The 288,358-nt window shown below is 41.8% G+C and overlaps 4 protein-coding genes, 1 long non-coding RNA gene, 1 other non-coding gene and 3 pseudogenes across 11 annotated transcripts; 5 read left to right on the top strand and 4 right to left on the bottom strand.

Moving 5' to 3' along the window:
• The first annotated feature begins 16,667 nt into the window (after positions 1-16,667).
• On the top strand, positions 16,668-80,240 carry RREB1 (ras responsive element binding protein 1). Of its 2 annotated transcripts, XM_090269848.1 has the most exons (11): positions 16,668-16,785; positions 17,402-17,613; positions 23,332-23,421; positions 24,425-24,588; positions 45,535-45,679; positions 46,228-46,364; positions 61,653-61,842; positions 63,017-65,933; positions 72,548-72,712; positions 77,436-78,260; positions 79,625-80,240. In XM_090269848.1, the coding sequence occupies exons 2-11, from the start codon at positions 17,443-17,445 to the stop codon at positions 80,131-80,133; spliced, it is 5,313 nt and encodes a 1,770-aa protein (XP_090125974.1). In that variant the 5' UTR covers positions 16,668-16,785; positions 17,402-17,442; the 3' UTR covers positions 80,134-80,240. The 2 variants fall into 2 exon arrangements, with proteins under 2 accessions (XP_090125974.1, XP_090125975.1); XM_090269849.1 differs by lacking the exon at positions 72,548-72,712.
• A 7,829-nt stretch (positions 80,241-88,069) lies between these two features.
• LOC150015479 (uncharacterized) lies at positions 88,070-97,354 on the top strand. Of its 4 annotated transcripts, none has more exons than XR_016510005.1 (3): positions 88,070-88,166; positions 95,511-95,580; positions 96,280-97,354. It is a non-coding gene; the product is annotated as an uncharacterized LOC150015479 (long non-coding RNA). The 4 variants fall into 4 exon arrangements; XR_016510007.1 differs by lacking the exon at positions 88,070-88,166 and adding an exon at positions 90,923-90,983; XR_016510006.1 differs by lacking the exon at positions 88,070-88,166 and adding an exon at positions 92,548-92,838.
• Positions 97,355-100,382: 3,028 nt separating this feature from the next.
• On the bottom strand, positions 100,383-133,616 carry SSR1 (signal sequence receptor subunit 1). 2 transcript variants are annotated; one of them, XM_090269850.1, is made up of 9 exons: positions 133,431-133,616; positions 130,969-131,081; positions 126,392-126,479; positions 122,682-122,944; positions 121,011-121,087; positions 120,329-120,407; positions 118,755-118,848; positions 113,167-113,230; positions 100,383-100,861 (listed from the first exon to the last, which is right to left on the bottom strand). In XM_090269850.1, exons 1-9 carry the CDS (start codon positions 133,507-133,509, stop codon positions 100,837-100,839), a joined length of 882 nt encoding a protein of 293 aa, XP_090125976.1. In that variant the 5' UTR covers positions 133,510-133,616; the 3' UTR covers positions 100,383-100,836. The 2 variants fall into 2 exon arrangements, with proteins under 2 accessions (XP_090125976.1, XP_090125977.1); XM_090269851.1 differs by lacking the exon at positions 100,383-100,861 and having other exon boundaries at positions 111,969-113,230.
• On the top strand, positions 105,876-106,056 carry LOC150015481 (U2 spliceosomal RNA; annotated as a pseudogene).
• Positions 133,617-159,824: 26,208 nt separating the features above from the next.
• On the bottom strand, positions 159,825-199,729 carry CAGE1 (cancer antigen 1). Its single transcript, XM_090268297.1, has 12 exons — positions 199,717-199,729; positions 197,591-197,787; positions 196,118-196,196; positions 193,781-193,789; positions 192,051-192,556; positions 187,104-188,162; positions 185,034-185,183; positions 181,073-181,183; positions 178,121-178,201; positions 175,790-175,912; positions 161,648-161,752; positions 159,825-159,899 (listed from the first exon to the last, which is right to left on the bottom strand). The coding sequence occupies exons 1-12, from the start codon at positions 199,727-199,729 to the stop codon at positions 159,825-159,827; spliced, it is 2,508 nt and encodes an 835-aa protein (XP_090124423.1).
• A 501-nt stretch (positions 199,730-200,230) lies between these two features.
• RIOK1 (RIO kinase 1) lies at positions 200,231-244,141 on the top strand. Its single transcript, XM_090269852.1, has 17 exons — positions 200,231-200,516; positions 203,334-203,526; positions 212,897-212,987; positions 213,870-213,939; positions 217,259-217,301; positions 219,383-219,475; positions 220,226-220,338; positions 220,440-220,520; positions 221,481-221,567; positions 224,148-224,285; positions 224,534-224,637; positions 226,678-226,784; positions 229,849-229,914; positions 230,992-231,111; positions 231,922-231,975; positions 242,386-242,538; positions 243,797-244,141. The coding sequence occupies exons 1-17, from the start codon at positions 200,446-200,448 to the stop codon at positions 243,905-243,907; spliced, it is 1,695 nt and encodes a 564-aa protein (XP_090125978.1). The 5' UTR covers positions 200,231-200,445; the 3' UTR covers positions 243,908-244,141.
• A 5,718-nt stretch (positions 244,142-249,859) lies between these two features.
• Positions 249,860-260,089, top strand: LOC150015484 (cAMP-dependent protein kinase type I-alpha regulatory subunit-like; annotated as a pseudogene).
• A 1,567-nt stretch (positions 260,090-261,656) lies between these two features.
• On the bottom strand, positions 261,657-262,337 carry LOC150015485 (peptidyl-prolyl cis-trans isomerase A pseudogene; annotated as a pseudogene).
• Positions 262,338-283,654: 21,317 nt separating this feature from the next.
• LOC150015486 (U1 spliceosomal RNA) lies at positions 283,655-283,817 on the bottom strand. Its single transcript, XR_016510235.1, has one exon. It is a non-coding gene; the product is annotated as a U1 spliceosomal RNA (small nuclear RNA).
• Between the last annotated feature and the right edge of the window lie 4,541 nt (positions 283,818-288,358).

Here is a 288,358-nt window from a genome sequence, read left to right on the forward strand (position 1 = left end):
GATTTTCAAACGGTGTACCGGAAGAATTTTTAAAACATACGATACCTGAATTTAGTCAGGGACACTAACCTCTTTTCCCTTAGATTGCCAAATGAAAAGAAATAACAACAGTCAACACAACAATATCTGTCTGGAGTGAATGAATCAGAATGATACCTATGTTTTTGGTCAGATAGGCAAAAAATATATTTTTTGATGTGCCTCAGAATTTTAGTAATTAGATTCTGTGTTCCATGAGATGAAAAAGTTTAAAAATCACTGCCCTCTGCCCTCTGCCCTCATGCTTGGTGACTTACCTCTAGGGAGCCTTGCAGCCTTTTAGAGTGTTTGACTCGTAACCCATTTTCCCTTGGATTGGAATTGATCCCTTTATGTCATGTCTCCTCTGTCTCCCCAGCATGGGTATCAGCCTTGGAGGCTCGGGCTCTGTCATTCTGCTCTTGGTGGCTCTAGCATCTGAAATAACAGAAGACTAATGTCCAAGAAAGATTGTCATCCTATTTCAGGTCCTCACATTGATACCAAATCTTGCTCTGTGTCTAGTGTTCAAAAATAGTATGAAACATCTTAAGCAACTACTCTTAACCCTTGCAGAGAATGCACCTTGTTCTGCACACTCTAGGAGAGTTCCTAGGCCTTGGTTCAAGCACACTGAAAGCAGCGGGGATGGTCCTGGACCTAAAATGCAGGAAATTAAAGAGATCTATTTCTGAAATGAAACCTGTTTGGTGGCTGAAGCCATAGAAACAGTAAGTGTGAAGAAGCTGTGAAAGTTTTAAGGCCTGACAACTTTGATGGATTAATGTGTCCATTTGTTTTCTCTCTCTACAAGCTAAAAATAAAGTTAAAGGAGCACTTGCCTCATGTTGTGAATGAGAATAATGATATTTGACTATAAATTTGGGTTGTACAGAATATATTAGTAGCATGGTTCTTTCGAAATCTTTAGGCAAAACCAGAATTACTTTCTATATCTATCTTCCAAACTCTCATCCCATTAAATGAATCTTGGCTAGTAGGGTACACAAAAAAAAGCCATCACCCACAATTAGTAATTTCTTGCGGATGAAGCCTTGAAAGGATTCTTGCCTGGCCAGAGCACAGCATTAGGAGTTAACTACAAGAAATAAAGAGAAACTACAGTTATTTTTCCCCTTACATCCTTCCTGTAAACATCATTTTCACCATGGCCAGGTAGCAAATTGTTGTATAATCCTTTAGACCTCCCTCCCACCCCCACCTCAGGAAAATTCTGTTTCCAGATTGGGAACATTCCAGGATGTCACTGGCCTTCAGCAGAGTTACGGAAAAGTGTCAGTTCCAATTCTCAAATTTTAAGTAACCAGGGCCACTCTCTTGAGTTGTATTTTGAATTCTGTGTTTTGCTTGTGGGGCCGGCAGAGCATGAAGTTAGGTTTGTGTGAACATGTACGTGCCTGGGTGTAGTGGACTGCTTTTTCTTTTCGGAATTGTAATGAAGCACCTTAAAGGGCTTTGAAAAAGTTTCCTCGGGCATATTTAGTGAGCACGGTAGATGCCGTTGTTTCGCAAGTTTTCTGCTTTCTTTGTCTGTACAGGTTGTTCCTGACTTCATGGCTGGGAGGAAATTGAGGATGTTGAAGAGTGCGTGCCGTTTGGCTGGTGGGGCCAGAGCGGTTAGCTGGCTCCTGTTCTCAGATGTACCAGTGACAGAGCCAAGTCCTGTGGCTGTAGGAGAGGGACCGCTGCTCTGGACTCTGAGCATCCTGTGTTACTCCATTATCTAGCCTCATTAAAAAAGGTCCTCAGAACATTGGTTTCATTTTGAAGTGTTGGCATAGAGGATGATATGGATTTAATCTGTTACCTGGCTTCTGTCACTTATTTGCCACCATTTTCTCCATGGCCTTGCCTCTGCTGTGATCGCGTCATCGTGTCTCTCCTGCCCAGCCCTCTCACCTCTGAGACTGTGAGGGGTGAGGCGGTATTTAGGCAAGGACGCTTTTATTTTCTTTAATTGGCTTAGGAAAAAGATTCCTTATAGTCCTGAAAAAGGAACACATTGGGGGGCAGCGGGTGGGAACTGTTTTAAACATCTGATCTTATCATCTTCTGAACTTGTTAACCTCACAGATGTTGGTGTGGTGCCAGGAAAATGGAACTCCTGGCCTTGAATGGCAGGGAGTCAGGGTCCTCTGCTCTGATGTGTGCGCTCTTTCTTGCTGGCCCATCCCGTAAGTGGCACACAGCCCCATAACTGCCTTGAATAAGAAGTGGAGTTTGCTGCCATTTCCGGTCCTGGATATTCACAGGAATGCTCCTAGCGTTAGGCAGGTAGAAAAGCTTTTGACACCAGACCTAAAGACATGCCGGCATTCCAGCGGAGTTGAATCTCGTATGCAGACTCAGGCCTGGGAGGGACGTCAGAGATCACATCGTCATTACTCTGCAGATGAGGGGATGAGTATATTCTAGGCCATTTGCTTATGCAAGGAAGCACATGGTGTACTGTGTGTACTGTCCTGTGTTCCAGTGGTTAAAGGGTGTTATTAAATGCTACTGAATCATTTTAATACTAGTAGTTTAAACTCAAGAGTTTTACTTGAGCTACTGTAACTAACTTCTGGGCTATGTGAGCTTTGAAGATAGCTCTTACGTTTGCTGCAGACAGAAAGTAAATACAAACGTGAGCCCAGAAAGTGAGTTCTCTTCCTTGGAAGTGGCCAAGCCTCTCCCACACTGAGGGACAGGGCGTGCTGGTACATTGGACTTGGAGACTTTCAAAGTTGGAGCTGAAGTGGATGCTGGGTAGGTGTTGCTCGGGCACTGTGCCAAGGTTCTAGAGGCCAGTAATATTTTAAACAAGTCAAACAGCCCCTCGAGGCGAGCTGCAGGAAGTCCAGCCCTTGGCTTCGCATTGCTGTGTGGTCAGCGGGAGATAAAAGTGTGGACTGTTGGAGGCAAGGCCCCTCCTATCAGTGGATGGCAAACTGTTAAGGAAAGATAAAAGGAAAAAGCAGGGATGTTCTTTTTGAACAACAGGAGGGTGCCTTTATCACAGACATTCAAGTAAAATGAAGGTGGGGAGCAAGAGATCCTCCACTTTATGATTGCAAGTGCACTAAAGCAATTTCTGTTGTGGAAATATTGGTAGAGGCCAGTCTTTTTTCAACCAAAATAGTCCATTCCACAGGGAGTTGTTTGCATTGCATACTGCTGAAGTAAATGGGCACGAACTTGGGTTTTCAAATCTTTGTGCTCCAGAGATTTTCCCTGTGGAATGTTTGACCCATGGGAACCTGGTGGAAGTGTCAGGCTGTCCGTGGGCTGAGCAGATGAACAGAGCAGACCCGCGCGGCAGCAGTGACCCGGTTTGCCAGTGGGAACACCAGCCAGCCCTGTGTTACCTGGCTCAGGTTAAGGGGAAGGGACCTGCCCAACTAGTGTTGATCTCCCCTTTTAGAGTTTCCTAACTGTTCTTTGTAGCTTGGGGTGGGGGTGGGGGGTTGGGAGTGGCATTTAGGAGCTTGCAAACAGGTATCTGTTTCTCAGGGTGGAGTTTGTAGAATGTGAACCCACATGGAAGAGCCTGGTCATGGTTGGCTCCCTGCATGAGCTTAGTCAACACACAAAGGGACCAATGTGCTTTGGGTACATCATGCTTCTTCCAGAGGCCCCTGGGCTGGGGGGCTCAGCCCATGTGCGGGCAGCAGCAGTGCATTTAGATACCCCAGGGGAGCAGTTGTCCTGAACTAACCACCCTCCCCTCAGCAGGTTGGGGCAGAACGCCACCAGGGCCTGAGTGCCTCAGACTTCCTCTGGGACCCTGCCAGTCCACCCCCCTGCCTTCTTTTCGAGGGGCCTCTGCTGGTCAGCTCAGTGCTGTGGGTGGGGTCAGAAACCTGCCCCGGCGCCACCTTCCCTCCCAATGCCCCATCCTGCCCTGCAGTAGCTTTGGGGTTTTGCTCAGTTTGCCTGAAGAAAAATCCATTGGCTTGCTAGTGTTTTGGGTCGGTTAGCTTGTGATAGCCACTTACGAAACACGTATGTCTTGGTGTATTTGTTTTTCTTCATAGATATAGTGGTGAATAATTTTCTTGGAGGCAAAATACAGGGGGGAAAGGTCATCCGTTAGGAGGTATAGAGGGCAGGCCATTGAGCTCTGGTGAATTCGCCGAGCACAGTCATCTTCAGCTGACAGTTTGTATGTAATGTCTGGTCACCCACTGTGAAACGTTGACCACAGTTGACTGCCTTTCCAGTGGGCGAGGAAAGATGTGATCTCCTCCTTCCACTGCCTCCTCTGAGCTCGGAGGGCAGAAGCATTTCAAGCAACACTGTCTTTCACGAGGTAACTGATTTTGTGAAGCCTGCCGTGCTGCACCGCCCTGAATCCTGGGGACTCAAAGCCCAGATCCCAGGGATCCCAGGTTAGCTGCCTGCCCTGGGGGTACTTGGCTTGCACCCAGCTCCTCCTTAGGAGAAAAGGCGAGAATCCTGTTTCTGCAGCAGCTGACCCTTTACCAGAGCCTGTCAGAAAAGCCAGCCCCACTCAGGGCCTGTGAAAGAGTTGCAGGATATTGCCTAAAACTCTCAGCAAACTGCTACTGAACTTTACCCCACCTCCCCTGCTAGGCTGTAAATGTGACTGAAGGCACTGACATCCGCTTCGGAGGAGTGTCCCAGAGAGCCCCCTCACTACAGTCCAGTTGCCTGCGAGTCAGTGCGCTGTGTCGGGGTCTGTGGCTGGGAGGGAAGAGGTGTGGGGAACACAGATGAGTGGGTCTCTCCTGTGGGAGGCAGCAGTGGACTTCCCTTGATTAAGCAAATATGAAGCTGACCGGGATTTGTGTCAGCGGCAAACCGAAGCCGGAGGGGTTTTATTCCCTGCTCATCATACAGCATGTTCTACTACTCCTTATTATCAGTGGCATTTCATTCGTGATAAGCTAAATTATGTTTATATTTCACTGTGACACTTAGGGGCTGGAGCTGAAATATTTTTAAGATCATCAAACTGGCCCCTGCCCTCAAAGCACTGGTGATCCGAGCATGGGGGTCTGCAGGTAGGCCCATGGGTGAATTAAAGCGGTAGAGACAGCTGGCCCAGCGGCTAAATAAACTGAATGTTGGGAGGTAAAGAGCATGACATCAGGGACTCGTCCTGGAGGGTGCTATACCATTTGTAAAGTGTTTTAATAAGTATTCCTTTGATTGGTTTCTGTACTGTAGGGTATGACAGGCAGGTATTACTAGCTTCATTTTCTGGATGAGAGAATGAGGTCCAGAGACTTCAAGTTGCTCCTTGGTGGCCAGCAGAGTTTCCAGTCCAAGATTTAGAGTCCACATCATGTACTCTTTAAGTTATACTGCTACGGTTCATTCTCCTGGTACATGCTTTGCAGTCATACAGTGTTATGAGAAAGGGACTGTCCTTTTAGAAGCCCAGAACTGGATGTTAGAAGAAGGCCTGATTTGGTCTCCCACCCACTGCAGAATCCCCTGCTTGAATATTCCCAGGGACGGCAAGCTCCTTCTCTCATGGAGCCTCATTCCATGTGGGCAGCATTGGTTGTTCAAAGCCTGGTGTAAAGAACGATGGAGTCCCAGATCTGTTTCTTGTGCCTCCCACCCAAAGCTTGTTCCTGCCCTGCTGGGCATGTGGGAAGAATAGATCCCTCTTCTACACACCAGGCCTTCAGGTGTTTGCAGTCAGCCTTGCATGTCTCTAGTTCTTTCTCTTCTGCGGGCTTCCCCCTGACTTGGTTCCCAATTCTGGACGGTTTTTTATGGTCCTCTTTGTGATGCAGCAGAAAGTACAAGAATTTTAGCCCTGCCCCTTGAGAGCTGTGTGGCTGTGTTTCCCGGGGGTGGCAAACACACAACACGGTGTATAGATGATGTGGGACTGTGCACCTGAACCCTGTGTAATCTTGTTAACCAGCATCACCCCAATAAATTCAATAAAAAGGAAAAAAATAAAATAAACACTTTAAAATAGATTTACAATATCAAATATTGGTGAGGATATAGAGCAACTGAAACTCTCATGTGGCTGGTGGGAGTGTAAATTGGTAAAAGCTTTCTGGAAACCTGTTTGGCGGTATCTCCCAGCAATTCTACTCCTAAATAAATGTCTTATCTATATGCGCGCGCGTGCACGCGTGCGCGCACACTCACACACAGCCATGTAATAAGCAGCAAATAATCTAATCGTTACCTTCTAAGATTTGAGGAAGAATTCGGGGGTATATGAGAAGTGCCTAACAAAGTTCCTGGCTCAGAGTTTATGTCACAGTCAGTGCCCCGCAGTTATTGGGAAGGGGACATGTAATTGAATATACACTAGACTTCTGACATACTCTGACTTAAATTCCGTTTTCTGTTACAGCAGTACCCTCCTTTTCTGTTTTTAAGCTCTTTGGCCGAGGAGTGATATGGAAGAAGGCTCTCCCAACCCATTTCTGATAAGCCAGCAGAGTAGGTCTTAGAAGAGGGTTGGCTATGGATCCTAAACTTAATCCCCTGCAGGACACTCCTCCTGAAATAACTTCTGCCAGAGCCTGGAAGACCCTTCCCTGCCCTGGGGGCCCAGTGAAGGTGCTCATAGGCCCCCTGCCCAGCATGAGTGCTTCCTTTTTCAGGCTCGGGGGCTGCCCACCCCTTTCTCACCGGTTTCCTCAGGCAGAATGGAGAACCATACAGGTTTCTGCTAAGTTGGGCAAGAAGATGATGAAATACCAGATCCTGGAGGCCTGGCAGAGAAGCAGGGTTTAGGAAGTGACTGGCTCACCTGGGGAAAGGGACAGGGCCCTCCCAGAAGAACAGGGCCCTGAGAGGCAAACGGCTGCCACGCAGCAGCTGCATCTTGGCTTCGTGGGTCTGGCAGCAGTTAGATCCTGCCTGTAAGACCTGCTCCCAGGAGAGCTGCAAGGAGTGGATCTGCTTCTTCATAGTCTTATTTACTGACAGCAAAGCTTATAATCAGGACTTTGCCCCATTTCCTCCCTCTAAAGAAGCCGAGAGCCCTGTGGAGAGATGCAGAAAGAGAAATGGGGTATCATAGGATGGTTTTATCTAGCACATACCAGAAAAATCTCTCCACCTCTCCAGCAGTTTATATTTTAAATAGTCAGTGGAATCTGACTTCACATAGAGAAATCTGGTAAGAAAAACCCTGTCTTTTGAATCAACACTGTCCTGTCTGCCGAAATTGTATGTAATGTGACAACTAAAATGTCCAAATTATTTTTAAGAGGGAAACTCCTTTTAGTATGGAACCTGTCACTCTCCCATAAGCCACTTTTTCCTCCTCACTTTACTGAATCTTAGTGTTCCTTTACCCAAGGACATGAGAAGGAGCATCAGCAGCTCCTGTTAGACCTGGTGCCCACTGGAGCAGCTGAAACCCGATCAGTAGGGGACACGCTGTAGGCATGAACTCCATTTGATTTCCTCCTCCAGCTATGAGTCCCATTGAGGCACAAACCGGGTAGGTGGTGAAGTAGCTCTGAGGCCAGAGGGGAACCATGAGTGGGCTTGCTTTCCCTCCTGGTTATCCTCCCAGACAACCCCTTCTCGCCTGCCTCCGTGGCACACTAACATCCCAGGAGTATCAGAGATCTGTGGGGACGCTGTGAGGGTATCCAGGGCCACTGGAAATTCTGGCAAAAGGGCTCAACATCACCGTCCAAGGAGCTTTTCCTTAAGTGACACGATCTTGGCAGGTGCCCCCTGCTGGGGAGAGATGGCGTTGAGGGTCCGTAGCCGTAGGAGGCCGGGCTGAGTGACTTTGTTTCCTGAGAACTGCTGGCTGGCCCTGCCCTGTCTGAAGCTCACACCCCACATATCCCATTTCTGAGGAAGCTAAAGTAGGCCGTGCGCACATGAATCCCCCCCTTATTTATTTATTATTATTTTATTGTGGTAAATAAAGCTTACGTTAGAACCAGTGCCTGGATTTGGGCTCTGAGGGTGGCTCCTTTCAAATCCTCATGGCAGAAAGGCTTTCCAGGGAGATCCTTGGTTTGGTGTTGCCCTTCTTCCAGAATTCTGCAAAAAGACAAGTGCTGGTTCCCAGGGCAGGGTCACAGTCCGTCCGCTGGGAGCTGACACACAGACCACAGGGCCCAGCCCCAGATGAGTTTCCGAGGCAGCATTCTGGGAATCTGCATTTTTCATCCCTGTGAAAGTTCAAGGTGTAGTACCACATACTCACCGCCCTATGTTGAGAATCTGCATTTTTACCAAAGGTCCATGACCTTGCTGGACAGGGACTACTCTTTGGGATGGCTCTGTGGGAGGTTCAGTGGCAGCTAACTTCTCACTGGCTCCATGCGACTCTTCAGATCTTCTTCTCTTGGTGTTTGCTTAATTTTTGATCTGTGCACTTAATGCCTGCCCACTCCCCACGATCTGTTCTCCCCACCTCCTGCCTCCCCCCTACTTCCTACACACATGTTGTTGGAACCCCAGCTCCTGAAAGTATGGACACCCCCATCAGAGCTTCCTTTTCCTCCAGGTCTGCATTCCATTTTCACGGAAGCACAAGTGAGCAGAGCACACAGGTCACCTCTCAGCTCGAGCTCACATTGGTGGGTCAGTTAGCTCCAGCCACTCAGACGGGCCTGGGCTGTATGGGATCTCAGGCGGAGCCTGGTGGCTTCCTTCCGGTATCCTGGCCTGAGTGCTTCCAGAACACGGCGGTATTGGATGTAGAGTTCCCCATCCCTTTGTGCAGTGAGGGCAGTGAGTGGTTGCAGACTCTTGCCCTGTGCCATGAACTTTTTACTTTGAGTTGGAAGTCTAGTGCTGCCTCTTGCACAGAGTAAGGCAAAGGTGAAGGTGGGAGGAGAGAGCTCCTTTTTCCTGCCTAGAAATAGAAGGAAATGGGAGGCCAGGCACTGAACAGTCTGGAAGGGCAGAAGTGACTCAGAATATGATTGTTAGAAGTCAGAGAATGTGGCTGAGGGGGGCGCATCTATTCTCTCAAGGCCTGTGCTAGGAGTCTCAAATTTTGTCCAAGGGAAACTTAACAGAGATAGAAACTGGATTCACATTGCCCTACCACCATGATGTTGGGGGCAAGTTACTTAACCCTGTACATCCACATTTTAGTTTTCTATACACCTCATAGGGTGTTTGTTATGAAGATTAAAGCATGTGATACATGGTATTCAAAAAGGGTTAGCTGTGCTACTATATCAGAGTTCAAGTTTACAACTAAGAGCCTGGGGTCAGTGGGGATGGGGAAGCTACACATGCAAAGAGGCCCATGAGGGAGGAGGCGAGGAGAGTCATGTTCTGAGGGAAGGAACTGAATAGAGATAACCATGGAGACTGGTGAGCAAGAAGTACAGAAGGTAAACGGAGGCCAGAGCATGGAGGCCTTTGAGTGGCAGGTTGAAAAGTCTGACTACAGTAGTCCCTCTCTATATCGTAGTTCACTTGTCGCGGCCTCACTGTATCGCTGGATTTTTTAAAATATTATATTTATTTATCGCGGATTTTTCACTGTGTCACGGGATTTTGCGGTACTGTATATGTATGTTGTTAAAGTTACGCAGGTTTAAGGGTGTAGAATATGTTTAAGAACATAAGTAGTGTTTATAAAAGTGTGGAACAGGTTAATAAGGGACTGGGAACGGTTTATAAGTGTGGGAAGGGTTTATAAAGCCTTAAAATATATATAAATACTAAAATAAATGTAAGGTTCCTACTTCGCGGATTTTCACCTATCGCGGGGGACGGGGGGCGTGCATCTAGAATGTAATACCCGTGATAAGTGAGGGAATACTCTATTCCCTGCAGTCTTGAGGCAGAGATCAGAAGACAACCGAAGGGAGGCCTACACATCTGGCCTGGGGTCCCACGGTTGCAGTCCCCCTATCCCTTCGTACTTTGCTCTCTTGAACGTGGGCCAAGAGGTGCATCCACCCTCCTCTTAGTGGTCCCCAGAACGGGCTGGAACAGCTCACGGTACCTGATTGTGCAGGACCTGCTCAGTGTAACTCTCCAAAGCCCCGTTGGACCAAAGCTCAAGTCAGCAGCGGGGAGGCTGATTTGCATGGGTGCCGCCCTATCCAAGGCAAAGACTGCACCCTTAGCCAAGAAACACATCAACTTCCTGGAACTCAGAGCTGTCATCGCAGCTGTCCTAGAGGCCTCAGAGCACGCGGAAGGCTGTCCTGGTTAGAGGAGACGGTTGTGCCCTGAGCTTGGCAGGCAGGGGAGAACAGGCAGTGCCATGCTGCAACATCTAGTCTGGTTTGGTTCTGACCCCAGCTAGCCAAGCCTGGGGAAGAATATTTCCTTTCTGCCTCAACCCATCCTTCCAGAGAGGTCCTTGCTGCCTGTTAAGCTCCGCCGTTGCTTACAGCAGTTTAGTATCTGAACTCCTCTTAAACTCTTTCAGCCTGTCCTGGGTCGGGTGGAACTTGCCAGCTAGTTAAAGGCTGTTCCAATCAGTGGATCAGCCATCCCAAGGATTTGAGGATTTCAGTGCAGGCTCAGCACAGCCTCTCCTGGTGTGGTGTTGTAAAGTTCACTATTATGGCCTGGGGGTGGGGGGCTCTTCTGTCATCCCAGGCATCTAAACTCAGCCCATCTTTCCTGGAGGCCTTAGGGCAGATTTTAGATTTTACCTTAAGAATCTGCTGGGTTTTCAGAAGCTGGATAGCTTTGTTTCTAGAGTATCTTCTCTTTTATCTTTCATCTCTTTTTTGCTATCTTGGACCTTGGGACAGGCTTCTTAATCTTTGTGGCTTTACATAGCATTGTCCCTTATCTCCTGTGGTGGGTGGGGGGAACTGGCCTTCCCCTCCCCCTCATCCTCACAGAGGAACCTCTGCCCTCTCCAAGTCATCCCACTTCCACAGGACCCAGGCAGAGCCTGTGTGGGAATGCAAATCCAGAAATTCGGCTTCTCCCTCAGGAGTCAGAGCCTCGCCCCTCCCAGCAAGTGCGGTCACATTTCCCCAACAAGAGTCATCTTCTAGGCTTCCTCGCTGGGCTTTTTTTTTCTTCTTTTTCCTTTTCTTTCTTTCCTCCTGTGTTAGTGTTGATAGAAGAAGTAAGGGGTATCTTGGGTCTTCTTCCAAGAACTGCCCTGTACTTTTCCACTCTTGAGTTCTGTGAATCCCTCCGGCCTGGTGGAACCCAGAATAAACAGGGTAGCGACTCTTGTTACTGAGCCTACTTGCAAGACATTCTCAATATTCAAATCATTTACATCCAAGATCAGAGGCTGGAAGTTTCAAGGTCAAGTCTGTCAAGTTGGCCCTTTCCTCTTCTTCTTTCCCGTGTGTACTGAGAGGTCACTTGGACTTTTTCAAGTATCTTTTTTGAATGAGGGGAGACAATGTGTCCAGATTTTGAGACTAAGCTGTATTCTGAGGAAATTTCAGAGACTTATCTCTGATGTGTTTTTATTACTTAAGTATAGAACTATATATAGTTCACTTATTCTGAGATCTTGGTGGTTTCTAGAAAAAAGCAGAGCTATTCCTCTCTAGGTTTTCTTCCTAATAAAATGTACCATTAATGTAAAAACAAATAATAAGGGAAAACCTTGTTTGTTTGTTTTACAGTGTTTTCCTTAGGCATCTTTAAGTTTAGATGGCTGGGGGTGATCTGAAAAGATGTTTTGTTGCTGTATTTTTGAAACCTCAGGAATTTTAATAAAATTGGCTTGATTCATAGTTTAAAGGAATGTGGGTAAAACCAGGATTCTTCTACTTATCCCAGATGGGTTTCAGGGGTCCCTGGTTCACCTGACAGAGAATATGTTAGATGAAGACTGTGCATGCTTCTGTTGGGAGGGTCCATAATTTTCATCAGATCCTCAAGGAGGGTTTTGCCTGCAAAAACGCTTGAGAATTATAGGGGTAGTAGTAAGGGTTCCTTTCCTCTGGCTTAAAGGATCTCTGCCCCATTCAGGGGCTGTCCCTATGAGTTACTCCTTGTTTTGTGATACTTTGTTGAAAATCCAGAGACCTTTCCAAAAGTGAAAGGCCCCAAAAGAAAAGACAACAAATTAAAGCAGTGAGGTGTAAGGCGAGAGAAGCTGCTCACAGTGTCAGAAACCATGAGCTGCTCCTAACAGAAATGGCTGGGGAGGCTTCCTCTCTTCCCCCCGACCACCCCCTCCCCCCACCCCCGACCCTGCAACAGGCGGGCCTGGCAGAGGTTTGCTGCCGTAGGTGCTCAGTAACTCCATGCAGACAGAGGCATGCCACCGGGCATGTCACATGACTGAGCAGCTTCTCTCGACTCTCCAAAAGGGAGTAAACATGAGAAAACATACCAAGCAAGTATTTCTCAAAAGGTTTTGTCTGTGTGGCAGTCCATTTTACGTCTTTAGTTTTTACTTCCTAGTTCTTCACTCTTCAGTTTGGCTATGGATGTTATTCCCAGAGACCTAGAGTGTGGCCAAACACTGTAGCTCTGGGAAATGCTGCGTCCCAGTTTTCTCTCACATTGTGGAGGGCCAGACATGGCTTTCTCCCCAGCCAGGCATTTGAGGCCCTTGGCACCCAGAATAGAAATTCTCAAGCTCTTGAAGGGTGCATGTAATTTGAGTAGTTTTCTGCATCTTCTCTACAGAAAAGAAAAAATAATCTATTTGATCTTATTTGCAGTGTTATGGACAGTTCTCCCATCATTCAAGGAAAGATGTAATAATTCTCCTTTACATTGAAGGGCTGTTTAGTCCCATATTTTTTATTCTCTTCGGCTCTTTTTTTCCTCTCTCTTTCTGATAGTACTTCATGATGTCTTGCCTTTCATCCATCAGCATTAACATGCCATTAAGATGCTCGAGGCTCCACCTGGAGCCAGTGGTCCAAGCCATTCTGAGGCAATACTGCCCTTGGCCTTGCTGGAGCATGCTTTAGGAGTTCCTCTCTGTCTGAGGTACACTTGACTTGCGTTGCTCTTGCTCAGATGCTAAGGGACGACTGGGTGAAATCAACTCAGGAGCTGGGAGCTTGTTTTTAAAGTGCAGGCCGGGGGTGGGAAATGTTTTGTTCTTAATTTGTGGTTCTTGGTGGTATTGAGTGGAGAAATATAGAGATGGGATCATTTTTGGTTCTGGCTCCCTCATAATGTCACCTTTTCTCATTTTTGTAGGTTGCTCCCGTTCTGCTCCAGAGGTGGTGGCTCTGAGGTGTGACCCTGCCCACATTTGGGCCCAGCCAGCACCAGCTCCTCAGTAAGGAGGGCCAGTGTGATAAGACCAACAAAACAAAACAAAAACAAAAACAACAACAACAAAAAAGGTCGGTTAAACTTTATTGGCTTTCCTTGAGTCACAATAACTTGAAAGTTGAGTCTTCCTGTCTCCCTCTCCCTCCCCGTGTTCCCTTTGAGTTGCCCTCCCTCTTCTCCAGGTACTCCAGGGGCTTTGGTGCAAAACCTCAGGGAAGTTGTAACAGAATCACTAGTTCTTCTTGACCTATTGGACCTGAGGTGCGGGATGAGAAATCTCCGAAAAGGTGCCTAGTGTTTTGTGTCAAAAGAAAAGCAACACTTCAGGCAACCCCATTTCCTGCTTCTCCCTCCCTAGCCCCAAATCTAGGCTGCTTGTGTTAAAAACTGGAATACCAGGCCAGTCCACTTGGCCATGTCGATGAAAATGATGATTTCTTTTCATATCTGTGATTTAGGAATTTCATCTGGGTTCCCAATCCTTTCTGATCCAGTTGGAGGAGATTGTATTAGAATGGGGCCAGAGACTTTTAATTTTTTATTTTTATTATTTTTTTAAAAGATTTTATTTATTTACTTTTAGAGAGAGAGGGAGAGAAACATAATTGTGTGGTTGCCTCTCACATGCCACCAACTGGGGACCTGGCCTGCAACCCTGGAGTGTGCCCTGACTAGGAATCGAACTGGCAACCTTTTGGTTCACGGGCCAGCACTCAATCCACTGAGCCACACCAGCCAGGGCTATGATTTTTATTTTTATTTTATTTATTATTATTATTATTATTTGCAATGGTGGGGCTGATGTGCAGGATGCTGTCAGGGAGAAGAAATGGGGCAAAGGCAAGAATAAAAATATTAAGACTATATAAATATCCATAAAGAAAAATGTGCTTTGTAAATGGACGTTAAACTTGTGAACTTATCTTCTCTTCCCTGTGATTATCAGTAAGTTTAGGTTAGTTAATCTGGGTTATTACTCCAATATAGTCAAGAGTCGGGTGTCAGGAAGGTAGAATTGACTAATACTGGTCAACTGGCCTCTGGTTAAATTAGCGCACAGATGAGCTCAGTGGTAAGGTAGTTTTTTTCCCAACATGGAACAATGCAGTACATTGTGTTTCCTACCAGATTCTTTCCCTTCTTCCCTGCACCAGCACCCCAATGTAGAATTCAAGTATAAGAGTGACCTGGAGTAAAATCCTGCAATAGCTCAGAGGGGCTGGTTTGGGCTGCTTCTGAAACAGCTCTTCAGGGATGAGTACAATGACCCTTCCTTTCCAACAGTGTAGCTGTGAGTTTTGTTTTGTTGATTGCACTTTCAGAACAGAGATGAGAAGAGTCTCTGCTTTTTAAAATTCAAACCAGGAAAAGAAAGTAAATGTAGGTGATCTTGGTGTCATCAATGGGTAATGTCACGCTTTATCCCAAACAAGGAAATAAACTTAGCAAGTGTCTTCTTGTCTGGACAAAATGGGAAACAACAAGTTTATGTGACTCTCTTCCTTTTCCAGTTGGGATAAGCCCTTGCAACTTGCAGCCCTTATACAGATTAGCTGTTGTGACTATTGCTAAGTATTCTGTATTTAAGGCACTTAGGAAGTTTGTAAGAATGTTTCTTTGATCTTATAGTGACTGTGACAAAAATTCTTCCCAGCAATTTGGCTCTGCTTACTAATATATTCTTGTTAATTTCATATTGGCTGTTTACCTCCTCTTCACTTTCTTTCCCTGTGTAATGATAGAATTAAAGTATTTTTTTTTATTTTAACTTAAAATTTTATATTTAGTTTTAAAGGTGTTTACTCTAACCTATTTTCAGATTGAGTGAACTCTACCACATTTTTCTTTTCTAAGTATAGTCATAGGACAAAAGCAAGATCATCTTCTAAATTCCTACTATAAATTCCTACTATAAATTGGTAGAAGGATTAATTTTCTCCTTACTGATATAATTATAGTAAAGAAGATTTCTAGTCAGTTATTTTATAATTTGATGTACATTAAAACTATGAGGGACATATATTTAAAGAATAAAGATGATTTGGGGATCGAAGTTGTCCACTTATTTGAATCAAACAAATAATTCCATGCTGATTGATCACAATAATTCTAGGGGACTGAAGATACTTTTGTTAGAACTCCATTAATAAAGAAATGAAATGTATGTGTGTCCTTACGTGTGCACTTGCGTCACATGATCTTTTTTAAAGAGAAATCTCCCAAATAAAGTTTCAAAGACAGTAAAATGGGAAGTTTGAAGCACCATCTTTAATAAGTTTAAATGGTCTTCTAGCATGGGGAAACTATGGAAAGACAGCAATTTGGATTTTTTTTTGTTTAATTTTGATCCTAACTTTCCTTCCTTTGTGAGGAAATATGTGAGAGGTGAGGCTAAATCAGTTGTCTTAAAAGGAGTATGTTTTTGCAGTCAGTCCTTTCACCTACTATTTAGAAAACCATTAGATTCATACCTGCAAAATGTCTATTAATAAGAAAGTATGTTTTGTCTCTTGACAGTAAAAGTACTCTTCCTGGTAGGATTTTAGCTTGGGACTTCTGAGCAAATGGCAACATCACTTAATGAAGTTATGTTCCCAGGCCCTTCCTGCTCTGGTGCTACACACACACACTTGTGGATGCTCTGGGTGTTACCACTTGCCCTATCCTAGGTCTCATTGCCTAAAGTTGGAGGAGGAAACCACTAGAAATCATGTTCTTTCTGGTGTTCTTCCTAAGCATTCACTTTACTGCTGAGCTAATGAGCTTGATCTTTGACTGCAGTTGTGGGCTTATCAAATTTACTGATGTCCACTGTGGGGTAACAGGGTATGTGGCTTACTGGCTGGGCTTCAGCTATAAAATATCTTCCCCGATAAAAAGAAGGAAATCCTTGACCTGTACTTGTATCTGGTCGTGTTATAGCCAGCATACTTCTGGCAAGGAATATAACTGGAGAAGGGCTGAAGAGGTAGGTTTTGATGTGGCCATGGACCACAGTGTTCCCTTTGATCATTCTTTTCACGTTGCCTGGTTTCCTTCTAGACTGTGAGTCTTCAGTGAATTCCTGAACTGCCTTGTCTTTGGTCAGGTTTAGGTAGAGGTGGAAGGTGGGTCAAGTCAGAGTCTGAGAGTCCTTATAGGGGATGGGGTGGAGTATGAAAGGAAATTTGTTTTATTTATATATAAATACACACACACACACACACACACACACGCTTCAGAAGGTAAAATACCACAAAATCATTTTGGCTGTTGGGAATGAGGGTGATAGTACTATGGAGAACATCAATGAAGGCTGAAAAACAACCATAAAATATGGTTTTAGAAGAAAAAGAAGACTTAAAAATCACCTCTCATTTGTGCTCCCTGTGTTCTCATCAATATTGTGGTCTGAGATTATAGCAAATACATGATTTCAATTTTTTCTTCACTAAGTGAGGATATGCACTGAATTCTTTTGCGTTTGCTTCCCTTCCAGTGTCAACGAGCGATATCAAGACAAGAAAAGAAGCGAAACACCGACTCATTTCCTACTCCTCGTGGATGATAGCTATAGCAAGGGAAAATCTCATAGTGTATCAGTTGGGGCAGAAAATGGAGGTAATTGGCAGCGGGGGCTGGGTTTTCTTATGTCCGTTTTCTGGGGTATAGGTATATGACCTATTTGTATTTTTGAAGAAGCAGTTTTTTTTACATTGATTTGAAATTTGGTTATAATCTTGATAGGGTTGGCATCTCAGTTGTCTTATACAATTTGGACCCTCTGTTGAAATCACTGGATTGCAACAGTGGAGTTAAGTGAAACCTGATGACTCTCAGTTGTCAGGTCAACAACATTCCTGTAGTAGTCAATGAGTTAGGTTATTGGGAGTGTGCTGGCCAAATGGCAGCACCCTGGGCTTTCTAATTGTTGGCTCAGCCTTTGCCATTCTGCCTAATGAAAGATTAGGAGAGGCAAAGAGACCTGCCTCAGGTGGCTTTGGGAGTTGTATCGGTGGCATATACTTAGAAAGGAAGCTAGGTTATCCTTGGTATAACAACACTTACTTTAGATGAGAGCTCACTTAAGTCATTATGGGTGTGTGTCGGCTTGAACTGAAGACAAGGGTTGAGGCGTTCTCGCTGACTTACAGTATGGTAACCTTGGCCAGTGCCCCCTGGCTCTGACAAGAGCCTAATCTTTCCAGTGATCACATCAGCAATTTCCGATTTTCAGTTCTATGGCAGAGGCTTCTTAGACGCTTAACCCTTGTCCCAATGACGTCAAGTTCGCCCATTGGCTTGGAAGGTTCAGACTTGTCTTCCATCAACACCATGATGTCAGCAGTAATGAGTGTAGGGAAGGTTGCTGACAATGACGGGAGCCCCCAGAGCATCAAGTCCCCCACGAAGCCTCCAGGACCAAATCGGATTGGCAGAAGGAACCAGGTAAGCTTCATGTGCTAGGTGGTGATAGCTGGTGGCTTCAGGCTCTGAAAATGTTGGAAGAAGGATGTTTCCTTCATCCTCAGCTTCGTAAGACAAAATCTTGGATGTATAAGGGGGACCCCTCCCCCCCCAAAAATTCTGGAATTTATTTATAAAAATTTGTATACTTATTCTTACATGTTTAAACTTCAGTCACCTTGAAAGTACTCTCCATTTGATGCAATACACCTATCAAGGTGTTTTTTTCCACTGCTTAAAACAGTTTTTTAGTTTGTCTATTTTGATGCCTTTTAGTGCTTCTGCCATTTTTTTGTTTAACCTCTTCCACATCAGCAAAACATTTCCTTTTGAGGACTTTTTTCATCCAGGGAAACAAAGTCGCTCGGGGTGAGATCGGGTTAATAGGGAGGGTGGGGCACGGGGATCATGCCATTTTTGGTCAAAAACTGCTGAACACTCGGCGCAGTGTGGGCAGGTGCACTTGTAAATCTCTCATCATGAAATGGGCAAACGCGTTGAAAGAATCTTTAAAAATAAAAAATTCACTGAAGCCAAACGTAGCCTCTCGTAACAACGCCAGCTGGTACACTGATACAGATGGGCTCCTAGAACACTCACCTCGCGGGGGAAGCCTGTACTACAAGAGGCCTGCCCTCCAGAAGATAATTCCGGGTTTTTTTGAAGGGGTCCCTCCTCGTATTGAGATGTAAACAGACGTACCCAGAGGTTGTAATCATTTTTCAAGTGCTAAGTTTTCATAGCTATTTCAGTTTCCTTGATTCATGAAGAAAATTTTCTGTGCTGTGGTGTCAGTATTGGTGAAGGCGTCCTGATTCTCTGCCCTGTAATTTGATTTGAATGTCAGCTCTCTTCATTTGATGGCCAAGGCATAAAACTTAGTCCTTTATTGTGATGGGGTTCGTTTCCTTACTTACAAAGCTGGTTAATTTGGTTTTCAAAGCCAAATTATTTTTTTTCTTCAATTATTTTTTTTAAGTGTCTTCAGATTACGGAGCAAATAAGTACTGGATGTGCTGGGGCTGCTCTCCAGCTTTCCGCCCTTGACAAAGCACAGAATTTGGCTCCAGAGACTTCCACTTAAGAGGCAATTTAGTCCTTTTGAACCTTTAGTGGGCATCAGATGAGGAGAAGAGGGAAAGAGTAAATGAGTGGGCAGGAATTGGGAGGATTAATCATGTAGTAAAAGTCCACATCTCTTCCATGGGAAATGAGATGAATCTTTTAATTGACGTACAAAGGGGTCACTGGCAAAGTGGTTGCTATTCTGTTAGCAACATGTTCAACAAAACTCAAGGAATGAGGTAGGGAGTAAATAGTTCTCATTTCTTCTCTGAATCCATATCATATGAACTGACTCCTCCACTTTTGGTTTTTGGCTTAAATGATTTAATGGGATTATACCAAACCCTCAGGGAGCAGGCAGTCTTAAGAGTTTTGTCTAGAAACCAGGGATGGAGACTAAAGTAACTCTGTTGGGCTTTTGGGAATTAATTTCTTTTTATTAACAATCCTACAATGACTGCCTTTATACAGAATCGTCTGAGCACATCTATGATGGTTTCTATAAATTCTTAGAAGTGGAACATTAATTAAGGCTTTTGATATAACTTGCCCTCCAGGAAAAGCTTGGACCAGCCTAAAATCCCTCCAGCAACGTGGGAGTGTTCGTTTTCTTCACTCCTTTCTCAAGGTTAAAGACTTCGCAGAGTTAAACACGTTTTAGGGTTGGAGCATTGATACCTTTTTCTCTCTTTTTTCCCTTGCGTCCGTGTGCTTCCCTTCCTGTGGGTCCCTGAGAAAACACTCAGCCTGTATGACTGTGGCCTGAGTCAAGATGGAGCGCTAGCTCTGGGAAGAAAAGGTTTACTTCCACTCTCACATGACTGTCTATCCATCCATCTATCTGTTCATCTCTCCACCCATTCACTCAATTCACAGTACATACATGCCAACTCCTGCTTCCAGCCAGGTACTGCACCAGAGTGTCAGGCATTTCGGGATGAATGAGGTAGATAAGGTCATTGTCTCCTCTTCCTTCTCTGTTCTACCAAGAGAAAGGGGATAGGTAGGGATCACCTCCTCTTTAAACAGCCCAGCTCAAGCAGAGTGGCGTGAGCCCAGACTCCGGGCCTCTTTCCCAGTGGTTCAGAGGTAGCAGGTAGAGCCCTTCTGTCCCTGCATGTTGGTTGGGGAAGACTGTGCAAGTGTGGTGAAGCAGATGGTACATGTGGGTCCCTACGCTATTTTTCATCTATTTCCTGTGGCTCCAGGATTCCTCAGGGCACAGGCTTTGTTTTTGAAAGGGAGGTCTGGGCCAGAGGTAGCATAGGTGAGACTATGCATTGGAAGAACTAACAAAAAGAGAATGCAGTCGGAGGGGAGAGAGTGCCTCATCCTCACCCGAGAGTGGATGTTGGGGACAGAGAGAGGGAGCCCCGGGGAGGAGTCCCGTTAGGGCTAGCACCGAGTTCCAGGACAGATTAGCCACGCTGACATGGGATTGTTTCATTATGGAATGGTTCGTTATCACCTTAGCTGCCAGTTTTATCTGTCAGCTCCAGAAGTGTGCTCTTTCTGTTAGCATGGCCCCGATAAGTGGATTCAGAATTCTCCAGTAGGGCTTCTCCCAGCATCACGGTGCTGCCTTTTCTGTTTGGTTTGCTTATAAAAATTAAATCTGAGTTCCCAGACATCCTTCTCGAAGGCCACCATGGGTTTTGTGGGCCTGTATCATGGTCTGCAGCGTGCCACTGCCCACCTCAGGGAAAGTTGAGATTCCAGTTCATGATAAACCCCAGAAGCAATGCCATTTAGTCCACGAGCTGCTCAGTGTGTCTGCCATCTACTTCAAGGTCAATGAAAGATGATTTTTTTAAACAAATTTCAGCCTTCTCAAGAAGCTGATCACTTGGAGACCTGGCTTTTAAACATTTATTTATATCCTGCTGATGAATCTTCCTCTAAAAAAGTTTAATATATATTATTGCTAATCTAATAATTCAGCAAAAACACCAACGACTGAGTTTTGGCTGGCTGTGAAACATTTCTTAGTATTACAGTGAGTGCCCTTATTTTGTCTCTGCTACTTTTGTTTTTGGTTTTTCCCTTTGGTGGTTCTTAGCTAGCTCCATTCTGACTGTAGTAGAACTGGGCTGAGCAGGCATGACACCCCAGACACACACGCACACACACACACACGTTATACCTCTGTGAGGAGTGGAAATCTGTGGATGACTCTGTGACACTGGCAGGTTTTTTTACTCTTTCTGGGTTAATCAACTCCCTTAGAATTTGTATCTGTAATTTTTTTTAATCTGAGAGTCAAAAATGTAAGGCATCCCTAGTTCTCAGACCCGGTGCCACAGACCAAAAAAGGTTTGTCCAGCAGCCCTCCCCTTATCCACAGAGGACACTTCCCAGTGCCCCCGGTGGGTGCTTGACCCTGGCTAGTGCTGAACCCTTCGTATACAACACTGTGTTTTTTCCTGTACATATAAATCTTTTCACTTAAAGGAAGCACTTTACGGCTTCACTTTGGCACATGGGAATTGCCAGATCACCACTCGTACGCTTCGGGGCCATTACAGAGTAAAGTAAGGGTTACTTGAACACGAGCACTGTGACACCTCAGCAGTCTATCTGAAAACCAAGATAGCTACTAAGTGACAAATATGTGCACTCTATGGAGAAATTGGACAAAGGGACGATTCGCTTCTCAGGTGAATAGCAAGATGGCGTGAGATTTCATCACGCTACTCATAATGGCGTGCAATTTAAAACATATGAATTGCTTATTTCTGGAATTTCCCATTTAATAATTTTGAATCACGGTTGGCCATGGGTAACTGAAACCATGGAAAGTGAAGGGGGCACTACTGTATTGCTTAAAATGAGGTTTTTAGTCTTTGAACAGTGAGAGGGATCCCCTATAGGCAGCTATGTACTAGACATCATCATTCACTCCACCCCATCTGGTTTATGGGGCCATTTTTCTTTATAGTCTTCAGGTGACTTTTATTTTCATCATCTCTCATAGTCAACCACATGGGTGTTTCCTTTCTGTGCCTTGGGGTTCGTGTTTTTTTTTTGTTGTTGTTGTTGTTTTTGGTCAGACTTACATAGCATAGTGGTTTAGCACAGGCTACTGTGCAGCTGGCCTGAGTTTTAATCCTGGGTCTATGTACCAGTTCTTTGGTTTGGAGCAGGTTTCTTGCCTCTCTGTACCCGTTTCCTCATCCAGAAAATGGGATCTATAATACTGGCTGTCCCTTAGTGGTTGTCAAAAAACTGACATTTTTTTATGTACAGAGTTCAGCACATAGTAAGTATTCAATAATTAGTATTATTAACAAGGAACAAGCTCATTCAAATGAGTACAAGGAAAAAAAGGGCTATTGAAAGGTGCCCAAAGGTCCAGCCCTCCCCTCTGTCTCGGGCTACCTCGTCTCCCACTTCTGTTAGCACAGATAGCTTCCCCAGCTACAGGTGTGGCTTGGGCTCACCACACTTCTGGGTCTGGCCCCAACTCTATGTGAACTTTGAATTCAAGTGCTGGTGATCACCTAACTTAGTATCTGAGTCATCCCCAAACCTTGGCACATACCAACATCTCCTGGGGGCTTATTAAACAAATTCCTGGGGTTCCGCTCCCCTCACCCCGGTGATTCTGATTCAGCTGGTTGTGCATCTGATTCAGAAATTTGTTGTTCAGAAGGCTCCCCCGTTGATTGTACTGATATTTGGGAACCCACGAATCTTAGTCGCTAAGCATCTCAGTTCCACATTCCTGAGGAGAGGTGTCTAGGCCTTGGTCCCATTAGTTTGTGGGGTGAGGACACAGACCTGTGGTGCTTAGGGATTGAGTATATGAAGAGGCTATGGCAGGCATGTCCATGGCAACTCTCCATGAATGATTTGAAAGAGAAGTTGTATAGGTAGTGAAGGAGCCTGTCATTTTCTTTAAAAAGGTAACATACATTTCTTGAAGGAAGCCTGACCTATGTGTTTTGAGGGAACATAAAATGAGCCACTTTTCTAAGTAGTGAGCTGGTTCTTTTGTCACCTGTGTGGAAGTCTTCAGCTTGGATTGTCATTTTCTATCAGTTTCCACAGGTCAGCATTCTGATTCTTATTTACTAAAATATTTGTGAGCAATGTCAAGCAGGTGCTGGCAGGGAGCGAAAGGGCAGTATTGATGACTGTCGGGCACACAGCTGGGCCCTGAGGCCTCCCACCATTGGAAGGGCAGGTTTTTATCCTGAGAACTTCATTACCTCTCATGTGTGGAAAAGAGTGGCTGGAGCCTGGGTTAGACTTGGGGAGAAATAGATTTCTTTTCTAGCTCTGCCATGACTTAATGCTTCATTTTTCACTATCACTGATGAATTAAATGGTATCTGTCTAATAAGAACATTTATATTTATGATATATTTATTGAGCACTTTACCTGTGCCTGAATTAACCCACATCACAGTGTGACGTGGTCAATGCTATTATTCTTCCCATTTTACAAATGAGGAAACTGAGGGCCAGTAGGACAGTGACTTGCCCAAACTCAGACCAGACAGGCTCCAGAGCCCGTCTTCTAAGCTGTTTCTTTGCTATAGCTCTTGAGACACACGTGCTCATAACAGAAACAAAGAGGCCCTAGTTTACTGTGAGGTGAAATTGATTCTCCCTTTTATTATATCTTTTCAGGAAACGAAAGAGGAGAAGTCTTCCTATAACTGTCCCCTGTGTGAAAAGATTTGCACTACACAGCATCAGTTAACTATGCACATTCGTCAGGTTTGCTGCTGTTTTTATGTTTTTGTTTTAACCATTCTTTATTAAGAGAGAGCAAGGTGATTTGATCTCAGTGTCTGAATTGTGGCTGTGTTTAATTTAGATTTAATATTTTAATTATTTTGAGAGGTGGTTATGAAATAATTTTTGTGTCCATGTTACTGTGACAAAGTCCCACGTCAATACAGAATACCTTTTCAGAATTTAACAAATAGGGCATTAACTGACCACATATAACCGAAGACTTTGCATAATACATGACTTGTCAGAATGAACCAAATCCCCATACAGTACAGTGAGATTGTAAGTGTGGACCCCTACTCTTTATAGTGTAATAACTTTATGTCATACAGCAGGGAATTGACTTGATTTGGGACCGTTGGCTTTTTTCCTTTGTTATGAGATTTTTCCTTCTCCCTCATCTGCTCTGACTGATTCATGACAAAGTGTTGATAAATCTAGAGCAATGATGGAGTGACATTATTAAAGTTATAATACGGTACTGAATAATAACATCATTTAATAACTTGGGTTTGGAGTAAAAGGTTCCTTATTAACATGTTTCAGCTGTCAGGACTCTCTGAACTGCATATTTCAGTTCCCTTTCCCAGACAGCAAGCCTGAGTCATCAAACTTGAGAAATGGATACTGACTTCATGTGAGGACCATATTTCACGTGCTTGCTTCATAGTTGACAGTCTTCCTGTTCACATGGATATATGTGGTCAGTTAACCTATATGTGTCTCCAAGAAAGCCCTTCAAAGATTCCAGCTCTCCCTGAGCCTCGCAGAAGTACTTTTCAAAACTGAAACATGGAAATAGAAGAAAAAAGTACCGAATATATGTTTGCTTGTGTTCCTGATAGATTTTGACATTGGGAAGATATTTAAAATGAAACAGAAAAAATAGCTGAGAAGTTTTACTGGTTTTATTTTAAAGCTCTAAATTTGTATTACCAAGTTTTGACCCATCTTAAGTGACCCCTGTGGTGATTGCTTTTTGCAGCACAACACGGACACTGGAGGGGCAGACCATTCATGCAGCATCTGCGGGAAGTCACTGAGTTCAGCCAGCTCCCTGGACCGCCACATGCTGGTGCACTCTGGCGAGAGGCCTTATAAGTGCACTGTTTGTGGCCAGTCATTTACCACCAATGGGAACATGCACAGGTGGGTGAGGGCCATCTTGGCCTGGTGATTGGCATCTGGAGGTTTGCAAAAAGTTAAGTGGCCTCTGAGCGGTCATCAGAGAGAGGACTTGCCTAAAAACATTAAGAGTTCTGAATCCTGTTCACTATATGGAAAAGCCAGAGGTGGTTTTTCTCCAGAGTATTAGAGGAGTCTCATCATGGAAAACAGAAGTACCTGGGCTAGGTCTTTGGCCCTTTGGGGACCAGGATGAAACAGTCTTTCCCCCTTTGCCAGTTACAGTTTCTTTATTTGGGTGCCAGAGGTAGGCAGCTTATCAGATGCAGAGGAACCGTAAAGTAACCTTTGCCTTTTAAAAACTAGTTACATATGCCTACTAGGTTCCCTGCAGGTCTTTCTTTGTCTTATGAAAAATTTCTGGGACCTTTGAATAAGTAGTTAAGTTGCACGGCCCTGGAGCTTCTGGGTAAGATAGGATAAAATGAAGAAATTTAAAAATTTGATAAATGTCACGAATTTACTTTCTTGAGGGAGAAAAAGGCTCACTCAGAAGTGGGAGGGACCTCGGTGGTGGGCATATTTAAATTTTGTGGGATGAACCAATGGAAAATACACTTTATAGAATGATTACATATGTTTTGAGGGGTTAAAGCGGGCCTTTTAAATGCTCTTTTGTTATACACAAACATTTTAGGAACATTAGAACTCTAGGAAGATTTTTTAAAGGGTCTCAAAATTTCACCTCAGAAAATCAGGCTATTTTTATTTTTACATGTTCCCTTCTAGATGTTATGCTACTTGCTTTTTGAAAGTTGGCTAACATCTTTTATTTATTTCAAAAGAAAGCTTTATATAATAATTGTGAAATTGATGTTTCATTATAGACAAATACTAACATGAAAGGTCCTATTTATTCCACCTAAAATCATTTCGTGAGCCACTGATGGTGTACTTGGGACACAAAAGTATGTGTAATGGTAAATTTCTAGACTTTGAAATTAGGCGCCTGGTTTCAATTTTCAGCTCTGCCACTTACAGATTTTCCATCCTTGAGCAAGTTTCTTAACCTTTGTACCTCAGTTAGCTCTTCTTTAACATAAGATTTTTAACATTATCCATGTCATTGAACCAGGAGGAGGATTAGAAAATAGCTTAGCACACAGTGCTGACACATGGTAAGCACTCAATAAATGTGGTCTATTATTTGTGTTTCTAAGTAGTGCTGCAACAATTTAAAGCCTATGAATTTCAAAGTCAGAACTCCTAGAAGTTATAGTCTAGTATGACTTTCTGAAAGATATCATATTTACTTTTTTTTCCCATATAAAAAGTTCACATCTCTCTGTTTGCCCCTCATTTCCTCCTAGGAGTGTTTTGGGTACAAAGAAGGAAGTGAATAGTGTTGCCATTTTTAAATATATTTTACGTTTTAGATTTTTGCTTCTGTACCACCATAGTATCCCATTAGAGCAGCGGTTCTCAACCTGTGGGTCGCGACCCCTTTGGGGGTCGAACAGCCCTTTCACAGGGTTGCCTAAGACCATCGGAAAACACATAATTACATACTGTTTTTGTGATTAATCACTGTGCTTTAATTATGTTCAATTTGTAACAATGAAAATACATCCTGCATATCAGATATTTACATTACAATTCATAACAGTAGCAAAATTACAGTTATGAAGTAGCAACAAAAATAATTTTATGATTGGGGGTCACCACAACATGAGGGACTGTATTAAAGGGTCGCGGCATTAGGAAGGTTGAGAATCACTGCGTTAAAGTAATCTTGCCTTGTCTTTGCCATTTTGTTTTGTTTTGCCTGCGCCTGTCTCCCCCATCCACACCCCCCAAAAATGTCCTCCCTTACCCATTCACCCTCCTAAAATCTGGTCCTAAAGGTGTTTCTGCCTGTCGCTTCTGGGGCAGTTCCCCCGCCTTTTCCTACTCAGCTTGCTCAGTGAGTGGACTCGCCTGGGGCCAGCTGCACATTGGCAGGGGCAATGGGCACATCAGCGAGAGGTTCCGTCCTCTTGGCTGCTTTAGCCCTTACTGCTTACTGCTCATGATCCTCCAAGAGCTGTCTCTGGCCTTGGGCCCAGTCACTCCAGATTTGCAAATTTCCATTTTGAGACAATATCTGGGATTGAATATGACACCTGTTAATTATGCCTATAAAAAGCATAGTTACTGCCTTCTACAGGATATCTCTGACAATGCAGTTTATAAATCATCATTACTGAAGCTCCGGGTGCACTGTGCAACTGTGCGTCTGGCACTGGGCTAAGCAATTTCTATTTTATTTGTTTACATCTTTATGAGATACAATCTGTATACCGTATGTTACATTTCATTCATTTAAAGTATGCAGTTTGGTGTGTTTAGCATATTTACAGAATTATGAAACCATCACAATTTTATGATATTTCCATCATCCCCAAAAGAAAACCATACCCATAAGCGGTCACTTCCCATTACTTCCCACCCTCCAGCCCTAGGAAAACACTAATCTGCTTTCTGTCTCTCAACTTTCATATTCTGGACATTTCATATAAATGGGATTATATGTGGTCTTTTGTGACTGGTTTCTTCCACTTAGCATAATGTTTTCAAGATTCATCTGTGTTGTACCATGTATCAGTACCTCATTCTTTTCTATTGTCAAATAATGGCCCATTATCTAGATACCGCATTTTACTTGTCTTTTCAATTGATGGGCATTTGAGTAATTTCCACTGCTGTGAACATCATTGAACAGTTTTTTGTGGGACTGCATGTGTTTATTTATTCTGGGTAGATGCTTAGGAGTGGAATTACTGAACCATGTGTAACTCCATGCGTAACATTTTGAGAAACTGCCCCACTATTTCCAAAGCCAGCTGCACCATCACTTTATACTCCCTCCAGCAATGTATGAGGGTTCCATGGTTTCCACACCCCTGTTAACACTTGTTACTATCTGTCTCTGTCGTTTTCATTACAGCCATCCTAATAGGTGTGAAGTGGAATCTCAAGAGTTTCATCATTTTAATTCTTATATTTAGGTCTGTGATCTATTTTCGGCTAATATTTGCGTATAGTGTAAGGAAGGGGTCTAAGTTCCGTCTTTTGTACTATTTGTTGGAAAGACTTTTCTTGCCCCATTGAATTGTCTTATTACCCTTGTCAAAACTCAGTTGACCATAAATGTAAGAATTTATTTCTGTACTCTTGAGTTCTGTTCCATTGATCTATTATGTCTTTCCTGAGGCTATACTATATTGATTACCGTAGCTTTTTGGGAAGTTATGAAGTCAAGAGGTATGACTCTTCTAACTTAGACCTTTTTCGAGATTGTTTTGGCTATTCTAAGTTGCTTATATTTCCATATGAATTTTAGGATTAGCTTATAAGTATTTTCAAAAAAGGCAGCTGGAATAATTGTAGGGATTGCAAAACATATAGATCAGTTTAGGGGGCATTGCCATTGTAATATTACATTTTTGATCATAGGTTTTTTTCCATTTATGTAGATCTTAATGGATTACTTTCAACTATGTTCTATAGTTTTCAGAGTGCAGGTTTTATATTTTGTTAAATTTATCCCTAAGTGTTTTATTCTTTCTGGTGGTATTGTAAGTGGAATTGTTTTCCAATTTAATTTTTGATTGTGCATTCCTAGTGTATAAAAATACAATTCAAGCTCTGTATTGATCTCGCTTCCTGCAACCTTGCTGGCCTTGTTTATTCCTTCTGATGGTTGTTTAGTGAATTTCTTAGGCTTTTCTGTATATAAGATCGTATCATCTGCAAGTAGAGATAGTTTTATTTCTTTCTATGAAACTGGATGCTTTTTATTTATTTTTCTTGCCTGCTAGCCCTCACTAGGTCCTCCAGTACAGTGTTAAACCCGAAGTGAAGAGAATGGACATCTTTATCTTATTTCTGATCTTAAAGAGAAAGCATTCAGCCTTTCCCCATTAAATATGGTGGTAGTTGTGGGTTTTTCATAAATGCCCTTTATCAGTTTGAGGTTCCTTTCTATTCCTGGTTGGCTGAGTTTTTTAAATCATGCAGGGGTGTTGGATTTTGTCAAATGCCTTTTCTGTATCTACTGAGATGATCAAGTTGATTTTTGTCCTTTAAAGATTCTATTCTGTTTTGAGTGTTTAACTTTATTCCTGGGATAAATCCCACTTGGTCACAATGTGTAATCATTTTCAAGTATTGATGGATTTGATTTGCAAGTATTTTGGTTAAGACTTTTTGCCTGTATTCATGAGAGATATTGGTCTGTAGTGTTCTTTTCTTATGATTGTCTTTATCTGGTTTTTTTATCAGGGTAATTCAAGCCTCATAGAGTGAGTTGGGAAGTATTTCCTCCTCCTTTGGTTTTTGAAAGACTTTGTGAAGAGTTGGTATTAATTTTTCTTTAAATATTTGGTGGGCTCTTCTTTCTGAGAAGTTTTTAAATTACTAATTCAATCTCTTACTTGTGATAGGTCTATTCACGTTTTCTATTTCTTCTTGAGTCAGTTTCAGTAGTTTATATCTTTTCTAGGGATTTGGCCATTTATACAAGTTATCTAATTGGTTGGCATACATTTGTTCTTAGTATCTGTAAAGTCAGTGGTATTGTACATTCTTTAATTAATGATTTTAATTATTTGACTCTTCTTTTTTTTCCTTAGTAAGTCTAGCTAAACACTTGTCAACTTTATTGGGCTTTTCAAAGAAACAACTATTTGTTTCATTGATTTTTCTCTATTGCTTTTCTCTCCTCTATTTTATTAATTCCCTCTCTACACATTATTTTCTCTCTCTGCTTGTTTTAGGGTTGGTTCTTTTCCCAGTGTTTTAAGGTAGGGAAGATGAGGGTATTGGTATGAGAACTTCTTTTAACATAGACATTTACAGCTATAAATTTCCCTTTAAACATTGCTTTAGTTGCATCCCATAAGTTTTTGTATGTTGTGCTTTATTTTACATTTCTCTCAAAGTATGTTCTAATTTTCCTTGTGCTTCTTTGACCCATTGGTTATTTAGGAATGTGTTGTTCAATTTGTACATATATTTGTAACTTCAAATTTTTTTCTCTTATTAATCTCCAATTTCATTCTGTTGCAGCTGGTGAATGTACTTTGTATGATTTCAGTTCTTTTAGATTGCTTTTGCTCATTCTATGGCCTAGTATGGTTTGTCCTGGAGAATATCCCACATCTCTTGGAGAAGAATGTGCGTTCTGCTGAGGCTGGGTGGAGTGTTCTCTAAATGTGCTGCTGTTAGTTCCAGCTGGTGTAGACATTGTCCAAGTTTCCTCCATCCTTGTCAATCCCATTGATTTTTGTGCTCCACCTGTAAGGTCTGCAGAATTATCTCATTTTGCAGATGAGGAAACTTGCTTAGAATCAAAGTAACAGGCAGTGCTGAGATTTAAACATAGGCTGTTGGGCTTAGAGAAATAATTGATGTAGTTTCGTGTCACTTTGCGTATTAGAAAAAAGTCCTCTTCCCCACCTCAAAATAATACCATGTTGTCACAGAGTGTTATTTTTGATGTGAAACTATTTCAGCCATACTACTAGCGTGGTACACTGTATTTGGTGACCACAGGTAGCTTTTTATTGAGTATTATTATGGTGTGTTGTTTGGGTATACATGAATAGATTTAGAATGATATTGAATTTTTTATAGCACAGCCCTTGATATCATCCTAAGATACATTTCTCGTTTATGAACAGTGTGTATTGGAGTTGTTGGTAAATTACTGTTTTTAAATATTTTTTTAAAGCAGTCCTTACTGATGTTTGTTTGTGTAATTTTGGTTTTTGTTCTGACTTTATTTATGATGAGTCATCTTGATTTGGAAGAGAGGACTAATTGTTGGGGACCAAGTTCTAGTTGTAATTCTGCAGAACTCTGCAGAAATCTCTTAATATTTCTATACTTTCACAGAGTGGCATAGTAAAATCTAATTTAGAACTTGTGCTCAAGAATGCAGTAATGTTTGTGAAAGCTTTCTGAAGGCTTACAGAGTACTGTGAAAATGTGTAAGGTGGAGGGTACTTCTGAGTCTGTGTTGTTGAAGCTGAAAGCACCCTTGTGACCATCTGTGAGAAGTGTGCCAGTCCCAGCTTTGTGACCCTGGACAAGTTATTTGACCTCTCTGTGTCTCAGTTACTTCACTTGTAGAAGGCAGTGATACCTGTACTAACGTGGGAACATTGTGGCGATTCATGAATTAATAGATGCAGAGCATTTAGTATGATGTTTGCTAAGTAGTACTTATAAATAAATGGTCACTAATATTATTATTATTATGTGCCACTGAGGAAAAATATACCAAGTAAACATTCATAGAATTCCGGAGAATAAATTAAGAAGTTGTTTTTGTTTTGCTTTTTGCTATTCAAAATCTGTAATAACAAAAACTTATTTATAATATTTGAGTTTATCACACTACATTTATTTTTTTTTTTTAACACTACATTTATTTTATGTTCTCTGCAGAAAATTGCAAATAATGGGTTAAAAGAAAATTTGGCTTTTGGTACTCAGTCACAGTGATTACCATCTTCATTTGTTGGTGAAACTGTACTTTTGTAAAAAAAATTATGGAAATGTGAAAACAGTTATGAAAATGTGCCAGAGACAGTGGAGTTAGATTTATTTGTCCCAGTGGATCAGTACCAGAATCCAAAACTCACAGCTCAGGTGATCTCTCCTGAGCGCATACCTGTGTTACATTAATCAGGGGCCAGAGCTGCCCTGGGACGTGTGCAGGAACAAAACAATATCGAATCATGAAAACCCAAACTCATGAGCTGCATCCTCGCTTGATTTTGAAAGCATGGAAGGAAGTCAGTCGACAGTGAGTTTTGTGCTGAAAACTGAAGTTCTTTTTCTCATTTTCCTTCTGTTGTTTCTGCTGCCCGAGGTCTGCAAACCAGCTAGGATTGAGGAGAGCCAGGGCTGACTGGGGCCGGGAGCCCGTGCTGAGCTGCGTGGTTAGAGACCCTCCAGCCTGCATTGCCCCATGTGCCCTGAGCACACCGCCCCCTGCCAGTGTCCCCATTACTCTTGTTTATAACCTGCTCTGTCCCCTGCCTTTCTGTCAGCTCCGGGTCCTGTGCGCTTTGATTCTCAGTCTCTCCCCTGAGCGCCACAGATTGAGCAGGGCCCCTGCTGGGACAGTGTTCCCTGTGTGTGGATTTCAAGATGCGTTTCTCCAAGGCTCAATTCCACAAGGCTGCTCTGGAACACAGCACGTTTTGGAGCACATAGTGCACCTGCCCCGGCCTCCTGCTCCTCCTTCCCCCATTCTGAAGGTCACCTGCACATGCACACGTGACACATATCTCCGTGTGTGCACATTCCTCCAGGTGAGCTGTGCCTGCCAGTGTTGACTGTGAGCAGCTGCTCTGGGAGACACGTCTGGGCTCCACCCCAGATCTGTGTTCCTGCAACACTCAGAGGGCTCATTATACCTCTTACAACATGTATAATGAGGACCCCAAGAACTCCATTCTTTATAGAGTTTCAGGTTATTCTTATCTGATATTGAGGTACTCTTTGTAGTCACCCATTTTATAGAACAACTCATTTTATTTCCTTTGACCACTAGTCTTTTTATGAGGATATGTTAGTTATCTTTGTTTATAAGGTGAGTCAACCTTTTCTTAGAGTTTCCTTTATCTTAGTTTTATGAGAAGACCATCAGCACATAACTCAGCTGAATTGTTAGTGAAGAAAATAAACTTCACAGAATCAGGTAGCATAATAAATTATGTGTAATCATGTTGATAGTTGCACTACAGCTCTAATAGAGTCCATGACTTCTTATAATTTAATTATAGTAAATAAATTTAAAGGTAATATTAAAAGTAATTGTATATTTGGTAACTAGGGAGACAAGAGTGATGCAAATTCCAGCTCATTTTGAAAAAGGATGAGGAAGAGACCATCTCAGTTTATTACTATATCTGGTATAGTATTTCAAGTTGCCACTTCCCTGTCTGCGGATTTTTGTGTTTTTGAGGTTTGAAAATCCTTTATCCTAAATGTTTCTAACCACAGCTTAGTTCCCAAGCCGAATAATAGGTTGCCAGCAAGTACAAAATATGTATCATGGAAACATTACCGTAGTTCCAGCTTTTAACTTCCCAGAACTCTTTATCAGTTGCTCCCACGTTGAAAATTTGGATGGAGTGGTGCTTGTCTTCCAAAACAAACTTGGGAAACTGAGCCAGAGCCCGCCCTCGGGAGAGCTGGATGTAGGAAAAAGGGCACTGAGCTTGGCAATTTGCAAAACTTTCCAGAAAGTGCTGGGCTGCAGAGCTGTGAAGAAGTGATGGTACTTGACAGAGAGGCTTGAAACAGACCTCATTTGGAAAATATCCTGTCTCTGAAATGGGTGTTTTTTGTTTGTTTGTTTTTACAAACTGTAATTGCCTTGTGAAAACAGGAAATTAGCTCCCACTTTGTTCCTCCTTTTACAAACTATAGACTTTTAAGCTGTAAAGACAGTTATGGAATATGTGTTATGGTGAGAACGCTCTTGAAGACTGGTAGGAGCAAACTTTTCTAACTAACTTCCCCATTTTTTCTTCAGAGAGCAGGGGCAGGCGCTCATTTCTGCTGTGATGTGAGGAGGGCGAAGATGAGGGAGGGAAACCCCGGGAACATCCTCTGATTGTTTGCAGCAAGCTTGACTAAGTACAAGAACGTAGACCCAGAGGATGCCGTTGGATAATAGACAGCCTTCAGGAACACAGGCTTATGTGTTCCTATTATGCTGGAAGAAAACATTCACTGCACAGAAATGTGACCTACTCATGACAAATGAGACCACAGGCTCTCTGAATTTAGCGCGCTGCTCTCTGATGCTTAGGTGGAGCCTGCCCCCAGCATGCACAACTGAACTTGGGAATTTAAAGGACAAAAGGAGCGGAGGTAGGACAGTGTCTCAGAAGGGGATAGTCACTTCTTTACCCTCAGAACCCCCAGCAGGAAGAAGGACCCCAGGAACTTCTGTTGTGGGAATAATCAAATTAATAAAGATACACTCTAACTAGCACTGGTACTTGCTACTTTTCAGGAGTGGAGGTGACCACTCAGAGGCCTAGCGAGTTCCACCTTGAAATGAGTCTTATCACCAGGTGCCTGCTCCCCTGACAGAACAGAGGTGTGCTAACCCACATGGGAAGAAATGGTTTTTAGGATAAAAATCTGTGGGTTACCCTACCTAGGGCAATATGAACATCTGCTTCCTTTGAAAAATTTGTTTTAAAAAGGAGGAAAAATTATTATATAATGACATTTCCATTATCTACACCTAAGTATCTTTCCCTTAGGAGAAAGACAAACCAGAAGAATTTGGAGGATGCTCAGAGGTCTTGGCACATTCATTCCACTGATGATGATAAATGCTCTATGACCATGCATGCAGCTCTCTACAAAGGTGGCTGAGGGGTTTGTGTACATGAGACTTGAATGGTATAGACACAGGGTAACCATGTGAACTGGCCTGGACATGCGACCCTTACATGTGGTGGGTGTTCAGTGAATATTTGGTGGTTTCCTGGGTATCCAGGCAGTTTCTGTGCTTTTTAGTACTCTGTGTACTAAAATAGATATACTTCAGGTGTAGTTTTAAAAATATTTCTTTAATAAGCGTTGGAGCTTTTCTCTTTTTAACCAGAAAAAAATTCTAAGCTGTTGTTTGATTATAACTAAATCTTTTTAGCCTTCTTCTACATCTCATTGTCTGGAATTGAACCTGTTTGTTTATATTTTAACTTTAATAGTGGTTTATATAAAGGCAGCCTGCCTGTCTGTATCCTCTCTGGTAGAGCTGATAAAGATGCTCCATGGAATGGCGAAGGGACTCTTCTTTTCTTCTTCTTTAACAGTGTGACATTTTGCTCACAGATTTTGTTATTGTCAGAATTCGTCGTCGTCGTCGGCAGCCGTCCGTCTCGAGAGACGATGGTGTAGCTTCTTAAGAGTCTATCTGCACCGCTGAGAATGGCTGTGCAGTCCGACTCGGGAGTGACACGGTATCGGTCTCCTCCCGTGTTGAATCGACATCTTGCGATGTCGCTGGAGTGTCCTCTCCAGTGAAGCTGAAGCTACAGAGCCTGGGCAGGGTGATATGGAGGGTCTGCTGTTGCCCATGCAGCAGACCCCCCCTCTCTTCGCAGCTGAAGGATCCAAGGGAAAGACGGAGTCAATACAGCTTGGCTTCAGGTGCGCCGCAGGAGTTGCCGGTGTTGACTACAACGTCAAACCGCCTTAGGGACTCCGGCTCCGGATTTTCTGTCGGGGTTTACTCCCTTAGCCTTTCCCCTGAAGAGGTATGCTGCAAGGCAGCGGAGGATTTTTGGAGTCAGAGTTTTCCTTCTCTGATGTGCCCTGACTGGAAGATCGAACCAGCGACACTTAGCTCGCAGGCCGACGCTCAATCCACTGAGCCAAACCAGCCAGGGTTATTGTCAGAATTAAATATGATAATATACACCCAAGCCTCTGATTCCCGTAAGATGTTTAATTGTAGTTCCCTTCTTTTCTCATTTCCTTTAGGAAAACTTAATGCATCGGTACCTCTGCATACTGGTAAACAAGTATATTTACAAAGCCAAGAAAATAGACTCCGTGTGCCCTTCAACCATGAGGGTACCCAGCAGTCTGAGAACAGTGTTTCGTAGCTGTGTGCCTTATGCCTAGGTTTCCTTTACCAAATTATGCAGATCTTTATTATTTGAACACCTTTTTTGGGGATTCCTTCTTTTGTGGTGTTTTTCATTTTTTATGTGGATTAGCATTTATACTATTAGATGAGCATCTGAGGTCCCATTCAGAATTCTTCACATTTCAGAAACTGCACAAAGTAGGAAGCTACCATTATTCCCTAAGAAAAAGGACAGATCAGTGGGAATAGCGCATCATGACATTGTACACTTGAAACTAATACAATGCTACGTCAATTATACCTCAACTTAAAAATAAGACTGGGTCAGAGTGATTTGCCACAGGATTTTATTATTCAAATAAGATAAAAAGCCTAAGGAAATTTCAAAGCTGGAAGTTGACCCATTTCAGTTGATGGTCCTGTGGTACAGCCTCTTTTTGTGCTTCCTGGCATTCTAAAACATTTTCCCTTCCACTTTGTTTTTTTCTTTTCTAGTGTCAGAATAGTTTACTTATTTTTCTTTGAAAGGATATTTTGAAAATGCTCACTTTCGAGTCTGCATCTTCTCTGAGGGACAGTTATGCCAAAGAGCTCACTCATAAGACTACCCAAGGTCGGCACACCAGGAAACTTTTTTCATCCTAAAACTGATTCTCAAGTTTACAGTCTGCTTCATAGTTAAATAGTTTATTATCATTTGACTGATGGGATGCTGATGTTTATAACTCAGGTTTTCTTCTGTTTTGGCAGAGGTGGTGTTTGTGTATTTGTTTGTTTTTGGAGATTAAGCAGATGCAGAAAAAAGAAAAAAAAAGTTCTTGCATCCAGGCAGTATGGTCATTTTGACATATCTTGTTGAAATATTTCAAAAGCTTGGCTGCACCAGGTAAGACTGATGAATGGTCTGGAGCAGCTCAGCTTGCCCACACTTGAACAGCCTGGCATTTGTGAGGGCTAGAAATTAGGTCACAGGAAGGAAGGTATGTGTTTGCTGGGGGTAGGAGGAGGAGTGGAGAGCTGGCCACTGCTCCAGGGTGCCCGTTCTCCTCTCCCACCATGCCACTTTCTGCTGTCCTAAGCGCTTTGATTAGATCCAGTGTAGTGTTAAAATACGAAAGTATTGAAGTACAGAAGAGGAGAGCAAACCTGGTCCCCAGCGTCAGATCACAGACATAAAACTGCAGGTGCTGGCCACAGTCCCACCACAGCACATCTTGCTTTATGGCTTGCATTTTTCCACCTTTGTTTAAATATTCAACCTGTCCAACCTGTTTGGGCTGAGCAAGCTGGTGCTAGCAAACATCTAAACATGCCCACTCACTGTCAACGTTTTTGATTTGTTAAGGAAAGTGATTAGCAACAAAATCTGCACACACACCCCCCAAGTAAAAATTGAACCAACTGCACAGAAATCTCAGTATACATAGGTAGCACATTGGGTTTCGCTCATTTGCCCTTGGGCATGTGTTGTGCCCGTGGTCCTTTGTCCTCTGTGTCCTCCCAGACTCTGGGTTGATAGAGAGCTTACTGGCCTTCAGTGGGGAGAGATTTTGTATTTCCTTAAATCAGAGATTCAGTTGCATAATGGGTTCATTGGTATATAGTGTCAGCACTTAATTCTTCACACTTATACAGCCCAGCTCACCCAAAAGGATTGTTTTAGTGTTAGGAGAACTGAGGTCTGCGATGTTGTGGGGGTGAGATCCGAAGGAATCTTGGCAGCTCTCCCTGTGGCACATCACTTGGGCCAGCAGAGGCCGGTGTGGACCACCTTAATCCCATGTTTGATAAAAGGTGGCTGCACTGCTGCAGTCAAGCAGGAGCGCTTGTTTTCACAGTTGATGTTTCTCTTTGGACTCATTTTCATTATTTCTCTCTCAGTTGAGCTGAGTTTGGTACCCCATTCCTTCTCAGCTCTTTCTCACGGCCCCTAAAGAATATGCTATGTATGCCCATAGTGGCGCTGACTTTCCTTTATTCTGCGCTCCTTCCCTGGTCTCGCAGCCCACACCTCCCAGTTCCCTCTGTGGCGGCAGGCCCTCTCGGAAGGACCCAGCCTAAGCATTCCTCCTTCCTCTTTTGGAAGCAGCTGAGGAGCAGCAAACAGTGACTTAGCACCACCTTATTGTGGTGATAATCATCTCTTCCTCCTCTGCAAGAAGAAAGAGGATGTGAATGACTAGCTTCTGCCATCTTAAGAAAGCTAAGGCTGATTCCCTCGCGGATCCCCTCAGGGATGAAGTGAGAAGGGGTCTCAGTGACCAGTGACTTGAGCATTTCCATTCTACCCTGAAGCTTAGGCTTAAGGGTTGGCTTAACTGTAGTTTCTTAGCTGTTTGCCACAGAAGGGCTTTCTCCAGCCATGGGGGTAATGGCCCGGAGAATGTCACCTTCAGATGGGCTTTATCACCTGGCCTGGGAGCCTTGCTACAGGGCCAGCTCTGAGAATGGGGTTGGGATCCCAGGCTGTGTGAGAAGATTGAAGAAAAGGGAGGGAGGATAGCCTGGGGAAGCAGGGCCCACTCCTGTGTAGCAGCTGCCCAGAAAACATCTAAGGGAAGGTGGTCACTTCCTTCTTATTTCTCTGGATTAACACAGGGAAGGTCCGGGCAAGCCAATTTCAGCTCTGCATGAGTGAGGGAGTTCTGTTTGGGTGAAATCAAGGTTTACTCATTCTACCTCTGAGGTCTTTTGTTTGCTTTTTAGGAATCTGCGATTTTACGTGGAAATATGGACTATGTATTTTTTTATTACAAACAGGTATCCAGGAAGCCAAATAGTATATGAAGCATGTTGTAACAAATGAAAATTTGTTTTACAAAACAAAAGAAGGCAAAAGAAAAACAGTACAAGCGGGTTTAGGTTTTACTGATTCAAAGGCATGGTAGTTAAGGACAAGGTCTAGAACTGAGATTTTTTAAAGGTTGTTATTTATTGACATGGGCCACCTGCCAGACTCTCCTGCACTGTATTTGAAAGTCAGGAGACAAGTCAGAAGGAGCAGTGAAGGGCCCTTTGCTTTCCAAGTAGACAGTCAGGAACTGGAAAACGTGCCTCAATTCTGTTCTGAGATCAGCAGCTTCCAGTGTCAGCATGGAGGTGAGGGAAAGGGATGCAACAGCCAAAACGTTGCCTTTCTCCTACCTGAAGGATGGCCTGGAGATTGAGGACTCTGGGGGGAAACGTTCTCCAGGCATCATCCTGCCAGCTCTGTCCATCAGCAAGGAAGTGTTTGTACCAAGGTCTTACACGAGACCAAGACAAAGAAGGAATGGCCCTCTCCGTCATGACAGAGGAGGCGGCGCTGAGGGGCAAGTGGGAGTCCGGCTGAAACTGCACCCCTGAGTTGGGGTTGGTGGGCAGCTCTGGGCTGAGGAGCAGCAGAGATTATGCAAACACAATTGTGAAACTGAGCCCCTGGCACACTCCTACTTTGAATTAAGATTCCTTAACTTTTTATAGTTTTCGATTGATGGCACCACCGGAGTGTCAGGCTGCATTCACCAAGGCGACATGTGGGGCATGGTCTTTTAGACACCTTCCTCATCCCTCACCCCTGAGTAGAGGCAAAAGCAGCAGGAGTAAGCTGGAATATTAGGGTAAGATCCACCCCTTCCCTTTCTCCCAGCCGGTGCCAGCCACACTGCCTCTGTCAGAGGACGTGGACACCCACTGGCTCATGCTGGGGTGAGCGCAGCATCCTGAGAGCCTTGGGAGCAACTTGGTGGGGCTACCCCACAGCCAGCCTGCAGACAGCAGAAAAGCCTCCCCAAGGTTGGCACTTCACTCTCGCTGACTTCTAGATCTTTCTCAGAGTGCTGTCTCCTTGGTCAGCAAGGCTGCTTACACCATTATCCAACCTTCCTCTGCACCCAGGCAGAGCTGGGGTGACCTGCCTTCTGGACAAGCATGACCACACCTTAACAACACCTGTATTACTAGAAGGTGCCTTTGAGCTCATAGATGAGGCCACACTGGCTTGGTCGATGCTTTGCCATCCTGTCCCCAGTCCCCTGTGTACACCTCTTGTTTTCATTCCGCACCCCCTCGTTTGGGGGCACAGGGTTCCATTGACATTACAGGTACCACAGTTCCCTACCCTTAACCCCCGCTCCCCCAAACATCTGTTACAGAAACATACACAAATCTTTCTGGAGGCTTTCTTTTCTTTGTTCTAAAACATAGGTTGCAGAGCTGTGATGCTTCTAAATCTCATTCATTCTCTCTTTGGTTGTCACATGGCTTTGTTGGAAAAGCAAAGGTAGCCCCAGGTACAGGTAGGAGTGGAGATAGGCCCATAATAAGGCTGTATAAACCTGTTTTGAACCTGTTGACTTAAGTTTGTCAGCCCTGAGCGGTGCTGAATACTATTTGTGTACGGTTTGTGTCCCGTGTCCTGAAAGAGTGATCTTTTTTATAATGCCATTCACTCAGAGGATCAAATAATTCAGCTTCTAGATCAATAAAACCCATGAGAAAATTTAAGACTGAAAAGTTAGCAAATACTGGGAGTATGTAGATCTCTCCTGAGTTTTGACCTTCTCATGTAAGTTAGATATGGGAACGCTTAAAGAATGTTTGAGACTTGCCTTGAGGACACCTTCTACTACTTGTTGAGAGTTTTCCAAAGGATTTTACCCAAAAAATAATCTTATGAATGAATGTTAAACTTCCCAGCTTTTTTTTGTTATGTATTTATACCTGGCAAACATGTTCAGGGACTGCTGGTGACCCTGGGAGATGTTTAATGCTGATATCCGGAAAATGTCAGTATCTTAGTCAGAAAGTTAACCAGATCCACGAACAGTGTGAAGGGTTAGGATTTCCGTCACAGTGACCTTCACACTTGAGTATCACCTGGAGGGCTTGTGGAAACCCAGGATGCTGGGGCCCAGCCTGAGGACTTGCACTGGTAACAGGCGCCTGGGCGATGCTGCTGCTGCTGGTCAGAGGACCACAGTTTGAAAACCAGTGCTCTGAGAGGCTGGTAGCATCCTCCTGAGACGTTTTACAGATGTGAAAACTGAAGCTGAGGTCGCCAAAGTAACTGGAGGCGTCTCCGTGGTTACTAGACTGTAGAACTGGGATGTGGCTCTGACATGCCTGGCAGCTCCCAGGCTGCCCCAAGACTTCACTGCCATCACGTGGTCTCTCTCTCTCCTACACCGTCTGCCTGCCCAGGTTTGCTTTTTTTCATACACCCCAACTCCTGCTTGCTTCCCGGAGCAAACCAGTGCTTCAATGGTCAGGAGTTTACTTCTGTTTCCAAATCTACAGATTTACATACCTAGGAAAGGTCAGCAGACAGTTCCTGGATTTGGAACTGAAGTGAGGAAGTTAATGGAGGGAGGGAGGGATTGCTTTAGAAATGGGCCTGTCTCCTTTGAATTCCTCTTGTACAAGGCATATTTGGTTTAGCTCTGATATATTCCTTATTTGAACAGACAGTCCACCCTAACTACAATGGATCTTTTCACATTTTAGAAAATAAATTATTATATTCACAGGAGAAAAACTCTTCAGTTGAAAATCAGCATCCATTCCAAAATTCAAAGTAGGCTCCTATCAGTCCTTGAAAATACTCAGTCTTAGACTTTTTCCTAGTTTAAGAAACATCTGCAATATTACTTTTGCTTCATTACTATAAAAGCCCCTCGGGGTGTTATGAATTGGAGAAAACTTCACTTGACTCCTGAAAAAGTTCTAATAAAATTCCTTCCTTAGACCACAGTGTGGCAGGATTTCTGCTATTGAAGGGGCATGCCTCTGAGAGAAAATTCTAGAATTTTATGCAAAAAGCAGATGCTTCCTTTGCGTTTACATTGACTTCTGTCTACTATGAATGTAGGTATAGTTTTGAGTGCCTAAACACGGATTAATCCCAATAGAGAAAACATCAACCTGTGTCCTCAGTGTTACATTTGAGGTGTTTTTCATTCAAGTCTCTTCAGCATAGCACTGTTTACAGTTTCATATCAAGTGTGCTAACAGTACATCCTAGTAAAGCAAATTATAAGCTGTCTTGGAAACTGAGGACATATGTTGTAGTAATACTTAGCAAGTGTAACAGATTTTCTGCATTTACTCCATCCCTCTCTCCATTAAGTGATTCAACAAATACTTACTCATTCGTTTATTCATCCATTCAGCCATTTTGGCAGATATTTATTGACCACCTACTCTGTGCCACCAGGGGCTATTGCAGTGAATGAGAAGCATACTTCACCACACTGACATTGCATATTTCTCAGCCTTGCCAATCTGGAAAGTGTGAAAAGATGGTAACCGTTAGGTGCAGAATGGAGGAGACGTGGCTTCATAGCAGTTTGAATGGAGAAAAGACGGGGCTGTTAGGAACTGAGGGCGTAATGCTGCTGTGAAACATGCACAAGGAAACCTCAGCCCTGTTTCCGTAACTACTGGAGGTTAGGTCCTAGCCCTGTGGCTTTCACTCTCAGACCGTATCAAATTGCTACTCACGTCTGGTCCAACATTTTGTGAAGGACAGTCAGAAACTGGACAGTATTCCAAGGTTGACAGTGATTGGTATCATTAACAGACGAGAGCAGAGCTTGGGGGAGCTGGCTGAAGGAACTGGAGTTGTTCAATTTTAAGGGAGTTTTAGAGAAAGGCAGTTGTCATCCTGAACTATTAGAAGAGCTGCCATGGATAAGAGAATGTAGACTGATTCTGTGTTACCCCTGAGGCCAAACAGACATTTAACGGAAGGGTGGAATTTTTGACTCAACATGGGGAAGATGACTTTAACAAAGAACACTGTTGAAAATGGAGAAGTCATTGTGTCTGGAAGTATTCAGTCAGAACTAAGTGTGTGCTTATAGCCAAAAAATGGGGGAGAGGACTTTCTCTGCTGAGTGGGGCGTTGGGTTTCATCTCAGCTCCCTTCCAGTTCGGAGGCTCATTGTAATTTATTGATTCTTAGGGCACATGGAAATTGGATGGATTAGCCCTTGAAATAAAACCTGAGAGAAAAACAGACCTGAGCCTTGCTTTCTGTTTTAGCCATGTTCTGTGGGAAAGAGGCCATGAGCGGCTCATCATGGTGTCTCACCCCACTTCCTGTGAGGGTATGGGAAGAAGTGGACAAGCTATAGGCCAAGGAGGAAGAGTAGGGGTAGGGTAGGGAGTATCATTAACCACAGATCACAATCAACTCCAGAAATAATTGGAGCTTCCAACCCTGGCAGCTCCACTGTTGACTGAAGCCTGCAGCAGTTGGTCACCAGGTAGCTGAAAGGACACGTTGGGAACACCCTGTGTCTTGGCCAGCAACTGGAGATTTAACCCTAGAATGGGGTACTGCTTGAGCTTCGAATCTGGGGCTCCAATTGGGCTCAGTCTGAAAACTGGAGTGGGCTAATGTTTTCGGCAGCCTTGTACTTGCCGCCAACCCCTCCAGACTGCTTTAATCTGGCCTCTTCTCCCCACCCTTGACAGTGGTGCAGTTCAAGGGCAGTCCCAGTTTGTGTGTGTGTGTGTGTGTGTGTGTGTGTGTGTGTGTGGTTTGTTGTTGTTTTTTTTCCCCAGAATAAGACAGAGGCAGGATTGGAGGTGGGGAATGTTCTTGCCTGACCTTGGACCCTTCACGCCCTGTTGAAATTTTGTTAGTGTTTGCTATCAACTGCTAGGCCTTGGGCCAACAGTCACTCAGAAAGGAAATGTCTTGGTTTAGGTTTGAGCCCTAAGATTGTAGCCCGTGATCCAGAGCACAGATCCAAAGTCTTAGCCTTTGGAGGCAATTTGGAGGGAAGGCATGGACGCGAACCGGCACACCACGGTCTGTCCTGGCCCGGCCCAGCCCAGCTGTGAGACCCTGGGTGTGTCAGTCTCTCCACACCTCCACAGCCTCATCCGCAGAACAGAAATAATAACCTGTGTCAAGTGCTCACCAGATATGAGTGCTAGCTCTAGTCCCTCTTTTTCCTCTCTTTGTGAAAACAACTTGTCATAAATCCTAAGAACTAGATAATAAAGTATCATTTTGTGAATAGCAGTATCATACGATAGAAAAGGTGCGACTTGACATGAGCTAGTGAACAACTTGACAACCTCTGATGTGCAGTATTCTCACAGCTTATTGTAGCCTCATGTTCATCTGCACAAGTAACCTATCGACTGTTGAAAAGGGTATTCATTTTTAAGATTAATTTTGAGTTAGGTATTAAAAGGGTAGGTTTGGTACTAATTTGCATCCCTTAGTAGTATTATACTTCCTCAATTCTTAGATGCTATGAAAAATTTTGTTTACGTTTCTAAGTTGGAATGTGCCCTACATTAAATGTTAAAAGAAGCTTGCCAGACTTTCTTTTTCCCTTCCAAGCACTGATAGTCTCCTTAAATGACCTTGGAATACAGCAGGTGCTTAGAATAAGGCTGTGTTCATTAACTTCCCCAAAGCTTTAGGTGACCTAGAGCTAATAATAAAGCATCCTTTCCTAATAATCTAAGTAAGAATTATGTGGACGTGGGCATTATGGTTGGGATTCTCTTCCATTCTGCTCTGCCACACCAACTCCCCCTGAGAGGACAGGGGTTTGGGCTGAGCCTCCCTCCTGGAGGCCCATTTCCTTGAGGGTTAGGCCACATCTAATGTGCCGATGGAAGGTTGGGCTGATGCTCTTCGGTCGGGCTAATCTTCTGGAGCATGTCTGTATGACCAGAACAAGTGAAGTCAGCATCTCAACCTCCCCATGCTCAGAAATGAGGACCCACAGCTACTGCAGGGCAGGGTTATGTGAGGGAAAGGCACTAGCTTAGCTGTCGTAGAGCCTGTGTTGCTGCTGGTCCTGGTTCACGAGCTTCTTTGCCTTTTCATCCTCAGCCTGTCTCCTCTGAGGAAGGTGCAGCAAAAAATGAGCTGAACTTCTCTTTATAAATGTGACAGGATAGATTATGAAAACTTAGCTGTTTTTCCCATTCCTAAGGACTTCTCCAGTACGATCATTGTAATGTCATTCTTTCTCCTAGGATGTGTGTTTTAGAACTTGTCAAGTTAGGTCACTTTAAATCAGGTATCCATAAAACCCTTTTTTTGGAACCCATAAAACTCTTTATTATAATATGTATATAGATAAACATATAGAGTGAATATGTAATACTTTCTTATATGTATATTCCTAGTCTCATAGATGTCAGGGTTGCAACATGTAACCTACTCATTTTATTGTCCCAGCTCTTCCCATGAGCTATCAATCCATGCAATACTATGAACAACATCGAAAAGTTCTTGGGTCTCAATAAGCACCCCAGATACTTTTTCAGTCAGCAATTCTCAAATTTGACCCCCAGCATTTTTCAGAAGGCAGAAGAAAGAGAACACATAGTACTGGTAGAGGTGGGATGGGTTCTGGGGGCAAATACAGAGAGATTACTTGCTCTGTGAACTAGTGGTATCTGGGGATTCTTTATTCTATAGAATTATGTGTCCTAAAATAGTATTGGGGTGGCCAAAAAGTCTATATGATGTTTTCTGTAAAATGAAAGATACATTTTTTAAATTTTCACCAGTAACTTTATTGATTTGGATATTTTGAGTATGTGAGCTATTTCCTGCATGGATAACATTGATTGTTCTCAATGTCTCAGTTTGATCGCTATCAACTTCAACTTGTCTGCCTGACCGTGGAGCATTGTCTAGCAAGAATCTCCAGCATAAAACTTCACAAACCACTTTCCACATGTTCAATAAGTCATAGCACCTTCTCCATACACTGCACAAATCTTTTTCTGTATTTTTGCTTTTCTTGAAATAATAAAGCATAACATGCTGAAAATGTTGCTTTTCTTCCATCTTCAGTATTAAAATGGCTACACAAAAATTCATCAATTTTGCTAAGTATTTTTTAAATGCACACTGACAAAACTGTTTCAAATGAAGTTAAAGATAACTAAGTGCTACTAGAGCCATCGTACGAAAAAAAAAAAAAATGAACTTTTTGGCCAACCCAATACATTTTGCCTGAGTAAGAAGAATGGGTCATCAGATAGTTTCTTTTTGTCTCATTAGTGCTGGTAAAGTTCATGAATGTCTCCCAACAGACAGCAAGGTATTACGTGACATTTTTTTGAATAGCACTTGCAAGAGATTTAAGAGAGTAAAAGGAAGTTATAGGTTTTTAAAAGAGAGAAGTCAGTGTATAAATTATACTTCATATCTCTTTAAGAAAATTTACCAACACCTAAATATAAAATATAAATATTTAAAAGAAACAGACTAAAACTTTGTTTTGCTAAATCATATTGTGTGTGTGTGTGTGTGTATATGTGTGTTTTTCCAGACATATGAAGATTCATGAGAAGGACCCTAGCAGTGCTACAGCTGTAGCCCCTCCATCCCCACTGAAGCGCAGGCGGCTGTCCTCCAAAAGGAAACTGAGTCATGATGCTGAGTCGGAGAAAGAAGACCCAGCCCCTGCTAAAAAGGTCCTCCCTGCTCCCAGCCCAGATGTGCCTAGCCACGGGACTCTTGGTAGAAATACTCCTAGTCTTTACTTTCACAGTATGGGGACTTGGCAGACATCCCTCCTAAGCTTCTGGCCTGTGTTTTCAGCCACTGTTTTGAAAGGTGTCCGCAGGAGAGAGTACCTGTGCGCTTTTCTCTGTGGAGCCTCTCGCTGAGCCCACTGGTGAAATGAGCTCATTCCTGTGCTCCTCTACTTCTTTATTTTCCTAGCTAGAATGGGAGCTTCATAGCGTTACTCTTTTGTCCTCACTCTTTTATTCCCAGTGTCTGTCAGATGCTAGGTGCTCTGTAAATATTTGTTGAATGGATGAGGCTGGGTGGGTGGGTGGATGGATATTTAGTGAGTGTTCATTGCATGAATGAAGGACTGGTCAATAGTATCCTAAATACCTAGGGGGTGGTATCCTTTTCCTTTTAGATAGCCTCTGAATTGAGTGTGGGCTTCTCTTTGGAAGCAGACCCATGTGGGAAGCTTCCTTCGTGACTTCACGTTTTCCTTTCCCCTAAGATGGTAGAAGATGGGCAGTCAGGTGACTTGGAGAAGACAGCTGATGAAGTGTTTCACTGCCCAGTATGTTTCAAGGAGTTTGTTTGCAAGTATGGACTGGAGACCCACATGGAGACCCACTCAGATAACCCACTAAGGTAAGAGAAAGGGTGGGATATACCTGCACTCTGGAAAACTTTCCATTCCTGTTTTTTCTGGCAGAAGACATACCCTATTTTGTCATTACTACATACTGAGCTGAAATTATTTAACTTGGGTATGAGGACATTAGTAAGGCCATTAAGAATGGTGTATGAAGTTGGGTTGAAAGGTATGCACAGAAGGTGGCTATAGCCACAGAATGTGTTCGCTGAGCTTCACTCTGCTTCCTTCACTCCTGCGAGGCCCTTGGAGCCATCGCCATGAGCCCCCGTGCATGGGGAGTGTCCTCTCATGGGGCTTTTGGGCAGCAGACACATTGTCTTCACAAAAGGTGTTGTAACCCAATGATCTTAGCTGTGCAAGAGTCTGTGGTAAGGACAGGAGGGCCTGTCAGGTGCCCATAGGTGTTGGCACTGGACTGCACTGGTGGCATGGAACACTGAGGGTGCCTCTTGGGGAGGGACCAAGTTCTACTTCGGGCAAGACATTTGACCTAAAGGGAAGTGATTGTTCTGCTGGCCCAGACTCAATTTTAGGTCTTCGCTGGCTCTGGTTTTCCTGATCCTCAGCCTTTCCATGCAGAAAACGTGGATGGTAATAATGACTTTCCAGCAGCACTTGGGGCTTTGCGGGACGGGAAACTCAGCTTTTTCCCCCTGCCTTCTATGAGAACTTGTTCATCAGGCAGAAAGTCCTGTGTTCTTAGTGAGCAGATAGTCTTGGAACCTTTTCCTACAGAACTGCAAGTTTTAAAGCCATCCCACAGTTTCTGAGCCTTGGAGAGAACGAGGCATCATAGGGGGCCCCCAGTGCAGTGTGAGGCTGCAAAGCTGCACATCTGCCAGGGTCACCCAGGACAGAGGCAAGCGCATACGTGGCTGCAGCGCTGGGACGCAGAAGGCAATTTGGGACTGTAAAACTCTGGACATCTGGCGTGTGACTCACCAATATGTGGACCAGATTTCCTTCCTGATGGCACATGCTTGGTTGTGACTCAGGAATGAAAGAGTCTGAGGAAGCTGAAGACTTCTGTGTTCAGAGAAAAGCCTAATTAATTGTATGGCAACTTAAAGCTGTGTCAAATATTATTATCCTTAGTCACATTGGCTTGACATTTTTCCATTAGGTGGAAAAAGGATTTATGAAGAGTTTAAACTGCTGAGCAATTGAAGTGCTATAAAATGTCTTTACATAACTCCCCCATCTTGGGAAATTGCATAATGTGTAGGAGTGGGCATGGGGCAGCTGTGAGGACCCCTGGATCTCAGTCGTGTCTCTGCTGTCATGGGACCTTGACCAGCTTACTTCTGAACCTTGAAGGAGAGCTGGACCAGACAATCCCTGCATTCCCTTTCAGGTCTTAAATTCTGTGATTCTGAAACCTGTCTCTTAACAGTCCTTTGTCTAACAAGAGAAAGCATCTGGCTCTTTTACAGTTCTGAGAGATTCAGGAACTTGACTTCGTGATTTCATTAACATCCACAGCATCACTGTATGTGGGCTTGTGGTGGGTGATGAATATTGAGATAGTTGGCTCAGCTGAGGACCTGAGCAAACAGGGATGAACTTAACAGATGAGCCTCATATAGCAAGTCGTGGGCAGAGGCAGGAATAGCCCATGGGACCCCCAACTCCCTCACTGCAAGATAAACACACTGCTAGTCTCCAAGTTCCTTCATATATTTTATTTCACTTTCTGCTTTAATCTGTGCTCACATATCATTAGGAACCACGCACTTGCCCTCTTCTAGATAATTCGGCCTCACAGGGAAAATAATTGGACTCTGTAGAGATTTCTGGGTGGCTGGAGGCTACACAGCACAGTGTATAACATTGATAGACAAAGATCAGGTGTCCCTTCTTAAATGCGGCCTGCGTGAGGGTGTGGGTTCTCCTGGAATGGAGCCTTCTACACGGACAGCTTCTCCAGGGACAGGCTGGTCTTGCCACTCAGAGAGGATGGAGGTTGGCATTGCACTGGACACTGGTTGTTCCATGATTTGGTAGGTAATTCACTCACCATGTCTCCAAAGCCTCCAGCACCACCGGTGGGCTATGATGGTGGAACTCAAGTTCTGCCTGTTTTCCTTGCCTACTCAGTAGTAATACCCTTTGTTTGGTGAGGAATTGACTAAAGAAGTTTTGTAGCCTGGCAGGGACTCCGGCCCTCCCGGCAGTCCTCCCTCCCGTGGAACTCCTGGGTGCTGCACCTGGCAGTGGCCACAAGAAGGGCTGCCTAGCTTCCACTGTGGAGGACAACCAGGCTGTCCCCAGTCTAGTGGCTGTTGCTAGGTGGGGTGGGGCTTGTGTCTGGAAACCAAAAGGAACTGATTACAGAACATAGTTAATTTCCCTTTTCTCCTGACTGCTCTGCCTTTCCACATAATAGCCTGCTATCAGAGGAGGCCATGGAGCAGGCAGGAGCCAGGCAGTGAACTGTGACAGTCGCTGGTGGGAGAAACTGCTTGTTAACCCAGAGCTAAAATAGGCACCAACTCCATTTGCAAACCCCAAAGGCAAGCAGAACCACAATGGGTTAGATGCTACCAGTTTAAGCAGAAAGTTTATAACTCAAAACAGCTGTTGGCTTCTCTTCCCTCCTGCCCTTAGCCCCCACTCCAGAAACTGGCAAGATGCCCATTGTCCCTTAATAAAAAGTGTTGGAAATCTAAACATGTGTAAACGCTGAAGCTGTTATCTTCCATACCCCTGTGTTTCAAATTAGTGAAGTGTCAGCGTAGAGCAACAGGAAGACCTGAAGCCACTTGTAGCAATTCTAGCTCTTGTCAGTTATTGCCTGGCCCTGGTGTGACCAGCAGTAAGTTTGCCCCTCTGTGCAGCTCCCCAGGCAAGAAGCACAGGGCTTATTGAGACCTGGCATGTGGAATCGGAGGTGATGGACAAGAGTGTTCAGCGAGCAGGTGGGTGCATAAAGGACCTCCCTGTGTGAGGATGTTTCAGGGTGTTGAATGTCTTGCTTGGTTATAAGAATAAAACAGTTAACAGGTTGTACACTGCCATGAATAAAGCTAGCTGGGAGGGAAGTGCAGGTCAGTGTGACCAACACAGGATGAGAGCCATGCATGTCATTTTAAATTTTCAAATAGTCACATTAAAAAATATATATATTGATTTTAGAGGGAGAGAGGGAAGAACAATGATTTGTTGGTCCACTTATTTATGCATGCATCGGTTGATGCTTGTATGTGCCCTGACTGAGGATCAAACCTGCAATCTTGGCATATCAGAATGTTACTCTTACCAACCGAGCTACCCGGGCCAGGGCTAATCTGGTAGACCCATTTTTAAAAATCAAAAACAGGTGAAATTGATCATGTTTTGTTGATTACACCAGTATGTCCAAATTATAATGTCGGCATAGGTTCAATATAAAAAATGCCTGATAGGTTTTACATTCTTATTTATGTACTAAGTACAGGGCATATGGTGTGATCACAGCCCATCTCAGTCTGAACAAGCATGTTGCAAGCGCTCAGCAGGTCACCTTGCAGGTGCAGGTCTAGGACAAGCTCAGCTATGGCGGGGAAGGTGCCTAGGCAGTGGCTTTGCTTTGGAAACCCCGGGTCTTGTGTCTGAGTGACATGACATATCTCAGGCTGACCAAGACTTGGCCTGGACGGGTGACTGCTGGGTGGTCACCATGGTGATGTGACTGCAGATGGGGGCAAAATTGGGCAGTAGTTATTGTTTAATCTTACATGGCTTCTTGATTGAAAGAGATCAGGCAATAAATAATTTTTAAATCATTCCAGCAAATGACGTAGTGTTTATCATGTGTCAGGCCATTGACGAGACTTGAGAAAATAATAGACGTGTTGGAGACAGGGTCCCCTAAGGGCCAGTCAGAAAACAAGTAAACAGGCAGCACAACAAAGTGAGGGGCGTGGATTCAGGGCCCAGGGGCCACGGTGCCCATTGTTCAAGCAGAGGGAGCCAATCCCACTGCTGTAAAGCTTCCCTCGGTGTTTTATGATGGATGCATTTCTGCCAGTGGAAGCCTTCTTCTATCTGATTGAATTATGGGTCTTGGTTGTCTGTGGGTGATTTCATATTTGAAGGCAATGCCCATAAATCTGTGTCAGGAATTAATACATGGTGAACCCAGGTGGGCTCTGACAGTGGGGATTCTCAAGTGTTCCAAAGAGTGTTCAGTTCCCTTTACTGCAACACACACCCACACACACCCACACACCAGGAAAACCCTCGGATTAATTCACAGGGCATTGGTCCCACACCTGTTAAATGTGTTAAATGCCATTCTAAAAATAGGGAAAGGGGATCACAAAATACTTGTCAGCATCTTGTATCTGAATCTCAGGGGTCCAAGGCTCGGCCAGGTGGGAGCATATTTAAAATGATGCTGGAGGCTGAGGGTGGAGAAGAGGACACTTCCCTTCTTCCCCCTCCTTCCCAGCGGACCGAGTAGCGGGACACACCTTTGTCAGGACTCTCCTCTCTTCACCCTGCCCAAGGATCCTCTCTGTGACCCAGGCTGTGCCAGGCAGGGACAGCTACCAGCTTCTGTGCTCACCCCAGCCCTAGACCTGCCTGGGCGTCATGCCACACTGGTTTGGTTGAACAGTTGTACGCAGGGTGTTGGGACGCAGTGTGCAGCCTGGCGGATTCCTGGGTGTGGGGACGGCAGGCTGCCGCCCACTGCTGGCCAGCGCCCTGTCACAGGGCCCGCACTGTTGCTCTCAGCAACTGAGAGAGATTAGTGCAGCTGTTGGATGTCAGTTCTCAGCTGGGACAGGGCTGGAGGGGAGGGTGGCCTCGAGGACAGAGGAATGTCTGAGCCAGGCAGCGCTCAGAGGAGAGGTTGTTTGCACTTAGCCCTTCTGCCTCCAGAGACAGCACAGAAAAAATGAAGCATAAAATCCCTTTAAAAAGGAATGTCAGTCTCTCCATTAAAACACTGTAATAAGCAAGAAATCCAGTATCTCAGGGAATTGGCCAGGGTGAGCAGCAGCTTTTTTAACAAGGTATTTTACAGGTTCTAATAACAAGGGCTGGGCCTGCTGGCTGCTGGGGAGTGTTAGTGCTAAGAAAGGCTCCCAGCAGAGCCACTTCCAGTGTCCAGGCATCAAGAATGTGGCATGGGTTGTAGAAGAGGCTGGGCATCTGCACATAACTGTCCTCGGAAGAGACAACAGCAGTGTAACAGGGAAGAATTAAGCCCTTGGCTCCATCTTAGCTGCCTGGCAGCTCTATAGCCTCGGGTGAATTGAGACTCAGTTTCACCATCTGCAAAATGGATTTCAGGACTGTTGTGAGGGAGAAAGGGACAATCCACGGGCCTCAGACTAACAGATGCCGAGCGAACATTTACCGCTGATACTATTAGTCAGAATGTGTCCTTTTTAATATTTTAAACCTTTCAACATTTACATTTAGGGTTTTGTGCCACTCTTAGGGTACCCCATTCCAGTGAAATTGAGGAGTCAAATCACAGAACTTCTCCCAGGTACTATTTACTTCACAGAGAACATGAAAGCATGTTGTCCTTTAAGACTTTATCACTATAAAGACCAGCTTTTATCTAGTTTTGCAAAGACTGGGAAAATTGAGTGGCTATTTCATTTGGTTTGAGTCTTACCTACCAAATTTTGTAATCCATCCGTGTTGAAAGCCAGATATTTAAAAGCTTGAAGGGACTTGATACCTTTAAATAACAGAACGGCACATCATTTTCCTTAGATTGTTGGAGAAACCTGAGATTCTAAAGAAAAGTGTTTCCTGATGTTTGAAATTTGCCAAATCATTCTTTTGAAAATATGTATAGCATAGGGGAGAAAACTTTTTTTTTTACCCTTTCTGGATGATGGGGTCATCTGTCCCTAACCTGCCACAGTGGTGGACTTGATGAAATGATATGAAAGTCAAGCACCTGTGGTTTATTGCTTTGGGCTGCTCTGAAGCTTTTTTGTTGACTTTGGTATTTTCATCTTGTTCTGGAGAGTTAAGGTCACTAGATGAATAAAATATTGTAGCAAGCACTGGGAGGAGCTAATCCCAAAATTGTTTAGTCACAAGGTTCATTTAAAAAAACAACACTTTTTGGTGGCCTTATTTTTCATTTCTGTAAATCCCATTGCTGATAGATTTGCCTTCAGGCCTGTGTCTTGATTTTTGATGAGTATACATGTGCCCCCCCCCCATTTCACATGTTTGAGCATGTTGTTTAGAAGCTTGTGAGTGGTTATCAGGGCTGATAGCTTTACTGGTGACAGGTGTTCCTATTAGCCCTGCTGTGAGCCATCAAAACTGCTGGCTCTACTTAGGGTTTCTTGCATGGTTACTCCTCACGCAGAAATTCCGTAATAACACACCTGTCACATTGCATTTCTTCCCCAGCTCAGAATTATGCAGTTTTCTTAGAAAGAAAGAAAAGGAAAAGAACAGGTATCAGGGCACCTCATTAGGTGAGCTGTGGCACGTGTCAGTTCTCATCTCAGTGAGTTTAAAATGTTAACGTCTTTAATTTTTAAGACTAGTCGTGGATCTGGCTACAAACAACAGCATCATTTATTTGCAATAAAGTCCCCTCAGAATTGAAAGGACAAACCCTCAGCTGACAAAGAAGAGTATTTTTTTTGGCCTACCGGCTCTAGCTTGTTCCAGACTTCACCTCATGGTCCCACTGGCTGGCGGATTAGGTCCCTCTGTGGCTTCAGGACCAGGCCAGTTCACCCTTCTTGTGGGAGTCAGACTTCTTTACCATGGTAACAGTGTGCTTTCTAGCCCAGCTAATGTCAAGGTCAGAGCCCGTCTGCTGTGGGATTTTGTTTGTTTTGTTTGATTTCCAAAAGAGAAGGGAAAAGAAGGGCTAAAATATATGTTGAAGGCTCTCTGTGGTCATGGCGCCTCCCTCCAGCCCCCAGTGTTGGCAGCCCCCAATCCTGCCCTACCCAGGGCCACAGTGAAAACTGGGCTACCCATACCGTGCTTCCCTGGGAGCACTTCCTTGCCCTGGGACCCCCACCTCACCTTCTGTGTGTGTTTCACACCTGTCCATGCCCCATCAGTGATAGTACAAGTGGTACTAAGGGAGAGACAAGACAGTTGCAGGCAGCTAGCTGCTTTTCCCTCTGCTGCTCAAGAGAGCTCAAGTCTACATGCCTCCGGAACTCTAGTTCCTCCTTTCCACCCACCCCTGACAGAGCTGCTAGATCCCTTGAGCCAGTCGCAGGAACCATCTCAAGCGGGCAGTCCTGCGAGAGGCGGGACCAGGGCTGGGATGTCACATTTAGGGGAGTGGGGTACTAAAATCTAGTCCAGTATTCTAAATTAAGTTTTCATACTCTCTTGTAGAAGCATTTGCCAATAGGTGCTGGCATTCGGGAGTTTTCTGGGTGAAATAGGCTCTGGTGAACTCTTTGGGGTGCTGAAACACTGTGTGAGCAGAATGATCTGGTGTTTGCATCCAGGTGCTCGTCCTTTCATAGGCTGCGGATGGGCTGAACACCCACGTTAGCTTTCATCCTATGGTTCATATAGAATCTCACCTTTACTCAAACTGTCCTGTGCGGGTTTTCCACTGATGAATTTTTGCTTTCCTTAGAGTAACCTATTTCCGTGTGTGATTTAAAAAGAAAGGAAGCAAGTTTTGTTTTTAGAGTCGATAGAGTTTTATTAGTTTGTTTAAATCCTACAACTAGATATACTTTCTCCCAAATGCATTTGTCCTACTGAGAGCAAAGTCAGCTTCCCTTTTGGAAAAGTTACCCTCCGTTTCCTACGTAGGGCCATCTCTGTTGCCAAAAAATCAGAACACAGTCTCTTGGATTTTGTAAAATTTCCCTCTGGCACATGATCAAAATCACTTGCAAAATGAAGTCGTCCTGCAGGGCTCCCCTTTCTGACTCTTAAGTACAGTTCTCCTCTATCAACATAGTGTCCAATCATTCAGTTTGCAAGTTCTGGCAGAGCTGAGAGCTCCCCCAAAACTAGGGGTTAGGGGAGAGTGGTGAGGATCACCTGACCAACAGCCCTGGCCTTAATGAAGACGGACAGGCCCAAGTGAGGTTAGCAAATACAGCAGGAACGGCGCCTGCAGGGCTCTGCATTCAGCAGCATTGTGTACAGATTTACAGTGACCTTCATTGTCCTGAAGAGCCGCTTAGAAACAAAGTTGCAGAGCATTCTTCCTGAGGCCTTGAGAGGGGGCTGGTTGCACCAGGGTGTCTCTGGCTGATAAAGGCCTACCCAAATGTTCCTAGTTGGTGGGTTTCCACACTGGTTTTATTTAAGGTCTGTCAACAGGTCCTTGCCGAGTGTGAGAAGGCAGGCGGTGTTTTTCTGTGGGTGCTCTTTTCTTCTTTTAACTAGCCTGGTGTGGTGCTTCTGGTTTCAAAGCAGATTTTTTTCTTTTTTCTTGCCACTTTCAAGCAACTTGTTTGTGAGATGACATTCTGTTATCTTTTCAAAAGTGAAACGGGAGCCCCTTGGTTGAAATCCCATGAAAACAGAGGTTTGAAGTTGTAGATCTAGGGCCTTATTTAGGCATGGTTAGAAGGCTGAGTGTGCGTGTGGCTTCTCTTTGTGAGCTGTGGCCCCAGGTGGGGTGGCGGGGGGTGGAAAGGAAGCAGGTACTATAGGCAGGAGAGAGACCTGGCCAGGAAGAACACGTTTATCCCCAGGAATCTCAAGATTAAACAGAAGTAGTATAAATGATTATGAAGTTCTTGAGAATGAAAAGAGAGAACACATCCTTTTGAAATTAAAACTCCATTTTTCCTGCATTTTCATTTTGCTCTGATTGCCAGGAAGTGAGTTGTTCCTGATTTTTTTGTTGATGCTCTTCCTAGCAATATAAAATAATGGTTAAATTTGTAACAGCACTGTGCAGTTTTCCAAGCATTTTGTTATCTGGTATTCACAGTGGCTCTAAAGATCTCCATATTACAGATGAGAAAGAAAACAGGCTTAGAGAAGGAAGGGGAAAGAGCTTTCATGGACTTGTAGCTTTAAGGTGTTTATAGATTCAAGATCCTTTCACTTAATTCTCACTATAATTTTTCAAACTTGTCTAACTATGAGTCACCTGCTGTGCTTGTTCACATCCAGATTCCTAGGCCTGTCTTCTCCTTACTTGGATTCTGATTTCTTTACGAGGTCATGAGGGGATTCTTATTTCAGGCGTGTTTGGAAAATTTTACATAGCAGGCAGTTTAAATGCAGATGAAATAAATCCTGCAAGGTCACACAATCTGAACCACCCCCACCCCACCCCACCCCCTGCGCCTGGTGCCTCAGGTCCCTGGGCCCGTCCCCCACCAGGCCACAGCTGCCTGTCACAGAGGACACAGCACTGTGGTCGGCACTGGTTTATTCTGTTATGTGTTTATTGAGCACCTACCATGTGTGAGCCTCTCCTAAAAGCCAGAAATAGGAGAGATTATACATTGAATTAGAGAATGGAGGAAGAGATACTAACGTGATGAGAACTCAATCTTATTAAAAATTCATTGCCACAGTAGAAGTGCAGCCATTCTGATGCCCCCTTAAGAGAGACTCTCCATTGTTTTTATTTAATAAAACCTACTTTTGTTGCCTTTCACACTAAATATTCATGGCCAGTAGGCTGTGCACTAGTGCGGTAGTCTCAGAGGTGGAGGGTGTTCAGAAAGATCTCTAAGATACAAGAAAAAAATAGTGGAACTTTCTTATCTCACCCTTTAAATTTTTCTGTTTTTGTATTTTATGCATGTATGTAAATACATATCATCCATAATACACACATTTCTCAGTCAAACAACAAACAGATATGAGATGCATGCTCAAAAATGTTTTAATTATAAGGTGTTGTATGGTCCAGAGTTTGCAGCCTACTTCTCAAGCACACAAGCTCCCCTTTTGAAGTTGACTTACATGCTGCCAAGAGTCAGTATTTTTTCTTCCCAACCTGTACATTTCAGTAATACTTGGAATTATTTGCTATAATTTTATTGGATTTTATATAAATCAGTGAAATGCTGTTTTTAAGAATAGTCTAAGTTGGGCAAACCTGATTATTGTCCAAATTGGACTGTTTTTTTTTTTTTAAATTGCTGTCATTTTAGGGTGGGCAAGACACTTTTAAACTGTTAAGAGAAATAATCATAAAAATATAGGATTCCAGTTTAGTTTGGTTTGCAAAAATGTAGATTCTTGCTCTCCCTTAAGGAATCTAAACTGGAAATCAAGGGTGTTATAAGTACGATTCATGCAGAGACAGCAACATGGAACTTCATTCAGTGGAACTAGACTCACATGTACGATGGATGAATGAGTGTACAATCACTTCTTGTTATTTATTCACTGTAATTATTCTAAAGGAAACAGGGTCACAGCACTTATTTTATGTGTGTTTCTGTTTAAAGACGCCTTACTTAATCGGTCAGTCAGCAGCCGTCCGTCTCGAGAGACGATGGTGTAGCTCCTTAAGAGTCTATCTGCACCGCCGAGAATGGTTGTGCAGTCCGACTCGGGAGTGACACGGTATCTGTCTCCTCCCGTGTTGAATCGACATCTTGCGATGACGCTGGAGTGTCCTCTCCAGTGAAACTGAAGCTACAGAGCCTGGGCAGGGTGATATGGAGGGTCTGCTGTTGCCCATGCAGCAGACCCCCCCTCTCTTCGCAGCTGAAGGGTCCAAGGGAAAGACAGAGTCAATACAGCTTGGCTTCAGGTGCGCCGCAGGAGTTGCCGGTGTTGACTACAACGTCAAACCGCCTTAGGGACTCCGGCTCCGGATTTTCTGTCGGGGTTTACTCCCTTAGCCTTTCCCCTGAAGAGGTATGCCGCAAGGCAGCGGAGGTTTTTTGGAGTCAGAGTTTTCCTTCTCTGATAACTTCGCCTTACTTAATAAATATTATTGATTCATTAACGTTGAACTCACGGCCAGCGGCACTGCAACTCATGCCTGAGTGCAGCTTATCTAAAGCAGGTACCTTCTCCATAAGGCACATCACAGCCTTCTTGCACTTAGGAACACTACACAACGCTTCAGCACTGTGCTTGGAGGCCATTTTAAACAACAGAATCACCAACAAAAAGCACTATAAATAGACTGCAAAAAAGACACTTGTTTACAGTATGAGAGCTGAAACAAGAAGGCAGAGTGTCTGTCTCCTCTTTTGCCCTCAGCTGGGAATGTGTGCCTAGCACAACTCAAATTTTTCACAGCACTGTGCACATCCATGAATGACCGAGAAGGTGCTGTAAGCACTAATTTTGGGGTTTACAAGTAAATTTTAATGAACAGGCAAATTCACAAATACAGAATCCACAAATAATGAGGATCCAACTGAATGTGTTTTGTCATCTGATGGTCATTGGCACCAATTCAGGAGTCTCCAATTTTGGGTGCAGTGAAGAAGGAAACTATTTAGTGCAAGCAGCTCAACGGTAATACAGCATAGCTGTGAAAACAGCTCTTCTATGGAACAGCCTGCTGTGAGGCTGCCTGGGAGCCAGGCAGCCCTGAGGCCTGGACCCTCTTTAGCCATGATGGTTGTCTCTTCTCTGCCCTGTTTCACTCTACTCGGTGCAGGTCTGTTTTGCTCCAGCGAGAAATCTTCTGTTTCAGCTCCAGCCAGGGAAAGGTAGTCTTTGTGGAAGGTGTGCTCCCAGAGCCAGGTGGGAGCTGGCTCATATAGACAAAAGTCCACACCACTGGTCCCTGGTGGTCAGAATGCAGCCATTCTGATTGGTCAAAACTATACAGCTCTGATTGGCTGGGGAAAGCTTCAGTCCTATTGGTTGAAAGAAACCCTCATAAGGGCTGGCTCAGACTGCAGAAACACAGTGTGGGCAGGCACTTCTGTGCAGAGACAGGCTGCTTAGTGAGGAGGCTTCTCTTTGATGTGCAGTTTGTGTGAGAGGCCCCAGTGCAGAAATGGCTGCTAGGCTCGGCTTTCTCCCTGACCCCCCCACCCCCCAGTTAGCTACCAGGAATCTTTCTTAGTCCTCAGTGTTCACAGTTTATTTAACTGTGTAGGTTAAATAAAGTATTTATGGTGTGCATGAATTATTTTCTATGAACACATCCAACCCCTTTATCTGACTTTGGTTAATGAGCCCCTTGCTGCAAGGCAAAGTAAGCCCTGCAGTTTTCACAGGGGAAAGATGGGCTTAGGAACAGGCCTTGACTTTCAGGTGTGATTGAAGGATCACTTAATCATTGAGTCTGCTAACGCTGTTTGTCTCACTGGTTGTTAGGATGAAATGAGTTTAGGTATTTGTTGCAGTGTCCTAGCATCCAGGACAGTACCTGGCACTGATAAAAATTAATTTAAAACACTGCAGATGTTCTACACAAAATATATGTAGGCAGTGCTGATTATGAATTCAGGACCTGTGAGTCAGTGTAGAGTTCAAGTGGAAGATGCCTAATCATTCTTACCTTCTTCTCTTAGTCTCACGTTCCAGGGAAGGCACAGACCGGCGTGCATCTCCCACAGGTCCCCAAACCTCACCTGCTTATGCCCCAAAGAGGACAGAGGGAAAGGGGAAAGGGGAGGGGGAGAGCGAAAATGTGAACTATCTCTAGTTCATAAAAGTGCCAAACCAGATTGGCCATAGGCTTTACCGTCCAGCCTGTCCTGGGTGGCTCACTCTGCCAGCCTATAAATCCCACGCTGTGGGGCCTACCTGAGCCCTGGGCTGGGTACCTCCCTCCATTCCACTGGCCCCTCTGATTGTCCAGTGTGTTTGCTGAAGAAATGGGCTCCTTCACATTGCCCACAATGGGACTCACAATGAGACTCAGCGTAGGGGCTTCTCTTGTAGAGTTTTTATAGACTGAGCCCCAACACGCACACCTGCTGCAGATAGTGGTTTGGACATTGTTGAAACTTGGAAAAAGAGTCAAAAACTCAGCCCACTCTCATTAACCACTCGTAATGAGACTTTTTTGATTCACTCACAGCAGGCAGCTATTGTGTTGTCTGTTGTCATTTTTTTTAATTTGACAATCTTAAGGGAAAAGAGGTCAGTGCCCCTGACTAAATAGTCATGTTTTAAATATTCTTGTGGCACACCGGTTGAAAATTGCCATTCTAAAAAATTAACAGTAATATCCTAATATCATCTAGCATCTGGTTAGTGTTGAACTTCAGATATTTTTCTCATCCTTTCAACCTGATAGAGCTTTCAGCAGACTGGTGACGTGGTGACTGATGACAACATAGAGCATACAACTGAACTTGAGCCTGGGAGAACTAAGTCAGGGCAATAGAAAAGGAGGTGCCTTTCCAGGGGGGCCATAGAACAGGACAGAGTGGCCGTGGGGCTCCGAGGGTGGCAGCTCCCTAGAGTATGCAGTGTGGACCTTGACCATGTTCCAGCCAGAAAGAGCCTTGCCCAGAGTGGCTGCAACCATTCTGCTTCCCTACATAACTGTCTCCCAGTCTGTGAGTTAGCCCTCCGGTACTTTGGCAGGGGAGGATGGGTCCTGTGGTTTGAGGTTTGTCTGGGCCCCTGCTGTGAGAACTTTCAGTGCCTAAAGGTATTTGGGGCTCTATGAAGCCAGCTCTTCGCTAGAGCCTTTATCACAATGGTGAACTTAAGCAGAATTCCCTCAAAAGGCGTTCTGCATTTTGAGTCGCTTGGAGGATCCCAGTATTCTAAATTCAGTTGAATGATGACAGGAATCTTGATGGCAAGATGCAGCCAAGTTAGCAGCGGAGATAGGAGAGGCAGATACACCGCAGGACCGCGTTGGCCGTGTCCTGCCAGTGCGTGATGAAGGAAGCAGAGTTGCACACACTAGGCACATCTTTCTTTCATCACCAGATGAAAATGAGCTTAGCTGCTTCATGGGTGATTTTGTTATCTCTTTGTTTCCAAAGAAGAATTTCAAAGCGAAAAAAGTTGCCACTAAGGTGTATGCAGTGTTGCTTTATTCCTCTGTGCCCCCACATTCTTTCTCCGTAAAACAATGATAGGGCCTGCCTTGGAGGTTTTGTGAGGGGCAGATGCCTTTATACATGTAAGTACTGGAATGATGCTTGTTAATTTAAATTCAGATAGCCACATGCAACTCTAGTGACAGTCTAGATTTTCCACCAGTGTGTCACAAGAATTTTTTAAAAATGCAACACCTGATTATTTAGTCAGGGACACTGACTTCTTTCCTCTTAGTTCAAATTAAAAAATGACAATAGCCAACACATATTGTATGACTGAATCAAAATTATACCTTTTTTTTTTGTCAGACTGGCAAAAAAAAAAATTATTTTTGGTGCCCTGCGTAATTTTAGTGATTAGTTTATGTGTGCCATGAGATGAAAAGGGTTGAAAATCACTGGTATGGAGGATATTGATAATATCCTAATGATTGTATAGTTTTTAAGATGGTGGTTCTCAGTGAAGACCTAGAAGAAAGACAACACAGGTGTGAAAAGTGGAGAAAGTATTTAAAAATAGCATTTCTGACACATGTGTCACACAGGACACACAAGGCGGAGAAGGCCAACTCTAAAGTGAAGCATGATGATTTGTAGAGGGACTGCATTTGGGGGGTGGTTTTTTAGGAAAGGGAGACAGCCTCACAGTAGGTGATGGTGGGAGTGTGAACAAGCCTCACGTTTTGTCTTTGCTTCTTACAAGCTATGTGACCTCAGCCCGAGTGTTTTCACCTAAAAGATGCAGGTCAGGATGCCCATCCGTCGCCTGCCAGGATCGTGCACACAGCCCCGTAGTGTGTCCTGCACTTAGTGTGGGCTTACGTGGTGGGAGCTGTGGCTGTTTGTCAGGTAATAGTGGTAATAGTATCAGAGTTGAATACATAATTACCATCACGTGTTTCTACAGCTGAGGAATTTATCATTTTATTCTGATCAGCCACCAGGGATGTTGATGTGATTGATCAAGATGTGTAATTCTGTGCTTTTTGGTTTTCAAACCTCTTTTATGATTAGAAGCCACTGAGCAGAGAAAGGGACAAAACCTTTGAAATGATCCCTCTATTGGACATAATTTGGGTAAGAATGCGTAGGCTTGCAACAGTCGTGCACACCTGTGCTGTCTGCAAAGATTAGATATCCAGAAGTTGTTAGGATATAAGTTTTTTTTTAAAGGAAGAGTGTTTCATTGCTAACTGTAAGCAGACTGGCTTCTTAATGTATCATTTCTAATATTTTAATATATTATAATGATTTGTATCGTTTAGTTTTTACTTAAAAATGAAGCAGCAACAACAACAAAAAAACAGTAGGACTAATGGACAGGTGGAGATTCTGACTTGGCTGCCTCCTTATATCCTGCCCTTCTCTCTCCAGATGTGACATTTGCTGCGTCACCTTTCGAACACATCGCGGATTGCTGCGCCACAATGCACTTGTTCACAAACAGCTTCCCAGAGATGCGATGGGAAGGCCTTTCATCCAGAACAATCCTTCCATTCCTGCTGGCTTCCACGACTTGGGATTCACTGACTTCTCCTGCAGGAAGTTTCCTCGAATTTCTCAGGTATGCTCATCAGCTGACAGAACCAGCAGCCTCCTCCTCCGTGGTCTGCATGGTTGGACTTCACTTCCTCACCCTGAGGTTTTCTTCCTTAAAATGAGGTCCCCTGGGTTTTGTTTTTCTAACACCACCTTTTCTCTTAAAATTCAATTTGGCCCTTTTAGTCTTCTTTGGGTTGCTGGGTTGAAAAGTATAGGTAGCCTTTCATTTTGTTTTGCATTTCATATACACTAGCATCCGAGTCTAGCTCATCAGTGCTTTTGTCTGTTCTTCAGGCATTTGGATTTAAAGTTGTGAACTGTTCACCACCCCCACACCAGCCCTAACGGAATTGGATTTATATATTTTTAATGTTTTTTTAATTACATTACAGATAAATATTTTCAGCATTGTAGTTTTTATATAAAATGTTTTGGGTCATTATTAACCTTAGCTGTATTTATTCTTTATTTATAAAACACTTACTAAAACTACTTTGAAACTACCTTTTTCTGATTTTTAAAAATTGAGCCTTGGCTGGTATGCCTCAGTAGATTGAGCACAGGCCTGCAAACCAAAAGGTCACAGGTTCAATTTCCCATCAGGGCACATGCCTGGGTTGCAAGCCAGGTACCCAGTTGGGGGTGTGTGAGAGGCAACTGATCACATTGATGTTTCTCTCCCTCTCTTTCTTTCTCCATTCCCCTCTCTCTAAAAATAAATAAAATATTTTTTAAAAATTGAGATAGAGGGTAACAGTGAAATTTTTCCAGTGCATAAGCCTCAAGCACAATTTCCTGTGTAGGCACCCGCATGTTTGCACTCACATAACTCAGTCTGGCACTCGCTCTCTCCTGACAGCACGGAGGCAGCCGGCTCTCCACTGACAGTAGGCAGTCGCCACCAGTTAGTTTTGCAAGGCACCCGTTTAAAAAAAAAATCCTACTGTCATGGCATTATTACTTTACTATACTTCATTGCTTCTCTGCTGAGATACCCTGGTGGTTGATGTTATTCAAGAAAACATGATTCTTAAGATGCTTGTGGTTTTCCTCATTCATTCTGGGAGTTAGTGATCAGGGAAAGGTCAGCTCTATGTACATTATGGAGCGAGCTGGATACTGGGGCAGCTGTAAAACAAGACACTTTCTGCATCTTAGTAAAGATTTTTAAGTCCTCTGTTTTCTTGCTTCTGCAGGCCTGGTGTGAGACAAACCTGCGGAGGTGCATCAGCGATCAGCACCGTTTCGTCTGTGACATCTGCGACAAGGCATTCCCCATGCTCTCCTCGCTCGCCCTGCACAAGCAGGCCCACATCACTGGGGACCAGGGACGGGAGAGGCTGCAAGCCAAGACCCTGTCTGGTGACACCCTGGACCAGAAGTTTTTCCTGGCCTTGCTGGGCCTGCAGCACACCAAAGATGTCAGGCCTGTCCCGGCCGAGGAGCCCCTGCCAGATGACAACCAAGCGATACAGCTCCAGACCCTCAAGTGTCAGCTACCTCAGGACCCCGGCTGCACCAACATGCTGAGGCTATCTCCTTTCGAAGCTTCTTCTCTGAGCGGTTCTCTCACGGTCCTCCCAGCTACCAAGGAGAGCATGAAGCACCTGTCTCTGCAGCCCTTCCAAAAGGGCTTCATTATCCAGCCTGACAGTAGTATTGTGGTCAAGCCCATCTCCGGGGAGTCGGCCATTGAGCTGGCTGACATCCAGCAGATCCTGAAGATGGCAGCCTCAGCGCCCCCTCAGATCAGTCTTCCACCTCTCTCCAAGGCCCCTGTCACCCCTCTGCAGGCGATTTTCAAACACATGCCCCCTCTGAAGCCAAAGCCCCTGGTCGCACCACGGACGGTGGTGGCCACCTCAACACCACCCCCTCTCATCAACGCCCAGCAGGCCTCCCCCGGCTGCATCAGCCCCAGCCTGCCCCCACCACCCCTGAAGCTCCTCAAAGGCTCAGTGGAAGTGGCCGCCAGCGCCCACCTGCTGCAGCCCAGGTCCGGGGCTCAGCCGCACACGGCCATGCAGCTCTTCCTGCAGCAGCCAGGGATGGAGCTGCCTGGCCAGGCAGAAATGAAGACACAGCTAGAGCAGGACAGCATCATCGAGGCCCTGCTCCCACTGAGCATGGACGCCAAGATCAAGCAGGAGATAACGGAGGGAGACCTCAAGGCCATCATGACAGGTCCCGGCAGCAAGAAATCTCCAGCCATGCGCAAGGTGCTCTACCCCTGCCGCTTCTGCAACCAGGTGTTTGCCTTCTCAGGGGTGTTACGCGCGCACGTGCGCTCCCACCTGGGTATCTCTCCCTACCAGTGCAACATCTGCGACTACATCGCCGCCGACAAGGCTGCGCTCATCCGCCACCTACGCACACACAGCGGCGAGCGACCTTATATCTGCAAGATCTGCCACTACCCCTTCACCGTCAAGGCCAACTGTGAGCGGCACCTGCGTAAGAAGCACCTCAAGGCCACCCGCAAGGACATCGAGAAGAACATCGAGTACGTGACCAGCAGCGCGGCAGAGATGGTGGATGCCTTCTGTTCCCCCGACACGGTGTGCCGGCTGTGCGGAGAGGATCTGAAGCACTACCGCGCCCTGCGCATCCACATGCGCACGCACTGCGGCCCTGGCCTGGGCGGCTGCCCCAAAGGCCACAAGCCCTTTGAATGCAAGGAGTGCAGTGCCGCCTTCTCGGCCAAGCGCAACTGCATCCACCACATCCTTAAGCAGCACCTGCACGTGCCAGAGCATGACATCGAGAGCTATGTCCTGGCCGCGGATGGCCTGAGCCCCAAGGAGGCCCCTGCCACAGAGGCCTCGGGGAGGCTGGAGGAGGGCAGCGGGGCCTTTGGCGAGCGCAAACCTCTGGCCACCTTCCTGGAGTCCCAGAATGGCTACCTTCATGGGGGCCCCACCCAGCCTCTGCCTCCCCACGTCACTGTCAAGTTGGAGCCCGCCAGCAACTTCTCGGTGGACTTCAATGAGCCCCTGGATTTCTCCCAGAAGGGCCTGGCCCTGGTGCAAGTGAAGCAGGAAAACATAGCCTCGTTCCTGGGCCCCTCTTCCTCGGCCACCTATGACTGCTCCCTGGAGCCCATTGACCTGTCCATCCCCAAGAACTTCAGGAGAGGAGACAAGGATTCTGCTGCTCCCAGTGAAGCCAAGAAGCCTGAGCAGGAACCAGGGGGTAGGGAGCAGTCCTCTCCCTGTCCACCCCTGTGCCCTACTCTGTCAGTGACCTTGGGGCCCACTGGGATCTTGGAAAACCCCTTGGCCCTTTCAGCAGCAGCCTCGGCAGCCACTGTTCCGGAAGCCCCCACCCAGCCCCTGCAGGGCTCCGTTCAGGTCGCCGTCCCCATTTACTCGTCCGCCCTCATCAACAGCTCCCCTCTCTTGGGCAACTCCACCCTCATAAGCAGCCCAGCCTTGTTGCGGCCATTACGTCCCAAGCCCCCCCTGCTCTTGCCAAAGCCCCCAGTGACAGAAGAGCTGCCCCCACTGGCCTCCATCGCCCAGATCATCTCATCCGTATCCTCAGCCCCCACCTTGCTGAAAACCAAGGGGGCTGACCCAGGGCCCGCAAGCACTGGCAGTCACGCCACAGCTTCCGACAGCTTAGGAGGCACCATCCCCAAAGCGATCAGTGCCCCCACCGACGCCACCAGCCCAAAAGAACCCAGCGACCCACCCCCTGCTGCCAACAGTCCAGAGGCAGCTTCGCCCACCGAGCAGGGGCCAGTCAGTTTGTCAAAGAAGAGGGGCCGGAAAAGGGGGCTGAGGAGTCGACCCCGCACCAGCAGTGGCGGGGTGGACCTGGACTCCAGCGGGGAATTCGCCAGCATCGAGAAGATGCTGGCCACCACAGACACCAACAAGTTCAGTCCATTTCTGCAGACAGCAGAGGATGACGCTCAGGACGAGGTGGCCAGCAACCCCACTGACCACAACGGGCCCAGTGATGAAGAGCAGGGCAGCCCCGCGGAAGACAAGCTGCTGAGGGCAAAGCGGAACTCTTATGCCAACTGCCTGCAGAAGATCAACTGTCCCCACTGCCCCCGTGTCTTCCCCTGGGCAAGCTCCCTCCAGAGGCACATGCTCACACACACTGGTAAGAGGGCCCGCCAGGCCATGGATGCTGCTTCCTCACAGGGAGACTGGCCACTGGCCAGGGGCAGAGGGGGAGTTAGGGGTGGGCTGAAATCTTGGGACCCTTTTCTCGTGGCCCCATTCCTAGCTTCCCTTTCTCCTCAGCCTCAGAAGCAGGGCTTGGCTTGGGGAGACAGTGTGCCCAGGTAGCCAGATGACCGGTTCCTATTGTGGGAGCCCTCTGAGGGCTGTTGGTGAAGGGAGGTGTTAAAGGAAGGCTTTTAGGTGAAAAATGGTCCTAGACCCATCAATCACTCACTGCCCTCCATCCCATTCCTTCTGGAGAAGGGAGCAAGATCATCCACATGGTTACCCGCTGGAGGCAGCTCGAGAGAAATGGAACTTTGTGTTAAGACCATGCAACTCTCGTCTTACTTATGATTTACTACATATTCATACAGGGTTTATGTCATTGAACTAAGGATAAATTAGATGAGATCCTCAACCTTTAGAAAATATTTGGATAACCCAAATATGAATACGTAGTACCTAAAATCTAATAAAGAGTTATATGGTATAGGATTGCCAGATAAAATACAAGATGCCAATTAAATTTGAATTTCTTATAAGTAAATCATTTTAGTATATCTTTTCATGCAATATTTAGGGTATACTAAAAACTTATATGGTGTTTATCTGAAATCCAGATGTAACTGGGTGACTTGTATTTTTAGTTGCTAATAAGTCTTGACAACCGTGGGCAGTTAGGAGGCTTACGACACTGTGGTGAGGGCCGGTGGTGGCAGCTGGGTGGGAGCCGTGCTCTATGCCCAGGTGGAAATGCTCCTCGGGATTGATCGTCACTGGAAGCTCTGGAGAAGCCTGCAGAGGAAGGCTGTTTCTATGAGTGGGAGATGGGAGAGAGTGTGCAGAGAGGGGGTGCAAAGGGAGCACAAGCTCTGGGTCTCTCTGAGGCTGGTGGCCACATAGGTGTGACATTACTCTCTGGTGTGGAGGTATCCAGTGACGGCACGTCAGTCCTGCCTGTCCTCGAAAGACCCATTTAACAGGAATCAGAATTTCTAGACTTGTAAAGTATATGCTGCATTTTCAGGCTGTCGTTTTCTTTCTATTGGAAATCATTTAAGCCTGACAAAGAAACGTGATAGCTCTAATGGAGGGAGCAGTTCAGAAAAGGAGAAGCAGTCTCTCTTGCTGCCCTTTTTGGATGACACTTTTTAGTCACTTGCAGTCTGGAGAAGGGAGTATTTCTGTCCCCACTTTTTAGAAAGCAAGTGGTCTGGACCTGATTATAAGCGTGTCTCTTGCTCTGCCTCCCTCTTCCCCTCGCCCTTGGCCTCCCCACCACCTTCCTCCAGCAAGGTGTACACTGCTTAGCAGACGGGGCCTGCGCACGGCATCCTCAGAGGATGCCCTTTATTCCTGGACGTTCTCTTCCTAGCGAACGTCAGCCTGCCCAGGAGGACTGCCGTGGCCGGGAACTCCTTTCCAGAGTTGTGCTCATGTCTGTTTCGTGCCCACCCCTGACCCCCGATCACACTGTGTTCTTGTGGGGCTGTAGGCCTTGACCCCTAAGAGCAGCATGCAAGGTTGGTAGAGAAACCTTTCAGAGCCAGTCTTCTTCACTGTCTCATGGGGCGATGTGGTCCACATTTTGCCATGATTAAGTGGAGGTTTAGAATGGCTAACTTCTTATGGTCCTGTGAGTAATGAACAGTGAGCGGGAGAGCTAGAGTTCAAAGCCAGGGTCAAGGTGCCTGCAGGTGCCCCATCATCAGGGTGGTGTGCCTGCTGGTCCTCTGTCTGAACATGTATAGGTCATGCCTTTGCCTTCCCCATGTCTTCACATGTTCCAATGCAGAGCTCTGAGAAGAGGTTTCAGAAAAGTTTAGAAGATGGATGTGGACCAGAATACTGTTATCAGAGACTAAAGACCACGCAAGGTTGTTAGTCATGCATAGACACACATGAAGGTTGGCGCCCATTGGGCTAGTAACTTCCTTCACTGTTTCCCTGCTTCAGCTCTCAGTCACGGTCTCCACATTACCCCTTTAAGTCGTTTTATAGAGCACTTGGCTGTGCCTGGTGCTGTGTTAGAACATTGCCCATTAATCAAGTGCTGAAGCTGGACAGAGCCTGGGAAATCATCTGATCCACCCCCTCATCCACAGACCGCTGTCTTTCTGGTAGGCGACTCTGCTCTTGAAGAATCTCTGAGCTGCCTGTCTCCCGACTCCCCAGCTTTCTGTGACGTGCTCCCTCCAGAAACTTTGAAATAAGACTAAGGCTCACACAAAAGAGAAGTTAAACGTGGACTCTGAAATGATCCTGTGAACAAGTGTTAGGGAAGAAGAGTTGGGGTTTTTTTCATTGTAGCATTAAAATCTAGCTGCATTGCAGCCGGAAGCTTCGGGCAGTGTCCAGTTTTAGGTTGCAACTGTGTCTGTATCTTGCGAGTCAGTTTCCTCCTGACCACTCGGCAAATGCATGGAATTATCGTGTCTGTATGTTATCTCATAGGTATGTTCCCAGCCCACCCACTCCCCAGACAGGCAGCATTGAGTAAACCAGGTGCTCAGGGTTCAGCTAGGGGTCTAATGTTGCTCTGGGCAGGGGGCACCTGGTTTCAGCCCTTTCTCTCTGCGTGGTTCAGGTTCTAGGAATTGTGTGTAGGAGGAAGCTGGCATCAGCTGTCAGATTTCATATCCCCTGGTGTGTTCTCCACTCACAGCTGAATTTCCTCCCTCCTCTCCTCTCTTAGCCCACAGTGTCCTGTTGGTCAGGGACATTTCCTGGTTTCTTACCTTTCTCTGCCTGAATGGTGTTGCGTCTTAGGGGAGGGCAGGTCACTGTTCCTTCCTTTTCTCCCTTGTGAGCATTTTGTGTGTTTTTAGGCCACAGGTGGAGGACTGAGTGCCAGAAACACAGCCAGTCCATCTCCGCCCTGTCCTCACCTTGTTTCTCCTCTGCTGCCTTTCCTCCTCACAACCTGCAGGCACCAGTACCCTGTGATGTCTGAGATGCCCCCCCCCCCCCCCAGCTCCAATGTTCTGCAATCCTTGGCTCACTCACTTTCTCACACTTGGCTTTAACCCCTTTTCTTTACCAGCCTGGGGCCCTCCCCACATACCTCTCCTACCCGCTGCTCATGGGCCACAGATATCACAGTTGAAATCAGTAAGGTGTGCAAACTTCAGTGTGTAAATCACTTCTGACACCAGGTGTGTTTGGCTGCTTGTAACCCTGCTAAGTGGCAGCTTTGGCCTTTTAACAGGACCAGCCCTATGTGCACCTCTGCCAAACACAGAAAGAAAGAAACCTTCGCCGCAAGGGCGGAGGGATGGTGGAGAGATGTGAGAGTTGTGAAGCCACGTCATGAGCCTTATTCTCAGTGTTCATTCTTCTGCTCTCTATTGCCCCGGGGCCTGCCAGATAGTATCATTTGGTATAAAATTTCTCTCTTCCTTTTTTTACTGTCCTGTGAGAGTGAAAACTGGCTGGCGATGGCTTGTACCAGTTTGGGGTTGAGGGCTGTCTTAGGTCCTTGGCACAAAAGTAACTCCTTGTGGTTACAGGTACATTTTAAAACACCCCTGCTAAAAGCATTACTGTGTGGCAGTTGCCAAGTAAATAAAGTCATTCAATACCTTCCATATAGATTACCAGCCAACAAGTTTGAAATCTGTGCAATTATAAAATACTGAAAGGGCTCATGTTTTCCTCTGTCCGTGCAATCAGAAAGCACACTGCTATTTAAAATGTAAGATTTATGCAGCGAAATGTGAATTTTTCAAGACTCCTGTTAGTGTCCCTTTGGGAATCTTCATAATTTGATACAGTACTTTGGCATCATTGAATTCTTTTCTGAATTTAGCATTAACATGAATCTTCATCATGGGACATCAGCCTGGCTGTCCAAACCAGTTATAAAAGTGAAACATTTAGCAACTTAAAAATTACAGAGTAAATTGTGTAATAGGGAAAAACAAGAAACCAGTTGTTTTATTTGAAATCAAGAATCATGTCATAGTTCATAGTCACAGCTTAGGACTTGTTTTTCGCTCGGCCTAGTTCTCTCCGTCATCTGGCCTCACTCAGAGAAGCCATTATGTTGCCTTTTGACAATGAAATGTTAAAGGCAAATTTTTTTTTCTTCTTAAAACAGAGTCCAAATAATTAAATATTATTTTCAATTTTAAAGTGCTTTTAAAACTAATCTCCATGCAAAAGTGTGACTTTTTTTAACATTTTTATAATTTTAGCAAAAACTACCTACTGAGCTCTGCAGAGATAAAGTGATTCCACCCCTGCCACCAGGTTTCTGACTCTCTGGCTTCTGTACTCTTTTTTTCCCATTTATTTATTTATTTACTCTTTTATTGAATTTATCATGATGACATTAGTTAATATAATTACATAGGTTTCAGGGGTACAGTTCTATAATACATCATCTGTACAGGCATCTGTGTTTTCGAAAAGCTCCACACGTAATTTGGAGCCATTGCCTGAAAGGGCCTTTCAGCTCAGGAGGGAATGAACGTCCCCTTTCTTTGATTAGCGCTGATGCTTGAACTTGGGGGCCAGTGATCCCTTGGTGCTGGTTGCACACCAGCTTGCTCTGCGTGACTGCGCTCTGTCCCCCTGCTCCCAGGAATTGTGCAACAGGGAGATGATTATGCTCATCCCTCCTTCCCCCGTGCGAAGCCCAGGATCCGGCTGTGCTGTGTGCATTGCAGCGAGTGCTGGGCTTGTGCGCCTGGGCTAGTTCAGGCCTCATTCATGGTTTTCTAAATGGTGCAGATTGACTTTCCTGCCAGTTTTTTTTTTCTTTTCCCTAATCCACAGTCATAATCAAATTTTATCAGCTAACCCAAAAATGTCCTTTTGAGCTACTTTTTCCCAGTCTATAATCCAGTCTGGATTCATGCATTGCATTTAGTGTCATGCCTTTTTTTTTTTAATTATTTTATTTTATGGTTATTATTTTTTATTCCCAACCCTCCTTCCCTTTGGCAACCATCAGCTTGTTCTCCGTATCTGTGGGTCTGTTTCTGTTTTGTATCTTCATTTGTTTTGTTTAGATTTCACATATAAGTGACGTATACAGTATTTGTCTTTCTCTATCTTACTTATTTAATTAGCAAATACCCTCTAGGTCCGTCTGTGGAGTCACAAACAGCAAGGTCTCATTCTTGTTTATTGATGAATAATATTCTATTGTGTGTGTGAACATAAGGGTGCATATATCTTCTCCAATTATTGTTTTTGTTATCTCTGGATAAATACCTGGAAGTGGAATTGCTAGAGCATATGGAAGCTCTATTTTTTATTTTTTCTGTCATCTCTTAACATGCGTGTCTGATTGTGCATTCCCCCGGTTACAAGACAGACATACTGGGCTGCAGCTCTGAACTTGTGTTTGTTAGTACACAAATCTTTTACCTTGTAAAATCAAAAACTGGCACCGCAGAAGCTGGAGGTTGGGGGAACACAGAAGAACCTAATGATACAGTACATGATTTATCCCCTCCCCACCCCTTCCCTCTCCTGAGGCCCACCTAGTCACTTCCCTTCTCCCTCCGCCTCCTTTCCGCTCTGCCCACGCTTTCTACTCTGGTCCTTGCTTTTCCCTCTCACCCATCCTTGCAAACGAGGGACAAGGTGCAGAGCCTGGCTTGCATTTTGAAACATCATGTTTACAGCGCAAAAGGAGTCCAAATGAAAGGTGAGGATAGGCAACCAAAGCAGGTCATTTCTGGGGAGGAGGAAGGGCGTGCTCCTCTCTCAGCCACTGGTGGAGTTGGGTGGGGTATGGGGGCTGCTCGGTGACTTCTCTTAAAAGACAGGTCTGTTGAGTGGAGCATATCATATCCTAATGCAGACTCAGGATTTGTTGGTCACTTATTTACTACTAGCAAGAACTCAGAGCAGCGAAACAAAGAACCTTTCATGCAGTGAGCAGACCTCCTCTGACTTGCTGACTAAGGGACACAGTGACCTTGGGCAGAGGTCACTGCAGGACAGCTCCTCAAGCCAGATAGAAGGAGTCTGGGAAGTCAGTGCTTAACCATCTCCCGCCTCTGTGAGTGGCCAGGCCCACCTAAGTCAGGAAGGGAGACTCACCTTAAAGATATCTAGGGGTTCCAGTTTCCTCCAGGAGGGCCTGGGTGTCCCCTATGATTTTTCTAGCCTGCAAAGTAGTACTTACGATGCTAGAGATTATTAAAAGCTGTCTTCACCTTGGAACAAACTATAGGTGTTTCCTTGTTGTGCTCTAAAATCCCTTCACTCTTTGCTGTTGTAATTATTTAATACTTTTTATTGTAATACTGTTGTTTTACTTTAAACGTTTGTATCTTGGTTTCATTGTTAATTTTTAGTATTTCGAAGTCAAAACATTCTTCCATCCCACCCAGGCTAAGGGAAGACGATGATTTGACTTGTTTGTGTTCAGTTTGTTTTTTTTTTCCATGTGTTTTGTTTATTTTCTTAAAAGAATGGGGTGGAGGAGGGAGAAGCAAATGCCAATGATCCCAGGAAAATGAATCAAAAGCGACTTTTCTTTTTTATTGCAGTAGAAAGCCAGATAAATATCTATTTTTTTTCCTGCTTCAGGTCAGAAACCCTTCCCTTGTCAAAAATGCGATGCCTTCTTTTCTACCAAATCTAACTGTGAACGCCACCAGTTGCGCAAACATGGAGTTACCAACTGTTCCCTGAGAAGAAACGGGCTTATTCCCCAGTCAAAAGAGAGTGATGTTGGACCCCATGATAGCACAGGTAGTGCTTCCAGGTGATGGAGAGGAGGAGAGGGACAGAGGAGAACCGATCCCTTAGCCAGGTTAACTCGGTTAGCTTCCCAGCAGACTCCGGCCGCCTCTTCCACGTCCGCGCAGAAAGGAGGGCCCTGCCGAGGGCCGGGCGTGTGCGGCGGGCGGTGTGGGCAGCAGCGGCAGCGCCCCGGACTGCGTTTCATAACCACAAGGGGCGGTCTCTCGCCCTCCCAGCAGACGTCCGTGCGCAGGCTGTGGGCCCGCCGGGTGGGTGCGAGGGAGGGCGTGCAGCTAGTGCTCCAGCCCAGCCCGGGCCGAATCCCACTGAGCAGGGATGGGCTCACAGATGTCAGGGTATCGCAGGAACTAGGGATTCCCGGCCCGTGCCTGGGAGGGCGGGGTGGAGTGTTTTCCTTTTCAATAACTCTCTTCCCAGTAAAACAAAACTTTGTCTTGTTTGAAAAGCACTCTGCATGTCCTTTCCTTAATCACATCTCTGCTTGACCTGAATCCGGGTATTATTCTCCCGTGCTGACATGCGCTTCCTTCCCCCAGCCCCCTACAGAGCAATTAACAGCTGCCCAGTTCGTCTCCTGCCACCTTTTCCCCCTTACAGCTCTGTATTTACTTGTGTTCTCTGTTCAGGACATTGGTTATCTCCAGCTGCTGGGGTTCAGTGCTCTCGCTCCCTAAAACAATACACAAACGGGTTCCTTCAGGTCACTTAGGCATACAGCTTCCTGGTCATTGGCTAGTAACAGTCCTACGGGTATGCAAATCTTTAAAGTGTGACATTCCTCCATTGCTTGAAGCAGATGAGATTCCCCCAAATGTCCTTTTTCAGGGTTGTAATTGTGTCCTGTGCTTTTCTCCCTCAGAATTGGGTGGAGATTGGGGTGCTCTGTTATCTGGGAGTCCTCCCTTAAGTCAGCGTGGACTTAAGTTTCAGACCCCTTTATCCTTACCTTGGTTATTTGCCCAGGGAGCAGGGCATATCTGGATGGATAGCATGTCCAGGAAGAGGGTGTGATCTGGAAGCCCCTGCCTTTTCCCCATACCTCCCACAGAGCCCTGGTGAAACTAGCCCTCGAACTGCCAGCCCTTTAGTTAAAATCAAATCCTGTAAGGGTATAATAATGTAGGCCAGTTTGCTGGCTCCACCCCTGGCTTGCATTCCCACATAATTTGCCAGGATCTTTGAGGAAAGAAAGACATGGACGCCCACGGAATCTTGCCATGACTTGGGCCCCCTTGAGCTAGAGTTGGTGGATGATCTGCTGTTTAGCCCCAGCAAACCCACAGCGATGTTGGCAGAACCACGGTTCATACTGTTCAACCTTGGGTGCGGCCTAACCTGGTGGCAGCCTGGATTAGAGAGCGGCTATGTGGTTCTACCTACCATGGTGCCACGGGAGGGCGAGCAGTGGATAACCGAGGTGGTCAGGGGGCGCCCTTGGTTTCCAGAGTTTGTAGACAGGTCCTGAACTATAAGAACCGTGTGCTGGATGCACACCTTGAGTTCATCTTCTTGATCACAGGGAGGGACACTAAGCCTGGGACTCCCACTGATGTCTCACGGGGAGGCTGCAGGAGAAGCCAGCAAGACTACCAAGCGAATCAGAATTTGTATCTGAGCTTTGGTTCAGCACCGTTTTACAGTGTGGGTGTGTTTAGTTTTTAAATTTGCAGTTAAGAGTTTTGTTTTTCCAAGTCCTGTCAGAGTCCTTCCTCACCTCTGCCCTGCAGGTCTTCTTTAAAGGAAAAAGCCTCTGAAAAAAGAATTCACTGGCAGTTGTAATTTGAGACCAGCAAAGAGAAGATGTGTTTGGTTTAATCGTGGGCACAGTCCACGCTAAGAGAGAGGGCTGAAATTGAAGCAGAGGAGGAAGGGGTGAGGGAGGTGGGGTTCAGTGACTTCGAGGGTAATTTTCAAACCAGGTGAGCACGATGGGGAGGGGGCGATACTTACCTTCAGGCGCCCCCTCCCATGAAGTTAAAGTGGGGCCTTAGAGGAAGACCGTAAAAAACAAAGGCAGGAAATGACTGAGGAAGTTCTTGAGGGGTTTTCTAGGTTTTTATGCCTGGGTTGCATTTTCTTAAAAATCCCTAAACGTGTTTTATAACATAGGTCTGACATTTTCCATCACGTAAGGTCTTTCATGAAAATATAATCTAGATTTTCCCCAAAGGGATGTTGAGCATGCCGTGATGGGAGCAGTTCTTTTTAAAGGAGCATATTGCTCATTCAGAGTTAAACCGAAACTCTTCATCCATTTCTTACGGGCAGAGGGACCAGGCTCACTTAGCCCTTGGGGAATTCTTGGGTGTTTTTTCCTCAGGAGCCTTTTGACTTTGACTTTTAAATTAGAATCAACATGAAAGTTTTTAAACTGTCCCTTCATGGTGACCCCCTTGCCAGTCCAGAAGCCCCAAGTGCTTCTTGGTAGGTGAGGTGCAAACAAAGCATCCTGAACAGCCTTGCCCTGCCCTGCCCAATCAGGTTAGGTATTTAGGTTGGTAGTTTTTCACATGGGCTGAGTAACTTAGAACTTCTAGATAACAGTAGATATTTCATTGTTGAGCTGACATGAAAGTCTCCACTTTCCTGTAGGAGGTAGTGCCACCAGCATTCTCTCTGCTTCCTCTAGCAATTTTCTTAGCTTTAGCACCACAAATGAGGGACTGTTGGGGACAGAGAATTAAGACGTCAAGGGTAGGTAGCGTTGCTTATAAAAGTCATTGGCTACCTGTACTGGGAAATGTGGTGGTTGAGGAGGGCAGGGATCAAAATAGTACCTGGAATTATAAGCTGGATAGTCATGAGATGATGAGAAGAAGTTAAGCCTATTGTTCCTGAGAATCACTAATAGAAATGAAAGGTCTTGGCACTTGAAGGGCCTGGGCTGCCCTGCTAGAACATGCCCCCTAGTGGAAGTTTGGTAGAGCACAGCCAAGCCCCTTTGTTTGCCAGAGGAAGTGAGTAGGCCTTTTTCATTGAATTCAGGGTGAGCACTCCATTACCTACTCCAAGGAAAGGCCCAAGAGTTAGAATGATCTGATCTTAGTATATTTACTCGGGTTTAGTTTCAGAATTCATTATGATTTTTTCCCCCATAATCATCTTAACATATTCTATAATTGAAATTTAAAATAATCCATGTTCTTTGGTGAAAAAAAAATTCATAATTAGGAGAAACAACCTAGAATGTACTGGAGCAAATAGGAAGTAACCAGAGATTAATCCTCTTTTAGTAACTACTATAGAGCCAACAAATAAGAAACTGTTTTATATTTTTTTTATTGTTGAGTTTATACCAAAACCCATTTACTAGGTACTCCCTATTGGAATGAATCAAAAAAATGAGCATCTGGTTTATCCTTAGAATATCGCCTAGACATTTGGTGTGTATAGCTCAGGATTCATCTTCTTTAAATTTGTGGATAATTTTTTTAAATCCTTATCAGAAATTTCACAGTCACACCATAATTATTTGTTTCCTCCTGAAACCTCTTGAGATACTCAAACAGTGGCTCCCAAGTGGTACAGGCAGAATAAGACCAATGAAATGATGTCACTGGAGGTGCCGGGCAGACAGTGGTAGGTAAACCAAAAGCCCGAGGCAGGCATTGCCCAGGAGAAACAGTGCCAGCTCCTCTGCCCAAGCCCAGGACCACCGTGCTGGCAGGTGACCAGGTGCAAGAGTCAGAGGGATGGACGTGGGTGCACGTTGCTGTGCATGTGGTCACATCAAGTGAGGGTCCCAGTGAACACATGAGTGTGCTGGCTCACATGCTGAGTAATCAGGGCTCTCCTGTGACAGGGCACATCTCACATGCTTGTGCTGTGATAGTAAGTTTCATCAGCCTCATAAATTGGCCATTGGATCTGTAGTTAAATAGTAGGTCTCAGCAGACAGCTCCGCTGTCATAGCACATAATTAAAAGCTCATTGAGCCATGTTCAGCCCAAAGGAAAAGAGTGCTTCTGGTAAATGCTGCCATCTGTTTGGTGTCATTAGTTTTGCCACAGTACCATCCCTTAAGGTCTTACAAACTGATCGACTGCCTACATCTGGTTTTTCTGTAGAGATTGGACAGGTGGGAACAAATCGAGAGACAGGAAGAGCTTCCCCTCCCTCCGTGGGCCCTGACAGGAGCCAGGGAGGCCGCCTGGTGTGCCTGTGTCTCCTTTGGCCTTGGCTCTCCACCTGGAAATCAGGTGTCTGGTGAGAGCTGTGTGCCACAGCACATCGTATGTGCTTGGGCCATTTCATCATCAGACACATGTTTGGGGGTGGTCCCGTGTATGCTGCATGTTTGTATAATCTCTGCACTCAAAAATAACTGACAGCTCAGCTTCCTCAACCTCCCTAGCGCTGCGAAACTCTGGAACGCACCAACTGTCCTCTCGCCATTCCTTCTGTCTGTGCTGCCCTCCCTGGGGCCTGAGCATCCCGGCGTGTGGCAGGGGAGGGCGCCCGGCACCGCCAGTGGACAGGAGGGGGAGCCCAGGGGTTCCGAGGCACAGGCAGCCCTGTGGCCCCAGCCCGTCTGCAGGTGGAAGCTCTTTCTGCTTTATGTAAATTAACCCCACATCCATTCGGGCCCTCGGGGATGATACAAGGGGGGACGATTTGGGACAGGTTCAGCTGAGAGTCGGAACGGAGCCCTCGGAAGGGGCCTGTGTGGTGGCGTCTGGTCTCAGCCCGTGCCCTGTGCTTGCTCCCACAGACAGCCAGTCGGACGTGGAGCCGTCAGCCACGGGCGGCGAAGTGCTGGACCTCACCTCTCGGGAGAGAGAGCAGCCGTGGTCAGAGGGCGCCCCTGAGCCCGGCCAGGCCACCGAAGAGCTCCCTGCAGAGGAGCTGACTCAGGGAGCAGCTGAACCCGTGGACGGGGAGGAGCGGGGAGCCGAGGAGAGCCCGGAGCCCGAGGAAAAGCGCGGTGCGGAGGAGAGGGATGAGGACGCAGACGGCCCGGAGGACGACGCGGTCAGCAACAAGAGCCTGGACCTCAATCTCGCCAGCAAACTGATGGGCTTCAAGCTGGCCGAGGGCGGCTCTGGCGCCGTGGGCGGCGCGGGCCCGGCCCCGCAGGACCAGAAGCACGCCTGCCGCGTCTGCGGCAAGAGCTTCAAGTTCCTTGGGACCCTGAGCCGCCACAGGAAGGCGCACGGCCGCGAGGCGCCCAGGGAGGAGAGTGCGCCCCCTCAGGAGGGCCCGGGCAAGAGTGGGGTGGTCGAGGGGTCGGTGCCTGTCCCTGCTGCCGTTGCCCCTGCCCTAGAGCTGGAGGAGAATCCGGAGCCCCCGGCCGAGGGGGAGGCCCTGTCAGAAGGCTCATCAGAGAAGCGGAGCGAGGAGGCCGAGGGCACCTCTGACGGGGAGGGCACAGCTGAGAAGAAGTCCTCAGAGAAGAGTGACGACGACAGGAAGCCAAAGACGGACGCCTCCAAAAGTGTGTCCAGCAAGGCGGACAAGAGGAAGAAGGTCTGCACTGTGTGCAACAAGAGGTTCTGGTCTCTGCAGGACCTGACCCGGCACATGCGGTCCCACACGGGTAAGGGCGGGCCTGGCCTCAGCGGGGCCTGGGGTTCTTTCAGGGAGGACCCATTCCCCAGCCTGCTAAGCGGGGGCGAGTTTGGTTCCATCTCCTCCCTCTGGCCCATCTGTGTGGAGGAGGCAGGCGCTGCCCCCGAAGCAGTGACAAAGCCCATGCCAGAGGCAGGGAGAATTGGCTGAGCTGGCACTTGAGCCCCTTCAGCTCTGTCACTGGGAGTCTAACAAGCTGTTCTCTGAGCACCTGAAACGTCCAGGCGCCTTGCAGGGAGGCAGTGGGGTGGTCCCTGAGCAGCGCTGTTCTTGCGAACACCTTCATCAGCCCCTCTGAGCCTCAGTCTCCCTGTGTCTGGGATGGGGACGGTGGCTGCCCTCTCTCCTAGAAGCATTAGGAGGATGGCCTTGTCTAGTCCTGAGCCTGGAAGGACTGCGTGGTGTGGCCTGGGGGCCAGGCATTAGGGACAGGTGTTCTGTGGGGCTCTGTTTGGAGGCACCCGGGTTCATCATATGATTAGCCTTCAGGTGAGAAGTTTGCCCATGAGGGGTTTTTCCTGTCTTGGCTGTAGGCCCCTTGTGGGGGTTGGGGGTGGTCTGTTCTCTGCACGCATTCTTACTCCTCCTAAAACTCACTGGCTGCGAGGTTGAGGCTACAAACCTAACAGCAGGGGCTCTAGTCGTGGTAGGAAAGAGAGACTTGGATATACTCATGAAGCAAAAAGATGCAAGCATATTGCCCCCCTGTTTCCAGGGGTGGGGGAACAGACCCTGGTCTCGGATCAGCTTTCCTCCTGCCTCCTGGCCAGCAGGGTGCACACATGTGCTCTCCACACACTGCCCCGCCTCCTACAGTCAGTTCTGCCTTGGGCTGGGAGATTTGGAGGGCTCCGGGGCTGGCCATCCAACAAGGAGGTATTCTTGGGCTCCTGGCAGGTGGTGGTCTCAGCTGCTCACAGCCTGGGGTTTGTGAGCCAGAGGGAAGCCCCAGCTGTTTCATATCAGAACACCCAGTGTCCCTGCCTTTGACTGAGGAGGTGCCACTGTTGGTAGAGCCCTCAGAAATGGTAGCTGTCCCTGTGGCAGGACGCTGCTCTGTCCTTCCGTGACATGCTGGTTCCTGGGTCAGCACGTGAAAGACCTGGGTTGAGAGATGGAAGGAGGGAGGAAATCCTGGCTGGTGCCTGGCATCTCTGCTCCCGCAAGTGGCCCGTTCAGACAAACAGGAGGATTTCCCTGCATAGGACGGAGTCCTGGCCCCGCCAACCACTGCCCTTGCCTTTCTCTCGGGGCCACGTTCGTGCAGAGCCGAGAGGTATTCCTCGTGGCCTTACCATTAACAGACCCCCTGTATTTCCTTCCTTGCTTCAGGAGAAAGGCCTTACAAATGTCAGACCTGCGAGCGAACCTTCACCTTGAAGCACAGCCTGGTTCGCCATCAGCGGGTCCACCAGAAAGCCAGGCATGCCAGACATCACGGAAAGGACAGCGACAAGGACGACCGGGGTGAGGAGGACAGTGAGAGCGAGTCCACCCACAGCGGCAACAACCCTGTCTCGGAGAGCGAGGCCGACTCGGCTGTACTGGCCAGCAGCCACGTGGCGGTCACCCGGAGCCAGAAGGGCAGCCTGGCCAAGCATGCCAGCCACAGGGAGGACCGGGTTGTGGGGCGGACGGCTGGTGCCGGGCAGGCTGAAGTCAGCAGGGGTGCTCCCAAGGCCATTTCTGCGGGCAGCCCCAAGGAGCAGGCCCCTCAGGGTGACCCTGACCCCGAGAGCCCAGTGGCCCTCATGCAAGACCTGCTGGAGCTGAACGGCAAGAGGCCTGCCCACCCTCTCCTGGCCACCGACGGTGCCTCGCCACTGCTGGGAATGGAGTGACGGCTCCTGCTGTCCCCCAGCACACAGGCAAGCCAGCAGAGCACAGTGTCCTGGGTCTGTGCTTCATGAGGTTTCCCAGTGCCCTTCAGCTATGGAAGAGCAACAGACAGGAGTGGGCCAGCTTACTCGCTGCCGTGGCCACATCACACGCCCGAGCAGGAGACCAGCATGGACAATTTGCGTGCCTTAACTACTTACCGGTCCTTCAGTGTCGTCCTGGGTGTTGTGTTGTCCCAAAATGGCCTTTTAAAAAACAAAGCAAATATTATAATGAATTATTTGGAGAGGACCTTTCATTTAAGCATTAACATGACCTTCTGTGTTGCTGTGTGAGAGCTTGTTCTTGCGAGTCTGTGATAGTAACGTTTGTTCTATGAGCTGGAAGCAGAAGAAAAAACATGCCCTTGGACACCCATAGCCAATAACTGGAAGAAAATGATGTGAATTTCATGTAAATTAGCAGAGGAAATATGGATAAGATGCTCATTTCTTGAATAGACTTTTTTCTTTTCTTGTTTTTTTTGTTGTTGTTGTTTGTTTTTGTTTTTTTGTCTGCTATATGGTGGTGGAGCTCTAACTTGGTCCTTGGTATTGCAGGATGTGGTTGATGGAGGTTTCCATTTTGGTTCAGGCCAAAACCGGGAGAGAGTCTAGCTTCGACCTCATATGTGTTTCCACTCTGTCAGCATTAGACATGCTGTTTCCTACTCAAGACACTCAAGACATTTGTTCTTAACTTACAAAGAAGAGTTACCCTGGCAACTTAATGTATGGAGAACATACACAGATGTCATGTATCTGATTTCTCCCCTTTCGGTATATATATTATTAATATTATTATTATTATTATTTTTAGTTCATCAGTTTGCTGGTCTCTGCAGTCAGCAGAAACAAATGGGCAATATTTGTCCTGGAGGCCTGGGCGCCTGGGTCCCACATAAGCATCTGCCCGTAGCTTTCCTTGCCACCCTTGGGTGGGAGCTCTTCTACTGTACTTAGAGAAGCCTTTCTTCCGTGACTGCAGACTCCAGCAGGGTTCTCCGCACGTGGCCAAGGAGCAGCTCAGAGAGGGTGCGGGTGTGTGTGCCCAGGCTCCTGAGGAAGCCGGGCAGTGAGGAGACCTGCCACTCACTGGTTTCTGCCAAACCCAGCGTGTGCTACTGTCATTTGCAAAGCGAGGAAATACTACTACTGGTAATAAAACTGCACATGCAAGATTGAAGATGAGAAATAGACTTATATTTACCTTCCTGTGATTTGGGATTGGTGCTTGAAGATAAACGTGTTGTTTCTAGTTTCTGAAATAACGAACCCCTGGGTGCGAAAAGGCAGGAATTTTTTTTTTTTTTTTTTTTTTTTAGCATCCTATGCAGGCAATAGAACTTCCCTTGCTGTCGGTGCCAGCAGTGAAAAGAAATATATCCTACTGTAGCTGAGCTTGTTCAGCATCCTGTCCTTCAGCTGGGACCTCCAGGACGCCCGAGGCTTAGTGTTGCCCGGGCCTCCTGTGCTGCTCCACCCCTCAGACCCTCTTGCCTTGCCTTGCCCTGGGGGAGCCCCCACACCCCTGCCTCCCTCCCCAGGGCCCGAGTGCACCTCCTTCGAGCTCAGGCTCAGCATAAGTGGCTGGTGGCCAAAACCCAACCGCCCAGACTTCAAAGGAAGATACATAGCCTTGAAATAATGAAAAGTGAAATCTTTGCATGTGGAAGGAAAGAAGTTGAGGTATATACAACTTTTAACTGTATTAGGGATGTATGAACCAGTTTCAGAGCAAGATTTTTATTTACTCTAGGTGAATACACATCGGAACCAATGATCCCCGTATCACTTCATACCAAGTGTGGTCTGCTTAGTTAGAACCAGTTCATGCATCCCTTAATTTTTTATGATGATTGTTGTTATTTTTGTTGTTATTATTTGGTGTTTCTAATGTTTTTTTTGTGTGTGTGTTTTTTTTTTTCTTTGCAACTCTCCGCACTAAAACTCTCAACATTGTGGAGAAAAGCCGTGACTTAACTCTACGCTGCAGTGAGATGTAGCAGAAACGGCCCCAGCAGCACAGCGGGGCTGCCGCTCGCAATAATCACTATTGATTTAAAGCTTTACTTAGCCTTCCTCTGTACCCCCTTAGTCAATAAGATCTTGCCACATTTTATTAGTGAGGTTGAGAAATGTATTATTTGTTTGTTGTTCTGCCTCTTCCCCAATATTAAACTGTGAAATTTCTGATTTGTTTAAACTCTGGGTGAATCATAGCTTAGTTGCATGTCCAGCTAATTTGTTTCTATACATTTTGTTTGATTCTCTTTCTCCTCTCAGGGCTTTTACAAAAAAATATATATATATGGATCTTCTGAAAAGTTTTTTGAGGTGCAAGTTTCTCTCTTGTTTTTCTCTTTGATTTGTGGACACAATGCTGAGATTCAATCACTACATGAAACTCCTGGCTGTGGAAACAAAGCAAAAAAACCCCAGGGCTGAATCCGCAAGCGGCCCCGGGGAAGCTACGAGACAGTCGGATGCCAGTTTCAGAAAGATTCAGCGAACCCTCAGCCCTCTGTTCCTCGTTCCTCTCCTCTCTTCTTCAAGAAAGAAGTTGATCCTAGTGATTTCAGCCCATGCATTAAACAGGAAACAATAATAAATGTGTAGAATTCATATTTTTCTAAAGGGAACTTAAAAACTGCTGCTACATGTTATGTACAAAACTGGTGTATGCCACATGAACAGAATCACAAGTTTAGTTTTGGTACTTTTGTTCTTCTTTGTATTCAGTTGTATAGTACTTTCAAATTCAAAATGAGAAGAAAAGCTGTTCTGTAACATACCATCTAAGCAATAAATGTTATATTTTTAAAATGGCAGATTGCTTGTCACACAGTTGTCCTATGATTTGCTGTGATCCTGTCAGTTTGTACTGCTTCCCGTCAGCACAGGCGTCCATGGTTTGCCATGAACGCTCCGTCACCTGGTGGCCCTTCAAGCTCAGCCATAGCTGTTGGGCCACCTGGAGTGAGAGAGTGGAGCGCCAGGAAGAACCCAGCTGTGGTTGCGACTTAATCCCGGGTGCACAGGGTGGTCCTTCTCAGGGGCAGTGGGCAGGCCCGAGTGAGTTAGCAACAGCTACAGCCTGGAATCCTATTTTCTGGGCAGCAGCTCCTGAGAAGTGCACTTTGCCTTTTCCTTCTCTTGCCAGTTACGAGGGATAGAGTTGCCCCTGGGTTGGGGAGACCCTCCCCATCATTTAGGGGAAGGGCTTGGATGGGACGGTGATCCCAGGGCTGGGGACAGAGCAGATCGAAACACGTTTGTGAAGGTCTGTCATTAAAGCAGCAGATGAGCAGAGCCCTGAACAGCCTAAACCAAGCGGGAGTGGCTCTCAAAGCACACCTCTGGAGGAAGCTGGGCTGGGAAGCGCCTTGTAGACGGTGCTTCACTACGTTGACTGTGCTAAGGGTTGGTTCTCAGCTCCAGGTCTTAGCAAGATAAGTGCAGTGCTCTCTGGACCTGAAAGCTTCTGTGGGGGCCCTGCTGCTGCTCCCGGCCCTCACCCCCCACACACTACCCCCAGGAGACTGGCTGTGCTGGGGTGCCAGTGAGGGGTGCCCGCTTGCACTAAGTGAAACAACCAAAGTAAGTCAGGAACAGTTATAAACAAGCAGCTCACAAGAGACATGCCTCCCAACCTCTTCATTCGGGGAAGGGGAAGCTGTGGCCACCAGCGAGCATCATTTCTAGCCCCATGTGGATGAACTTAGTTTTCCTGACGGAGCTTGGACTGTCCCTGGTCCATGTGAGGGCGAAGGGGCAGCGGAGTGTGATATGAAAGACCCAGAACGTGGCGGCGCCACAGCCTGGGGCATGTTGGGAGAAGGCATGTAGGAGGTGAAAGGTGGGATTTGTCACAAGTTCTGTCTGTCAGGAAGAGATCTGATGTGAGCGCATACGGTGCCTCTTCCCTTTCTGGTTGTGAGCCAGCTGGGGCCTCCAGGACGGGGCTGCTCTCCCCTCCAGCCCCAGCCCTCTCCTGCAGCCCCTCACTCAGACGTCCGTCTCTGGGCCCACACTGGCCAACACCCGACAGACGTGGAGACAGCCCAGGTCTCGGGTTGTGTCCAGTTCCCAGGCAGTTGTCCCAAAAGAGGGAGTTAGGCACATGCAGGGTGACATTATTTGCAGAGTTTATTAACTCCAGTCATGATTGAGCATCATCATTAATAATGCATTTCTTAAGTAAAAAAAAAAAAGAAAAGTGGATTTGGATTTTCTCGTCTGCTGTGCCTTCAGAGAGTGCCAGCGAGCCCAGACAATCCTCACAGACAGGCTGTCTCCCTGGAGGCCGCGCTGCTCCTTGCTTGCTCCTTCAGCACTGACGGTGACTTTCCAAGTTGGAAGGGGAAAGTGAAAGAAGCTTACGTTTAAAGATCAGTTTCACCTCTGTGGTTGTCAAACCTCACTAAGGCCTGGGACCTAAACTGAGCTGTGGGGGTGTTCAAGTGTTCTGTTGCAGTCCAAGATCCAAGTAACCTCAATCATGCCTATTCCACAGGGGTTGCCAGGAAGCCGCTGTGTGTCCCAGGCACAGAGAACACAGCAAGGGACAAAACAGATTTCTTTCCTTTGGAAGTTGAGTTTTAACAATGGGAGATAGTACATGGACTAGACAGAGGGAGTGCAAGTCCAAGGCTGTGAAGGGCAGAACCTGGAAGAGAGGTCAAAGGACAACAAGCAGTAAGAGAGTCATCTGCCCTGCCCCGGCTGGTGTGGTGCCGTTGGCTGGTCATCCCATAACCCTAAGATCACTGGATCGATTCCCAGTCAGGGCACGTGCCCAGGTTTCGGGCTTGATTCTCCCATTGGGGTGCATGCAGGAAGCAGCAGATCAGCTGTTTCTCTCTCACATTGATATTTATTTTTCTCCCTCCTTTCCCTCTGTCTTGAATGAAAATAAAACAAACTTTAAAAATAAAAAAGTCACCCACCAGAGAGAAGGCCCTTTGGGCCCTGCATGACTGGAGAGGGGTGAGTAGGGGGTAGGGCGATAATGGATAAGGGTGGGGGAGGGCATGCTGGTTGCATATTGGTGTGGGGTAACAGGGACACAGGCAGATGCAGAGGATCAACCGAGAGGCAGGCAAGAGACGGCAGTGGCATGGAACACAGTGATGGGAGTGAAGATGTTGAGAAGAGGTTGAGTTTAGGCTGTATTTTCAAGGGGAGCCAACAGGAATATATAATAGATCAGAGATAAGAACTACAAGAAGTCAAAGCTTTGAGAGTCCCCAGAAAGGCTCAGAGGTTGGCTTTGACTTATAGGTGTTTGGAATTTTAAAAGAAAGGTCATTCTACCTGAAAAGTAACCTTGGTAGAGGATATGTTGCCAAGGAAAAGGAAAGGGAAGAAATCCTTGCTCCTTTCTGCCCACTCACATAAGCACCGCATTGTGGCTGCTCATGTCCCTGTGACCAGAGGTACACGAGTCTTTCTGCAGCGGGTCCCAAAGAAACAGCAACCTCCTCCCCCATTGTGATTTCTGGGCCTGCCCCCACCAGGCAGAGAATGAGTCCACAATAGCAGACACACGAGCTTATCCGTCGCCGGCTGTGTGGATCACTCTCATGTTTTCTGATTGGCCCTTGCAGGAGGAGTCAAGCCCAATAAATGGTTGGCTCGGCTTGACCTTGACTTGCTTGACTCCAAGGTCAGTGCTCCTGACCCACAAGGTGACCATCAGTCCCTCTGTGCCCTGAGGATTTAGGTTCAAGTAGGTCCTTTTATCATTGTCCCCTCTCCACCCAGAAATAGCATTAAGGAGTAAGTACTTACCTCTTGACACTGATCTCAGGTTAGAACAGCACATGTTACATCTGTGTGTGTGATAAAATACATAACATAAAATGTGCCATCTTAACCTTTTTCAAGTGTACAGTCAGTGGGGTTAAATATATCCACATAACTTTTTCATCTTATATAACTGAAACTCCGTGCCCTTTAAACATGGACTCCAGCTCCCCTCACCCATGACACCTCCACCCCCCGTTCTGCTTTCTGTCTCTATGAATTGACTACTCTAGGGACTTCATGTAAGTGGAAAGGACATCATCACACGATTGAGAAATGTGGGAGCTTGGACAGGGGACACGCCTGAGAGGAATTACCCAGGGCGCAAGTGGAGGGGAGCCAGCCTTGGAAGAAGGGTCTCAAACATCAGGTCATCCTGAAGACACAGCCAGCCATCTGCCGCACATCAGGCAGGGGAGAGAAATGGCCAAGAGCCAGGTCTCAGAGCAAGCTGGCTGGCATGCAAATCCCAGCTCTTCCTCTCATGCCTGATGAATGGCCCAAGTTTCCCTATCTCTGCAAAAGAGGTAACAAGAATACCGGCTTCATAGGATTGTCATGCAGATCAGATGAATTAATATACATAAGGCGCCTGGACAGCACCTGCTACCAAGCAGGCATGACAGGCATGTCAGCATCTCTCATTACTGTGGGTTCTGTAGCCCTGTCTTCATTAGAATGCTTTACTTGTTGCCCAGCGAGGCAAGAGGACGGAACTTCCACTGGACACATTCGTTCTGCAGATGTCGGGGGATGGTCTTGGAGAGGGGGTTGTGGGAGATGACCAAGCTTCAGGCGCTGCCCTCAGGGCCACGTCCTCCACCCTGGCTGACACAGAGCCCCTACTGGCTCCGCGCCTGGGGTGGGGGGATGGGATCCCAGCTCAGCCAGGAATCCCCAGAATGCACAGGTTCCTTCCTACCCTTTGGCCCACCTGGCCTTTGTCAGTCTGATTGATGGAGAAGAATGGGCCCGAGAGAGAGTTCTAGGAACCTCCCACCAGCTCCTGGGCCAACTGTTCAGCTGCCCACCCAGGGCTGGGCAGTGTGGGGTCCCAACCTCACCCAATCCAACAGAATGCTCCCTGCAAAGAAGGGGGGTCCTGGAGAGTGGCCGGTCTCCTTTAGCTTTGTAGTTCAGTCATCTGCCAGCCATCAGCCTCCCGGGTGCCCAAGACTCTGTTTTGGCCTTGGTGCTTGTCACATGTCCCCACCCTGGGATTGTGTGAGGGAGGCCCCTTGAGTTCTTACTCCCCGCTCACACCAGGCAGCATCCCATCTCAGCCCCCACCACAGTGCAGGCCTGGTCTGTGGAATAGGTGCAGCCCCAGTACCAGCCCAGACCTGCCCAGTCCAGGATGCCGGGTAGCAGGACCCCGGGGGATTCGCACACACAGTGGATGCGTGAGAGGCTGGTCTGAAGCCTGACGCTGGGTTCTGAGGAAGATGGCCCTGGCAGCTGCTGCGGAGACAGCTGTAGATTCTCCCTCCAAAAAGAGAATCCAACTCAGGAGGAGGACTGCGAAGCTAGATAGAAGTTGGGAGTGTGCAGGTTCAAGCGCTTCTGGTGGCCACCCCCCCAGCCCCTGCTGCAGCCCCTGGCCAAACACACAAGCCACCCAGAATCTCCCTCACCGATCCTGTGCCTCTGCCCTACGCATTGACTCCAAAGGCTCCTTGAAGGGACAGAGCGGTGAGAAGGACAGCCCAGCTGGCTGCCCCATGTCTGGTGCCAAGTGGCCTGGGCCCCTCCTTTCCCATCCCCAACCCCTCAAGGGGCCAGGAACTGGGCAGGACAGCTGGGTTTATTTTAAACTTAAAATTGAAGGTTGCTCTTTAACAACAACAACACGGTCCCCTCCGATTCTAGACTGCCAAAGTCAGGGTCCCAAATTAGAACCCAGCGGGCACTCCTTTCCCAAGTTACTGTTATGGGAAGGAAGCCACAGCCCAATGTGAACTGATGCACCTGGTGGCCCTGGCTGGTGGCCACCGCAGCCTCACTGCTGTCTGGGCAGGGTCAGTGCAGGCCGGCAGAGGCCAATGCAGGGCACTCTTTTGTCCTTGGACCTGAGACAGCTCTTTAACAGAGCTTTTAAATAAAAGGGATACCTGCTCAGGTTAGAAAATATAGGAGCTTCAGGAAAATATGAAGAAGAAAAAAACTGAAGTCATCATCTTGCTTCTCAGGTACTATTTTTATTCGTTGAATATTACTGTTTTCATTAAGCCCAGCTTTTTTTCCTCACTCTTGGGCATGTTTTCACAGTATCTTGCACACTACAGTGTTTTCCTGTGCCTGATGGTTTTTGTCTTCACCCACGTCCAGTAAGCTGGAGAGGAAAAAGTCCTTATCACCTCAGAGCAGAGATGGGAGTTGAAATGATTTGCCCCAGTCTCCAGCTGATGAGTGCCCTTGTTAGGATGAAATTGCCCACCAGAAAAATTTTAAATCCAGACATGGATGGTATGGGTATCTGTGGTGTGTGTTGTCTACCGAAAAAGCGGTTACAGAAAACTAAGAGCACATGCTGTTGGTTCTTCAGTGACTCCTGTTCACAGAGGTCAAGGGGAGACAGAAGATAGAAGCAGACCCTCCCCTCACCCCAGTCAGTAGGTGGAAGGCTTTGTAAGGGAACTTACATAGGAGGCTTGTCTTGGGCGGACACGAGACGAGATCTCGGCACCCACCTGCCAGAATCTAAAACGTTTATAGAGAGGCCTTAATGGGGTCAGTCATGTGTGCCATCCAGATAGTCTCAACAATACCTCACTCACTCAAGGCTGCACTCTTGAAAATGACTCCCACTGTGTGAGAAGAACACACATTTCAAAGACAGGGGAGGGTGTGAAGAGCCCCTGATTACCCAAGAGTCATCCGGTGCCATGCCCTCTTGGTGACCCCTCCAACACATGCTTCTGCAAAACAGACATGACTTGGGTGCCATCCATACATTCCCTAAGGTCACTCAGCGACTTCCCAACTGTTCCAGCTCTCTTCTGCTGCAGAACAAACACCACCCAAATTTAGGGTCAGGATTGGGCAGTGAGCAGGGCTCTGCAGGAATAGCTCACCCCTGCCCGCCTGCATCTGCTGAGCCAGAACCTTCTGAACAGTTTCTTCTCCCTCCCACGGTGTAGGCAACCCACCCACTAAAAAGAATTCTCTGAATCGCTTATTAAAAATTCAATTCCACACCTACTGATTCAGGATCTCAGGAGGTGGGACCCAGCCATTTGCATTTTTAGGAAATTCAGAAAGTTCTGAAGCCCAGGAACGTTAAAAACTGTCCCAGACTCGTGTCTTCATTTGTACCTTGGCACCATGTCCTACGAGCAAGTGCCACCACCTGACTTGCCTTCCTGGAACTTTGGGCCGCCCTGTCTTGTGACAGCTGCTTGTCTGTTAGCTGCTAGGGCAGGCTGCACACTTCACAAGACCCAGTAAAAGACGAAACTGTGGAGCCCTGACTTAAAAAGCAGGAAAAAACCTTTTCCTTCTCTCTCTATAGGGTTGTTTTTTTGTTTGTTTGGTTTTTTAATTTTTAGAGAGAGGTAAGGGAAGGAAAAAGAGAAGGAGAGAAACATCATGTGTGGTTGCCTCTCAAGCACCCCCAACTGGGAACGTGGCATGTGCCCTGACTGGGAGTCGAACAGGAAATCCTTTGGTTTGCAGGCCGGCACTCACTCCACTGAGCCACACCAGCCAGGGCTTCGTGGTATTTTTTTTTTATTAGCTATTTGAGGTTGCAGCCCCTTGGACATGGGGAGCCTTTGGCTGCCAGTGCCTGGGGACACACTTGCCGACCTTTCCTTCATCCACACCCAGGCCTCCACCAAGGACCGGGGGAGCTGCCATCGCTAGGCCAGGATGGGAAGCAAGTGGCCAAGACCCGTCAGGCGGGAAGTGGAGGGAGGCAGGACCACACATGAGCCAAGGCTCTGAGCACATTCCATTGTGCCACCGGACTTCACCCACAAAATCCAGTTCAAAGATGAACTCACAAAGGATTTCAAGATGGCATCTCAGAGCACTAAACTCCAAGCACCGGCCCTGTGGCCCTGCTCTGTGACTCGGACTAGTCTTCGCTCTACTCTCTCCAGAGCCCAGCAGTGTGTGTTTCCATCAGCCTCACCCCGGTGCCCAGCACCTCCCGCAGTGTCTCAGGCCAGGCTGTTGGTTGCCTGGGCACTGCTGTCACCCAACTGACTCCAAGCGCAGAATTTACTTGTCGTCCCTGGGTCTGCACACAGTGATGTTTGCTGCTTCCCCTGAAAATTCTACCTAGTTTCCTGATCAGCACTAGGGAGGCTCAGTCATGCTGGCAGCAATGTTGGGTTTGCCCGCTTTCCATCTTCACCACACAAGGCCCATGCTGAGCCCCATCCCAAGCTCTTGGTGACAGTGCAGGACTCTGACACATGTGGCATGCGCCCGCTCACCAACGACACCCTTGCTCCAGCTCTGGGACATGCAGCCTCAGCGGGCCATGCCAGCCAGCAGAACAGCCTCACCTCCCCGACGCCATGCCTGCTGCCAGCCCCAGGGAAGCCCCTGTTCTGCAGGGTTTGGTCCTGCAGAGGAGGGTGGGGCTGCAGCGTGAAAGGAAAGGCGATGTGAACTGGGTGAAGGGAGAAGCAGTCAGAGAGGGGCCCCTGCCCTGCAACTAGAGACAGTGAAAGCAAAAGCCAGGGACGATGGGAGCCATGAAAGTGAAAAAAAGAAAACAGTAATTTTTACTGAAACTGAATTTCACCATGCCAGATTTTCCTGTTATGTATTGTCTCTTTTTTATAAGATTCATGTTTAGAACAGTTTTAGGTTCACAGCATAACTGAGAGGAAGATACAGAGACTTCCTGATTGTGCCCTGCCCCCACAAGTGATCAGCCTCCCCATTTACCAGCGCCCCCCACCAGAGTGGGGTATTTGTTCCAGTGATGAAGCTACAGGACACATCGTAGTCACCAGAATCCACAGCTGACAGCAGGGAACACTCTTGATCTTGTACGTTCTGTGGTTTGGACAAAGGTGAAGTGACATCTATCCTTGGTTACAGCATCGTACAGAGTATGAAAAACCCTCTGTGCTCGTCCCAGTCGCCTTCCTTCCTTGTGTTACAGAAACAAGGGAGTCCAAAAATCCCCAGAGCTTGCAGCTGGGGGATGGGGAGAAGGAAGCAGCTTTTGGAATGCCTCCACATGCCTGAGGCTGGTGGCTAGTGTCTTTCTTATGCAAATGGATTTAATGCATCCAAAGCCTCAGGCAGATGGGAGGAGTCTTGAACCAGGGGACAGTATGGAAAGCACACAGAGCCTACGTAAGGGTCTGTGAATGGTCAGAACTGTTTGCAACGCCCACTGCGTCAGAGGACGCAGTCAGGGATATATAAGCAGCTGCAGACATTTTTAGCTGAGACTCTCTCTGGCTCTCGCTCGTGCTCTCTCTCGGAGACTCTCTGTGGCTCTCGCTCGTGCTCTCTCTCTGGGACTCTTGCTCTGGCGCTCAGACTCTCTCAGACTCTCGCTCTCAGACTCTCTCTGGCTCTTGCTCGTGCTCTCTCTCTGAGACACTCTCGCGCTCTGACTCGGGCTCTCACTCGCGCTCTGGCGCTCAGACTCTCTCTGGCTCTCGCTCGTGCTCTCACTCTGGGACTCTCTCAAGCTCTCATTCGGGCTCTGGCTCTCACTGGCGCTCTGGCGCTCTGACTCGGGCTCTCACTCGCGCTCTCGCTCTCGGGCTCTCGCTCTCCCGTGTGCTCCCTCCACGTGGCTTGGTGAAGGGGCCTTCTCCATGTGGCTTGGAGAAGGGGCCTTCTCCATGTGGCTTGGAGAAGGGGCCTTCTCCATGTGGCTTGGAGAAGGGGCCTTCTCCATGTGGCTTGGAGAAGGGGTCTCCAGGCTGCTTTAAGAGGCTCTCGCCATGTGGTTTTGAGGAGGAGAGATCTGTGCGGTTTGCAGGAAGAAGGCAGTTTGCAAGGAGGCTGAGAATCCAGGCGATCCTGCATTGAGAGCTGGAGGGCGCCACAGCACAGAAAGGACCTCCCCAATCAGATTGAATGATTGGCAGCTGCTGGTAAAGCTGAACTGTGTTGGGAAAGTAGGGAAACGGTTTCTCTGACTTCCCTAAAACTAGCCTGGTTTGGAAGTGGGGGAGGCAAGGATATGTGTTTGTGGGTATTTTAAAGAGCATAAGACTTAACAACGGAAATCCGCAAATAACTAAATCTATATAACTGTTAAATAAACAATTCTTTTTCTTTTCACCAAACTCTGGTATTGAGAGTTATAATTTTGGCGGCGGGCAATCGGGCCCCTAACTAAAGAGCCCGTGGGTTTGTTTTCAATTGGAGCAGCCCAGGGGTTCTGTAACACTTGCACAGTGTTGTGTTGGGAGGCCAGGGTCGAGGGGCGCACCCCGGGAGAACACAAGGAGCAAGTTTTATGTTTCATTGGGGAAAAGAAAGAGCGAGAAAAGGGTCTGCAGACCGGCTTCTCTGGAAGCAGGGCTGGGGGAGCCCGGCCAGCAGACGGGAAGCGCGCTCCCCGGCACGTGGCACGTCGGAACCACCGGAGGGAGCCGGGTCAGCGGAGGAGAGGGCCGGGACTCCGCAGGCGGCGTGGAGGCGCGCCCGCGCCCTTGTTGATTCAGCTGACGCCTGTGAGCGCCCCGGGTGTGCGGGCTCTCCCAGGAAACCCACAGATGAAGAGTGACACCGCCTGCTCAGCAGGAGAGCAGGAGGGAAAGGGGTGGGCAAGGGACCCGGCAGCTGGAGGCCACTGCACAGGAGCACGGGGCGCGCGCGCGGGCGCTCAGAGGTCGGAGGATGCTCCCGACTGGGACTCAGAAGCCCTGGAGAGAGGTCCCTGGGAGAGTCCCCACAGGCGGACATGGTGGGACGCCAGGGCCGGGGGAGCCGGGGACAGTGCTGGGGCAGTGGGACGGGCCAGTGGCTGAGGGGTAGGTGAGGACACTGCCTTACCCGCATGGCGGACAGCGAAAAATGCGGGAGCGAGGGAATTAGGGGATTAGGAGAGCTCTGAATGCTGGAGCTGGATTCTGGTGGCGAGTGGGGTCACTGAAAGTCATCGAGTTTGTCAGTTAATAGGTCCAAGCCACACTCTAGAAACACACAAGCAGCAGCGTGTCAGGTGGAGTGGAGACTGGGAGCCCAGTGAAGCGAGTATTAGAATAGTCTAGGCTGCGGAGAACACGGGTTAGAGGGGGAGAGATGAGTGCTCAGAGGTGCCGATGCCTGGGCTGTGAATGAAGCCAGGACACCGGGAGGAGGAGCACAGCTGCTGGCTCTTGGAGAGTGGGGGTTCAGCCTTGCTTGAGGCACCTGTAGGAGGCCTCTGGTAGCAAGTGACAGAGTCCAACCCAGACCAGCTCATGCGCAAATGGGAATGGGTTAGTCCCCATCACTGAAAGTCCGGGAGCAGAGGCTTTAGGCACACAGCCAGATCCAGATATTCATGGATTGTGTTGGAATCACCTTTTCCCTTCTCCCTGTTCTGCTGTTTTTATATTGTTTTCATCCTCGAGGAGGGTTTCCAACAAGGCAGAAAGGGGCCCAGGAGCTCGCCTCACCTTCAGTTGTGTAGCAAGTCCAGGTGCAAGATCTAACTCAGCACTTAGGATTTATTTGTCTGATCAGTCTGAGCCATGTTTCCATCTCTGGGTCACATGCATGCCTTGGAGCAGTGGGTAGTCAGATGTCCCTAAACTGCCTGAATGGGAAGCTCCCCACAGGAGAACATGGGGTGGCCCCAGGAGGAGAGGGAGAGTGCAGGTGGGGGTGTCTGTAGCTCAGGGGACAGGTGAGAGCTAGGACCGATGTGAGTCACGTGGGAGCTGCAGCTCTAGGAATGAATGAGATGATAAATGGGGAAGTGGGGTGAAGGGGGAGCCAGAAAGAGGCACAACACCCTGGGGAAGAGAGAGAAGATGAAAAGTTCCAAGAAGCAGTGAGAATAGTAACAGTACAGCCTGGGGGGGGGGGGGGTGGCAGTAGTGCGGGGTGACCATTCCCATCAGGAGGAGGATGAAGACAGGCCCTTGGGTTTGGTGACTTGGTGCCACCGCCCATGTGGAGGGGGTGGAGGGGGTGGAGGCAGAAGCCAGACGGGAGCAGTTGGGACTGGAATGGAGGTGAAGGTGTGAACATGGAGTTTGGCAGAGACAGGAGGGATTCCAGGTAAGATGGTCACCAGAGGGGATTATAGGGTCCTGGGGAAGCTTTTAAGGATCAAGAGAAAGAGCATGGTTTTCTTTGAGGGGAGGGGTAAGGAAAACTCCCTCTTCCGGTGGGGAGGGAATCACTGATAAGGCAAGATCGTAAGTTGAGCAAGATCCTGGAGGAGGCAGAAAGGAAAGAAGGGATGACCTGGCTCTCAAGATCAGGCATCACGCTGGCTGGTGTGGCTCTTGGTTTATTGGAGCATCATCTGTAGACCCAGAGGGTTGAGGGGATGTGTGTGTGTGTGTGTGTGTCCCTTTCTAAAAGCAGTAAAAAATGTCCTCAAGCAAAGATTAAAACAAAGAAAAAGAAAAGAAAGGGAACAGGCACCAGATTCCTCTAAGATGGGAGCCAAGGAAGAGAGGAATATACAGGCCCCTGACCAGCCTGGAGCTGAGGAGGAGGAATTGAGCAATTCAGGTGAGAAGGCTCCCGTGTTTCAGTGCAGCCTCAGAGCAGCCCCAGTTCACCTGCAGAGAGCAAGGTGGAAGGCAGGACGGTGCGGGACCTGGGGCGGTCCAGGTGCAGAGCAGACCCTGCAGAGACCAAGTGACAGGGACCAGTTAGGGCTGGGTCAGGAGCAGTGCAGGTGAGCACCAAGGACACCTCTCAGCTTGCAACTCAGTTCAAGACAAGCCTCACAGGGTGTCCAGGAACAGGCCCTTCATTCATTCCAGCACTGAGTTCCCCCAGGGCTGGGAGGACAGGGAGAGGCTGGGAAAAAGGAGAAAGAGCTGGCAGAACGGTGAGGTGGAGGGAAGGATGAGTGGAGTTACTTGGGCTCTTGAATGCAAAACAACAGAAATAGACTCAAGTCTGTGGGGGTCCAGGTCTTTCTCTCTGTGGGGCACCTCAGGGACTCTGGGTCTCTCCCTGCCACCTCTTGAATTCCTAGGCAAGCGCATCCGATTGGCCTGGCTGGTGTCAGGGGGGACCCTGGATCAATTGGCTGTGGCAGGGTCAGGGACCCATGCCAGGACAGGGTCAACCCCAGGGATTGGGATGTTTCCAGAAAAGGGAGGACCGGGAAGAGAAAGCCAGCTGCCTCCCTGGGAGCAGGACTGGGGAGTAGAAGTCTTTGGGCTGGAGCAGCTAAGTGAAGAAGGTCCAAAGGGTAGATCTTGTTTTCACAAAGACAGGCCTTGCTGAAGGCAGAGGCCAGCCTGCCCCATATCAGGCCAGGGCAGCGGCAGGGGCAGGACAGAGAGCTGACTTGTGTGCTCCAGCCCAGCCCTGCCCTCGGGGAGAAAAGGGGAGCATCTGAAGTAGCCTCACCATTCCTCTCCCGCCTGCAGAGCCACCAGAAGCAGCAGCACATTCTCCTGTCCCTGGACAAAGGTAAACTGACTTCACACTGGAGCCTTGGTGAGTGTGTGTGTGTGGGGGGAGGGGGGGGGGGCGGGGTGTAGATTCAGACAGGGCTTACGTCACCTGACTCTTGACAGCAAACACCTGTCTTTCCCTTCTCAGTGCCCAGAATGTAAGGTGCATACAGAGCTTCAAATAAGAAGAAGCCCCCTAAACTGACAGTCCCCAGGCCTCCTTAGTCCTCGAGCCCTTGACTGAGCTAGGCCCGCAGTCTTCCACATCCAGGGGCATGTGGGAATGACAAGTGCTGTGACTCAGATGAGGGCAACTGAAGTCATTTCACACAGCTGGGAAAAGAGAAGCCTTAATTTCCCTTCTGATTATAGAGAAAAGGATTCATAGTCAACCTAACTTGATCCATTAAATTCTTCTACATGTTAACAAAATTATCATCTATTATCTATTCATTTTAGAATTTTTCATTTTCTAATAAGCCCTGGGAGACCCTGAGTCAGGCCACCTTGCAAAACCAGGTGCTGAGTCCTTTTGTTGACGAGCCTGGCCCTGCTCCCGCCCAGCCCTGAGGAGGGTCCTGGAGTCTGAGGAATATCCATGCCCTCCCCTCTCTCTCCATGAGGGAGTGTTAGCCCTTCTCCGTTGCCTGCACTGTCTGTAGGAGGCAACAAATTCCTGACACCCACTGGGTATGCGAAGAGCATTGGCCAATGACAACCATGGGTCTCTTTTGTGTCCCAGGTCGGTTGGACAAGATACTCTACATTGTATCATGGCTGGGAAATTCTGGGCCCAGAGTTCAATTTTTCATTGATACTAAAGATAAGCTCACCAAGAAGTCGCTTAGAATTCTAAAAACAGGATGGACTTCACATATTTTCAAGCATTTGGAGGCTGCAAATCTTTCACGTTTATCTGAAGACAGACTTCACAGGATCATGCGGCAAGGAAGGAAGGGCAGCTTAAATTTGAGAGATGGTACTTCTTAAATTATTATTCAAAGCCCTTAACCAAGTTTATAGTAAAGGAAATACTGCTCATAATGGGCCAAATTGTATCCCCTCATCCCCAAATTCATATGTTCAATTTGTTAAAATAAAGAACAATCAGAGGCCAGCCTTGAAGATCCCCAAGCAGGCAGAACCAGTTTGGTGGTACAAATAAAGTTGACTTTAGCTTATTCTGCTAGGCTAACTTGACCTGGGTCATTTCTTGCTTATGCTTCTGTAGATCATAGGAAAAACCTGAACTGCTTCTCAAGACTGATAGGAGGTGAGCACTGAAAATTCTAACATTATAACCCATCACTGTGGAGAATAAAGTCACTAGTTCCTCACTATATAAGCTACTTTAGAATAATATATCCTTGAGTCTCCTTCCATGTTTTGGTTCAAGTGCTCTGGTTTACAAACTCTTTTCGGTGTCTGCACAATAAACTCTCACTAATTACTACAATAGTTCGGTGATTCATTGACTGCTTTTACTTCTGCTATTTCTGAACTTTTAAGAAAGTGTATGCCTCCCAAATTCAATACCTACAATATCAAAATGTGACTGTATTTAGAGATAGGGTCTTTAAAGAGGTCATTAGGTTAAAATGAGGCCATTAGGGTGGCCCTAATCCAGTCTGACTGGTGTTCTTAAACGAAGAGGAAATTTGGACAGAGAGATGACGGAGATGTGCTTGCACTGAAGAAAGACCATGTGAGGACACAGGCAAGCCAAGCACGGGGGCCTTGGGAGGAACCACACCTGTCAACGCCTTGATCCAGGACTTCCAGCTCCCAAAACTGTGAGAAATAAATGTCTGTTGTTTAAGCACCCCCGACGGCGGTATTCATTATGGCAGCCTAGCAGACTAAGACACTCCTCTGGTTTGATCTCCTGGGTTTTTTACAGGTTAGAGAAGAAAGAAAATGGATTCTCATGAGCTCCTGCTTGTAAGGCACATAGCAGAGTTAGGCATACAGGAAGCACTCAATAAATGCTGGGGGTCATTACTAGCATTCCTATTAAACGGTTATCTTGATATTCACAAAAGGAGAACACATGGCCCACATTCCAAGGGCTGGGCCTAGTGAGTGTAAATCAAATTAACAAACTTCTGCTGAGTCACCAGGGCCAAGCTCAGTAGGCAGGGTATGTGTCACACTGTCTTTCCCTCACATTTCATTAAAGTATCTTTATAGAATCGGAAAAACAAGAAAGTGAGTATAGTCTTTGTTTTTTGAAAGTCAGGATATTCCACTGGCCTATAACTAGACCACCTGGGACTTGGGTTCTCTTTTGGGAGAGGTGTTTTGACTCTGGAAGCCTCACTGTTAGACAGATGTTAATGGTCTATTTGCTTATTTCAATGGCAAAGCCGTGCAGGCACCCTGGCTGGTGTGGCTCAGTGGATTGAGCGCAAGCCTGTGAACCAAAAGGTTGCCGGTTCATTCACAGTCAGGGCACTTGCCTGGGTTGCAGGCCAGATCCCTGGATGGGGGCGCACAAGAGGCAACCACACATTCATGTTTTTCTCCCTCTCTTTCTCCCTCCCTTCCTCTCTTTCTAAAAACAAATAATGTCCCAAATCTCTAAAAAAAAAAAGAAGAAGAAGAAGAAGAAGAAGAAGAAGAAGAAGAAGAAGAAGGAGAAGAAGAAGCCCTGCAGGAGACAGTAAGGCAGAGAGGCGAACAGGCTGTGTGGCCTCAATGGAGTCATTTGGCATCTATAATGTGAAGGGATTAGACAGAGACTCTCTTAAGGCCCCTTTCATTTCCCCAGTTTGACTCCTCTAATCAAAGAATAGATTTGCCATACTCCTATAACTGGACTTTTCTGTCAAGAACTAAACAATCTTTGGGAATTGTGTCGCTTGTCAATTTTGTGCAGCTCCAAGGTCGCCCTTTGTTGGCTGCTCTGAGAAAGTGGAACCGGGCCCTTTAAATTTTTGTCCTTGGCTGGCAGGCACAATGTTAAGTTCTGTCAGCAGAGGGCAGTGGAGAGACACTGCAAGAGGAGGGCTCCTGGGTGCTCACAAGGCAGGTTCTCCCATGCTGGCTCCTGCAGGGCACCTGGTCAGCAGCATCCAGTTCTTCCTCCAGGAACATACCTCCTGTGGAGAGTTTATCCTGGGAGGCTAGAAGCTGGATTTCCAGCAAGCCCCACCAATGTGGCACCACCAGCGACTTTTAGGACTCTTTTGTTGTTTTTAGAGGGGAAGGGGGGGGGGGAGAGAGAAAGAGAGAGAAGAAACATCGATTGGCTGCCTCCTGTATGAGCCAGGACCTGGACAGAACCCACAGCCTGGGAATGTGCCCTGACCAAGAATCGAACCCACAAACTTTCAGTCTATAGGAATACATTCCAACCAAGCCACACCAGCCAGGGTTCCATGTTCAAATGAATTAGTGGTTTCCTCTCTCCTAATTGGACCTTGACTGATACAGAACTGATACCATGAGCAGTCCCAGGAGACAGACCCCACAAGGCTGGGACTTAGGAATTGGTTTGGTTGTGCCTTTGGGCTGGAGCGCAATGCTGAGCTCTGTGTTGGTGGGAAATGGGATGGTGGCAAGAACAGACCTGTCATTTCAAGTGGAGCCTGATTTCAGTTCTGTAGGCTGCTCATAAATAAATGATCAGGTCCCCAGGGTGATGTCCTTCCAAGGAGCATATGGGAATTTCATCTGTAACCTTGGTGAAATCAAAACCATTTCTGGTCACAGGAATCTGGGCATCGCATGGATCCTTAGGTGGATCTAGGCGGCTCGGAGCAGCAGGCCCCAGTAGGAACCGCTGAGGGGTTGGCCTGGGCACGCCCACCTACAGACCAGTAAGCCCTGGCACCTGTCACTTGCCCCAGTGGCACACTTCTGTCAGAGGGTTTGAAACCTAGAATGGGTATAAAGATAAGAAAGAAGAATCTGGTCAAATCTAAGTGTACCATATACTGTGTGTCGAATTGGGAGAGCCTCAGAAGACTCCTTCCGTCTGGCTGGATTCCTGGAAGTCTCTCAGATCAGTCTCCTTTGAATCAGCATCACCCACCTGGGAACTCACCAGCAAAGCAGATACCCAGGCCCCTCCCCAGGAGTGGGCCCTCCAGGGGATTCTGATGTGCACTGAAGTGTGTCACTCAGTCACTGGACACAGGAACTAACCCTGGTGCTCCCACCTTACAATCATTTAGTGGCTCCCGACTACCCAGCAGAGGCTCACCCACACCCCCAACAGTAAGTCTCCAACTTTAAATTCACTGGCAGAGTCTGTTTTAAAGTGCAGGTTCCTGGGCTAGCACCCTGTGTGCGGTTCACAGGCTACATTTGAGATGTGCGTTCTCCACGGGACTAGGGCTGTGCACACGTCTATCTGTATCATTTGCCAGCTGGGTAGTTACTGGCCACTTCACACCATCTCCCTTCTAGCCCTCAAACACAATGTGCCTGTGCTCCTGATGCTTTCTGGGTTTGTAATGCCCTTCTTGCCTTTACCTCTTCCTCCACAGTATTATAGTTACAAGCCCAGCTGGAGTGAAGACAAGGAATGTCTGTGGTTCCCCGGGGCCAGGCACTCAGCAAGAGGTTCATACTTGTTTGTAGGCCTTTCAATTCCATTTATTTCAGTCCAATTCCATTCAATGCAGTGCAATGCAACTCAATTCATGTCGGAATAAAAGAGCCCTGGGGAGCTCATTATGAGCATCCACTTGTGGAAACCAGGCCTCAGAGAGCGATGGGAGGAGGGCCCCCACTCACTGATAAGGCATGATGACATATTCACACGAGGCATTATTCCTCCCCGTGCCAGGCTCCTCCGGTACCATAGGCCCCCGGATCGCTGCGGTGGCCAACGGCTTTTTGAGGCCCTCCCTCCACAGCTCATCAGGACATTTCCTTAAGATGAAACTGGAAACCGCTAAGATACGTGTTGCAACCATCATGTCACAGGGGCTCATGAGCTCACCTCACGCACAGCTGTGTGTCTCCTGACCTCAGTCACCATCGATGCGATGGGGTAAGAGCAAGGCAAACTGAACGCACCTACAGCTTATCTCCATCCAGAAACAATGAGCAACAGCTGTTGTTCATCAGCCCAAAGCCCTTGTCACACAGCCACTCCCGGCGAAGACGTCTCAGCAGGAGCCAGGTGAGCATATAGGCGAGTGGGCTGCTGTTGTCCTAAGTCTCACAAATAGCAGAACAGTGCGGAAAGGATGGCCAGGCTCCGGGATGTTTCTGTGGCGGCTCCGGCGGAGCGCGCAGCCGGGCGCCTGGGACCGTGTGAGGGCAGCGCTGCAGAGGCCCGATGCCGTCAGTGCGTCTCCCTCCTCCTGCGTCTGAAACGACAAAGGGAGACGGTGACCTCCTGAGAGGCCTCGGGGCAGCCCTGGATCACTCCGCTCCCCTCCCGGGCGTGCACTGTGGGCGTCGCGCGGAAGAGACTTCACTCTGCACTTACAAGCCCAGTTATTTTACACGATTAAAGACCAGAGAATCTCCTCTCACCACCACCCCTACTCCCGCCTTCCTCCCATGAAGAAACAAATGGCAAAAACTCTAGGACTGGGTTTCCAAGTTTCTAAAATTAGTCCATTCTGTGATTCCCAAGAGATAAATACTGCGCTTTTCTATTGGGATCTTCATGCATTAATCGACACTCTGGTATAAAAGGAAATCCAAAAGCCATCTCCATGAATAAAGCAGGAAACACTGCAAAGACTCATGTGCACAGATTTGGAGGATTTTGCTTTGGAACTGAATCAGCTCCTAAATAGTCTCACTCGTTCTTGCATTCACTCAACAAATATTTATTAAGCTGCCATGGTGAGCAAAGTGCGGTCCTTGCTCTCCTGGAACTTGCAGCAGAGTGGGGAGGAAGGGCACATTGCCACCGGGACTCGATGGAGTCATTGTGCACGGATATTAAGCCCATTATGGGAACAGACACCTGACCTCACTGTGGGTGCCTGGGGAGGGGATGGGGGTCCTTAGAAAGCTTCTTTCAAAGAAGTGACAGGAAAAATGAGGCTGAAAAACTCAATAAGACCCCTCCGTTCCCAAGTCCCCAGTGTCAACATCACAGCATCAGGTGCCTCTCAATTTGATGCACTGAGAAGGGTTCAAATCACTTCCATGCTCTTCCTGCTGAAGAAGCATGATTTGAGTCTAATCATGAGGAAACAGCACACAATCTCTAGCTGAGGACACTCAGCAAAGCAAGGAGCCTGTACTCCTTAAAGATGCAGTGTCCCAGAAGACTGGGGAAATGTTTCAGATTAAAGGGGACTATGGAGACATGCCAACTAAATGCAACACATGATCTGGGACTTGCTCCTGAACCAGGAAAAAAAAAAAAAATGCTGTGAGAGGCATGACTGAGACAACTAGTGAAATCTGACCATAGACTGTAGATTAGAAAACATTGCATTAGTGTGAAATTTACTGATTCTGATTACTGTAAATCGGTTGTGTCAGAGACTGTGTTCTTAGATCAACTGTGGTGTATTCAGGAGCAAAGGGACATAATGCCTGCAATTCACTTGCAAACAGGTCAGAAAAAATGTGTATGTACATATCTGACAAAATGTTAACAATGATCTGGGCGAAGGTGGGGGGTATAGGGTATTTCTTTGTACTACTTTGCAACTTTTGAGTAAGTTTAAAATTGTGTCAAAATTAAAGGTGACCCCCCTTTAGGGGGAGGGCAGGCTGTGCAAGGGTGGGAGGTGGCCATGTGGTGCGCGCAGGGCACAAGCAGTTCAGCTGGGACTCAGATTCAAAGCAGGCACTAGTGAGAGATGTGGCTGGAAGGTTTGCAGAGGCGAACGAGAGAGGTTTGCGTCTGTCTGCATCCTGCAGGCTGCGAGGAACTGCAGAAACGTTTTAAGCAGAGGAGCGTCACAGGATCAGAAGGCCATCTTAAGGTGATCATAGTGGTTTTGTCAGGGGTGGGTCTGAAAGGACCAGATGGCACAGGGGACCGGGCCCAAGCTCTCACGGGGCGTGAGGCCACAGCAGCAGCACTGCGTGCTTCCTTAACATGCAGGGTGAGCTTAGGGCTTCTCTTGCGTCCAGGATGAGGGCTGGCAGCAGGGCTGTGCCATGGGGACGGGGGCAGAGGTTGGACGAAGCAGGCTGTTAAGAGGTAGGATGGAGAAGACCCTGTACAAAAAGTATTTTCCTGTGGAAGTGATGGGACCAACTGAGAGAGTGACTCCTGAGAAAGCAGTTTAGGGGGGAAGAGGTCCAGTTCCCACGTCGATTTGAGGGAACTTTGTGACTCCGGGTGTTTGGCTGCCTGAGCTGGAGGCTCCCCAGGGAGGTCCAGGAGCCCTGGCAGAGCAGGTGGGCAGGACCCTTGGAGTCCAACTGACTGTGCCCAAATGTTGGCGGGGGGCGGGGGGTGCTTACTCTTACTAGCTGGGTGAGCCCAGGCACCCAGGCAAGCTGTTTATCGTTTGTGCTTTCAGTTCCTCAGTTCTTAACATGCTGACACCAGAACTTATCTCAGGCAGGGCTGGTTGCCCAGAGTATGAAATGAGTGAGCACAAGAAAAAGGCTTAGAAAAGCCCCCAGACCAGAGGAAGTGCTCAAAGGGGTCAACCGCAGCCACCATCACTTCCAGTTGGCCTCTCAGGCACCCAACAAGAGGGTGGGCAACGACAGGAAGGGGCGAGTGGAGCAGCCCCACTTGTACAAGGAGAAGGTTCATCTGGTGCAGGCTCTCTACCACCAGCTGTGGGGCAGGCGTGTCCTGCCATACGCTATGTTAGGGGTGTCCTGGGGCTGGGCCGAGCAGACCAGCTCACTGTGCTGCAGCCAGGCAGTGCCTTCGGGCTCCTGGGGAATGTTTTACGTACGCTTTTGTGAGAACCAGTGTTCCTTATTAAAATGCAGATTCCCGGGCCCAGCTTAGGGCTAGTCAGATCTGGGGATGGAACCTGGAACTCTGCACATCAAACACACATTCTCCTGCCTCCACCCCTACCCTGCTCTCCCTCATGGGTGACTAAGTTTCTGAATGCTGCCTCAGAGCAAGAAAGTGTTTTTGAAGTAATGTGTGTTGGAGGGAGAGAACTAATGGCAATTATTTTAATACTGTATCTCAATCATTTTGGATCCATTAATTTATATAATTGAATATAGTATGTTCATTTGGGTTCAAAAAAGAACAGTTGAGCTGCCCAGTAACGGGACAGGGGCCCGACAGGGGCCCTACACAGGGAAAAACACCGGACTGATTCTTAATATCCTTTCGAACTCTAATATCATACAGGACTTCATTGAATACAGAAAAAAGGAAAAAAAAAAAAAAAAAAGGACCACACCTTTCAAACAGAATTTCAGTTCTAGGGAAAAAAAAAAAGTTGTTGGTGGTTTTTAGTTGGCTGTCAAATGAATATTTCTTATGCAATGAGGAAAAGAAACATTCCTCAAAGTGCAATTATGTTATTCTGGGATAGGCACTAAGATCAGGGTTTTGTTTGTGTTTTTAAGGTGTAATAGCTTTAAAATTCATCAAAACACTTGACATATAGTGAGGGCTTTATACTCATTGAATATGAGTAACTCTAACTACTATTATCCCCATTTTACAGATGAAGAAAACAGACTGAGACCAATTAGGTAACGTGTCTAAGGTTATCTTGCCAGTAATGGGTGAGTGCTAATTTCAACAGCAATTAACCATCATACTACACTGATGTCCAATGAGTGAGAATACTTAATTAATCCATCCTAAATAAACATATGTTGTATATATATGGATATGATGGAGGGGCAGTTGGCTTTGTCCATCCTCTGAGACCAGGTTTCTCTCTCAGGAGATGAGATCAATCTAAAGAACAGTCTGTGTGTGGTTGGCCAGCTCTAAGGTGACTGCAGGGGCCTCTTACAACATTCATCTTTCTACTGACATGGTCATTCAAATAAAAGCCCAAATCATTTCATTGGTGTCTTAGCAAAAGCAGCCTTTCCCACTCTGATGTTTACTTTTGGGGTGGGTGATGGTGGCGCACAGGCATGCATAGGCTGGTTGGAGTAGGCAGCTTGCTTTAGGGGAGAACAATTTTTAACAGTCTTATCTTCTTCCTGGTCGTTTTGCACTTTACTGGCAATGCCAAGGGGCAGCCCTGGGAATGGGTTCACTGCTATACCATTCATGAGCAGCAGGGGGCAGCAAAACACAAGCATGCTGTTAGGGGAGCCTGGAAATAAGTTATGCTTCTTAAACTTTCATAAAATTTGGAGAATTCTTGCAGAGTAGTAATACTACATATTTAAAATTATGAAAACAAGCTCATTTAGTTGTTTCAAGTTGGTATAATTTGCTAATCTTGCCATTATGCATTTAAAGGAAAAATAAGATTGCAATTCACTCAATTCCGGAACTCTTTTCCTTTTGAAACTGGCTGTGATCTCCCTATTGTTTCCTTTCCTTTCCTAGAACCCACCTACGGGACAGCACACGAACCACACTTACAGCAGTTCCTGAGTACCTGCTATTTTCCTTAGTTTCGTTTGGTAAGAGCTTCCTGATGGAGTTGCAATGTATAACCAAGGTGCTGCCATCTGCATGAGCCTGGGAACTTTGTGCATATGTGCAGAGTTGATTTGAAACATGTGAACCCAGAGTACGACAATTCAATCTACAGAACTTCCATATTATGAGCAGCATCATGTGAAGGCTCTGGACAGATAGGCCTGTGTTCCAATCTCAGAATTGCCACTTAACACAGTGACTTTCAGTTATTAAACTTGGGTATTCAATTTCCTCATCTGCAAACTAAGATTGTGTGTCCACTCCACTATATGGTTGTGATAATTCATATTGATTAAACATCCACCATGTGCCATGTACTGTTTTTAGACTTATTGATCTGGTGACTTAAACAAAATTCTTGCTGTTATGAAGCTTACATTTCAAAAGTGTGCTGGGTAATGGAAGGACAAGGTAATTTCAGACAGTGGTAAGGGGATAAGGACAACAGAGTGGTGTGATGCAGGTGCTTCCCTCCAATGAGGTAAGCAAGTCAGGGAAGGCTAATGAACAAGCAAGGGATGATGTGGGAGCTGAGACCTGGGCAGAGGGACTCACTGCCAAGACCATGGCTGGAGGGAAGCAGAGGAGAGGCTAGAGGCAGGCAAGGGCCAAGATCCTGGAGAGCTTATAGTGGAGACTTCCATGTTCACACAAGTGCAACAGCAGGCCAGAGGAGCGTTTCCAGGAAGGCAGGGGCTGAGGGGACAGGAGGCAAAGGGTGGGACAGGAGCAGCAGCACTTAGCACACTGTCTCACACAAAACCAGCTGTAGTTACAAGTGACTTATTAATTTTTTAAGTAACAGATGGCTCACTTCTCAGCCCTTTGGCTATGATCAAGCATATTATCTGTTCTTATCAATTTAATATGGTATGTCCTCTGAGGACAATGTATTAGATTTTTGGAACTAGGAGATGGAATAGAACATAGCTCCATCCACTTCACACATCGACCTGGTAATGCAGTACTTCCAGGAATGGTGACCAAATAATAATACTAATGACAAAATAAAAAGTAAAAATAACAGATGAGAAGCTTGGGTTCCTTTAAAGAAAAAATAATTTCAAGTATTTTCCAGCAATAATCTACCTTGTTTTTCTTTGAATATATAAAGTGACAAGACACTCAAGTGTTAAATATGGGCTCATTTTCTTTTTGGATTACAGAAAAGCTGCCCAGAAGCTCAGATAAATTTAACATTTACATTTATTTCTTCCATTATAAAACATACGAACATTACAAACATTTTAATTAAGAAAAATAAATCCAGCACCTTACCACAAAAACTGCTTTAGCTTTTTGTGTATTTCTTTTCAGATTTTGGACAAGTCTAAACTTTACTTAACCTTGAGCATTTTAAGCACTGTAGAGGAGATATTTAAATGCTGGTTCTTACCGTCCTAATTAAATATTTTTAGTTCTTCATATTTTCCTTTCAGCAGAAAACTGAGAACATTATATAGTTACAAACACTATATCTCCAGCTTGCACAGAACCTTAATCAAGTTCTTTTTTCTAATTCAGTTCTAAAATCTTGTAAAGAAGAAAAGCCTAGGTACTACTGACTCATTGCCACATAGATAAGGAAGTTAAATCAAAGGCCTATCTGCTCACTTAAAAATGTTTAAATGGTCAGAGTATGCTGACCAATTACTGGGAACCCAAACTCTCAGGTGATGGTCATAAGACACATCACCTGAAAAATCAACTAGCTGAGAGCCAACAGAGCACATGTAAAATCATCTTTATTAATTAACAACTTTGTTATTTAAAATACCTAAAGTTTATATGCAGAAAATGTGTGAAGCTTTTTACAAATTCCAGGAGATAATTAAATAAGTATTTTAGTTTTTCTTTTTTGCTTAGTATTTTAGATTCCCTTTGTGCTTCTCGTATTTAAGATGGGGGGGGGGGGGAGACCAACTGTAATATGCACTGACACTTTAGGAAACATTTTGTGTTGCACAGAAATAATTGAAGATCACCTTTACTTAAGGGATATATATTATAAATAAAAAAGATGCATTTGCCAGGACAGCAGACTAGTTTAAGTGGTAGGTAAGACTGACGGAAGTAACTAAGAAACAGAGGTGCTCTTTGGTTTACCAAACTATGATTTCCAGAAAGTTCCAGAGCAGGGACACTTCTCAAAGCTGCACAAGTTTTATGGATTCACGACCCTCACTTTCACTAGCCAGATAACACTCTTGGTCAACAGATAAAACCTCACACCACAGAAGGAAGTTTTGTCATAAGCAGCCCAATGAAAACACACTGCCAGAAATTATAGTTTAAGTGTGCATTAGAAAAGAGCAAGAGCAAGCCCAAGACCTGCAGATTTTAGGAAAATACATAAAAAGATAAATTTTGAACCCGAGATATATTGCCTATACCAAATGATTTCATTTTTTTAAGTTCTTAAATTGTTAGATTTTGAAATTTAATTCATAGCAGAGCTAAAATCAGTAAGAATTTATTAAATCCTTGAATGTAAGTCACCATAGTTGGGACTCTAATTTTAAAGATTTAATGTTGGATAAATGGGAGAGTCATGTTTAGTGAAGACTGCAAGAAGTTAGATTGGGGAGGTTTATGGTGTGAAATAAACATCTGTGATTTTTGCTGGTTTGGGGTTACAGTCTCCTCGAGGTTGTTTCATCCTGGAGAAGGGGGTTATCTAGGGTAGTTGTGAATTAAATGAAGACGCATGGGGAAAAGCAGAGCTGAGGCAGGATATAGAGCTGCTCAATCCAAACACATTCTTGACTGAAATGATTCCTCACTGCTTTCTAAAATGCCACAATGTGAACAGGATGGGCGACCAGACAAACAGATTTCTCAAAAACAATAAATAAGACTGCTTTTCTTTGGGTGGCTTAGAGTCTGAAGCTGAAATTCTAAGTTCCAAAAATGGAAACACTGGAACACATGTAGTAGCCTCTCTAAGTGTTCTGAGAAAGATAATTTTCAATTGGGTGAGCAGGTTCTAACAAATTTATTACAACAAAAACTCCCTGTGGCAGACCTATTACTCTGGTTATGGTTAACCCATTGAGTGCCACGCATAGTTCGAAATTTGGATCAACATGAGAAAAAAATTATATCAATATATAACCTGAGATACAAAAAAACAAAACATAAAATACAAATTATTCCATTGTTATTTACATTTATAGCCATTGAAAAAAAAAGTTGCTGGTAGCGTCGCTGGCACTCAAAGGGCTAATCATCAAACCCACAGAACTACCCACATTTCATGTCCATCTTAAGACTTACTCTTTAGTTAAAAAATATCATTTAACTTTTCTACTCAATAGAATTTAACTATCACTCCACATCAAAGTCCAAAAAGTACCACATACACTTCTCCCTCATACGTGTCTCGGAATGTTATGGTAACATGGTGTCTTAAGACAGCAACGGCAGCTGCTCACATGGCTTCCTACATACTGAACAATGTTCTAAGCACCAAAAGCGCAGTGAGGTTATTCACCTCCAGCTAAGAGAAGGGAGCTGGGATTTTGAACCCCGGCAGCCTGACATGAGTCCATTCTATACCTTATTTTTTCCTGTTGCTGAGTAAACTACATTTAAGGAAGAAACACTTAACATCGTATTAAGTAAGTATATAGCTAACATAATCAGACAATTTGGAATTGACACTTCAAGTATCTCTTAATTTAAAAAGCACACACCAAAACTCCAAAGATGAGCTGCCTTCTGAAGGTCACCATTGGTTAGAGGCCAGGGCTAACTACATCTTAGTCCCCCAAGCTAAGCATACTGTATCACCTCCTTTTGTGCAACCTCACAGAACTACCAATGAGCTTGGGTTACCACCAGAAATATTTCTGAACACGATGTATGGAATGGCATATGAAAACTGGCCCACATCTTCTTGTTCTTTCTTTGAACACCTAGGATAGGTTTCTACCTGAAAACTGTGAACTAGGAGCTGGGAATAAAAAGCAAACAAGATATAAGCTCACAATTCAGCAGAGGGTGATAAGACATGTCAACAAGATGACTGTCACGGGTACCACAACATAAATCTATGTAAGGAATAGCAGGGGAATAAAAAAAAAAAAAAAGCTGTAGTCAAATCATCTTTGGCTGTGATTTATCAACTTAACCTGTAATCCCAGCTCTATCACCATCTGGTTGTATAACCTGAAGAACAGATATTTCACTTTCATGTCTAACATGAGGACGAATCTTTCAACCCTTTACAACTTGAAAACACAAGCAAACTAGGAAATCCATTTTGAAGAAAATGTTTTAAAAGACTGTAATTTTATTAATCAAGGGGACGACATTTAAAGAGATGTCACTTTTAAGAGATTAACTAGGGTATTGTGGATAATTATCATATAAAAATGCAGTATCAATATCCCAAAAGTCATATATACATACCACAAACATTAACACACAAATCAATTTATAACAAAGGGAAGACCCTCTGGAGTTTAACTGTGCTCTAGAGTGGCATTTATGCACTATTGTACAGTATAGCCAGTGGGGACATAAGAGTGTATTCCATACTGGGATTATCTGAAATTTCTGATTGCTGGATCCTGGAAAACCAAGTATTTGTAAGCTGCCTAAATGCTTGGTTTTATAAAATTTTCATTAAAAAAATGTTTCCATCTTAAACAGTGCAGAGGAAAGACATGTGAGTTTTAGAATAAGACAGCTCTGAACCTTGAACAAGCTACTTAAACTCAAAAGGTTTTTTTTCCATCTACAAAATGAGAATATCACCTTCCTATAGTAAACTGTTGTGGAAATTTATGAGATGAATGAAAAGTCCCAAAAGAAAACAGTGCATGGCTGTTAAATAAATGAGTTCCTTTTCCACTGCCTTAAAAAAAAAAGGCAGCTAATTGGTCAACCCAAACCTTAGTGCCTTATTCTTAAATAATCCCTAAATCCCTAAAATGAAAAGCTCCAGAGCTTTAGGTTACATAATTAGTTACTGTAAAAGTCTAGGTTTTTATATAACTGAAAAAAGGATAAAATCATGCAAATACTAATTAGGAAAGTACTTAAGAATCCTAAAAAGAAACTATTATTTAGATCTTTGCAAGTTAGTTCTTAAGTTTTGTAAGTCCTTCCTCATGTCCTTTAATGATGTTCTTATCAACAGATATGCTTAACAACAAAAACTAACATTCCACTTTTACTAGTGTCAGCTTGCTCTTCACTAAGCTGGAGATATAGTTTTTAACAAGTAGCATATTACTTAATAAAATCAAAACGAATTAATTGTACAGGTATAAATGGTGCTGTCCCAAACTGTGCTAATTTACTTCAAGTGTGTTAGGAAGTGTTTTAAAATTTTAGCTAACATTTAATTTTGAAACTAAAATAAGGACTGAAAAATCTTGGTGAGAGATGATTGCAGAGTTCATGGTTAAAAAAATAAATAAAAAATCACATCATTATTTAAATGCACTAAACAAGTAAATTTTCCTTCATACCAAAGGTATGGATATCACTGAACCACAAAAGAAAAATGCAATATAAGAGCCTTATATATTATTTTACATTTATCTACTACTGTAGCTCCTAAATAACTCAAATTATTAAATAAAAGTTTTGACTTCACATTACCACCATTTACTTCTCCCAAATAGAGCCAAAATATCATTCCAGGCTGATGTGTTACAAATACATGTTTAAGGCAGTGACTTTTTAATATGTATTTAGGAGCTATATTTGCCTTTTTATGTCAATATCACTACTTTCTGAAGCTTATTTAAAATTAAAAACATCACTAACATCAAGTCAAGGCTCCTTCACCCCAGCACCTTAGAGGGCAGAAATAGTTTTAAGTCACCTGCCACTGCGATCCATGAAATGAAGGATGAAACTACACAACCAAAGCAAAATCCACACTTTATAAACACATACTCTCACATGTCTGAATTGATACACAAGGTCTTAGTTCATTTTACAGATTCTGAAACCAAGTTGTTCAAAAGGTTAATTCTGAAACAATGGTTGATGTAATAAATGACTATATCAAAACAAATAAAAACTTCATCCAAATATTTACATTTAAAAATTAGACTATTAAGTGTGCTTGAACAAACCATGTGTGGAATTGAATTCCATTTACTATGGAGTTAGTTTCTGCTAAACACTTACTGACATTAGAGAAGACCCCTGGCATCTGAGTTTTCAACTGTTCCCAATCTATGGTAAAAAAATAAAACATGACAAATAACTCCAGTCACTAATTTGAATCTCAGAAGTGGAAGGGCTAGCACGTAAGGCCAATTACTTAGGAGTCAGAAGCGCTGGCACCTATAACTCAGTGTGGCTTTGCCATTGACTCAGGATTATCAGGTATTTAATAAAATTCTCTAGAGGTCATTTAAAATGTTTAATTAGCCTCATTGCATTATGTTCTAGTAGTTTCACAAACTTGGACTTTCACAAAAATATCTGGGAATATATTCCTTGGAAAGGTGGAGGGGTCTCTTTATTAAACAAAAAAACATGCAGTTTCTTAAGAGCTCATAGAGCTTTTTCAAAATAAACTACTGATTGTGCAGCCCAATTAAAAACTCCAATGCTTTATATTACAGGTATAGGTTTATAGTTCAGCAATGCCAACAGAGACAATTCAACTCCTTCACCTCTACTTGCAATGCAATTAGTAACTATACAGAAACTTTATTTTCACTGACTTTGCCTCAGATGTTTTAATACTTAAACAATTTACAGAGGTTTTTTACTATATGTATTTTGTTGTTTTTGTGTGGCCATGGGTGCAGGTGGGGCTTTTAATAATGAGGAGTAGTCAGTTCATTATAATAGAGACAACCAGGAATTAAAAACAGCTACTAAAATTTTACTTACCAATTTCTTACAAAATATAAGTGGAAGAATATGGCTTAAAGACAGAGGGAAAAAACCTCTTTATTTGCTCATGCTACTGTACTTTACTCTTTATCCAGTCTGACAATAATGCCAAACTTAATTTACTACCTAGGACAAGACTAACACTCTAAGAGGATTTTATGAACTCCCATTTAATTTCAGTCCTTAAATACTGAGTGCTTAAAATTTTGAAATTCTTCAGATTAACTAAAAAAAGGTTGTACCAACAAACAAAATCCCCAAAAGATTAGATTAAAAAAAAGTTGGTTACCCATTTTAAAAATACCCAACTAATGTTTTTTAACAGATTAGAATTAGTTGGAATATATCTCTGCCCTTATAAATTGACCTTTTGCTTACTCTGTAGCCAAGGCAATTTTTCTTGAGCAAATGCTTCTATTAAGGAGAGAGAATATCTCTTAAAAAAAAACAAAAAAACCTAAGTAGGTCTAAAATTGTTCCAAGGCTATTCCTTGGGTAAAAAATAGAACAACAATGGACAAAACAATTCAGTTTCCACAAACATACCATTTTCTTTTTGATAAAAAAGTGTGGTTGATTTGATATGTATCAAAATCAGAATTTTCACGTTTCACCATTTTGTTGCTAGAACTCACTTGGGAAGTGTTCTGAAGGTGCATATTATAGTAAACAGCAGCAAAATACCAAAACAACTCCACTGCTACAAAGCAGCTATTCCTGCTTGTGCCTTTAGAATACTATTTGTAAAACAGCAACAATCTCAATCAAATGCTAATTTGTGCCATCAATTGGGATTCTAAGGAAGAAGCAAATTTTTTCTTTAGAATAGTCCAAAGCAGGATGTATACAATCATATTGGGCAAATATTGACTTTTGGAAGAAAATAACAAAATATACACAAGAAAGAAATAGGAGCATTGTTTTTAGTATTCTAAAGGCATGCTTCAGGTAGTTCAACAATGGTTCTGGTAACACCAACTGCTCACATACATGCGCACGCACACACGTAGATTTTAATGGTTTAAAAAAAAAACAAATTTGTTACTTTAGAAAAATTAATGCAGTGCACTTTCAACAATATTATCGCCACAGACTCTGATTGCTCAGTCCACACATAAGTAGTAGTTGCCTTCTATGGTGATATGGCTTCTCTGCACTAATTCCCATCAGGCCGAAAAACATTAGGGCAGGTTAAGTATAGACTGAATTGTTGCACAAAGGAACATTTACTCATCAGATCCCACTGATCTCTTCTGTGCCCGTTTCCTGGGCAACCTTCTTGGTGAAGCTTTATCTGGAAGAAAAGAGAAAGTTTTAACTTGCCTGACTATTACAAGTACGTTGGATTCAAAAGACATTTTAAGAAGCCATTTCCCTTCAATTATACAATTAAGTTCAAAAAACAATACACATGCAAGAATACACCATCTAATAATAAATGCCTCTTAACTAGTTCTGGTATTTTAATTAGCCTTTAAAATAATTCTTCAAGAAGTAACAATTAAAATGAAACCTTTTGCAATTAGGCTAGGAAAAGAGCTGCTCTTGGCTATTGTAATGATGAAGCTGCCATGCAAAATCTTCTTGAATGCTACAATTGAACATGACTATGTATGTATAAGTAAACACTTTAGAAACGGAGGAAAATGTATGGAACTTGCAGCTCAAAAACTTACACTGGTTACAAAATTAAGACAGAATTACAAATGCAGCCATGCAGTTTGCATAATATTGTCAATTTCATAAATTACCTGGGATAAGCAGGAGGATAAAGGAATTAGGCAGTAAGTTAATAAGAAAACCATCCCACACATATGAACATTTTAACTTTTTTCTCTTTTATATCTTATGTTAGAGTCTTAGTAGAGATCTATCAAACAAAAAATAAGTTGGGGCTGAGTTCCTTCTATTTCCATTCAGTAAGAGGAGTCCTCTTTAAGTTTCTTTTAAAAAAGGAGAATCCTAATATTTGAGAGGGGGGGGAATAGTTAATTTTTACGAACCAGGGGTATGGACTTGGGGGGGATTGCTGGGGGAGGGGGGTGCTGGGTGGAGGGGAACAAGGGGGAGAAAATTGGAACTGTTGTAACAATATAATCAATAAAAAACATTAAAAAAATAAATAAAATAAAATAGCTCTTGTCAAAAAAAAAATAAAAATAAAAATAAAAAAGGAGAATCCTGAAACACCAATTCAAAGAACCTATGCACCCCTATGTTGATAGCAGCGCTATTTATAATAGCCAAGTGCTGGAAACAGCCTAAGAGCCCATCTGTAGATGAGTGGATCAAAAAACTGTGGTACATTTACACAATGGAGTACTATGTAGCAGAAAGAAAGAAGGAACTTCTACCATTTACAACAACATGGATGGAACTAGAGAGAATTATGCTTAGTGAAATAAGCCAGGCAATAAAAGAAAAATACCATATGTTATCACCTGTTACAGGATACTAATGAACACCACAAACGAGCAGAATTGAACCAGAGGGCATAAGCCTATGATCTCATTACCTGAGTGATTGTACGTATAGGCCTCACTTAATCCTGTCTGCATCGCTGCCTCCTGAGACTCAACGGTTTGGCTGAACTAAGTGGCTGGATTGGTGAAGCATGAGGTGGTCTGTGGGCTTCACTTTAAAACTGATTTCTCTTTTCTATCCTAATGGCTTGGACAGAAAGGGCCCAAAGGTCTGAAAGGGGGAAAACCTAACATATTCCCCTCAGCCTAAACTAAGAATAGTGGGCAAAAGGGCTTTGGACAGGTATGACGTGCCTTGTACAACTTCCTCCAAAGCAGCACTCCCACCCCCAATGTGGGACATTGAAAAATTAATCCCTGCCTTTTGTCATCTAGTGGTTATGGATAGAATGATGCCCTTTAACCCTGTTGCCAAATCTGTTGCCCCCAGAATACAACAAGGATGCCAGCCTGTTAAACCAAGCACGCCGTTGCCCGGGGACAGCCAACTGACCTGGAGTCTACACGATCCTTCCCCATGTGGGAAGGCCACCGTCCTCTCCACATCCCCACTCTTATTAGGGATTTCTGGACTCAAGGGTAGGTAGGATGATGACCGTGTCCAGCTTGAGCAACTAGAGGAGCACGAGACCTTTGCCCACTGTCCTTTATAAGATTTTAAAGGGTCTTAAGTCTAAGAGGGGGGAAGTTATTTTTTATTGTTATAAAAAATTAATTAATTTTTTTTTAAAAAGAGAATAATATAGGAAAGGGTGAGGCCAAAGAACTTAAGTGCATGACCCATGGACATGAACTAACAGGGATGGGATTGCTGGAGGGAAGTGGGGTACTGGGCAAAGGGGATCAAAGGGTAAAAGAAATGGGACTACTGTAACAACATAATAAAATATACTAGAAAGAAAAAAGAAAGACTGAAAAACTTAAAATAACAAACATCCCTCAAATAGAGAACAGATTTAATCATGACACATTTATATAAAATACTATCTACTTATTAAAAATAAAGTTACCAAATATTTAACTATCGCAAAAAGATATCCAAAGTGTGGAAACTCAGATTGTACAATAGTGTGTACAATATAATGCCAGTTGTGTAAAATACACAAAAACAATATACAAATAAACTGATATATGTATAGAAAATACTCAGAAAAACCCACAAATGTCAATTACTTATGGAAATGGGATCACTGGATTCAAAAGGTGGTGTTAGTTTTACCCTTCTTGTATTATTTATTTTTATTCTTATTTTTTAAATTATATTTTATTGATTATGCTATTGCAGTTGTCCTGTTTTTCCCCCTTTGTCCACCTCCACCCAGCATCCCCCATTCCCTCAAGCAATCCCCAAACCTTTGTTTGTGTCCACGGGTCATGAGTACAAGTTCTTTGGCTACTCCATTTCCTATACTGTACTGTACATGCCCATGGCTATTCTGTAACTGCCTATTTGTACTCCTTAATCCCCTCACCTCTTCACCCATTCCCCCCTCCCATCTGATAACCATCAAAACACTCTCTCTAGCCATGATTCTGTCTCTGTTCTTATTTGCTTAGTTTGTCTTTTAGATTCAACTGTTGATATGTATTTCGTGATTTTATTGCTCATAGTTTTGATCTTCTTTTTCTTAAATAAGTCCCTTTAACATTTCACCTAATAATGGTTTGGTGATTAACTCCTTTAGTTTTTTCTTGTCTGGGAAGCTCTGTATTTGATTCTTGGATTCTAAATGATAGCTTTGCTGGGTAGAGCAATCTTGGCTGTTAAGTCCCTGCTTTTCATGAGTTTGAATATTTTTTGCCAATCCCTTCTCACCTGCAAAGTTTCTTTTGCTAAATCAGTTTAGTCTTAAGGGAACTCCCCTGTAGGTAGTTAACTGCTTTTCTCCTGCTGCTTTTAAGATTCTCTATCTTTAACCTTTGGTATTTTAATTAGAATGAGTCTTGGAATGGTTCTCTTTGCAACCATCTTGTTTGGGACTCTCTGTGCTTCCTGGACTTGCATGTCCGTTTCCTTCACCAAATCAGGGAAGTTTTCTTTCATTATTTTTTCAAATAGATTTCCAATTTCTTGCTCTTTCTCTTCTCCTTCTGGCACCCCTATGATGTGAATGTTGGACCTCTTAAAGTTGTCCCAGAGGCTGCTTATACTTTCCTCATTTGGGGGGGTGGGGTGGGGGAATTCTTTCTTCTTTCTTTGTTGCTTCCTTATGTTCCAAATCATTGATTTGATTCTCAGCTTCATCCACCCTACTGTTGTTTCCCTGTAAATTGTTCTGTTTCTTAGTTTATCCTTCATTTTTGACTGGATCTTTTTTATGTTATTAAGGTCCTAAGTTCCTTGAGCATCCTTATAACCAGTGTTTTCTTGAACTCTGCACCTGATAGATTGCTTATTTCAACTTCGCTCTTTTTTATCTGTTCTTTCATTTGGACCATGTTTGTCTCCTCATTTTGGCAGCCTCCCTGTGCTTGTTTCTATGTATTAGGTAGAGCTACTCTGACTCCATGTCTTGGTATGTGGCCTAATGTAGTAGATGTCCTATAGGGTCCAGTGGAAGAATCTCTCCTCTTCCATGCGGGCTAAGTACACCCTCCTCTTGTAGCTGTGCCTTGGGTGCTTTTGACAGATCAATGGGAGGGAATTTACCCAGGTCAGTCAGCTGCAAGGATTGACTATAACCACTTATAACCAACCACTAGCCTCCGTGGAGGATCAGCTGTTTAGGGGCAGGGTGGTGGTGCTCTGACATGGACTGTAGCTGACAACTGGGTGCACTAGGCCTAGGGTTTCCTGGGTGGTGCAGGCTAAGGTCAGCCCCCACCTATGTTTTGCTGGGGGCCACCCTGCCTCAGCTATAAAGCAATCTGAGATGGCTGCTACTTGTGCTGGGCTTGGAGAGTCCCAGATGAAGAAGCCAAGCTGTGAATCTAGGCGGGCTGCTGCTAGTGCCAGGCCTGGGGCTCACTGAGGCCAGCTATTGCTTGTTTGATATGATTTAGGAAGTTGTGAAGTATGAGCCAAGGCCAGCAATTCATATGGAAAAGCAGCTTAGGTGGGCCCATAAGTTGGTTTGCACACAGTCTCTGGGGATCTCCAAAGCAGGTCAAACAGTATTAGACAAGGCTGATGGGAGTCTCAGATATGGTACAGTTTGCCGGCTCTGTGAGGGCAGGGTTTAGAAATGGGACAATGGGCTCTGCTCACCTTGATGCCAGGCACTTCAGTTTCTCCCTGCATGCCACTGGTGCCTTTCAAGCCGCTACCCCTGTGCTGGAACTCAGAGGGAGTGAGTCTGAGTGGGTGAGTCTGTGTGGGGTTTTTTTTGTTTTTGTTTTTTTTAAGAGAAACTGCTTGGGGTTCCAGCAGTTTCTGCAACCACCTCAATCCCCAATGGTTTTTGCAGCCAGAAGTTGTGGGGACTTATATTCCTGGCACTGGACCCCTGCGCTGGGGGGGGCCTGGTGTGGGGCTGGGACTCCTCACTCCTGAGATATCCCTCTCAAATTTTTATCCACTATACATGAGTGAGAGACTAGCCTGTTCCATGTCTGCAACCTTCCTACCTCAATGGATGTGGTTTCTTATATCCATAGTTGTCAGACTTCCATTCAACTCAATCTCTAACAGTTCTAGCTGATGGTTGTTTTATATTTTAGTTGTAACTTTGATGTGATTATGCGAAGAGGCAAACCATGTCTGCCTACACTGCCACCTTGACTGAAAGTCCTACACTTCTGTATTATTTATTTTTTACAATGAGGCCTTATTACTTTTACAATACATGTTTCTAAGTAGTTCATTTACAATTAGAGAAAAACTTCCACATTCTTTTATAAAGATTAATATTCTAACTAAGAGCATATGTAATAAAACTGAAATATATCTGTTAGGGAAACTATCATGCAACATTTTAGGTTTATTTTTCCAACTATTCTGGGTAGTTAGTTTCTGCAACAAATACAGTGTTAAAAAACTGTTTCATTCCTCATAAACTTACTGTAAAGTAGGGCACCCAATACATAGCAAACCCCATTAATAAATTAATTGCCTCACCTCTTCTACTTTGCACTGAAGCAACAGGAAAGAAAAGAGATAGGAAAAAGATTAGAAATAGAATTCACTCATTTGTATGTCAACTGTAGATATGGAAGCATTTCTAAATAAAATGTAAAAAATTTAAAGCACTCATTAAACATATTATACTAGATTCTATAAAAGTAATGAAAAAGATGAGTGTTAAATAGCACTGACCAAGCAATTTTGCTAAATCTAAAGTATTTAATTTCCATTTCAGAGAAAAAATTCCCAGCCATGTTAGTAAGAGTACTTACTGATCTGATTCAAAGTTTCCTGAGGAATCCAGCTCATGTCAACATCATTCTGACTTGAGGTACCCATTTCTACTTTCTGTATAGGTCTCTTGCGCTAAGAGAACATAAGAATGGTACTTTAAATGAGTTTCATTATGTTGTTTATAAAGAGATCCATCAAGCTACTTAAGAGACATTTTCCTCTACTATAAAGCTTTATATGTTATCAAGACTTTCTACTTATATAATGATCTTCTTTCCCTTTTAAATGTTAAAGAATACATTTATTTTTACATTCAACAAAATTCAGGACAAATTACTGAAAAGTTGCATGCAGGCAGATTCCTGAATTGTTAATTGAATACACTTAAACAGGTAGCATAGGTAAAATAAAACAAAAACAAAAAATCTCATTGCTTTAAGCTAACAACCTAAAATTTTGTCTGAGTTTCATCAAAATTGCTCAAAAGTAAGAAAATAATTTAATTCTATTATTTAGCCCTGCTCTTAAAAAACAACAAAAACCCTAATTATTGACCTAAGAGAGTATTAAATACAGTCCAAAAATTAAGACTCTTTATATACAGAAAGGTAACCGCAGCTAATTTTTTAAAATGACTTCATTCAAATGGGAAGAAATCAGAGATGCCATTATACCTAATATACAAATTTAGAGCAAAAACACTATTATGAAGATGAGGCAAGGAAAGTTACAGAAATTAACATTTAAACACTAAGTATTTCTCTTTTAAAAGCAAGTGCTTATTAGTAATACTTACTGCTAATTTTAATGCAAGGGCCTAGTGGATATTAATATATTTGACACAAATTAGGTCATACTTTTTCATGGAAGAAATAGTATCAGTGGTTTGGTTTTGTTTTGCAGTGTCAGGGAGTAGAGTGAAATGAGGAGTGGTAAAATTAGCTACCATATCCAGAGAGAGAAACCATGATTATATTATAGCAGGTGCTTCAGTGTTGCTTCTTAACTACCCTAACAAGAAAACAGAAAAATGATAGAACAAATACAGCCAAATTCATTCTTTTTCAAATGAAGAGACTCATTTAATTGCTAATTAGGAATTACCTCTATAGTTAAGAGTACTGAAGCAAATATAAAAGCTTCAGTGCTTACAGATAAAATAACATATCAGTGAAAAAGTATAGTGAACAGAAAAATAAAATACTATGTCAGAGTTTAAGAAATAAGAATTCTAAGAACTTATATGTACAACCCATGGACTGAACTAAATAAAGGGGGTGGGATTACTTGAGGGAAGCAAAGGGGGAAAAAATTGGAACTACTGTAACAACATAATCAATAAAATATACTTTAAAAAAAGAAATAAGAATTCTAGTAAAGCTCACTCTGGAGGGTATAGACTAAGGATATTAATTGCACATGTGTAGAAAAGCCTAAACAAATCCTAGTCACATATCCAAGGTCTCACCTTCAGGTTTTATTTTAAAAGTACAACAAACCTGTAAATATACAAACTCACAGTGAAAGCAAGAAGCCACAAATAGCTGAACTTAATGTAGTACTACAACAACTTTTCAAGAGTTATAAGAGTCCTTCACCTATAATAAATTACCTTTCTAGATTCCAGGAGTTGATGAAGACCAACAACAACCAAGAGCCCAAGACCAGCAAGGAACATATACATAAAGATACTAATATAAAAGAAGAAAACAAAAACTGGCTTAATTCATAGGAAATATCACAGCTAATTAAAACTATAATTCTGTTTTAACTTATAAAAAACACCGTAGCTAATTACATCTATAATGCTAGCACTACATATAAGCTTTCCAAATAACTTATGTGTAAAAGGAATAAAATATTTTAAATTCAATGCAAACCCAGGTAATAAATTTTATAAACTGTTTACTTTAATTCATCACTTACAAAGAACACATTTTTCAAGAAAAATCTTACAATTTACATTTCCAAGGCAATTTTAGAGGCATGCAACTTAGATTAAGCTGGTGATCAGCTTAAGAGCATGGAGTGAAAACGATTCTAGAAGAGGGGAAGGATGGAAAGCCAGATCTATCTTTTTAAAACAAATTTTTGTCAGTTTCAACTACCTTTCCTAACTTGGTATTAATAGCTTGGTAATAATAATCACCTAAAGTATAAATTTACATAGTCAGGATTTCACCAAATCTATAGTCCATTCCATTTTAATCATTTAATAAAAAACGGTTGATGAGAGCAAGCGTTTCAGCCCTACTTAACGAGATCAAGATCTACATATTTCAACTCTCACTTACGTTTCTCCATCTAACCCATCCTCTCTTTCAATAATTGTAACTGTTTGATTGAAGACAGCATCTTGAAATACATTGCCCTGTTAGAAAAAAAAAAATTCCCCAAATCTGAAATACACTGCAACAATGAAAAGTTTACAAGAGTTCTTAAAACCATTATCCTAAAAGATATATGACAGCTTTCTTATCACTTATAGAATATAAGACTCAACCAAGTCATAAGTAATGGCATTAATTCAGTGCCAGGGATTCAACATTACGATGCTTTATTACTTTCTCCTACAAAATAAAAAATGCCTCCAACTTTGCTGAAGTTGTCCCCCATTTTCTTTTGGGGGCAGGGGAAAGTTGAGGAACCAGGCAAGTTAATATGTGTAGAAAGAAACAAAGCCCACAGAACACTCTTACAGCTAGCAGCCCGAGGTCCTGTTGTGGGTAACCCTCCAAAACAAGACAGAAAGAGCACAAAGGTATAGTAGTAGCAGATCATTTTAAGAATTAGACTTGAGTAAGTCAAGTTCATGTCCTAAATTAACAGTGGATTGGAAATCAGTTTCTTTATAATAAATGGGTTACTGATTTTCAGTATCAATATTTTTCTGTTGTGATCTTAAAACAATTTATCAGTTCAACATAATTTCAGTTTTCAAATACATCAGAAACACTGGAACAATACACAGAAAAGTAGTTTTCAGTATTGATGCTTTGCACAAAAGTAGTAAGTACTTAAAAAGTGACACTTATTGCTAAACCATAATTATATAAGTTTTACTTCAAGATCTTGCAGTTTGCATTCCTGTGTTGACAACTGCAAGAATCAGAATACACTCATGAAACTAACATTTAAAATAGAACTGAAACTACACTTATGCCTGTTGGATTAAGTTTTGTTTGAAAATAGGATGAAATATATAATTCTTCAAGTCACTTAACTATAATTTTAAAAAAGCTTAATATGTTACATTGAAGAGAGGAAGGATGAAACCCCTTCTACCCTCTACTAATTTTTTTTTAAAAGGAAAGCTTAACTGCAGCACAAGAAATTTAACTAAAACATAAGGTAAACATGTTGATACTACGATGACTAAAGGTTCAGTGGGCTTCCAAAAGGAATAAAATTTCCTTCTCTGAAAAATTTGAAAAGGGAATGGTTCAGATAGGCTCTTATATGTAGGTGGACATAATAGTTAGCATCTGGAGGTTGACTCCCAGCAGTACAATTGTGGTAGGATTTTCTCATGCATGCACTGAATATATACCATAACATTAAAAATCATGAGGCAACAGAGCTTATATTAGGCTATTTCGTTCTCACAAATCATAAACTTTACTTATAAAACTATATTAAAAATAGTAGACTCCACTGTGTGGTTTACTTTCCTTTTAAAATCCAGCTCAAGTCACTTTCACTTTCATACTTTAGCACCTTACATTTATCTCTAGGATGTATCACTTATTATACAATGATATTGCCTATTTACATCCATCTCCTGCGGTGGATCATAGATTTAAAGACAGAGATGTGCAATTTATCTTTGCCTCCCTGGTACCTGATAGTTTCAAGTACGAAACAAGCACCTGAATGAGTAAACACAAAAATATTCAAATGTCAATTGTCCTCATCCATCTCTAACCTAAAAAAAAAAAAGAAAAAAAAAGTTTATAGGGTCTTACGTTCAAATCTTTGTAGTTCAGATTGATGACTAGACCAAAGGGTCGTCCACCCATGGGCTCTGCAGGAATGAAGGAGTACTCAAAAGTTGCCTGTCTCTGGGGTGGCACTACAGTGTTCAGAGGGAGAGCTGTGAAATTCTGGATATAAAACTGGTAGTCCTGAGGATAACGGAATGAAGCATCTAAGGATTCAACAATAAAATCTTCTGCACCCTTGTTTGTAAAGCCTACCAGGAATTTCACAATGTTATTTGCTGGAAAATCTAAGGAGGAAAAAAAAAAAGAGACAGAAAGATTAAAAAATGTTCAAAGGGTATAAAATAAAAAGGAGACATCACCAATAAATGTTGACACCCTTTCCTGTTTCAGAATCCCTTTCAATAGAGCACTCCAATCCTCCACTAACTAGTAACTTGTGTATAAACTGAAACCCTTGTCCAACTCCAGCATTCCAACTCAGTTCAACTTAAGCATCTCAATTTCAAACCAGATCACATGCAAATTATGTGGTCTAAGAAAGAATCATGTACTTTTAGCAATAAGATTATTTTGCAATGAGGTAATCTGTCTTGATGAAGTCATCTCCCCCCACAACTCAGTATCTATTATTTGTGCAAAGAGTGGAAAGAATGATGAAGATAAACTCTAAGAGGCTCACCAAAATTATATGTTACAACATTAAAACAAAAAACAGGCAATCCCTACCCACTTTAAGCAATTAAGTCAAAATGCAAATTTGAAGGTAAGACCCAAAGAGGGAGCTACAAAAAGAAATGGGGGAGGGGAGAGGAATCTCTTAATCAAATTATATTTTTCATAGGCATAACGTTGTTACATGGGAATAAAACACAAAACTTGAGAAGGCAGAGAAAAAATAACTTCAAAGAATAAGACTTCAATTATACTGTAGTCTACAGAGCTGAGTTTCCCCAGTGCAGCACAGACCTTGGGGTCAGATGGATATGGGTCTGAATCCTGTCTCCACACTCTATTTACTAACTGGATAACCCTGAACAAATTGTTAACTAAACTAAATCTCAATTTAGCAATACAGTAGTCCCTCTCTATATCACGGTTCACTTATTGCGGCCTCACTGTATCGCGGGATTTTTAAAAGTATTACATTTAATTACTTATCACACATTTTTCACTAGATCGCGGGATTTTGCGGTACTATATACATATGTTGTTAAAGTTGCATAGGTTTAAGAGTGCAGAATATGTTTAAGAACATAAGTAGTGTTTATAAGTGTGGAAAAGGTTAATAAGGGAGTGGGAAAGGTTAATAAGGGACTGAGAACGGTTTATAAGTGTGTGGGCAGGGTTTATAAAGCCTTAAAATATATATAAAAACTAAAATAAATGTAAGGTTCCTACTTAGCGGATTCTCACCTATTGCGGGGGCATCTAGAACATAATACTCGCGATAAGTGAGGGAATACTGTAGTAACTAACCTCACAGGATTTCTGTTAAGATTAAATCATACATGCAAAGTAATGAGAATGGTGCCATATAAGCCATTATTTATTTTCTTTTAATAAAATCTAGGCTCCAACCAAGGCCTAATTGTAAATATTTAATATTTTACTATTTCTACTCAAAATATAACTTTATGTGGCAGTTTTAATAAAGCTTAAAAAGTTTCTTTCAAAGAAACACTTAATTTCTAGTCAAAATGGGTAGTATTTCTTTTTCCTCTTAATTTAAATGCCAAGAATACTACCCTACAGACATGAGGATTCATAACATATATAAGGAGGGTTTTTTCAAAATACATGTTAGACTGACACGCTCCATCTCCCTCCACAACTAAGAAGGAATACAACTACCGCAAAACCAGAAATAACTAGAAGTTCCAGAAAATAAAGCTACATGGAAGTCCAATGTATGAAGTTATAAAGAAGTGGTGCTCATCTGGACAGGTAGGAGGGGTGAAGCCGGGGCTGAGAGGTCAAGTTGTGCTGGCGGGGGTGGCAGCGGCGACAGCAGTAGGACAGCGGTAAGCACAGACACACCCGTATTTAAGGGGAGGCGAGAAGCGCCTGGGGAGCATCCCCGGCTGCAGACCAGACCCGTCAGCTTGCGATTCCAATGACAGGGAAGGCAGACCCCCATTGCCTAGGATTGTGAGGGCTGGAGGGCGTGGGGACAGAGGAGGCCACTTCCGGTCTCTCAGTGGAGAGTGAACGGCAGGAATCCATTTTGAACCCCCACCCCCACAGAAAATGCCACGGCTGGTGAGAAGGGTCGCTGGGTAGTGATAAGTGCACTGAGCTCCGCCCCCTATAGTGTAGGAGGTGTGACAGCCCCGCCCAGGAAGCAAAGGTAAACACAAAACTGTCAGGATGGCACAGATCATGATAGAGATCCCAGTGACACAGCTGACCAGACAGCAAATATCTAGTCTAATGAAGCAGCAGATAGGACATCTTTCTGAGGCACAGTTCAGAGCTTTGGTTATAGGAATGCTTACAGACCTAAGAGCAGATCTCAAACAAGACAGGGAAAGAATGAAGGTTAGTCCTGCCAAAATGAACAAAAACACATATGAAACTAGTGGTGAGAGCAAGAAAACCAGGGGTCAAATCAACAAATTGGAACACAGGGAAGGAACAGTCAACCAGTGCAGAAAAAGGAAACAAAAACTGAGGAAAATGAGGAGAGGCTCAGAAATTTATCAGACAGCTATAAGCGGGCCAACATCCGAATCATAGGGCTGCCAGAAGGTGAAGAGGAAGAACTAGAAATTGAAAAATTATGTGAAAAAATAATGAAGCAGAACTTCCCTAACTTGGGGAAGGAAACAGACTTACAGGTCCAGGAAGCACAGAGAGTTCCAAAAGAACTGGACCCAGGGAGAACCACTCCAAAACACATTAGAATCAAAATGTCAAAAATTAAGGATAAAGAGAGAATCTTAAAAGCAGTAAGAGAGAAGAAGAGAATTACATACAAAGGGGTCCTAATAAGACTCTTAGCTGATTTCTCAAAAAAAACTCCACAGGCAAGAAGGGACTGGCAAGAAATATTCAAAGGAAAGAAAAGCAAAAACCTACAACCACGATTACTCTATCCAGCGAAGCTGTCATTCAGAATAGAAGGGCAGAGAAAGTGCTTCCAGGACAAAGTAAAACTGAAGGGGTTTATCAGATCCAAACCACTGTTATATGAAATGTTAAAGGGACTTGTTTAGGAGAAAGAGGATCAAAACTATGAACATTAAAATGAAAACTGTACCACAACAGCCAACAACAGAACCTAGGGAACCAAAACAAAGGCAAACTAAGTAGGCAACGAGAGTGGAAAAAGAATTATAGGTATGGGGAACATACTGGGGGGAGGTCAGCAGAGAGGGGGAAGGGGGAAAGGGAGGGAGATGATGCAGGAATTAAAAAGCACAGTAGGAGGGAGTGGAGGAGACAGGAAGATGTTGAGAAGAACTATATGCATAACCAACGGGCATGGACTAAGGAGGGGGCAACTTGAGGGAGGGGTGTCACTGGGTGGAGGGGAACCAAGGGAAAAGAAATTGGGACAACTGTAACAGCATCATCAATAAAGCATATTAAAGAAAAAAGAAAAGAAATACATGTTTACACTACACTTGTAAGAAAGAAAGATGAATCTTAGGCATTACTACCACTTCCCAAAAAAGTGACCTTGTCATTTTTAAAATTTCTACACCAGAGTTAAAACTAATGTCTATTACCGTCTCCTTTCACAAATAGGATAGTTGTATCTGCACTTGGTGAAGCTTCAGGTTCCCCAGATACATCTTCTTCCTCTTTATCTTCTGCCTAAGAAAAACAACATTAAAAAGGTTGATTTTAACAGGGGGAAGTCACCACCATTTAAAAATGACCTCCCAAGATTTGGGACAAAATATTGCCTCTCCAAGGCTCCGTAGAGATTAGTAGTGGTATGAATTTCATTGCAGCTCATCATTTGAAAGAAAAATTCTTGAGCACTGCATCTCAAACAGTAATGTGCATTCCAATCCCCTGGATTCTGTAGATCTGATTCAGGTCTACAGTGAAGCCTAAAATTCTCTATTTCTAATAAGTACCCTGGAAATGTGGATGTTGCTGGTACTCAAACCACACTTTGAACTGCAAGGTTCTGGAGTGTGGATTAGTAAACCTTTTCTGTAAAGGGTCAGATATGAAATATTTTTGGCTTTGAGAACCACAAGGCCCCTGTTGCAACTATTTAACTCTGGCTGCTTTCTATATGGCTACAGTATGAAAATAGATACACACAGTACATAAACGATGGGCAAAGCTGGATTGGCATGCAGCCAATTTTGCTGACTCTGTTCTAGAACACCTTATCAGCCTACAAAAACTTCCATCCTGATTAAGAGAACAATTTTCCTGTGAGAATCTGTCACACAACTGTAAGAAACTGTTTTTAAAAAGTAACCAGATCATACCAGAATAATAAAGATGTCCTAAAATTTGATTAAAGTTGCACGACTGGGAACATTTATTAAAAATCATTAAATTGTATGCTTAAAACAGGTATTACAAGTAAATTATACCTCAATAATGTTAAAAAATGTAAACAAATTTTAGTTTAAAACTTTACACCTCACTGCAGCATTTCTCCCAGAATCAATAAAGATTAGAAAAAGTCACATATTTGAAGTATCCAGGCCCTTAATAAACCAGGATGCCTAAGGGCATCATTTTTTATTAGCATTTTACTTTTTCATTTATGTAAAATACTTTTTGCAATAGAGACTTCCCAAGGGCAAAGACTGTATTATACTTTAAAAATTCTCCACACCCAGCCCAAATGCTTATGAGAAGACACTCAAACATCCATTTTATGACTGTGCAATTATGTATTTTAAGTCTCCCTAATGATAGCATTCATTTAATAAGAGTTAGTGAATTTTTGCTTCTGGGAAAAAGAGACCCACAAGTAGGAAAGAGACCAAAGACAGGAAGGCAGAAACCACAAACTGTAGTAGTAAAGAGGGAAGGGTATAATTGAGAAATAGTTCAGAGAAACCACCCCTAGGATTTGATTAATGGGTTGCGCAACAAAAAGAAAAGAAAGTAGCAAGGCAAAAGCTTGAATCACTGGAGCCATATCAAAACAAGAAATAGTTTATGGAGGTGGGATGGATGGTATATACTGAATTCCATTTTGGACATATAACATTTGAGTATCCAGATGGTGCTATGCTGTAAAGCGATGCAAATACAAGTATAAAGCTCAGTAACTGTAAAGCAGATGGCCAGAAAAGAGATCTGAAAGTCATCTAATAAGGTGGTGGGGGCTGAAACCACAGGTTTCATCAACATTAAGGGGGTGAGCAGAGGGAGAAGGTAGTAGAGACGAAGTGGCAGCAATTGGGCAGAGAAAACTAAGAGGGCTGCAGCAGAAGCCAACATGAAGTAAAGAAAAGGGAAACCAGAAAATGCTAAAAAGGGTTTGAACAGGATAACAATGGCAAACAGGCCTGGAATTTGGCAATTAGGTCACTGGTGACTTAGCAAGAACATTTCACCAAATATAGGGGACCAAACAACTTAAGAGAACAAATGTGAAATAAGCAGGAGAGAAAAACTGTACAGTTTGCTCTTTCAAAGAAGCATGCTGGAAAAGAAAATGTAGAAATGATGGGTGAATAATATACTTAGAAGTAGAAAGTAGAAAACTTGATGGCCACTGCATGGCCTTCATTTTCTGACACTCAAGGCAATGTTGCTGCTAAGAATGAAGAGGACTGTTTTTGGAACTTGAAAGTGATAAATGTTTGGAATAACAGTTGTGGGAAACTGGAAAGTATATGGAAGTAAAGGTAAAAAACTCACTTATCTTATAGTTAATTAGCATATCATAAGATGTATATTGCTTAGTACCTGCTACCTGGCTATGCTCTAAAATATTTTGGCTACTACAGGCTCACTCCATGAGAATAAAGAAACTGGTAGTACTGTGGAGGACAGGCATGCAAGAGAATCTATTCACTACTTACTTACCGCACCTTTTAAATTCTAATCCACTTGAATATGCTATCTATTTTAAATAATACTAATATTTTTGTTAGCATTACTCCTATAGTGCTGGTTTTAATAATAATCAAAACAAAAATTATTATCACTTTTGTTAAGAAAAATACTTCCAAAAAATGATGACAAGCTATATTGCAACCTACACCTTTAGAGCCTAAAAAGGATAATCACAATGGCAGAAAATCCCAAGATGACTTAAAAGTTTGCACTGAAAACATTTAAACCGATAACTTGCATCTAAACCAGCAGTTGGTATCTCAGATCTTAGGAAAATCTCCCTTCCGTCCCTTGACTCCAGACACAGGCCAATGGCAAAGGAGTCTTCCACACCCTCCAATTCCTTGATGTCTAAGGCAGCTATGTGTAAGCTGATAACATAAATCTTTGGAGCAACTCGGTTCTAGAGCTAACTTTTGTTGCAACTCTTGCCCTAAGGGCCTCTTTTTTAGCCTGCAGGGTTCCACACGAGCCTCCCATTGAAGGTATCAGCTAGTCTAAAGGAGGAAACACGCCCCCCCCCCCCACCTTCCTGCTTCACTCTTCCCTAACCATTTTCTGATTTGAGAAAAGCAACATAGCAAAGGGTACTAACACTTTTGAACTCATTGGCCACAGTAAGGAGTGGACAATTTGAGTTGCTCTTTCAACTCTAACAGTTCTCAAGACAAGGGAGATGATCAAGGCACAGAAAAGTTGCAGCTAAACTAACTATAACAAAGATCTATCGGTTTCCTTCTCTACTCTTTCTTCCACAATACGTTCCAGTGCTAGAGAGCTGAAGTTAATTTCAGAAAAGTGGTTATAACAATATCTATTACTAAATTTCTGTGCGTGCCCAAATTCCAAAACCCTAAATACCATCTCTAATCTTCATTTTCTGGATGGATTCCCTTCTGATGTTCACTCCAATTTATCTTACCACAAGTGGCATTTGTAGAACACTCAATTTTTGTTACCAAAACTGATGGAGGAATGTATTCATCTAGTTAAAGTAGTGCATCTAATGAACTGGGTTGAAGATGCAGAGCTCTAATATAAACCCTAAAAGTATGGGTATACATACATGTGAAAAGCTTGACACACAGTAATCAGTAAAGGTGTCTTAAAGAAGATGGGATGAGAAAAGCACAAAAATTGTTAGGGGTATTCTAGTCAAGTAAAACAGTATGTGGAGATGCATAAAAATGATAATTTAAATATCAACAAAATAGCAAGCAGATTAGCTTAGTTGGAAAGCATACCCTCAAAAAATGGTAAGTCAAAAGAGCAGTATCTATATACAAGGCTAATTATTTTGATGTTGACATAACAGAAGAAATAAGAACATGGCTTAATCTTGAAAAAAATGACAAAACCTAGAATCACAAATATTTCTAGGTTCAAGTGTGGCCTAATGAAAAGAGAAAGAAAAAAATATCTGTGTAGCACAGATTACTATAGCCCCAAGGAGGAAATGAAATTAGCTACAAGCATGCCGCAATAATCCTTATTCTAGCACACTATTCTTTCTTTCAAGATTTAATTAATTATTTTTAGGGGGGGGTAGAAAGAGGAAGAAAAAAAATCAATGTGTAAGATACACCGATCTGTTGCCTCTTGTGCGCCCACAACTGGGAATCTGGCCCACGACCCAGGCATGTGCCCTGGCTGGGAACTGAACCTGGAACCTTTCAGTTCAGAGGCCAGCACTCAATCCACTGAGCCACACCAGCCAGGGCAGGTCTTCTCTAAGCTCTTCACGATTGACAGAACATATTGTATATATTGTTTATTGCCTGCTCGTCACCCCTATCACCAAAACACACAGACACTGCTCCAAGAATATGAACTCCATGACAGCAGAGAAAATACCTGGTTTGTTCACCCCAGCATCCCAAACAGTGCCTGGCACATGGCAGGGCACATAAGTATTTGCTTATTGAGAAAAAGAAAAAAGACAGGAACTCAGACCCGGAGAGACAAGTTACCCCAGGTCAGAAATCTAAATAGTATGTATCCCAAATCTATCAACAAATGGTCCAGAGGTATTCCCACTATACTGTTACCCTCATAAGAGTCATATCCATATAATCTCCCTTCCTGTTCCAGAAAAATGCTAAAGATCCATCCCCAATGACCGGCTTCTATTCTCTCAACTTCAATCCACACTAATCACGGTAACAAGCCTCTAAAATCAAGAATTTTAAAACCAAATTTACCTATAAAAAGGATAAATTCTAGATATATTATATACATGCATTAAATCATACATCACACTAACCAAATCGGTGGGTTCATCTTCTTCCACCTCTGCTTCATCATCTTCATCTTCAATTACTGAATCTTCAACCGTTTCTTCATCTTCCGTAAGGTCTTGAGCTGCTACTACTGAGCCTAACAAAATATAAAGCAGGCAGTGAACTACCCTGGAATACTAATATTTTTCACTTCAAGAATAGTCAACGAAAATTTCCCCTTGGAGCAATTCAATCACACAGTATACTTGCATGACATCAAATTATAATGCATATAAGAATATCCATATGATTTTATCTTAGTAGTCTTAACTGCATGTTAATTTTCATGGAAAATGCAAAATTTCAAATAAAGAACTTCAAGCAATTTTGTTAAGCAAATAAAGGAAAATAACATTTTTAAAGAAATTCCAAAATTTAATCTGTCATTAACCGTACAAAATTAAAAAAAAAACACAAAATGCATGTCTAAAGGAAAAAAGCAATCTCAATATCTAGGCAAGAAACATTGTTATTAGAGTTGACTATAACTCAAACTCATAGAACTTGACAGTATGTAATTACAAGGAACAAATATCTGTGTGGCATACCTGTAAAAACTAGCTCGCAAAAAACACATAATTTAGGGAAAAAAAACCAATACTGTCAACTTCAGGGTTGACAGCAGAGAAAGCATGCATTTATTTTTGCATATGGCTTCAAAAATGATATTTTAAAATCTTCCCTATACTTAATATGAAAATATTAAGTTAAGCATAACTATAATGCCAAGAAATTATAAATTCTAATTTATATACAATGGCATTCTAAATAAGTCACATTAAATCTATTTCAGGCAAGACCCTCAAAAGAAATTTCACAGTTCTAGCGACTCTTCCAACATTTCTCAGGAAGAATGATGATGTGGCAATTCAACAGAGAAAAAAGAAATGTGGGAAAAGGAAGCATGTGCATATGCTGTAACAACCAAGAGAAACAGTATATAGTAAGGACAATGTATGTTCTGTCTTTTCAGTTCTACTTCTTCCTGAACAAGCCATTTTTAAAAACTGGTAAGAAAAAGACCAAAAAAAAAAAACCTAAAGAAATAAAAAGCCTGTAAGAAAAATATCTAGGTATAACATAAAGCTGTACCTAAATTTCAGAACTGAGACACCATGACTTTCACCCTCTGTTTCAGTGGATATTAAACTATTTTAATGGTAATCAATAACAATTTTGTGCCTATAACAATCAAACAATTTTCAACTGGAAAAACTTAAGAAGAAACATCCTTTGAAAGAAAAGACCATTTCTCACAAAAAATAAGTTTCAAGATACCCAGTTCAGTATAGATACTGATGTTTCTTTAAAAAAAAAAAAAGGTTTTAAAATCCGAAAAAAATATAGCCTGGATTCTATACAGAACTGGCAATTTATCTAAAACAAACAAAGCAAATGCGAACAAACCAGCAAGCAACTAATAAAGTAAAAGAATCCTTCAATCTGCAAATGTATTCGTTAACAGTTTTGGTTAATTTTCACTTGGTTTTCTACCCACTAAAGAGAAGCCTGTCACTTCACTTTGCAAAACTTGTGGCTACCTGCCATTATCACTCATTTTGGCCACACAGCTTGCTTCGACTAGGAATTCTAGTGATCATTTAGTCAGACTACATTTTACAGATGAGAAAAATCGAAGTTCAGGATAGAACCAGGGCAAGAAGCCAAGTCTCCACATTTTTAATGTTCCGCTACCTAAATTATTTTCACAGCAGGTTAACTGCTGTAAGGAATAAACCTAAATAATAAACGTAACACTCGAATTAGACTGTATTTTTGCAGGACATGAGTAACTCCAAGAAACAAAGTTACAAAAAAAGGAGAGGAATAAAGGGGCATCAGAAAGACATCCCACAGATTCGTCAGTCCTCCTGGAACTATGAGATGGACAATGCCGGGTGAGAACGGGGACCTTTTCTGAAATCCAAGACTCCAGGCAACACACGGGGCCAGGGGCTTCTAAATGGGAAGTGCTCCCAGAGTTTAGGCGTCTAGAAAACAAAGGTTTCAGCAAATGAATGAAGCCGGACTCCTAGCGTAGAAACGAAAGACACGTCAGCCCAGACCGAGCGGATGGGGGAGGAGCGGCACTGGAGGCGGCCAGAAGAAATAAAACGGGCTTGCGGCATGCTCTGGGCTCAGGCGTGCCCACTGCCTGCTCTCCTCCTCCTCCGGCCGGAGCTGGTCCGGGAGGCAAGCCTCGGGCGCCCACCCAGTAAAGTCGCCGGCACTGCCCCGTGCTCCATGTGGAAGCGGAAGAGTCCCTAATGGAACCTGGTCCCACGCGTCCTGCTGGACCCTACTACGAGCCACGGGTCTAGGTGGAAGAGCACCGGCGAGGTGTACGCTGGACCCAGGAGCCGCCGCCACCTCTAGCATTAAACTTGCCCTCGTCGCTGGCATCTCCTTCCCCGCCGAGCCCCGCCACCCACTCCCGTCGCCTCACCTCCAGGGCCACCGCGGAGCAGGAGGGTGGCAGGGAACACAAGCAAGAGAAGCAGAAGCAGGCGGGGGAGGAGTCTCATGGCGCGGCCGATCCTGTGTCCAGTCGCCTTCCGCGACAGCGCTCAGCGACTCCGGCGATAATGGCGTTACTCTTCATCCGGGCTCCAGGCGAGTGTGGGCGGGGTACGTACCACGCATGTCCTTTCGCCACGCCCCCCCTGTCGCCGAAGAGCACCGCCTACGTGGCTGAGACTCGGCTCCTGCTGGTAGTGTGCGGGAGGCCCGGGGAGTCACGTGGCCCCTTGCTCGGGCCTCTGAGATTCCCGCGAGAGTACGCTTTTCGCCACAGTGCCTCCTGGCGACCTGCGGTTGGTCGCGTACTGTGTCCTGCCCGTCCCACCCAAATTAATTAGCATCGTTAGTGGTTAGTTTATTTGAATGACGTTCCGCCTGGTACCTAGCGCGATAAAGTCTCATTATAATTTTAAATGATAGGAATATAAAGAGCCTGAGCTATCTGCATGCAGTGTTGAAAAGCAAAAATATGTTTTGGGATAATTTTAACCCCCCCCAAAAAGCATAAAAAATATACGGCGGTAAATCTTTTTCCATGTCTGCCCACATCGACACCCATAGTGACAGTTCTTAAATTCTTCGGTGACATTCCACAGTTATAAATCACCTTGAACAGTGCCTGGCATATAGAAAGCTTTTGGCAAATATACAATGGGGGCAGGAAAGGCTGTACGATACTCTTCAGTTTCCTTCTCATCTAGTTTGGACTTCGCTTGGGTTGCTTCCAATAATCTGGTATTTCATGCATTTAAATAATCTGAATACCAGGTAGTGTCGGACTAGACCAATGTGACATGTCATATGGACAATAAAACAAACTAACCCTACTGTGTACTTACTATCGCCAATCACGGCCCCTTAGAACTGTGCTTTCATGTATAATTTAATCTTTAAAAATTCCCATGAGCTGGATATTATTTACTGAGAAGAAAACAGACACAGAAAGACTAGTAATTTACCAAGGCTTAAAGGCTAGTCAATGGCAGATGGCAAGATTTGGACCCACAGTCTGATTCCAGCCTCCATGCCCCGCTGGCCTGGAACATCTGTTTTACTCCTGCACTGGCCCTGCTCAGAGTCTCATGGCCCTGGGGCCCCTGCCAACGGCAGCCACATGCTGCCGAGGCCAGTATTTTTGTTGGCTAAGGTCACCACCTGACAGGGCTGGGCTAAACCAACTCCTCTCCACTCCTCTCTGCCACGCCACCCATGCCGCAGGGGCCGCTGCCACCGCTGCCGCCACCACCACCGCGGATCCCGGCATAAGTGGAGGGGCTCCCTAAGAAGACATCCTCGCACTCCTGTGCGGGCTACCAAAGCTGCCACGATGTGACAAAGTCCTCAGGACTGCTGACCCCGTTTTCCTGGGCCTGGGAATCTTCCTTCCCAATTCTGAGGCACTTTCTGTTTCAGACCTGCTCTGAGGTCCTGAGTCTGACAGGGTTTTTGACAAACACATCCTTCTGTTTAACTTGCTGCTCTCCCCTAGCACCAGAAAGAAGCCAGTGCGGACTGCAAAAACTCAAAACCACTTTCTCTGCCACTGGGCCAAGAGTCTCTCACAGATTTTTCTGCAGAGGATTGATTTCTGGCAAAGAAGAGTCTCATTCTTTATGTTAAAGGGAGTCCCAGTAGTTCTGTCTCTCCCGTTCTTATGACCTGTTCAGACATAGCCTAAACCTGGGAGGATAATCTAGTTTAGGCTTTAACTGGGACTTTCACTCCAATTAAGTTATTAAGTGATTACTAATGGATGTTGGGGACTTGAATTTTAGACAACCAGCTACTAAAGGTACAGGAATGACAAATAAAAGTGTATCTACTTGGATGTGACCGATGTGATGAAACTAGGGGGAAAAAAGTCTCTAAAGACAAATAAATAAAATCTTTAAAAAAAAAAAAAGAATATTAAGAGTATAAAAGGCCCAGTGAAAGCATCTGAAACTGCCACCACCATTCCCCTTCCCAGCCAAGAGTAAATTAAAAACACAACCACATCCCAGGGGAATGGTAGGGATGTGTGCCATTCTCAAGGGGTGTTGGTCTCTGTCAGACTCCAATTTAACTCGCTAGCTGGCCTCTGCGGAAAACGAGATGGATCATGGCAGAAGACAGGGAAATACCAAAGCTTAACCAAGTGGTCACCTCAACACCTCATGCTCAAATGCAGCAGCTGATCATAGTTTGTCCTAATAACCCTTCTCCTGCAGGCTCCCTGGAAGAAGACTGACCAGATTCCTAGAGAAACTGGGGGTGGAAGCAGTGATTGACTGCAAACAGGTTAGAGGAAATTTTGGGGGGTGGAAGTGAAGGAAATAGTCTAGAACTAGATGTGGTGATTATTGTGTGACTAAAAATTTACTATAAATCATTAACTTGTACACTTATAATAAGTGAATTTTATGGTACATAAATCATCCCTCAATAAAGGGACAAGTATATAAAAAGACCTTAATTACAATTCCTCATGTGTTTACCTATGCTTAAGATAATAGAAAATATATATATTGGTCTCTACCCCAATTCCTGGCACAGAGCTCCAGAAACCCTTGTATATTCCTAAGTGATAAGCACTAGGAGCATCTTTTGTTTTAATGAGGTGACTCTGGGTGGACTTCTGAATGGGGGCTGCTCACCAGAAAGACCAAACCATGATGAGAAAAGCTGGAATTTTCAGCCCCATACTCCATTCTCCAGAAAGGGAAGAGGAACTGGAAATGGAGTTAATAATCAATCATGCCTATGTGACAAAGCCTCCATAAAATCTCAGAAACCCGGGATTCAGGGAGCTCCAGGTTGGTGACCAATTCAAGTACTGGGATAGTGATGTACCCCAATCCCACAGGGATAGAAGCTGCCAGACCTAACCTTGTGTATCTCTTCATTTGGTTGTTTCTCTGTTTCCTTTACTGAACTGGTACACATAAGTATTTCCCTGAGTTCTGTGAGCCACTCTAGCAAATTAATCAAACCCGAGGATGGCGTCATTAGGAACCTCAGACTTATAGCCAATCAGTCAGGAGCACAGGTGACAACCTAGACTTGGGACGGGCATTTGAAGTGGGTGAGAGCAGTCTTATGGGACTGAGCCCTTAATCTGTGGGATCTGATGCTTCCTGAAGGTACATAGTGTTAGAATTCAGGTCACTTGTAGGACAGCCAGCTGATGTTGCAGAGGATTGCTTGGTGGGGGAAAACCACCACAAATGTGGTGTCAGAGTGTTGTGAAAGTAGTAGTAAAGGATAGACACAGAAGAGAGAGAACTGAGTCTTTCCTAAACATCATTCTTCCAGTACCAAAGCTTTTCGCTGGGATTGTTCATATTTTTTCATTCAAATGGAAGTGCAGGAATACATCAGTGGAGTCATTACAGTGAAATCTTGAAAATTCTGTTTCTCTAACATCTTTGACCTTAGCCTCGATTCCTATAAGAATCCCAAACTGTATTTTCACCACGCCATGCTAAAATTTAAATAAATAAATAACTAAATAAATAAATTCTAATTGTTATTCACGCAAGCTTGGCCTTGCAAAATACAGAAAGATCATCCAGTTTCACAACTTACCCATGAATGAGGTACAATCATGAATTTATACTAACTCCCAAAGTCTTTTGTATGTTTCAGACTGGATCTGCTAGATTTAAAATATATATGTCATTGCTCATACTGAGTTGTATCTTTATAGGCAGATGTTATAATCTATTAAAGAGAGACATAATGTACAAAATATTTACATTTTCACATTAATAATAACACAGTCCTATAATTGCTCTTAAAATAGTGTGATTATGAACTCAGTTTCTCACAACAGCTAGTATGAAGGATCCAGGTCCTGATGCCATGCTGAGTGCTATTTGCTTGTAGTATACTATCTTCCAAGTGCTATTTAGGGAAAAATGTGGATAAAGTGGAGGGGACAGGTATTACTTTCAGATAAGGAACAAGCTGACATTTAAATTAGGCCTGGAGGATACAAATGTTTTCAATATGAGGAACTGCATGGTGGAGCTGGAGAAGGGAGGGAATTTAGTTTAGTGAGGACAGGGACGGCATTCTCAGAAAAGGAAACACTATGGGCCAAGGCACAGAAGTGGTTTGGGGCCAGAGCATGTAAGGAAAGTAAGAACTTGAAACCTTGTCCATAAACATAATTAAATTATATATATTCTATGAAATATTATACAGCCTTTAAAGCTGAGAGTGGCCTATTGAGACTCCCATTGTGAAAAAAATGTTTATCAGAAACATTATAACTTGAGATAGCCCCTTGATTAAGATAACAGGCAAAGTGCTTTGTAAACTCAAATAACAATCTTTGAGAAGTATAATGGGGAGTGAAAAGAGAGGAATCATGACAGCTTCAGAGGAGAAAAGGATTCAGGATCTATATATTTTTAGGCTAGGGCAAAAAGTCAGTAAAGAGTTATAAAATTAAAGATGGAAGAGAGTAAAAATCATTGATAGAACAAGTCCTCCAGAAGATGCAATGGGTCAGAATCAAGGGAACAAGGGACTAGAGGGAAGGAGGAAAGAAGTGAACAAAAAATATAGAAATCGAGGCAGAGAGAAAATTGTAACTCCTTGTAAATCCTGTTGTGAGAACCAAAGCTTTGCTCTGTGAAGGCAGAAGCTGTGGCTATTTGAAACCTCGCCTCTCCCCTCTGGCCTCATACGAGCTCCCTCAACTTACTACATCACAGCTCATAGTTGCTGAACATGCCTGTCCTGATTTCCTTTCTCCAGTCTCAAAGGAAGAGGTGTCCCTGTTCTATGGAACATATATTTAACTACTTACTAAATATATCCCAGTCCTCACACTCAGCAAATCTTTCTCCACAAACCAGCTGTCCCTCTTGTATTCTCTCCTTCAGCTAAGGACCACCCCCAGCCAGGACCTGGCTAGGCTTTCTAGACTCCTACCTCTTCACTCCTATAGCTAACCAATTCCTGAATAATTTTCAGTTTACCTTTGAAACCACTTTGCACCCATATCTTTCTCTATATTTCCATTGCCACTATTTTAGTTCCTGGACTCAAGTTTTTTCTTGTCTAGAGCACTGTAGCAGTATCCTTTTTTCTTTTTAAGATTTTATTTATTTATAGAGAGAGAGAAAGGGAGAGGGAGGAAGAGAGGGAGAGAAACATCAATGTGTGGTTGCCTCTTGCGTGCTCCTAGCTGGGGACCTGGCCTGTAACCCAGGCACTTATCCTGACTGGGAATTGAACTCATGACCCTTTGGTTCGCAGATTGACCCTTCATCCACTGAGCCACACCAGCCAGGGCCAGTATCTTAACTAGTTCTTCTGTTTCTAGCATCACCCACCATCAACCTACCCTTTATATCATTATTAGGGTGAGCTTTCAGAAATGTATGTCTGATCACATCACTCTTGTACTTATCCTTCAGAGCTTCTCATATGATGAAGACCAAATTTCTTAGCATGGCATTTGACATGATTATCTTCATCTTCTGTCATAGGAAGAGCACGGGTTTTAGACAGTACTTGTGGTTCAAAGAATGCAACAGGGTGTCTCAGGCCTCTGTGCTCTGAGTGTGCTGTTGCTTTCCTCTTCCATCTATGGGACACCCAGTCAGCTTTGATGATCTGGCTCAGATGTCACTGTTTCTGTAAAATCTTCCCTGAGATCTTCTCACACAGTCCAGGGCCGTTCATTTATACTTTTAAAGCACCCTGGGCAGTTACACCTACACCATTCTGGATCAGAGTTTATTTATCTATCTCCCCCAATAGATTATGTAGTGCTTGGTGATTATCTTTGCTTGATTTTTCTTTGTTTCCTTGGCATCTAACACAGAGCCTGTCACATAGTTTATCGACAGTCACTAAATGTTTATTGAGAGAAGGATTGCCTTAGACTCTGCATCCTTGAGCCATGCACCAAAGAAGGCACATTCATTTTGAGACAACTTGTAGATAAAAGATCATAAACACCCAATGATACACATGGCAACTGTAGCACTTAGGCACACAGTCCTGGGTGTATTAACTTGCATTTCCAACTGTTTCACCACATTTGTGTGCAGATTCTGGGTGCCACATTAGCCATCTTTACCTTAATATTTGTCTTTTTCTATAAAATTAATTTTCCCTAGAGGATACCATGAAACTCATGATGATGATGATGATGACGACGACGATGATATCTTTTTAAAACCTGAATCACTTCCAAAGCTTTCAATGCTTCATTTTCTGAAACACTGTTATACCTGTGAACTCTCTGTGCATTTCTGATTGTTTGTCTGAAATTTTATTGCAACTTTTTGAATTTGAGAAATTAAACAGATTTTATGTTTCAAAATTCATGTAAGACCTACCTTAAAGAATTCTCCAACAAGAATAACAACAAAAATAATTACAGCTTTTATTTATTCAGCACCTTCTTCAGTGCCAGATATATATTTTCCTATTGTACTTACCTGACTGATTTAAGTACAAAACCAATTTCAGTGAGATAAAATAATTTCTTCCCTTTTCACGCAAGGCAAATTTTTGATTCAACACTTAACACCTCCATCCTGCTCTGGGATAATTCAAAAGGAAAATAAGTATGTTATGTTCATTTATCTTTATGATATATCTCACAAAATCAACTATGTCTGGTTCCTTCATTTAAATTCGGAACTAATTCCTCAAAACTATGTTAATATGGAAATTATAAAGGTTAGGTCTCAAAAGACCAGTCCTCTCCTTTCATCTGGGATTTAATTCCAAAGGATTTCAAATTAGTGTTCCTTTAAATTTGGTTACCAGTAGGAAGAGCCTACCTGTGTAGAAAGAAAAAGGATGTCATGTGGGGGGGGGAGGGGGGGGGATGAAATGAGATACATGACTATTTTTATGTGTCATTAAAGACCTGATAATATGGGAGTGATATTCTATGAAAATGAAAATAGATATTTGGAAAATAAGCCATTGTATTAATCTAGTTTTATTAAAGTAGAATATGTTTAACTGTTACAGGACAAAATGAGAAAGTAATCACATTTTTTGGAATGTAAAATTTCACCATTTATGCAATTTTAATGTATCATTTGTACAAGTTGTTCTGGGTACTATACTTAGTAGTGACTCTGTTCCTGGAGTGGTTGACAAAAATGGTTAATGTTTAATCTTCAGTTCTGTTTAATCTAAATCATTTCTATTTCCTTCTAAAATATCTGGCATCTAAAAATGAAAGGAAAAAAAGTTAAGTTTTCAGGAGAGACAGACATTCTGTGACAGAAAAGCTGATGGTTGGTTACATCTGGAAAAGTGATACAAGGAAAAACTGTAGATAGATGAATGTAACAGTACCACTATGATATTTTAATCATTATTTTTGTTTGTTTCAAATTTTTCCCATTAAGGAATGGGATAAGGAACAAGGCTGGTTGCATTTCATCTTCCTTGGCTTGGCTGCCAGCTGGCAGAATGATGGAAAAGGAATAGAAGCAAGAATCTAATATTCCATGAAGTTATTCACCAGCACATTATAACTAAGAATCATTAGTATTAAGGTGTCTTAATAACTCAGCTATTCCAACAGCTGGGTCTCCGTGGGGCATAGAGTGAAGACCTTTGATTGTAACCTGTCCTCCACCAGCTATGTCACAAGTAAGCCATGGTATTTTTGAATACATATCCATGGCCTGTGGTGGGTCAGTGGCAGCAGCAGCTATATCTCCTATTAGGAATTATACCAGCGAGTGTAGCTTCGGTCCTGCATCCCAAGTCAGTCTAACATTCACTCCTATTTAGTAGCTATTATGGCATAGGTGCTTGGGGATACCAAAATGAATATGAGATAATTCCTGCACTAAAAAGAGTTTCAGTCAAGTCAAGGGACAGGTAAGCAGAGAACTGTAATGAAATGTTAGAGGTGTTGTTGAATCAGAAGGTACAATGTGGAAACATGGGAGGGAGCAAGTCAGTTCCACCTGGCAGACAGGGCAGGAAAGGCTTCAAAGAGGAGATGGAGCTTGAGCTGGCAGGTACTTGTGAGGTGCGAACTGAAGTAAGGGGGAGGAAAGAGTCGGAAGAGAGCATTCCAGGATGGGGCAATAACAAGAAGGCATAAAAATAACAGCACATTTAGAAAGTTTCAAGTGGTTCGATATAATTGATGTGTATAAAAACAAGGAGGAAGCAGTGAATGAGAAGACTGAACAGGAAGGAAATGGCTAGACCATAGAGGACCTTATGTGCTGGGCTAAGGAGGCTTGATTTGATCCTGAATGCAACTGAGAACCACTGAAGAGTTTATGTAGGGAAAGGGTATAATCATATTTTGCTTCTGAAAGATCAGTCTGTCCACTCTGTGGAAGACAGAAAGAGGAGAGCAAAATGGAGGCAGAAACACCAATTACAAGATGACTGGGGTTGGCCAGAAGAAAAACGAGTAGGGCTTGACCTGAAGCAGTAGCTGTGGGGATGAAGTTAAGGGAAAATCCAGAGGGAGGGGCTTCCGAGTACAGGATGAACTATGATCAAAGGTCAAAGAGGTCTTCATCTGAGGATAGAGGGGAAAGCTAAACTGAGCATTACTGAAATGTAACTTCAGGAATTAATATTCAATCTTGTATTATTGGCAATATAACATTCTTTATAATGATCATCATTATGACCTACCATGAATTTTGGATGATTTTCTAATCTTCTTCGTCTGCAGGAAATAGAAAGAGGAATATATAGAAAAGAGGTGGTCATGGAGTGGAGAACTAAAATATATAGTGAACCAAGCATGCTGTTATTTAATATATTCTTTCCCTCGCTCAAAGAGAAACTGTCATTTGGTATAGAACTATAAGACCCTTAAAGATTAAAATAAAGCTTTTCAGTATATATAAATCATTTTCACTGTAATTAAGTAAATATATTGAGTCACAGTCTCATTACATTTTAACATTCTCATAGATTTACTTAGGATAAAATTCTGGCTATGACTTGAAAACCTAACACACTTCCTTGAAAGTGATTAAGAACTAGAAGCACAGTTCTGGCCAAGATGGAGGCTTAGATTGACACGCTCATCTCCCTCTACGACTAGAAAGGAATACAACTACCTCAAAACAAAAGATAACTAGAAATTCCAGAAAATAAAACTACACAGAAGTCCAACCAGTGGTGCTCGTCGGACGGGTAGGAGGGGCAAAATTGGGTGGTGCTGTTTGGGTAGCAGCAGGGACGTGGCAGGGGGAGTAATCCCAGCTGCAGTCGAGACCAGGCAGCTCGCGACCCCGATGCTGGGAAAGGCAGCCCCCCCCCCCATTGCCTCGGACAGTGAGGATCAGAGGGCGGGAGGACAGATCCCGGTCTCCCAGTGGAGAATAATGGCAGGAATCCATCTTTGACCCCCACCCCCTCTCAAAGCACCACAGCGCAGCGAAAAAAGTTGTGGATTGCCATTGGTCACCAGGTAGTGATGAGTACACAGGGCTCCGCCCCTACCGTCTACCCAGAAAGCAAAGCAAAACACAAATCTGTCAAAATGAGGCAGACAACTAAAGAAATCCCAGTGATGCAGCTCACCAGGCAGCAGATGAAGAATCTGACAGATGAACAAATAAGAAGCCTTTCAGAGGCTCAACTCAGAGCTATAGTTATTAGGTGGCTTACAGAATTAACAAAAGATTTGGAACAAGACCAGGAAGGATTGAAAGCCACTCATACTGAAATGAAAGAAAACACATACGAGACAAGTGGTGAGGAAATAAAATCCAGAGATCAAATCAACAAACCAGAACATAGGAAAGGAACAAACAGTCAACCAGTGCAGAAAGAGGAAACAGAAAGTAAGGAAAATGAGGAGAGGATCAGAAACCTCTGGGACAGCTATAAGAGATCGAACATAGGGATTATAGAATTGCCAGAGGACGAAGAAGAAGAACTAGAAATTGAAAAATTAAGTGAAAATATAATAAAGCAGAACTTCTTGAATTTGGGGAAGGAAATAGACTTACAGGTCCAGGAAGCACAGAGAGTTCCAGAAAAACTGGACCCAGGGAGACCCACTCCAAGACACATTATAATCAAATTGTCAAAAATTAAAGATAAAGAGAGAATCTTAAAAGCAGCAAGAGAGAAGGAAAGAATCATGTACGAAGGGGTCACAATTTGACTATCAGCTGACTTATCAAGGGAGACCCTGCAGGCAAGAAGGGACTGGCAAGAAATATTCAAAGTAATGAAAAGCAAAAACCTATAGGCATGAATACTCTATCCAGCGAAGCTGTCATTCAGAATAGAAGGGCAGAGAAAGTGCTTCCAGGACAAAGTAAAACTGAAGGAGTTCATTAGATCCAAACCACTGTTATATGAGATGTTAAAGGGACTGGTTTAGAAGAAGGAGGATCAAAACTCTGAACATTAAAATGAAAACTGCATCACAAGAACGAACAACAGAAGCTAGGGAATCGAAACAAAGGCAAACTAAATAGGCAGCGAGAGTGGAAAAAGAACTATAGGTATGGGGAACATAGTGGGGGGAGGTCAGCAGAGGGGGAAAGGGGAGAGGGAGGGAGATAGTACAGGAATTAAGAAGCATAGTAGGAGGGAACAGAATAGACAGGAAGAGGTTGAGAAGAACTATATGCACAACCAATGGACATGGACTAAAAGGGGGGGACAACTGGAGAGAGGGGGGCCACCGGGTGGAGGGGAACAGAGGGAAGGGAAATTGGGACAACTGTAACAGTATAATCAATAAAACATATTAAAAATAAAAGAGAACTAGAAGCACAAATAAGACATCTGAGACTATTAAAGTTCCCACTTTTCTCTCCCTATATCCCACTTTTTCTTCTACTGAAGACAATTGGCAAAAGCAGCATCATAATTTTGAGATGATGCAGAGGTAGCCTACAGTGAATCCCCATGCTGAATTCAGTGCAGCCAGTTGGCCAATGAAAGGTTTCGTGGACAGGGGTGGCTGAAGGCTGACGTAAGTCTTAAGTTTTCTAGGAAAGAGCCTTAATTGCTCTTCTGCTCCACCTCACCCCTTTGCTTCAAAGCCAAGCTTAATCTATACAAATGGTCCCCAAATTTGTTGTGAAAATAGGTCACATGTTATTTATACAGTAAACAAATATCTGAACCAGTGAAAAAAAGTGTACATTTATATGCAAATTTTCTTATTTTAAAATAAGTCTAGAAGAAATATTTCACAGATTCTCTTAGCAAGTCCGAAGATTCACAATCAGTTTAAATTATCAATTACTGAGCATCTGTGATATGCCAAGCATCAGTTCTTACTGTTTTGTATTAAGAAAAAAAATTGTAGTTAACCTATCATTTTTCAAATACTAGTATAAATCTGCTAAGGCGTTTGATTTTTAAAACATAGTTGTATTTGCAAATGTTATGCTAAACAAACATGACCCATGATATAATCAAAATGCAAATTTAATGTCTGCCTCCTCCTTCTACTTCAGACTTTTGTCACTCAGAGGGGAAGGTTTTCTTTTGCCATTGGCTGACTACACAGCAGGCCCAGTGATTTTTTTTACTCACTTTAAGGTAACAGTCAGTCCTCACTGGGAGGCATAAGCACAGTCTCAATTCAGTAAGCAGAATGTCTAGTCTTAATATTAATCAATCCTTTAATCTTCATTCAAAAGTAGAACTTCTCCTCCTCCTCTCTCAGCTAAGGCTTTAGTTGGTAGACACCACCTGCCCTTGGAGGTCAGTTTCTGCTCTCTTTGCTCACAGCCTCCTCCATTTACAGCAGGAGAGATACGAAGTAAGCCCGTAGGACATTCTTATGTGGCTGGGTGACTACAGAATCTCTGGGCTTGGCAAATGGCTAAAGCTGATCTGTTTCTCTGGAGCTAAGCCTCTGCCAAGGACCTCTGTCCTACAATTCCCTTGACCCAGACTGATGCATCTCTCCTCCTGTGGTCATTTATATTTCCTCATCAGCCCCAAAGAATGGGTGTTCCCTTTCAGCTAGCTTCTTGCTGCTGGTACCCTTCTAAGCAGCCTAGGACAGAGTCCAAAATAACTCTCATCTGCGTGGTTCTTAAGAAACTATGACATACATCCTTTGTGCTGATTACAATCTCAGAGAGAACAGGCCACCTCAACACAGCCCCACTATCCTTGGGCTGTCACTACTCACTTTTATTTAGTTTTCTCAGGCATGAGTGCATCACTGATTCTGTTCCCCAGCTTTCAGGAAAAGCATTTCAAAGCTCTTTAAGTGATCTCCTGGAAACCCTTTCACAAGCATTTAGGTAGAAGAGGTAGAATTACTTGGTGGTAATGGGAGCTCACAACCTAACAGAGTCAAAAAATCTCTTCTCTCATCTTCCCCACTCTCTGAACTTTTTATATATTGCATCTGGCCAAGGAATATAAGTCATGAAATAAGTTCTTTGAAATTTCCTTCAGGACCTCTGCACATGGGGAAAACTCACTCTCATTTGGGAACTAGCAAATGTTAGCACCTCAGGAATTAGGCCAGGAATAATCTGATATAAAAATCCTATTATGGTCTTGATTCCATTAGTTTGGCAAATATATTTTGTAGCAACAAAGGCTGACAAGAGTTAACATTAGTGTAAGAAAATTTGGTCTGCTATATATTTATAGCAGAATAAGTTGTTTTATTGCAGACCAAATATTAATGCATAACCTTTATAGTGTCTTTCTTAGAAGTGATCAGAAGTTCCATAGGGGTCGGGAACCTGGCTTTCCAATTCAGATCATACAAAAAACACTTATCAAGCAACTAGATTTTGCTAGGCAAAAAACAAATAAACAAAAAACAAGCACATTCATATAATAGCTGTTTTATCTTAAATTGAGATAAGCTTTGAAAAATGTATTACTTATGCCCCGGCTGGGTAGTTCAGTTGGTTAGAGTGTCGTCTCTATATGCCAAGGTTGCGGGTTCGATCTCCGGGTCAGAATCAACCAGAGGTAGACAGACATGCTGCGTCTCCCTCCACAACTAAAAGGAATACAATTGCCTCAAAACTAAAAACAACCAGAAATTCGAGAAAATCAAACTACATGGAAGTCCAGCAAACAAAGATATACAGAAGAAATACTCATCCACACAGGTAGGAGGGGCGGAGCCAGGACAGAGAGGACTCGGTGTGGTGGTAGCAGCAGCGGCAACAGCAGCAGGCCAGCGGAAAGCGCAGTTACACATTTAAAAAAGTCAGGAGGGACACCTGGGGAGCGTTCCCAGCCCCTCACCAGATTGCAAAGCTCACTGTCTCAGCACCGGAGAAAATCAAGCCTCATTGCTTTTGACTGTGCAAACCAGTGGGGGTTGGGGCAGAGGCAGAAACTGCCAGTCTCTCAGCAGAGTCTGCTTGTTTAAAGGGTCCCCATGGACCTAAAACATCCGCAGACCCACCCACTCTGGGAACGACGGCCAGGGCAGCAGCTACAGGGGCGCCAGTCCGGAGTGGAAGTGGGAGAGGTGCCTGGAAAAGGGGTGAGTGCTGGGCAGGCAGCATTGTTCCTTCTCAGACCCCTCCCCCGCATACAGTGTCACAACGTGGTGAAACAGGTCGCCCATTACTGACGAATCCCTTAGGCTCTGCCCCTTATAACGTAGTAGGAGTGACAGCTCTCCCTGGGACACAGAAGCAAACAAAACACAGAAGACTTCCGGCCAAGATGGAGGCCTAGACTGACACGCTCTGTTTCCCTCCACAACTAAGAAGAAATACAACTACCACAAAACAAGAAATAACTAGAAGTTCCAGAAAATAAATGGAAGTCCAACATATGAAGTTACAAAGAAGTGGTGCTTGCCCGGACAGGGAGGAGGGGTGAAGCCAGAGAGAAGAGTTCAAGCTGTGCTGTCCATGGCAGCAGCAGCGACGGGCGGCAGGATGGTGGTAAGCACAGACACCCATATTTAGGGGGAGGCGAGAAGCACCTGGGGAGCATCCCCAGCTACAGACCAGACCCGTCAGCTTGCGATTCTAAAGTCGGGGAAGGCAGACCTCCATTGCCTTGGACTGTGAGGCCCAGAGGGGGTGGGGACAGAGGAGGAGGCTCCCAGTCTCTCAGCACAGAGTGAATGGCAGAAAACCATCTTGGACTCCCACCCCCACAGAAAACGCCACAGCGTTGTGAGATAGGTCAGTCGCCCAGCTGTGATGAGTGCACAGGGCTCTGCCCCCTGTAGCATAGGAGGTGTGAAGGCCCTGCCCAGGAAGCAAAGGTAAACACAAAACTGTCAGGATGGCATAGATCATGATAGATATCCCAGTGACACAGCTAACCAGACAGCAACTATCTAATCTAATGAAGCAGCAGGTAAGAAATCTTTCTGAGGCTCAGTTCAGAGCTTTGCTTATAAAAATGCTTACAGACCTAACAGCAGATCTTAAACAAGATGGGGAAGGAATGAAGGCTAGTCCTGCTGAAATGAACAAAAATGCATATGAAACCAGTGATGAGGACAAGAAAACCGGGGATCAAGTCAACAAATCGGAACACAGGGAAGGAACAAACAGTCAACCGGTGCAGAAAGAGGAAACAAAAAATGAGGAAAATGAGGAGAGGCTCAGAAATTTATCAGACAGCTATAAGCGGGCCAACATCCGAATCATAGGGTTGCCAGAAGGTGAAGAGGAAGAACTAGAAATTGAAAAATTATGTGAAAAAATAATGAAGCAGAACTTCTCTAACTTGGGGAAGGAAACAGACTTACAGGTCCAGGAAGCACAGAGAGTTCCAAAAGAACTGGACCCAGGGAGAACCACTCCAAAACACATTATAATCAAAATGTCAAAAATTAAGGATAAAGAGAGAATCTTAAAAGCAGCAAGAGAGAAGAAGAGCATTATGTACAAAGGGGTCCCAATAAGACTATCAGCTGATTTCTCAAAAGAAACTTTGCAGGCAAGAAGGGATTGGCAAGAAATATTCAAAGGAAAGAAAAGCAAAAACCTACAACCACGATTACTCTATCCAGCAAAGCTGTCATTCAGAATAGAAGGGCAGAGAAAGTGCTTCCAGGACAAAGTAAAACTGAAGGAGTTCATCAGATCCAAACCACTGTTATATGAAATGTTAAAGGGACTTGTTTAGGAGAAAGAGGATCAAAACTCTGAACATTAAAATGAAAACTATCACAACAACCAACAACAGAACCTAGAGAATTGGAACAAAGGCAGACTAAGTAGGCAACGAGAGTGGGAAAAGAATTATAGGTATGGGGAACATACTGGGGTGAGGTCAGTGGGGAGGGGGATGTGGGGAAAGAAAGGGAGATGGTACAGGAATTAAGAAGCATAGTAGGAGGGAGTGGAGTAGATAGGAAGATGTTGAGAAGAACTATATGCACAACCAATGAACATGGACTAAGGGGGGGGAACAACTTGAGAGAGGGGGGTCACTGGGTTGAGTGGAACAAAGGGAAAAGAAATTGGGGCAACTGTAATAGCATAAACAGTAAAACATATTTAAAAAAAAAACAACAAATGCATAAATAAGTAGAACAACAAATCGATGTTTGTCTCTCTCTTTTTCTCTCTCCCTCCCTCTCTCTCTCCCATTTCTCTCTACACTCAATAAATAAAAATTAAAAATTTTTAATGTATTACTTATTATATATATATATATATATATATATATATATATATTCTAAAGTTAGAGACATTATTTATTTAAAAAAAAAAAACTTACCTTGCTTTTCTGGCTCTATCTCTGGGCCTTTTAATTAAATCTTCCAAAAGTTTATTTCTCTCTTCTAAACTGAGAGGAGAAACAATTCAAAGTTATGACTAAAATTGACTTTTCTAAACTAATATTTTATATAGTCATTGGGAGATTTGAGTAGATAAATTTAAATATGAACTAACTTTCTCCACATCATCCATCTATAATTGAATGCAGGTCTGGCTGCCTGCCTCTACAAAAGCCTATACTGGAGAGGCAGGTGGTGGTGTAAAGGACAGTGATTAATTCAGATGCTGGCTATCTGGAAGATGGGGTATTCATGTCTCAAAGCCCATCTCCTCCTCTCAGTGGAGGCAGGGGTTTTTATAAGGAGGGAGAGGGGTTGAAAAGTTCTCCACATGCAGACAAGCACAGTCCATTCTGATAAGACAAGAGATGGTCTGGTGTGCACTATCCCGGTTTAGTCATCCCAGATTCACATTATCCTGGCTTCACGTCATCCTGGCTCCACGGCTGAAAGTCAACAAATCTCCTGCAGCTGGGATGCCCAAAGGTCTGAGTCTGTATCTTTTGAAATTAGTTCCTGGGATTCTTATACAAACATGCTGTTTATCCACAAACTACATATTAGTCAGAATCAGCACTTATAGAAACAATGTCAAGAGAATGGTGGGGTGGGTTACAATTTCCCACTGTTACACAACCATCTCACTGCATGGGTATTTGGGATTCTTTCAAAGCAACTCTAATTATTTAATCAGTTTTTTCCATTACAGGGTTCAGTGGTGATGAAGGAAAGTAGATTGTAATAAACCTATAAAGTGATATTTAGGTGTTCTATTTGTATCCATGGTGGGTAGAGAATTGACTATTCTGTATGAGTAAACCCAACATGATCCTGGGGGTAAACTGTTAAAAGCAAAGCCTGAGCTGTGAACTGCTTTAACATGGGAAATGTGTAAAAGTGTTACAGGAGAGATCACAGCATTCAAGTGGCCTGCTAGAGATTTACTTATGTTCTGTTTAAATGGCTTTTAACAAAAGAGATACTAGTGGGTTCCCTTGTTGCTCATTAGAGGGGAAATTCAGTTAAGATAGTCTTCTCTCAGACTCACATTCCCATCCAGGGAGCGTGTATTAGTTCCCTATGACTGCCTTCACAAATTACCACAAATTTGGTGGCTTCAAACAACACACATTCATTCTCTCCCATTGTTCTGGAAGTCAGAAATTTGAAATCAGTTTCACTGGGCTGAAATCAAGGTGTCTGCAAGGAAATGCTCCCTTCAGAGGCTCTAGAGGTGGATCCTCTACCTGGCTTTTTCCATTTTCTGGTAGCTGTCCTCCTTTCCTGGCACATGGCCCTGCTCATTGCATTGGCTTTTCTCTACCTGCTTCCACAGCCTTTTCATGCCATCAAACTTCTTTCTGCCTGTCTCTTGTAAAGACCATTGTAATTGCATTTAGGACCTGGGTGCAAAATCCAGGATAATCTCTCCATATTAAAATCCATTATTTAATCATATTTGCAAAATCTCTTTTGTCATGTAAGGAAACATTCACAAGGTCCAGATGTTAGGGTTTGGATATTTTCAGGGGGCATTACTCAGCCTGCTAGAGAGGGTAAACAGACTGTGGGTACAGGAGATTCTATTGTAGGGGTTATAACCTCAAATGTTCTGGAGGAGTCAGGCAAGTATGCGAAATGATGGAAGTCAGATAAATGTGGATTTGGACAAACCAGAGATCATATACCTCTATTCCCTGACTGAAGGAAGCAGTTGCCACTCATATCTTGCCAAATGTTGCCATGTGAGAATGTTGCAGCAATGATGTCAGGTCTTACTTTTGAAGAGAGAAAAATCTAAATTTTTACAGCAAATTGTCCTTTGAAAAATTTGGCAATAATTCAAAAATATTTTAGATATAGTATGAACCAAAAAAATACATCTGCCTCAGGCTATAACCTGTATGCTGTTATTTTGAAACCTCTGCCTTATTGTCCAGAGCTATCAGGCTTTTGTTTTAGAGGGTAAAGATGAGAAGTTGTCCAACCCAGGAAGTCATGACAATATTTATTAAATAGGTCAATCCTCTGTATACGAAGCCTGAGAGGATCATGTTTGTTTTTTAAGTATACTTTATTAATTATGTTGTTACCATCATCCCATTTTTTTTCCCTTTGCTCCCCTCTGCCCAGTACCCCTTTCCCTCCAGCAATCCCACCCCCTTTAGTTCATGTCCATGGGTCATGCATGTAAGTTCTTTGGCTTCACTCTTTCCTATATTATTCTTAACTTCCCCCTGTCTATTTTGTTCCTACCAATTATGCTTCTTAATCCCTGTACCATTTCCCCATTTCTCCCCCTTCCCCCTCCCAGCTAATAATCCTCCAAATGATCCCCATACCTATGATTCTGTTCCTATTCTGGTTTGCTTAGTTGGATTTTGTTTTTAGTTTTTAGATTCAGTTGTTGATAGTTGCAAGTTTGTTGTCATTTTAATGTTCATAATTTTGATCTTCTTTTTCTTAAGTAAGTCCCTTTGACGTTTCATATACTAATAGCTTGGTGATGATGAACTCCTTTAGCTTTACCTTGTCTGGGAAATACTTTATCTGCCCTTCCATTCTAAATGATAGCCTTGCTGGATAAAGTAGTCTTGGTTGTAAGTCCTTGCTTTTCATCACTTAGAATACTACTTGCCAGTTTCTTCTTGCCTGCAGAGTTTCTTTTGAGAAATCAGCTGATAGTCTTATAGGCAGCCCTTTGTAGGTAACTCTCTTCTTTTCTCTTGCTGCTTTTAAGATCCTCTCTTTATCTTGAACCCTTGGCATTTTAATTATGATGTGTCTTGGTGTGGTCCTCCTTGGGTCTAGCTTGTTTGGGACTCTCTGTACTCCCTGGACTTCTATGTCTATTTCCTTCGCCAAATTTGGGGAGTTTTCCTTCATTATTTTTTCGCATAAGCTTTCAATTTCGTGCTCTTCCTCTTCTCCTTCTGGCACCCCTATGATTCAGATATTGGTATGTTTAAAGTTGCCCCAGAGGTTCATAAGCCTCTCCTCATTTTTTTCAATTCTTATTTCCTCATTCTGTACTAGTTGACTGTTTTTTTCTTCTTTATGTTCCACATCATTGATTTGAACCCATTTCTTTCCCTTCACCATTGGTTTTGTGTGACTTTTCCTTTGTTTCATTTAGCATATTCTTCACTTTTCCCTTATGCATTTGCCATACTTCAGCATATCTGTCAAGTCTGTAAGCATCTTTATCACCAGTGTTTTGAACTCTTCCTCTGTTAGGTTGGCAATTTCCTCATCTGTTAGATTGGCTATCTCCTTATAGCTTAATTCTCCCACCGGAACCATTATCAGCTCCCTCTTTTGGGCCATACTTCTCTTGTCTCCTCAACTTGACAGGCTCCTGTGTTCTTTTGCCTCTGTGTCTTATGTAGAGCTGTCGTACCTGTTATATTGTAAGGGGTGGAGCCTTAGGTATTTGTCAATACAGGGTGACCCATTTCACCACGTTGTGGCACTGTATGTGGGGGAAGGGTCTGAGAGGGAACAATGCCACTTGCTCAGCACTTGCCCTTTTCCAGGTACTTCTCCCACTTCCTTATGGGACTGGCACCTCTCTAGCTGTTGCCCTGGCCGTCGTTTAACAAACAGACTCTACTGAGAGACTGGCAGTTTCTTCCTCCGCCCCAACCCCACTGGTTTGCACACTCAGAAGCAATTAGGCTTGATTTTCCCCAGCACTGGGACCGTGAGCTGTGCAGTCCAGTCTGTTGCTGAGAGTGCTCCCCAGGTGTACTTCCCTACTTTTTAAAAAGTGTGACTGCACTTTCTGCTGGCCTGCCACTGCCGCCACTGCTGCCTTCACCACACTGCATCCTCTCCTCCCAGGATCCACCCCTCCTACTTGTCTGGATGAGTATTTCTTCTTTATATATTTGTTTGTTGGACTTGCATGCAGCTCTTTTTTTCTGGAACTTCTAGTTGTCTCTAGTGTTGAGGTAGTTGTATTCCTTCTCAGTTGGGGAAAGAAATGCAGCTTGTCTGTCTAGGCCTCCATCTTGGCCGGAAGTCAATCATGTTTCATTATCAGAGAAATGGCATGCACTAAATATTTTGTATTTCTAGAGTTGAAAAAGAAAGGCCCTACTCCTGGGGGAAGAAGATACCCAAAGAGAGAAAGTGAAGAATTTTTCCAGGTATGAACAAAGTACCAGTGAAATATATTTATACACAGTGCTCCTGTGTATAGAGTTGAGGGCAAAAAGCTACACCAGAGCCTAAGTAAATGTAGGTCCTTGGTTTACTGCAGGGGAACTGATGTCCTCCCTTGGAGGGCACCAACAGCCCATACAGACAGCCAGACAAGCAAAGCAGCAGCATCCAGTGAACTGATGGTGCTGCAGCCAGGTGGTATGATCTCCCACTTGGGAGTGGAAATCAGACTTACCCTCCATAGAGTCTGCACATATTTAAAATGTACAATTTTATGTTTTAATATATATGAGGTCTGTCCAAAAGGTCTCCAGCGATGTAGTATGAAAAAGAGATATTTATTGAAGAAGACACAAGATACAAAAAAACATTGTACATAGGACAATGATGCCTCAATCCCCTTCAAAGTAGGCACCTTGGGGCCTCACACAGTTCTCCCAATTGCCATCAGATGTCCCATCATATTTTCCTGAATCTCATCAATAGCCTTAAATATTTTCCCTTTCAAAGGTGATTTTAGTTTTGAGAAAAGCCAGAACTCACAGGGCACCAATTCTGGGCTGTAGTGGGGCTAAGTCACCTGGGTGACTTGATGTTTTACCAAAAAACTTTGCACAAGACGTGATGCATGAGCAGGCACATTGCCTGATTAAGCTGCCAGTCACCAGTTGCCCATAGCTGCAGCTTTCTGAATCATTGAAATAGTTTCTGTAGAGGAATGTTCAAGCTTCATGCAAAATTTGATGCATATTTGTTGCTCTACTCACTCATTTTGAATGTGATGGCCACATAGTACACATCTACCACCCCCCACTGACTACTACAGTGAAGTCATCATTGTTTATGCATGGGCATTCCAGTCCACTCTCCTTGGCTACCAGGTTACATTGATGTCACACAGACTATTCTTGTCGTATTAACAATGGCTGGACTTTTTTTGGACGGACCTTGTCATATATGCAACTGGGAAACAACCATCTCAATCAAGATAGAAACATATACATCACCCTTAAAGTTTTTCTCATATACCTGTTTCTTCTCCCTCCTCCCATCCCTCCTTGCCTCCACATCCCCAGAAAACTACTGATCTGTTCTTTTTTCACTATAAATTAGTTTGTATTACCTAGAATTTTATATAATAGAATATTACACTCAACCTAATTATTTGTCACAGTATGGATGGACCTGGAGAACATTATATTAAGTGAAATATGTCAGTCAGAAAACGACAAATACCATATGATTTCACCCATATGTGGAATCTAATGAACAAACTGAACTTACATGGAAAATAGAGACAGATTCATAGATGGAGAGCAGGATTACAGCTGAGGGGGAGAGGGAGGTGAGGAAGTGGAGGGATTGAGCAAAAAGGAAAAAGGACTCATGGACATGGACAACAGTATGGTGATTGTGAATGGGGGGGAATAAGGGGACTAAATGGTAATGAAAAAATACAATTAAAACTATTAAATTAAAAAAATTAGATGTGTCTCTTGTATGTAGAATGTAGTTTTTCTGAATTCAATCTGACAAGCTTAGTTTTTCAAAAAAGTATTTAATTGAAGTCTATTAATTTAAAGTAGTTTCTGATGTTCAAGTTCAAATCTACATTTTTACAAAGATATATGCACCTCTATGTTCATTGAAGCATCATTTACTGTGGCCAAGACATAGAGACAACCAGAGTGTCCTTCAATAGAGGATTGGATAAAGAAGATATAGTACATGTATATACTATGGAACACTACTCAGCCATAAGAAAAGATGAAATACTGCCATTTGTGACAACATAGATAAGCCTTGAGAGTATTATACTATGCAAAATAAGTGAGAAAAAGCTAAGAATGTATTATTTTACTCATATTTGAAATATAAAACTGAAACTCATAGACACAGGCAACAGTATGGTGGTTACCAGAGGGAAGGTGGTGGGGAATGAAATAAAGGGTAAAGGGGGCCAAATATAAGGTGATAGAAGATGAGTTGACTTTTGGTGGCAGGCACACAATGAAATATACAGATCATGTATCACAGAAATGTATGTTAGTAAGAAAAAATTTTGTAATATCTATCAAAAAATAAAAATAAAACGTCAAAGGTTAAAGATGAAGAGAATCTTAAAGGCAGCAAGAGAAAAGCAGTTAGTTAACTACAAGGGAGCTCCCATAGACTTTCAGTTAATTTCTCAAAGAAACTTTGCAGGCCAGAAGGAATTGGCAAGAAATATTCAAAGTGATGGAAAGCAAGGACCTACAACCAAGATGACTCTATCCAGCAAGGCTACCATTTAGAGTCAAACGACAGATAAACAGCTTTCCAGAGAGGAAAAAAACTGAAGGAGTTCATCACCCAAACCAGGATAATAAGAAATGTTAAAGTGTCTTCCTTAAAAAGAACAAAAAAGATTAAAATATATGACTAATAAAATGGTAACAAATACATACCTATCAATAATTACTTTAAATGTAGATGGATTAAATGCTTTAATCAAAAGACATACAGTGGCTAAATGGATGACAAAACAAGACCCTTACATATGCTGTCTACAAGAGACGGACATCAGATCTGAAGACACACATCGACTTAAAGTATAGGGATGGAAAAAGATAGTTAATAAAAATGAAAATAAAAAATTTAAAAGTTGGAGTAGCAATACTTATACCATACAAAATGAGTATATTTTAAAACAAAGGGTATAACAAAAAAAAAAAAAAAAAAAAGAAGGACCCAGCAATTCCACTTTTGGGTATTTATCTGAAAAAACTCAAAACACTAAATTGAAAAGACAAATACATCTATATGTTCATTGCAGCATTATTTACAATAGCCAATAGCCAAGATATGGAAGTAACCTAAGTGTCCATTAATAGATAGATGGATAAAGAAGAAGTGGTGCATATATACGACAGAATAATACTCAGCCATAAAAAAAAGGACAAACTCTTCAGTGTGCAACAACATGTATGGTTCTAGGTGGTACTGTGCTGAGTGAAATAAATCAAAGACAAATGCCAGATAATTTCACTTTTTTTTTTTTTTTTTTTTTTGGTTTTTCAATTACAGTTGTCCCCTTTTCCCCTAATTTCTCTCCCCCACCCAACCCACCCCCTCTCCCGCAATCATATCCCTCCCCGTTGTCCATGTCCATGAGTCATTTATACGGGTTCTTTGACTAAACTCTTCCCTTACTTATCCCCCTTCTCTCCCTCTCCCCTCCCCCCTATTGACTGCTATTCTGCTCTTTGTTCTATTTAGTTCCTTTGTTTGTGTTGTTCTTTAGTTTCCTGTATTAGGTAATATCATATGGTATTTTTCTTTCTTTGCCTGGCTTATTTCACTAAGCATAATTCTCTCTAGTTCCATCCATGTTGTTGCAAATGGCAGGAGTTCCTTCTTTCTTTCTGCTACATAGTATTCCATTGTGTAAATGTACCACAGCTTTTTGATCCACTCATCTACAGATGGGCATTGAGGTTGTTTCCAGTACTTAGCTATTGTAAACAGTGCTGCAATGAACATACAGATAATTTCACTTTTATGTGAAATCTAAAAAACAAAATAGCCATAGCTGGTGTGGCTCAGTGGATTGAGTGCTGACCTGTGAACTGGAGGGTCACAGGTTCGATTCCCAGTTAGGGCACATGGCTGGGTTGCAGGCTGGGTCCCCAGTTGGGAGTGTGTGAGAGGCAACTGCACATTGGTGTTTCTCTCCCTCTCTTTCTCCCACCTTTCCCGTCTCTCTAAAAATAAACAATTAAAAAATTTTAAAAATAAATAAACAAGCAGAACAGAAAGAGACTCATGGATACAGAGAACATTTTTGACAGTTGCTGGAGGGGAGGGGTGTTGGGGGACTGGGTGAAAAAGGTGAAGTGATTAAGAAGTACAAATTGGTAGTTACAGAATAGTCATGGGGATGTAAAACACAGGATAGGGAATATAGTCAACAGTATTAATAACTCTGTATGGTGTCAGATGAGGGTACTTGATTTATTAGGGTGATTATTTCATAAGTTATATAAATTTCTAATCACTGGGTTGTACACCTGAAACTAATATAATATTGTACATCAACTGTAATTGAAAAACTAAAAATTCAAAGAAATCCAAGGCATGTGAATTCAAAACTTACAGTATAGCCTTTGAATGCATTTGAAGATACCTCAAACACTGCTAAATTTTAACAGAACAGACTAGCACCAATTTAAAGAAACATTGCTCTGATGATGAGTATGTTTGTTAATTTTTGAAGCAACATGTACCTTTTAAGACAGTGGTTCTCAACCTCCTAATGCCTTGACCCTTTAATACAGATCCTCATGTTGTGGTGACCCCCCAACCATAAAATTATTTCCATTGCTATTTCATAACTGTAATTTTGCTACTGTTATGAATCGTAATATAAATATCTGATATGCAGGATATATTTTCATTGTTACAAATTGAACATAATTAAAGCATAGTGATTAATCACAAAAACAATATGTGATTATATATGTGTTTTCCGATGGTCTTAGGTGACCCCTGTGAAAGGGTCATTTGACCCCCAAAGGGGTCACAACCCACAGGTTGAGAACCGCTGTTTTAAGGAGATCAAAACTAATTCACTATAATTAAATCAAAATATTGTTATTTGTGGATATAACAGACTATATTTGATTTTTGAAAACGACAACCCTGATCACTTAAAGTAAATCAACTCAGGTGGTATCTGGCAGTGGTTCATGACCTGTTCAGACATTAAAATCATTTGGATAGCTTCTGAAAACCTATATCCAGTTCCCACCAGGTGTTTTAGCTTATATAACCTAGGAGTCGTCAGCAGCCGTCCGTCTCGAGAGACGATGGTGTAGCTTCTTAAGAGTCTTATCTGCACCGCCGAGAATGGCTGTGCAGTCCGACTCGGGAGTGACACGGTATCTGTCTCCTCCCGTGTTGAATCGACATCTTGCGATGACGCTGGAGTGTCCTCTCCAGTGAAGCTGAAGCTACAGAGCCTGGGCAGGGTGATATGGAGGGTCTGCTGTTGCCCATGCAGCAGACACCCCCTCTCTTCGCAGCTGAAGGGTCCAAGGGAAAGACGGAGTCGATGCAGCTTGGCTTCAGGTGCGCCGCAGGAGTTGCCGGTGTTGACTACAACGTCAAACCGCCTTAGGGACTCCGGCTCCAGATTTTCTGTCGGGGTTTACTCCCTTAGCCTTTCCCCTGAAGAGGTATGCCGCAAGGCAGCGGAGGTTTTTTGGAGTCAGAGTTTTCCTTCTCTGATGTGCCCTGACTGGAAGATCGAACCAGCGACACTTAGCTCGCAGGCCGATGCTCAATCCACTGAGCCAAACCTAGGAGTAGAGCCTGGGCATTGGGTATTTTTAAAGAAGCATTCAAGGCAATTCTAATAAGCAACCGTAGGTGACAACATTTTTAATAATATTTATAGAATTCAGACTTCAAGTTTCTTCTTGAACACAAACCAGATCAACTACTCAACTAAAATATAACTTAAAATTTTTTTGAATTTTAAAAATAACTGGGACAAAGCAATATAGCCAAAGTGATAGCTTGATATTGTTTTTAAAATATTAGGTTATTCTTTATTTTTATATTTCACTAGCCCATAGTGACTGGGCTGTTTTCTTGGTTCTAAACTAAGAAAGAGTCTAATTTTACTTCTCTTGAGTATATAACACATCCTCTTCCCCCACCAAATTTAAAACTTGTCTTCATCAGTCTTAAAAGTGAGAAGATTGTTTTTTATCATTCATTTTGCTTAGAAACAATAGGGAAAAACAAAAGCAAACTCTCCAAATACCTACACCGTCTTTCAATTATGTTGTAATGAGTTAGCCATATAGAAAGTTCAATGGGGTGGGGTGGGGAGGTGCTTAAGCTCTGGAGTTAGCCAGCACAGTGTAAATAAAATTGGAAGAAGAATGAAGGAAAAAGCATATGATAAGTGAAGATAATATATAAGTGGAAAAACTTTGCAAAATTTAAAAACACCAATTTGGGACTGTTTCAAACTAAATCTTATTCTAATGAGAAAGTTTATTTGGTACTAGATATATGTACATATATTTCATTTGGTATACATTCAAAAACTTTTGGTGAATAAATCCTAAGCATTTCAATGCTATTTTACTTGAATACTATAGCAATATCCTCCAAAATTTCTGAATCTTTGTCACTAATTCCTTTACTCCCTGCCCTTCTTCCCCAAAATCAAAGGGAATTCTGAGAAAGGAAGATGAAAATCTGGTGATTCAAGTAGTTCAGATATTCAGCAGACTAACAATATTATTAAAGAATGGTCTTAATTTTTAAAACTTCATATATTTCTTCTTTCTATGAGTCTAAGAAAAAATGAGTTTAGCAACCTAGAGAGCAAAATAAAATATCAGTAAATGTTTACAAAATTAAAAATTAAGATTTTTCAACTTACTGTACTATCTGGGAGTGAGATCTCTTGAGTCGTTGATCAGCACATTCAATAATTTCTTCATATGATGTAACCTTGGAAAAATAAGCTAAACAAATTATTCTTGGGTAAAGTCTACAATTTTTATTTAATTTAATTATTTTTTTGCTTTTTTAAATCTCTACACATTGAAGTTCAATTAAATGACTCCCATCAATGAAAGTTTTACAACAAGCAAAACATCTTCCTTATATTTCAGAAACAGAAATAGAAATGGAATTACAGTATGTCTATTCAACATGTAGAAAGTGTCAAAAAAATGGACAACTGTAGTGAATCAACTATGATCCAGTCATCGTTCAGACAAATGTTGTATATATCAACTAAAAGATATAGTATATTTGGTTAAAGTCTATGCAGTTTAAAAAAATTTTGTTAACAGTTTATTAAGATATAATTCACATAGCATACAGTTGACTCACTTTAAATGTACAATTCAATGGCTTTTCTTGTATTCACAGATATGTGCATTCATCACCACAATCAAGTCTAAAATATTCTCATTACCCCAAAAAGAACCTCATATCTCTTAGCTGTCACTCCCCACTCCCTCCATACTCCCATTCCTGGGCAACCACTAATCTACTTTCTGTCACAGATATGCCCATTCTGGGTTGTTCATATAAACGGAATCATATAATATGTGACTGGCTTCTTTCACGTAGCATGATGTTTTCAAAGATCATCTATGTTGTAGCATATGTCAGCATTTCATTTCCTTTTATTGCCAAATATTATTCCACCAGATGGATATACCACATATTATTTATTCAGTCATCAGTTGATGGATATTTCAATTATTTCCACTTTTTGGCTCTTATGAATAATGCTGCTATAAACATTTGTGTATAGTTTTTCTGTGGGCATACGTTTTCATTTATCTTGTATATATACCTAAGAATAGAGTTGCTGGATCATACTGTAAACTTTTTAAAATATAGAATCATGTAAAGGAAAAGTCACATTTTTTTACACTCAACATAATTTTGTATTAGTTTCGGTTGTATGGCATAGTGGTTAGACAATTATATAGTGTTTACAAAGTGTTACCCCAATATTACCAGTACCAGCCTGGCACCATACATAGTTATTACCATACTATTGACTATATTGCTTACTCTGCACTTTACATCCCCATGACTATTTTGTAACTACCGATCTGTACTGCTCAATCCCTTCACTTTTTTTTCACCCAGTTCCCCAACCTCCTTCCCCTGTCCTTTGTATCTATAAGCCTCTTTCTTGTTTGTTTGTTCATTTATTTTATTCTTTAGATTCCACATATAAGTGAAATCAAATGGTGTTTGTCTTTCTCTCACTGACTTATTTCACTTAGTATAATACCCTTTAGGTCCATCCATGCTGTAAAAGGTAAAATTTCATTCTTTTTTATTGCTGAGTAACATTTCATTGTACATATGTACCACAGCTTTTTTATCCACTCATCTATTGATGGGCACCTGGGTTGCTTCCATATGTTAAGACAGTGTCTGAAAGGCAAACTAGAACACTGAGTTGGCAAAATTTAAAACTATTCTCAAAATGAAGTAGTAATTTAAGACTTGAAGTTGCTGACAGCAGAAGGATAGATACACACAATATTCTTTTGCTAACTTTCAGCCAAAGTGCAAATGGCTTTTTTTAAAATAAAGTCATTATGAAGTGAAAGAAAACCAATATAAATGTGTTGTACCATCCCTCAGATCCTTCTTAGCTCCAAAATTCTATTATTTAATATTTGGCATAGTTTTTAAGAGATGAATTTCAGTAAGAAAATTTGTACCTTTTTTATTAAATTGCCTAAGTGTCTTTGATACTTGTCATTTTCTTCAATGAGTCTGGTGCAATGGTCTTCCTTTGACTCTAGAAGATTTCCCAATTTTGCAATCTATGCAGAAGCATAAGTAAAAAATATTAACCTTGAAACAGCCATGGAAGCATGGATGTTAAGAACAAGTGAGAACTTTGAGCTATACTTTATTCCAATATTATCTCAAACTGAGTTGTACTGTAGGCAAATCAAGAGATGCTATGAACCAACACAGAGAGCAGCATGGTGACCACCAGAGGGAAGGTGGGGTGGTAGGGTGGTAGGAAATGCTAAAGGGAGTCAAATATAGGGTAACAGAAGGAGATTTGACTTTGGCTGGTGAACACACAATGCAACATACAGATGATGTATTATAGAATTGTATGCTTGAAACCTATATAATTTTATTAAACTATATCACTTCAATCAATTCAATAAAAAAAATTTTAAAGATGCTATAAACCAGATCCTTGTTAGATTGCATTTAGAATAGAGGAGCAGAACTTACATTTCAGGCTTCTCTCTAATTTAATACTCTGAAACAGCTTTGCAAATAAATACCTGTTGGTGAATACAAGTATTTATTAGCCCCCAACTCTTCCCTATCTTCTTTCCATATTTAACCAATGTAAAGTGTTACAGTGTTTTATTCAGAAGCAAATAAGTTGTGCTTAACCGTGCATTTTCAGCTGTGTTAAATACTCTCACTTGCATAAATGACTGCCAATTTTAAAAAAGGTTCAGCTCAATGTACATCAGATTCTTATCTATGGTCGAATTTTTATTTGCAGAAAAACCATGAAAATTTAAAAACTGTATTCTAAAAGCGACACCTTGGATTAATTATCAGGTAAGGTTATTCACAAGTTCCCTTAGCAATTACCTTAATTTTCAAAACAATTACAGAAGAAAAACAACAGAAATGTTCCCATTAAATAACAATGTTAAGGATGGCCATCAATCTTCTAATGTTTTAAATATACTTATATGTCTCCAGGAAGTAAAGGCAAACAAATTTGCTACAGAAATAGCAATTAACTTGTTTTTTCTTTCTTATGTAAAGGAATTAATGGGCTGATTTCAAATCAGTGGTCCTACTCAACTGACTGCATACACTATTTAAAGTAGGGAGTACAGATATTATCACTTCAATTTAACAGATGAAACCAAGGTGAAGAGAATTGAAAATATTTTTGAAAGGACACGTCTAGAAGTGGAAAATATTTACCAACCATTAGCATAGAGCTTTTTCTCTCCTGTTCTTTTGCATCTCATCTCCGCACTCCTGGCGGGTACAGTTCCACTCTTAGCCTCACATAACTCTTGATGTTTTACTGAAGCAATATGGAATTCCTCCTCACTTCTCTTCTTTATTATAGATTTCATGGAATATTTTGAATTTTTTAATGGATTTCCAGATCAAAGTAATAACGTTTATAAATCCTAAGATTGAATTCTTTATTTGCTAACTTCAGCTTTAAAGAAGAAGAGCAAAAGATGTCTTAAAGAATATTTATTTTTGAGATAAAGGGATAGCTCTGTAAACCAGTTTTTGGATTATAATGAAAATGAATCTAAAAATGTAAGTTTCTGCTAAAGAGTATTAAGTTTAACAGCTTTGAGAATATAATGGGCAAACAATAAACTGCATATATTTAAAGAATACAACTTGATATGTTTTACGTATGTATACAACTATGAAACCATCACCACAATCAAGACAGTGAACATATCCATCACTGCTCCTCCCACTAAAGTTTCCTCTTGCCTCTTGGCAATCCCTCCCTCCTGCCTGCCTTTCTTCCCTGACTCCCACACTCTATGCTAGCCCAGAAAAATGCTGATCTGCTTTCTGTCACCATTGATTAGTTTGTATTTTCTATAGTTTCATATCATGGAACCAAACAGTATTTACTCTTGTCTGGTTCTTCTCACTCAGCATAATTATTTTGTGATTCATCTAGGTTGCCTGTGTGTAAGAAGTTCATCTCTCTTTTTTTTTAAATTAATGAGTATGCCATTGTATGGTTTATCCATTCATCTATTGTGGACAGTTGAGTTGCTTTCAATTTTTGGTTATTACAAATAATGCTGCTAGGAACCTTCATTTACAAGTCTTTGTATAAACATATGCTTTCATTTCTCTGGGGTAAATAAATACCTAGGAGTAGAATGGTGATAGGTGTATGTTTAACTTTTTAAGAAACTACCAAATGTTTTCCAAAGTGATTGTACCATTTTATATTCCCACCAGCAGTGTATAAGAGTTGCAATTGCTCTACATCCTCACCAAGCCCTGGTATAATCAGTCTTCTTTTTTCCCCTTTCAGATCAGGAGGTGTGTCCATGGCATGAGAATCCATGGCATTGAAGCTAGAGAGGACCTCTCACACCCTCCTCCAGAGTCTGGATTCTATTGGAATATTGAGCTATTCCCCCCACCCCCAATTTCTCCCCAGTCTTCACTCAACTGGAGTACCTGCTTTCTCCCCAACTCCCAAGTTAACATATTCCTCTGTACCCTCATGGGTTCCACTGACTGATCCAACTGTGATATCTTTGCCATCCATTCTCCCAGCTACTTGTTCCTGAACTATGTCCCCTTCATAGTTTTCCCTCCTCCCCAAATCCCAGGAATGTTTGTCCTATCCTTTAAAGAAGATTCTTCTGACCACCTTCATTTATTTCTCCCACTCCCGCCCCCAATCCTTCCCTGCAACCACCAACAACCTGTTCTCTGTATCTGAGCTTGGTTTTGTTGTTGCTATTACTTTGTTTTGTTTTGTTTATTAGATTACACATATAAGACAGATTACATGGCATTTATCTTTATCTAACTCAATTCACTTAGCATAATGATAGTAGTTCTATCCTTGATTTTTGAGGAATCTTCATACTGTTTTCCACAGTGGCTGCACCATTTTACATTCTCACCAACAGTGCACAAGCGTTCCCTTTTCTCCACATACTAGCCAGCACTTGTTATTTCCTGTCTTTTTGATAAGAGCTGTTCTAACAGGTGTGAGGTGATAACTCTTTGTAGTTTTTATTTGCATTTCCCTGATGATTAGTGATGTTGAGCATCTTTTCATGTACCCATTGGCCATCTCTATGTCTTATTTGTAAAAATGTCTATTCAGATCTTCTGCCTATTTTTAATGGAATTTGTTCTTGCTTTGAGTTGTATAAGTTTTTTATATATTTTGGATATATCAGATACAGTGATACCCCGGCTAACGAGTGATCCTGCTAACGAATTTTTCAGCTAATGAATATTTTTTTCACTGTTTTCGGACTCAGCTAATGAATGTTTTAGTGGATGCGCGCGCTAACATAAAGCAGCAAACATGAACGGCTGGGCCATTCCAGGAGCTTGTCTTTTCCGTTTGTATGTGTATGACAAAGAAATGAGCTGACCACATCACATAGAGGAGACTCACCAACTCGACTGGGTTGTTTACATTCGAGACAGTGAGAAATGAGACACCTGATTTACATAAGCTGCTTCAGATTTGATGACAATGTACTGTAATGGTGTAAAGACTGTCGGTTCTTCATTCTAGTTTCCATTCTCCTTCATCATTTGGGTGGCTGTTCATCTCAACCTTTGGCGAGTTTTTGCCCTTTTATAGTGTGCTTTTTACTATTTTATAAAACTTACCTTTAAATAGTGGGCAGTATCCAGACGAATTAAATGATTTTCTATAGAAATCCACGGGGAATCACGTTTCGGCTAATGAAGATTTCGGCTAATGATTATGATTCCGGAATGAATTATCTTCGTTAGCCGAGGTATCACTGTATGACATGGCTTGCAAATATTTTGTCATTCAGTAGGTTGCCTTTTTGTTTTGTTGATTTCCTTTACTGTGCAGAAGTTTTTTATTTTGATGTGATCCCGCTTTTTTTTTCTCTTTCTTTTGTTGCTCTTATTTTGGTGTCAAGATTTTAAAAATTGTCACCAAGACTCACGTCAAGGAACTTACTGCCTATATTTTCTTCTAGAATTTTTAAAAAATATTTTATTGTTTATGCTATTAAGTTGTCCCAATTTTTCCCTTTTGCCCCCCCCCCACCTAGCCCCACCTGTAGAATATTTAGGGTTTCAGGTATTATGTTAAAGACTTTAGTCCATTTTGAGTTGATTTTTGTGATTGGATATGAAAGATAATGGTCCAGTTTTATTCTTTAGCATGTAACTGCCCAATTTTCCCAACACCATTTATTAAAGAGATTGTCCTTTTCCCCTTTGTATATTCTTGGCCCTTTTGTTGTAAACTTATTGACCATATATGTGTGGGTTTATTTCTGGGCTCTCTATTCTATTTCACTGATCTATGTGTTTCTTTTTATACCATTGCCATGCTGTTTTAATTATTATAGCTTCATAATAGAACTTGAAATCAGGGAACATGATGTCTCCAGTTTTGTTCTTCTTTCTCAGATTGCTTTGGCTATTTGGGGTCTTTTGTGTTCCATACAAATTGTAGGATTGTTTGTCCCATTTCTGTGAAAAATGCCATAGGAATTTTCATACACATTGCATTGAATCCATAGACTGCTTTGGGTTGTATGGACATTTTAACAATATTAATCCTTCCAATCTATGAGCATTAAATAGCTTTCCATTTATTTTCATCTGCTTCAGTGTCTTTCCTTAATGTCCTCTGTTCAGTTTTTAAAATATACATTCTAATAGGTGTGTAGTGGTATTTTCTTAATGAAGTCTCTGCTAAAATCTTTTTGCCCACATTTTTTTATTAGTTTCAGGTGTAAAGTATAGTGGTTAGACAATGATATATTTTACAAAATGTTCCCCTAATATTTCCAGTACTCCCATCTAACACTATACATAGTTATTGCAACATTATTGTCTATTACCTGTGCTGTACTTTACATCCTCATGACTATTTTGTGACTACCAATCTGTACTTCTTAATCCCTTCACCCTTTTCACCCAGTCCCCAACCCCTCCTCACCTCTCGCAACCATTAATCTATTCTGTATTTATGATTCTCTTTCTGTTTTGTTCATTTATATTGTTTTTTAAAAAATATATAATTTATTTATTTGTTTGTTGTTTTGTTTATTTATTTACTTTTAGAGAGAGGGGAAAGGAGAAAGAGAGGGAGAGAAATATCACTGTGTGGTTGCCTCTCACTTGCGCCCCCAACTGGGGACGGGACCTGACGTGCAACCGAGTCATGTGCCCTGACTGGGAATTGAACCAGTGACACTTGGCTCACAGACCGCTGCTCAATCCACTGAGCCACAGCAGCCAAGGCTATACTGTTATTTAGATTCCGTGTATAACTGAAATCCTATGGTATTTGTCTTTCTCTGACTTACTTCACTTAGAATAATACCCTTTAGGTCCATCCACGCTGCCAAAAATGGCAAGATTTCTTTCTCGTTATGTTTTGCCCACTTTTTAAATTGGGTTGTTTCTTTTCTTATTATAATAGAGTTTTGAGGGTTCTTTACATATTCTTGATATAAGTCCTTTATGAGATCTCTGACTTGCAAATATTTTCTCCCAGTTTGTGGCTCATCTTTTCATTAAGAGTTCAATATTTTAAAGTTAAAAAAATTTCAAAGTGAAAAGTTTTGGAAGACAGTTTATTAAAGTCAAATCGCTGAAAAATCTAAAATATTTTTATAAAAGCATACAAAAGAGTACTTTTAATCTGTAAAGTAATATTTATGCAATAATTTAAAGGTGGTGACATTTTTCTTTTGTAAGAGTATACTACGAGATAACCCTGAACGTGGATATTTGACTAATATTAATGAAAGCTGTTCTTTAATGTGGTGACTTATCCTTGATGTCTCAGAGACACTGTAAATCTTCAGAGCTGAATGCTAGGAAACCTCAACCCACTCAAAGTCTCCACCAAAGAAAGCATATTTGAATAGAGAAACTAAAAGTTAGTAAAGTGACTTTATATGCTGAAAGACCACTGTGAGTCAAACAGATGATAGTTCAGGTGAGGAGCAGCACTCCAAAGCTTTGTTCTGCCCTAGACCCTCCAATTCACCTGACAGTTCACACAGGCGAGACTTCTCCACTTTGCAATACTCTTACCTGGCCCCAGATTTCTAGATACATAGGTACTGTGCCTGATGATGCCACACCCACACTCCAACCTCCTGTTTGGTCCATTATTCTTGGGGCTTCCTTTCTATGCATGCATGGTTTTTGGCTATGTTTAATCCTTTGATTTGGCATCCTCTTTTGCCTCTAGTGAAGATCTCAGGTCTCACGGAGAAACCCTTCCTCTTCCCCTCCCATCTCCCCAAGTCAGTGACCATACCTAAGTGAAGGTATAAGAAACTAGATTTGAGCACAAAATAAATTTAAGAAAAAGAAGAAAATCTTTACATGGGTACCAGGCCCAGGAATATGTACCCTACAGATTTAAACCACTTTGGCTTGGAAAGCAGTCTGGATTCTGCACATAGTGGATATTATTTATTCCGTCACAATTCTTATTCTTTGAAAATATAGTGCATCTATTAAAATCTGTGTTAAATGAGAATTGTTAAAATCTGCATATGAGACTGTCTCACAGATACAATTAGTAAAAGCAACATATTGAAAAATGTTCCATCTTATTACAAGTATAAATTAAAAGAGCAATTGTTCACAAAAATTTTAAGTGATATTAATGTTGGCAATTTGGGGGAAACAGTAGCATTGACATGCTGATATCTGCAAGGGGAAATTTAATTCTTGGGAATTCACATGCATATTAATAGCTTTAAAAGCCGTAATCTCATTTCTATAATTTATTCTAAGGAAATAACCCACAAAGGAAAAGCCTCTCCAGTTAAATTAAAAGAACCCAAATTTCAAACAAGGGGAATAGCTAAAAAACATTGTATCTCCACTCTAGGAATATTATACATTATTTAGGAATCATATACAATCTATAAGGATAGCATAGTAACATGTAAAATGTGTGATATATTAATTTTTTAATATTTAAGAGTTTATGGACACTAAGACTTCAACTCTGTAAAAGTAAGTGAATAAAGACTGGATGTATCTGAAATGTTCTAGGGTGAGCTATAATGTATTCATATGTTAAAATACTACAGAGGGGTGAAAATGAGTAAATAACAGCTAAACCTACCACAAGACAGAATCTTGCAAATATAAGGTTGAGGGAGTAAAAACTTAGAAAAGGATATGCAAGATACAATTTTAAAAGATATTATGTATTGTTTAAAGATACATATCTATTCAGGAAATAAAAAAATACATGAAAGGTAAATCCCAAATTCAGGATAATGGTTACCACTGGGTGGAGGGGACCCAACAGGCTTGAACTATAATCACGCTTTATTTCTTAACCTGGGTAGCAGGTACATGGATATTTGTTTTATTAGTTTTCATATTGTTTGGTGTGAAATGTTCAGAGTAAATGTTTTCTGAAATAGCATCACAGCTCCTACATACATGGAGATAAAAAATAAGGTGTAACAAGACCTCCCCACCCCTGAGTGTTTGAGGGCTGAGAGCATGTGCAGTATCAAGTTCTCCTACCTCCACAGCTCTGCTTTCCTGTGGGGCCTGCCCATGTGAGCTGGAGCATCGCCACAGATGCAGACTCTAACAAGCGGTGATGGGCCTCGCCAGTTACCTTGAAGAAGCAGGCTCCACAGGCAGGGCTGAGTCAGGTAGGGGAAGAGTACCCATTTCTGGCCTTGTCCGCACAACATACACTTGACCATAGTAGAGGAGGAAGTCCTCTTGGAAAGCTGCTCCTGTTGATGGCAGACACCGAGAAGTATAGAAGCAGAGAAGCTGGCTGTCTGCTGGTGCTGGATGGGACTCATTCAGTTCAGGTGGGACTGCTCAGTTACAAAGTCCTCCAGGGAAATATTTCCTGGGTTATATCCCCTCAATATTCATTCTGTATTCTAGTTTTGTAGACATAGTTCCAAGTCAATATTTTAACTTGCCTGATATATTAGGAGAAACTAAAATCGGAACCACTAAAAAAAAAAAAAAAAAAAAAAAAAAAGAGGTCCATACATCATGTATTAGCTTTTTATTGTTACTGAAACAAATTAACACAAATTTAGTGGTTTAAAACAACACAAATTTATTATCTTACAGTTCTATAGGTTAGAAGTCTGACAAGGGTGTCGTGTCAGCAGGGCTGTGTTCCTTTCTGAAGGCTTTACGGGAGACTGCCCCGCTTCTCAAGGCTGCCCAAATTCCTTGGCCTGTGATCCCCTTGTCCCATCTTTAACACCTGCCGCATTGCATCTCTGACCTTCTTCAGTAGTCACATCTCCCTCCGACATGGCTGGATACAAGTGACTAGGTTGAGCTCTTCCTGGTAATCCAAGGTAATCTATAATCTATTTTTATATCTCAAAATCCTTGATTTAAACACATTTGCAAAGAGCCTTTGCCATAATTGCATGGATTCTTTATCTTAATAAGGGATGCAAAGTCCATTTTCCATGTTCTGGAGCTAGTATGTGGCCATCTCTGGGAGCCACTCTTGAGCCTACGACACACCTCTTAGAGAATCACCAAGGCCTCTATCACCCGATGTGCAAGTGGCTTGGCCACACAGCCAAGATGTTTGGCTCTGTCTTCCAGGATTCCTAAGAAGCATTTGCTTGTAATAACACTTGTTCCTCAGATGGGTTTTTCTTTTTTTTTACAATCCATTAGTTTCAACTTATAGAAGAGTGTCAGAGTTGAAATCATATTCACCATGACAGTAGATAGGTTGGTCATCATTATGGACAGCCTCAAAGATTGAGATAGCTGAAGGCTGGCTGATTGAATGATATCCCAATTCTTTACACTTAAGGTTTTGAGACTGAATACAAATAATAAAATATAAATTAAAAAATAATAATTAAACCAGAACAGGTGAAGAACAACAAGCAGCTATGAAGACAATTAAGCCTACAATGCCATATATTTGGTACTAAACTTCCTGGTAGCTGAAGTAAAACTGAATTGCGGTCAGTTACATGATTTTTCATTATTTGTGCAATGAAAACGCACCTGTTTCTAAAGAAAAGCTTTTCTTAGTAAGCTGGAAGTCTCAAAGGAAGTTCTCATCCATATAGCACTAAGTGAAACAACAATCTCTCTGTAGTAAGTGGAAAAAGGTGTTTCCTAGGATTGTTGAGAACATAACACCAAAACACAATTCAGTAAAAGTGGTCCTGTGATGACCAAGGCAGCATATTACCAGCAGAAGCTTTCTGATAATAAATATGATCCAGGTTGTGACTTTTTATTAAATTGTAAAATGAATTTATGACCAAAACACACACAAAAAGAAACAGAACAGAATAATAAAATCAGTGTTTCTTCTGTGTGGGGGCATATATATATATATTTGGTCAGATGTCAAATGTATTTTTATTGTGGGTTGCTACTAGAGGGATGAAAGGGTCTGCACAGAGAAACTTCAGAGATATAAAAGGCCTTAAACAGTTCTATTCTCTGACAAGGGTCTATAGAGAAAATATTGTGTCTTGCACTGGCCTTATAATAGGATTTAGAGAAATCAAGACAAAGAAGGTGAGGAATAGGGTCAGAGTATCAGAAGAATGCCCAGAATGCTAGAGAGGACAAGAAAACATTGTAAGATTGACATCTTCCTATGGAAGCTTAGGTTCTGCCTGGCTTGACAACCTTCCTACCTGTATGACCTGAGTTCTAGTGAACCCAGACTCTTCCTCAAGAGGTCAGTCAGTGGCAGAGAGGCCCAGAAACTCTAAAGTGTACTCAGGGTAATACTGTGCCCAAATCCAGGAAAGGGTGGCTCTCTTTCATAGTTCAGAGGGAGCATGAGACACTGGGTTGATTGTTTTCTTTTGGCTTGGTTAGAACATTTTTCCTAGAGTAGTAATTTTCTGCTTTGAAAAATATTTGTTTTCTTATTTTTATGACTATAAGGGATAAATATAAAAATAAAAAGAATATGCCACCTTTTGAGTATTTCCTGTACAAGTTAACAAACATAACTTTAGAGGCTACCAAAATAATAAATTAGGTAAATACTTTATGTAATATATAGAGTACTACAGTGAAGTGGTATGTTTTGGATAGTATTTCAGTTTTTAAACTTCAACTATTCTTTAATAATGGCTAAAGGATATCTTTTATAATACTGGTTAAAGACTATTAATTATATTAAAAAGGTTCCTATTTTACTACAGATAGAAACTAGGAGGAAGTTGAGGGATCATTACAATACATAAGGCCAACTTAAACCCTGAACATCAGCACTGTCAATTGGGCTCTTTTTTCCTCTAAACAAATCCCTGACTTTGGTGTACCTTATCAAGGACTTCTAGGACTAGGAGACATTTTGTACTCAACAGTTAAACGCTCAAAATGCGAGAGCCAGCCAGAAGGCAAAGGTAGGTCAAGGACCCTGTCTCAAGAAGTGAGTGAAGCAGACAGCAGAATGAGAATTTTGAAGAACCAAGGGCAAGGGTCAAAAGGACCATGAGAAAGCCATATGACAAAGCATCAGAGGGGATTTGGGCCATCAAATTTAACTCCAGTAGACCATGTCTTGCTGGCCTAGACTTCCTTAGAGAATAAGGAGTGAACCTTCTGGAGCATAATTATGCATCTCAAAAACAAAGAACAAAAAGAAATACCTTAGTGTAGTGAACCTCCCATCACTCCAACAAATATTATTTTTCCACCTGTCTCCAACTGCCTCCCTAAACACAAACATACATACTCATTCTGCCACCCTTTTATTTTCCTGGAGAATTTTAAAACAAACCTAGTCATCACATTAATTCACTCATAAACACTTTTCAGTAACAGATGACAGCTTCTAAAAACACAATGATACCCCTGTGACATCTACTAAAATTAATAATTTCTTAATATTACCTAATACGCGGACTGTGCTTAATTTTCTGCTATTATCTCACAAATACATTTTTATAGTAGGTTTGTTCAAATCAGGATCTACACAGGTTTCACATACTGCATTTGGTTGATTAGTCTCTAACTTATTTTAGTGTAACAGTTATTCTCCCTTCCTTTTCTCATGTCCATTGTTTATTTATTAGAACTTTTCACATTCTGGATCTGTTCTCATGGTGTCATTTAATGTTTCCTTATCCACTGGTAGTTAGCTCTAGCGGCTTCCTCAGATCCAGTTGTTTTTGATGAGACTGCTTCAAAGATGCTGTGTGTGTCCTCCTGCATCACATTGGGGGACACAGGTCTGCTTGTCTGAACTCTAGTGGGGTTGAGATTGATTAGCAGGCTCAGGTGTTTACAAGTCTGACCCATTCATTACTGCTCCCCATCAGTCTTAAACTTAAAGGTTTTACCAGCCATTATAATTGCCTAGCTTCCTTATTTTATTCATAAATGCAAATATAATTTTATAAACATATCTTTTCTTCTGTTTTTAATAGCTTACATTCTTCAGTGAAGAACTTTCCCTCGTCGATTATTTGGTTTCTTTGAGATACAGTGTGTTCAAGAAAGACTGTAGCAACATTTTAAAAGCAACACAGTATGTCTGACATGCTCCCATTTGTGTCCTTTTTCTTACTCCAGCTTCCCAAAGCTTCCACTCTCATCATCTTTTACGTCTTAAGCATAGAACTGCTAATGAATGACAGAGTTTATTGAGCACTCTCCTATTATATATCTATGCTCAAATTTCACTAGTCTTCAAGGCCCAAATCCCATCCCTTTTACAAAGTTTTTCATGATTCTCCCACTTGGATGTCATCTGTTCCTCCTCTGAACTCGTCATTCTACAGATATCTCCTCTTTTAGATGCTAGTCACTGTATCTCTTTTTAAGAAATTTCTCCTTTACTCTTTGTAAATAATTATTTATATATTTTATCTTCTTTTCTGGATTCCTGAGAAGCAGAGGTTATGTTTAATTTAGCTTTCTAGTTCCATAGTCACTAGTGTTTCTTAACCTTTTGTGAGAAGTCAATTACTTTTAATAAAAAAAAATTAATGAATTAGAAGAGAGGAAACATTTAAGCCTTCACAGCAATGGACTTCTTCTTCTCTTAAAGGTGAAGAGGTTCTCTTGGGCCCTCTCTTCCAGGATGATACCCCCCCCAAAAGAGAAGAGACAATAGTTGTGTTAAAAGGCCATGTCCATGTGCAGCCTTTTTGCTGCACCAGCTGTGCCCAATGCATGCCTAAGAAGAAGACCGTTAAGAAGCTTGCCATTTGGACTTCTGGTCAAGATGAAGAAAAACTTCCATAATTTGGTGAAGGAACTAGACATACATTTCCAGGAAGCTCAGAGAGTCCCAACAAGATGGACCCAAAGAGGACCACGCCAAGACACATTTAATTAAAATGCCAAAGGTTAAAGATAAAGAAGAAATCTTAAAAGTAGCGAGAGAAAAGCAGAGAATTAACTACAAATGAGTACCCATAAGACTCAGTTCATTTCTCAGAAGAAACTTTGCAGGCAAGAAAGACTGGCAAGAAATATTCAAAATTATGAAAAGCAAGGACCTACATCCTAGATAACTCTATCCAGCAAAGCTATCATTTAGAATGGAAGGGCAAGTGAAGTACTTCCCAGACAAGGTAAAACTAAAGGAGTTTATCATCACCAACCCATTATTACATGAATATTAAAGGGACTTCGTTAAGAAAAAGAAGATCAACACTGTGAACATTAACATGACAACAAACTCACAACTATCAACAAATGAATCTAAAAAATAATAATAAAAACAAACTAAACAAACAACCAGAATAAGAACAGAATCATAAGTATGGCTACCATATGGAGGGTTATCAGTGGAGAGGGGAAAAGAAGAGAGTGTGGGAAAAGGTACAAGGATTAAGAAGCATAATTGGTAGATACAAAATAGACAAAGGAATATTATGAACAGTATAGGAAATGGAGAAGCCAAAGGACTTATATGCACAAACCATGAACATGAACTAATGTGGGGGGGATTGTTGGAGGGAAGGTGGGGACCCAGTGGGGAGGGGCAAAGGGGGGAAAATTGGGGCAACTGCAATAGCATAATCAAAATATACTTTAAGAAAAAAGGAAGCTTTATCATTCAAAACACAGCAGAGGCAGCAGCTGTTAGGGATGTTACCAAAGTGAGTCTCTTCGATGCCAATGTGCTTCCCAAGCTGAATGTGAAACTACATTACTGTGAGGATGTGCTATTCACAGCAAGGAGATCAGGAATCATTCTTGTGAAGCCCAGAAGGACTAAACAGCCTACCCCAATTTAGAGCTGCCGGCGCTGTCCCACCAGCTCCACCAAAGCCCATATAAGGAGTTAAATCTTAAGGACTAAAGAAATATTCTCTGGGAAAAAATAAAATGGAAATTATACTTTAAAAATATAAATGGGTATGTTATAAATTTAGTATATATGCTTATTTTTAATAATTTAGAAATACGATAGACTTCTTTAATTAACTGCTATTAAAAATTATGTTAATTAACCATCTTTTCATTATAGTGGGATCCAACTGGATTGTAACTCTAAAACCATCTAGCTACCAATATCATATTTTCATTTTCTTCTAACATATTTTTCCTATTTATCTGTCTTTATTTTTCCGGCTTTATTGAGATATAATTTAAGGTATATAATTTATTGATTTGATACACTTATATACTGCAAAACATTTACCACCATTCCATTAGCTAATACCTTCATTAAGTTACATAATTACCATTTCTTTTCTGCAGTAACACCGTTTTTGTTAGATGCCATCTAAAGTAAACTATGAGTGCTGTTTCCCAAAGCACCCCTTAATCATAGTTGTTGTAAACAGCTATCTCTATAAGAATAGTGGTAGCATATGCAACAAAGTAAATATGCTTAATTCACTATGAAAAATTGTACGTCTTTTGATTTCTACATTTTGAAAGAAATTAATCTGATTAGTCTAAAGAGATATCATATGGGACATTATGTAAAATTTCAAAACCTGAAAATGCAATGTTTAGTTCTATACTTTGTGGGTGAATAATATTGCCACAATGCCAGTGTGTGACCATTTTAATGAGAAAATTTCTTAAACTTGTTAATAAATGGTACTATGTATAAAAATGATAGCAAAGCAACAAAAAGTTTTTCTTACCAAGATATTAAGTTCCTCATTTAGACTGTGGTACTTATCCAATTTGACTCCCAATAAGGTAGGTACATCTCTGACTTCATTTGAACTCGCATTCTTGACGTCATTTGAATCAAATTCTGTAACCTGAGATTAAATATATTTGTGCTCACTTCCAATACTTTCACACTACTTTGAACATTTAAAAAATAAATACTTTAGCTAGATAGACATGCTTCACCACCCACCAGCTATAAGAAGAAATACAACTACCTCAAAACTAAAAACAACCAGAACTATGAGAAAATTGAATTGCATGGAAATACAACAAACAAAGATATAAAGAAGCAATACACATCCAAACAGGTAGGAGGGGTGGCGATGGAGCAAAGAGGACATGGTATGGCTGCAGTGGTGGTGGTGGCAGTGGTGGCAGCAACACGGCAATGGCTGTGGCTGAGCAGTGGAAAGAGCAGCCACACATTATAAAAGTCAGGAGGGACACCTGGCGAGCGATCCCAGCCCCAGACCAGACCATGCAGCTCATGGAAAATAAAGCCTCATTGCTTCTGACTGTGAAAACCAGTGGGGGTTGGGGCGGAAGAAGAAACTGCTGGTGTCTCAGAAGAGTCCATTTGTTTAGAGGGCCCCCATGGTTCTAGAACATCTGCAAATCCATCCACTCTGGGAATTACAACCAGGGAAACAGCTAGAAGGGCACCAGTCCTATACAGGAAGCAGAAGTGCCTGGAAAAGGGGTGAGTGCTAAGCAGGCAGCATTGTTCCCTCTCAGACTCCTCCCCCACATACAATGCCACAACATGGTGAAATGGCTCAGCCCGCACTGATGCCTACCTAAGGCTCCGCCCCTTACAATGTAACAGATGCAACAGCCCTACCTAAGACACAGGAAAACACAGAAGGTGGTCAAGTTGAGAAGGCAGAGAAGTATGGCCCAAAAGAGGTAGCAGATCAAGGTTCCAGTGGGAGAACTAAGCAATGAGGAAATAGCCAACCCAACAGATGCAGAGTTCAAAACACTTGTGATAATGATGATTACAGACTTAACAGACAAGGTTAAGTATGACAAAAGCATAAGGGAAGAAGTGAAGTCTAGGCTAAGTGAAACGAAGGGAAATCCACATGAAACCAATGGTGAAGGAAAGGAAGCTGGGGTTTGGATCAATGATTTGGAACAGAAGGAAGAAATAAATAGTCAACCAGTAAAGAATGAAGAAACAAGAATTGAAAAAAATGAGGAGAGGCTTAGGAATCTCTGGGACAACTTTAAATGTGCCAACATCCAAATCATAGGGGTGCCAGAAGAAGAGTAAGAGTAAGAAAGTGTAAACTTATGTGAAAAAATAATGAATAAAATTTTCCCTATTTTGGTGAAGGAAATAGACATACACGTTCAGGAAGCACAGAGAGTCCCAAACAAGCAAGACCCAAAGAGGACCACACCCAGACACATCATACTTAAAATGCCAAAGGTTCAAAATAAAAAGAGAATCTTAAATGCAGCAAGAGAAAAGAAGAGAGTTACCTACAAAGGGGTGTCTATGCGACTATCAGCTGATTTCTCAAAAGAACCTTTGCAGGCAAAAAGGGACTGGCAAGAAAGATTCAATGTGATGAAAAGCAAGGACCTACAACCAAGACTACACTATCCAGCAAAGCTATCATTTAGAATGGAAGGGCAGATAAAGTGCTTCTCAGACAAGGTAAAGCTAAAGAAATTCATCAATACCAACCCATTATTATATGAAATGTTAAAGGGATTTATTTAAGAAAAAGAAGAGCAACATTATGAACATTAAAATGACAACAAACAACTATCAGCAACAGAATCTAAAAAATAAAACAAAATCCAACTAAGCAAACAACCAGAATAGGAACAGAATCATAGGTATGGGGATCATTTGGAGGGTTATCAGCTGGGAGGGGGAAGGGAGAGAAAGGGAGAAATGGTGGAGGGATTAAGAAGCATAATCTGTTGCTACAAAATAGACAGGGGGAAGTTAAGAATAATATAGGAAAGGGTGAAGCCAAAGAACTTATATGCATGACCCATGAACATGAACTAAGGGGGGTGGTACTACTGGAGGGAAGGGGGGTATTGGGTGGAGGGGAGCAAAGGGAAAAATGTGGGACAACTGTAACAGCATAATCGATAAAATATACTTAAAAATAAACACTTTATTAGTGAAATAACCAAAGAGATTTTTAGTGGCTAGAATGATAGAAGTATAGAACTTAGAACTAAAAGGATTTAAACAAGTTTACCAAAAGAATATAAACATCTGAAATTATATTTCTGTATGTTAGACAGTACATAGTAAATGTTAAACTCACATCAATAACCTGATCTTGAAATGCCTTTTCATTAGCAATTAACTCTCTAAAAGCTGCGATTCTGTCTTTATGTTTCTGTAGCTGAGAAAGAAGGCATTTTATATTTCAGAGAAGGAGAGTAAATAAAACTACATCCTATAACATTTATAATAAAATCATCAAACCATGCACAGTCCAATTCATGGTCTCCCAAAAGACACACTGTTTTGACAGGTTTTGCTGTGTGATAAGAGTTCTCTTCACACAAAAGGCCTGAGGCTGCTGTCCTTAGAAAGGCCTGCTAGCCGGGCTACCCTCTAACTGGATCTGGGAGCTTGGGTTGTGGAAGGGTTTCCATCCTCTCCTGATATGAATGGCTCATTGTGCCTAACATATTTGTACAAAGAATATGGTTTATGCTCAACACCTCTTTCCACCTGGAGGGTCTATAATCTTGGTACATGCTAGACAGAAGGGGTCTATGTGGACAGTCTGCAGTAAAAACCCTGGTCCCTGGGTCACAGATGGCCTTCCCTGATGGACATTTCACATGTGTCGTCACGACTCACGGCTGGGGAATGAAGTGCATCCTGTGAGACTCCACTGGGAGGAGATGGAAGCTTGACTCTGGTTTTCTTTGGACTTTGCCCTACATACCTTTTTCCTTTGCTGATTTTGCTCTGTATCCTCTCACTGTGATAATACATCATAGCTATGAGTACACTGTATGTTAAGTCCCTTGGGTCCTAGTGAATCCCTGAACTTGAAGATGGGCTTGGGATCTCCAGGGAGCTTATCCTAATACTCCATTGTTTTTATAGTCAGGCTACTAAAATTCTTCTTTAAAGAAAAAAAAAAAAAAAAAAACTAGTCTACTTTTCTAGATGCAAGTTATAATCATTTCTTATTTATTCATTTATTTGTTCAGTATAACAATAAATCTTAATATTCAAACATTCCCAAATATCAGAGAAGTGTGCTGCACAGAATATTTTTTACTATGAACAATTTCCAGTATTTTTAAAAAATAGAGAAATAAACTTTAATGAACCACCCTGTAACTACTATCCAGCTTCAACTATTAATAACTAATGCCCAATCTTGTATCATAATTTATTCCAACCACTTCCTTCTTTCTCCATGCCCCTTCACCGAATCAGATCACAGACATCATGTAATCTCATCTGCCAATAGTTCAGGAATTACATAGAAATTTACCAAAAGAGCATAAATATCTGAAATTGTATTTTGTACTATCCTGCTTCAACCTTCAACTGGGCTTATTTCTGAAGACTGGTTTAAGAAGCAGAGGCCAGTAATTTCTGTGCATATTTATTTATCTCTTGCTCCTTTTCTCTATAGGTTATCTATAAGACACAGAGTCCCCAGAATACCTGCAACACATTTTCTATCCCTTCAGTTCACAGAAGTAATTTCCAGATAGCACAGCACTAAATTTGTTATAATGATTCAAGATTTCAGATTTAAATATGTTTTTATTCCTTCAGCCAGGTAAATTTGTCACTTTTGTATCCCTTTCAGATTAAAAACTGCACAAGTTAACATTCTGCTATCACCTTCCCCGTCTAATTTACTCTCTTTTTTTAATCCTCACCTGAGGACATGCTTATTGGTTTTATTTCTTTTTTAAAAATTTAACCTTTATTGTATTTTTTCCCATTACTATTTAGTCCCCTTATATCCCCTCCCCCCAGCAATCATGTTTATTTCTTTTAGGGGGGGTGGGGGGACAGAGGGAGAGAGAGGAAGAGAAACACATCAATTGGTTACCTCTCACATGCGCCCCAGCCAGGGACCAAACCCACAACCCAGGCATATGCCCTGACTGGGAATTGAACCAGTGACCCTTAGATTTATGGGATGATGCTCCAAACCAGCTGACCCACAAAGACCAAGGCTTAACCTACTCTCTTTTTTTTATCTTTTAATCTCTACACCAAGAAAAGAATTGTTGAAGAAATTTCAGGAGCCACTTCCTTACACTTGTTCCACATGAGAAATAAAATAATTTGTTTTCAGTTTATCCGTTATTCCAAGTGATAAAGTTTGTAATCACTATAAAAATGTCAAAATACACTATTCTTCAAGAATGAGTAATGCCATGCAAAAGCAAAGAAATAATCATAACAATTTTTGGTAGATGAATGAGACTTTCTAATACACACCTACATTATAAGACAAGCCAAATGTTGCACAATATAGCTCCTTAGTGAGAACCATAATAAAGCTAATCTGGTCCATAAAAATTGTCCTTTTAAATTTTATTCTATATTTTATTTCTTAGAGAGAGGGGAAGGGAGGGAGAAAGAAAGGGAGAGAAACATTGATATGAGAGAGAAATATTGATTGTTGCCTTCCATAAGCACCAGGGAATCAAACTGGCGACTTTCTGGTTTGCAGGATAAAGCCCAACCAACTGAGCCCCACCAGCCAGGGTGCATGAAAACAATTCTTTTTAAAAATTATCCAAGCATCAGCCTGTGAACCAAGTGTTGCTGGTTCAATTTCCAGTCAGGGCACATGACTAGGTTGCACGTCAGGTCCCCAGTTACGGGCACGAGTGAGAGGCAACCACACAGTGATGTTTCTCTCCCTCTCTTTCTCCTTTCCCCTCTCTCTAAAAATAAATAAATAAATAAACAAACAAATAAATAAATAAATTTTAAAAAATTATCCAAATTTTAGGATTCTCTTTGTACATTTGTACTACCTTATACTTTGACTATTTTTTTCACTAAAGATAATACAATTTTTATTATTAATTTTTTTTTAATTTAGAGAGAGAAACATTGGTTTGTTGTTCTGCTTACTTATGCATTCATTGGTTGATTCTTATATGTGCCTTGACTAGGGACCAAACCCACAACTTTGGCGTATAGGGATGACTCTCTAACCAACTAAGCTACCCAGCCAGGGTGATACAATTCTTAGGACAAAAAATACATACAATACCTCTTGATCTAAATTTTCCTTTTTAAGATGGAAGCTCTTCAATTTTTGCAGCATTGTATCACTAACTTTCTCATTCTCTTTGAAATGTTCAGCATCGGGATTGCTGATGTCCTAAAGAAAACAGTTTGAGAAGCTAGATTAAATATTTTGCAGTAAAGGTAAAAGAAAGAAGGAAAGAACACAAATTAAACAAACCTCCCTCCCAAAATAAGTGATCAAACCAAAGGAGATAAAATAATATTGAACTGAATTCTTCAGTTATTCATCACAAGACATCCAATAAAAGGTTAGCGTGGAAAGAATTCATATAGATTTATACTCACATATAAATTGTTATTGGGACAGATTAATATAATCACTAGGAGGTTAGTACTCACTTATAATAACTATACATGCTTATGCATTCATACATACATCCCCTCCTAACCTAGTCAGTTTACAAATCTAAATTCTAGACAAATTATTGTAACTGACACCAAAATAATCAGACATCCTCAATAATACTAAAACTCTAGAATAAAGGTACCTGTACCAAAATAAGTTAAGGCTCAAAAATTCACGCATAGAAATCAGACTGATGAGAGATGCTGCCTGAGCTCTGACACTTTATTATATGTGAGACTTTGAACATGAAACTCAACAATTCTAAGCCTTGGTTTGTGTTTCCCTGTATTTTTTTAAAGCCTGATAATATAAAGAATGGTGTAAAAGCTAACTCATGAAAAGCATGAAGAGTAAACTTAAATGGCTTCAAGGACAGGTTAGGAAATCAGCAAATATTTGTTGAGTAGCTATTAAGAGCCTAACCTATATTAGGTACATAGAACATTCAACCTATCAAGTCTCTAATCTTGAAGGCTTATGTCCTAGTGAGATGGGAGACAGAATAGCAAACATAGCCTTGGTTTGGCGTGGAATGAGATCCACTAAGAAGACCTATACTTCATTATTGTGAGGTCTTGTAGAGAAGAACTAGCCAGCATATAAGACTGAGAAAGAACAGTAGCTGCCCGTGAGATGGCAGAAAACCAAGCAAATATGGTGAGTAAGCAAATGTCTGAAGGGCAAGCTGGGGTAAAAAGGTTTGCAGCCAAGAAGAGTCTGTGCCACAATCAAATTCCAATATTTAAAAACACAACTTTAGGACATCCGGCCAAGATGGAAGGCTGGCTAGACATGCTGCGTCTCCATCCACAATTAAGAAGGAATACCAGTATCTCAAAACTAGAGACAGCCAGAGGTTCCAGGAAACTGAGCTGCATGGAAGTCCAACAAACAAAGATATGAAGAAGAAATACTCACCCAGACAGGTAAGAGGAGTGGAGAGGATGTGGTGTGGCAGCAGCAGCAGGCTGGCAGAAAGCCCAGTCACACATTTTTAAAAAGTAGGAAAGAAGCTAGGGAGTACTCCCAGCACCGGACCAGATGCAGCTCACAGTCCCAGTGCCAGGAAAATAAAGCCTCATTGCTTCTGACTCTGCAAACCAGTGGGGGTTGGAGCAGAGGAAGAAATTAATGGCCTCTCCGCAGAGTTCCCTTGTTTAAAGGGCTCCCATGGTCCTAGAATGTCTGCAGACCCACCCACCCAGGGAATGATGGCCAGGGCAGCAGCTAGAGGGGCGCCAGCTCCATAAAGGAAGCAGGGCAAGTGTCTGGAAAAGGGGCAAGTGCTGAGCAAGTGGCATTGTTTCCTCTCAGACCTCTCCTCCACACATAGCACCACAACGTGGTGAAATGGGTCACCCTGTATCAGTAAATACCTAAGGCTCTGCTCCTTATAGCATAACAGGTATGACAGCTCTACCTAAGACACAGAGGCAAACAAATACAGGAGTCTGTCAAGATGAGGAGACAGAGAAGTGTGGCCCAAAAGGGGAAACAGATCAAGGTTCCAGCGGGAGAACTAAGTGATGAAGAGATAGTCAACCTAACAAACGAGGAGGTAGTCAACCTACCAGATGCACAGTTCAAAACACTGGTGATAAAGATGCTCACAGACTTGACAGATATGCTTAAGTATGGCAAACGCATAAGGGAAGAAGTAAAGGCTATGCTAAATGAAATGAAGGAAAATCCACAAAAAACCAATGGTGAAGGAAAGGGCACTGGGGTTCAAATCAATGATTTGGAACATAAGGAAGAAGAAAACAGTCGACCAGTACAGAATGAGGAAACAAGAATTGGAAAAAATGAAGAGAGGCTTAGGAACCTCTGGGACAACTTTAAGTGTGCAAACATCCAAATCATAGGAGTGACAGGAGGGGAAGAGAAACAGAAAGAAATCGAAAACTTATGTGAAAAAATAATGAAGGAAAACTTCGCAAATTTGGCAAAGGAAATAGACATACAAGTCCAGGAAGCACAGAGATACCAAACAAACTAGACCCAAAAAAGACCACTCCAAGGCACATCACAGTTAAAATGTCAAAGGTGAAAGATAAAGAGAGAATCTTAAAAGCAGCAAGAGAAAAGGGGTGCCTATAAGACTATCAGCTGATTTCTCAAAAGAAACTTTGCAAGCAAGAAGTGACTGGCAAGAAGTAGTCAATGTGATGAAAAGCAAGGCCCTATAACCAAGATTATTCTATCCAGCAAAGCTATTATTTAGAATAGAAAGACAGATAAAGTGCTTCCCAGACAAGGTAAAGCTAAAGGAGTTTATCAGCACCAAGCCATTATTATATGAAATGTTAAAGGAACTCATTTAAGAAAAAGAAGTTCAAAACTATGAACACTAAAATGACAGCAAACTCACAACTATCACAACTGAAGCTAAAAAATAAAACAAAATCCAACTAAGCAAACCAGAATAGGAACAGAATCATAGGTATGGGAATCATTTGGAGGGTTATCAGCTGGGAGGGGGAGAGGGGAGAAATGGGGAAATGGTGCAGGGACTAAAAAGCATAATTGGTTGGTACAAAATAGACAGGGGGAAGTTAAGAATAATATAGGAAAGGGTGGATGACCCATGGACATGGACTAAAGGAGGTGGGATTGCTGGAGGGAAAGGGATACTGGGAAGAGGGAAGCAAAGGGAAAAGAAATTTGGACTACTGTAGCAACATAATAAAATATACTTAAAAATAAAAATAAATAAAAACACGACTTTTGGTAGATACAGTCTGTGGGCCACTACTTTGTGATCTCCACATAAAAGGCTTAGCTCAGTGTCTAGCATTCAATAAATGCTAGTGTTCAACACATTTTAGCCAAAACAAAATAGAAATAAGGTTTGTGTTGGATCAGGAACATCACAAACCTATGCTACCAAACTGGCTCAGATGAATACACTTAAGATCCCAGAAATGTACAATAATAGAAGAAAAGTGGAAGAGAGCTAGCTAATTTGAGAAACCATCAAGTATCATGTTCTTTGATATATTGTCTTTAAACACAGTTTTCCTTAGCTCCCAGGGCAGCAGCAAGTACCATTTCCCTATTTACGATGAGGAAACTAAGGTAAAGTTACTTGGCCCAGTCACAGCCAGGAAGTGGTGAAGTCAGGGTTCTAACTCACCTGACACTAACTTCATTTTTCATTCTACTAATGTACACAGCTCCACACTGCCCTCCCCTTGCTCCAAAGCAATGTTTTTAGATTAGGTAAACAGCTCATTAATTTATGCCTAGGAGCAGACTGACCCAGAGTGTAAGACTACTACTCTGAAAGAGCTCTCCTGAAAGTGGAAGGTACTAAATGAAGAGTTTCACTGGGAGTCTTTATTTTTTATCTTATGTTACTATATTGTAGACCTGTGGGATTTAGGTGTTGAAGAAAGATAAACAGAAAGAAGCAATAGGAGGAAAAAAAGGCTGATTGGTTGATTTAAGGGTCATTATTTTGTCTTCCATTATTTTATTTCATAACTTAATTGTCACCTCACATTGCCTCTTTTGGTTTAAGTCCAACCTTGGTATTTCGCCCCCACTCAATAAAAATATGAACTTTTTAAATTACTTGGCATATGAGAAGTCTTGTCATCAGAGCCAGAAGATTGTGAATTTCGAAGGCGGGCTGGAAGGTCCTTTTCATATCTGGGGGATTCAGGCTCTCTTCTTCACAAGGTGAGTAATTCAGGAATACATCTGAATGTATCATCTTTGCGTCCTTTGTGTACACAATTCAGATTTGTAACAATAAGACAGAGTCTGGATTACTTTTAAAGTAAAATGCTGAATAAAGTACCACTTCTAAAAACTCTAAATTGAGATTCTCAAACTTTTTGATTCTCAGGACTCCTTTATACTCTTAAAAATGATCGAGGACCTCAAAAACGTTTTGTTTCTGTAGGTTATTTCTAATAATTTCTGTATTAGAAATTAGAAGTGAGACCATTTAAAAATATTTGTTTCCTTTTAAATAATAAATCTATTATTATTGTGTCAATATAGTAACAATTTAATTAAGCATTTTCCAAAACAAGAAAAATTAATGAAAAGAGTGGGATTGTTACATTTTTTGCAAATATTTTTAATGCTGGCCTAATGGAAGACAGCTGGACTCTAATATTTGCTTCACAATTACAACATCACATGTCATTAATTTCTGGAAAACTCCACTGTATACTTGTGAAAGAATGAGAGTGAAAAAGGCAATTAATATTTTTGACCACACAGACACTTCTAGACCACACTTTGAAAAATGGACCTAGAATTAATAAAAATCAAAACTAAAAGCAGAGTAAGGATGATTTAGAGATATTAAAGAAATTGATTACTCAAGATAAAAAAAATTACTTTTTTTCAAAAAGAAGGCTCAACTTCTGTACATTTACATTAATTCATCTGAGTTTACCAATTTAAAATTTGTCATGATTTGGTTAGCAGCTAAACTTAAGGTCATCTTGCTTGGGTTATTGGTTCTCAGAGTGTGATCCCTGCGCCAGCAGCATCAATGAGACCTAAGATCTTGTCAGAAATGCACATTCTCAGGCCCCACCACGCACCTACTGAGTAAGAAACTCTGGGGTGGGTCCTGACAATCTGCATTTTCATAGCTGAGGCTAATGAATATAAAGTTTAAGAACCACTGGCTTAGATAATCCTTCCTTCTTTCTGGAGAAAAGATCACAGAGAAGAGTTTTTAAACAGAAAGAGTGTTTTCCTAATAATCATTAAAAATACTAGAATTATTTACTCACCAACAATATGTACGAGTACATGTATTGATTACAGATTTATGAAAGGGTCCACTCAGGACATCTTCAAGGCAACATATCAGCTCAAGTTATTAAAACAAATATAAAATATAAACTTATACATTTCTTTTCTTCAGATTAGCCTTCTTTCTAAATAGTCAGAGTTAATAAGATTGTACTATAAATATTTTAAGGCAGACCTACAAAACTGAAATAGGTGTGCTCTGTCTTGTGAAAATTATCACTGCCAGGACATGTTTCCAGGTTCTTGACTTCCAGAAAAGCCATTTGAACTGTAGAGAATACCAAATTATAGCTCCTCCAAAAATACTGATATGCTCTCATGCTGTTTTTAACCACTGTTAACTAGACTTATTGTGGTGATCATTTTGCAATGTATATAAATATAAAATTATTATGTTATACACCTGAAACTAATATAATGTTATGTATCAATTATATCTCAATTAAAATGTTTATGATTTTACAAAATTAATGTGATATAATACAGGTTTGTTTTACCATGTAAACCAAATATGCAATTATGTTATTTAATTGTTGAATAGGCAGACATGGTATTAAAAGATTAAAATCCCCACTTAGAAAAATCCCTTCTCAAAGGATGCTTCAGAGGACTGGTCAGAGGTACCCACAAAAATTCCCATGTTAATTTTCATCTTTACCAAAATGATCACAAGAGACCAGAAGTGGCTGTTCTTTAATGCGAGTACCCAAGAGCCAAAGAAACCTCCAAATCTGTGGTGGATTTTCCATTCTCTTTTTGCTTAATATTTCTTTCTGCAAAAAATTTGTCATTCCTAAAGATGCATCATCAGGCTATTAAAAACTCCTGAAATTCTGCATTAGAGATTTTGAATCAGTGACAGTACCTTTGTGATATTTGACTTCATTACTTCCTCTAAGTGCTCTTTTAGTTGAGCTATCTCAAATTTAGGGCCATAATTTTGCTCTTCACTCCTTGCAACCTGCTGCTGAAGTTCTGCATTTTCAATTTTTACTTCGTTGAGCTGCTGTTGAAGATTCATATTCTTCACTCTCTCACTTTCAGATACAAATTGCACATTTTTAAACTGAGCTACCAATTTCTCAAGTCTACATTTCAGTTTCTGTCTTTCTTCCAGGTCTTCCTTTTCACGTTTCTGAAATTCTTCCTGTAAAGACAGGAACTCTTGTTCTCGGGTCTCTTTTTCCTTTTTCAATAAGTCCAAAGCAGAAGTGGTGGCATTTTCCAATTTTCCTTTGAGTTGCTGCAGTCTCTCTGCCTCTTCTTCTTTCTTGCTTAAGGCTTTGCCCATCTCAATGTACTGACTAATAATTTGGTTTTTTTGTTGCATTTCAGCTACGTACCTTCCCTGTAGACAAACATAATTTCCCTTGATCCTCTTAAGCTCTACCTCTAAGGTTTCCTTTTCTTTCCTAGATTCCTGAAGATGTTTTTGGGTGTTAGCTAAAATGTCGTGCAAATTCTGCAATGCCTTGTCAGTTTCATTCTTCTCTATCATTACTCTGTATTTGTCTTCAATTAATGCTTCAGCATTCTCCTTCAGCTTATTTATGGTATCAATGAACACCTGCTGCTTGTTTGTCTTCACCAGTAGTTCTTCAACCTTCTTCTCTAAGTACCTCTTATTATGCTGTAGCTTTTGTATCTGAGTTTGCTGCTTTTTGTTAGTATGTTTTAATTTCTGTAAGACTTCATTTAAAGCCATACCCCCTTCCAGAGGTTGTAAGCTTTCCAAGCTTTGCTCTGTATCAGGTGTCTTGCAGTCCTCCCAAGATGCTCCATCACTCCAAGAAATACCTGCAGGAGAACCAGTTGACACAATTCCTAGACTCTCCATGTCCTCCACTGTGACTTCCTTTTGGTGACTGACTGACATTTCAGGAATCTCCCCAGAATTCTGTATCCCTTTTGAAGAAACTGCAACCTGCAAATTATAGTAAATAAGTGTGAAAGAGTAGAAGTGCCTTGAACTTTGAAGTCAGAGCTGGCCTTGAATTGTAAATCCCTAGTTTGGTTTCCTCAACCATAAAATAACTATAATATCTATTTCCAACACCTACTTAATAAAAATACTTAAGTATTAATTGTTAAATGTATGTATAGTACTTAACAGCATAGAAGAGCGCACACAACAGGCATATGATAAAAATATGTATCACACTTACTTTTACAAAAAAAAATTAAACTTTGACACTCTCACAATTTTCTCTGATGTAAGCTTTTATGGACACCTATAACACATGTTCTTTGACTTCACATAAATAAAAACAAACTTATCAATTACCCTACAGTGTCTGAGGCCTTTTTAAAATACTTTTCCATCCCTCATTAAACCACGATCTCATTGTGCTATGACTCTTGTAAACATTATAATGCCAGATGAACATGTCTTGTGATTGATTTCTGCCCATAAAACAGGTATTTTTGGGGGGTGCGTTTAAAAGGACAGTAAATTATAGTAAAACAAAGCTGAAATGAATATGATAAAAAAAAAACAGTAAAAGATATTTTTAGGAGAGAGCTGCATAACTTTCTAGAATTTAGATATTGGATCCTTGTATTTCCTTTTCTCTCCTAATACTCATCCAGGGATATGTTTATTGATGAGAGAGAGAGAAAGAAAGAGAGACAGACAGACAGACAGACATCAATGTGAAAGAGAAACATCAATTGGTTGTACATTCCTCAACTGGGGATCAAAGTTGCAACCTAGTTATGTGCCTGACTGGGAATGGAATTTGGAATCTTTTGGTGCATGAGACAACACTCCAATCAACTGAGCCACATGCCCAGGGCTGAACCCCTGTATTTTAATGTTTCTTCATTGTTTTGGGATAAAGATAACTATCCTTACTGAAGCTTACAAGGTCCTAATATCTGATCTTGATATATGACCCAGGCCACCTCTCCATCCTCATCTACTACATCCTTGTTGCTCCCTCCCACTCACCAACCCTGGGCTTTCTTCAGGACCTAGCAGAGATCATGTTCCCTGCAGCCACAGGTTTTTTGCCCATTACTTCGGCATGGAATGCTCTCCCACCTCTGGTTACCTAATTAACTCCTACTCATCTTACAGAGCTCAGCTCCACTCCCACTACATGAGAGAAGCCTTCTCCAAACTCCCCTGACCAAGGCAGTAAGACACTATCTTATTTTTATTTACAGCACTAATCATTGCTGTAAGTTTATATGTAATTTTACATAACGTTATATACATTTTACATACACTTAAAAAAAAAGATTTTACTTATTTTTTAGAGAGGGGGAAGGAAGGGAGAAAGAGAGGAGGAGAAACATCAATGTGCAAGAGAAACTTCGAGTGATAGACTCTTACACGCCCCCAACTGCAGACCTGGCCTGCAACCCTGGCATGCACCCTAATTGGGAACAGAACCAGTGACCTTGCAGGTCACAGGCCGACGCTCAATCCACTGAGCCACACCAGCCAGAGTTACACACACTTTATATGTAAGTTTTATTCATGACACTTACCATAGCTGAAAATTTACATTTATTTGTGTAATTATTTGACTAATGTCTATCTCTTCTACTAGGATGTTATTTTCATGATGACAAAATCCAGATTTTTTTTTTTTACCACTATAGAACCAACACATAGCACAGGGCCTAGCTCATGTTAGATGCCTGAAGGTATTTATTGACTGAATGAATAAATGACTAAATGCAATGGAAATAGGAATGAACAACCTTTGGAAATCCTTATTAAACAGATTTTTAGAATGTTATTTTCCAGAAACAAACATAGACAAATAAAGTCCTCTTTTAAATGGTGGTTCCAAATAAATAAACAAAAAAATGGTCATACTTGCATATTAAATATAACAATCATATTTTTCTCATCAAACTCACAATAAAAATATATTATTTATGCTATTCTTTGATTATTTCTACTTGCCCACACCAACTCTTAAACATTTTCTTTTTTTATACAGAGCATACAGAATTTATACTGTTAGTATCTTCAGTGCTCTTAGGGTACTACATGCCCAGGATTAATAAACCAAAAGACAAGTTAATGTTTTCACTTTGGTAAAAAATATAATTTTTGCTTGTCAATAGAAATACTGTATGATAGAAAAATATTAAGCATTCCTTGTCAAATAATTTAATACCTCTGTACTGCTTGCTCTTTACACATTTTTCTTAATGTAAATTGAGTTCTAGCCAACTTAATTCACCAAATATAAGAACTTATTATAGTCAAGACACCATGTAGTTGCTTAGGTGCATAAAAGAAGTAGAACAGAGCCCTGATTCTGATTTGATTATCATTTAGTAAAGCAAATCTCTAAGTATGAAATTGATTTTATTAGAAAAATTTATTTTTAAATAGATCAAGATCTAGAAAGGTATTTTCCCCAGAGAAGCATGTCCTTTGTGCTGATTAAATAATTTATCACTACTTGGAAACGTCTCAGATTATATACTTTAAAAAAAAGACCCAAAATATCCAAGCACATACAATGGGCTAAAGATAGTTTATTCAATAAATACTGTTGGGAAAATTGAACAGGTACGTGCCGAAAAATTAAACTAGACCACCTTCTTATGCCACACACAAGAATAAATTCAAAATTAATTAAAGACTTAAACATTAGATCGGAAACCATAAAAATCATATCATAGAAGAATACTTAGGCAGCAAAATCTTGGACACAACTCCTAGTAATATTTTTTCAGATCTACCTTCCTAGACAAGGGAAACAAAATAAAATAAACAAATAGGACTATATCAAACTAAAGTTTTTGCATATCAAAGAAAAACATCACAAAATAAAAACACAATCCACAGAATAGGAGAACATATTTTCAGATACATCTCATAAGTGATTAATATCCAAAATTTATAAAGAACTTACAAAACTTAATACCAAAAAAGCAAACAACCCAATTAAAAAATGGACAAAGGACCTGAAAAGACACTTCTCCAAAGAGGACATACAGATGGCCAGTAGACATACAAAAAGATGCTCACCATCACTAATCATCAGAGACATGCAAATTAAAACCACAATGAGATATCACTTCACACCTGTCAGAATGGCTATCATCAATAAACCAACAAACAAGTGTTGGTGAGGATGTGGAGAAAGGGGAACTCTTTTGAACTGTTGGTGGGATTGCAGATTGGTGCAGCCACTGTGGAAGGCAATATGGAGATACCTCAAAAAATTAAAAATGGATCTGCCTTTGTTCCCAGCTTCTGGGAATATATCTGAAGGAATCCAAAACACTAATTCAAAAGAATATAAGCACCCCTATGTTCATTGCAGTTTATTTATAATCATCATGATATGGAAACAATCCATCAGTAGATGAGTGAATAAAACAACTATGGTACATTTATACAGTGGAATACTACTTGGTTATAAAAAAGAAGAAAATTTTACCCTTTGCAACAGTATGGATGGACCTGGAGAACATAATGCTAAGTGAAATAAGCCAGTCAGAGAAAGACAAATATCATATGATTTCACTCATAAGTGTAATCTAATGAACAAACAGAACTAACAAGCAAAATAGAGATAGACTCATAGATAGAGAGCAGAATGACAGCTAAGGGGTGGAGGAGGTTAGGGGTGTTAGGACTGAGCAAAAAGGAAAAATGACTTATGGATATGGGCAGTAGTGTGGTGATTGTGAGGGGAAGGGAGGAGGGTATAATGGTACTAAATGGTAATGGAAAAAATACAATAACAAATTTAAAAATAAAATTTTGACATTTCGCTCAAAAATAAAAAACATCCTTCAATACTGTACAGGCTATACTGACCATCAAAAATCTTACCTCCTCTGTTTTATAATTAGATCTCAGATCATACTGGTTAAAGCTATTCTCTTTGTAAAATGGGTTTTCAACATCGCTGTGTACACATTCCTTACAGAAGAAGCTTTCAGGTTGACTAGTGTGGAGGGCAATATTTTTAGCCAGTGACATGTCCATGAACTTCACTGCCTCTATACTGCAGTGGATTACAGGTGGGCTTCTAGGTTGCCTGACACATTCACAAATAAGTTGTTCTTCATTTGTGGAAGTGCTAGTTTCCACTGAATTTTCTTCCTTAATTGAATCTTCCTTTATCTCATTGTCTTTTGCATAATTATATACATTAGTTTGCATTTCTGGCTTCTCTTTGTAAGGTATGCTGTCTGTCAGATTTTGAAATGTTATTTCATCATTAAATGCTTTCATCTGATGAAATTTGAAAATGGGTTCACATTGTCTGAAGGAAGAAATGCTGGTGTCAATTGGCTGAGTTAACACATCCGGTGAATAATTTCCATTGTTGACATCTCATTAGAAAGAGAGAAGAAAATAAGAATTAACTGACCATAAATTTATGTATTAACAGTTATATTAACATTTATGAAATAAAGTTTTTGAGCCTTAAGAATCATATATATTTCAACCCTTTGCACGGAGTGGATTTTAGCATGGCTTTGTGCTAGCACACAAAATACCTTTTTTACATGGGAGAAAGAAGTTCTCAAATGACTGCTTCAAAAACTTGTTATATATTATTCTGGTCAAATACAAGTACAACAAAGTCCAAAATATCTTCAAAATTCTTTTGTTGTACTGTAATTTTAAAATGTTTTATTATAAAATGTTTCAAAAGAATACAAAAGCACTGTGAATAGTATATAGCAAACACACATTCACTTCTTTAATCTCACAACAACCCCATCTGTACTGTTATCATCTTTGTTTTACAGATGAGGGAAACACACATAAGAGATGTTAAATCACTTGCCTAACATCACAAAGCTGGTAAGATTCTAGAATACTACTTCTAAATGGTGTACTATATACAGTTCCTCAACATGACAAGCTACTAAGATTTAATACTTTTTTAAAATCAGCAGCAAATAAGGCAAAATAGAAATAGTGTTGCAAAATTAATGAATAATACCTTCCATTTAAATTTCTTCCTTTTCCCCTTTCCAGAGATAACCACTATTACTGAAGCCAGTACGTATTCATTCTTCCCATTCATGTTTTCTTTTACTATTCACTTATGTGCCCTAAATAATATATATCACGTTCCCAAACTTTCTCATTTTGTGACACCTTAATACCAGTAATTTTTTCACAGAAAAAATAGTTCCATTTGTTAAGTAGTTAAGCTCAAATAACTTAAGTATGTGTCCTATCAACTTACTACCTATTTCAAAATACACATTAACTGAAAGAAAAATGTTTTATTTCATCTTAAATAATAAAACTTATTACTTGAATGTATTGTTGGGCACCACACGTCTCAAAGTTTGGAACCAGGTTGGACAAGGCCAACCTTCACTACCTATTCCACTTTGATTTTCATGCAATACTTGCTTCTTATCACAGCAATCTCCAAAACCACAGCTTTGCAAATAAGATGTTATAGAAAGAATTATAGTATGGTTTTACAGTCAAACCTCAGTCCTGAATGTCTCCCCTCTCAAACAATTTTGTTCTCGACCTAATTGTTCATGGGAAAAATGTCCCAGTTGTTGAATAAAACTTTGGTTCTCAACCTGATAACACTTTCATGCTGACACTTCTATGATCAGTCACCCATCTCTCAGGCATAACTCTGTTTTCAAACAAATTGTTTCTTAAATAGCCTTCTGGAATGAATTAAGTTTGAGAACCGAGGTGGCACTGTATACTGAAATAGTGAGCTATCTCGTGCTAGTAATTTGTGGGGCCCAACAGATGTCTAGTACCACTGTTTCCTTCAAATTTCAAAATACCCTGCAGCACCCTGAGAAAACTGTCATTACACAGTATTGTTTTGTTTTAAAATTTTATGTAAATAGCATCATTATACATATATGTATATATACACACGTATAATTTTACCTCCCTATTGTTTAATCTGTATACAGAACATAAACAAAAAATTGGGCTAGACTCAGAGGAAGGCAAAATATCAATAACTTAAGATACATAGAGACACCATCATACTGGCAGAATGTAGCAATGATTTGAAAAGACTTTTGATGAAAGTGAAAGAAGGAAGTGCCAAAGCAGGACTGCATTTAAACATTGAGAAGACAAAAATCATGATTGCGGAATATGCAACTTTAACATAGACAGTGAAGATAACAAAATTGTTAAAGTTTTTTCTTACCAATTCAAATGGAGACTACAGCCAACAATTTTTTTAAAAAAGAAAGAAGAAAGAAAGAAAGAAAGAAAGAAAGAAAGAAAGAAAGAAAGAAAGAAAGAAAGAAAGAGAGAGAGAGAGAGAGAGAGAAAGAGAGAAAGAAAGAAAGAAAGAGAAAAAAGAGAGAGAGAGAAAGAAGCCGAGACCTGAAGGGCAGCAATGGAAGGATTACGAAAGATCACCAGGAGCAAAGATGTGTCATTAGAGACCAAGGCTAAGATTAACCACACCCTCTAATTCCCAGTTACTATGTACAAATGTGCAAGATGGACAGCAAAGAAGACTGAGAGGGGAAAAAAATGCGTGCATTCAATATATGGCATTGAAGAAGAGCTTTATGGATATCCTGGACCACCAGAAAGATGAGCAAGTAGGTCATAGAATACATTAACCCTCAAACAGCACTAGAGGCAAAAATGACAAAACTGAGGCTGTCCCATTTAGGGTACATCTTGAGTAACCAGGGTTCTTTGGAAAAGACAATAATGCTGGGAAAAATAGAAGGCAGCAGGAAAAGAGAAAGACCAAAAATGAGGTGGATTGACTCCACAAAAGAAGCCATAGGTGTGAGTCTACAGGAGCAGGGCAGGGCTGTTGGAGGGCAAGGATGTTGTGGATGTCACTCATTCACAGGGTCACCAGGAGTCAGAGCTGACTCAAAGGTACATAATAACCATATATATCCATGTAAAACAGCCTTTATTTCACTTAAAGTTTTGCCTTTAATACTTGCCCTGTAAATACATGTAGCTCTAGTTCACTGTACAGAAGAATTACATTTTATTTTCTTTTGTTGGGCATATGTTTCTAATTTTGAGTTCATCATCACCAAACCATTATTATATGAAATGTTAAAGGAACTTATTTAAGAAAAAGAAGATCAAAACTATGAACACTAAAATTACAACAAACCCACAACGATCAACAACTAAATCTAAAAAATAAAAACAATTAAGCAAACCAGAACAGGAACAGAATCATAGGTTTGGGGATCATGTGGAGGATTATCAGCTGGGAGGGGGGAGGGGGAGAAATGGGGAAATGGTGCAGGGATTAAGAAGCATAATTGTTTTGTATAAAATAGACAGGAGGACGTTAAGAATAATACAGGAAAGGGCGAAGCCAAATAACTTATATGCACGAGCCATGGACATGAACTAAGCTGGGGGGTGGGGTTGCAGGAGGGAAGGGGGGTACTGGCAGAGAGGAGCAAAGGGGGAAAAATGGGACTACTGTAACAACATAATCAATAAAATATACTTAAAAAATAAATTAGGTCAAAAGTAAAAAAATAAATGTCATTTATTTGGAGATAGGGCCTTTAAGAGGGTAATTAAAGATAGATGAGGTCATAAGGGTAGGGCCCTAATACAAAATGGCTGGTATCCTTATAAGAGGCACTAGCAAGGCACAGATAAAGGCCATGTGAGGACACAAGAAGATGAACATCTGAGATGCCTCAGGAGAAACCAACTCTGTGGACACTTAATCTTGGATTTCCAGATTCTAGAATTGTACGAATATAAATTTGAATTGCTGAAGCCACCCAGCCTGTGATATTTCCTTATGGCAGCTCTAGCAAACTAATATGTTTCCTGTTTTTCTATTGAGTTATGTGCGCCTTTTTCTTATTGCAGTTCTGTATTTTTGGGTACTAATCTTAGTTTCTCTGTATAATGTCAACAAAGAGATACCACCTAACAACCATCTAGTGTGCTATAAATTTCTTCAGAAAGTGTGAGTTTAGAATCATTTTCCCACTTTACATGCTTTATTTCATTCTGTATTAATAATAAAAAGGCATTAATATTAATACTTCAAACATCATAAGTTTCTTCTAAAGGTATATGTACATTGCTATGTAATTTTTATCAGAACTTTTTTCTTGCTCAGGTAGAATGTGCTTTCTAGTATCTTTCCCCACTGAATAGCTGAGCTCCCTTTTAGTAAAATCATGCTAATAAAGTCACAATATTAAATTTGAGAGTTAAAGAAGTATCTTGCTATTTTGATACTTTGGTTTTTTGGTAAGTCAAATCATGTTTCTTTAAACATAGGGCTATATGATAACCTACATATCTCTTACTGGTAATTATTTGATGTTAGTTAAACCTGGTCTATTCAACATTAGGGTAGCAATTATCAAGTTTTTAAACATTGGATATATAAAATAGAAATCTAGTACTGAGATGAAATCTGAATCCAGTTAATAGAAATCTATAAAAATTCATGTAGGGCTCATTCTCAAAGTAACCTTAATGTTATCTAAGATGAAAGGGCTTATTAAGTAAATTAACAGTATAAATAAGATAGTAAGAAAAATATTTTAATTGTTTAAGGAAAACATTGGTTTAATTATGAACAATGTATCAAGTATGTAGACCTAAATGATGCTCTAAAAAAGTTCTCTCTCTTATTATAAAAGTCAGCTGGTTACAAATCTATTCAATATGTTTTTTATAGCATTGTTCTACTTTCTGAATGTATATTTTATAACTATCTGTTTTTGGACCTATTGCTAATTCACACCATTTCTCCTAATTAGGTTTTAAAGTATTAGGAATAATATACTTCAAAAATAAAATAGCACTACTCACATGTATTGATGTTATATTTACACAAACTTCTTGGGACACCATTGCTCACTCAATTTCAGAGATCACTTATAACTCCTGTCTTACATATTACTATTTTTAGCTAAAATAAGTCTGTTGTTCCTTTGGTCTACACACTTTCTATAAAGAATAAAAAGGTCAATGAAATCCAAGAGGGACGACTGCCTTACTTACATAATTTAAGACATTTATTCTTTACAATTCAGTGCATAGTAACTTAGACCCTGATTAACACCATAATATTATGACCAAATATTTTTCAAAATGACAATAGACCAGAGGTCAGGCTCCTGGTGTTCTTGTCTTCACTCTGTGACTGAGGTGTTGTGACCATATCTTCTGGCTATACTCATGGTGCTTCATGAAGAGGCTAGGAAGGATCAGTTTTAACTATTTGTAAAATTCTACCTTTCCTGAAACCCAGATCCACTATTTCTCTCTTCTATGCCTCCACTGGAGATTTCTTCATTATTTCTCATATTTTTGAAGAAATTTTCATATGAAACACAATGTGAATGCTAACTACATTTGTACCTCCCTTATTTATAAGCAGTACATGCCTGAGGCAAGCCTGAAGTAGTACCACTGGTTTCCATACAGAAGGGAGAGTTTGAGTGAGTTAAGTCTTGAGAAAGACTGCTGAAATTCATGGCATCCGTTTCTAACATGCTTTCTAATTTTTCATGAGAAGTATCCACTTCAAAATATAGAGGATCTGAAGGTGATGACCAAACTTTTTGATAGTTCTTGTTTGTAACTGTTGAATGATGGAAGGCTTCTTTAAAAAACATAATTTTAAGGTCTCTTATCACATACAAACAAAAAGCTTCCCCCACCAATCCCTCTGCACATTAAGAAAACAGCAAAGTTCATTGTCCTAAACTTTAAAATGTCATTTGTCAAGTTATTGGAAAAATAAAAAATTTGTCTGAATATATCATAGTAACTTTGTGTTTCTTTTAAAAAAATATTTTATTTATTTATTTTTAGAGAGAGGGGACAGGTGCGAGAGAAACCTCAATGTGCAAGAAAAATGTGACCAGTTGGCTCTCACACACCCCCAACCAGGGGCCTCGCCTGCAACCCAGGCATGTGTCCTGACTGGGAATCAATCTTTTGGTTCACTGGCTGGCGCTCACTCCACTGAGCCACACCAGCTAGGACACCATGGTAACTTTATATGATAGTAAATCCTAATTTGGACAAAACCAAATCAACATGTATAGCTACTATCCAATAATTACCTAAAAGACTTGGGGCCCAGAAGGTGAAGGGATCTCCCTTACTTAATCAAGATATTCACAAAATATTATCAGAGACCTATTAAGTTCCACCAAATACTGTATTTCTATGTGCTTGATAGTTATTTGAATATCTCTTTATCAAGTCAAATGCAACATTGTAAATCAATTTTCTCTCACTTCCATCTGCCACACTTAATTCTCTCAGGCACTCGGTCAAGATAGCATAAAGTGTATAAAACACAGTGGAGTCACTCATGTCAATTGAGATGGCTGCCACTCAACCATGACACTTTGGTTCAAGAGGGAAACTACCTAAGTTACTTTAGACACACCTAGCAAGGAGATACAGCCAAGATATCTATCTGCATGTGTAATCAGAACAGCCACGTCTGCGGAGCTGGACCACCCAGAGATAGGCTCCTGGGGAAATTCCACTCTTGCCAGCAGCGGTGTCAAGCAGAATAGCCATGTACCACCCACAGGTTCCTGGACAAATTCCAAACTTGGTATCAGGGGGTGCCAAGACATTTATGAAAAAGACCTAGAAGGGTACACCACTTTCCAGGTATAACTAAGGCATATTCCAGGCCACTGCTGAAACAGCCGAGCTCCACACCAAAGTGCTGCTCCATGCCACACTGACCTCCCTTGGCATCGGCTGCTGGAAGCTCTGCCCTGCTGGACTGAGGACTTTGTCTGCCCTGCTGCCCACCTGGCTTGCAAGATGCTGACAACTCCCTTGCCCGCCGTGCTGTCTCCTGGACCTGCAGGCTGAGAGTCTGGGACTCGGGTTCGTTATCCCCCACTGATTTCTGTGTGTGATAATTCTCTCAGATTGTTAAGAGTGTGAGTAGGATATTAATACATGTTGATGTTCTACTTTAAGAGAACCTGTACTCAATAAAGGCTGAGAGAATAGCAGTTACTGTGTGTAACTCTTGTCTAGTCCTTGGTGCTGGGCTGCTCAGCAGGCAGGTAGCGGAGCAGTTGCCCACCTTATAGAAAAGACTGTATCATGAACCCACACTGGTGGCATTTATTCAAATGTTTCCATAGATATTCCAGAGACACCCAAAACCTGTTTTAAGGCTGGCATTAAAATAAATGTCACTGGATCTCCCCAGAGGAGACTGAAGGGCCACACCTGTGTATCTGCCTCCTCGATCCCCCACCCCAGCCTCCTCAGCCCTGGCGCCCCGCTCTCTCCCCGCCTGGCCCTGGAGGCCATGTAGCATGGGGCTGGGTGGGGGCTTTGGGGAGTGGGATCCACACGAAATAAATCTAAGTGAGTCACGCAGTAAAGAAGGTGTCACTGGAGTTACAAGTCAAAACTCTTAAGATTTTGTTTTTAAGTTCTGTTCAGCCATATGACAGACTTTATAAAAACAATTTTCACCTCAAAACAATGCACCAAACTGTTTAAATCGCAAATGCGTGCTCACTTCCGGAGTCCATGCCGTTTCTTACATCCACAATAAAGATTTCGTGCCCCCCGCCCCCCGCACTAGGTTTTGCGGGAGGGAGAAAACTTCTCAACCTCAACCACAGACAGCTGTTAAGAAGTCGCAGTTGGGATGCGGGCGAGAAAGAACGTTCCTGTGTGACGTTCTCCCGCCCACCCGCCGGCGCCAGCCAATGTCGGCGGGGAACGGCCCACACCGGGCCTCCGCGCCCGCAGCGGAGGGTTCGAGGCCTGTCACCAGCCTTGTGAAGTACAGTAATGGTGGGTGTGAAATCCCAGGCCGAAGAAACTGTGGGCTGGCGGGCGTGTCCTTCTACGGGAGGGACACACAAAGCAGGGTGCAGAAACTGAAAGCCCTGGGTGACACGGTGGGCACAGGCTCAGAGAAGTTGACCCAAGTTTGCCTTCCACGTCGGTGGGACCCTCTCGCGCACCGTCCGGCGCAAGCTCCAGGCTCTCAGCAAGGCGCCGGACTTCCGGTATCACGAGTTTTCCGGTGGGAGGGGCATCCGGTTGAGTGGGGGCTGTAGTAGCTGGGCTGTTCGTTTTAATGTCTGAAAGCACGTGGCTCGCTTTTGGCAAAGAGACTTAAGAGTGATTTGCGAGGCGGGCGTCCGCGGAGAGGCAGCGACGTAAACCCTCTGTGTGGTTCCTGGCCCCGCTTGGGGTGGGCGGCCTCCGGTGGCGCTGAAGCTCTGCGCGTTCCGTTATGGACTACCGGCGGCTGCTGATGCGTCGGGTAGTCCCGGGCCAGTTTGACGACGCAGACTCCTCCGACAGGTAGAAGGCGATTAAGTACACCGACTCCGTTGGGATTTTGCCCTCCTTGGCGCTTCCTCTCTCTAGGTTAACACTGGTTTAAAGGGAGACTCCTAGTTTACCACTCTGGGACTCGTTTCACAGCTTTTGGCGTCTTCCTCCAGCCCAACCTGACTTTCGTCCCAGTTTAATGGCAGAGTTATTGAAAGCCACTTCCCAAGGGAGTCCAGGCTCTCCAGGTTTGTTAGCATCAGTGAGAGGCCAGGTTGGGATTAGCGATTGGGAAACAGGTTTTTTGTGTCTTAACTACAATCAGCGTTAAAAAGTACGTGAGCACCCAGTAAGTGCCGGGTTCTGTCTTTAGCGCTAGTAATAGTGATGAACAGAACAAATTAAGTCCATCGTTGAATTTTTACCCTCTGCTTAAGAGGGAGGGCAGACAAGTATAGAGAAGTATTGAAATAACAAAACAAAAAAGAACAGATAATGATATATACTGTGCAAATACTTTACGTCAGTTGATAGACTAAGTTACGATTTGGTCAGGGAGGGGTTAAGTCCAGATCTGCACAAGAGTGAGCTGACCTCCGGGAGAAGAGGGAACAGCCGTTCAGGAAGAGAGGGGACAGGTGCAGAGTCCCCACGGTGGATCGTTTCTGGCTGTGAAAGGAAGATCTAGTGGCCATTGTGCCTAGAACAGGGCAGTGGTAGTTGAAAAGAAGGTAGTTAATGATATAGAAGTGAGAAGGGGCCAGCTCATGTGGAGCCTTACAAGTGCTGGTAAGGAATTGAGATAATGTAAGTCTTAGAGAAAGCCACAGGAGGGATTTTAGCAAGGGAATAGCATCATCTGGTTTATGACTTAAAAGAATCACTCTGCTATGGAGAGGATAGTTTTGGAAGGCAGGGTGGAAGCAGTACAAAAATAATAAAGTAATTCAGTCCATAGATGATGTACATTAGAGACGGGATCATAAGGATGTGTTCTGGAGGTAGAAGTGACAATTTGGTGGTTGTGGGATTGGATGTGGGATATGAGGCAAAAGGAATTAAGGATAACTTTTACATAAAAGAAAAAAATTAGAATTACAGGAAAACATCTTTATGTTTACAGTAAGGTTTCATTGCATGTAAACTTTATTAATTTATATATTTTAGTAAATATATGTCGATCGCTTTCCATGTGTCAGATCTAGTGTTGGTAGGGATGCATTGGTAAGCTGCTCTGACAGAGCTTGCAGTCTAGCAGGGAAAACATACTAAATAATTGGACAAATAATTTGTATTAGAATTGGATAAGTAGTACAAAGGAGAAATGAGTGAAGAATAGGGAAGAGTTACCTGAGCAAGTGATACTCAGCTAATACTGGAAGGATAAGTAGGATTTAGCGAGAGAAATGAGGATATTCCAGATTTATATTTACACATGAGCATACAAAAGGCCTTAGGGAAAAAGTTAAGGGGAAAGAAGAAACAACTAGGGTGGCTGTTGAATAGTTAATGATAATGGGAGTGCACTGGTCATCCATCCATCACTGGATATTATAAAGATAAACCAATTGATTTTGCCACTACCCACACCCCCCTCATCTTATGACTTTAGGAAATTTCTGGAGATATTTTTGTTGTCACAACTAGGGATGGTGGTGCACTAGTGGCATCTGGTAGGTAGAGGGCAGAGATACTGCTAAAAATCTTAGGAGGCACAAGACAACCTCCCACAAAAAACAATTGTCCAGCCAAGGTTGAGAAGCCCCAGTACTGTACTATTGAAGGTATAATTTTAACATGCCTCTCTAGGTTCTTAGCAAATGAAGGCTCAATTTATGGGTTATGTTTATGAAGTCCTAGTAAATAAGTTTTTAATCATTATTCCATGGAGATTTGAAGCCCTGTAAACCATAGCTAATTAATAAGTCAAGATTGATAATCTGAATTTACTTAAACTCACATCTTAGTTTTTAAGCTGGTAGTACATATTAGCAATTGTTTTACATGCTTTTTGTCCTTGTTCTCTACATGAGATGTTAAAATTGGTAGTACCTTTGTTGAATCCAACTAACAGAAATGTCTTGTTTGGTAATGCAGTGTTTTGTTAAAACTGAATATGCCAGTTAAATGGGAGATTTTACACAAAAACATCCATATTTCTGGCTTCCCTTGAAAGACTAAGAAGATATGGTAACACCGAGTCTGAATTCTTACATGGCAAAAACACACTTTGTGCTTTCTCTACTTTGGGTCTGTTTGGGTTTGACAATCCCTTCATCTGTTTAATTATAGCCAGCCTACTTTCTCATTCGTGTTGCTTGTAATTATCCTTTCTTCCCTTTGTGAACAAGGCTGATTTGAAGTTCTTTGTGTAACACAAATCTTGAGTACAGCTTCGTTTGTTGCAAAGTGGTATTGAGTTCAAGGTAAAGCTGCTTCAGACTTACTCTCAAGTTTTGTCAGAAAGTTTTATTTTTATTTTATTTATTTTTTACTCTTAAAGCAGTTTTGTACATAGTTTTCCTAGTCAGACCTGGAATACTGATCAGAGCCACTTCATTCAACAGAGAAGATAACTATAAATTCTAACTTACTGCAGAGGTGGGTTTAACACCTGATGTACTTCTTTAGTAGGACCTATAAAATAAGCAAACCACTGGAACAGAACTCTGAATAAACAGAAGAACTTTGTATTAAGATCAACTTTATTGGTAGACATGTTGTAAGAGAACCTTTTAGTTTTAAATTATTATATAGTAAATAAATACAATAAATTGGACTTACATATGTGTTTTTTTCAGTGTAATGCATAGAGTATGTGTGAACATGACTAAACATTTTTTCTAGTGAAAACATTAACTTGAAGATAATGAAAGAAAAAGATGAGTTTCTGTGTGGAGACTTTCAAAATGTGAATGAAAGGATGGATGAAGAAGAGGAAGAGGAAGAGGATTATTATGATGACGATGATTGGGACTGGAATGATGGATTTGGAAAACTCACCAAGGGTTATATCTCAAATGGAGGGAGTAACCCACAGGTAGTATAAATGATTCTATACATCTTTATGTTGTTTGCTTATATCCTCTTTTTTTTTTTTTTTAGGGTTACAGTTATTTTTTTATTGAATTTATTGGGGTGACATTGGTTAATAGTCATATAGATTTTTTTAATTATATTTTATTGATTATGCTATTAGAGTTTTCTCAATTTTTCCCCCTTTGCCCCTTTCCACCTAGCACCCCCAACTCCCTCAGGTAATCCCCACATCATTGTTCATGTCCATGGAAAGTTATATAGGTTTCATCTGTATTTTGTATTATGTGTTCACCATCCAATATCCCATCTCCTTACATCATTATTGATCTTCCCTTTGCCCTCTTCTACCTACCCCACCCTCCTTTTCCTCTGGCAATCACCAAACTGTAGTCTGTGTCTATGACTTTTCTTTACTAATGCCTTCACCTTTTCACCCAGCCCTGTAACCCCACTCTTCTCTAACAGCTGTGAGTCTGTTTCTCTTTTGTTTGTTAGTTTATTTTGTTCATTAGGTTCTACATATGAGTGAAATCATATGATACTTGTCTTTCTCTGACTGGCTTATTTCACTTAGCATGATGCTCTCCAGGTCAATCCACATGGTCACAAAAAGTAAGATTTGCTTCTTTTTTTTACTGCCAAGTAGCATTCCCATATGTAAATGTACCACAGCTTTTTTAACCACTCATCTACTGACGGACACTTGGGTTGCTTCCAGATCTTGGCTATTGTAAATAATACTGCAGTGAGCATAGGTGTGCATATATTCTTTTAAATTATTGTTATAGGTTTCTTTGGATATATTTCTAGAAATGGAATCACCAGGCCATAAGGCAGTTTCAATTTTAATTTTTTTAGGAAACTTCATACTGTTTTCTACAGTGTTTGCACCAATCTGCATTTCCACCAACAGTGCCTGAGAGTTCCCTTTTCTCCACATCCTCACCAGCATTTGTTGTTTGTTGATTTATTGATGATAGCTGTTTTGACAGGTGTGGAGTGATATCATTGTGGTTTTCATTTGCACTTCTCTGATGATTAGTGACACTGAGCATCCTTTTATATGTCTCTTGGCCATCTGTATGTCCTCTTTGGAGAAGTGTCTATTCAGGTCCTTTGCCCACTTTTAACTGGATCGTTTGTTTTTGGGTGTTGAGTTTGATAAGCTTTTTATAAATTTTGGATATTAGCCCCTTATAAATGTATCATTGGTGAATATGCTTTCCCATTCAGTGGGTTGTCTTTTCAATGTGTTGATGATTTTCTTTGCTGTGAAAAAACTTTAGTTTGGTGTATTTCCATTTGTTTATTTTTTCTTTTATTTCCTTTGCCTGAGGAGATATATCAGAAAAAATATTGTTGCTAAGAGAAATGTGAGAGATTTTATTGCCTTTTTTTTTTTTTAAGACTTAAGGTTTCAAATCTTATATTTAAGTCTATCCATTTTTAGTTTATTCTTATATGTGGTGTAAGAAGGTGGTCTAATTTCATTTTTTACATGTATCTGTTCAATTTTTCCAACACCATTTACTACCCCATTGTATGTTCTTGTTCGCTTTGTCAGATATTAATTGACCATAAAGGTGTGGGTTTATTTCTGGGCTCTCTATTCCAGGGGTCCCCAGCCCTGGGGCCATGGACCAGTATCAGTCTGTGGCATATTGGGCAGCAAGAGGTAAGCAGTGGGTGAATGAGTGAAACTTTGCTCACATTACCATCTGAGCTTCACCTCCTGTTCCCCGCCACCACTCGGTTTGTGGAAAGATTAAAAATTGTCTTCCATGAAACCTGTCCCTGGTGCCAAAAAGGTTAGACTGCTGCTATATTCTGTACCATTGATCTATGTCTATTTTTAGGCTAGTACCATGCTGTTTTGATTACTATGGCCTTGTAGTATAGTTTGATAACAGGTAGTGTGATTCCTCCAACCGTGTTCTTCTTTCTCAAGATTGCTATGGCTATTTGGGCTCTTTTGTGGTTCCATATCAATTTTTGGAATATTTGTTCTAGTTCTGTGAAATACGTCATTGGTATCTTCATAGGAATTGGCGTTGAATCTATAGATTGCTTTGGGGGTAGTGTGGACATTTTAATGATGTTAATTATTCCTTTGCATGAACACAGTATATGGTTTTACTTATTTACCTTCTTCAGGTTCTTTCTTCAGTAGCTTATAATTTTCTAAGTACAGGTCTTTTACTTGCTTGGTTAAATTTATTCCAAGGTATTTTATTTTATTTTATTTTTGATGCAATTGTAAATGAGATTGTTTTCTTAGTTTCCCTTTCTGTTAGTTCATTATCGATATATGAAAAATGCAACTAATTTCTGGATATTTATTTTGTATGCTGCTACTTTACTGAATTCATTTGTCAGTTCTAGTAGTTTTTTGATGGACTCTCTAGAGTTCTCTCATACATTTCATATCATCTGCAAATAATGAGTTATACTTATTCCTTTCCAATTTGGGTGCCTTTTATTTCTTTTTCTTGTTTGGTTGCTGTGGCTAGGACTTCTAGTACTATGATGAATAAGAGTGGTGAAAGCAGGCATCCCTGTCTTGTTCTCAGCTGAGCTCCCCAGCCAGGGCTAATTTCAGTCTTATATTTATAAAGACTTATTTTGTGTCCTAACATGGTCTATCCTAGAAAATATTCCATGTGTACTTGAAAAGAATGTGTATTCTGCTGCTCTGTGGTGAAACGCTTTGAATATATCAATCAAATTATCTAATCTTGTGTGTCATTTAAGGCCATGGTTTTCTTGTTGATTTTCTGTCTGGAAGACCTATCCGTTGACGTCAATGGGGTGTTAAAATCCTGTACTATGACTGTATTACTGCTGATATCTTCCTTTATGTCCATCAAAATTTGCTTTATATATTTAGGTACTCCTTTGTTGAGTGCATAAATGTTAACAAAGTTCATATCCTCTTGTTCGATTGTTTCCTTTATCATTATGTAGTGTCCTTCTTTGTCTCTTACTATAGCCTTTAAAGTTTATTTTGTTGTGAATAAACATTGCTACCCCAGCTTATTTTTTTTTTCATTTGCATTTGCGTGATATATGTTTTTTTAAATCTCTTTTCTTTGTGTGTATCTTTCGTACAAAGATTGGTCTCTTGTAGACAGTATATATATGGGTCTTGTTTTCTTATTGATTCAGCAACCCTGTGTCTTTTGATTGGACCATTTAAGCATTTACATTCAAAGTGATTATTGATAGGTACATATTTATTGCCATTTTATTATTTTAACTGTGTTCCTCTGTTTTTTCTTCTTAACCCTGTGGAGGTAATGGTCAAAAAAGTTACAATGTGAGTCATGTGTATTGGAGAGAGAAATTCATTACTAGTATGTGCTGAAATGTGGGGAAAACCCCCTGGCAAATTTGCATTTATTATATTAAATGTCTATATAGTAAAATACATGGCCAAACTAATGGAAGTTGACACAAAATATTGTGTGGCTGTTTTCTAATTTGTCTTCTGTTGGATTTTTCCTCTACTTTGATCCTTTATTCTTTCCAAAAACCATTCTTCATTAATCTCTTAATTCATCTTCACTTTCTTCACTAGAAATATCTTGCTTGGTATCCAGATCTTCTGAATGAACTTCCACATAATATTCATCTTCTAAGTAGCTTTCATTTTCACATTTGACTTGATCATTCTCATCATGAGACTTGAGTAGCATGCACCAAAGTTCTTCTACATCTCTTGGATTATTGAATTGATACTTTTTTCCAGTCACTTGCAATGAAAAATGAGAAAAAAAAACCACAACACTGACTTTGAAGGTTGCAGGATATAAAATACTACATGAACACTGACTTCACAGTTTGTGATATCTCTCAGATACAATTTACTGTCGAGTATCACACACCCTTATGAAACATGTTATAACCACACTGCTGGCTTAAACCTTATGGCTTAACATTAATCATGTACAAACGAGCAGCTAGTCATGACCTTGAACCTATGCATCCAATATATGTAACAGTATTTAAGAAAAGATTAGCTGCAACCTTCCCTGGGTTAAAGAAGACCCTTTAACATTTCTTGTAATACTGGTTTGGTGGTAATGAACTCCTTTAGCCTTTTCTTGGCTTGGAAGCTCTTTTTTTTTTTTCCTTCAATAGTAAATAGCCTTGCTGTGTAAAGTAGTCTTGGTTGTAGGTCCTTGCTTTTCTGTTGAGAAATCAGCTGCTAGTCTTAATAGAAGCTTCCTTGTAGGTAATTAACTGCTCTTCTCTTGCTGCTTTTAAGATTCTCTCTTTGTCTTTAACCTTTTCCATTTAAATTATGATGTGTCTTGGTGCGAGCCTCTTTGGGTTCATTTTGTTTTGACTCTGCGCTTCCTGGACTTGGTGTCTCTTCTTCACCAGATTAGGAAAGTTTTCAGTCATTATTTCTTTAAATAGGTTCTCGATCCCTTTCTCTCTGTCTTCTCCTTCTGGTACCTATATGATGTGGATATTATTACACTTCATGTTGTCCCAAAGGTCACTTAAACTATACTCATTTTAGAGAGGTTTTTTTTTTTTTTTTTCCTTGCTGCTCTGATTGGGTGTTTTCTGCTCCCTTGTCTTCCAAATCACTAATTTAATCTTCTGCTTCATCTAACCTTTTGTTGATTCCTTCTAGTGTGTTCTTCAGTTCAGATATTGTATTCTTCAATTCTGACCGATTGATTCCTTTTTATGGTTTCTATGTCCTTTTTCATAACTTCGTAGTTCTCACTAAGTTCCTTGAGCATCCTTATAACCATACCTTTGAATTCTATATCTGATAAATTGCTTGCCTTCATTTCATTTAGCTCTTTTTCTGAGATTCCTCCTGTTCTTTCATTTGGGGCCTGTTTTGTTTTCTCCCCTTTGGGCTACCTTTTTGTATTTGTTTCTATGTATTAGGTAGATCTGCTATGACTCCCAATCTTGGTAGTGTGGTGTTATATAGTAGGTTTCCTGTGGGACCTGGTGGTACAGTCTCCATGATCACCTGAGCTGTGTGTTCCTAGAATGTCTCTTGTTTGTGTTTTGTGGGTCCTCCTCTTGTAATTGAGTCTTGATTACTATTGGTCCATTTGTGTACGGGGTCAACCCTCAGGCCGACTGTCTGTGAGGATCACCTCCAAACATAGTATATACAAGCTGCTGTGCAGGTGCTGACCACATGAAGCAGAATTTGCCTCAGCAGGGTCTGGTGCCTACTGAGATATCCCTTTGGATTTGCAGCTTGTGAAGCTAATTGGATCCTGCTCTGATGCTGTCTGAAGCTGGCCACTTGGGTGTGTTGCTTCTGAGGCCTCTTGGGAGGGACTCTGGTGCATACCAATATCAAAATGCTGCCTGTGACTGACCCTAGGCAACCTGTTTAGAGCTAGAAAGTGACCCACAGTTTGTGACTTCCTCTGCTGGGCCTGGCTGTGTGTAGGAAGGACCGTGCTGTGGACCAAAGCTGACTTACCAACAGTGGGCGCAGGGGAGGGTCAGTTAAAGTCCCAAGGCACCCTGATATTTATTTCTGCCTGTTTCTGCCTTCCAGCTGCCTGTTAGGCTCAGTCACTGAAAGAGCCTCTGGCATGAGGTAGGTTCTCAGTCATCAGGTAGGGTGAGTAGTGTTTCACCATATTGATTCAAGCTCGAACTCAGTGCCAGTGCTGGGTCTGTTGCCACTCAGGAAATGACCTGGGGTATATCAAGTCAGGCTGCCACTCGCTGGGTGCTCACCACACCCTTGTGTTGAGCTGAATCTTAGGGAGTTATCAAGGTGAGGCCCAAATAGACCAAGATTTGTCCATGTGAAGGGAGGGCTCTGCACTGGTTGGTCACGTGAGGGAAAAATGGCTCTTTTCCTAGAGCCACACAACTCAGTCTGACCAAGATTATTCCAGGAGCCTGATCACAGTAGGGTGGGGCTACTGGGATTCTAGAGAGCATGGCTATTAGATCTTTGGTGAGGGGGAGGTGCCAGGTGGTTCACAGAAAAGTTGGAGAGGAATGGTCTCCATCTCAAAGCCATACAACTCAGTCACTGACATACTCTAAGTTAGCCCAGATCTATACGCCTTGGCCCCAGCAGCTGACTCCTCAGCAGGGTACAACATCTGCAGGGTGGGGCAAGAGAGAATCCAAAGTATGAGGCTCTTGCATTCCCCCAGGCTGATGCCATATGGATGGAAGTGCAAGAAAAATTGGTGTTTGCAGTGTGGGAGAGGGACCGAGCACAGAGATCCTGGCGATTGTGCCTTCAGCTGTTGCCAGAGCCATAAATCTCAGTCTCTCCTCATGCAACTCAAGTCCACTCTGCCCTTCACAGGAGCCCCGGGTGAGTGCTGCAAACAAGATTTTGTGTGTTGGTCCTTTAAGAAACCACCTGTGTCTCTAGCAGAACTTTCCATGGCAGATAGGATCCTTGCTAATTTTCACAGCCACATTGTATGTGGATGCCTCTTTCTGGCTCTGGTGCTCTGGGCTGGGGAACCAGCTTGGGGTTGAGACCCCATGTTTCTCAGGGGGAACCTTTCGCAACTGTGATGTCCTCCAGAATCTTAGCCACTACCTATGGGACCAGAGCCAGCCTTTTTCGTGTTTCTGCCCTTCCTATCAGTGTTGATGTGGCTGCTTCTGTAAATCCTTGGTTATAAGACTGCTCTTCAGCTGGTCTTCAGTTGGTTATTCAGGTTGCTTGCTCTATATTTTAGTTGTAATTCCAGTTTTATCTTGGTAGGAGGTCAGTATAACATCCACTTACTCCCTGTCATCTTGGATATCTCTGTGTCTTCTTTTAAAATATTTTATTTCTTTTTAGAGAGAGGTGAAGGGAAGGAGAGAGAGGGAGAGAAACATTGATGTATGAGAAACATCAATTGGTTGCCTCTTGCATGTGCACCCCGACCGGGGACCAGGCCATACCCCAGGCAGGAATCGAACTGGCGACCTTTCACTTTGCAGGACAATGGTCAACCAACTGAGCCATGTCGATAAGGGCATGTCTTCTTTTTAAAAAGGATTTTTTGTGGTTCTGCAATTGAGTAACTGAAAGATTTTTTCTAGGTTATATTGCTTTGTAGCCCCAGCTTTTATTGATTTTTATTCTTCATCCTTCCCATATTGCTGATAATGTCACAGATAAGGATTCCTTCCATAATCTGTGAGTTTAAAAGAGTTATTTAAATTGTCATAAGATAATGAGCTTAAAATCTACATAGGAAAGGACATGAATAATCACTTTTCTACCAATGGTTAAGTAACATTTAGAAAAGGTTCAATTTCATTATTAATTAAAGAAATGCAGATTAAATATGTAGAGATGCCTTTTTTAATCTCTAAAACTGACAGGGATACAAAATATATAATTGATGGTCTGGTAAATAGGTACAATTATTTGGAGGACAAACTGGTATTGATAGTCGTCGGCAGCCGTCCGTCTCGAGAGACGATGGTGTAGCTTCTTAAGAGTCTTATCTGCACCGCCGAGAATGGCTGTGCAGTCCGACTCGGGAGTGACACGGTATCTGTCTCCTCCCGTGTTGAATCGACATCCTGCGATGACGCTGGAGTGTCCTCTCCAGTGAAGCTGAAGCTACAGAGCCTGGGCAGGGTGATATGGAGGGTCTGCTGTTGCCCATGCAGCAGACCCCCCCTCTCTTCGCAGCTGAAGGGTCCAAGGGAAAGACAGAGTCAATACAGCTTGGCTTCAGGTGCGCCGCAGGAGTTGCCGGTGTTGACTACAACGTCAAACCACCTTAGGGACTCCGGCTCCGGATTTGATAGAAGCTTATAAAATAACCACTAAGCAATTCTTCTACGAGTATACCAAGATTTAATTACAAAATGATCCTCCAGTATTATTTCTAGTACAGGAATTTCAAAAACAACTTTTCCCAGGCTGGGTGGCTCAGTTGGTTTGAGCACTGTCCTATATGCCAAAAAAGGTTGTGGTTTTGAATCCCAGTCAGGGCACGTATGTAAGGGGTTCGATCCCCAGTCAGGGTGTATACAGGAGGTAACCAATTGATGTTTGGCTCTCAACAATGTTCTCTCTCTCTCTCTCTCTCTCTCTCTCTCTCTCTCTCTCTCTCTCTCTCTCTCTCTCTCAAATCAGTTAAAAAACTTACCCTTGGGTGAGGATTAAATAAAAGAAAGAAAAAGCCTTGATTAAATTTGCTATGGGGCTGGTTCACACAATGGAATATTATGTAGCTATAAAATGTTACAATGGAAGACTGTATTAATGACATGGAGATATGTTCATGATCTACCATCTTCTGCCATGTTCAAAACACAGGTTACCAAGCCTTATAGAACCTGCTTCTCAAACTGGAAGTAGCAAGTGTCACAAGTTTGCAGAGCCATGGGATTAACATAGTGTGTCTTACTGGAGCATAAAGGTTCCTGAAAAGATAGGGAGGGGAGAAAATAAAAAATATTTCTTTGAAAATTAAGACAGCTACATTATGGACTAGAATGCATGCATTTTTAAAATAACTGAAGAAATTTCACACTTGTAGTATTGTTTTGGTAACTCCTTCATTGATTCACGGGTGAGATGTTTAACAATTTCAACATTGTTATTTCTTTTAATAAAGCTAGGGAAAAAGTATATGTGCTTATGTGTTAACTATTATCTTTGGCCACTGGGATTATAGGTGATTAAAATTTTACCTCTGTTTTCTACTGTGAACTTTTATCATTTTAATTTAAAATTTATTTTTAAAGTTATATTTAATAGAAAAAATTTGTTTTATGCAAACAAGAAACTCAGCCTCCAAATACCAGGCTTTGATGGCCAGATTGAATCAGTAATTGTTATAGGTCCTTTTTATCTACACTCTCTTTTCTTATTTATGTGTCCTGGATGTCACCTCCTCTCTTTTCTCTTTTTGCCATTATTTAAGTTTGTACATAGCACCAGTCTAAGTGCTAAGTCTCGTTCTTATCTTTTCTTGAGATACTAGGCCCAAAATGAAATTTTTAGAACCAGTTTATTATTGATCCTGGCTCTTTATTATTTATTTCGGGCACAAATGAACATACTCAAGTTTTAGATTTATAAACCAGTAAAATTAGAAAAAAATGCATTGAATTTTAATTTATTTATAATAATGAGGAATACATTGTAAAAAGTTTTTTAAAAACCACCCAGATGATGCAGACTCTTTGTTTTATCCAGTAACTTTCACCTTGTATTTCAAATGCCTTTTTAAAAAATTTTGAGCAAATTTGATCGATTCTTTCCTTTCCTTAGGGTACACCTCTAAGTATTCATGCTTTAATAGTTAATGCACCAGGAAAAAAAGCATGTGATGTTGAACCTTAGGTTTGCATATATAACTTGAGCCTTAAATTCTGGAACTCATTTCTTCTAGGCAAACCGACAGCCTTCCCACTATAATTCAGCCAAAATGTCTACTCCAGCAGACAAGGTCTTACGGAAGTATGAGAATAAAATTAATCTGGGTGAGTTTATAAAATACATTTCCTCATTGGGCCATGAGGAAATTCTTCAAAACACATGAAATATTATAAAATTTCACTGGATCAAGAAATGAGTATATTAAGTGTTATTGGCTGAATAATGCTTAGAGAAAATAAAAGCTTGGTAATTTAAAAACATTGCTTCAAGGGAAAGACTTTAGCTTATGCTTTTTTAGTTCTGTTTTCTTGCCTATTGTACAAAGTAACAGATACCTTCAAGTTATTATATGTTTTGTAATAGGTTTTATAGTTGGATTATCTAATGGTAGGATGTTGAAAATGCTAGAATATTGACTATAATTACATTTTGTTTACCAGAGACATTTTATGTAGGCCTTAATCATTTAGTGAGCTGCTGAATGTTAGGAATCAGGATGTTTTGAGCTACCACCTCTTGAAAAATGCATGGTCATCTTTTTCTTGTAGACATTGACTTGTTATTAACATAGCACAGCATCTCATAACCTGTCTTTGCCTATCATGGACCTATAATTTGAAGTGAAACTGAAGCTTTTAGAATTAAACTTGGAATCCAGGCAGTTACATATCTATATTGTTGTACAAAATATAGTGTCTGAAGTTCAGCAGATGCAGATATAGTATTTTTGAGGGGCTTCTGTGTCTAGCTTTCAATGGCTCACAAATTACAGCTGTAGTGAGGAGAGTGACACTTGTTATTAAGGAAACAACTTAGTGCTTACCTTTAAAAACATTAAAAATATTTTTTATTACTAAAATATGTTCTGTGTATAAAAAAATATTTAGAAAATAGAGAAGAGGGGAGAAGTATCCTATTGAGAAAGACTATTAATGTCTTTCTAGCCTACATGTTGTTTACATTGTGGATTTTTTTTCTGTTTTTAGATAAGCTGAATGTTACTGATTCTGTCATAAATAAAGTAACCGAAAAGTCTAGACAGAAGGAAGCAGATATGTAAGTAATATTTTAACTATAAAACATGGCTGAGAGGGACTAATCCTAGACAAATTAAGTGGTGTATTGGTCATAATTCTTTTGCAAAGGATGGTTTTTTAGGTTTGAGGTTTTTGGGGGGTTTTTTTGGTATATTGAGACCTTTTTCTGTATACTTAAATGAGGGTATCTTCTGCCTTTGTGAGTTGAAAATATTAAACCAATCTTCTTTAGAACTATATGGTAAAATTATAATGTGAAATTTACAAATGCTCTTAGGATAAGTGTTTGTAAATTTCTGTTTAAATGTTAAACTTTTGAAAAGTTAAAATCTTAGCATAAAAATGCTCCCTTTTTAGGATTTATTAAAGGTTGTTCCTTTCCATTATTGTTTTTTTTTAATCAAGAGGAGATTTAAAACTGAACAATGATACAACTGAAAACAGATTGCATTTACACTCCTGTTCTCAAAACCAGTTGTTTGCCCTGGCTGGTGTGGCTCAGTGGATTGAGCGCCAGCCTGTGAACCAAAGAGTCTCCGGTTCAGTTCGTAGTCAGCATATGTTTGGGTTGCGGGCCAGGTCCCCAGTTTGGTGTGCACAAGAGGCAACCACACATTGATGTTTCTCTCCCTCTTTTTCTCCCTTCTCCTCTCTCTAAAAATAAATAAAAAGAATACCTTTAAAAAACCAGTTGTTTAAGACCTGGCTAATTTGTATATGCTGTTAACTTTAAAACATAACAATATAATGTAGAAAGTGACATTAAGATCATACAATTAGACTTCCGGCCAAGATGGAGGCTTAGACGGACACGCTAGGTCTCCCTCTACAACTATACAGGAATACAACTACTTCAAAACAAAGGATAACTAGAAATTCCAGAAAATAAAACTACACGGAAGTCCAACATATGAAGTTATAAACCAACGGTGCCATTTGGGCAGGTAAGAGTTAAAGTGGGCAGTGCTGTTTGCGGTCGCACCCGGAGCGGCGGGCGGCGAGGAGTCCCGTTGGCCAAGCCCCTGGCGGTGCGCGACCCCGGCGAGGAGTCCCGGTGGCCAAGTCCCTGGCGGTGCGCGACCCCGGCGAGGAGTCCCGGTGGCCAAGTCCCTGGCGGTGCGCGACTCCGACTCCGGAGCTAGGGAGAGCGGCTACGCAAGCCCCTGGCGGTGCGCGACCCCGGCGAGGAGTCCTGGTGGCCAAGTCCCTGGCGGTGCGCGACTCCGGAGCTGGGGAGAGCGGCCGCCGCATCGCCTTGAACAGTGAGGCCCAGGGGGGCGGGAGGACGGATCCCGGTCTCCTAGCTGAATAACTGTGTGAATCCACCTTGGACCCCCGCCCCCACAGAAAGCACCACAGGGCTGCGAAATAGGTCGCGGACAAGCAGGCGCAGGTCGCTAATTTGTGACGCGTACGCAGGCACTGCCCCCACAGCCAGCCCAAGAAAACAAAAAGCATCTGTCAAAATGAGGCAGGCAACTTTAGAAATACCGGTAACACAACTCACCAGGCAGCAGATAGAGAACCTGACAGATGAACAGATAAGAAACCTGTCAGAGGCTCAGTTCTGGGCCATTGTTATCAGGTGGCTTACAGAATTCACAAAAGAGCAGGAAAAAGATATGAAAGAAGCGAAAAACTTTCATAACGAAAGGAACAAAACCGCATACGAGATAGAAGGAAAGGAAATAAAATCCAGAGTTCATTTCAACAAACTGGAATTTGGAGAAGGAACAAGCAGTCAACCAATGCAGAGAGAGGAAATGGGAAGCAACAACGAAAGGATCAGAAACCTCTGGGACAGCTATAAAAGGCCCAACATAAGAATCATTGGTTTGCCAGAGAATGAGGAAGATGAACTAGAACTTGAAAAATTGAGTGAAAATATAATAAAGGAGAACTTCCCAGACTTGGGAAAGGGAATAGACCTGCAGGTCCAGGAAGCAAGGAGAGTTCCCAAGAGACTGGACCCAGGGAGAACCACTCCAAGACACATTATAATCAAAATGTCAAAAATTAAAGATAAAGAGAGAATCTTAAAAGCAGCAAGAGAGAAGAAAAGAATTATGTACAAAGGGGTCCCAATTAGACTATCAGCTGACTTCTCAAGGGAAACCCTACAGGCAAGAAGAAACTGGCAAGAAATATTCAAAGTAATGAAAATCCAAAACCTACAACCACGAATACTCTATCCAGCGAAATTGTCATTCAGAATAGAAGGACAGAGAAAGTGTTTCCAGGACAAAATAAAACTGAAAGAGTTCATTAGATCCAAACCACTGTTATATGAGATGTTAAAGGGACTGGTTTAAAAAAAAAAAACAGAAGCTAGGGAGATGAAACAAAGGCAAACTAAATAGGCAACGAGAGGGAAAGAGGAACTGTGGGTACGGGAAGCATATTGGGGGGAGGTCAACAGGGAGGGGGAATGGGGAAAGGGAGGGAGATGATATAGGAATTGGGGATCAAGGTAGGAGGGAATGGAATAGACGGAGAGAGGTTGGGAGGAACTGTATGCACAACTAATGGACATCTAAAAGGGGGGGACAACTGGAGGGAGGGGGGCCACCGGGTGGAGGGGAGCAGAGGGAAGGGAAATTGGCACAAATGTAATAATTTAATCAATAAAACACATTAAATCATTTAAAAAAAAAAAAAGATCATACAATTAGTTGGGTTAAAACTGAACTTAAAAAAACAATTTTCTTCTGACTAAAAACCAGTTATTTTCTGGTTTATTGTTATGCCCAAGAGATAATAACTTTAAGAAACACCATAGTCATTTGTTATTTCATTGAAGTGTGAATCTTTGTGTTTGAATCTTTATTTGTTTAGGTTAGTGTGCTAATTGAGTCATTTAGTGTGTGAGCTGAAGATAATCAGAGTTTGCATTTTAATACAGAATTCAGTAACTGCCTTCAAATGTTGTCTTGACTTACGTCCGAAGAAAAGGACTCTGAAGAGAAAGCCTTATGAATTGACTTTAATTCTATAGTAACAGAATCATTAAAGATTTGAAGAACAGTATAGACTTAATCTTTTTGATAGCATAATTCACTTTACACCACCTGTTCTTTTTATTTAATGCTTCTAAAATATGAATAGAATTTTTTTATTGCAAATATGCTCCTTTTGCCCCGGGAAACTGAATTCTTATTAAGGGAAAATGAAAGAAGCTTTGCTGCGTGATGATGAAACTACAACAAGATCATGCCATCTGTTTTTAAAGAAACTACTTACTAAGGAATTTCATGGAATGACGTACCTATAGAAACTTTTTATTTTGGTTTCTCTGACTGAATTTTGAATGTCACCTATACTTTCTTGTTTTTGATTAGGTATCGCATCAAAGATAAGGCAGACAGAGCAACTGTAGAACAGGTACAATTTACATGTTACAAGTTCTTATTTTAAAGTAGCATTTCTTTTCTCTTTGAATTGTAGTTTGCTTTTATCCTCCTTGCTCAATACTAATGTTACCTAAAATTACTCCTTATGGTTTTGAGTTTAGAGATCTGTATTTTGCTTTATTTATAATAGAACTATTAGTAGACAAATTGTAATCATATCTCACTCTGTGGCCCTGTGAAGCCACCATGCAATGCTTTCATGTTCTCAGGGGAAGCAGGAGTGACCCTAAGACCAGAAATCTTTTATCTTAAACAAGGTCTGCAGGAGTTTTGTGAGCTTTCTCACATGATATAGGTCAGGTATCTTCCACAAAGTAGGTGGGTGGTGGTGTGTGAGAGAGATACAAGTAATGCCTTAAATCTTTCAGTTAGGAATCCCTTACTTGGTTTAGAAATTATGCTTGTTTGGGGGAAAGTTGGCCCCTAGTTTTCCCATATGTTTAGGGTTGAGATTGGATGTTAGCACTGACTCAGATTTTTGATGTGAGCAAAGTGATAAAAAGGGTCAGAACGTTGCTACTGCACCCTGCCACCCACTTTCCACCCATACACATATGCACAAACACATTTTGGAAGAGTGGCTCCTCTGACCTACAAATCCTTGGTTTATTTATGTCAGTCTCCAAAGGGGTTAACACCCAACCTGAGCTCCAGAACCACTTATTTAATTGAAGAATTTCACATTTAGTCAGGCAGGAACAGGTCTGGGATCTCTGTCTTCATTATCCTTTCTAATTTATTTATTTTGCATGTGACTGAAAACAAAGGGTGGTCCAGCTCAGAGAGATGAAGCAGCTTTTAATACTCAAAGACTTTAAAATAACTTGGGCAGAAAACCTTTTTGTTTTCTCTTTGAAATAAATTTTGAATGAGTATGTATTTTGAGTCCTGGTTCAAATAGAGTGATTACTAAGCACTTTAAATGTGGCTGATCTGAATTGAGATGTGCTATAAATGTAAATACACACCATATCTGAAGACAGGGTAAAAAACAGAATTTTAAATCTCTCAGTAATAACTTCTTTTATATTGATTACATGTTGAAATGACAGTGTTTTAGATGTATTGGATTAAATACAATATATTAAAACTGATATTACCTGTTATCTTTTACATCTTTTAATGTGGTGACTAGAAAAGTGTAAAATTCCATATGTAGTTTATATTTCTATTAGTGAATGCTGGTCTAGAGTCAATTACTGCCTCCTTTGGACTTGGTGGCCTTTGATTTCCATGACTGAATGAACCTGTTGGTTTGTTGTCTGGTTCCTTTGGCCTTCACCTTCCATTCTCTTTACTAAAAATTAGAGTGAATAAAAACACCATAATAGCAATCCTCATTTGGCCAACCAGGATTTCATGATACAGTTAAGCTCTTCGGTTTATTGGTTGTCAGATTCTTCAGTGAGAACTATTGGGTACTGTGAGAAATGCTCACAATAAAAACCTGGACCCAGAACTTGAGCAGTAATTGAGGCAGTTGTTCATTCATAGATCTGCAGCTCTGGGGGCAGCCTAAAAGCCAAATCAAGGTACACACAGAAAAGATGGAGCTGGCTGTTTTTATCCCTAACACAAATAAAGCTCCCCCGACCCCCTGCCACTACCTCCCTCCTACTCTTGCTCCTTCCCCTTTTCTCCATGCTGGATACTTTGGAGTTACAGTCTAACGTGATTATCTAAATTAACTGACGATAAAAATTAACTCAGGGTGTCCTGGTTATAGGTCTGTCTCCAGCTCTCCTTTGAAATTTCCCTAACTTGTTTGCTGGGGCTGTCTGGCTACATTTTCCCATTTTCCCTGAGTCTGGTAAAGACTCTCTCCCCCTTTTGATCTCAGGTAGCCTGTTTTTAAAAGTATTTGTGCTGAGCTGCAGGATGCCCATTTTCTGATTTGTAAATATGCTAATAATGTTAACTCTGGCTCAGAGACCCTTTAATTACATTTGCCCTTTGTTGCTAGTGATTTTCTACTGGTTTGGGAGTCACTATTTCCTTGTTTCTTACAGGTACTATCTTTCTGAACTTTCTGTTTTTTGCATTTGTTTTTAGGTGTTGGATCCCAGAACACGAATGATATTATTCAAGATGTTGACTAGAGGAACCATATCAGAGATAAATGGCTGCATTAGCACTGGAAAAGAAGTGAGCTTTTCTTTGGATGCCTGAATATTTTCATGTTAGTTTTCTTATTTCAGATAACAAATGAAGGCCTTTGAAATAACATGTGACTTTAAAAAGAAAAGAAAAAACCTATATACAAGTCAGGATAGTTCAATCAGTGCTTCTAAAAATGACTTTATTATTTATAGCTAGGTAGGAAGTTGCGCACATAATTGTGCCTTTTCACTGCCATTACTTTACCATATTGTCGAGTCCAACTAGTTGTGCTCAGCTGTTAACAGTCAGGTTATTGCAGTCCTGAGGCCTAATCAGATAGTTAATGACAGGGCTGGGGCTTATGGTCTAGTTTCTGTGAGTAAGCTAATGTCTTTCTCATTTCTTTCTTTATTATATGGATACGCAGAAAGACAAACATGGCGTTTTTAAATTAGGAACTCATTCTATGGGAAGCAGTCCTCAGTAAAATTAACTTATGAATCATGAGATGAGAGAATGTCTTTAAATATTTTTACATGCTGAGATGTAAAAATGTTGGAACCACGTCTCACGTGTATTTATGTTGGATTTTACTGCATATGTAATTTGGAGATATATTTACTGTACCTTTTAATTCACATATTCAAAAGATGATGATGTTCCTTATGCATGTTATTTCAGTTCACTTGACTTTTTTTTACTTTTGAGGATAGAATCAAATAGATCAAAAAAGTGAAATATTGTTTGTAGTTATTTAACACAAACTTAATTTTCTTTGGTTTTGACTTAAAATAGGCTAATGTATACCATGCTAGCACAACAAATGGAGAGAGCAGAGCAATTAAAATTTATAAAACTTCTATTTTGGTGTTCAAAGATCGGGATAAGTATGTAAGTGGGGAATTCAGGTGAGTTCAGATTTTTTTTTCCATTTGGTTTAATTTCTGTATCCTAAAAAATAAAAAGTAGAATGGAATGATTCAAATAATAAATATTTCTCTTGTTCAAGGTTTCGTCATGGCTATTGTAAAGGAAATCCCAGAAAAATGGTGAAAACTTGGGCAGAAAAAGAAATGAGGAACTTGATCAGGTGACTGCCTGGGCTGTGTCTGTGTTGTGCCCTGTACATTGGCTTCGGCTCTTTCCTACCAGCAGGCCCCAGGGTGGTTCTGTCCAAAGATAGGCACACAGTGGGGCTGTTCAGTTCTGTTAGATCTGCTGATACAAGCTGAAACACATTTCTGGACAAGGCAGAGGTGCCTTATCTTACCTGTTTTGAGAACCCATGGTTCACATTTATACAGAAGGCTGGATCACTTAAAGAACCTTAGAAGCCATGTAGAAACCTTTAGAATTTATACGGAGGATAATAAAGAGCTATTAAAGGATTTTAAGCGGGGAAGTGGCTTACTCAGGTGGTGAGAATGATGCATTGTTTTTAAATAGGTATTAGAGTTTTAGACAGTTTTGTTAGATTCAGAACTCTTTCGTCTATCAGTTTCTTTTCTCCTTTCAGTCCAATTTTGGGCACATTTCTATATTCTTTGAGCTTACACCTTATATACTGTATGTCGATGGCACACACTGGCTGTTTTAGGATTAAGCAAGCACTAATGCTTGTTTTGAAAGCCCTCTTGAAATATGCATGTGCTTAGTTAACTATTAGGTATGAGTCCAACTAATCATTATTTTTACTAATCGTTGTTTGGGCTGATCAACTCGAAAGATCATTGCAGACATATCTGCTGTATTTTGTTAACTCTTAAGACTCAACATTTTTTCACAGTTCAGCATTGCTGGAATTGGATTCGGTGTTAGAGGTTTTGGGATGTTGTGGTTGGATTTCCAGTGTTTTGTTGTTCTTGATGGTGCATGATGGTGTGACTTAAATCACTAGTGTCTTAATAGTTTTTGAAATACAGTAGTATAATTGAGAGGCCGTGGTGCTATTGTCTTAGAGCAGTATTAATCTTGTGGACTGCAGCTTCTGTAATTTGTTTTAGATACTGTTTCAACTTTTCATTTGTCCTTTTATGTTTTAATATTACAGGCTAAACACAGCAGGGATTCCATGCCCAGAACCTATCCTGCTAAGAAGTCATGTTCTTGTCATGGGTTTCATTGGTAAAGATGACATGTGAGTATGTGGAAGGCCTAATACTTACCTGCTCATAATTTTTAAGTGCTTTGAATTATCCTATATATGAATATTTTCTATTTATTTTAAAATATATTTTATTGATTATGTTGTTACAATAGTCCCAATTTTTTTTTTGCTCCTTGCTCCCCTCCACCCAGTACCCCACTTCCCTCCAGCAATCCCACCCCCCTTAGTTCATGTCCATGGGTTGTACATATAAGTTCTTTGGCTTCACCCTTTCCTATATTATTCTTAACATCCCCTATTTTGTACCAATCGATTATGATTCTTAATCCCTGCACAATATCTCCATTTCTCTTCCACCTCCCTCCCAGCTGATAACCCTCCAAATGATCCCCATACCTGTGTTTCTGTTCCTGTTCTGGTTTGCTTAGTTGGATTTTGTTTTTATTTTTAGATTCAGTTGTTGATAGTTCTGAGTTTGTTATTTTAATGTTCGTATTTTTTATCTTTTTCTTAAATAAGTCCCTTTAACATTTCATATAATAATGGCTTGGTGATAATGAACTCCTTTAACTTTACCTTGATGGGAAGCACTTCATCTGCCCTTTCATTCTAAATGATACTTTGCTGGATAGAGTAATCTTGATCCATGCTTTTCATCACATTGAATACTTCTTGCCAGTCCCTTCTTGCCTGAAAAGTGTCCTCTGAGAAATCAGCTGATAGTCTTATTGGCACCCCTTCGTAGGCTACACTTTGCTTCTCTCTTGCTGCTTTTAAGATTTTCTCTTTATCTTCAACCTTTGGCATTTTAATTATAATGTGTCTTGGTGTGGTCCTCTTTGGGTCTAGCTTGTTTGGGACTCTGTGCTTCCTGGACTTCTATGTCTTTTTCCTCTGTCAAATTTGAGAAGTTTTTTTTTCATTATTTTTTCACATAAGCTTTTGATTTCTTGCTCTTCCTCTTCTTCTGTCTTCCCTATGATTCGAATGTTTGCACATTTAAAGTTGTCCCAGTGGTTCTTAAGCCTCTCCTTGTTTTTTTCAATTCTTGTTTCCTCATTCTGTACTGATTGTTTATTTCTTTCTTATGTTCCAAATTATTGATTTGAACCCTGGTTTTCCCTTCACCATTGGTTTTGTGTGGCTTTTCCTTCATTTCATTTAGCATAGCTTTCACCTCTTCCCTTATGCGTTTGCCATACTTAAGCATGTCTGTTAAGCCTGTGAGCATCTTTATCACCAGTGTTTTGAACTCTGTATCTGTTAGGTTGGATATCTCCTCATTGCTTTGTTCTCCCACTGGAACTTTGATCCGTTCTCCGTTTTGGGCCATACTTCTCTGTCTCCTCATCTTGACAGCCTCCTGTGTTTGTTTGCCTCTGTATCTTAGGTAGAGCTGTTGCACCTGTTATATTGTAAGGGGCAGAGCCTATAGGCGACCAGTTTCACCATGTGGCACTGTCTGTGGGGGGGGGGCGGTTCTGAGAGGGAACAATGCTACTTGCTCAGCACTTGTCCCTTTTCCAGGCCCTTTTCCCACTTCCATATGGAATTGGCACCTCTCTAGCTGTTGCCCTGGCCGTTGTTCCTAGAGTGGGTGGGTCTGAGGACGTTCTAGGACCATGGGGGCCCTTTAAACAAGCGAACTCCACTGAGAGACTGGTAGTTTCTTCCCCCACCCCAGCCCTCACTGGTTTGCACAGTTGGAAGCAATGAGGCTTTATTTTCTCCAGCACTGGAACCATGAGCTGTGCGGTCTGGTCTAGTGCTGGGAGGGCTCCCCAGGTGTCCCTCCCTACTTTTTAAAATGTGTGACTGCACTTTCAGCTGGCTTGCCGCTGCCATTGCCACTGCCATCACACTGTGTCCTCTCCACCCATGCTTCACCCCTCCTACCTGTCTGGATGAGTATTTCTTCGTTATATCTTTGTTGGACTTCTATGCAGCTTGATTCTCTGGAACTTCTGATTGTCTCTAGTTTTAAGGTAGTTGTATTTCTTCTTAGTTGTGGAGGAAGACACAGTGTGTCTGTCTAGGCCTCCATCTTGGCCAGAAGTCTTGAATATTTTCTATTTAAATAGGTTGTTTGATCTTGGAATATTTTATGACTCTTTCCCATTGTATTAATACATATAGTTATTAATTTATTCTACTGCCCTGACAGATGTGGCACTGTATATTAGGCATCGTCCTGCAGAATTAAAGGTCACAAGTTCAATTCCCTATCAGGGTGCATGCCTGGGTTGTAGGCTGGGTTCCTATTGGGGTGAATGCAAGAGGCAACTGATTGATGTTTCTCTCCCTTTCTTTCTCCCTTCCTTCCCCTCTCTCTAAAAATGTATAAATAAAATCTTTAAATAAAATATATTATACCTTTTGAAGTCTCAAAATGCTTCACAGTAACAAAGTTGACTTTTTTGAGGAATATTTTGTACAGTAAGCTGGGAAAGCACCTGTTTGTTGACAGCTTTCTGTAATGGTACATCTGTAGTGCACCAGATTGCTCAGTGAGGAGTTGTAGAAGAGAAGTGCCTATAACAAATGTAGTCTAAAGCAAGAAAACTTGCCACAGTCAGTTTATCTTCATTGTTCATTTTATTCTTACTAAAGGCCAGCACCACTCTTGAAAAATATCCAGTTATCAGAATCCAAGGCTCGGGAGTTGTACCTGCAGGTCATTCAATACATGAGAATAATGTATCAAGATGCTAGACTTGTCCATGCAGATCTCAGTGAATTTAACATGCTGTAAGTATGTTTTGTCCTTTCGGAACCTCCCATAAGTCATTCCATGTCCTTTAAAAAATAAACAAAATCCTAATCCAAGATGTCATACTAAATTCAAAAGTTCTTAAGTTGGTTTCCACATGGTCACAGTATAGTATGTGTTTCCTGCCTTTGGTGACCTTCATCATTGAGTTGAGCCTCCACGTTCCCATAGGAGAAGTGTGCACCTCACTGATGTTTCTCACAGTCCCTGCCTATCTGGCCCACAGGTACAGTGGTGGGGGCGTGTACATCATTGACGTTTCTCAGTCTGTGGAGCATGACCACCCACATGCCTTGGAGTTCTTGAGAAAAGATTGTGCCAACGTCAATGGTAAGTGAAAATAATAATTTTTTACCAACTTGTTTTTGTGTGTTAGTTTTTTTTGTTTTTTTTTAGTGTATTTTATTGATTATGTTGTTACAGTAGTTCCAATTGTTTTCCCTTTTGCTCCCCTCTGCCCAATACCCCACTTCCCTCCAGCAATCCCACTCCCCTTAGTTCATGTCTATGGGTCGTGCATATAAGTTCTTTGGCTTCACCCTTTCCTATATTATTCTTAACTTTCCCCTGTCTATTTTGTACCAGCTGATAATGCTTCTTAGTCCCTGCACCATTTCCCCATTTCTCCCCTTCCCCGCTCCCAGCTGATAACCCTTCAAATGATTCTGGTTTGCTTAGTTGGATTTTGTTTTTATTTTTTAAATTCATTTGTTGATAGTTGCGAGTTTGTTGTCATTTTATTATTCATAGTTTTGATCTTCTTTTTCTTAAGTAAGTCCCTTTGACATTTCATATAATAATGGCTTGGTGATGATGAACTCCTTTAGCTTCACCTTGTCTGGGAAGCACTTCATCGGCCCTTCCATTCCAAATGATAACTTTGCTGGATAGAATAATCTTGGTTGTAGGTTGCTTTTCATCACATTGAATACTTCTTGCCAGTCCCTTCCTGCCTGCAAAGTGTCCTCTGAGAAATCAGCTGATGGTCCTATAAGCACCTCACTGTAGGCAACTCTCCGCCCCTCTCTTGCTGCCCCCAGGACTCTCTCTTTATCTTTCACCTTTGGCATCTCAATCATGATGTGTCTTGGTGTGGTCCCCTCTGGGTCCAGCTTGCACAGGACCCTCCATGCTTCCCAGACCTGTATGTTCATCTCCTTCACAAAATTTGGGAAGTTTTCCTCATTTTTTCAATTCTTGCTTCCTCATTCTGCACTGGTTGACTGTTTTTTTCTTCCTTATGTTCCAAATCATTGATTTGAACCCTGGTTTCCTTCCCTTCACCATTGGCTTTGTGTGGATTTTTCTTCGTTTCACTTAGCATAGCCTTCACCTCTTCTCTTATACGTTTGCCATACTCAAGCATATCTGTCAAGCTGTGAGCACCTTTATCACCAGTGTTTTGAATTCTGCATCTGTTAGGTTGGCTATCTCCTCCTCGCTTAGTTCTCCCCCTGGAACCTTGACCCGTTCCCCTTTTGGGCCATACTTCTGTCTCCTCATTCTGACAGGCTCCTTTGTTTGTTTGCCTCTTCGTCCTGCTCCTGTTACATTGTAAGGGACGGAGCCTTGGGTATTCATCAGTACAGGGTGACCTGTTTCACCACGTTGTGGCACTGTATGTGGGGGAGGGGTCCGAGAGGGAGTGCCCAGCACTCACCCCTTTTCCAAGCACCTCAACCACTTCCCCACCGGACTGGTGCCCCTCTATCTGCTGCCCTCGCCGTCGTTCCCAGAGTGGGTGGGTCTGTGAACGTTCTAGGACCGTGGGGTCCCTTTCAACAATTGGACTCTGCTGCGACCAGCAGTTTCTGCCTCCACCCCAACCCCCACTGGTCTGCACAGTCAGAAGCAATGAGGCTTGATTTTTCCCGGTGCTGGGATTGTGAGCTGCGAGGTCTGGTGAGGACCTGGGAACGCTCCCCAGGTGTCCCTCCTGACTTTTCAAAACATGTGACTGCGCTTTCTGCTGGCCTGCTGCTGCCACAACCACACTGCACCCTCTCCGGCCCCGGATCCGCCCCTCCTACCTGTCTGGATGAGTATTTCTTTATATCTTTGTTTATTGGACTTCCATGCAGTTTGGTTTTCTGGAACTTCTGTTTGTTTCTAGTTTTGAGGTAGTTGTATTCCTTCTTAATTGTGGAGCGAGGCGCCGCGTGTCTGTCTACGCCTCCATCTTGACTGGAAGTCCTCTAGTTTTATACTCTGTTAAGGTGGTGATATAGAATCTTAGTGCCAAATCGTTCGGTACAGTGATACGCCATTAGCTGGCAGATCCTTTGGGTTTTTTTCTTTGTTTCTTTATAAAGTTGTTGGAATAATTACCTTTTCCTTATAAAGCTATCATTAACATTTTCCCTCTGACAGACTTTTTTTTGAAGCACAGTGTTGCTGTGATGACTGTGCGGGAGCTATTTGAATTTGTCACAGACCCATCAGTTACACAGGAGAACATGGATGCTTATCTTTCAAAGGTGAGATGGGACGAGGACGGGAAAAAAAAGCAGAAAATAGCAGTAGTAATTTGCATTTATGTGGCACTTCTGAGGACTCCAGTTGCTTAGCATAATTTTTTGTTTATTTGACAGTTTCCTGAGAGTGTTTCCTTCTGATTTCACAGATGGGGAATCAAAAAGTATAGTAAAAAGACAATGGTATAGCCAGATTTCTTGACTTCAGTCATTAGGCAAGATTACATATACTGTCAAAGTTATAAACATTTAATAAGAAACCTGTTGTTAGCTTTTGGCCATTAATTCCTTCCCCTTGTTTCTCAGAGGCCTTTCTGAATCACAGAATTTTAAAAATTGTGGTAAAATATACAAAGTATAAAATTTACCATTTTAACCATTTTTAAGTGTACAGTTCAGTGACATTAAGTACATTCACATTGTTGTGCAATCATCACCATGATTCGTCCACAGAAGTTCTTTATCTTGTGAAACAAGCTCTGCTCATTAAACACCAACTCCCCATTTCTCCCTCCTCCCAGCCCATTCTGCTTTCTGTGATGTTGACTACTCATATAAGTGGAATCATACACTGTTGGTTTTTTTCAGCTGACTTATTTCACTTGGCATAATATCCTCAAAGTTCATACATGGTGTAGGGTGTGTCACAGTTCCCTTTTTTTGAAGACTGAGTAATAATTTTATTGTTATGTACATTGGAATTATTGGTTCTGACTGGTGTGGCTTGGATGATTGGAGCATCATCCCATGCACCGAAAGGTTGTGGGTTCAATTTCCAGTCATGGCACATGCCTAGGATGCAGGTTCAGTACCTAACCCTGGTTCATACAGGAGGCAGCCAATCAATGTTTCTCTCTCTCCTCTCTCTTCTCTCTTTCTTTCTCTCTCCAAAAAAAAAAAAAAGGTTAATGTATCCTTGGGCGAGGATTAAAAAAATAAAGTGAAATTGCTGGATTGTATGGTAAGTCTACTTTTAATTTTTGAGGAACACACATACTGTTTTCCTTAGAGACTGCACCATTTTACATTTTTATCAACAATGTGCAGGGGTTTCAATTTTGTTTTCTTTTTGTGAGGTTTTGGGTTTTTTTGAGTAGCTGTCCTAATGGGTATGAGGTAGTATCACATAGTTTCAATGTGCCCTTCTCTGTTGATGTTCAACATCTTTTCATGTGCTTATTAGCCACTTGTATATATTTTTTGGAGATATGTCTATTCAAATCTTGTCCATTTTTAATCAGATTTTTAAAATTTTTTTAGTTAAAGGAATTCTTTACATATTCTGAGTATTATTAACACCTTATGACTTAACACATATTTTCCCCCATTCCATGGGCTGCCTTTTTACTCTTGATTTCATCCTTGGATGCACAAGATTTTAATTTTGATGTCCAGTTTTTTTTGTTTTTTCAAGATTTAGTCATTTATTTTCAGATAGAGGGGAAGGAAGAAAGAGAGGGAGAGAGAAACATCAGTGTGTGGTTGCCCCTCATGCGCCCCCAATCAGGGATCTGGCCCGCAACCCAGGCATGTATTCTGCCTGACTGGGAATTGAACTGGCAACCCTTTGGTGCTCATTCCACTAAGCCACACCAGCTGGGGCCAGGTTTTCTATTTTTCTTGTTAACTCTGAATCATAGAATATTGAACATGTGGCATATATGGCCTACACAGGTTTTCAAGTTTTATCACACCTTTTCATATTTTTTCTTTCCTTGGAATGCCTTTCTGTTTATAACTTTGCTCATCTTGCTTTGTCAAATGAACTTTAAAGCTCAATTCAGAAAGCTTCCTTGAGAAATCAAGCAGAAACAGTTATTTCCAAGAGCTACACCATCATCCCTCAGTATCCAAGGGGGATTGGTTCCAGGACCCTCCTAGAGGATACCAAAATCTGAGGATGCTCAAGTCTTCTATATAAAATGGCGCTGTATTTGCATATAACCTACACGTAGCCACCTGTATACTCTAAATCATGTGTAGATTACTTAAAATTCAAAATGTAATGTAAATGTTATGTCAGTAGTTGTTATACTGTATTATTTAGGAAGTAATGACAAGAACAAGTTTGTACATGTTCAGTAGAGATGCAACCATCATAGGCCTAAATACGTGTCCATGTCAGCAACGCTATTAACATTCTTGGATATTTTCAACCCCAAATTGGTTGAATCTGGGGATGCAGAACCCATGGATACAGATACAGAAATATGGAGGGCCAACTGCTGTTTCATATTATGTAATTGTGATAGAAGTAGTCATACTATCACTTCATATATAAGGTTGTTTTTTGGTGGTTTTTTTTGTTTTTTTTGTTTTTTAATTTTGTCCCTCTTTACTAGACTGTTAACTCTTAGACAGGGGTTTTATTCTTGTATTGCCTGTATCTAATCAGTGCCTGGCAATAGTAAGTAACCACATATGTTAGTTGAATGAATAAAAACCACATAATTTTTAATTTCTTAACTCTTTAACACTAATTTTAGTATCTGACTTTAAAAGGCTACTAGTGCCATTATTCTCTTTTTTCTGTATATTCTAAATAGAGAACAAATCTTCAGTTTACAGTTTTATAAGCCAAAAGAATCCTTAGAATCTTTGTCACATTTTTAGTGTCATTGTTCAGATTGCTTTCTTTGGTTTATGCTGCAGCAACATTAGAGCCATATACTCAAATTAGAGGACAGTCCACTTTCTCTGATTCCCTTCATTGACTGCTCAAGAGTTAAGGAATGGTTCTTTCATTGTTTGGGTCTCAGTTTTCCTTTAGTACACATTTTTATTAGTTGTTTAAAAATTAGTAAAAGTAGTATTCTTGTGAGGAAGGAGCTAGGGATTCCCTGAGGCTAGCCAAGTATGACTTACTCTGTTACTTTTGGGTTGAAGGCAATCTTTCTGGTGAGGTCTTAACATGGAGAGTTAAGCTGACCACTAGAGGACACCAAGTCCATTATTTTTTGAAGAAGTGATACCAAGAAAGATTAGAACAGGTTTATACTAAAGTTGAGAAATGGATTTATCTTCTGTAGGTTGAATGTGAAGGAAAGTAATTTTTTTTTTTCCCAAGGCCATGGAAATAGCATCCCAAAGGACCAAGGAAGAAAGGTCCAGCCAAGATCATGTAGATGAAGAGGTAAGAGTTATCAATCTGTTCACAGCTTTAGGAAACACTTGTGCTTTGAGGTCTTTTTTAAAATATTGTTAAGGCGACTTGACTGGTGTGGCTCAGTTGTTTGCACGTCATCCCACAAAGCAAAAGGTCACCGGTTTGCTTCCTGGTCAGGGCAGATACCCAGGTTGTGGGTTCGGTCCCTGGTTGAGGCATGTGTGAGATGCAACCAATGAATGTTTCTCTTTCATATCGATGTTTCCCTCCTCTCTCTCTCTTCCCCTCTCTCTAATAAATAAATGCTTTCAAAAAATATTGTTAAGGCATGAACTTGCTTTTAACAGATAAGCAGTTTTTTAATGATGATATTTCCTTGAGATGTAATATGTTACTTACTTTCCATTACATTATGCTACTCAGTAGCCAATTAGCCCGTTGTCCTAGATGGAAAACATTTCAAAGAACCTACTGGAGTATATGATTCAAGATGGGAAAGCCTATTTCAGTTTTAGAATGTGGATTTTTAAATGATTTAAATGTTGATTTAAGTAACATGTAGATTTTAAATATTTATGTTTGGTAAAAAAAAATTTTTTTTAATTTTGGGAGTCAGTGTCTTTTTTATGACGGTGATCCATAGCAGGCTTTATTTTATTTTTTAAAAATTTCTCACAGCTATTAGTGTGCTGGATAAATATAAGGTACCTTGTATTTACCAGCAGTTCTGAGCCTTTTTTCACTGTAGCAACAGAATGGGTGATGTTTCTGTGTTAGAACATGTTTCTTTGTAAGGCACAGCCAAGCAATTACATTCCTTTCTCTTCCACTCAGAAAAACTTATATGGAATGCAAACAAAAGAGAGAAGTATTATTCTAAGGGTAACCTTAAATCGTAGTTAGTCTTTTATCATTGGTAACAAATTACTTTTGGCACACATCACATGCTGCACCAGCCTGTACAGACAGCCTGGCTGAGAATTAGTGCTGTAGATGATGGTAGATTTTTTTCTTTTTATGACTTGATAGGGGTGAAGATGCTGAGCCAGTGTAAGAAGTGTGTGAATAACGGTTTCAATTTTACTTTTCCTCTGTGTTTATTAGGTGTTTAAGCGAGCATATATACCTAGAACCTTGAATGAAGTAAAAAATTACGAGAGGGATATGGATATAATGATGAAATTGAAGGAAGAGGACATGGCCATGAATGCCCAACAAGACAATGTGAGTAGCTGGGTTTATGTGCAGCAAGCAGGCTTACAAAGGAAGCTGCTGTCCCAGACCTGCAGTCTTGAATGTTGGCTTCTAATCTAGTGAGGTGGCTAATTCCCATTGTATTAACATGTCCTTTGTGCACATTGGATGGAAAGGGAATTCATCGGTATTTAGAAAAGAAAATGACACATTTGAGTAAGTCTAACAGACTATAATTGCAGAAAAGGAAAATTGTATAAAAATCTAGGATATAAATGGGTATTATACTGGATACATTAATATATATATTTCAGGATCTGGAATTTTTTTTCTGTTAAAGGGCCAGATAGTAAATATTTTAGGCTTTGCAGGCCAAGAAGTAAAATCTAGGCTATTATGTAGGTCATTATAAAAAGAGAAAATTTTCCTAAATTTTTATTCATGAAATAAAAAACACTTTGATAATAATTGATTACAGCTTTTCATGATACAGGTCTACTAATGAGAGAAGAATGGAGTTATTTGGGGGAGGAGAATACTTTTCATTGAGATTCAAAGAGTTTTTCAGTTACCAGATTGTTTGCAAATGTTCATCAGTAAAAATAGTCTGTTAGTGGGATTTGGCCTGTGGGCTGGAATTTGCTGATGTCTGTATACTTGGCAGACAGGAGTAACATCCATGATATATACTGCTTTCTTTGTTACTATGAGATAAGTTTTAGGCACCTTTTTATAATCCCACAAAATACCATTTAGCCTGTGGTTTTCTTTCTTAATATTTGACTGTTATTTCATTGTCAAGTTTTATGTTAATTTTTGTTTTTTCTTTGTGGTTACAAGATTCTATACCAAACCGTCACAGGATTGAAGAAAGATTTGTCAGGCGTTCAGAAGGTATAAAGAATATGTGTTGCTACTTATTTATATGTGAGAATTCTTTTTTATTTTTTAAGTATATTTTATTGATTATGTTGTTACAGTAGTTCCAATTTTTTTCCCCTTTGCTCCCCTCTGCCCGGTACCCCCCTTCCCTCTAGCAATCCCACCCTCTTAGTTCACGTCCACGGGTCGTGCATATAAGTTCTTTGGCTTCACCCTTTCCTATATTATTCTTAACTTCCCCCTCTCTATTTTGAACCAATTGATTATGCTTCTTAATCCCTGTACCATATCCCCATTTCTCTCCTCCCTTCTCCCAGCTGATAACCTTCCAAATGATTCCCATACCTATGATTCTGTTCCTATTCTGGTTTACTTATTTGCATTTTGTTTTTGTTTTTTAAATTCAGTTGTTGATAGTTGTGATTTTGTTGTCATTTTAGTGTTCATAGTTTTGATCTTCTTTTTCTTAAGTCCCTTTGACATTTCATATAAAAACGGCTTGGTGATGATGAACTCTTCTAGCTTTACCTTGTCTCGAAAGCTCTTCATCTGTCATTCCATTCCAAATGATAGCCTTGCTGGATAGAAAAGTCCAGGTTTCAGGTTGCCTTTCATCACATTGAATACTGCTTGCCAGTCCCTTCCTTCCTGCAAAGTGTCCTCTGAGAAATCACCTGATAGTCCTATAGGCACCCCCCTGTAGGCAACTCTCCGCCTCTCTCTTGCTGCCCCCAGGACTCTGTCTTTATCTTTCACCTTGGGCATCTCAATCATGATGCGTCTTGGTGTGGTCCCCTCTGGGTCCAGCTCGCCCAGGACCCTCCGTGCTTCCCAGACCCGTATGTCTACCTCCTTCACAAAATTTGGGAAGTTTTCCTCATTTTTTTTAGTTCTTGCTTCCTCATTCTGCACTGGTTGACTGCTTTTTTCTTCCTTATGTTCCAAATCATTGATTTGAACCCTGGTTTCCTTCCTTTCATCATTGGCTTTGTGTGGATTTTCCTTCGTTTCACTTAGCATAGCCTTCATCTCTTCTCTTATACGTTTGACGTACTCAAGCATATCTGTCGAGCCTGTGAGCATCTTTATCACCAGTGTTTTAAATTCTGCATCTGTTAGGTTGTCTGTCACCTCAGCTGTTAGGTTGGCTATCGCCTCGTTGATTAGTTCTCTCCTTGGAACCTTGATCCGTTCCCCCTTTTGGGCCATACTTCTCTGTCTCCTCATTCTGACAGGCTCCCATGTTTATTTGCCTCCATGTCCCAGGTAGAGCTTTCGCTCCTGTTACGTTGTAAGGGGTGGAGCCTTAGGGATTCATCAGTACAGGGTGACCTGTTTCACCACGTTGTGGTGCTGTATGTGGGGGAGGGGTCCGAGAGGGAACAATACCGCCTGCCCAGCACTCACCCCTTTTCCAGGCACCTCTCCCACTTCCCCACTGGACTGGTGCCCCTCTAGCTGCTGCCCGGGCTGTCGTTCCCAGAGTGGGTGGGTCTGTGAATGTTCTAGGACCGTGGAGGCCCTTAAAACAAGTGGACTCTCCTGAGAGACCGGCTGTTTCTGCCTCTGCCCCAACCCCCACTGGTTTACACAGTCAGAAGCAATGAGGCTTGATATTCCCCGGTGCTGGGACCGTGAGCTGTGCGGTCTGGTGAGGAGCTGTGAACACTCCCCAGGTGTCCCTCCTGACTTTTTTAAATGTGTAACTGCGCTTTCCGGCAGCCTGCTGCTGCCACCAGCACACTGAGTCCTCTCTGCCCTGGCTCCGCCACTCCTACCTGTCTGGATAAGTATTTCTTCTTTACGTCTTTGTTTGCGGACTTCCATGCAGCTTGGTTTTCTGGAACTTCTGTTTGTTTCTAGTTTTGAGGTAGTTGTATTCCTTCTTAGTTGTGGAGGGAGACGCAACGTATCTATCTACGCCTCTATCTTGGGTGGAAGTCCTGAAAATTCTTTTAAAGGGTATAAAACTTAATGTAAAGTATTATTAGAATTAAATTAACAGTGATATAGTTTTTAGACTATATACTTTTAAAGTCTGTGACATTTTCAGAAATGCCTTTTTTGTGTTCATTCTTTTTAACCATAAGACTGAAATACAGAAATTTGTGGTTTGTTTTTTATTCTCCCTCTGAACTATTCTGTTGTTACAGCTGAGGCATTGATCCTTTTTATACCCTGGTTTTCATTTGTGAAGTTATTAATGATAACCATGTACTTCTTGATAGTTTTACAACCAGCCTAAAACTGTATGAAGAGCAATCTCAAGAGTTTAACAGTCTTATAGTGTTGGATTACTGTAGTGTTATTTTCTTAAAACAATCTTGTTTTACATTTTAGAATGGCAGGGATTAATTCTAATTTAAGCAATAATAAAAGGAGTTCTTATTTCTTTTGTTTTTTTTTTCCAGCTTTTCTTTATTGATTATATTGTTACAATAGTTCCAATTTTCTCCCCTTTACTCCCCTCCACCCAGCATCTCCCTCCCCCAGCAGTTCCCCCCCCCAAGTCCATACCCATGGTTCGTAAAAAATAACTATCCCTCCCTCTCAGATATTAAGACCCTTTGTAATCTTGTAAAGGACAATGGGCGAAGGTCTCAGGCTCCTCTAGCTGCTTCAAGCTGGACATGGTCGTCGTCCTACCTACCCTTGGGTCCAGAAATCCCTAATAAGAGTGGGGGTGTGGAGGGGAGGGTGGCCCTCCCACATGGGGAAGGATCTTGCAGACTCCAGGTCAGTTGGTGGTCCCCGGACACCGGCGTGCTTGGTTTAACAGGCTGGAATCCTTGTTGTGTTCTGGGGGCAACAGATTTGGCAAAAAGGGTTAAAAGACATCATTCAATCCATAACTACTAGATGACAAAAGGCAGGGATTAATTTTTCAATGTTCCACATTAGGGAAAAAAAAAAGGGGGCCTTCTTTGGAGGAAGGTGTGCTAGGCACATCTCGCCTGTCCAAAACCCTTTTGCCCACCATACTTAATTTGGGCTGAGGGAAATAGTTTATGCTTCCCCCCTTCTCAGACCTCTGGGCCCTTTCTGTCCAAGCCATTAGGATAGAAAAGAGAAACCAGTTTTAAAGTGAAGCCCACAGACCACCCCATTCTTCACCAACCCAGCCATTTAGTTCAGCCAAACCGTTGAGTCTCAGGAGGCAGTGCTGCAGAGAGGATTAAGTGAGGCTTATGCATACAGACAATCACTCAGGTAATGCAGTCATAGGCTTATGCCCTTTGAAAACAGAAAACACATGTTAATTTATGTAACATAACCCACAAACAAGTCTCTAACTCTGTCAGATTGTCTTATTGGGAAGACATCCAGTTGCAAGGCACTTGACATTCTACTTGCCTGCAACTTGAATCTCTTTGGTGATATCACAGACATGGTGTAATTTTCAAGTGAAACCATATTTTAAATGAGAAGAAACTTTTAAGACAGCTGACCTACTTTACAGTCTACTACTGATCATTGTGATTTTCCTTGAATAATGATTTTTCTCCCTAAGATTACCCTCCTTGTCTTTAAAGGGACTACATTAAGTCCATTTGTAATTTATCCTGTTCATTTGCATAAACATAACAAGAGCAGCAAATGATCACTTATGAACTTTAGTTCTGCTTTGCTGGAACTTACCCTAGGAACATTTAGGGTGACCCTCAGTCTGCTCTTCAGGGCACAGAAGCGGGGCCACATACCTGGCATTCATCCTTGCCTGTACACACCTGTCCTTTCCAAGTCTTTCTGGTTTTCCATTGTGCCTTAAGGTCCCTTCTAGCCGTCTTTCAGGAAAACAACCTTCGTTCCTTCCCTGGAGAGATTGCTGTGGGCCTTTTATCTCGTGGGCTTTTATTACCTTTGAAAGTCATTCCCAGTTCCTCAGGGCTTTTTGGTAACAACTTGAGCCCAAGTATGTCTCCTTTAGGCTTGACATTCCAGTCAAAGACTTGGTCAAAAAAAAAGGAACCTCTATTAACAACTGGTCTTATTAGGTCTATGCAAAGAAACTTAAGTCATTACTTACTTGTTTAGAATGCCAAACTCTGGAGAGATCAAATAGGGAGAAAAATATACAACGTGAAGGAAAATCTTTGACCTAATATTCACTGAACTGGCATTTCCATTCTTCATATTTTCATTTTTCCCCCACTAAAAAAATTTTTTTGTTTTTCCATTACAGTTGTCTCACTGTTTTCCCCCTCTTGCTTCCCTGTACCCTGCCCCTCCCTTCCCCCACATTCAGTCCCTACTCAGTTGCCCATGTCCGTGGGTCATTTGTACATGTTCTTTGACTTGACACTTCCCCTTCTTACCCCCTTCTCTCCCTCCCACCTCCCCTCTTGTTACTGTTAGTCTACTTCTTGTTTACATAGTTCTGGTTCAATTTTGCTCATTTGTTTGCGTTGTTCATTAGTTTCCTGTAATAGGTGACAGCATAAGGTATTTTTCTTTCATTGCCTGGCTTATTTCCCTAAGCATTATTCTCTCTAGTTCCATCCATTTGGTTGCAAATGGTAGAAGTTCTTTCTTTCTGCTACATAGAACTCCATTGTGTAAATGTACCAGAGTTTTTTGATCCACTCATCTACAGATGGGCATTTAGGTTGTTTCCAGCACTTGGCTATTGTAAATAGTGCTGCTATGAACATTGGAGTGCAAAGGTTCTTTTGAATTGGTGTTTCAGGATTTTTCGGATATAATCCTAGCAATGGAATTGCTGGTTCAAAAGGCAGTCCCATTTTTAGTTTTTTGAGGAAATTCCAAACTGTTTTCCATAGTGGCTGCACCAGTCTGCATTCCCACCAGCAATGCACCAGGGTTCCTGTTTCTCCACATCCTCTCCAGCACAAGTTGTTTGTTGATTTGTTGATTATGGCCATTCTGACTGGTGTGAGGTGGTATCTCATTGTGGTTTTTATTTGCATCTCTCTGATGGCTAGTGATGTTGAGCATACTTTCATATGTCTATGGGCCCTCTGTATGTCTTCTTTGGAGAAGTGTTTGTTCAGGTCCTTTGCCCATTTTTTAATTGGGTTGTCTGTCTTCTTGGTGTTGAGTCGTATGAGTTCTTTATATATTTTGGAGATCAATCCCTTGTCTGAGATGTCATTGGCGAATGTATTTTCCCATATGGTTGGTTTTCTTTTCATCTTGCTGATGTTTTCTTTAGCTAAGCAGAAACTTTTTAGTTTGATGTAGTCCCATTTGTTTATTCTTTCCTTTATTTCCCTTGCCTTAGGAGAGAGATCAGTGAAAAAGTTGCTATGTGGGATATCTGAAATTTTCCTGCCTATGTTTTCCTCTAGGACTTTTATGGTATCACGGCTTACATTTAAGTCTTTGATCCATTTTGAGTTTATTCTGGTGTATGGTTTAAGTTGGTGGTCTAGTTTCATTTTTTTGCATGTCCCTGTCCAGTTCTCCCAACACCATTTGAAGAGGCTCTTTTCATTCCATTTGATGTTCTTTTCCCCTTTGTCAAATATTAGTTGACCATATGAGCCTGGGTTTATTTCTGGGCTCTGTTCTGTTCCATTGATCTATATGTCTGTTTTTATGCTAGTACCAGACTGTTTTGATTACCGTGGCCTTGTAGTATAGTTTGATATCAGGTATTGTGATTCCTCCTACTGTGTTCTTCCTCAAAATTGCTGTGGCTATTCGGGCTCTTTTTTGATTCCATATCAATTTTTGAAGTATTTGTTCTAGGTCTGTGAAATATGTTGCTGGTATTTTAATAGGGATTGCATTGAATCTATAAATTGCTTTGGGTAGTATGGACATTTTAATGATGTTGATTCTTCCCATCCATGAGCATGGTATATGCTTCCATTTATTTGTATCTTCTTTAATTTCTTTCTTCAGTGTTATGTAGTTTTCTGAGTACAGGTCTTTTACCTCCTTGGTTAGGTTTATTCCTAGGTATTTTATTTTTCTTGTTGCTATGGTAAATTGAATTTTTCTTTCAGTTTCTATCTCTGAGTTTTTATTGTTGGTGTATAAAAATGCCTTTGATTTCTTAATATTGACTTTGTATCCTGCTATTTTGCCGAATTCACTTTTTTTTTTTTCTTTTTTTTTTTTTGCCTCCTCACTTATTAGATTGAGTAGTTTTTTAGTGGAGTCTATATGGTTTTCTATGTACACTATCATGTCATCTGCAAATAATGACAGTTTCACTTCCTCTTTTCCAATTTGGATGCCTTTTATTTCTCTTTCTGTCTGATTGCGGTGGCTAGAACTTCCAAGACTATGTTGAATAGGAGTGGAGAGAGCGGACATCCTTGTCTTGTTCCTGATCTCAGGGGGAATGCCCTCAGTTTTTGCCCATTGAGTATGATGTTGGCTTCAGGTTTCTCATATATGGCCTTTATTATGTTGAGGTATGCTCCCTCTATTCCCATTTTGCTGAGAGTTTTTATCATAAATGGGTGTTGTACTTTATCAAATGCTTTTTCTGCGTCTATTGATATTATGTGGTTTTTGTCTTTCATTTTGTTTATGTGGTGTATTACGTTTATTGATTTGCGAATATTAAACCATCCTTGCATCCCTGGGATGAATCCCAGTTGATCGTGGTGTATGATCTTTCTAATGTGTTGCTGGATCCGGTTTGCCAATGTTTTGTTGAGGATTTTAGCATCTATGTTCATCAGCGATATTGGCCTGTAGTTTTCTTTCTTTGTTGTGTCTTGACCTGGTTTTGGAATTAGGGTTATACTGGCTTCATAGAATAAGTTTGGCAGTCTTCCCTCTTCTTGTATCTTTTGGAATAGTCTGAGGCAAATAGGAGTTAGTTCTTTCCTAAATGTTTTGTAGAATTCACTTGTGAAGCCATCCGGTCCAGGGCTTTTGTGTGCTGGGAGTTTTTTGATTACTGCTTCAATTTCACTAGCTGTTATTGGTCTATTCAGACTTTCTGCTTCTTCTTGATTCAGTTTGGGAAGACTATAGGTTTCCAGGAATTTGTCCATTTCCTCTAGGTTGTCAAATTTCTTGCCATACAGTTGTTCGTAATAATTTCTTATAATCCTTTGTATTTCTGTGGTATCAGTTGTGATTTCTCCTCTTTCATTTCTGATTTTATTTATTTGGGTCCTCTCTCTTTTTTTCTTGATGAGCCTGATTAAAGGCTTGTCAATTTTGTTTATCTTTTCAAAGAACCAGCTCCTACTTTTGTTGATCTTTTGAATTGTTAGTTTAGACTCTATGTCATTTAATTCTGCCCTGATCTTGATGATTTCCTTTCTTCTACTTGATCTGGGCTTTGCTTGTTGTTCTTCCTCTAGTTCTTGTAGCTGTAGGGTTAAATTTTTTATTAGATATTCTTCTAGCTTTTTTAGGTAGGCCTGTATTGCTATGAACTTCCCTCTTAGGACTGCTTTCGCTGTATCCCATAGGTTTTGGGTTGTTGTGTGTTCATTATCATTAGTTTCCAGAAACTTTTTGATTTCTTCCTTGATTTCATTGTTAACCCATTCATTATTTAATAGCATGTTATTCATTCTCCATGAGTTTGAATGTTTTTGAGTTTTTTCCTTGAGGTTGATTTCCAATTTTAAGCCCTTGTGATCTGAGAAGATGCTTGATATAATTTCAATTTTCTTGAATTTTTTAAGGCTTGTTTTGTGTCCTACCATGTGGTCTATCTTTGAAAATGTTTCATGTGCACTTGAGAAGTATGTATATTTTGCTTCTTTGGGATGAAAACTTCTTTATATATCGACTAAGTCCATTTGATCTAGAGTGTTGTTCAGTGCCTCAATATCTTTGGTGTTTCTTTGCTTTGAAGATCTGTCCATTGTTGACAATGGGGTGTTAAAGTCCCCTACTATGAGTGTGTTGCTGTCTATATCTTTCTTGGAGTCTTTCAAAATGTTCCTTATATATTTGGGTGCTCCTAAGTTGGGTGCATATATATTTATAAGGGTTATATCTTCTTGATGGATTTTTCCCTTAAGTATTATGAAATGCCCTTCTTTGTCTCTTTTTATGGACTTTGCTGTGAAATCTGTTTTGTCTGATATAAGTATTGCTACCCCGGCTTTTTTTTCATGTCCATTTGCTTGAAATACTTTTTTCCATCCCTTTACTTTCAGTCCGTGTAGATCTTTTGTTCTAAGGTGGGTCTCTTGTAGACAGCATATATGTGGGTCATTCTTTCTAATCCATTCAGCTACCCTATGTCTTTTAATTGGAGCGTTTAATCCATTTACATTTAAGGTTATTACCGATAAGTACTTATTCATTGTCATTTTTCCCCTTTGTGCTCGTGTTCTTCTCTGTCTCTCTCTGTTTCTTTATCTTCTTAGAGCAGACCCTTTAGCATCTCTTGCATTGCTGGTTTGGTGGATATGTATTCTTTTAGCCTTCTTTTGTCTTGGAAGCTCCTTATTTCACCCTCCATTTTGAATGAGAGCTTTGCTGGGTATAGTATTCTAGGTTGTAGGCCTTTGTTTTTCATTGCTTGGAATATTTTTTGCCATTTCCTTCTGGCTTGTAGTGTTTCTGCTGAGAAATCTGATGACAGTCTTATTGGAGCTCCCTTGTATGTTATTAGTTGTTTCTCTCTTGCTGCTTTTAGGATCCTCTCTTTGTCTTTGAATGTTGCCATTTTAATTATGATGTGTCTTGAGGTGGGCCTGTTGGGGTTCATCTTCATTGGGACCCTCTGTGCTTCCTGGGCTTGCGTGACTCTCTCCTCATGTGAGGGAAGTTTTCTGTCATTAGTTTTTCAAAGAGGTTTTCTATCCCTTGTTCTTCTTCTCCTTCTGGAATTCCTATGATACGGATATTATTACGTTTCATGTTGTCCTGCAGCTGTCTTAGAACCTCTTCAGTCTTGTTCAGTCTTTTTTCATTTTGTTGCATTGTCTGGGAGTTTTTGTGTACGTTGTCCTCCAGCTCGCTGATCCAATCTTCTGCTTCCTCTAGCCTGCTTTTAATTCCTTCTACTGTGTTCTTCAATTCAGAGATCATATTCTTCATTTCCTCCTGGCTCTTATTGATAGCTTCTATGTCCTTTTTCATGCTCGTGTAATTCTCTGTGAGTTCCTTGTAGTTTCCCTGGAGTTCTTTGTAGTTTCCGCTCAGCTCCTTCAGCTTCTCCATAATCCATGTTTTGAATTCCATATCTGATAGTTCACTCCCCTCTATTTCATTTAGCACTCTTTCTGGGGATTCTACCTTTCCTTTTGATGGGAGGTTGTTTCTCTGTCTCCCCATTTTTGTGACTCCTATTGTTTGTTGGTGCTTCTTCGAATGATCTGCACTTCCTGGATCTGCCTCTGGTGGCGTCAGATCATGTACCAGTCTGGCCCTAGGTAGCCTGTTGGAGACTTCCAGGGATCTACTGCTGTTGTCTGTCTTCTTTAATTGTTAATCTATTCAATCTGTGAGTAGCTGTCAGGCTTAAGGACCGTGGGTGTGGAGGCTTAATTCCTGTAGGCAGGGCTTCTGCTTCCCCTCAGGCTGACGCCACTTGGAGGGGAATGGTCTACCTCTTTTGTTTTTAATTAGAGACTTACACGTGAAGGATCTCAGTTTGCTCTTTGAAAATTTACTTTGTCTTTAGGAAGAATTGCCTTTTAAATGTTTAGGTTTTTTCTTATAAAAAAAGAGCCTCTTTTTAAAAGGTGTTTCCTGCTGCTTTAAAAACTGCTAAACCTCAGGGAAAATGAAAATTTATTTTGCTTAAATATCATCTTCCCTCTTGATCAAATTAGCAATAATTGTTGCTTAAAATTTGATTCATAGGAAAATAACTGTAAAGTTATCCAAATAAATATTTTTTACTTCTGTCTGTATTTCACAGTCAAGACCGCATTGCGGTGTTTCTGTCAACAGAAGGCCAGCAGCAGGCCACATACATGATTGGTCCCATAGCATACATATAATGGAGCTGGAAAATCCCTATCACCTAGTAATGTAATAGCATCATACATAGTGCAATACATTACTCACTTGTTTGTGGAGATGTTGGCATAAACAAACCTGAGCTAACAGTCATATGAAACTAGAGAGTGTGCAGTTACAGCAGTAGAATGTACAGTGTTTGTACAATGGCAGAATCACCTAACAATGTATTTCTCAGAACATATTCCATCATTATGCAGCACATGGCTGTACTTCCAAATCCCAACTCAGTCCTTTTTCCTGGAGCAGAACAGTTTTGTTGCCCTGGGTCATCCAGTAAAGCCCCAATTTCTTCATTTGGGTATGTTCTTGAGCCTCACTGGAATGGCTACTTCTAGGCTTCCTCCCTAATGTTGATTCTGTTGTTTTGATGTTTTAGTATAGACTTTTGTTTTTCAAAGTATGTCTAGAAGGCTAAAATCTGAATTTTGGCATTAACACATTTAGTAACAATAGGTAACTGTTGGTTTAGAATACATAACATGGTTCTGTAATATTTTCAAGGTGCCTGCACTCCTAGAAAATCAGGTTAAGGAAAAGAATTGTTCAGATTCAGAAGATGCTGGAAGCTCTGAGTGTTCCGACGCAGCTTCTGAAGATCAGGGAGACCGTGCCTGCTCCAGGAAGCCCACGGCCGACCTTGAAGTTGACAAAAAGGTTAGCCAAAAATGGAAATTCCCTTGTTCCTTAACATGGCAGAGTAGCCACTCTCACTTCTCTTTGTTCCAGTATCTAAATTATGGTGGGTGAAAACATTATTGATCAGTAAATATCTCTAATTGTAGTTTTAGTTCATAAGCATGAACTTTGTTTTCGGTGGTAACATTATCTAGAGATTGGGTTTCTATCGGGAACTCCTTGGGCACTGCCCGGGGAGAGGAACCCACTAAATTCAGTACATTGGTTAAAAATGATTGTCATGATGTTGGAGTTACCTGATGGTGAAATACTGTAGAGCTATTTCAGGGGGATTTTACAGCCCACAGTTTGCAGATTTTAAAAGACTATTTCTTCCACTCCTAGCCATAGACAGAAAAGACACTAATGGTTGAATGATACATTACAGCTGTGTAACTATTACTCTTCATTCTTAGCTTAATCCTTTAAATTTTATAAAGTTTGGGTCTTAAAACTTCTGAGAGACATATCCAACTTCTGAGAGAAATGTTATTACATTTTTCTCTCTTTGACTACTGGAAATATTTTTTCTCTTTCCAACTTTTATTTTTGTTAGAATATGAAACCTGTAAAGAAAAGTAGTTGCAAGCATTTAATAACATCCTCTTGGCTATTTCTGTTTGGCTGTCTTCAAATTTCTATTAGAATACCTTCAAGACAATTTTATGGCAGCCCTGGCCAGGTAGCTCAGTTGGCTAGAGCATTGTCCCAAAATGCCAAGGTTGCAGTTTTGATCCCCGGTCACAGTACACACAAGAATCAACCGATGAATGCATAAATAAGTAGAACAACAAATTGATGTTTCATTCTCTTCTCTCCTCTCTCTCTGCCCCTTTAAAATCAATAAATTTAAAAAATATATTAAAAAGACAGTATCATCTCAAATTTCACCACCAAACCATAACTTTAATTTTTTCACTTTTGAACACTTTTTAATTCTTTTACATATATCCTTTTATTTAATTGTACCAATATGAATAGTCCAAATGAATGGAATTTTCTTACAAAAAGAAAACCTTATCTTTTAAAATAGTGCTTCTTGCTGCTTTAAAAACTGCTAAATATCGGGAAAAGATGAAAATTTACTTTGTTTAAATACCGTCTTTCCTCTTGATTGAATTAATAGTATTATTTGAAATTTGATTCATAGGAAAACAGCTGTGAAGTTATTCAAATAAGTTTTTATTTTTTATTTTTATTTGTATGTCACAGATTTGTTTTTCTTTTTGTTTTACAGGAAAGAAAAAAGATGGTCAAGGAAGCCCAGAGAGAGAAAAGAAAAAACAAAATTCCTAAACATGTGAAAAAAAGAAAGGAGAAGACAGCCAAGACAAAAAAGGGCAAATAGAATCAGAACTATATTATATACAGTACTTTGCTATCAGTTACTTTTCTTGCCTGAACTTTAAGTTGCATCTATAAGATGGAATATTGATTTTAACCAGTTGTGGCAATGTCTTAAGACTGATTCAAGTGTTCTCATGCAGTTATGTATTAAAGCTCTACGCTCTGTTGTCTAGGTCCAGTCACTGGCTCTGTCTGGTATTGACAGAAAACTTATTAAAGCTATTTTAATGAAGAACTTCATACAATTTTATTTTTATTTATTTTTCCCTCCTCCAGTATGTTTTTTGAAGCATCATAAATATTTAAATATAATGAATGTCCACTATTATGTAGTGTAAAGGCACTTGGGACAAACTCGGGCTAGCTGTTTTGGTTTGTTTGCACAGGCTAAAGACCCATTTGAAATCATAGGATTAAAATCATGGTTTCTATGAAAGGGAGTTTCACTTACAGAGAATTCGTCTGGCTGTTGGTGTAATCATTCACTGCAACTCTGTTCTGTGTGCATTGGTGATCATTTATAATGCACTCTTCACCTTTAATGTAATTTTTTTGAGCTAGGGCCTCCCAGTTGGTAACCTATTTCATGTTTAACTATTTGACATGTTCATTCATTCATCAAATATTTGAGTATTTGAAGTGCTGGGGATACAGCAATAAATAAAACACAAAAATTGCTACCTTCAGTTAGTATACATTTTAATAGGAAGGTGACATTAAACAAAATAAGTAAAAACTATCAGCAGGTGGGAGAGGAATATTTCAGAGAACAAAATGCCTTGGGATAAGTAAATTTGTCCTTTTAAAATAGACCACACTGGCCCTGGCTGGTGTGGCTCAGTGGATTGAGCACCAGCCTGGGAACCAAAGTATCTCTGGTTCAGTTCCCAGTCAGGGCACATGCCTGGGTTGTGGGACAGGTCCCCAGCTGTGGGCACGTAAGAGGCTACCACACATTGATGTTTCTCTTCCTCTCTTTTTCCCTCTCTTCCCCCTTCTCTAAAAGTAAATAAGATCATTTTTTTAAAAAAATCAGCCACACTGAGAGATTATATTTGAGTATGTACTTGAGAATTAATCATGTGCAAATCAGGAGAGAAGAGGATTCCAGGGAGAACAAACAGCAAATGCAAAAGCCCTGAGGGAGAAGTAGGCCTGAAATGTTCCAGAAAGCTGGCTGGAGCTTCATAACTAAGGGAGAAAATAGTAGATGGAATCAGATGATGTTAGGCTATTGGAGGGTTTTAAGCAGAAGAATGATAGGATCTGACTTCTGTTTTGGAAGATCACTATCACTCTGGCCTCTGGAGGGTTAAGGAAATGAGGGTAGGAGAGCAGTTGGGTATTTACTGTAGTAACCCACAGGAGAGAGGTTGATGACAACAGCTTGCCCTAGGAGAGCAGCAGGGGACGTGGACAGAAGTGATTTGATTCTAGGTAGAACACAAAAGCGGAATGAACTAGATGTGCTAGGGAATATATGGGGAGCATGAAGAAAGAATGATGATGTCAGGGATTATGACTTCAGCAACTGAGACTACAGGAATTGCCACTTACTATGTTGGGAAGGAATGTGAGTGGAGCAGGTTTGGGTGAAAAGGGGAGATTGCAAAAAGGTACAATTATTGAAAGAAATCAAAATATTTTTATTACCATATACATTAGAAATGCTTGTTTTAGCCCTTGTGTCAGAAACAATTTCTATAAATAAACTTAGTTTCTCTTAAACTGAAGCTTGTGCTTGCTTGCTCGAGAGTTGATGGATTATTGGGGTTAGGGGGAAGGGTTTCAACTGAGCTTTTACAAATTTAAGTCATATATCCTCCCCTCTGGACTTTAAAAAGAGTTCAAAATATGAACTAGAATTTCAATGAAACAAGTCACCCCAGTGAAATATTCTACAGTTAACAAAAGAGAATGCAAAACAGATTTATTAATTCTTCATACTTTGGGGTTTTTTTTTTATCTTCAAGATATTCCAGTTCTTGTATTTGGTCTTACTCTGACAAAGTTCATTAATTTATTTTTCCCAGTCACAGTTGGAATGCAGTATATTAGTTTAAGGTGCCCAACATAGTAGTTAGATGTTTATATAACTTACGAATTGATTCCCTCAAAAGTCTTGTACCCACCTGGCCCCATAGTGATTACAATATTATTGACTACATTCCCTATAGTATACTTTACATCCTGTAATTATTTTGTAACTACCAATTTTTTTTTTTTTTTAAGATTTTTATAAATCTTTTTAGAAGGAGTGGAAGGGAGGGAGAAAGAGGAGAGAAACATCAATCTTTGGTTGCCTCTCATGCATCCCCAACTGGGGACCTGATCTGCAACCAAGGTACATACCCTGACTGGGAATCAAACCAGTGACCTTTTGGTTTGCAGGCCAGTACTCAACCCACTGAGCCACACTAGCCAGGGCTAATTTGTACTTCTTAATCCTCTCACCTTTTTCACCCAGCCACTCGACCCCCTCCCAACTGGCAACCACCAGTTTGTTCTCTGTATCTATAAGTTAGTTTCTGTTCTTGTTCATTTATTCTGTTCTTTAGACTCCACATGTAAGTGAAATCAGGCTATTTGACTTATTTCACTTGGCGTAATAGCCTCTAGGTCTATTCATGTTGTTGCAAATGGTAAGACTGCATTCTTTTTATGGCCAAGTAATATTCCAGAATTATCTTCTGGAAGGCAGGCCCCTTGTACAGATTTGCCCAGCTAGGGGAGTGTTCTAGGAGCCCATCTGTATCAGTGTACCAGCTGGCATTGTGAGAGGATGAGTTCTGCCTCAGTGAATTTTTTTGAAGACTTTCAATGCATTTGCTCATTTCCTTATAGGTGATTTACGAGTGCACTTGCCCACACCACACTGAGTGTTCAGTTTTTGACCAAAAATGGCACGACCCCCGTGCCCCACTGTCCCTGTTCACCAGATCTCACCCTGAGTGACTTGTTTTTTGACACTGCTTGTTTGAGGTTTGTGGACCTTTCAGAGATTTTAGGGAAGTCCACAGCTCAAGGCGGGAGGCCGACCACTTATGAGTAATAGCCTCTGAAAGATTCCAGCCTGTGCACAAGTTGGGTGGGACGGGTTCTCGGAATTACCAGTGTGTGGCGAGATTAATGGAGACTTAGATTTGGTGCCCTCACTCTGAAGCCGGACAGTTCAGGTCCTCCCCATGTGTTCTTGGTGCTTTTTGAGCTGCTGCTCAGTGAGTGACTGTTGGTGAATAAATTAATGCGCAGACCCTTTAGGAGGACACCAGGGTGTACAGCAGCCTTCCATCTCGCCTGGACTGGATGGTATCCCCACTGCTTTTCACTTCCAGCTGTTGTGGGGATTCTTGTTTCTAGATAACCCTCTCCACAGCTGAGATATCCGTCCTGATTCTTAACCTTCACACGTAGGCATGGAACCAGCCCATTTTGGGTCTTCACCCCTTCTACCAGTCTTGACATGGCTTCTTCTTTGTCCTTAGTTACAGTTCTGTTCAGCTAGTCTTCAGGTGGTTCTCAAGGGTCCTATAATTTAGCTGTAATTTTGATGTCACGAGAGAAGGTGAGTACAGTGTTTATTCTGCCATCCATCTTGACTGGTATCCTGACAATGTGTATTTGTATCAGGCGGTAAAGCTCCTCGGAGCTATCTTGCGGTGAATCTAAAGCAATTTTACGTTTGGAATGAATTTCAGTTGGGCAAAAGTAATGCCGCAGGTTTTGGGACAATTCATTCTCATTTACATTCCTGCCGGGAGGAAGTGGCTTACAAAATGTCAAGATTTGGGACTTTAGGAGGATTCTAATTTGAGGGACAGTTTTCTCATCACTCTTGCTGATGTAGCTGTTTCCCTTTTTGGATTCTGGGCCCTAGTCTGTGGCTGAGTAGTAACCACTGGTAGTATTCCTGCCAAACTTGTCTGAAACTTTATTTCCCTTAATTCTATTTTTCTAACCAGAAGGCGTGGAAGACGGAGCCCATTCTTAGGCAGACTTATAAGGCTACTTGCTGACTGACTGCAGTTGAGTGCTTGACAGTTAGGTTTTAGTGTCCACGAATTATTGTTGCAGTTACTTTCTATTTGAAGAGGTGAGGTTTAGCTCTCTTGGTGCAAAGGCGGGGATATAATTTTGCCAATTGTAGATGTATCTGGTTTTCTGTCACATTTTCTTGATTTTCTAATCCCTCCAAATAATGCAGGTGTTTCTAAAAGTTTACTGTGAGAAACATGGATAATTTCTTGGAAGCACAAAATCAGTTATTTCCTATGCTGCTCAAGTTCTTGTTCTCCCTCTGCTAAAGCAGGTTGGGAACAGAACTTTCACTGGTGCAGAAGCTCCAGCGTTTGAGCATGGCCTTGGAGTGAAGGGGTAGGACCTGGGCAGCTGCTGGTCTAGGTCTGATGTGTGAATTCATGGTTCAGGACTGATATCATGTTTTCTTCAGCTTTATAACTTGATAAAGGTGGATTCAAGAGGTTGAAACTCTTGACAGTTGGGTGCTAAGTGTTGTTTGAGAAGATCTCCACTTATTAATGAGTGTTTGTTTGTTTGTTTGTTTTTTAGTTCAGTGCAAGCAGCTTGCTGTTTCTTGATTGTAATCCTATCCTGCTTTGTGGCTGTGATTTCATTGACATTTTGGCTCAGAAAGTGAGTTGGAAAAAAGTTCTTTTAGAAGTTGGTATACATGCAATGTAAGGACATCTCAAATGTCATGGACTCTGAATAATGACATTTCTAAAAAATGCTTTTCATTTTCAAAAGCTTGAGAGATTTTTAAATTTTTAGTTGTCTATACACATAGCAAATAAAGATCATGAACAATCAGAGCTCTACTTTGATTTGGGGGATTTACCTTTTGATGATGAAAGAGTTGCAAGGATCAGCAGCTAGAGCAAATTCTACTCCTCCAACTATAGCTTCCCATTGAGGTGTTTTGTGACCACATCAAGTGGACAGGTTTTCAACCATTCATGATTATAAAGCAAGAGCTCTTCACATTCTGTCTCTTGAATTGGATTAGGTTTTCACATTCCCCACATTTAGGTTGGAGTTTTTAACTTCCATATCCTTTGGGTTTATGTTGCATTAGACATAAAGGCTTTTATAAATGTTCCAGGGGAAATTGTAATGTCAGTTAACAAATCATTCAGCTGGTTTCCAAAGGAAAAGATGCTTTTCTTGTATCTGTGTCCTCCAGAGATCTTAGTCCCTGTTGATAGTGTTGTAGAAACTATCTGGAAAATCAAGACTTGAGTTTGTGGAGTCCTTGACTTCAGTTTCCATCTCCTCTTCATTTTCTGTGTCTCTGCATCCTGCCTTCATTGCTGGCAGACCAAGGTCGTGAGGAGGTGTCCCTCACACAGCTACAAGTAGCCACCTAGTCACCAAATTCTTTTTCTTTCATTTCTGTTCAGAATGGTACTGGTGTCACCTAATGTATGAACACAGCTATCCCCAGATCTCTGCAGGGTTTCCATGTCTCAGATAAGTGCTACTTAATACAATAGTTTTGTTTAACGGCTGATTAACTTTATCATCTTTGGGTGAAAGTTTTAGCCTTTATAGATTCTGCATTTAGCTGCCATGGGGTCATAAATTTGTCAGTGAAAAAGTGGTAGGTCCTTAGGGCCAAAAAAGTGTTGGGGTCAGGAGGCCAGAGTCCATAAACTAGAGACAGGCCAGAGAATGGTATGTGCATGATTGTACTCACAGAGGGTTGCTCTTGCTGGCAATGCCTAGGGCACAGCCCTGGTGTGAGTGGCTGCAGGAGGGTAGCAGACAAATGCGTTGAAGACTAGAAGATCAGGGAGCTAGGGCCAGAGTTTAGGAAGGGCCATCTGTGTTAGAACAGGCCTAGTTTTAGAGTATCAGTGAGAGATATGCTTAAATCTTCAGGGAGTGAGGAGGAGAAGTGGGCAGGAAAAGGGATAGCAACCATATCGGCCACATGGAGGGGAAGTGAGTGATGTCTCATGATGTGAGATTAAGGGAACTCAACTAGATGGTCATACAGTTTCTTCTTTACAGTTCTATGATTCTAAAAAGTGTAGCAGATCAGTGATTTAGAAAAGAACTTTCAAAGGCTGACAGATCAAGTTAAAATTACATCTCTTAAAAAACTTTTGTTTATTGCCCTGGCTGCTGTGGCTCAGTTGATTAGAGCATCAACCCATACACCAAAAGTCTGCATGTTCAATCCCTGGTTGGGGCACATATGGAGACAACCAATGTTTCTCTCTCACATTGATGTTTCTTCCTCTCTCTCTCTCTAAAATCAATAAAACATCTTAAAATTTTAAAGAAGAGTTTTTAAGTTAAAAATATGAGTGAGTGAAGAGGAGAGCAAAGGGAAGGAAAAGAGAGAAGGAAGATCTCAAAAACTGCCTGGAGGAGTGAAGGGCAGAAGGAAGAATAAAGGGGACCTGAGGTATCAGGAGAGGAACAGAGAATCAGGCTTCAAGGCAGCACTGCAGCCCGTGAGAATGAGCACAGCTTCCAGGAATGCAAGCTCTCCACTCAGAAGTACAAGGGTCAGGTCTTGCCAAGGCTTCTGTGGTGCGGTTGTGCACTGCTCCCCCGAAAGACCCATGGCATCCTCAGGAAATAGTTTGAGAGGCTGTAGAAGGGGGAGGCAAAATAGTTTCAGAACCTGCAGAGAGCAAACACTAGTGGAGGTTCAAGGGAGGATGAAATCTCTCCTCCTCCAACCAAACCAGTGGTTAAAGGCCAGAGGCAAGGCGCTATCAGTGCTGAAGTCTGCAGGGAGGAAGATGCTGCATTACATGTTAGAAAGGCTATATCAAAAGATTATAGGACAATGGTTGCTTTAGCCAAAGCCATTGAAAAGAATGTGCTGTTTTCACATCTTTTGTTTTTAACAGTTGAAATTCTTTAATTGATTTTAAAATGCAGTATTTTGACTGTACTTTTTTTTTTTCTTTTAGATTTTTTAAAATTTATTTATTTATTTTGGGGGAGGACCCCTGTTCAGTAACAATTCCTCCCTCTCAGACTTAAGACCCTTTATAATCTTATAAACGACAGTGGGCGAAGGTCTCGTGCTCCTCTAGCTGCTTCAAGCTGAACGTGGTCGTCATCGTACCTACCCTTGGGTCCGGAAATTCCTAACAGAGTGGGAGTGAGGAGGGGAGAGTGGCCTTCCCACACGGGAAAGGATTTTGTAAAGTCCAGGTCAGTTGGCTGTCCCCGGGCAATGGCATGCTTGGTTTAACAGGCTGGCATCCTCGTTGTATTCTGGGGACAACAGATTTGGCAACAGGGTTAAAAGGCATCATTAAAACCATAACCACTAGATGACAAAAGGCAGGGATTAATTTTTCAATGTCCCACATTAGGAAAAAAAGGGCTTCTTTGGAGAAAGTTGTGCAAGACACGTCACACCTGTCCAAAGCCCTTTTGCCCACTATTCTTAGTTGGAGCTGAGGAGACTATTTTAGGTTTTCCCCCTCAGACCTCTAGGACCTTTATGTCCAAGCCATTAGGATAGAAAAGAGAAACGAGTTTTAAAGTAAAGCCCACAGACTACCCCATACTTCATCAACCCAACCACTTAGTTCAGCCAAACCGTTGAGTCTCAGGAGGCAGCAATGCAGACAGGATTAAGTGAGGCCTATACATACAGGTAATCACTCAGGTAATGAGATCATAGGCTTATGCCCTATGAAAACAGAACACACATGTAAATTTATGCAACATAACCCACAAACCAGTCTCTAGATCTGCAAGACTCTCTTATTGGAAAGACATCCAGTTGCAAGGCATTTGACATTCTTCTTGCCTGTAAATTAAGCATCTTTGATGATGTCACAGATCTAGTTTAACTTTCAAATGAAAACAAACTTTAAATGCAAATAAACTTTAAAGACATAAGTTAGCTGCACTAATTTATAGTCTACCACTGAGCATAGTGGTTTTCCTTGAATCGCGATTTTTTCCCTTAAGATTACCCTCCTTGTCATTAAAGGGACTGCATTAAATCCAATTTTAATTTATCCTGTTCATTTGCATAAACACAACAAGAGCAGCAAATGATCACATATGATCTTTATGTCTACTTTGCTGGAACTTACACAAGGAACCTTTAGGGTGACCTTCAGTTTGCCCTTCAGGACACAGAAGCTGAGCCACATACCTGCCATTCAGCCTTGCCTGTAAACACCTGTCTTTTCCAAGTCCTTCAGGTTTTCCATTGTGTCTCAAAGTCCCTTCTAGCCATCTTTCAGGAAAGGAACCTTCGTTCCTTCTCTGGAAAGATTGCCATGGACCGCACAACCATCCAAGGTACCAGACCTTTTTTTCTCGTGGACTTTTATTATCTTCGAAAGTCAATCCCAGTTCCTCAGGGCTTTTGGGTAACAACCAGAGCCCAGGCATGCCTCCTTTAGGCATGACTTTCCAGTCAAAGTCTTGGTTAACAAAACCTCTATTAATAAACAGCTGGTCTTGTTGGTTTTATGCAAAGAACTTTATGTCAGTTAATTACTTCAGAATGTCAAATTCTGGAGGGATCAGGTAGGTAGAAAAATATACAATGTGAAGGAAAATCTTTGTCCTAATATTCACTAAAATTGCATTTCCATACTTTACATTTTCTTTTGTTCACTTTCCTAGATGTGAAGGTTTATTTTGGGGGGGTGGGGGGAGCGGGGAATATGGTAGCTTATTTATTTATTTATTTATTTTGCTTTGATTTTTTTTCCCACTAAAATTTTTTGTTTGTTTTTCTATTACAGCTGTCCCACTTTTCCCCCATTGCTCCCCTCATCCCTGCCCATCCCTTCTCCCAGAGTCAATCCCCACCCTATTGTCCATGTCCATGGGTCATTTATACATGTTCTTTGACTAGACCCTTCCCTTTCTTACCCTCTTCTCTCCCTCCTTCCTCCCCCCTTGTCACTGTTAGTCTGCTTCTTGTTCAGTTTTGTTCATTTGTTTGTGTTGTTCATTAGTTTCCTGTATTAGGTGATCTCATATGGTATTTGTCTTTCATTTCCTGCCTTATTTTGCTAAGCATAATTCTAGTTCCATCCATGTTGTCACAAATGGTAGGAGTGCCTTCTTTCTTTCTGCTACATAGTACTCCATTGAATAGAACTACCACAGTTTTTGGATCTACTCATCTACAGATGGGCACTTAGGCTTTCCAGCACTTGGCTATTGTAAATAGTGCTGCTATGAACATAGGGGTGCATAAGTTCTTTTTTTTTTTTTTTTAATTTATTTTTTATTTTTTAATTTTATTCTTTGGTTATTCAATTACAGTTGTCCCATTTTTCCCCCATTATCCCCCCTCTCAGCCCATCCCTTCTCCCACAATTATATCCTTCCCCGTTGTCCATGTCCATGAGTCATTTATACACGTTCCTTGACTAGACTGCATAAGTTCTTTTGTTATTATTGATAGGCACTTATTCATTGTCATTTTCTCCCTTTGTACTTGTGTTCCTCTCTGTCTCTGTTTCTTCATTTTCTTAAAGCAGACCCTTTAGCATCTCTTGCAATGCTGATTTGGTGGAGATATATTCTTTTAGCCTTCTTTTGTCTGGGAAACTCTTTATTTCACCTTCCATTTTGAATGAGAACCTTCCTGGGTAGAGTATTCTTGGTTGCAGGCCTTTGTTTTTCATTGCTTGGAATATTTTTTGCCATTTCCTTCTAGCTGTAGTGTTTCTGTTGAGAAATCTGATGATAGCGTTATCGGAGCTCCCTTGTATGGTATTAGCTGTTTCTCTCTTGCTGCTTTTAAGATTCTCTCTTTGTCTTTCAGTGTTGCCGTTTTAATTATGATATGTCTTGGAGTAGGCCTGTTTGGGTTTATCTTCATTGGGACCCTTTGTGCTTCCTGGACTTATGTGACTTTTTCTCTCATCAAGTGAGGGAAGTTTTCTGTCATTAGTTTTTCAAACAGGTTTTCTATCCCTTGCTCCTCTTCTTCTCCTTCTGGTATTCCTATGATATGGATATTATTACATTTCTTGTTGTTCTGCAGCTCTCTTAAAACCTCTTCATTCTTTTTCAGTCTTTTTTTGTTTTGTTGCACCTTCTGGGAATTTTTTTCTACGTTGTCCTCCAGCTCTCTGATATGATCTTCTGCTTCCTCTAGCCTGCTTTTAATTCCTCCTACTGTGTTCTTCAGTTCAGAAATGACATTCTTCATTTCCTCCTTGCTCTTATTGATAGCTTCTATGTCCTTTTTCATGCTGGTGTAATTCTCAGTAAGTTTCTTGTAGTTTCCCTGGAGTTCTTTGTAGTTTTCTTTGAGCTCGCTGAGCTCATTGAGCTTTTCTATAATCCATGTTTTGAATATGATAGTTTGCTTTCCTCTATTTCACTTAGCACTCTTTTGGGGGATTTCCCCTTTCCTTTCAATGGGGGGGGGTTGTTTCTCTATCTCCCCATTTTTGTGACTCTTCTTGTTTGTTGCTGTTTCTTAGATTGATCTATGCTTCATGGATCTGCCCCTGGTGGTATCAGATTGTGTACCAATCTGGGCCTAGGCATCCTGTTGGAGATTACCAGAAATCTACTGTCTTTGTCTTCTTTAGTTGTTAATCTATTCAATCTGTGATCAGCCATCAGGCTTAAGCACCAAGAGTGAGGCAGATTAATTCCTGCAGGTGGGCCTTTTGCTTCCCTTCAGGCTGACGTCACTTGGAGGGGAATGGTCTGCCTGCAGTATGGGGAACGAGTCAGCACTGGGACCCATTCAGCTGCTCCCTCAGTTCTCTCCTCAAAGCCACTACCCCAAATTCTCCCTAAGCATCTCTAGTCCTCTCTGTCCTCCCTCAGCTTGAGCCCAGAAGAAATGAGTACCAAAATATTTTTGTACATGATCCGTTTAAGAGCTCTTTGTCTCCAGCTATTTCTTTCAGGCCCTCAAAAATCCCTGTGGCTTTTTGCTTTTCACAGCTGGATGCTATTTTACTTTCCGCTCTGTTGCTGTAGGCTGGGAAGCCCAGCTGGGTGTTCAGACCCTGCCCTTCTCAGGGGAAACCCCCAGCTGCTGAGCTATTTCTCAGTCCCTTCAGCTGCCATCCGTGGGAGCCCAGTCAGCCCTTTCGCATCTCCGCACTTCCTGCCAGTCATGTTGTGATGAAGTGGCCTTTTCTGTCTCTTTGTGGTTATAAGACTTCTCTCCAGCTAGTGTTCAGTTGGTTATTCCAGATGAGATATCCACAATTAAGTTGTAATTCCAGATTGGTCCTGGGAGGAGGTTAGTGTAGCTTCCACTTACTTCTCCGCCATCTTCGATCTCCTCTCTGTTTTCACATCTTGATGATTATGAAAGAAGTGATATTTTTGATGCCATGTTTCCAGCTTTCTTTATTGCTGGAAAGACTGTTAGTTAGCAAAGTAATGAAGAGGATAATTTCTATGTGATTAATCAAGAAGAGGTTGATGTCTATGTCAACAATGGACAACCAGTATAGGGAAGGAGAGAGTTTTAGAGAACTTGTTTTGCTTTATGGAACACCTAGAACAGCTACTGTCAAAGCTAAGCAAATGTACAATTGTGGCACATTGATTGAGAAAGCTATAGAAGATTCCTTGTACTTCTGGCCAAGATGGGAGGGTAGGCAGACATAGCTTGGACCTTTGCCCAATCATGTCAAAAATACAACTAAAATGTAGAACAACCATCACTCAGAACTGTCAGAAATCAAGTTGAATGGAAGTCTGACACTACAGAATTAAAGAAACCACATCTATTCAGACTGGTAGGAGGTGTGCAGATGCAGAATGGGCTGGTCCCTCACCCAATGTGGTGAATAAAAATTCAGAAGAAATATCTTGGGACCAAGAAGTTCCAGACCCACACTAGGCTCTCCAACCCTGGGTTCCAGTGCCAAAAAGAAAGTCCCCACAACTTCCACTGGAAAAACCAGTGGGGATTGAGTTGGCAGAAGAAACTGCTGGAATACCAAGCAGTTCCTCTTAAAGAACCCAAACACAGACTCACCTACTCAGACTCACTCCCTCTGAGCTACAGCACCAGGGTAGCAGCTTGAAAGGCACCAGTGGCATACGAAGAGAAACTGAAGTGTCTGGCATCAAGGCCAGCAGAGGCCATTGTCCCTTTTCTAAACACCCACCCCTCACAAAGCCAGCAAGCTGGTGTCATATCTGAGACTCCATGAACCTGGCTAATACTGTTTGACCTGTCTTGGAGTACCTCAGAGACTCTACTCCACCCCGCATATGACCCATCCAAGCTGCTTTTCTGTATGAATTACTGGTCTTTCCTCATGCTTCACAACTTCCTAAATCCTCTCAAACAAGCAACAGTTGGCCTCAGCGAGCCCCAGACGCAGCACTAGCAGCAGCTAGCCTAGATTCACAGCTTGATTTTGCTTAGGAATCTCCAAGCCCAGCACAAGTATGAGCCATCTCAGATTGCTTTATAGCTCAGGCAGAGTGGCCCCAGGCAAAATGCAGTTGGGAGCTGACTTTGGCCTGAACCACCTAGGAACCCCTGGGACAGCTACAGACCACATCGGAGCACCACCACCCTGCCCCTGCACAGCTGATTCTCCACAGGGGGCAGAGATTGGTGGTCACTGGTCACAGCCAATCCCTGCAACTGACTGACCTTGATAAATCCCTCCCATTGATCTGCCAATAGCAACCAAGGCTCCACAGCTTGGGTGAAAGGCTGTGCCACTGGACCCAACAGGATACCTACTACATTAGACCACAGTACCAAGACACAGAGTAAAGCAGCTCTACATAATACATACAAACAAACACAGGGAGGCTGCCAAAATGAGGAGACAAAGAAACATGAATGCAAATAAAAGAATAGATCAAAACTAAAAAAAAAAGAGCTAAACGAGATGGAAATAAGATGCAGAGTTCAAAACATTAGTTATAAGGATGCTCAAGGAACTTAGTGTGGAGCTCAACAGCATAAAAATGATCCAGTCAGTAATGAAGGATACATTAATTGAAATAAAGAAGAATTTACAGAGAAACAATGGTAGAGTGAATGAAGCCGAGAATCAAACCAATGACTTGGAAATAAAAATAACCAATCAGAACAACAAGAACAAAAAAGAAGCCAAGAAAAATGAGGAAAGTATAAGCAGCCTCTGGGACAACTTCAAGAGGTCCAACATTCACACCAAAGACCAAGACATTGGAAATCTATCTGAAAAAAAGAATGAAAGAAAACTTCCCTAATTTGATGAGAGGAATAGATATGCAAGCCCAGGGAGCACAGATAGTCCAAAACAAGATGGACACAAAGAGGCCCACTGCAAGACACCTCATAATTAAAATGCCAGAAGTTAAAGATTAACAGAGAATCTTAAAAGCAAGAAGAGAAAAGAAATTAGGTACCTACAGGCGAGTTCCCATGAGAGTATCAGCTGATTTCACTAAGGAAACTTCACAGGCTAGAAAGGATTGGCAAAAAATATTCACAAAGTCATGAAAAGCAGGGACCTAAAGCCAAGATTGCTCTACCCAGCAAAGCTATCATTTAGAATCAAAGGGCAGATAAAGAGCTTCCTGACAGAAAATACTAAAGGAGTTCATCATCACCAAACCATTATCATATAAAATGTTAAAGGGACTTATTTAAGAAAAAGAAGATCAAAACTATGAAAAATAAAATGGCAAAAAGTACATACCTGTCAACAGTTGAATCTAATCAAAATAAACTAAGCAAACAAGAACAGAGACACAATCCTGGATACAGAGATTATTTTGATCATGGTCAGATGGGAGGGGGTTATAGGGGAATGGGCAAAGAGGTGAGGGGATTAAGAAGTACAGATAGGTAGTTACAGAATAGCCCTGGGGATGTAAAGTACAATATAGGAAATGGAGTAGCCAAAGAACTTTTATCCATGACCCATGGACATAAACAATGGTGTGGGGATTGCCTGAGGGAATGGGGGTTGCTGGGTGGAGGGAGCAAATGGGGAAAAATCAGGACAACTGTAACAGCATAAGCAACAAAATATAAATTTAAAAAAGAGAGAGTTAAAGAAGAATCCTTATGGGAAGCACTCTGAGTAAGCAGAAAGTGTATGAGGAGTTTCTTAGTAAAGGTCTGTTTTAGAATCTCTGGACAAGTGGGAACATCTCAGGGTAGCTGAAGCACTGGAACCCATCCAGACTGAAAACAGGCAGAAGACTGTGGGGCAGGGAGAAACAGGCAGTGTGTTCTTCTTTATTTCAACAGGGTCAGCTACTATGCTACAACATAGTTCAGAAAATGAAGTTTGTTGAAATGGGAAGATTGGAGTCTTCTGATTATTTCGGTGAAATAACACTACTGATAAATTGTCCTGGTGCTGCCTAGGTGGCTGCTCAAGGCCTGCTGAAGTGCATGAAGCTGAATCAACCTAGATTTGAACATGGTCTTGGCCCTTGCTCAGATATCCTCAAACGACACATCCATCCAGCAGTAACAGTTTCGTGTCTGTCTGAAATCTGCCTCCCGTGTCTCCCTTTTCTCCTCTCCCCAATCCATGCTTCACTCTTGCAGACTGCTTTATTCTACCTGTGTGCAGCGCCATGTTGCCACTGGCATCACAGCTTCTTGTCTATGTTAAAAGTTGCTTTTATTGCACCGCTTTTAATTTAGAGCATTAACTGAGTGCTCATGCATAGTTGAATAAATAGAGTTCACAGACTCTGCTGTTCCTGCTTCTCTTTGTTCAGTGCTAATATTCTGCCTGGGCAATATGTACCATGCTCTTTGGTGAGGCCAGTTCCCTGCACCAAATGAATTACCATGGCTGGTGTGGCTCAGTGAACTGAGTACCGGCCTGAGAACCAAAGGGTCACTGGTTTGTTTGATTCCCAGTCAGGGCACACGCCTAGGTTGTAGGCCAGGTCCGCGGGTCAGGGTGTGCGAGAGGCAGCCACACATTGATGTTTCTTTCCCTCTTTCTTCCTCTCTTCCCCTCTAAAAGTAAAATAAATAAAAATCTTTAAAAAAAATTTTTAAGTGACAATTTTTTAGTTATCATAAACATATTTTAGGCTGTGGCCATGTATCCTGTATTTCTTTATAGAATAAATGATGTCTCATTAAGCTCTAGGAGATTAGGAAAAATGGGTATAAAAACATCTTAGGAAGATATCTACCCGTATTTAAACTAGATTAAGGGTGGGAAAATGCCCATTTTTGCTAGTTATCAGATAGATATGATCTTTTCCATCTTTCCTTTTTTTCTTTTTAACCAGAATTTTTGTTTGTCAGGCCAGTTTGCCTGGTATTCATTATATCTTGTTATTGTTTCCTCTCCAATTCTGAAATATATTTCGGTGTGGCTCTCCATACCTGCCTTTTAAAATTGAAACTAAATCATAGACTGCAAATATTGGGTTGTGATTTAACTACATCTGCCTCAGCTCACAAATTCTGATTAGACTTTTATTTATCCAGCTGCTTCAAAAAATACTGATTGTCAGCTGCTGAATTAAGAATAAGAATTTGCGGTTTATACTCTTGGTTGTTAACTTTGAGGTTTTGGTTAGTGTCATCCTTCAGTTGACTCCAGGATGATCTGCTATGTGTGTTAAACACTGATTCCAGGAGACTGGATTTGCTGGGTAAAGATGAACCATATGTCATAACAGAAAAATGGAGGTGATATTCTAAAGGGAGAAATGCCAGGTGGACAAAATACAGTGTTAGGAGTTTTAACACATGAAATTCATTGGGGCAAGAGACTTGAGAAGAAGTTTTTTACTTTGGTTTGACCTTCCCCACCTTTTTTACATCAGCTAGAATTTATGGTTGGTTGGGGGTGAAGTAGAATGTGTCTGGGTTTTTTCAAATTGGTCTAAAAAATGCTGCTGAAAAGATGGTTTTCCTGTTTAGCATTTATTTCTCTGGCAAACGTTTTTGTTTTTTTGAAGTAAGCTTGTGTTTTGAATCTTAGTTATATTTTAGTATATACAGCCTTATCAACCTTATGTGTTACATCATTCCATGTGCACCAATGATGCCCAAGATCTTAATTTTATGTTATCTTTTTAAACAAAATCTCACAGGTCTGTAATGTAGGCACTTATATTTCCATTTTGATTTATATGTAATATAGGGTTATAATTGGAAGTGACTGAAAGCATTTTTCCATTTGCATGAAACTGGCTCTGATTATTAAGCCCCTCTCTGGCCCTTTTCCAGGTAATTTAAATTTGTCATGATCGATTTTTTAATATATATAGATCTGAACAGTTTTTATGTTGTTACTAGGTTTGGAGCATAAATCTGGGAAAGCAGTTTTATTTACATTTTAGTGTGGGATATAAAGCCACCTTATTACAATTTATTTGTTTCAAAATAATCTGTATTAAATGAGGGTTTTCTGATCTAATTTTGTGTTGTGGTACCTTTTTATACTTAAAAAATTAAAAATTAAAATGTAAGCCGTGACACCATAAAAGTCCTAGAGGAAAACATAGGCAAGAAAATATCAGATATCTCACGTAACAATCTCTTCACGGATACATCTCCTAAAGCAAGAGAAATAAAGGAAAAAATAAATAAATGGGATTACATCAAACTAAAGAGTTTCTGCTCAGCAAAAGAAAACATCAGCAAGATGAAAAGGAAACCAACCATATGGGAAAACATATTTGCCAATGACATCACAGACAGGGGACTGATTTCCAAAATATATAAAGAGCTGATACGACTCAACATCAAGAAAATAACCCAATTAAAAAATGGGCAAAGGGCCTGAACAAACACTTCTCCGAAGAGGACATACAGAAGGTCCATAGACACATGAAAAAATGCTCAACATCATTAGCCATCAGGGAGATGCAAATAAAAACCACAATGAGATACCATTTTACACCAGTCAGAATGGCCATCATCAACAAATCAACAAGCAACAAGTGCTGGCAAGGATGTGGAGAAACGGGAACCCTACTGCACTGTTGGTGGGAATGCAGACTGGTGCAGCCACTATGGAGAACAGTATGGAATTACCTCAAAAGATTAAAAATGGAACTGCCTTTTGAACCAGCAACTCCACTACTAGGATTATACCCGAAGAATCTTGAAACACCAATTCAAAAGAACTTATGCACCCCTATGTTCATTACAGCACTGTTTACAATAACTAAGTGCTGGAAACAACCTAAGTGCCCATCTGTAGATGAGTGGATCAAAAAACTGTGGTACATTTACACAATGGAATACTATGTAGCAGAAAGAAAGAAGGAACTCCTGCCATTTGCAACAACATGGATGGAACTAGAGAGAATTATGCTTAGTGAAATAAGCCAGGCAAAGAAAGAAAAATACCATATGATATCACCTAATACAGGAAACTAAAGAACAACACAAACAAAGGAACTAAATAGAACAAAGAGCAGAATAGCAGTCAATAGGGGGGAGGGGAGAGGGAGAGAAGGGGGATAAGTAAGGAAAGGGTTTAGTCAAAAAACCTGCATAACAGACTCATGGACATGGACAACGGGGAGGGATATGATTGCGGGAGAGGGGGTGGGATGGGTGGGGGAGAGAAATTAGGGGAAAACGGGACAACTGTAACTGAAAAACCAAAATTAAAAAAAAAATTTTAAAATTAAAATTATATTTTTATTAGTATAATATATATGAAAAATCGGTTTAAGGTGCCAGTTATCACACAAATCAGATTTGCTTTATGCATGAATCAGCTCTTTTTTTTTTTTTTTTTTTGATTAGTTTTTATTTCATAATCATAAACTTAACTCTGCAATCCAGCTAGACTTGGAAGGGGTAAGGAAAATATGAAACCCAATGAACTGCGGCGAGAGCACGAAGATTACAGAACATTTCCAAGCAGAGAGGGGTGAAGGGGTGCTCTCCTGAGCTACAGAAGGAATGGTCTGGTGGTTAAAATAAAACCCACATCAAATGTATTAGAGTTGTCCACAGTCAGTAATGGTAATCTTCTTGCTGGTCTTGCCATTCCTGGACACATAGCGCTCCATGGCTGTCACAACACCCATGCCATCTTTCACCTGGCCGAAGACCACATGCTTGCCATCCAGCCACTCGGTCTTGGCCGTGCAGATGAAGAACTGGGAACCGTTTGTGTTGGGTCCAGCATTTGCCATGGACAAGATGCCAGGACCTGTGTGCTTCAGGATGAAATTCTCATCATCGAATTTCTCCCCGTAGATGGACTTGCCGCCTGTGCCATTGTGGCGTGTGAAGTCCCCACCCTGGCACATAAATCCCGGAATAATTCTGTGAAAGCAGGAACCTTTATAACCAAATCCTTTCTCCCCGGTGCTCAGAACACGAAAGTTTTCTGCCGTCTTTGGGACTTTGTCTGCAAACAGCTCGAAGGAGACGCGGCCCAAGGGCTCGCCGTCGGCAGCGATGTCGAAGAACACGGTGGGGTTGACCATGGCTGGATGCGGGAATATCCGGGGCGGCAGCGGCGGCGTCTGCCTGAATCAGCTCTTAAGGCAACCTTTTCCTAACTGGGTGCCATTTTAATTGTTATAGGACTTCAGTTCATTATCCTTACAATAATTTTTGCTCCTCTAGAGGGAGGTGTGCTCTTGAAATCCAACTTAACATGTACTGCCCGTGCGTGAATGGCTGGGAGGCTGCTGACTGCCAAAACTTGAAGACTGACTGCGCAGGACGCATAGGACCAGTCAAATTCCCTCTCTTTATTCCTCTTAAAGAAGGAGTAAATGACCAGATCCTGATAACAGCAGGTACCTGTTTGGTGGTTGATTATTAAATTAATCCTCTTGAAGAACTCTGGAAGAAATAACCCCTCAACAATATTTCCCACAAGTTGTAAGCTCATTTAATCAGTTGTTTGTTTTACTTTAAAATAATACACACATTGTCCTTTACAAGATTACAAAGGGTCCTAATATTTGAGGGGGGGGGATAGTTAATTTTTACGAACCAGGGGTATGGACTTGGGGGGGATTGCTGGGTGGAGGGGAACAAGGGGGAGAAAATTGGAACTGTTGTAACAATATAATCAATAAAAAACATTAAAAAAAATAAAAATAAAAATAAAATAATACACACAGCTCAAGGAAAAAAAACCACACAAAATTTAGACTTTCAAAGGGCCTTAGACTGGGAGTCTGACATGCAGCTTAGTTGCTGAGACTCTTCATCTTTCTGGGCCTCAGTTTCCCCATCCACAAAATGGAGAAGGTGGGGCCATGGAGTCTCTGACGTCCGAGGGCTGCACTTTTCATTTGGTAGCCACAGCCACATGTGACTGCTGAGCCCTTGCAATGGGATTAGTCTAGGTTGCAAGTATAAAATACACACCAGATTTTGAAGACTTAGTATGAAAAAAAAATATTAATTAGAAGTTGAAATGATAATATTTTGCATATGTTGTGTCAAATAAAATATTTAAAAATAAACCACCTATTTTTATTTTTTTATGGGGTAGAAAGTTTTAAATGTGAATATGTGGTATATAGGAAAAGGCAACATACAAACAAAGAAATGAGAAAGGCTTCCCCTAAAATCTGAATAACCCAGTCTTCTACAAGATATATTTAAAGTTGCATATTCAGGAATATTTATTATTTCTGTCTGAAGGTAAACTTGCTATTCCAACTGGTTTAAATACACATAATATACACATTGAATGAGAGGAAATGGGGCTTCTTAAGAATAAATAAATAGAACAAACAAGCAAAATAGAGACAGACTCATAGATGGAGAACAGGATGGCAGCCATGGGGCGGGGGTGGAAGGTTGAGCAAAAAGGACAAAGAACTCATGGACGTGGACAACAGTTTGGTGATTGCAGGGGGAGGGGGACATAAGGGAAATAAATGGTAATGAAAAAAATACAATGAGAAAAGAATGAATAAATAAATAAAAGGAGACATTAAATACTTGTTTTTTCCAATAGTATGGGGTGGGGAAAAAGTATGTTAACTGTTGTGAGTACACAAAACACAGACTTTATTTTTATATTATTTATTAATTATTGTATAATTTTCCATACGCACAACTATAAACCTACTTTTGCCCCACCGTGTGTTGTGTTAGCTTGTCTTGCACCTCGAATCTTGGTACTAAAGTTACTCTCATTGGAGGAGAAGAACATGGCCCCAGGCTGCCTACTCCTCCACCTCCAGGCATTTCATGTCAAAAGAAATTTGAAATTTCTTTCATATTTCTTGTTTCAGCTTAAAAAAAAAATCCATGTGAATTCTGTATTTCAGTTTATAATAAATTCCTGTAAAAACTTTTTGGGAAGTTTTAAATCACTATCAAGTAATATTGATAGTCCAGGAGTCATGCTTCATGTTAATCTGGGGTTTTCCTCTGGCACCCTCAGGACATTATAATGTATTTTAAAGTCTATTCTGAGTGAGCATAATGTGGCAGAATTTTTGTTTCTGAATTATAGGATAATAATATCCATAATATTGCAAAAAGGATTAAATGTGTATAATGCAGACAAGTCATTTAGCATACAACAAATGTTTATAAAAATAATATTGGTTACTATTCTCATTTAGTTATAACAATGTACCAAGTCTGCCATAGTATGTAAAGTATACTTATTTTATTTACATTTTTGTTTATATTTACGCAGGTGTTAGTAGGAGGCCTTATGCTACAATTTAAAAAGTTCCAGATCTGAATTAAGAAACCCTAAATTTTACTCCAGGATGAGCTGGATTTTATTATATATATATTTAATTTATACTTTATATTACTTTTATTTTATTTATAATTTGTACACTGTGTATGAAGAATTTTTAAGTGATTATTTAGTAAAATTATATTTAATACTATCAATAAAAAAAGCAAAGCCATTTGTAGGAAGAGATATGTTTGCTTTTACAGCAAAAACCTTGAGGCTCATATACTTGTTGCCTGGCTGAATTTCCTGAGTTTATGAGTTAGGATCAGTGAGCTTGCGAAAGTTGTTTGACAAAACCCTTGTCTCCTCATCTTCATAATGAGGAGGTTGGTCTAGGTGATTGCTAAGATGTCTTCCATTCCTAAGCACTGAACTTGCAAGTTCAATTCCACCTCCAGTATTCGCTAGCTGGATGAACATGGGGAAGCCGACCCTTTGGAACTTGTTCCTTCGTTTGAAATGAGAATGGGATGAAAGTCAAATGTGATGACAGTGACGTTCAAACCTGACACAGAGAGCTCTCAGTTAATGTTGCTTTCCTCTCAGAATGCTAGGAAATTCCAATGCAGTTTCGCCTGCAGCGTCACTTCATTGCTCTCCTATCCTCTTCCAAAATGAATACATTTTATTTTACAGCCGGGGTCACCTGGCACTTAAAAACTAAGACCTCCAGAGCCAGTGATTTAAAGTCCATGACAGCCTTTGCAGAAGGAGGAAGGATCACCAAGAAAATGACCTTTGCCACTCTGCTTCTGGAAAATGTTTTTAAGAGCATATGAAGGGGGTTATTTTAATTGGAGATGAATTCATACTAAATTGTAAATGGCTAATTTCCACTGAGCAAATCCTACTTAACAAGGCAGAGAGCAGTGGAATGCCCAAAAGGGTGTGGTGGGAAGTAGAAAGAGAGGTGGAGAGATAGGTGTAGAAAGAAGAGGGTGGAGATGTCCAAAAGCCAAACTTCCTGACTTCACAGTTTTATGTGGGGCCAGCCCTGCCCTAGCTTAGAACAGTGAGAGGAGTTAGCTTGCAGCTTTCCCATCCTGTCAGGAAAGCACTCCCTATTTGGGGCATGGATCTGAGCTGCTGCTCGTGGGCTCAGGTGGAGCTGGCTCAGAGAGCTCACACCCACACTAACACCTGTGTGGAGATGCCGGCCTTTCCCATCAGGTGAAGGGGTGGGTGCTCATCCCACATGGGCTGTGAGTCTGAGGCTGGGAAATCAGCTGAGCATCCGACTCCACTCCACCTTGGGACCCCAGAGTTCCTCTGGGCATGCAAGCCAGGATGTAATTAGGATTCTCAAGTAGAGCCATGGGTTGCTTTTATTTTGGATTTTTTTTTTTTATTGTTTTGCTTTTTTGGCTGTTTTTGGTTGGTTTAGTTTTATGTGTTGCAGGTTCATGGTGGCCTTATGGAGGAGCATCTAGTTACCCAGTGCACTGGAGAGTGGAGAGCCGATAGCTCTTCATTTTGCTGGAAGGCCCAGCTCTGGTTAGGTTCCCCTCCCATCCTGCAATAGGATCCTGCTTTTTTTCTAGTTTATGAACGAGGACAAATTTTATGCTTGCTGCTTTTAGCGAGTGCCTGTCAAGGAAGAAAGTGTCCTCACCAAAAAAGCAGTGAGCAGTGATGGGCATTAGCTGCAATCACTCTCCCAGCATCTCTCTGAAATAGCTGTGACCTCGGGGAGTCCTGGGATAGCCCAGAGTGGGCTAGTGCTCCTGCCTCTGAAGTCTGGGGATGGGGAACAAAGAGCGGATTCTCTGGGGACACAAGGTTTCCAGAGGTGTCACAGAGATGGAAATCTAGCTCTGACTGGGGCAGGCTTGCTGTAGACAAGGGAGTCCTGGGGAAAATAAAAGAAAGAAAACAGAAAAAATCCTTCAAAGATCTTATCTATGGGAAAACATTCTGTAACAAAGAAAGAACAGGCCCCTACAAGAAGGCAAGTGCATAAACGATCTCTGAACTGTTCTATTTAGGGTTTGAAATTTCAGCTGCTTCTATCTTCAAGTCCAAGGGAGGCCCCACCCGGCCTCTGGGCTCGCTCCAGTCCAGCCACCTCCCGGGATCATGTGCCAGTCAGTAGCAGAATCCCAGCAAACATAGGAATCTGTTTTCCAAAACCATGTCTGCTGAGGGAGAGAAGAATCAGAATAGGCATGTTAAGGGAGCTTTGGATGCGGCTGTTGGAGGTGGGATGTGGGTGGGGCTGGCTGTGCTGCTGTCTGAGCTGCAGTCACGTTGATGTAGCACGCGCACACCCGCATGCCTGGAAATCCAGTCTCCAGACCATGAAGGACAAGAGGGAAGCCTCCCAGTGCCTGGGAGCAGGGGTGGCGCAGGAGCCATCTGGACATATGCTTTTAGGAATGTGCGTGGTCAGGGTGGTAGACACTCACAGGAGGGGAAACCCAGCCTCACACAGCCTGCATTTCCCCGTAGGGTGAGGCTCAGGCAGCCTTGGATTTGATTATATGAACTTAGGGCTGCTCTTAGATCACCTCCTGAAAGCAGGTGCGGAAGGTCTGGACATCCCGGCACTTGGAGGAGCCTTGAGGCACCTCCTGGCTTCTGTCCATTTTGCTGACCCCGGTTTAGGGCAGGGCTGTCATCAAATCTGTGCCCTGGGTGTGGAAATTGGGTCCACTTTTTGATGCCCTGTTAGGATCTTTCTTGAAGGGACTTTAGATGTTCTCTGCCACACACAATCACAAGAAGACTAGGGGAAGGTGGAAAGTTAGAAAGACACGATGCTCATCACTCTGCTCTTGCTCTGAGGACCACAGTCTGTGGTAGCTTGACTGTCCCAGCACAGCAGTGGCCAGGCTGCTTGGGGCTGCTCCCCCACTCCATGCGCCACACCGCTGCTAACAAGCCTCTTAGCCGCCTGGAAGTCTGCTCTAGGTTTTGTGATGTTGGGCTTTTTTGAAGTAGAAAGTACGAATAGCATAATGAAATACCATCCAGAACCTTCCTAGGCCTCTGGTTTATGTATCTTTCATGTTGCTTTTGTAGAGGCTTTGACCACATGGAGTTGGATCTGAGGTTGCAAAAGAGGGTTTAAGAGCTGGGAGTAAATTTTTACAATAAATACAAACTTGCATACCTTAGATTCGTTTCCAGCACACATCCCCCACCAAAAAATAAAATAAAAAAACCCCTCTGCAAAAAAAAAGAAAAGAAAAGAAAAGAAAAAAAGAAAAGAAATTAAAATCAACAGTAACTATATAGTTCATTTACTCTTTTTCACCCTGAAATTTATCATTCTAAGCCTCCTGATGATATGCTATTGTGGGATCTACAATGGCTCTATTTCAGCTCCTGCCCTTCATGTTACTATTTTCTGATGAAATGAAACACACACATACACACACGCTCACACACAAAACAATAAAGGAATAATGTAAGACATTTTAGGTGCTAAATTGTGTGGCACAGAACATGTATGCTATAGACATGCAGAGCAGGGAGTGTGGGCTGGAGTGGTTAGGTAGGGCTGGAACCTAGACTGCAGGATGGTAAATTTAGGTTGGGGCATAGGAGGGTGAAAAGCTGAGCTGTGGCAGAGAGCTTATGATTCATGTAGCTTAAAGAGTAAGGACAAATTTTTTTTTTTTTTTATTGTCTAACTGTTTTGGCACAATTTTTAATATTATAGCCAATCAGAATGGACACTGGTTGCGGTGACAGAGTTTTGGAGGCCTCTGCTATGACCAGCATTTACCCATTGTGGAGGGATATGGGAAAGTCTTAGCAAATTCCAGGGCAGGAACGAGAGACTGGGATGATAGAGTCACTCAGGGGACTCTGAACAGCAGCTATTAACAGAGCAGGACAGGAGTATTTCAATATGCTAGCAACCCACATGTATGGTCCAGGGTGTACCTGCTGAATATGAGCCCTGAACAAGACAAATGTATTTTCTCACACAGAAGAATTTTAAAGGTAGAACCACTCTGGATGGTTAATACATCAGTCCAAGGTCTTCATCAAGGACTTGGTTGTTTATAGTATTCTCTCCTGCATCTCATTCTCATGACAGTATTCAGAGGTAGGAAAAAAGGCCTTTTCTTTCTCCTGCTTTTCTTTTTATCAGTCAGTAATATGTCTCTTCAGAAGTCTCCCTTCAGATCTCCATGGGAATTGCATTGCACTGCAGTTGCTGGCCCAGAAATGATAAGGATTAATCCCGTGGGATGAAGGGGGCCACTTTTCCCGAAGCACATGCTCACCACCCAGAGATGCATGTGTACTTGGATTAACTTGGGGTTCTCTCAGGGGGAAAAGAGAAAATGGCATTGAGTAGGCAACCGACAGTGTGCGTCTAGCTAGGTTACATGAAGTAAGATGACACCATTTATAGATTGTCTTCTCCAGGTGAAGAAGCTATGATTTAATCTGCAAAACCACTAGAGTGATGATAATGACCATTTGGTCAGCATTTACTGTGTACCTCCATACTGTTTCCCATAATAGTTCTTTCATTTACATTCCCACCAATAGTCCATAAAGATTCCAAACACTTTACATATACTATCTCACTGAATCCTCAGGAACCCCTGAAATTATGTAACTGAGCACTAGAAGAGTTATACAGCCTGTAGAGTTCATTAGGCAGTAAATGACACCATCGGACAGGTGGTGGAATGGAAACGACATTTCATTACAGTGATGTGTGGAAGAGTTTGGGAAGCAGAGGAGTTGATGGCATGGATACCTGTTACAAAGCTCTGGAAATGATGCTGCTCAGAGATAAGGGTTGGGACCATGTGGGATGACATTTTGAGCACCTGTTATGTGTGAAGAATTTCACCAGCCAGGTTTTCTCATTCAGTTTTTTTATTCTCACAAGAATTCTATGGAATAGGTACTTTTTAATTGTGGTTAAAAACAAAACAAAACATAATAACACAGATTTTATTTATTTACTTTTTAGAGAGAGGGGAGGGGAAGAAGAAAGAGAGGGAGATAAATATCAATGTGCCAAAGAAATATTGATCGGTTGCCTCTTGTGCATCCCCAACTGGGGACCTGGCCTTCAACCCAGGCATGTGCCCTAAACTGGAGACCTTTCAGTTTGCAGGTGGGCACTCAATCGACTGAGCCACACCAGCCAGGGAAAAACCCATAATATTAAATTTGCTATCTTAACCATCTTCAACTATACAGGTCAATAGTGTTAAGTATCTTTGCATTGTTGTGCAACAGATCGTTAGAAGTATTCATCTTGCAAAACTGAAACTCTAATCCCACTAAATACTAATTTCCCCTTCCTTCTTTCCCTAGCTCTTTTATTCTTTCTTTTTCTATGATTTTGGCTACTTTATATACTTTATATGATTAAAATCATACAGTATTTACCCTTTTGTGACCGGCTCATTTGATTTAGCATAATATCCTCAGTGTGTATCCATGTTATAGCATGTGACATGATTTCCTTTAAAAAAGCTGTTTAGGGACATCCAATCAAGATGGCAGCATAGGCAGACCTGGCTTTCCTCTTTGCACAATCACATAAAAATTGCAACTAAAATATCAAACAGCTGTCACTCAGAACCATCAGAAATCGAGTTGAAAGTAAGTCTGACAACTATGGAACTAAAAAAAACACATCCATTGAAACAGGTAGGAGGGACACAGATACAGAATGGGCTGGTCCCACACTCACGTATAGTGGATACAAATTAGGCAGGTATATCTCTGGAGCTAGAAGTCCCAGACCCACACCAGACACCCAGCCCAGGGTTCCAGTGCCAGGAAGATAAGTCCCCACAACTTCTGGCTGCAAAAACCAGCAGAAATTGAGTCAGTGGAAGAAACTACTGGAATCCCAAGCAGTTCCTCTTAAAGAACCCACACACAGACTTAAACTTACTCCCTCTGAGCCCCAGCACTGGGGTAGCAGCTTGAAAAGCACCCGTGGTATACAGGGAGAAACTGAAGTGTCTGGCATCAAGGTGATCAGAGGCCATTGTCCCTTTCTAAAAGACCCCCACAGCAAAGCTGGAAAGCTGGTGCCATATCTGAGGCTGCATCAACCTGGCTAACACTATTTGACCCACCTTGGAGATCCCCAGAGACTACACCCCACCTAACTTATGGGTCCACCCAAACTGTTTTTCCAAATGAATGACTGGTCTTGGCTCTTGCTTCACAAATTCCTAAATCCTCTCAAACAAGCAACAGCTGGCCTCAGTGAGCCCCAGACCCAGCACTAGCAGCAGCTAGTCTAGATTCATAGCCTGGTTTTGCCTAGAAATCTCCAAGCCCAACACAAGTATGAGCCATCTCAGATTGCTTTATAGCTCAGGCAGGGTGGCCCCAGGCAAAACACAAGTGGAGGTTGACCTTGGACTGCACCACCCAGAAACCCCCGGGCCAGCAGACCCAGTGGACAGCTACAGACCACATCGGAGCACCACCACCCCGCCCTGCACAGCTGATTTTCCATGAAGGGCAGAGTTTGGTGGTAAGTGGTCACAGCCAATCTTTGCAGCTGACTGGCCTGGATAAATCCTTCCCATTGACCTGCCAACAGCAACCAAGTCTCAACTACAAGAGGAGGTGTACTCAGTTCACATTAAGTGTGCACCTTGAGTACGCAGCTCAAGGGCAATAGGGGAGGCTGTGCCATTGGACCTTACAGGGCACCTACTATATTAGGCCACACTACAACCATGACACAGAGTAAAGCAGCTCTACCTAATACAAAGAAACATGGTCGAAATGAAAGAACTGATCAAAACTCCAGAAAAAGAGCTAAATTAAATGGAGATAAGCAATATATCAGACGTAGAATTGAAAACACTGATTATAAGGATGCTCAGGGAACTTAATGAGGACCTCTTTGATCCAGTCAGAAACGAAGGATACACTAATTGAAATAAAAAACAATTTACAGAGAAACAACAGTAGAGTGGATAAAGCTGAGAATCAAATCAATGATTTAGAATATAAGGAAGCAAAAAAAAAAAAAAATCCAAAAAATTAGGATATCGTCGTCGGCAGCCGTCCGTCTCAAGAGACGATGGTGTAGCTTCTTAAAAGTCTATCTGCACCGCCGAGAATGGCTGTGCAGTCCGACTCGGGAGTGACACGGTATCTGTCTCCTCCCGTGTTGAATCGACATCTTGCGATGACGCTGGAGTGTCCTCTCCAGTGAAGCTGAAGCTACAGAGCCTGGGCAGGGTGATATGGAGGGTCTGCTGTTGCCCATGCAGCAGACCCCCGCACCCCCCTCTTCGCAGCTGAAGGGTCCAAGGGAAAGACGGAGTCAATACAGCTTGGCTTCAGGTGCGCCGCAGGAGTTGCCGGTGTTGACTACAACGTCAAACCGCCTTAGGGACTCCGGCTCCGGATTTTCTGTCGGGGTTTACTCCCTTAGCCTTTCCCCTGAAGAGGTATGCCGCAAGGCAGCGGAGGTTTTTTGGAGTCAGAGTTTTCCTTCTCTGATGTGCCCTGACTGGAAGATCGAACCAGCGACACTTAGCTCGCAGGCCGACGCTCAATCCACTGAGCCAAACCAGCCAGGGGCGCATACATACATAAAGTATACATTGCATTATACATAAAGTATAATATAATGCAAAACTCTACTGTATTATTTGTATACAGCAGTCCCCTCTTATCTGCAGGGAACGTGTGCCAAGACCCCCAGTGGATGCCAGAAACTACGACTATGCCAACACAGTATGGAGATGCTTGACGAAGGGATGATTGACTTCCCAGGCTGGATGGAGCTGGATGGTGTGAGATTTCATCATGTTACTCAGAATGATATGTAGTTTAAGTCTTATGAATTGTTTATTTCTGGAATTTTCCACTTAATGTTGTCAGACCTCTGTTGACCACAGGTAACTGAAACTATGGAAAGTAAAACTGTAGATAAGGGGGGAGGTGGGACTACTGTACTGTGGGAAAATAGTAAAGAAAAGCAAGAGGATTGTTACCACAATGTTAGGATAATGCTAGGATAATAGTTTCTTTCTATTTGATTTTCTTGGAGACCTATGTCAATGGTTTGGTGAAGGAAATATTTCTGTTCTTAGACAACTGAGAAGGAACATAAGATAGTAACTATCTCAGTTAATTAATCAATCCATATAAGATTCTTCTTCTAAGGTAGGTGCTATAGGCCGAATGCTTGTGTCTTCCCCAAATTCATATGTTGAAACCTATGAATTTGCGAACACATTACAAGCTGTGGCCTTTGAGAGATGATTAGGTCATGGGAGAGGAACCCTCATGAATGGGATTAGTGCCCTTATAGAAGAGACCCCAGAGAACTGCCTGGACCCTCCAGCCATGTGAGGACACAATGAGAAGACTGCTGTGTCTGAACCAGAAAGTGAGGTCTTGGCAGACAGTAAATCTGCAGGCACCTTGATCTTGAGCTTCCAGCTTTTAGAACTGTGAGAAATAAATTTCTGTTGTCTATAAACCATTCAGTCTGTGGTGTTCTTCTATAGCAGCCTGGACAGACTAAGACAGGTAGCTACTAGTGTGGGAATTATTTGACATATTATTTTAAAGTGAGGGTGGTATAATTTACCATTTCCTCCTGATGGGAAGATTTAAAAGTTCACAGGGATTATAGTCATTTTATATAATATTTAAAATATTATATAAAAATAAAATCCCATTTACTCAATCCTACATTAAAAGTTTTGCTTCTCTTCTTATTGCTAGTTATTCTGGGCAAAAAGAAGGAGGATAGAAACTGATGAAGGTATGTGGCCCAGGGTGAGTACAAGGTTCCAACAGAGTTGCTGACAGATGACCAATGCTAAAAGTGACTCAGTGCTTCCTCTGCAGACACTGTGTTGTCCAGTCTGCACATATTTATGTGGGGATGAATGTACTGCTTTCCCCTGTGAATTAGGTTCCCAGACCCAATTCCAACATAGGGGAGGGAGGGTTCCGCACACCCACAAGCAGGACACCCTGCTGGTGTCTGAGTATGTAGCTCAATTTTCACACTACCTGCAGACAGCATTAGATTCCACAGGTTAAGGATTTAGTCCTACAAGATTGTCTATTCCCTGCCCTTACCTACCCCGACACCCCCCTACACACATACTTCAGTCACTAGCTGCAAACCCAGGCTCTTAGCTGTGCTTCTAATAAACTAGCTATAGATCAGAAGTTCCCACCACCCTCTCTAACTCAGGATGCCAATCACAAATCCAACTTGTTACCTGTACTTCTGACTAACTGGCTATAAATCAGAAGTTGCTACAATGTAAAGTCTTGGGCATGGTTAATTGACCAGAATGGCTCATAGAACTCAGAAAACATGTTACTACATCACTGGTTTATTGTAAAAGGGTCAGCCAAGTGGAAGAGCTGCATAGCATAAGGTATGGAGAAAATGCACAGAGCTTCTCCAGGTGTGCACTCTCTGTGCATCTCCATGTGCTCGCCAACCCAAAAGCTCCCCAAACCACCTCCTTTGGGTTTTTATGGAGGCTTCATTATGGCCATGACTGGTTAAGTCATTGGCCATTGGCAATTGATTTAAGCTCCAGCTCCTCCCAGGAGCTGGGAGACACAGAAGCCCAACCCTCTATTCACATGCTTGGTTGTTTCTCCTGGTAATCAGCCTCCATTATTTCATGCTTCCAAAAGCCACCTAGTTCACATAACAAAAGACACTTTTATTATTCTTAGCACTTAAGGAATACCAAGGGTTTGGGAGCTGTGAGCCAGAAATGGGACTAAGACCAAATATATATTTGTATATAATTTTAAATATTATGTAAAATATTATATAAAATCACAATATCATACCCTTTGAATATATTCCTCTTCTGAGCTGAGCAGCCACCTGGACACATGGACTCTGGACTTGGTGCCCAGCTCAATCTTGAGGAGTGAGCAATCCTTGACCAAGTGCCTCCAGGTTTGCAGGCAACCCAGTTCAGCCCAACAGGATTCTAGAACTGGGGAATTTTGTTGTTCAGGTAGTATTCAGTTTCTGAATAAAATCATTTCTGTGTTTTTGTCAAATGTGTCTTGTCTGTAACGCTTACCTAGATAAAAACATCGGTCCCTGTGTGACTTGGTCATCTTTGTAAGGAAACGTTTCAGGTCATCTTTAGTAACCCCCTTGACTCAGCATTACTAAGCAAACTACTAGCTGGTCAATTCATTCCACCCACTCCTCAAATTATTGGAGCTACCTGTTTTGGCTGTGTCCTTGAATAATTCACATCAGAACAAGGCAAAAGCCAGCCAAGCCCTGTGACCTGACTCAGAGGTCAGCCCCCTCACCCACATCCCTGCTCCCATATCTGATAGCCAGGAAGGAATGCATCGCCAAGAATCAGGTATGTTTGAACTGAGAGCACTTTTTAATCTGCCTCCCTGCCTTCTACGTGAATTATCACCAGTCTCTCCTCCAAAGTGAAAATTCCCCAAGAACTAAGTAGCATTTTTGGTAGCTTTTCCCACACCTTGGTCATCACACCTTCCATCATCTTCTATCTTTAAAAAAAACAAGGAGGGGGTGTCTTTAAATCTGTAATAGTGTTAACAATGAAACAATTTTTTAAAAGTGAAGTTCTTTATTTTTCTTCCTGTTATAATAGTGGGGAATTGTATCCCACCCCGCCATTCTTTTGACCTTATTTCTATAAGTGCTGACTGACTAATACAAGTATGGAGCTTGTGGATAAACAGCATGTTTGTATAAGAATCCTGAAAACTAACTTCAAAAGATAGATACCAACCTTCAGGCATTCCAGTTCTGAGAAATTTGCTGACCTTCAGCCATGGAGCCAGTATGATGTGAAGCCAGGATGACTAAACCAGGATGACCGTCACTTGCCTTATCAGAATGGACTGTGCTTGTCTGCACATAGAGAACTTTACAAACTCCACCCTTGAACTCTTTGTTCTGTTCCCCTCTCGCTCCTTATAAAAACCTCTGCCTCCACTGAGAGGGGGAGACAGGCTTTGAGGCCACAGTGCCCCATGTTCCAGGTAGCCAGTATCTGAATTAACCTCCTTCCTTTACATCAGCACCTGCCTCTTGGGTATTAGCTTTTGAAACTGCAGGCAGCAGGACCTGCATTTGGTTACAAACTTATAGTGGGGCTTTAAGTCTTAAGAAATTACAAAGTTATCAGACCTGGATGTGGTGAAGCAGATGAACCCCAGAACTGGTGCGGTGTTCTCACAGTTCTGGGGGTGGGCTGTGGTTTAAGAAGCAGGAAGGGGAATATACTACACACTTTTCTCAGTCTTGTTCTGGGAGCAAATTTTATGAGAAATAGACCCACATGACAGGTATATATCTGGGGGGGGCAGGGAGGATCAGTGTGGAGACCATAAGGAGGGAGTGTTAGGCAGCACTTAGAAATGAGCTGCGGGAGGAAGGGGGAAGGAGGCCACTGCCCTAGTTGACCCAAGACAAATAGTTGAAATAGTTTCAGTTAACTGCCCTTGTTAGCAAAATTTTCATTGCTATTTTAACCCAGTGTGGGCAGTCAAGGAGAAGTATGGAAAGGGCATGTGCAGAAGAGACTAAAGTTATATGACCAAACTATTTGTCAATCAATATAGACCCCCTACCCTGTGCTAATACAATAACCATGCATGTACTTAAGGCAGCAGGTTCATGAGACTCGGGCCCTTCTCACCACTGTCAGCAAGCCTGTTCTCTCCCTTGAGGACATACTAATAAAACTTTTACTCATCCACTTTCATCTCATTGACCTGTAATTCTTTACTCTGTCAGCAAGAAAATCCAGCTCCAGTAACATCTTTCGGTGCCATGATGTGGATTGCTGGATAGGGCCCTTTTCATGGTTGTATCCTTGGCTATGACAGTTTGCATGTCAACTTCCTGTAGTTATTGGCTTTGCTGATGGTTTCTTGTTCTCTTCCTCTTGAGGAATTGCCATACCCTGCTGGCATTGGTTAAGCATGTAAAAGCCACAAGGATGCTTGCCGCTTGAAGACTCCTGTGAAAGGATAAGCTGGTCATAGACCTGGGAAGAGACACTAGGTCCCCGCCAGCTGCAAGCAAATGTCTGGGCAACAAAGAACATTATAGGAGCAATCAGACTCCCACCCCCATAGAGCTTCCCCTGCTTAGGTTTAACTCTTGAGAGGAGGAGGCAGGATTTTAACCTTCAGTGGAAAATTCCGGGCTTTCTAAGCTCTTTTCTTCTAACCATGCCTTCTCGTTCAATCAGCCTTACTCATCGGACCTTTTAGATCTAGCTTCTCCTGCTTCCTTTTGGCCACTCTATTTACACCTCTACCCTCTACCTACTTAGCCTGCTGCAGGGCAACTGTTGCGTCTGCTCTCTTGCCAAATGAAGACCATGCTCCTTTGGGCTATGCATCTTCACTAGCTGTTATGCTGCCAATGGTGACCCTATCCTTCCCCTCTCTTGCCTCTCTGAACATTGCTTACACTGCCATTGTCCAGAGGTGATCAGTAAGCTCCTGATACTCTGGCCAGTTATGGCCCTGCTTAAAGTTAGTCCACCACATTGAACCCAAGGTTCTTAGATTAGAGTCTCTACCCGCCTGTTCCAAGCCCTGCATTTCACTCCTGTTTCAGATTAGACCCGGCCCTGTTGTGTTCACATTAAGTGGGAAAAAGGGACTTTTCGTATGTACTTCCTCAGGGGCCTGTGCACTTTTTTGAATAAGATCCATTCCCTAAGTTATCTTGAAAGGGCAGAGAAGTTGGCACAAACCTGTCCTTTGTGTGTCTTGGAGAGGCAGAGGGGACTAATTTGGGTTTGTAACCTGTCCCTTTGGTTCTTTTCTAAGACAGGGATACTCTTCCTCCTCAGACATCTCAGTTTTGTTTTTTGTTTTTTAATTTTAAAAAATATGTATTTATTTATTTATTTTTAGAGAGAGGGCAAGTGAGGAAGAAAGAGAGGGAGAGAAACATCAATGTGTGGTTGCCTCTTGCAGACGCTCAACTGGGGACCTGGCCTGCAACCCAGGCATGTGCTCTGACTGGGAATTGAAATGGCGACCTTTTGGTTTGCCACTCTGCCACACCAGCCAGGTTGAGACAACTCCTTTATTTAAGGCTCAAGGACCCACAACATCGTCCAGACTGTTGTCCCTGGAGAGTATTTTCCCATTCTGAGAGTCATCGTTATGGATTAGTCAGTTCAGTTTAGGCCTACAATCTTATTGGGACAAGTGGTTAAGGACTTACTTGGTCCCAGCATTACAGCTTTCAGCAGAAATCCAGCTCATAAAATCCATCCAGCGAGCAAGCCAAATTCAATGGGAATGAAGTTTTCAGCTTTTCCATGCTCCTACCTTGGCTCTGCAGTGCTCCATTCTTCTTATTTTCCCCTTCAGCCCTGTATAATTTCCTCCTCATTCCTTGGTTGAGCCTCTTTGGCTCCCACCCCTGTTCGAGGTTTTTTTGGGTCCCAGAATAATGCAGAAACTACCTAGACTCTTCCTATGATTGGTCAGCAACGCCCAGGGGAGGGAAGAAGCAGACTCTCTCTGCTTCCACTCTCTCCACAACAGAGATGTCCTTTTTGGATCCCAGGGTCTTGGGATGCCGAGTCCCAGACCCCCAGGTTTCAGGACTCTGAAAACCTCAGGTTTAGACCCCAGGACGCTGGGCTCTCTAAGCTCACAGTATCTCTCACTTCCAGATGGGAAGCCAAGAATCCATTCCTGCTGGCATGCCTCTAGGCTATACACTTTCCAACTGGCCTCAGTCTGATCCCCAAACCCTGAAGAAAAGTTGACTTATATTTTTCTGTAACATTGCTTGGCCTCAATATCAGCTAGGGGGTGGGGAGTTTGGCCACTAAATGGGACCTTAAATTACAGTACAATCTTACAGCTTTGTCTTTTGTGTAAATGTCTTGGTAATTGGCCCCAAATCCCGTATGTGCAGGCATTCTTTCATCTAAGGCAATGGTTCTCAACCTTCCTAATGCCACAACCCTTTAATACAGTTCCTCATGTTGTGGTGACCCCAACCATAAAATTATTTTTGTTGCTACTTCATAACTGTAATTTTGCTACTGTTATGAATCATAATGTAAATATCTGATATGCAGGATGTATTTTCATTGTTACAAATTGGACATAATTAAAACATAGTGATTAATCACAAAAACAATATGTAATTATATATGTGTTTTCCAATGGTCTTAGGCGATCCCTGTGAAAGGGTCATTCGACCCCCAAAAGGGTCACGACCCAGTTTGAGAACTGCTGATCTAAGGCATTGTGGAGATTTACATTATAAGTATAAGCTTATTCCCACTGCTATTTCACCTGATTCCTTTTCTTCTAATTCCCAGACCCCTTCAGAGCCTACTCCAGCTGTAGGACCTTAGGAAAAACTCTCCTGCCATCTACTTTACTGATCCCATATCCGAGGCCCCCAGCCCAACCAATGGCCCCCACTTCCTCTACACCTAAGATACCTCTAGTAGAAACCATGGGAGAGTTTGGCCCTCAGTTAATTCACAAACCTTTTCTCCTGTTGAGCTTAGGCAAATTAAAATTGACTTAGGAAACTACTCTGACAACCCAGATAAATATATAGACACTTTCCAACACCTTGCCTTGGCCTGTGAGTTTACTTGGAAGGACCTTATGGTTATCTTGGGACAGACCCTATCAGCTATTGACCAGGACAAAGTAATAACAGAGGCCAGAAAATTTGATAACAACTTACATTTATCAGATAGCAACCCCACAGGAGAAACAGCAGTCACACTAGTGGATCCTGAATGGGACTATAGCTCTTCCCAGAAGTGAGAAAGGAATCATTTCCTAAATTGCATTAAAGCAGGACTTAAGACTGGCTGTGGAAAGGCCCTTAACTATTCCAAGGTCTCTGCTGTTAGGATCTAGATGAAAATTCACATTTCTAGAAAGGCAAAAGGAGGCACTTATCAAACACACCAACCTAGATCTAGAATCATATAAGGTCCAGGTGATATGAAAAGACAAATTTTTAACTCAATCAGCCTCTGATATTAGGAGAAAGTTATAAAACCTCAATCAGGAGCCTGGAGTTTCCTTGGACAAAATGTTAACTATGGCCAAGGCAGTCTTTTACAACCGGAACCAGGAGAGGGAGGCCAGGGCTCAGAAGGAGAAAAAGAAGACTAGGCATGCCCAAAGTCTAGCCACTCTGTTACCGAGCAAAAGGGGGTGCAATCATGTGGTGCCTTGGTGTAAGATTCAACAACTAGTGTTGAGGAAAACAGGTCTTTATTTACAATATTCCAACCTGGTGGAGGGGTGGCCTGGGGGCACTCCTGCTCAGAGCACTGTTCTTCCCCGAAGACGCAGCACTTCCCTTGTCTCCAAAAGGCTAGAAGCCAAAAACACCTGCCCAGAAATTCCCCATTCCTTATCTGTCAACTGTCCCCTTCAGGATCAGGGGTACGATGTCATCAGTTCCTGTATAAGAGTCCAGAAAACATGGTGAAGTCCTGGAAAGTCACAAGTCCTAAGAGTCCTGTCTGCCTGTCCCAAATTCCAAGAGTCCAGATAGAGTCCAAGTGTGGAAGGTGGAGTCCTCGGTGGCTTCGGAGTCAGCTGGAGCTGGCACAATCAAAGCAACAGCGTGCCGGCTTTCTTACTAGCCCAGGCTGCATGGTTCCCTTTCATGGCGGACCAGCTCTCCTACAAAGCTGCCTCGCTGCTACGTAATGGCTCTCTTCCTACACACCAGACCTCATGGTGTGGGTCTGGTGGGTCTACCCTTCTGCCCTCTTTCAAACCATGTGGCCCCACGCACCAAATGGCTGCCACCTTTTGTTCTGCCTTGCTCCTTTCCTTTCCTTACAAAAGTTCATGGTTCCACCCCCAAATGGCTGCCACTCTTCCTTTAAATCCTAACTGTGGCCTGTGAAGCAGTGGGTGGGGTAACCAGTTGTGAGCGCCCACAGGAACCTTGTGCAGGCCCCGTAAGCTTCTTCATCACCATTCTATGGTCAAAGCCCTTCCTATCTCTTTGACACTGTGGGGTGGCCATAGCCATTTGCATAACTAAGAAACTAACTACCCACAAACTACATTAAAGGCTGCACTGTTCCCTTCCTCCATTCCCAAAACCATGGGCTGTGGGGACTTTTGGGGACCCCTGTTATAGCCCTTGTGAGACAATCACAGCCACACTCCACTGGCCCTCCTGATCCACCCTAAAGGACACTAAGTGTCATGTGTGTCTGAAGGCAGGGCACAGGGCTAAGGAGTGTCCAAATCATAACAAGCCACCTTAGGCACCATGCTATAAGTACAAGAAAGCAGGCCACTGGGCAGCTCTGTCCCCTAAGTTGGAGGACTCTTGGACTCAAGTCTGCAGCTCCCTTGCAGATGGTGGCACAGGACTGCAGTTTCCCATTACAGCTGACCCCGCCTCAAGAGGTTGCCACCACTGGACTGGAGCCTAGGGTACACGTGGATATGGCAGGTAGAACAGCAACTTTCTTATCAGATACTGAGGCTACCTACTTTGTCCTACTTCCTTCTCTGGACCCCTCCCCTCACAATCCTGCAGTATCCTAGGAGTAGCTGGGAAACCTACAACCAGAAACCTCACCCTTTCTTTGGGTTGCCTCTGGGATGGGTATTACTTCACTCATTCTCCTTGTATTCCAAGAGTGCCTAACCCCTCTACTCAGAGGAGTCCTCCTTCAATTACTAGGAACTAGAATAATTATAGGGGGCAGTCCTACATTGAGGTCCCCACTTCAAATGTTACTCATACAGGTTAGAGATCACCAGATACACTTACCCCTTCATGGGAATGTCAAATTGATCCAGACCTATGGGATAACAGGGTTCCTGCCCAAGCCCTTTACAAACACTTGAGTAGAGATCCAACTGCTGAGATAATTAAAAATAACTGACTTTGTTTTACAAATGAAATCTTTACAGGGTCAAAGGTGTGCCTTCAGAACATTAAAGCCCACCAAATCCTTTTACCTTTCCAAAACCTCCTCTATTCATCTTAAAAAGTCTTATAGATAATTGGCTTTATGAAACCAAAGTTCTTCTAGGAGAAGCTTAATTTTTTTTTCTACATTTTTGAAATGCATATACCCAATCTTCTCCGTGAACTCTTGTCTGGGAAGTGTTGTTTCGATGTCAACACATCAGGACAAGTACAACAGAACATTCAAAGTATCCGTGAATCAGCATCCAAAATTATAACTTTGAAATAAAGAACAAAAAAGAAAAAGATTTAAAAAAAATTATAACTTCAACCTCATTTAGGAATTCAAAGTCATGGCTCATGGCTTTACTCCTCCCTTTTGCAGCTCCCTTTCTAATCATCCTAATGCTGCAAATGTTTTGACCAATAATAATTAGCCTATTAACTAAATTCATTTCTTTAGAATAGAAGCCATAAAATTACAAATGATCATTACAAAAGAATATCAGCCTCTGGGACTACAGTCCTTGATCACCTATTGCAGACTGTTGGATGGACACCTCCCTTCACCTCTCCTGACTGACAGCTAACAAGCATGGGAACCCAAAATTACTAAGACACCCCTCCCCAAAAGAAAGCAGACAGAGTGGTCATTGCACCAGTAGTCCTCAAAGATTTGAGTTCCTATTGCTTAAGAAGTGTAAGAGACAAAGAAGCCACTGACTGATTCTCAAACCAGTAGGAGACAATTATCAGATGAATCATAGAAAAGGGGTCAGGAAATGACATTCCGTCACTCTTCACACATATCTCTGGGATCAAAAGGAGGAAGATTGTCATCACCAAACACAGAGAAATGGGAAGAAGTAGCTAGGTAACTTTGCAAATAAGTTGGAGATAGACCTATAACTAGATTACTCTTAGTTAATTACACCCTGAGTTAAGTAGTTAATCATGTTAGATTGTGAACCTGGATTAACCAGTAATGGAGAAACAGGGGAGAAGGAGAATGGTGGAGAAGCTAATCGTGTTTGATAAAACCAATTTGCTTTGTCTACTGCATGTGTGCATGCCTTTGGCTGGCTGTGCCCAGCTCTGCAGACCCGTGAATAAACAAACGCCTCACTTTGCTGCTGAAGTCCTGTGTCCTGGTGTTTTATTGTGAGCATTTCTCAGAGAAGAAAATGTTAGGCAGCATTTAGAAATGAGCAGGGCAGGAGGTATGAGAAAGGGAGCCACTGCCCTTGTTGACCCAAGGCAAGTAGTTGAAATAGTTTCAGTTAACTGCCCTTGTTGGCAAAATTTTATTGCTATTTTACCCCCTGTGTGAGCAGTCAAGGAGAAGTATGGAAAAGGGCATGTGCAGAAGAGACTAAAGTTATATGACCAAAGTATTTGTCAATCAATATAGAAACCCTCCCCTGTGCTAAAAACAATTAATCACACGTGTACTTAAGGCAGCAGAATCAGGAGACTCAGGCCCTTCTCACCAGTCTTGGCAAGCCTGTTCTCTCCCTTGAGGATGTACTAATAAAATTCTTATTCATCCACTTTTGTCTCGCTGCCGATCTGTAATTCTTTACTGCCTCGGTAAGAAGAACCAAGCTTCAATAACAGGAGGCCATTTAGATGAGAGTGACTGCTTTCTACAAACAGGACATGCAGTAACAATATGGCTGGGTGTGATAGATCTGATCACATCTCTGATTGAATAGAGAAGAGAAATTCCATGGCGGGGGGGTGGGGGGGCGGCGGGCAATAAATCCCCAAACCCAGTTTAAGATGTAAATCTTGTTAAAAAGAACAAAATTTAGCCCTGGCTGGTGTAAAGCAGTGCATTGAGTGCTGACCCGCAAACCCAAAGGTCACTGGTTTAATTCCCAGTCAGGGCATATGCCTGGACTGTGGGCCAGGTCCCCAGTTGGGAGTGTGAGAGAGGCAACAAATAGATGTTTCTCTTCCTCTCTTCCTCCCATCCCCTCCCTCTAAACATAAGTAAAATACTTAAAAAACAAACAAACAAAATTGAAATAGATAAAGTTGAAGATCCAATTGGTTTTATTAAGTTACTCATCATCCAATCTAGCAACTAGAAGGCACTCAAAGAAGCTGTACGAAATGGAAGGTATTTATAGGCAGAAAGAGGTTGGGACAAGAAAGTTAAAAGACTGGCTTGTTTTTCTTTTCTTTTCTTTTCTTACAGGGGAAAGTGCGAACACCATCCCCCACTACCACAAATTATGCAGTCGGGTTTCCCACATTTGGGAAATCGCAGGGGTCAGCACATCTGGAGTGCAATGGACAAGCCTCACCCTGGGAAAACCACTTTTGTGATCATGATATCTCCCCTGCCAGTTAAGTGTAAGACTGGATTCTTTTAGGCCAAGTCCCCTTCCCTTAGGGGAAGGCAAGGATATTATCAGGCAGATTACCTTGTTAGTGCTGACCAGAAAACTCCAGACTAATTAGTTAAAAATTCTATCCTGGTAGAGGCTAGAACTCCTATGATGTTAGGTAATAAGTCTTGGTGGTGCTTAGGGAAAGTGACTCCATTTGGGTTTTTTTCTTTTTTAAGTCTTGAGAATAATCTGTTCATCTAAAGGACAAAAAGTGTTGGGGACCCCCAACCCACAGAGATCCCCTGGTGTCGAAGATGAAATGAAGACTTTCCAGGCAGCTTGTGCTAGGGGAGAGAAGGCTGGCAAAAGTCTGAGAGACAAATGCCTCGATTGCCTTCCTCCAAGGTCTTTTATTGAGTGCAGTAAGCTGAAGGGCATATAGCATGCACAAAGCTCATCAACCAATGTTAAACAGTGCTGATTACAGAAAACAGATACTGTTCAGGGATAACAATTGAAGGAAAGTTGAGATCCCCTCAGGTCAGGGTGTGTTGGACACAAAGACTTCAGATGGCCATAAAATAGGGATGGTAAGTTCATTTTGAGTTAAAGTTAAAACCTCTTCTGGTACAATAAAGGGATCAAGGGAGGCAAAAGAACAGGGCAAGCTACAAAGGACATAAAGCATTTTCTCATGTCCCGATTCCCACTGAGGCCCACTGGCCATAGCATGGAGGCACATATGCACCCCGCTTTCTTGGTTTTCTGGCCAGGTCTTCATTTCCTTCGCCTGGCCTGCAGAGGGATCCAAGTCTCCATACTTTACCAGGGGGACCCTGACAAAAAAGAGATGCTTTTTAATTCAATATGCTTTGCAACATGGCTGGTAAACTTGCTCTGAGGTTCCTCAAAGAAGGTTCGATCAAAGACTCATATTTCAAATTCTAGCTGAGAGAATCTCAGAGGTCTAAGGGTCTAGTGCTCCTAACGCTTTGATTTTGAAAAAAAATTTTTTTATCTTGATTAAAATGAGAGGCTTTGAGGTAAGTTTTCTAACAAGGTTTCAAAATTCTAATAACTATTTTAATTTTATGTATATACTAAAATATGAAAAATTGGGTTTTTACAAAATTTTTTTTCAGTTTTGTAAAAATTGTAACAGAACCCTTGGGCTGCTCTGATTGAAACAGAACCCACGAGCTGTTTAGTTAGGGGCCCGATTGCCCGCCGCCATAATTGTAACTCTCAATACCAGAGTTTAGTGAAAAGGAAAAGAATTGTTTATTTGCACATAGTTCTGCCTCCCTATCCCAGTCCTGGCCAGTCTTAAGAAAGTCAGAAACACCGTTTCCCCACTTCCTAGGCACAGTTCAGCTTTACCAGTAGCTGCCAATCACTCAATTCTGATTGGGGAGGTCCTTTCTGTGCTGTGGTGCCCTCCAGCTCTCAATGCAGAACCGCCTGGATTCTCAGCTTCCTTGTAAACTGTCTCAGCCTCCTTCTAAACTGCCTTCTTCCTGTAAACTGCATGGTGAGAGCCTCTTCTTAAAGCATCCTGGAGAGCCCCCTCCTCCAAGCCACCTGGAGGGAGTGTGCGAGAGCGAGCAAGAGCGAGAGAGCGAGAAAGCCAGCTAAAACGTCCACAGCTGCTTATATATCCCTGACTGCATCCTCTGACGCAGTGGGTGTTGCAACCAGTTCTGACCATTCACAGAACCCTACGCAGGCTCTGTAGGCTCCTTCCGTACCACGCCACAGTTCAAGACTCCTCCCATCTTCCTGGGCCTTGGAAGTATCAAAGTCATTTTGCATAACAAAGACACTAACAACTAGCCTCAGGCATGCAAAGGCATCTTAAAAGCTGCTTCCTTTTCCCCAACCCCTAGTCACAAACTCTGGGGTTTGTTTTTGGACACCCCTGTTTCTGTAACAAAATCACTGGTAGAAAGTGTGTTTCCTTTTTGTTGACTGGCATTTTTATGAATAGTTCATGTATGTATTATCATTCTTTCAAAACTGTGCCACAAATATTGAATTATTATGTTGTACACCCAAACTAATATCTGCCAATTGTATCAATAAAAATATTTTTAATGTGTCATAAACTCCCTATAGAGTTTGAATTGTTAAATTATTGAATAATTCCATCTGTTTAAGATAAGGAATTTGACTCACATAGTGTTAAGCTGAAGTACTGTTGAGGATTTTATTTCTTCGCTGTTAAAAAAAAGTCTGAACATCATATTGTCACTTGATGGTGCCAATTCAACCTCAATAGAAACCTCCAATTTGGGGTAAGAAAACTATTTTGTGTAAACAGCTCAATTGTGACACAGCACAGTTATAAGGACAGCTCAATAGTGTTACACCCAATTATGAATAGCATGGCTGTGGAATAGCAGGGTTGTGAAGTGGCCCTGGACAGACGGTGCTCCTGGGCAAGGCTCCTCTCCAGCTAGACAGATCTGCTCCTCCTGAAGACATCTTAGGTGTTTTGCTTTTGCTGCTTCAGCTCCTTTTCGAAAACACAGTTTTCAGTCTTAAGAGAAAGGGGAAACTGGTCTCTCAGAATAAGAGGGGAGCTGACTGATATATAGAGAAGTCACAAACTCTGATCCCTCATTGTTCCATCCTCATGCAAATGAAATCTACAAATTTTTAAGGTTTGAGTAGTCCAAAAGGCACTGTCCTGATTGGTCAAGGATGCAGTCACTCTGATTGGTCAGTGAAGATTCTGATAAGGATAGTTGCATAGCTCTGATTGGTCGGGGATAGTCTCAGTCCTATATATTAAAATAGGATTCCAGGAATTCTTTTATAATGGTTGCCTCAGGTAGCAAAAACACAGTGCAGGCAGGCAGTTCAGTGCAAGAGACAGGGCAGCTTAGTGCAGGCTTCTGTTTAGTGCAGGACTCTCCCTGAAGTGCAGCTTGTGTGGGAGGCCTGTGAGAGGCCCCTGTTTAGAAACTGCTGCTAAGCCGTTCTTGGTAGGGATCTTCTTTCTCTGGGTATACAATATTAATAAGTTATTTTAGTTTAGAATAAACACTTCTCTCCTCTTGCAAATAAATTCCATATTTGTTTCAATTTTCATCAAATATATGCATATGTTTATTTTTAAAAGTCAACTAACTCATCAAACAAAATATAGTCTTAGACCTCTTTCCTCATGTTCCCCAATTTCTCCTTCCCTACTGTCATCTATGTGTTTTAGTTGATTCTTTTGGTGTTTACCTCTATATCACTAACACACTTGTATTGCTATTACTTTATTTTTCAGTTTAAGGCATTATTTATTTTATTTTCTTAAGTACATTTTATTGATTATGTTATTACAGTTGTCCCAATATTCCCATTTTCCCTTCATCTTCCAGGTACCCCCTGTCCCTCCAGCAATATCCCCTTTAGTTCAAGTCCGTGGGTCATGCATATAAGTTCTTTGGTGTCTCCATTTCCTATACTGTTCTTAACATCCCCTTGTCTGTTTTGTATCTTCAATTTATGCTTCTTAACCCATGCACATTTCCCCCCATTCTCCCCCTTCACCCCCACTCATAATCCTCCATATGATTATCTCTGGTTCTGTTCCTGTTTCAGTTGTTTGCTTAGTTTGTTTTTGTTTTTTAGATTCATTTGTTGATAGTTGTGAGTTTCTTGTCATTTTACTCTCCATAGTTTTGATCGTCTTCTTTTTCTTAAATAAGTGCCTTTAATATTTCATATAATAATGGCTTGGTGATGGTGAACTCCTTTAGCTTTACCTTGTCTGGGAAGCACTATATCTGCCTTCCATTCTAAATGATAGCTTTGCTAGATAGATTGATCTTGGTTCCAGGTCCTTGCTTTTCTTCACTTTGAATACTCCTTACCAGTCTGTTCTTGCCTGGAAAGTTTCTTTTGAGAAATCAGCTGATAGTCTTATGGGTACTCCTTTGTAGGTAACTCTCTAATTTTCTCTTTCTGTTTTGAAGATTCGCTTTTTATCTTTAAACTTTGGCATTTTCATTATGATCTATCTTGCTGTGGTCCTCTTTGTGCCCAATTTGTTTGAAACTCTCTGTTTTTCCTGGACTTGTATGCTTCTTTCCTTCGCCAAATTAAGGAAGTTTTCTTTCATTATTTTTTCAAATAAGTTTTCATTTTCTTGCTCTTTCTCTTTACCTTCTGGCATCCTTATGATTTGGATGTTGTCATTTTTGGAGATGTCCCAAAGTCTTCTTATACTATCCTTGTTTTTTTTTTTTTTTGAATTCTTGTTTCTTCATTCTGTTCTGGTTGAAGGTTTATTTCTTCTGTATGTTCCGAACCGTGGATTTGAATCCTGGCTTTCTTCCCTTCACTGTTGGTTTCCTGTAGATTTTTCTTTGTTTCACTTAGTGTAATCTTCACTTATTCCTTTATGTTTTTGCTGTACTCAGATGTTCTTTGAGCATCTTGATCACCAGTGTTTTGAACTCTGTATCTGATAGGTTCGCTATTTCCATTTCTTTTAGTTCTTTTTCCACAGTTTTGTTGTTTTTTCATTTGGGCCGTATTTCTTTGCTTCCTCAATTTGGTAGCCTCTC

Source organism: Furipterus horrens, unplaced genomic scaffold, assembly GCF_987537825.1.
Source record: "Furipterus horrens unplaced genomic scaffold, mFurHor1.1.pri manual_scaffold_3, whole genome shotgun sequence".
Classification (NCBI taxonomy): Eukaryota; Metazoa; Chordata; class Mammalia; order Chiroptera; family Furipteridae; genus Furipterus; species Furipterus horrens.

Excerpts from the sequence above, each read along its gene's own strand:
- RREB1 (XM_090269848.1), top strand. The coding sequence starts at position 17,443 with ATGACGTCAAGTTCGCCCATTGGCTTGGAAGGTTCAGACTTGTCTTCC. Across the intron at positions 61,843-63,016 it reads AGTTTCCTCGAATTTCTCAG|GCCTGGTGTGAGACAAACCT; the intron begins GTATGCTCATCA and ends TTGCTTCTGCAG. Across the intron at positions 78,261-79,624 it reads GCACATGCGGTCCCACACGG|GAGAAAGGCCTTACAAATGT; the intron begins GTAAGGGCGGGC and ends TCCTTGCTTCAG.
- SSR1 (XM_090269850.1), bottom strand. The coding sequence starts at position 133,509 with ATGAGACTCCTCCCCCGCCTGCTTCTGCTTCTCTTGCTTGTGTTCCCT. Across the intron at positions 122,945-126,391 it reads CCTATTTGTGAAAGGAGACG|ATTTTCCAGCAAATAACATT; the intron begins GTAATAGACATT and ends TTTCCTCCTTAG. Across the intron at positions 113,231-118,754 it reads GGAAACTTTGAATCAGATCA|ATAAAGCTTCACCAAGAAGG; the intron begins GTAAGTACTCTT and ends CTTTTCTTCCAG.
- CAGE1 (XM_090268297.1), bottom strand. Across the intron at positions 161,753-175,789 it reads ATGAGGAACTTAATATCTTG|ATTGCAAAATTGGGAAATCT; the intron begins GTAAGAAAAACT and ends GCTTCTGCATAG. Across the intron at positions 159,900-161,647 it reads TAGGCAATTTAATAAAAAAG|GTTACATCATATGAAGAAAT; the intron begins GTACAAATTTTC and ends TATTTTTCCAAG.
- RIOK1 (XM_090269852.1), top strand. The coding sequence starts at position 200,446 with ATGGACTACCGGCGGCTGCTGATGCGTCGGGTAGTCCCGGGCCAGTTT. Across the intron at positions 219,476-220,225 it reads GCATTAGCACTGGAAAAGAA|GCTAATGTATACCATGCTAG; the intron begins GTGAGCTTTTCT and ends GACTTAAAATAG. Across the intron at positions 231,976-242,385 it reads ATTTGTCAGGCGTTCAGAAG|GTGCCTGCACTCCTAGAAAA; the intron begins GTATAAAGAATA and ends AATATTTTCAAG.